The 226,553-nt window shown below is 38.7% G+C and overlaps 1 long non-coding RNA gene across 15 annotated transcripts; it reads left to right on the top strand.

Moving 5' to 3' along the window:
- Positions 1 to 3,408: 3,408 nt before the first annotated feature.
- On the top strand, positions 3,409 to 197,896 carry LOC102958195. 15 transcript variants are annotated; one of them, XR_006217919.1, is made up of 12 exons: positions 3,409 to 3,508; positions 10,871 to 10,919; positions 19,214 to 19,339; positions 46,600 to 46,742; positions 79,755 to 80,034; positions 81,673 to 81,750; positions 82,843 to 82,918; positions 145,049 to 145,150; positions 155,651 to 155,723; positions 157,139 to 157,428; positions 174,198 to 174,288; positions 175,020 to 175,105. It is a non-coding gene; the product is annotated as an uncharacterized LOC102958195 (long non-coding RNA). The 15 variants fall into 15 exon arrangements; XR_006217909.1 differs by lacking the exons at positions 79,755 to 80,034; positions 81,673 to 81,750; positions 174,198 to 174,288; positions 175,020 to 175,105 and adding exons at positions 196,151 to 196,296; positions 197,025 to 197,169; positions 197,778 to 197,896; XR_006217913.1 differs by lacking the exons at positions 79,755 to 80,034; positions 81,673 to 81,750 and adding an exon at positions 169,171 to 169,261 and having other exon boundaries at positions 157,139 to 157,406.
- Positions 197,897 to 226,553: the final 28,657 nt, after the last annotated feature.

The following is a 226,553-nucleotide window of genomic DNA, read 5'->3' as shown; positions in this document are numbered from 1 at the left end:
ATAAATGAATTTGATTCAAAAGGTTTAGCTCCAATCCAGACACCTATAATGTGCCAGGCAAATACTATTAATAGCAGAGGGTTAAAAGATGGAAAATATATGATTTGTAACCATATGGTTCTTTGTGGGAAAGACCCGCAATAAAATACTTTATACAAACTAGTATGTGTTAAACCATAAGAAAATAATCTGGCCAGAAGGAGAGGGATTATGGTGGTTTCTGAAAGGTATGTAGGAGTTATCTAGTTTTTAAAAAGTGAGGCATGCAGGTCTAGGTAGAGGGAGCATTATCAGGAAAGGCACAGAGGTGTGAAAGAGTAAGGTGTATCCGTGTGAATATCATGATTTGACATTATTACTGAAATGTAAAGTAAGGAAAGAGTGATTAAAAAATATTGATGAATGGTTCAGTGTGGAAGAAGAGTAGGGATACAACATTTTATTACATTGCTGGATTTTATACTCTAAGATTTTTGTGTTTATGTTCATGGGAGATATTGTTCTTTATTTTTCTGTTCTCATACTGCTCTTGTTTAATTTTTTGTTTTAATTAAATTACACTAGACTCATAAAATAATTTATTTGGATAGTTCTTTTTTTCCCAATTATTTAGAAAAATTTGTAAGATTGGAATGATCGATCCTGGAATTTTGGCAGATTTGCTGAACCACTGTCTAGGCCCGATGCTTTCTATCTGGGAAGATTTTATATTTTTAATTCAACTTCTTTGGTAATTACGTCTACCCAAATTTCTGTTTCTTCTTGATCAGTTTTGTCCTTTTTTCTATGCTTCCAAATGTATTGGCATAAAGTTCGTTATATCTTATTCCCTTTTTTAAATCTTATTTCCTTTTTAAGTCTCTGTTGTAACTGTGTTCTTTATGCTGTTTCAAATATTGTTTACCTTTGTCTTGTCTCTGTTTTCTTGATCTATCTTGCCAGAGATTTTATTTATCTTTTCAAAGAACCAGTTTGGTTTTGTTTATATTCCCGTCGTATGTTGAATTACATTTCCTTAGACTTTACTTCTCCTCATTGTTTTTCTTCCCTCTGCTTCTTTGTGTTTCTTCTGTTCTCTTTATATCGTTTAGGGTTGAATGTTTAGGTTATCTATTTCAGTCTCATTTTCTACTCCCTGGACACAGTCCTGATTTTACATTTATTTCTGTTGTTATTTGATCAATGCCTTTCTCTCCTTTTAGATTCCTTTAATTTGGGGACTATTTCAACTTTTTGCTCTAGTGTCATATCTAACCCTTAGCACAGTGCCTGAGTCATAATAGTGGCTCAATAAATTTGTGCTGAATGGATGAATGTTGGGTATAATTTGTAAAATGCAGCACACTATACAAGTTAAATTGCTGATCTATTTATCTGGTCTCAAGATAGTAGAGTAGCTTGGAGCATATTAGAATATCAATGCAGCTGTCTAAGTAAAGTGATAGAACCAATGTGTTTGAGAGATATTTTCATTTATAACCTAGGGGAGTACGAATGTCTTCAGGCAAACGCTTTCTGAACGGCTGAGTGTTACAAAAACAGAAAAGCCAGTCATTGAAAGTGTTTATGAAGTTCATCTGAAGACTAGCGTCTGCTTTCTGCTTCAGTGAATTCTATGTCAAGCAGTCCTTGCTCAGTGGGATAATGATCCAATTTTCAATTTTTACCGCAGTGAGTAACAAGAAATTATCCTTCATTTCTGTTAAAACATATAAATATTTGTGGACTCTGTTAGTCCTAAGTTCAAATTCCGGCTGTGTTCCCTTAAAAACAATTTTTTTTAATGTTTATTTTTGAGAGAGAGAGAGAGAGAGAGAGAGAGAGCATGAGTGAGCAAGGGAGGGCAGAGAGAGGGGGACACAGAATCCAAAGCAAGCTCCAGGCTCTGAGCTGTCAGCACAGAGCCTGATGGGGGCTTGAACCCACTGTCTGAGAGATCACAGTCTGAGCCAAAGTCAGATGCTTAGCGGAATGAGCCACCCAGGCACAATTCCCAACCCCCCTCCACCCCCCCCCCCCGCCACTCCTCCTCCCTCCCCACCAGCTGTGTTCCTAACTACCTGTGTGACTTCAGGCCAGTGACCATCCCTCCAAGCTTTGGTTCTTTTCTCTATGTAATGGGGATGCCTGTAGCTCCCTCTCTCACTGTAGTGTGAGGATTAAGAAGATAATGAATGGAAAGTGCTTAGCATGGTATCTGGCACACAGCAGGTAAATATCAGTAAATATCAGTTGTTATTGTTGTTGCTATTAGCTGAATGAGCTTTTCATGGGAGGGACCGCGTCTTATGCATCTATACCAGAAGCCCAACATGTGTAACTGCCATGCCTAGCCCAGGCATGACTGTAGACTTGAACTGAGATTCTCGTGCTGCTGATGCTGGATGATAGACAAAGAAAAAGAAGCTATGGGAGAAAGGAATTCAGGCTTTGTAATTATTCGGCCATGTGCTTCAAATTTGGGTATAAAAAAAGCAACAGCGGGGCGCCTGGGTGGCCCAGTCGGTTAAGCGCCTGACTTCAGCTCAGGTTACGATTTCACCGTTCTCATGGGTTCGAGCCCGGCGTTGGGCCCTGTGTTGACCGTTGAGAGCCTGGAGCCTGCTTTAGATTCTGTGTCTCCCTCTCTCTCTAACCCCTCCCTCACTCGTGCTCTGTCCCTCTCTGTCTCTCAAAAACTAAATAAACGTTAAAAAAATTTTTTTTTAAATGTAATAGTGAAAGAATTTGTTCTAAATATCTCCTACGCTGGATTTAATCATTTGAATTGAGCCATTGGCAACAATATTCCAGGGAAATAAGGATGAACAGGTGCAATAAAAAGTGATCTTTCCTATTGTTACGCTACAAATGGACACATTCCCTGGGAAAACGTCTCACCTAAAATTGCTTTCATAGGTGCAACTCCTTGCAACCTTTTTATAATTTCTGTAATGGGAAAAAAATGATTTAAATCATGCTACTATGAATTAATTCAAAAACAGATAATGAATAACATTACTTGGCTTCTGCAATGACACAAGGCATGGAATAATAAACTACGTTACAGTGAGACCCTCTTCGTCCTAGATCTTGTGGAGCTGTTCATCAGAAGGTCAGTAGCAATGCTATTTCTACTGGAGAATTTTCATTTACAAAATTAACATATTTGAAAAATGACTTTCAATAATGACACAAAGCATAAATATAAAAATCTGTACACGCTATAGCTCGTATAAAACATTTTTTTGGCATCGATTATTGTTGTAATTTAGGCTGAATAATGCCAGCTATTTTGCTGCTGTGCTGAAGTCCTCTTTTTTGAGCCCACAATGAACCTGTAATACTTATGGAAAGAGTTACCATAGCAACCTATATTGATGTCACAAGCTCAGGCTTCTGACTTCATTGCATAATGCGGTAGCAAGTGGATTTGCAGCAGAAACACCCTGCTAAAGAACAAGTATCTTGGTTCCCAGCAAAGAGGACAAAGGAAAACAGCAAGTTATAGGGAGTTGAATGCTGGATTGTGAGTCAGATTGTCTGAGTTCTTATTTTAAACCTGCTTCTCACTTGTTGCCTTGTTTTGAGTAATCGTGTTTACATGTGTGCACTGAGGTTTGAAGCAAGAAATCTCCTATCTCTGGGATAGACATAGAAGAGAAAACTCAGTATTTAATGTTTTAGCATTTGGGGGACATCTTAATAAGGCTAAAACACCCTAAAAATAACTTGGAAAGCAAGGAATTACTAATGTCTTGTAGTAGGTAACTGGCTAGCTCACAAAGATAAAGAGAATACTTTGGAAAAAAAGCATAGAGCTAGGGTTTTTGATTTTGATTTTTTGAAACAGTAATGGGTAAAGGGTATGATTGATGTCCTAATCTTAACTTTAATAAGAATGTGGAGAACTCTTACATAAATATGTCATATTACATAGCTGTATCTATTTAAGGATGTTTTGATGTCTCAGAGAAGAGAAAGGTTAATCTGTATCTGTTAGTGGGTATGATGTTGCTCATGTTTACACTGTGTACATTAAATCATAAATGTTTATTTTATCATGCAAATGTTTATCCTCATTAGAAAACAATTAAATAAGTGAAGTGGCTTTGCTAATTTAAAATAAAATTTAAAAAAAATTAATGATATCCTTTTTTAGACAGGCCTACTCTTTCCTTTGGAACCCTATAACCTGTCCATTATGTCAATTGGTCTAGGTTTTTATTATATAGTGAATTTCAGAATTGAGCTTCTTTTGGTATTTGAAAAGGCATTTAAACTAATAAACTTCCTCACCAGAAACTAAGGTGAAAACATGGTGCAGCTTTTCATTTTATCTAAGGTAACAAGCTAGAACATTTTGATAGAACTATGGCCCTTCCCACCCCCTCTTTCCATATGTTTCAAAATCATTCCAAAATATCAGCGAAGATTTAATATGCTAAAAAACTTCATTAGCTAAATTCCCTGTTAAATAACCCTTAGAAAGAAATGAGTAATTTTTCAGGTCTTAGAAAAATTTTAAGTTACTGTTGAAAAAGGTAGAGCAAGGTAGAAGCTGTGGCCATGTTTTTGATAAGTACTTAATTGCATCTGAACTCCTTACTATCTCACTGCACAAGTCATTTGTGTGAGTCATAAAATCTTGCAAAATCTTTCAAAAACTAGAATTTGCTGTACAGTGTTTCATGGAATATCTAAGAGTAAAAATTAGTTTTTTCATTATAGGCATTATGTTTATCCAACTAGCTAATGTGTTTTTTTCCTATACTAGGCAAAAGACTTTTCGTGTGTTTGTGTGAATTTAATTCAGCAGATTTTTATTAACTTTATTACCATGAGAAGGTCCTGAATATACGTAGTAAAATTTTGTAAAAAAAAAATCATACATTCTTCATTTTTTTTCATCTTCAGCAAAGAGAGGAATCAGTAAAAATGGTTGTTTCCTTTCTGAATTCTACTTTGTTCCTTGCTCTAAATTCTACCATTTCAAAGTACAACTCCTTTAAATAACAGAGACTAAACATTGCTGAAAGTCACATCAAGAAATCACACCTATAGAAGGAGCTATAGCTATTTTGTTTTGTTTTGTGATCACAGTGATGTCCAATAGATTTAAATAACTTGCCCAAAATTAACTGGTGGAAGAATACATACCTCAACTAAGGATCGTTTTACCACATCAAAGTGTCCTGATCCTGCCTGATGGCTTTTATCCAGAGTCATCTCCCTTTTAGATAGTCTGGTATATAGTCCTTTTCTTCTTATTTTTTCTTAATTTCTTGGTTTTATTTTTTCCCCTAAAAAATCTCACTAGAGATTATAGAAAAATTTATTAGTCTTTTCAAAGAGCCAACTTTTGGCTTTACTTATTGCTCTCATGTATCTTCTTCTGTGTAACAATCTACCCTCAAAACATACTGGTTTAAAACAACCACTATTTCATTATCTCATGATTTTGTGGGTTAAGAATTCAGGTAGGGTCATTCTTTTGCTTCTTGTGGTATTGACTAAGCTTACGGGGTGGTATTTGGTTGGTGGTTGGCGTGGTCTGGAGAGTCTAGGATTGCTTCACTCAGGTGCCTGATGCCTGAGCAAGGAAACCTAGAAGGCTAAGCTTAGATGGGTTTCTCCCTGTAACCACGTAACACAGGGCTTCTCCACATGGCCTTTCCAATGGAGTTTTGAGACTTCTTACATTGCAATTTGGGACTCTAAGAATGTACAGGAAAATGGGAAGTAGAAATGGCAAGTTTTCTTAAAGTCTAGACCTAGAACTGGCAAAATATCACTCTGCCATACTTTTAGAGCAGTCATAGAACAAAGATTCAAGGGAAGGGAAATAGATCTCTCCCGTCAAAGGAAAGAGTGTCAAAGAGTTGGAGCTATCTTTATTCTATCGCATTGATCCTGTGTTGTATTTTAGTCTTCTATTTCAACAATCTATTATTTTCTTTGTATCTTCCATCTGTTTTATTTGTTTATATTGTATCATTCACTCTCCCCCCCCTTCTTAGGTTGGATGTTTAAATCATTCTTTTTCATCATTTCCTCGTCTAATATAAGCCCTGAAGGGTAAATTTTTTTTCCAATTACAGCTTTCATTGTATTTCAAAGTTTTAGCTATATTGTTATTTTGCTCATTGTTCAGTTTTTTCCCAGTGTTCCATTATCATTTCTTTTTTTTTTTTTTTTTTAATTTTTTTTAATGTTTATTTATTTTTGAGACAGAGAGAGACAGAGCATGAACAGGGGAGGGTCAGAGAGAGGGAGACACAGAATCTGAAACAGGCTCCAGGCTCCGAGCTGTCAGCACAGAGCCCGACGCGGGGCTCGAACTCACGGACCGCGAGATCATGACCTGAGCCGAAGTCAGCCGCTTAACCGACTGAGCCACCCAGGCGCCCCATTTCTTTTGTGATCTATGAGTTATTTGGAAGTGTGGTTTTAAAATTTCAATCCTATAGGGTCTTAATATTAATAATGTATCTACTTGGGACTTAAAAGACATTCATCAAATACAATGGATTATCCTTTTTTGGATCCTGACTTGAACAAACTTAAGAAAACATATGAGATAATCGAGGGAAATTTGAACACTGACTGGATATTTGGGGAATTTTTATATATTAAAAATATATATCATGGTAGTATAGTGATGTTAAAAGTGTCCTTTTTAAATAGACTTAGAAATATTTATGGAATGAATTTACTTCAGAAAAATTCAGATGGGAGTGGGCATATAGATGATAAAAGATTGACTATGAGTTAGATAACTGATGAAGATAACTGAAGGATACAAGCATTCCATATCCGCGTGTGTGAACTTTTTCATAAGTTGTCAAAAGTTTACCTTATAATAATTTCTCATTTAGTTGCATTGTGGCTAGAGAATTAGAGTATATTGAGTATATATATGAATTATATATTCAAATATACATATACACAAAAATACAAAGATTATATATATTCTTTCTATACAATGTAGCGAATATCTTGCACACACACACACACACACACACACACACATAATGAGCTTATTTTATGGACTGATGTATTAAATTTTGTGTACTTGAGAAGTAAATATGGAATATCTTTCTTTCTTTCTCTCTCTGTTTATCTATATATATCCATTAAATCAAGGTTGGCAGTCCAAAGATTTTTTTTTAGTTTTTTTAAATAGATTTTTAAAAGATTTTTAATAGATTTGCATAGATTCTTTTTCCTCCTAAAATTATGGATAATTGAGAAATAATTGAGAAATTTAGAAATCCATTAAATCATGGTTGGTAGTCCAAAGAATTTTTTAGGTTATTTTAAATAGATTTTAAAAATATTTTTTATAGATTCATATAGATTTTTCCTGCTTAAACTATGGATAATTGAGAAATGTGTATTTCATCCTCACATTATTATGATGATTTGTCAATTTCTCTCTGTAGTTCTTGAATGTTTTGCAGTATGTAATTTGAGATAGGTTCGTAATACATGTCTAAGTTAAATCTTATTGGTAATTTGAAATTTAATCTTCACACAATATCACCTCTTCTTCCTGATAGTTTTTTATTTACCTTCAAGACTATTTTTTTGATATTAATATAACTCTCCCAGCTTTCTTTTGGCTATTATTTTGTGGATATCTCTCTCAGTCATGTTTTGCTTTCATATTTTAGGTTATGTCTTTCATAAGAGCATATAATTGAATTTTTGTTTACCTAGCCCTAAAATTTCTGTTTTTAACTGGAAAATTTTGCCTATATACATAAATATTGTGATTAGTGATAATATTTATTTATTTCTATGATCTTAATTTGTACTTTCTGTTTGTCCATTTTTTTCTATGCTTCTTTCCTTCTTTCTTTCTTAGCCTTCATATCATGTCATTCATACTATCTGGACATACTCCTTTCTTCAATCCTCTGTTGGCTGATTTGAATTGTGCTTGGTATTTCCCTTAATCTGACCTGTCATGCACCATATTTTATAGAAACTGTTAAATTTTCCATCTTTTAAGGGAAAATTTCCAGATATTCTAACATAGATAAATGTTTTAGCTTTAAAATTTTTGGTTACTTCAGAAGGTTTAGGATAGAGTTGCTGAACAGATGGGATATAACAGTATTCTTTAAACTAGAAGTCCTTGGGGCCTGGATGGCTCAGTCAGTTGAACATCTGACTTTGGCTCAGGTCATGATCTCATGGTTCATGATTTCAAGCCCTGCATCGGGCTCTCAGCTGTCAGCACCGAGCTTTCTTTGGATCTATGTTCCCCTCTCTCTCTGCCCCCCCCCACCCTACTCTCTCTCAAAAAATAAGTAAAAACATGACAAAAAATAAACTGGAAGTCCTTAAACTGCATTTGAGGAATAAGGCCTGAGCATGAAATTCTAGTGAATAATAGAATAAAAAATGAAGCTGAACTTAATGTTGATGGATTGACGATGCATGGAGCCACTTAATGTTACAGTTATCAAAAGAGTAAAAGTTATCAAACTTTTCTCCTAGAAGAGAAGGTGACCTGATGAGAGCTGTTGGAGAAGATGGCAATTGTGAATAATAGGTACTGAGTTAGGAGGACCTGATCTCCGGGAAGCCAGGTTAGGAGCCCTTTTTTAATTAATCGGAGATGATGGCCAAAGGGCTGAATGAAGATGTGAACTAGGGTCTGGAAATGAAAGCTATTCTCTGACTTAAGCATCGGTAGTTATGTAAGAAGAAGTTGACAGAAAGAGAAGGAAGCAACATGGCAGTGATAATTGCTACTGAACTGAGCAATTAGAGCATCATGGCTTCCTGCTACCTTCTCTGTTTATATCATAATCTGCTGCTACTAGCTTCATCCCTTATTTTTTTTATTTCAGAGTTCCCTAGAGAGGAATTCAACTTGTTCGGCTTCTTTTCTCACCAGGTCTAGAGTCTTGCTTGCTGGCTTAGTTAGTGGATGAGCAGCCTTTGTGGTGGGTGTGCACTGGTACGGAATCGTCCCCTGAAAAGTGGGGAGGATTATCTGATACAGACATCACCATATCCCCCGAGCAGGGACTGTGATCTGAGCAGGTCTCTTAGTCTCAGCACCCCAGAAAGCAGAGTCTGACCTAAGAATTTATGTGACTTTTTATCAAGGCAGGCAGGAATGAGTGTAAAAGAAATCTTACAGTAGGGACAGAGGGAAAGCTGGCCAGAGGGTGTGTTGCTGAACTATTAGCACTGATGTAGCTTGCTTCGTGTTGTAGGGGTGTCCTGTGTAAGGCCATATCAACTGCATCTCAGAGAGATCATCATAGAGACTTGAGAAAGAGGAAGGACTTATCTTATTTGTTGTTGTTGGCCATTGGTTGAAAGTTTGCTCTATTAGGACTTAACTCCCCTGAAGTTCCAGACTGCACAGCTGTGGGCCTTTTAACAAGACCGCTCACACCTCAGTGTCGGTAAGGAAGTTCTGGGTTGGTGAGAAATGCCCGGTTTGGTGCGGTCTTAAAGTAAGGTACTGTCATGTTCTGCCTGAATGAGATCATTCCCAACTCAAGCAGGCCTGGTTACTGAAGCAGTGGTTGAAACAAAATACGCATGAAGTAGAGAGATTGTGAATTGGTATGTAGGAGGTGGTGGATACAGAAGACAATGATGGACAAGCTAGTTAAGGGGGTGAGGATGGGCCAGGGGCGGAGGACATAAAGGCACTTTCATATCCCAAAGTCTTAAACAGAATAATTCAAATAAAGCCCAATAAGTATTTAATGAGCCTCTACTCTTTGCAAGAAACTGAATTTATATCCCCCAAAATGGGGTGCCTGGGTGGCTCAGTCGGTTAAGCATCTGACTTCGGCCCAGGTCGCGATCTCACGGTTCCTGAGATCAAGCCCTGCGTCAGGCTCCGTGCCGACAGCTCAGAGCCTGGAGCCTGCTTCAGATTCTATGTCTTCCCCTCTCTCTGCCCCTCCCCAGTTCATGCTCACACTCTGTCTCTGTCAAAAGTAAATAAACTTAAAAAAAACTTTTATATCCCTGAAAGTAAGCAAGAAGCTTTATCATCAAGTGGAGGAAATAGATGTATATACATGTGAAATACAAGACACCATGTGTTAATATCATCCTCTATGATAAACATGCAGAAGCGGAGTACAGTGGAGGCAGCGGTGAATTTTGCTGGCAGGAGTAACAGAGTCTTTGTAGAAAGTTCCATGTGGCTTTAACGATTAAAGTTAAAATTTTGATAAACATGTGAGGGCTATTTCCTTATAGCAACTGTATCTCTGCATCTGTATTTTATTAAAATGACACCCTTACATTTTAGATATTTCACACTGAAAATAGAAATGAGAAATTAAAAATTTGAAAACAATTTATTTTTCCTTTACCCGGAAGTGAATAGTACTTTTTTTCATGTTTCCGCACAACGCCTGTGGGTTTATTTTAAAAATGATTTGCCAGAATCTTTACATAGTTTCTTGAAATGGAATTAATATTAAAAATTGCTTTCTGTGTTCCTTGTCTTTCTCCCTCCATGTAGAGAATGAAGGAGTGAACAGGTGAAGAGCTGAAGGAATGGGGGCTGCAGGAAAACAAAATACAGATCTTGAGATGGATTAGAAAGATTAGGTATTTTGAGTTTTCTGGAACAAAATCTGATGCTGCTGCCAGGGAACACTTTCCTGGTCTGAACTTGTTTTCCCAAAGAAATGAAATAAGGTTGAAGAGATGTTGTAAATGGGGCAGACAGAACCCAGGCAGTGAAAGGGAGCTAGACACAGGAATGGAGAGCTATGACTCTGGGGCTAGCCTAACTGTAACAGTGACTAGATTGTTCATCCTGACCAACCTTTGTCTTTTTTTTTTTTTTTAATTTTAATTCCAGTGTCGTTAACATACAGTGTTCTATTTATTTTAGGTGTACAATATGGTGATTCAAGTCTATTCCTTACTCAGTGCTCATCATGGTAAGTGTACTCTTGATCCCCTTCACCTATTTTATCCATCCTCCACCCACCTCCCCTCTGGTCTCCATCAGTTTGTTCCCTGTATTTAAGAATCTGGGTATTTTTGTCTTTTTTTTCATTTGTTTATTTGTTTGAGTGAAATCCGATGGTATTTATCTTTCTCTGACATATTCTGCTTACTATTTTACTCTCTATATCCATCCATGTTGTTGCAAAAGGCAACATTTAATTCTTTTTTATACCTGAGTAATATTCCATTATATATATTATATATATATATCTTTATCCCTTCGTGTATATCTAACCCTTCATATATTGATGGACACTTGGGGTGCTTCTATTGTTAAGGGAATTGGCTATTGTTAATAATGGCTATTGTTAATAATGCTGTGATAAATGTAGGGGTGCATATAACTTTTCAAATTAGTATTTTCATATTCTTTGGGTAAATACCAAAGTAGTGGAATTACTGGGTCATATGATAATTCTAGTTTTAATGTTTTGAGTAACCACTCTAATTTTTTCTGCAGTGGCTGCACCAATTTGCATTCTCATCAACAGTGTACGAGGGTTTCTTTTTCTTCACATCCTCACCAACACTTGTTGTTTCTTACGTTTTTGATTTTAACCATTCTGACAGGTTGAGGTGGTATTGTGGTTTGATTTACATTTCTCTGATGATTAATGATGTTGAGAATCTTTCCATATGTCTGTCGGCCATCTGGATGACTTCTTTGGAGAAATGTTTGTTCGTGTCTTCTATCCATTTTTCAATGGGATTTTGTTTTGTTTTGTTTTTTCTTGGTGTTGAGTTGTATAAGTTCTTCATATAGTTGGGGTACTAACCCCTTATTGTATGTATCATTTGAAAATAACTTCTCCCATTCAGTAGGTTGCCTTTTAATTTCCTTTGCTGTTCCTTTTAATTTCCTTCACTTTGATGTAGTCCCAATAATTAATTTTTGCTTTTATTTCCTTGTCTTAGGAGGCTTACCTAGAAAAATGTTGCTACAGCTGATGTCAGAGAAATTACTGCCCATTCTCTCTTCTAGGATTTTTATGGTTTCAGGTCTCGCATTGAGGTCTTGAATCCATTTTGAGTTAATTTTTCTGTATGGTGTAAGAAAGTGGTCCAGTTTCATTTTTTTTTTTTTTTTACGTGTAGTTGTCCAGTTTTCCCAACACTGTTTATTGAAGAGACTTTTTCCCATTATGTATTTTCTTACCTCCTTTGTCAAAGATTAATTGACCATATAATCACGGGTTTATTTCTGGACTCTCCATTCTGTTCTATTGATCTATGTGTCTGTTTTTGTTCCAGTATCATGTTGTTTTAATTACTACAGCTTTGGAGTGTATCTTTAAATCTGGGATTGTGATACCTCTAGTTTTATTCTTCTTTTTCAAGATTGCTTTGGCTATTTGGGATTTTTTTTGTAGTTCCATACAAATTTTAGGATTATTTGTTCTAGTTCTGTGAAAAATGCTTTTGGTACTTTGATAGGAATTTCATTAAATGTGTAGATTTCTTTGGATAGTATGGATATTTTAACAATATTTGTTCTTCCAATCCATGAGCATGAACTATCTTTCCATTTGTTTGTGTCATTTTCAATTTCTTTCAGCAATGTTCTACAGTTTTTAAAGTACAAGTCTTTCACCTCCTTGGTTAGGTTTATTCCTAGATATTTTAATATTTTTGGTGCAGTTATAAATGGGATTGTTTTCTTAATTTCCCTTTCTTCTATTTCATTATTAGTGTATAAAAATGTAATGAATTTCTTTATATTGATTTTGTATCCTGCAACCTTACTGAATTCATTTATCAGTTCTAGCCATTTTTTTTGGTGGAGTCTAGAGTTTTCTCTATATAGTATGATGTCATCTGCAAATAGTGAAAATTTTGCTTCTTCCTTATCAATTTGGATGCCTTTTATTTGTGTGTGTGTGTGTGTGTGTGTGTGTGTGTGTGCTGTCGCTAAGATTTCCAGTACTATGTTGAATACAACTGGTGAGAGTGGACATCCTTGTCCTCTTTCTGACCTTAGGAGAAAAGTTCTCAGGATTTTTTGCCAATGGCCATGATGTTAGTTGCGGTTTCTTTATATATGGCCCTTATTGCATTGATGTATGTTCCCTTTAAACCCACACTGAGGGTTTTTTATCATGAATGGATGTTGTACTTTGTCAAATTATTTTTTCTGTATCTATTTAATCTATGTTCATCAGAGATATTGGCCTGTTTTAGTTCTCTTTTTCAGTGGTATCTTTATCTAGTTTTGGTATCAGGGTAATGCTGGCCTTATAGAATGAGTTTGGAAGCTTTCCTTCCTCTTTTAATTTTATTGCAATAGTTTGAGAAGAATGGGGAATAGCTCTTCTTTAAATGTTTGGTAGAATTCACCTGTGAAGTCATCTGGTCCCAGACTTTTGTTTGTTGGGAGTGTTTTGATTACTGATTCAATTTCATTGCTGGTTATCTGTCCATTCAAATTTTTCTATTTCTTCCTGGTTCAGTTTTGGGAAATTATATGTTTCTAGGAATTTTTCTATTTCTTCTAGGTTGCACAATTTGTTGGCATATAATTTTTCATAATATGTTCTTAAAATCCTTTGTATTTCTGTGGTATCAGTAGTTACTTCTCCTCTTTCATTTCTGATTTTGTTGGAGTCCTCTCTCTCTCTCTCTCTCTCTCTTTTGGTGAGTCTGACTAAAAGTTTATCAATTTTGTTGATATTTTCAAAGAACAGCTCCTGGTTTCATTGTTCTATTGTGTTTTTTTTGTTTGTTTGTTTCTATTTCACTTATTTCTGTAACCTTTATTATTTATTATGTAACCTTTATTATTTCCTTCCTTCTACTGATTTTGGGTTTTGTTTATTCTTTTTCTACGTCCTTTAAATATAAGTTTAGGTTGTTTATTTGAGGGTTTTTTTTTTTTTTTTGCTTCTTGACATAGGTGTGTATTGCCATAAACTTGCCTCTTGAAACCCATTTTGCTGTATCCCAAAGATTTTGTACCATTGTGCTATCATTTTCATTTGTATCCATGTATTTTTTGATTTCCTCTTTGATTTCTTGGTTGCCCTAGTCATCTTTTAGTAGCATTTTATCCTCCATGTATTTGTGTTCTGTCCAGCTTTTTACTTGGGGTGACCAAGCTTTGTCTTAATTCCTAAAGTGTGGAGATGTCTCTCTCTCTTTTTTTTTCCTTTAGGGGAGAATTATTAGCCCTCATTTGTGGCCTGGCTAGTAGGGTTTACCATTGACTACAACATCATTTCAGTATCACAAAAATAAAATGTGTAATATCATGCTCGCATTTGATTAAAGCATATTTAACATATGTAAATATCATATTGCTTTGCAAAATAAAGACATACTAAAATAAATATATAAATAGTGTAGGCTATTCCACCAGTTATCCCACTCAATTTGTGCATAGAGATGGGAATCTGCCTTTTCACCTGTTGGCCTCAGTTCCACTTACCTCCTATGGATTATGAGAATCGTGCTAATTGGAATATGAATCTACTATCAGAATCTATGTCTATAAAGATGTTTTTGAGATGACATGGCTCTCAAACTCAAGCCAGCTTGTTCACCTGGGCTAAGCTGAAGAATCCGCAACCTGTCCCAATAATGAATGGAAAATGACCTATGCCCGACTTCTTGAGGGACTATTCCAATACCAGACCTTACTAACAGATTTTCATGGGTAAATTTGATCAAGTGATATTTTCACTTTTAATTCTGACTTTAGAACCAAGATGTAACTTGTGTAGAGTATGGAGTTTTCAGATATGAGAAAAGACTAAATGTTGGAACAGCTTAAGAAGAAAGGGTCTGTGGCAATATTGAGCCAATGTTCTCATAAATTGCCTTAGCCTTACTTTTTCAGCAGTAGGAAAGGTGAGCAGATCTACTAAGAGGGGAAGGCACCATGGTTGTCTGAGGATCAAAAACTTTTAAGTGGAGGCATTCTCTGCTTTCCCTTCTAGTTAGCTCCTCATTTCTAGAGCTTAGATCTTGCTCAGACTTCATTTTTTTGGTCCAGGTGCTTTAGAGCACCAACCATGTTCTAGGCATTGGACTAAATGCTTTGTATAGTTTTATCTCATTAAAAATTTGTAACATATCAAGAATTATTATTATTCCCCATTTACAAATAAGAAAACTGATGCTATGAAGCCTAGGTTATTTATTCAGCTAGTAGGTGAAGGAGGTAGGGTGGGATATGGATAAGTCTAACTGTAAAGCCTACGTCCTCTTTTCAGTATACAATATCCTCTTCTTTAAGCTTCAAATGCTCTAGCTTTATTAGGACATTCGTAGGGGTGACTTGGGTGCCCTTTGAAGGACTTTGTGAGTTCATTTCCTTTCACCCCTATGTAAGAAGTCTTTCCTGAGTTTCTGTGAATTATAAGGGTGAACCACTTTGTGTAGCATGGCCCAAAGACATTACATGGTTGTGCCAGAAAGGAGGCTGTGTCCTGCCATAGTGGCTCAGCTACACTTTCTCTGATATCTGTTTGGACTTCATCAAAATCTTTTGTCTTGTGATTCTGGTGGCATTTGGGTAAAGCTTATATATGAAAGTGAATGGTTTAGTTTTCCTGATGGAAAGTTTAATTCAGCTCTCCAGCATGTTGCTTTTAGCTTGTTTGTAGATATAATCGTTTACTTAATGAGGATGCATCCTCCCTTTCAGAGTACAGACTTTAAAATGAATTTCCATAGATTTACATAAATTCCCTGGGGACCACTATCATGTGAGCAAAGAAAGAATTGCCCAGCTGTGTTCTGATTTAATGGAATTATGAAGCTTTAGGGTGTGGGCTCTGAAAAAGATATCTAGGGGAAATAGTCACTCAAATTGTTGGAGAAATAAACCGTTAAATGAATTTGCTCTCACTCAGATTGGAGATGATTTTAGAAGCCAGCATCAGCCAAAGTTTTAAACAACTCATTTTAGGAAAAGTTGGTAAAAATGCTGTACATTTCAGAAATCACCTTTTATTTCTGAGAATGAGTGTTAATATTATATGACAACAGATTTTGCGTAGAGCATTTTTATTTTAAATGTGTTTAAAATGGAGAGAGTTAGCAAATGCTCTATATCTCATGCTGTCACCTCAAAATAACAGCATCTTTAGGTACACTTACTTTTAAATCTAATGTGGGTCCCCAATGTTATCTGGGCCAGAGTTTATTAATGGTGGTCTGTATGTCTTTCACACCCCAATTCCTTCCTCAGTGATATGAAAAGATCTAAGAAGGTTTCGGCTTTTGGAACTCAGAGATTTTGCCTTCTGTCTAACTTACTTTGAATCTTTCTTTATTTTTTATTCTTTTTATTTTTTTAATGTTTATTTTTAAGAGAGAGAGAGAGCGAGCGAGCGAGCAGGGAAGGGACAGAGAGAGAGGGAGACACAGAATCTGAAGCAGGCTCCAGGCTCTGAGCTGTCAGCACAGAGCCCAATGTGGCTCTCGAACCCACAAACCACGAGATCATGACCTGAGCCGAAGTCAGATGTTTGACTGAGCCGCCGAGGGGCCCCTGAATCTTTCTTTAAATGGTGATGTCCCAATTACATTGTGCTCTGTGATTGGTTCTATAGGTTGGTTACAATAACATAACAGCAATGGGAAGATTTCATAATTCTCTTGGCCTTGGAGTATAGCCATGTGAATTAAGTCCTTTTCAAGATAATACCTCAGCATTAGCCAGGAGTCTACAAATATATATCTTTGGTTCAAAGAGGCTTACTCAAGAGTATGAATGGATTGATATTAATTTATATTCTGTGTTGGAAAAACAACCACTGATATGAGTCCATAAGGTTCGTCCTTGTGTATGAAAACATAAATTAGTCAATAAGTATTTAGCAATGTATAGAAAATGCTTGAAGGTGGATGCTAAAAAGGAAGAAATATTTGTCCATGGCATTGATATTTTTTAGCATCTATACAAAGAAACAATAATAATAACTAACATGTCTTGTGCACTTATTATGCTCCAGGATTTTCTTTTTGTCATCTGTCATAAACTTCGCAACAACCTATGACTTAGGCCCTCTGATTATCCCATTTTACAGATAAGAAAACAGAAAGCTAAATCATTTGCCCCATAGCTAGTATGGGGCAGCTAGGGTGGCAAATATGGCACATTGGCCCTGGAAGGTAGGATCTTTTTTCTCAAATTCCTGTATGTATTTTTAAAAGTTTTTTAAATGTTTGTTCATTTTTGAGAGAGAGAGAGAGAGAGAGAGAGAGCAAGTGGGGGAGAGGCAGAAAGAGAGGGAGACTCAGAATCCAAAGCAGGCTCCAGGCTCTGAGCTGTCAGCACAGTCTGCCGAGGGGCTCGAACCCATGAACCGTGAGATCGTGATCGGAGCTGAAGTTGGACACTCAACCGACTGAGCCACCCAGGCGCCCCTCCTGTAGATACTTTATTGTGTTAAATGTACATATACAACATGGGCGTTATAAACACGGGCGTTCAAATATCTGTTTGAGTGCCTACTTTCAGTTCTTTGGGTATATACCAGAAGTGGAATTGCTACAACCTATGAAATTCAATGTTTAATTTCTTGAGGAATTGTATACTGTTTTCTATAGTGGCTGCACCATTTTAAACTTCCCCTGGCAGTGTACAAGGGTCGCAATTTTCTACCTTCTTGCTAACATTTTTTTTCTAATAGCCATTCTGATAGTATCTCATTGTGGTTTTGATTGTCATTTCCCTAGTGATTAGTGTTGTTGAGCATATTTTCATGTGCTTATTGGCTCACTTGTAAATCCTCTCTGGAAATATGTCTCTATATATCCTTTGTTCATTTTTAAATAGAGTTGTTTTGTTGTGTTTTGAGCCATTGAAGTTCTTCATATATTCTGGATATTACTCCCTCATCAGATAATGCCTTCCACTATCTTCATAGTATCCTTTACATTCTTGCCTGTGTTCAGAGTCTATGCTCTTAACCACTACACTGAAGTATATAACCAAGGTTGTGACATTGCTACCACCATATCCCCTTATGATGAAATAAAGATAAGAGGCTGTGTTGTCAGGGGATGCATGAAGAAAGCAGTGAGACCTCGCACATTCTAGATGTGTTTAGTGCATATTTCTTGATGAGTCTGTTTTTGCATAATGATTGAAAAAAACGAGTCAGCTGTGTCGCATCCTCCCGTTCTTTGCCATGTATTTCTTGGCCATTCACAAGAAGAGGGGAGCAATGGGAAAGGGGGTGTGTGTGACTGGCTGTGAATGGAAGATACATCTGCCAATCTTTTAGCTTTAGATACATTGCCAGGACGTTTTCTTTTCTTTTCCTTTTTTTAAAGGTCACTTATTTTGAGAGGGAGGGAGAGAGAGAGAGAAAGTGAACATGAGTGGGGGAGAGGCAGAGAGAGAAAGGGAGAGAGAGAATCCCAATCAGGCACTGCACTGTCAGGGCAGGGCCAGATGTGGGGCTCAAGCCCATGAACTGTGAGATCATGACCTGAGCCAACACCAAGAGTCAGACGCTTAACTGGCTGAGCCACCCAGATGCCCCACCAGGGTGTTTTCTGGCAGAAGTTTGGTTTAACCTGACTTAAAGAGGTGAAACAAAACCTCTCTTCACTCTCATTCACTGCCTACGTCTAGAAACTCACTTTTCCTTGGAGCTTAACAGAGGGAGGAAGGAAAAGAGAGAACAATCCTCTCTCTCGCCTCTTCTTCTTTGCCTGAGGTGGAATTAAACTCTATCTTCCTGGGTGTTGCTGATTACTGGGGTGGAGGAACCGGGCACAGCATCGAGACCACATTGTGTTCCTTCGTCTGAAGGTATTGTAAGTGTGACTCAGGTTTCAGTTAGAGCTCTTTGCTTCTAACTGCATACCCCCCCCCCCCTTGTCTCTAGTTTTTGGATTTTGGATGCATGTAAAATACAGTGTTTTCTTCCCCATACTGTTTGTGAATTATTAAGTCTATGCCTCAGGCTCAGAGAGGGCCATTGGATACTCGAACAATAACAACCTGTAAAGTAGAAATTAAGAAAAGTCCCTCTTCTTCCCATCCCAGTATATAAATAAGCCTGAGGCACTCACTTTGGAGTCACATGTTTGGCTTGAGGCTCTTAACATTCTATCTGTTTAGAGGAATCATCAAAAGAGCTTGCACACCTGATGGTTATGGTGTAAGAGCTGTCAGGAAGTTTGCAGTCAGAAGAGCCTTTTGTAAGGCTCTCCGGAAGCCTGCGTGGTATGGTAATGGCTTCCTCCTCCTGCAATGGTTGGTTACTAGGGTCAAGAGAAGATTGTGGTGAAAATGGGAGAGCAGAGGGATGGACTTCAGGACCCTCCTGACGGCGTTCCAGGGGATGACTTCACTCCCAGCGGAGAGACTGCAGGCCAGGTCTCAAGGCTCGCTGTAAGTATCATGTGTCCTGCATCTTCAGACTCCAGAGATTTTTCTCTCACCTTCCAGGGCTCCGCAGCTTGGCCTCAGTCCTCTTATACACGGGAGCCATGGGAGTCTCTGCTCTACATCAAAGACCAAGAAAAAAGAGTCACTTTAGGGGCCCCTGGGGGGCTCAGTTGGTTAAGCTTCTGACTCTTGATTTCGGCTCAGGTCATGATCTCACAGTTTGTGGGTTCAAGGCCTGCGTCGGCTCCACACCTGCTTGAAATTCTCTCTCTCCCTCTCTGACTGCCCCTCCTCCTCTCACGCTCTCTGTCTTTCTCAAAAAGAATCCTAAAAACGGAGTCATTTTACAGACAATTTTCATATTATTCATTTTGTTTATCTTATACCGTGTGCCGGATGCCTACGTATTTCGTTAAATTCTGATAACGACCCTGAGACAGATTTTATTATTCCCTTCTGCTATTGAGGAACCGGAGTCTGTAGATGGGAAGTGAATTCACTTGTGACATTGTGTGGAAGGCAAAGCTCCCAGTCTGAGTAGGTCTTCTTGACTCTACAGCCTGTCTTCCTTCCTGGGCTTCTTTTACTGACCGTTGACCTTCCTTCCTTTTAAACTCTCATTTTCGATTCCAGGAAACAAAGGGGAGGAAAAAAAGGGATGCTTTGCATGAATTTTGTTAACTGAAATTAGCATCAATTATCACCTCTTAGAAATGAGTGCTGCTGTTTCTTGGTGTTTCAGAATGACATCATCAGGCCGGATGCCACCCAAAAGTGAGTCGGTGGTCCTGTTCTCATGATACAGGAAATCTAGTACATGCCCCATTTGGTCTGTCATCTCGTCCACTAGCACAGCTTACTAAAGAGGGGTTAGAGGCAGTTTCCACGCTGCTTATGGAAACCGTTGGCGGAAAGAACTGTTGCACAGGTGGAGATAATGTCATTCAGCTGCCACGAGTGCAATTTACAAGACAGAATTGCTCCTCTTCGCACTGTGGCCAATGGCAGAGCCCAAGCTTCTCATTTCATGGCAGAAACTACTTCCGGACATAAGTTTTTCTTTCTGCAGCTCAGTTGTTGGCTTATTCTTACTTGTTTTTATCAGCATAATGCTTTTTGTTGTGGTGTCAGTTTCCTCACATGGTTATTCTCCTGCCAAGTGCAGTAATCAAAGTGAATTAAAAGCATTATTTATTGATTTTTTTAGAGAGAATGGGTTTATTGTGCTTTATTTATTCTTAAATAGGCTAATTTGATCCAAAAACCCTATTAGAGTTAATAGTGCCACTGGTAAATATAATTTACCCAATAATCTAGAAAAGGTTGTTATTTTCGTAAATAGAGCATAAATGTTACAGTTCTAATCATTTTCACATGATGCTCAAAAAAAAAAAAACGGCAAGCAAAGATTCAAGTTTGCCTTTTGAAAAGCATAGCAGAGGCACTTGGCAGCTTCTTAGGCATCAGTTTTTCTCGAAAAAAAACTACACTTAGGTAGCACGTGTTCCACTTAGTAGCTATTGTCATAATCAATTACTGGATATAAAAAGGACGACCATACGAATTTCTCAGAGGGTCAGTACGTAACTGGAGGTGTGGCAGAGAGCGTGTTTTCATGCTGTATTTCTAAGGCTGGTGCTTAAGGGTTGGGAGAGAGCTCTTCATCATTATCGGTACAATAATAATAGCAAATCTATAGCATCCCGTGGTAGTAGGCACTACTATGAGCAATTTTCATGTAACAATTCATTTGAACCTTAGGGTTACCCTGGGAAGTAGTAACTATTATCACCCCCATTTTACAAGTGAGGATGCAAGAAAGTGAAAGTGAAGCACAGAGAGTGAAGTAACTTGCTTCAGATTACACAAGTGAGTGGGAGAACCAGAGTACATATCCAAATACCTGACCCTAGAGTTTGCGGTCTGAACCACTGCCCTCTATGGCAACATTTATTGAGGTCATACTATATATCGTGCATTATGCTAGGCACTGATACTGGAGAGAGAAAAAATCCTCAGGGGATAAACAGTCGAGCACACATAGGCACAAATCTCTCTTCTTCCCATCTTTAGAGGTCATTTAGAAAAAAATTAATTCCAGGGGTGCCTGGGTGGCTCAGTGGGTTAAGCATCCCACTCTTGACTTTGGTCAGGTCATGATCATAGGGTTCATGAGGTCGAGCCCTGCGTCGGGCTCTGTGCAGACAGTGCAGAGCCTGCTTGGGATTCTCTACCCATCCCCCCCCCCCCCCCATTGCACTCTCTCTTTCTCTCAAATAAACAATAAACAGATTTTAATTCTTGTATAATTAACATAGTGTTATATTAGTTTCAGGTGTACGATATAGTGATGTGACAATTCTACACGTAGTGCTTATCATGATAATGTACTCTTAATCCCCTTCCCCTCTTTTACCCATCCCCCTATCCACCTCCCCTCTGCTAACCACCAGTTTGCTCTTTAGAGTTGAGTCTGTTTTTTGGTTTGTCTCATTTTTATTTCTTCATTTGTTATGTTTCTTAAATTCCACATATGAGTAAAATGATATGGTATTTATCTTTCTCTGACCGACCTCTTTCATTTAGCATTATACTCTACATCTACCCATGTTGCTAATGGCAAGATCTCATTCTTTTTTTATGGCTGAATAATATTCCATGGTATATACATACACCATTTCTTTACACATTTATCTGTCAGTGGACACTTGGGCTGATTACATAATTTGGCCGTTATAAATAATGCTGGAATAAACATAGCACGTATATCTTTTCAAATTAGTGTTTTGTATTCTTTGGGTAAATAGTAGTAGAACTCCTGGATCATATGGTAATTCTATTTTTAATTTTTTGAGGACCCTCCATACTGTTTTCCACAGTGGCTGCACCAGTTTGCATTCCCACCAGTAGTGCATGAGGATTTCCTTTTCTCCACGTCCTCACCAACACTTGTTATTTCTTGTATTTGTGGTTTTAGCCATTCTCATAGATGTGGGGTGGTATCTCATTGTCATTTTGACTTGAATTTCCCTGATTGTGAGTGATGTTGAACATCTTTCCATGTGTCTGTTGGCTATCTGGATGTCTTCTTTGGAGAAATGTCTATTCATGTTGTCTGCCCATTTTTTAATTGGATTATTTGTGTTTTTTTTGGTGTTGAGGTGTGTAAACTCTACATGTTTTGGTTACTACATTTATTTATTTATTTATTTATTTATTTATTTATTTAAAAAGCTCATCTATTTTGAGAGACAGAGACAGAGACAGTGTGGGGGGAGGGGTAGAGAAAGAGGGAGAGAGAATCCCAAGTAGGAATTCAGCACAGAGCCAAGGACATGGGGCACAGTCTCCCAAACCATGAGATCATGACGTGAGCAGAAATCAAGAGTTGGATACTTAACTGACAGAGCCACCCAGGGGCCTCTTGAGGTCACCTTTGAAGTTTCAAATAGCTGGGAAAGATTTTCCCCATTGCCGATGATTTGTGTAGCCATTAACAAAGAAGGGCTGCTCTCCATGGTGGAAGTGGCACAGTGATGCCCTTAGAGTTAGGACAAAGCATAACAATAACTGTACCAATGACCATTTATTGAGTGCTTCCATAAAGTAGGCAATTGTGCTAGATGCCGAGAGAGACTCGTGGAACACTCAAAACTGTAAGCGCTAGGTCTAATTTGAATGGATCACTACTCCCAACCTCACCTCTGTGTTTTTTGCTTTGGGGACAGTCCTGTGCTTATTCTTCAGCAGCATTCTTGCCTTGTGCCTGGAGTCACAGGGGAGTGAAGGATATTCCCTTGTTGGTTTCATGGTGTTAGCTGTGCGACACCTCTCCTCACGCATAACCCAGAAATCACACCTGAAACTCAAGCTAGTCGGTTTTTACAGATTTTTTTTGGCGGGGGGGGGGGGGGGGGGGGGAAGTCAGCCAATTTCCACACTCCCCTGATCCTGTTATTTTCATTATCACACTTCCCTGCATTTCCTAGTTTCAATTAGGACTGAAAACAACGTACCGAAATTGCATGAGCGTCTCTGTTCAGAGTGCTTCCCTCTCCTCGGAGGGGAGGCAGCCTGTCCTCTCCCCAAGTAAGGTCAAGAAGTTCATCAGACGTCTTCCCGTTTGTTAGATGTGCAGACGCTTAAAAGCTGGGCAACTTTTGGAAAGGTCTATAAAATTTGAAGTAAATATTTAAACTGAACTTCAAAAAACTTTCAAAGTTTGCATATTGATACTTTTTTTTTTTTTTTTTTTTTTTTTTCTTTTAGCAGCTAGAATTGTGAATTGCTGAACTGGACAGCCCTGGGCTATGAATACCCATGATTCCTATTTGGATTGCTTAAAGGTTTTATCATAAGACAGTCAGTTGAAATAAGGGTGAAAAAGGCCTAATTCAGAAGACCCCCACAGCTAGAAGGATCCTTCTTCAGCTGTTGTAAAATCTCCATATTAGGTTTTGACAACGCTGACAATATAGTTTGAAGAATGTTTGTTTCTCTCTGTGTCTGTCTCCACACCCTGGAGCATGTACACACATACACACACGTGCAAAGGCAACATGACAGACTGAGTCAGGGAGAGTAGGTAAGAGGGAGATATTCGTAGTTTACTTAAAAAAATTTTTTTTTTCTTAATGCTTACTTATTTTTGAGAGAAAGGGTAGACAGAGCATGAGCGGGGGGAGAGGCAGAGAGAGAGGGAAACGCAGAATCCGAAGCAGGTTCCAGTCTCTGAGCTGTCGGCACAGAGCCCAACGTGGGGCTCAAACCCACGAACCTCGAGATCATGACCTGAGCCGAAATCGGGCGCTCAACCGGCTGAGCCACCCAGGCGCCCCTCATAGTTTACTTTATACTTTCATATGTTAGGGTTTAAAAGGAATAAGCACACATTTCTTCTGAAATTTTATAATTTTAAAAAAAGTACTCAAAGGAAAACTTACACTTCCTTTGTTGAGAATAGAGAATATTATCAGGGGGATGGTAGCCCTTACCTCTCAGAGGCTTAACCTTCACTGGAACAAATGCCTACATTTGCATAACCTGATCCTAAAATAATTCACACATTAAACAACCATTATTTACCTGCCATGCTGCATGACAAAATAGTTGTTGAGTGATTTTATAATTATACATTCTCGGTGCCATGCCTTTGGCTGCCAAAAGGCAGACCTGCCAATCTGACACCTAGTTTTATATTATTTTTATGTATAAGCAAAGACTAAAAATAGGTGATTTTTAAGAGTTTGTCATTTCATTGCATTGTCCTAAGTAAAATTATAACTCCACAATAGATATTATAAAAACATTTTAGACAGGGCAGTGTTCTATGCAGATCATGTTCTTCTACACAAGTATCTCAAGTATCTGGATCATTGACAGAATTTGAAAAAAAAATATAGCCTTTGGAATCTTTTACTCAGATCTATTTTCACAATTACACAACTGCAAGTTCGCACTTGATTTTTTTTTTAAATAAAATCCATTCTTATCCATAAAATGTTCCTGGTTTCCCCTTGCCGATGGTGGAGCCCGCTTAAGCTGGGAGGGAGGTAAAGTTTGTCTTCGGAGCATCTGGTCACCTTTCTTTTCCCTTTGGGTAGTGATCCTTTCTGGCTCTAAGATATTTATGAATCCATAATCTCTTTTTGGAATGTATCTGATAACCTCATGTCCACTTGGATGTTTATATCTGATAGTGTGTTGTCTTCCTGCCAGAGAATATGTTTCTAAGTCAAAGGACTAACTTTCTAATGGCTGAATGTTGACTATCAAAAAACAGGAGACAATCTGGGAGAAGATAATCACCCAGTGCCTCAGATGTAATAAAATGAGTATGTATTAGAACATGCTTTTACCTATCTTGAATCCTCTCATAAACTATGTTTTGCTAGTACTATTAGAGAAAGAACATGGATTGGATAGATCTTCTGTATATCACATTCTGGTAATAAAATATTTTGATATTCCCTTGTTACTTTTTTTTTTTTTTTGCTAACATCATTATCATAATTTTAAAGTTCAGATTTTAGCCTGTGATGACTTAGCGTTAATTTGCATTTAGTTAAAAACAAGACAGCCCAGGGGCACCTGGGCAGCTCGGGTGGTTAAACTTCCCACTGTTGGTTTTGGCTCAGGTCATGATCTCACAGTTTGTGATATCTCACAGTTTGTGCGACCGAGTCCCACGTCGGGGCTCTGTGCTGACGGCTTATAACCTGCTCGGGATCCTCTCTCTCCTCTCTCTGCCCCTCCCTCTCCACCCCTAAAAATAAATAAACAAACTTAAAAATGTATTAAAAAACACTGGGAGTCCAAATACTATTTTATTTCAATATCTTAGTATTTTCAACATCCAAAAACTTAGAATCGCTATAAAGCAGCTCTCTGAAACTTTAAATTGTATGAATAATGATAGTAACAAAAGCATTTATTGACTGCTTCTAATGTGCTAGACACTGTGTTAAGTTCTCTTTATGCAGTCTGTTTTTCAATGTTCATAAGGGCCCTATTCGGTAGGAATGGACTCCCCCTCTTTACAGAGGAAGAAGCTGAGGCAGAGAAAGCCTTTGAATAGGTCAACATGCAAAGCCAGTGAGAGACGGACTCAGAAGTTGAGCCTGATTCTGTTTCGCTCTGAGGTCCTTTGCTCCCAGTCATCCCAATCTGCATCTAATTATATCCCACGCCCACCTTTGTTACATGACAATTGCACACCAGGTCGTACCCTTAGATGCTTCTGGACTCACCGCCACCTCATTTAATCATGTGAAGTGGCCTGATCAATCTTGCCCTGCTTGGAAGTAGCAGGTCTCCAATCCAGGTCTTATGACTTCAGATTGAGCAGTGTTTCTACCATGTGAGGCTGAACTCTCAATCAAGCCCAGTATGACATTAAGTAGAATTCTTGAGGTGGGATCTTTGGTCGCACTCAGAAAGCCTTTAATCTGATTTCCTTTCAGACAAAGGAAAGTCTATAATTCACTTGTTTCCACTCACTGAGTGAGGCATCAGTTTAAAATCAGACTACAACTTCGTAAATGTCATGCATCATTTCTATTAAATGAGACCTACTCTATAGTTTGTAGCACTTTAGAAGGGATTATTTTGGGTTTAGCTGCTTGCTGGAATCAAACTCAACCCTGCATTGCTTAAAGAGATTTACTCAGTGGTAACGTTTAGCTGTTTAGGGTGTTTTGAATAATGGACAGATGATCGGGAATGTTCTTGTGGAATGGCATGAGTGAGAAGCTGTGATGCAATGAAAAGGAGGCAGGGTTTAAGGAAGGGGATATTGTTGCCTTGAATAAGAAACCAGCTGAGAAGAGCAGTAGAGGCAGATGGCACGTGTTATAACAGGTGCAGATTGGTGACCACAGGTATCTTGGGTGGGGGGCGGGGATCTCGTGAACAGGACTCTCATTCTCAAACTGAAAGTCTATTGGCAACTCCGAGTCCCCAGGGCTTCACATATTTCTGTTTTAAAGACCCTCTTTTTCTTTGCCTTTTGGTTTTTTTTGTCTGCAAATATTGGCTCCCATGTCCCTAGCAGCTTCAAAAAGAGTCCGCCCATCTACCCCAATTTTCCCCAAGCAGGCATCTCCATACTCTGTGGCATAGTCACCATCTTCTCCCTCTGTCATCAGCAAGCCTTGAGCGCTCTCAGCATGGGGAGCAGGGGGGTGGGTCGTGGGGAGAAGAGTCTCTTTATGGCAAAGGGTGGAAGGAAGCACTCCCTTTTTATCTGGGATACCAGATTTGTGGGGGATTTGATTAATCAGATAAATTATATTCCATGAAACCCTGATTTTTATGTTATTTTTTTAAATGTTTATTTAGTTTTGAGAGAGAGAGGAAGCACACACGAAAGACAGAGAGAGAGAGGGAGACAGGGGATCCAGAGCAGGCTCCGTGCTAACAGCAAAGAGCCCAACCCCGGGCTCAAACACACAAACCGTGAGCCCAAGTCGGATGCTTAACTAACTGAGTCACCAGGCGCCCCTTTGATGCACTGATTTTTAAAGCAATCATCCTTCCTAATGCAGTTTTAAAATGTAATGCCCATCATATTTCCTGGCGCCTCAATAACAAAGGCTGCTGAAACCCCGGGGGCCGGAGGAGGACACCTTCTAGGACTTCTGGGTCACCCTGATGGACATGGTGGAGGCCGGTGTGGAGGCTGGAGTGGAGGCGAGTAGGCTGAGCCTACCTGAGGTTCGAGAAGAAGCCGAGAAGCTGCTTCTATGGTCGATGCACTGATTTTTAAAGCAATCACCCTTCCTAATGCAGTTTTAAAATGTAATGCCCATCATATTTCCTGGGGCTGCAATAACAAAGTACGAGAGATCGGGTGGTTTAAAACAATATAAATGTATTCTCTCACACACAGTACTGGAGGCTGGTAGTCTGCAATCAAGTTGTCAGCAGGGCCATCCTCTCTCTGCAGGCTATAGGGAAAAATCCTTCCTTGCTTTTTCCAGCTTCTCGTGGTCCCCTGCAATCCTCAGTATTCCTTGCCTACAGCTGCACCATTCCAACCTCTGTGCCTGTCTTCACTTCTTCACAGGGCCTTATTCCCTGTGTCTGTGTGTCCTTACCCCTTCTGGGGACACCAGCCATTGAATCTGGGGCCCACCCTAATCCCGTGTGGCTTTACCTTAACTAAGGACATCTGCAAAGAACTTATTTTCAAGTAAAGGTCACAATCTGAGGCTCCATGTGGACATGAGTTCTTGGGGGGGGGGGCAGGGATAGCGGGAGAAACTAATCAACCCACTACAGGATGTTATTTCATGTCAGGCATTGACTCGGCACTCAAGGCACAATGATGAGCAAAAACCAACATGGTTCCTGTTCTCTTAGATACTATAGTCTAGCATGAAATTAGGTGTGGATCAAGCAGTGTTTTCAAGAGCACCAATGTATGGAAGGGCATGTGCTCTTTGAGAGCATGAATCAGGAGAAATTGATCATGCCAGGAAGTTGGAAAAGCCTTCTTGGATACTGAGGTTTGAGCTAAAATATTAAAGATGAGTGGAGAGAGGTAAGTAGGTTAGAAGTGGAGAGAAGAGAGAAGAGTGTTCCAGACAAGAGGGAATGGCAGGTGTAAATGACTTCTGGTGGGAAGGAGCACATTGCAAGAGGTAAAATACAGCCCTGCAGTTGGCATTTCTCACACGAAGCACTAAAAATCAGAATATGCCCAGACTGTGATCTCTAAATGTAACATACAGCCAAAACCAGATAGAGGAACCTGGAAAAATGTCTGAATCCTGGTTTAGAGTAGGAAATATACTAGATTTTTATCTTGTTCTACCAAAGAGTAAGGAAAGAACAGACTACTGGGATTCTGTCAAAAGGGTTTGGGAGCCATCTTGAAGAGGCTTGTACTGGCCAAAATATTGATTGTACTGGGATAATTTGAGCATCAATCAGAAATTATCGGAAGGGGCTGAAACACATCACTTTAACACTTAGGACTACCAAGTGATACTAAACAACTCACTTTTTAAAAAAATTTTTTTTAACGTTTATTTATTTTTGAGACAGAGAGAGACAGAGCACGGACAGGGGAGGGGCAGAGAGAGAGAGGGAGACACAGAATCTGAAACAGGCTCCAGGCTCTGAGTGGTCAGCACAGAGCCCGATGCGGGGCTTGAACTCACGGACCACAAGATCATGACCTGAGCCGAAGTTAGACGCTTAACCGACCGAGCCACCCAGGTGCCCCAACAACTCACTTTTTAAACTTTGGTGGCTGTGAGGGAACCAACCTATTTTCTGAAAACTGGTAAATAAGATGAAAGAATCAAGCATTTATTTCTATTGTGTGAATGTGTTGTCTTCAGGATAAACACAGAACTGATAAAGATTCAGTTTGTAGAGGTATGTCAGCTAATAGATGACAAAGGAATGAGAACATATTACCATATTTTGAACCCCTCATGAAGCAACAGTATTTCATCATTGATTCACAGCTGTCTAAAAGAGAGCTGAATTGTAGGTACCTCTATGAATATTCTACTCCATAGCTGAATCTGAGTTAAATTAGGCTTCTAGATCTAACTACAATATCAGGAACATGTTAAATGACATGATACAGACGCAGTCAGCAAAATCTTAGAATATGCTGAATTCTTCAGGAATAGATTATGTAGTTTCTTTTTTTTTTATTTCATTTAAAAATTTTTTTAATTTATTTTTTTAAATTTACATCCAAATTAGTTACCATATAGTGCAACAATGATTTCAGGGGTAGATTCCTTAATGCCCTTTACCCATTTAGTCCATGCCCCCACCCACAATCCCTCCAGTAACCCTCAGTTCTCCAAATTTAAGAGTCTCTTATGTTTTTATATTATTTTTTGTTTCCCTTCCCTTATGTTCATCTGTTTTGTCTCTTAAAGTCCTCATATGAGTGAAGTCATATGCTTTTTGTCTTTCTCTGACTGACTGATTTCGCTTAGCATAATACCCTCCAGTTCTATCCACGTAGTTGCAAACGGAAAGATTTCATTTTTTCTGATTGCCAAGTAATACTCCATTGTATGTATACACCACATCCTCTTTATCCATTCATCCATCGATGGACGTTTGGGCTCTTTCCATACTTTGGCTATTGTTGGTAGTGCTGCTACAAACATTGAGGTGCATATGTCCCTTTGAAACAGCAAACCTGTATCCCTTGGATAAATACCTAGTAGTGCAATTGCTGGGCCGTAGGGTAGTTCTATTTTTAATTTTTTGAGGAACCTCCATCCTGTTTTCCAGAGTGGCTGCATCAGTTTGCAATCCCACCAGCCGTGCAAAAGATATCCTTTTTCTCTGCATCCTCGCCAACATCTGTTGTTGCCCGAATTGTTAATGTTAGCCATTCTGATAGGTGTGAGGTGGTATCTCATTGTGGTTTTGATTTGTATTTCCCTGCTGATGAGTGATGTTGAGCATTTTTTCATGTGTCGGTTGGCCATCTGGATATCTTCTTTGGAAAAGTGTCTATTCATGTCTTCTGCCCATTTCCTCACTGGATTATTTGTTTTTTGGGTGTTGAATTCGGTAAGTTCTTTATGGATTGTGGATACTAACCCTTTATCTGATATATCGTTTGCAAATATCTTCTCCCATTCTGTCAGTTGTCTTTTAGTTTTGCTGATTGTTTTCCTTCACTGTGCAGAAGCTTTTTATTTTGATGAGGTCCCAGTAGTTCATTTTTGCTTTTGTTTCCCTTGCCTCTGGCGACGTGTTGAGTAAGAAGTTGCTGCAGCCAAGGTCAAAGGGATTTTTACCTGCTTTCTCCTCGAGGATTTTGATGGCCTCCTATCTTACATTGAGGTCTTTCATCCATTTTGAGTTTACTTTGTGTATGGTGTAAGAAATTGGTCCCGGATCATTCTTCTGCATGTCGCGGTCCAGTTTTCCCATCACCACTTGCTGAAGAGACTGTCTTTATTCCAGCGGATATTCTTTCCTGCTTTGTCAAAGATGAGTTGGCCATACATTTGTGGGTCCATTTCTGGGTTCTGTATTCTGTTCCATTGATCTGAGTGTCTGTTCTTGCGCCAGTACCATACTGTCTTGATGATTACAGCTTTGTAGTATAGCTTGAAGTCTCGGATTGTGATGCCTCCTGCTTTGGTTTTCTTTTTCAAGATTGCTTTGGCTATTTGGGGTCTTTTCTGGTTCCATACAAATTTTAGAATTATTTGTTCTAGTTCTGTGAAGAATTCTGGTGATATTTTGATAGGGATTGCATTGAATATGTAGATTGCTTGCGTAGTATCGACACTTTAACAATATTTGTTCTTCCTATCCAGGAGCATGGAACCTTTTTCCATTTTTTTGTGTCTTCTTCAATTTATTTCAGAATTTTTCTGTATTTTTCAGTGTATAGATTTTTCACCTCTTTGGTTAGATCTATTCTTAGGTATTTTATGGTTTTTGGTTCAATTTTAAATATGATTGATTCCTTGATTTCTCTTTCTGTTGCTTCATTGTTGGTGAATAGGAACACAACGAATTTCTTTGCATTGATTTTATATCCTGAACTTTGCTGAATTCATGAATCAGTTCTAGCAGTTTTTTGGTGGAATCTTTTGGGTTTTCCACATAGAGTATCATGTCATCTGCAGAGAGTGAAAGTTTGACCTCCTCCTGGCTGAATTGAATACCTCTAGTTTCTTTAATAAATGAATTGCCAGGAGAAAAATGAGAGAAGAGGTCTCTATCAATTGAAAGAGACAAAGGACCTAACAAACAAATGCTGGATGTGGATGTTATTTGGATCCACATCCAAACCAACCCAATGGTAAAAACAAAAACCAAACATGTATTATGCAATCAGAGAAATTCAAACACAGTCTGGATATCTGATGGCATTAGAGAATATCACTTTCTTTTGGGAGGCAAGGATACTGTCATTTTGATTATGTTTAAAAAAGAGTTCTTGCTTTTTTTAGATGCATACTGAAACATTTATGAATGAAATAATACAATAGCAAGGATTTGCTTCAAAATATTCCCACTGTTATAGAGAAGGAAAGAAACAGATGGTAAAATAGATAAAACAAGCAAAGCCCTGAGTTGAAGAGTTTTGGAACTGGGTGACAGGTGTACAGGGAAATCATATTCCACTTTTATTGATATTCTGTACTCCTGTCAATGAAAAATAAAAGAGACGGAAAAAAATTAGGAAATAGAAAAGAACACTCTGTGAATTCCTGCTTCTTTTTTATGTCATTGTGTTTTTTTGTACTTCACTCTGGATAGTGCTGGTTTCCTCTAGAATGGTCACCAAAGTAACAACTCTGTTGTATCTCCACGCAGGGAACATGCTAGATTTATTGATTCAGGATCCCTTGCGGTTGTCTAAGTGTTGAGTTACCAAGTACCACAGGAAACTGGGAAAGAAGCTGTGTACATTTTCCTTTCCTTCCCCCTGCCCCCCACAACTTACATGTTTTCTAAAGGAAAGATAAACCCAGGAGAGGATGTGAATAGCATACTTAAAAATACAGGCCATATTTCTTTTTTCCCTGAACACAGCAAGTTTAAGCTAAAAACTAACTTAGCAATTTAAACAATGACTACTTCATTTTTTAAAATAGTTTATACTGTATAGACACTACTTTTGAGTGAAATATCAGTGCTTGCTTAAGAAGGTTGCTTTTATCATTTTTGAATGTTCTTTTTTTCTGAAAAAACAAAAACAAAAACAAAAACAAAAACACTCGACTTGAAACTTCAGTCAAGCTGGGGTTGGGGTGTTTATGCTTAAATCACTTGACATCCTTTCACACTGTCAGATGACTGTAAGAAGTTAAATTTGTTGTCGTTTTAGAGACTATCAGGGGGCTCCTGGAGTAGAGCATGAAGACTCTCCATCTCAGGGTTCTGAGTTCAAGTCCCACATTGGGCATATAGCCTACTTAAAAAAACAACAACAATACAGTCTATCAGAAATGTATTTTGGTGAAAAAAACATTTTATGGATTATCTATACTACTGAAGGTACAGGAGAGGATATGGTGAGAATCTCTATAAATCCTCAGTATTACAATGTATTAAGCATATGTGACAATCATACAAATAAACAAAATCACAAACTTTTAATCAACACATATTATCAATAAATATGACTTAATACAATACAACTTATAGAAATCAGTCAAGGAAATAAATATGTTGACAACACCTAAATGTATTTCTAGCTTGAAACTTTCTGTTGAGCTCTAAAATGACAAATTGACTTCTGGATATTTCCACCTGTATGACCTTCCCACAAACAACTAAAAGAATCAATAAGCTTAATTGAGTTCAATTCAACATTCATTTATGGATCCCCTTTCAGTAGATGTGTTAGAAGCTGGGGACACAGAGATAACTAAGATCCAGCCTCTGATTCAAAGAGGTCACACACACGTACAACCACCAGAATTAATTCTTCACCAAAACTTTTGCTCTTTTCTGAGTTCCGTGTCTTGGTGGATGGCAACATGCAGTCCCCACAGCTAGAAACATTTCAATAGTTTCTGGCACATTTTCCCTCACAACCGCCACAAAATGGCATTCAGTCCATTTTCTAAGTCTTTCCGATTTATGTCTCGAGATTCTCCGATTCTGTACCTTCCATGACAGTCCCGTTGCTACCAAGTAGTTTTACACTTTGTCATCTTTCTCTTGGACTATTGTAACAGCCTCCTAACTGGTTTCTCTGCTTCCAAATTGTCCCCTCTCCTCCCTGTCCACCTGTCCTCTTTCGCCACCAGACTTGCTTCTTGAAAACAAAGATCGAATCACATTACTCTCTTGTTTTCAAACCTTTTCTAAATACATTGCACACCTTTGTAGGCTTCCAGACTTTCTGCAGGGGCCACACACAAAGCCTGCAGAGGACAAGCAGGTGGCACAGGGAGAGAAGACCGTGCAGATGCCGCACCCTATCTGAAAGAGGCACAGCTCCTTTGCTCCGGCCCTGTGGGAATGCTGGAGGGCTGGGTCCTGTTTTGCCAAAGCTTTTACTTTTTTTGTTTTGTTTCTGTCAGAAGCTAGCAATCCTGATTTTTATTGAAGTCCCTTGGTTTTGAGATAATTGGCTCATATTTTGAACTCACCTTGTAAGACCGCTTATATTTGGGTCATTTTGTGAACTCTGCTTTTTTTCTTTGAACATCTCATCGTTATTCGTATGGCCAACTCCTGTTCATCTGTTAGGACACAGACCAAATGTCCCTAATCTGTGAATCCTTCTCTAATCCTAGTCAGAATTAATAGCTCACTGGTCTAAATTTCCATAAACTTTAACTGAACTTGAATTGAATAATAAAAAGAAAAAAAAAGTATACCATGCTTGATTTCTACGATAGATTATTTAACACAGTGAGAGTTTACTGGGGAAAAGGTCTATGTCAATGTCAGAAGAAAAGAGAAACTTGATTTTCTCCTTCTATTCAGAAGTTATAATCTAACAAACCAAAACTTCATAATAAATAATTTTTGAAAAACAAGAGTTTGAAACAGAGGAAAGAGTGAATCTGTTTTAAACACCCCTTTCTCCATCAAAGGCACTGCAATGAAAGATAATATGTAAGAGGAGAAAGCAAAGAGACATAGCTGGACTTTTAAGCCAGATGGACATCTCCATCCAGCAGAATTAGCATAGAATGGGGGGCAGGGTGGAAGGCACCTAGACTGGTCTCCTGGTTCCCAGTGGGGATTACAGCTCCTGCTGAGTAGAGGAGGCCAAATGCGTTCAGTTCCACATGGGAAGCCACAGCCAGACTCTCTACTCTGGTGGGTAAAGGAGGAGCAAATACAGATATTTCAGGCGTACAAAGACATGTAATAAACAAGAGTTTATTGTGTCAATGACTCAGCAAAAAATTAGCAAAAGCAGTAGGTTAAGGAAAAGTGAACCCAGTGGTTAGGCATACGGGCTATAAAACACAATGAGCACAGAAACTGATAAAAATATGTTGGTTGACTTGAGTATTTAATATAAAAGTCTCTCTCTCTCTCTCTCTCTCAAAATAAATAAATAAATTAATTAATTAATAAAATTTAAAAAATAATATTTGGGGGAACAAAAAATTCACCTTTACATTATGCAGAATAGAGAGGAAACTACCATAAAAATTACAAAGCATTTAGAAACAAACTACAGCATTTCCTACCTATTTACTGTGTGTAGCAGAAATGCAGCTATCAACTCGCCTGTCATCACCTGGCTTTCAGGTTGGGTGAAGAATCAACCCAGGAGCTCTGTACCCAGGAGAGACTCAAAACAATTCAGAAAGATTAAAAACGTAGACAAGGAAATAGGGGATAAATGCTAAGCAACAAGATGGAGTTATGATACACGCATCAGTCCATCAGGGCAAAAATGCTCAATGAGAAAAGGAAATGTACTTTAAGAATAATAAAGGGTCCAAATCCACAAGTAGATGCAACCGTTTTGACCTTCATCAATAAATACCCAAATGAGAAACAAAACCTTATCCTTGGCCTGGCCGCCACCATGCCGTGTGCACACCCTGTGCCACCATCAGAGAAAGAAGTACTTTCCGAGTTAAAATGTGAAAAACCGTGAATGCTTGTGTCCCCTCCAGAAATAAAGCCTCATGGCTCTTTGCTGTAAAAGTTGCTGACTCTCTGAGAGCAATGCTATCTCTGACATCTGAAGATAAGCAGCAATTCTTGCAGAGGGGATGATCATTTGAGGGAAAATGGATCCCCACTGTCAGTGGGGTTAACGAACAGACAAATTGTGGTGTTTTTTAATCTTTTAAATACTGGCTAAAACCTTTATTCAAGAAATCTCTCTAAGCCTGGGCTCCACTACAAATACTGTTTTACTGTTCAAGTTTCTCTTTACTACAACACCAAGGTATATCCAGAATAAAAAGCAGGAAATGTAACAGAAACACATTTGGACAGAAATGGACAGATGCGTTCAGAAATGGGAGGGTGATGGTAACATTAACTCTCCCTTTTGGACCCCTGACTCTCTGAGGAGGCACAAGTGAAAAAACTGTATAACATTTGAAAACTATGATTGTATTCATACCCAAAAAACAGAACGTAATTTTCTTACTCATTAACTTTGTCACTGTCGATTACCCATGAAGAAAGATGAAATCAGTGCACTTAAACTACCTTCTGCCACTCACTCCCCATTTGGTTTGTATTACTATTGTTAAATTGATAATATTCATAACATTTTCCTGCAGAAACATTCTCTCGTACATTTGGTTATTTACTGCTATCACTAATGCCTTTATCACCGATTCCCTAGGCCTCTCTTACTTGGCTACCGCACAGTTTTGTTTTGTTTTGCTTTGTTTTGTTTTGAGAGAGAGCGCGAGTAGGCAAGAGTGCAAGTGAGGGGCAGAGAGAGAGAGGGGGGGAGAGAATCCCAAAGCAGGGCTCCAGCTCATCTGATATGGGGCTTCCGCTCATGAACTGAGACCATGACCTGAGCCAAAGTCAGATGCTTAACCCACTGAGCCACACAGGCACCCCCCAGTTTTCTTCTCTTAAAGACGCTCTTGTGAGTTTTCTCCCCCCACCCCCAGTTCTCCAGTATTTGGAAGTACCTGTGTGTGGCTGTGCAGTGCCATTGTTTAGGTCTGTAGGTGGACCTCTTAGGTTTGAATTCTAGTCTTTGCCACTCACGATGTGATGTTGAGCAAGTAACCTCTCACGTTTCCTCCTTAAACGAGGGACCTCCATATGTGCTCTTTATTCTATTTGTTGGCCCCACTGCAATCCACCCCAGCTCCTCTCTGGGCCCTGCTCTGCCTCATTCTCTTCCCCCAGGAGGCTGACTACTGCTCTGTCCATCATCTGGGCTGCCTGACCATTGGCTTCCAGTTACATTGGGCCAAGGGGAAAGGATGCAGGAAATCAGGCGGCAGGGGTGGGAAAGGGCGAGTTGGGTATTTCTTCCTTTCTTCCCTTTCTGCAACCCTTGTGAGGATAGTCCCTGGAGGTGGCCACTCCTAGCTCCAGCTCTCACTGAACTCTGACGACACCGCGTTCTCCTCTTCTCCATCCTGAGAGTGGGAATGATGTTCTGCTCGGTTTTTGGCACATCTTGCCAGATCTTGTTGTTCCTTAACCTTGACTAAGGTTAGCCTTCAACCTTTAATCGTTAACTAACTTTTAACTTGTTCTTTTGCTTGACCGTTCTAAGAAGTTTTTTTTATTTTGTAATGTGTAATTAATTAATTTACGTAGAGGGCGTGTGAGTGAGCATGTGCTTGAGCTAGTGGGGGAGGCGCAGAGAGAAAGGGAGAGAGAGAGTCCCAAGCGACTCCATGCTGTCTGCGCAGAGCCCTACACGGGGCTCTACCTCAGCAACTGTGAGATCTTGATCCGAGCCCAAAACAAGAGTCCGATGTGCAACCAACCTGAGCCACCTAGGTGCCTCCTAAGCAGTTTTTGTATTAGTCTCTTCATCTGAAGTGTGTTGCCTGCCGGGATCCTGACTGATCCAGTCCTTAGGACTCTCTTAAAGATACAACTCTCAGACTGACTTGCTAACCGTCATTTTGTGGCCAACCTCCGTGCCTGGGGCCACAGGGCACACGCAATAGATGGCATGCTGTGGCATCACGATTACATTACTCTTCATAGGGGTGTGAGCTGGAGAGGCAGCAAGGGCAAGGCTTTGGAAGATAACCAGGCTGTTGTACTCCCTGATATTATGACAAGGATGATGACAAATCTTTCGGGGAGTGTTGCCGGACTCTGAGTGTGCCAGAGAGTATAAAAATAGATTACTTTACCTTCAAGACAAAAGTGGAGAACCAGAAAGGTTCTATGGAGGCTTCGAAAGAATTCCTTCCTAATCGCTTCTCGGCCTTCTGGCTAAGATCAAGTGTAGAAGAATTCCTTCCGGCCTATAGCTGCAGAGCCAAAATGAAGAAGGATCAGACCTAAAACTGAACTGCTTGGTTGCCGAATTACAACTCTGGTTAAGCCTGAGTCTCTTTTGCTAAGATCAGAACACTGGCTGGGAAGGAAGAGATTCTCAAGTAGGGACATTCGTGCAGAAGGCATTTGAATCTTCAAATCATCCGGAACCTCCCTTGTTGCGATTTCAAATAGTCCCTCCTCTCCTGTCTCAGGAAATCACCCTTTTCTTTCCCTGAGAACTTGGAATGATATTTCCTGAGGCTGTTGCCTTACCTGGGGGATGCCTTTTCTAATAGACCCGACCATAACGCCTCCAAGCCCGAAAGGAGAATTAAACCACCGCCCGGCACAGGGGGGATCTGTGCATTCACGTGGGGGGTGGAAGACATGGTAAATAGGCCAAAGGAACTACAGGTGCTTTTTACTGCTTCTAGATGGGCCAGAACCCAGGAAGTAGTACATAACAGAATAGATCCTATTAGATCAGGATTTCCAAATTTTGACTTGAAGGCCAGTGGCCCACCCCCTGTTTTTAGATGACATGCAAACTAAGAATGGTTGTTACGTTTCTAAATGGTTGGAAAAGAAAGTATTTTATGTCACATGGAAATGATATAAAATTCAAATTCCAGCGTCCATAAGTAAAGCTTTACTTCAGTGTCCATAAATAAAGGGATGCAGCCATGCCCTTTATCTTTGGGTGCTTTTGCACTGCAAGGTGAGTACTCATGACAGAAACTGGCTCTCACAGCTAAAAATTATTTACAGTCTGTCTCTTGAAAGAAAAAAAGTTTGCTGATCCGTATTCCCTATCCTTGAGATAATAGTTTCAAGTGTCACCATTAAATTGGAATCCTAGTTAAAAAAAAATTTTTTTAATGTTTATTTTTTAGAGAGAGAGAGAGAGAGAGAGAGAGACAGAGCACTAGTGGTGGAGGGCAGAGAGAGAGGAAGACACAGAATCTGAAGCAGGCTCTGGCCGGGCTCTGAGCTGTCAGTGCAGAGCCTGACACAGGGCTTGAACCCATGAGCCCTGAGATCATGACTTGAGCTGAAGTCGGAAGTTTAACTGACTGAGCCACCCAGGTGCCTTGGGATCCTAGCTTTATTATTTTTTTTTAATTTATTTCTTTTATTTCTTTTTTTTTTAATATATGAAATTTATTGTCAAATTGGTTTCCATACAACACCCAGTGCTCATCCCAAAAGGTGCCCTCCTCAATACCCATCACCCACCCTGCCCTCCCTCCCACCCCCCCCATCAACCCTCAGTTTGTTCTCAGTTTTTAAGAGTCTCTTATGCTTTGGATCTCTCCCACTCTAACCTCTTTTTTTTTTTTTTCCTTCCCCTCCCCCATGGGTTTCTGTTAAGTTTCTCAGGATCCACATAAAAGTGAAACCATATGGTATCTGTCTTTCTCTGTATGGCTTGTTTCACTTAGCATCACACTCTCCAGTTCCATCCATGTTGCTACAAAGGGCCATATTTCATTCTTTCTCATTGTCACGTAGTACTCCATTGTGTATATAAACCACAATTTCTTTATCCATTCATCAGTTGATGGACATTTAGGCTCTTTCCATAATTTGGCTATTTTGAGAGTGCTGCTATAAATATTGGGGTACAAGTGCCCCTATGCATCAGCACTCCTGTATCCCTTGGGTAAATTCCTAGCAGTGCTACTGCTGGGTCATAGGGTAGGTCTATTTTTAATTTTTTGAGGAACCTCCACACTGTTTTCCAGAGCGGCTGCACCAGTTTGCATTCCCACCAACAGTGCAAGAGGGTTCCCATTTCTCCACATCCTCGCGAGCATCTATAGTCTCCTGATTTGTTCATTTTGGCCACTCTGACTGGCATGAGGTGATATCTGAGTGTGGTCTTGATTTGTATTTCCCTGATGAGGAGTGACATTGAGCATCTTTTCATGTGCCTGTTGGCCATCCGGATGTATTCTTTAAGAAGTGTCTATTCATGTTTTCTGCCCATTTCTTCACTGGATTATTTGTTTTTCGGGTGTGGAGTTTGGTGAGCCCTTTATAGATTTTGGATACTAGCCCTTTGTCTGATATGTCATTTGCAAATATCTTTTCCCATTCCGTTGGTTGCCTTTTAGTTTTGTTGGTTGTTTCCTTTGCAGTGTAGAAGCTTTTTATCTTCATAAGGTCCCAGTAGTTCATATTTGCTTTTAATTCCCTTGCCTTTGGGGATGTGTCAAGTAAGAAATTGCTACGGCTGAGGTCAGAGAGGTCTTTTCCTGCTTTCTCCTCTAGGGTTTTGATGGTTTCCTGTCTCACATTCAGGTCCTTTATCCATTTTGAGTTTATTTTTGTGAATGGTGTGAGAAAGTGATCTAGTTTCAATCTTCTGCATGTTGCTGTCCAGTTCTCCCAGCACCATTTGTTAAAGAGACTGTCTTTTTCCCATTGGATATTGTTTCCTGCTTTGTCAAAGATTAGTTGGCCATACGTTTGTGGGTCTAGTTCTGGGGTTTCTATTCTATTCCATTGCTCTATGTGTCTGTTTTTGTGCCAATACAATGCTGTCTTGATGATTACAGCTTTGTAGTAGAGGCTAAAGTCTGGGAATGTGATGCCTCCTGCTTTGGTCTTCTTCTTCAAAATTACTTTGGCTATTCAGGGCCTTTTGTGGTTCCATATGAATTTTAGGATTGCTTGTTCTAGCTTTGAAAAGAATGCTGGTGCAATTTTGATTGGGATTGCATTGAATGTGTAGATAGCTTTGGGTAGGATTGACATTTTGACAATATTTATTCTTCCAACCCATGAGCATGGAGTGTTTTTCCATTTCTTTGTATCTTCTTCAATTTCCTTCATAAGCTTTCTATAGTTTTGAGCATACAGATAGTTTACATCTTTGGTTAGATTTATTCCTAGGTATTTTATGCTTCTTGGTGCAATTGTAAATGGGATCAGTTTCTTTATTTGTCTTTCTGTTGCTTCATTATTAGTGTATAAGAATGCAACTGATTTCTGTACATTGATTTTGTATCCTGCAACTTTGCTAAATTCATGTATCAGTTCTAACAGACTTCTGGTGGAGTCTATCGGATTTTCCATGTATAATATCATGTCATCTGCAAAAAGTGAAAGCTTAACTTCATCTTTGCCAATTTTGATGCCTTTGATTTCCTTTTGTGGTCTGATTGCTGATGATAGAACTTCCAACACTATGTTAAACAACAGAGGTGAGAGTGGACATCCCTGTCGTGTTCCTGATCTCAGGGAAAAAGCTCTCAGTTTTTCCCCATTGAGGATGATGTTAGCTGTGGGCTTTTCATAAATGGCTTTTATGATCTTTAAGTATGTACCTTCTATCCCGACTTTCTCGAGGGTTTTTATTAAGAAAGGATGCTGAATTTTGTCAAAGGCCTTTTCTGCATCGATTGACAGGATCATATGGTTCTTATCTTTTCTTTTATTAATGTGATGTATCACATTGATTGATTTGCGAATGTTGAACCAGCCCTGCATCCCAGGAATGAATCCCACTTGATCATGGTGAATAATTCTTTTTATAAGCTGTTGAATTCGATTTGCTAGTATCTTATTGAGAATTTTTGCATCCATATTCATCAGGGATATTGGCCTGTAGTTCTCTTTTTTTACTGGGTCTCTGTTGGTTTAGGAATCAAAGTAATACTGGCTTCATAGAATGAGTCTGGAAGTTTTCCTTCCCTTTCTATTTTTTGGAATAGCTTGAGAAGGATAGGTATTATCTCTGCTTTAAATGTCCGGTAGAACTCCCCTGGGAAGCCATCTGGTCCTGGACTCTTATTTGTTGGGAAATTTTTGATGATTGATTCCATTTCTTCACTGGTTATGGGTCTGTTCAAGCTTTCTATTTCCTCCTGATTGAGTTTTGGAAGCGTGTTGGTGTTTAGGAATTTGTCCATTTCTTCCAGGTTGTCCAGTTTGTTGGCATATAATTTTTCATAGTATTCCCTGATAATTGCTTGTATCTCTGAGGGATTGGATGTAATAATTCCATTTTCATTCATGATTTTATCTATTTGGGTCATCTCCCTTTTGTTTTTGAGAAGCCTGGCCAGAGGTTTATCAATTTTGTTTATTTTTTCAAAAAACCAACTCTTGGTTTCATTGATCTGCTCTACAGTTTTTTTAGATTCTATATTGTTTATTTCTGCTCTGATCTTTATTATTTCTCTTCTTCTGCTGGATTTAGGTTGTCTTTGCTGTTCTGCTTCTATTTCCTTTAGGTGTGCTGTTAGATTTTGTATTTGGGATTTTTCTTGTTTCTTGAGATAGGCCTGGATTGCAATGTATTTTCCTCTCAGGACTGCCTTCGCTGCATCCCAAAGCATTTGGATTGTTGTATTTTCATTTTCGTTTGTTTCCATATATTTTTAAATTTCTTCTCTAATTGCCTGGTTGACCCATTCATTCTTTAGTAGGGTGTTCTTTAACCTCCATGCTTTTGGAGGTTTTCCAGACTTTTTCCTGTGGTTGATTTCAAGCTTCATAGCATTGTGGTCTGAAAGTATGCATGGTATGATTTCAATTCTTGTATACTTATGAAGGGCTGTTTTGTGACCCAGTATGTGAGCTATCTTGGAGAATGTTCCATGTGCACTCGAGAAGAAAGTATATTCTGTTGCTTTGGGATGCAGAGTTCTAAATATATCTGTCAAGTCCATCTGATCCAATGTATCATTCAGGGCCCTTGTTTCTTTATTGACCATGTGTCTAGATGATCTATTCATTTCTGTAAGTGGAGTGTTAAAGTCCCCTGCAATTACCACATTCTTATCAATAAGGTTGCTTATGTTTGTGAGTAATTGTTTTATATATTTGGGGGCTCCTGTAGTCAGCGCAAAGACATTTATAATTGTTAGCTCTTCCTGATGGATAGACCCTGTGATTATTATATAATGCCCTTCTTCATCTCTTGTTACAGCCTTTAAAGTCTAGTTTGTCTGATATAAGTATGGCTACTCCAGCTTTCTTTTGACTTCCAGTAGCATGATAAATAGTTCTCCATCCCCTCACTCTCAATCTGAAGGTGTCCTCAGGTCTAAAATGAGTCTCTTGTAGACAGCAAATAGATGGGTCTTGTTTTTTTTATCCATTCTGATACCCTATGTCTTTTGGTTGACGCATTTAGTCCATTTACATTCAGGGTTATTATAGAAAGATATGGGTTCAGAGTCATTGTGATGTCCATAGGTTTCATGCTTGTAGCAATGTCTCTTGTACTTTGTCTCACAGGATCCCCCTTAGGATCTCTTGTAGGGCTGGTTTAGTGGTGACGAATTCCTTCAGTGTTTGTTTGGGAAGACCTTTATCTCTCTTTCTATTCTAAATGACAAACTTGCTGGATAAAGGATTCTCAGCTGCATATTTTTTCTGTTCCTCACATTGAAGATCTCCTGCCATTTCTTTTTGGCCTGCCAAGTTTCAGTAGAAAGATCAGTCACGAGTCTTATAGGTCTCCCTTTGTATGTTAGAGCACGTTTATCTCTAGCTGCTTTGAGAATTTTCTCTTTATCCTTGTTATTTTGCCAGTTTCACTATGATATGTCGTGCGGAAGATCGATTCAAGTTACGTCTGAAGGGAGTTCTCTGTGCCTCTTGGATTTCAATGCCTTTTTCCTCCCCAGATCCGGGAAGTTCTCAGCTATCATTTCTTCAAGTACACCTTCAGCACCTTTCCCTCTCTCTTCCTCCTCTGGAATACCGAGTATGTGTAGATTATTTCTCTTTAGTTCATCACTTTGTTCTCTAATTTTCCCCTCATACTCCTGGATTTTTTTTATCTCTCTTTTTCTCAGCTTCTTCTTTTTCCATAATTTTATCTTCTAGTTCACCTATTCTCTCCTCTGCCTCTTCAATCCAGGCCATAGTTGTCTCCATTTTATTTTGCAGTTCATTGATAGCCTCCTAGCTGTTCCTTAGTCCCTTGATCTCTGTAGCAAGAGATTCTCTGCTGTCCTCTATACTGTTTTCAAGCCCAGTGATTAATTTTATGACTCTTATTCTAAATTCACTTTCTGTTATATTGTTTAAATCGTTTTTGATCAGTTCATTAGATGTTGTTATTTCCTGGACGTTTTTCTGAGGGGAATTCTTCCATTTGGTCATTTTGGATAGTCCCTGGAATGGTGCAGGACTGCAGGGCACTTCCCCTGTGCTGTCTTGAATAAGATGCGTTGGTGGGCGGGGCCACAGTCAGACCTGATGTCTGCCCTCAGCCCACCGCTGGGGCCACAGTCAGACTGGTGTGTGCCTTCTCTTCCCCTCTCCTAGGGGCGGGATTCACTGTGGGGTGGCGTGGCCCGTCTGGGCTATTTGCACACTGCCAGGCTTGTGGTGCTGGGGATCTGGCGTATTAGCTGGGGTGGATCGGCAAGGTGCACAGGGGCGGAAGGGGCAGGCTCAGCTCGCTTTTCCTTCAGAGATCCGCTTCCGGAGGGGCCCTGCGACACCGGGAGGGAGTCAGACCTGCCGGAGGGATGGATTCGCAGAAGCACAGCGTTGGGTGTTTGCGCGGTGCCAGCAAGTTCCCTGGCAGGAACTGGTTCCCTTTGGGATTTTGGCTGGGGGATGGGCAGGGGAGATGGCGCTGGTGAGCGCCTTTGTTCCCCGCCAAGCTGAGCTCTGCCGTCCGGGGGCTCAGCAGCTCTCCCTCCCTTTGTCCTCCAGCCTTCCCGCTTCACGAGCAGAGCTGTTCACTGATGACCTCCCAGACGCTAAGTCGCGCTTGCTGTCAGAACACACTCCGTCCGGCCCCTCCGCTTTCCCAGCCAGACTCGGGCGCTCTGCTTGGCCGGCAGCCTGCCCCTCCGCCCCAGCTCCCTCCGGCCAGTCCGTGGAGCGCGCACCGCCTCGCCGCTCTTCCTACCTTCTTCCGTGGGCCTCTCGTCTGCGCTTGGCTCCAGAGACTCCGTTCTGCTAATCCTCTGGCGGTTTTCTGGGTTATTTAGGCAGGTGTAGGTGGAATCTAAGTGATCAGCAGGACGCGCGGTGAGCCCAGCGTCCTCCTACGCCGCCATCTTCCCAGGATCCCGGGATCCTAGCTTTAATGGGAATGATGAGGTCCTGGCTAGGCAGAGGCCAAGTGGTGGTCCTTAACCATTAGAAAAAATAGGCACAATTCCTATCATAGGTAGAGTCAGAATGGCCAACTGCTTTGACTTGTTGGAATCTGTGGTAGTAGTGAGTTGATTGTGGGTTACAGGAATGAAATGAATGTGTATTCCGCCGAGATATTGACTGAGATAAAGAACCTTGTGGGTGTAAACGTGATTACACACTCCACAATGAGAACTCACAGGCTATCATCAATTCTAGAGGTAAGTCAATTCAGAACTAGAGGGGTAACTGAGGAGAAGCTGGGTCCCTGTGATGTGTTCTGTGGAAAATCACATAGCCACAGATGTAAACTGTAAATCTTTAAGTGTTTCCCACAGGCCATTTATAGGGTGATTGTGCATTGGGGCCGTGGGGAAAGGGTATTTTCCAGACCTTCCATATAAGATACTCTGGGTTGAGGTTGATCATTAAATACCCATTATGCCATTGTGACCCACCCACCAGTCAGTGCGGGGGCAATGGAGTTGTATAGATGGCATCATTCTTAAACAAGTTACTATTATGAAAAACTTCAAACCTGTTACAAAAAAATTTCAGACACATAGAGGTATAGAGAATGGTTATAGTGAAGTCCTCATCCTCTACTCTGACAATTATTAATATATTGTTTTGTCTAACCATACTAACACATTCCCCCATGTATGGGAGAGTTCTAAAAAGAATTTCCAGACATCACATTATCTATAAACACTTTATTATGTACCTCTAACAGATAAGGAATATTCATTCGTTTGTTTGTTTGTTTATTTATTTATTTATTTATTTATAATCTCTACACTCAATGTGGTGCTCGAACTTACAACCCTGAGATCAAGAGTCGCATGCTCTTCCAGTGGAGCCAGCCAGATGCCCAGGACTTTTTCTTTTTAACGTAATTGCAATATCATGAACACATTGAAAGAAATAACTATAGTTTCCTTTTTAAAAAATTTTTTAAAATGTATTTTATTAAACATTTTTTTAATGTTTATTTATTTTTGAGAGAGATAGATAGAGCATAAGCCTTGGGGGGGGGCAGACAGAGAGAGAGGGAGACACAGAATCTGAAGCAGGCTCCAGGCTCTTAGCTGTCAGCACAGAGCCAGATGCAGGGCTCAAACTCACGGACCGTGAGATCATTCCTTAAGCCAAAGTCAGATGTGTAACCAACTGAGACGCTCAGGTGCCCCAACAATAGTTTCTTAATATTATCTACTGCACAGCCCACATTTGAATTTCCCCAAGTGCATCAAAAAATGACTTTTTTGATGATTTGGTTGAATCAGTACCTAAATAAATTCCTGATATATCTCAAGCGTCTTTAATCTATAACAGTTCCCTCTCCCTACTCTTTATGATATTTGGTGAAGAAACTGGGTCATTGGTCTTGTAGACTTTCATTTATTCCAAAAGTTTCCAGTCTCCCTCTCAGTACCCTCACCAAGTCAAAATGATAAACTAAAAGCTGTGCAACATTTCTGAAAGTAATTGTGGAGATTAGGGCCATATTTTTTATTTAACTTACTTATGTCATTGACCCAAAGGCTAGGTCGATCTTGGAGAATGACCATGAGTTGTCATAAACTTAAATAGTGACACCATTATAGCTGCTCTTCAGATATGCTATCTTTCTTGGAGTAAATCAGGAAAGTCTTGCCCCTTGTTTGTAGCTACTGACCTATCAAAAAAATTCCTATCTCCAATAGTAAAATCTAAAGCATTTTTTATTTTTACAGAGGGCCCAGAGTAACCTCTTAATAGACCAGGTCGACTCTCCTGCACTTTGTCGTAATGTACTAGAGGCACCTTGCTCGTCTTGATGTCCTGCGGAAAATTACACCGATCCATTGCATTGATGACATTTTGATAATCAGATCTGGTGAGTAAAAAATAGCCAATGACTTATGTATCTTAGTAAGACTTTTGTGTGTCTGTGGGTGGGAGATAAACCCGACAAAAATTCAAGGTTTTACTATATTGGTTAGTTGCTAGAATTCTAATGTTCTGATGTTTATCTGTATATTGCTTCTAAAGAGAAAGTCAAGTTATTATAGCTTGAACTGCACACCGCAATTTTGGGATTTTGGGCGGGCCTTTTTGGATTTTGGAGGCCCAAAAAGGTGGTTTATAAACCACCTTTGTGTATGTTACTCTGTTTCATTTACTGACTTGCTTAAAAGGCTGTTTTTTTTTTTTTTCAATGAGGCTGTTGTTTTTGAGAGGAGACCTAAAGAGAGCTCTATAGAAGCTTCGCACAGTGGTGGGAGCTGCCTTACCACTTGCACTTAATGATTCTTGTTGTGTATATGGCCTTCAGTAAAGCCTCAATAGGAGGATCATTGTGTATTGGCTTTCCCACCCTAGGATTTCAGAGGAAACTCTGACCTTTCCTTCTGTCAAGACTCTCTGTGTGATAAGCAGTTTCCGCTTTGCTATGGGGTCCTTAGAAAGACAGGATAGCTGGGGCGCCTGGGTGGCTCAGTTGGTTAAGCATCTGACTTCGGCTCAGGTCATGATCTCGTGGTCCGTGAGTTCAAGCCCCCGCGTTGGGCTCTGTGCTGACAGCTCAGAGCCTGGAGCCCGTTTCAGATTCTTTGTCTCCCTCTCTCTCTGACCCTCCCCCATTCATGCTCTGTCTCTCTCTGTCTCAAAAATAAATAAACGCTAAAAAAAAAATTAAAAAAAAAAAAAAAAAGAAAGGATAGCTGACCATGAGATACCAAGGGACCGTGAAATTTGAGAAGCTCATTATTGTCTGGCATTTTCTGATCTACCATATCCTAAACTGCATAGAAACGATCCATTGTTACGAAAAGTGGGTCTAGGTTGGAGCAGCTCCAAAGGGTGCTAGTAACTTTGATGAAAAGGTGGCTCAGATTCTCATGGTACCATTTTCTCCTCACCACCTTTCCTTCATCTCATACATACGGCCTCGTGGGGAGTTGCCTATGACCAATGAACAGAAGAGGAAACATTGAAAGCCTGGTTGACATGTGAGTGTGTCTAATACACCGGCACCAGCTGGTAGCAGAGAGTTAACGTATTTGTACAGATTTGGTTAAGAGTGCCTCTCTGGTCACTGGTGAAGGGGAACTTCCTTAGGGGCAGAGCTTTCACAGTACATCTGGTGCTCTTCTGCCCTTAGAAAAGAAGGTGGTCTGAAGTATAGATGGGCATGGGGTCACAGGCCTGCTAGCAGATTAGCTGACTCCTCAGGGTCTTAGACAAACTGGCAGGTTCATGACAAGAAAGTCTTAGAAAAAGGGAATGTCCCTCCCGAGCCGGCTGTCAGTAATGAGGTGGCAGGATGTCCTGCGCTGTAGATGTCAGCCTTTTACCAGCCATAGTAGTTGCTTAAAAGACTCATTTACAGAGGTGCCTGGGTGGCTCAGTAGATTGAGTGTCTGACTTCAGCTCAGGTCATGATCTCGCGGTTCGTGAGTTCAAGCCCCACATCGGGCTGTCTGCTATCAGCACAGTGCCCACTTCAAACGCTCTGCTCCCCTCTCTCTCTGCCCCTCCCCTGCTCCTGGTCTCTCTCTCTCTCCAAATAAATAACCATTAAAAAAAAAAAGACTCATCTACAAAGTGGGCATGCATGGCATGAGGGACGAAGTTATGCGTAGGCTTAACAGCATAGACTCTCTCTTAACAAGGCTAATCAGACTGTTGCTATTGCTGAGTGGTCAACCTGTCTGCAGCACAGGCCAACACTTTGCCCTCAACATGGCTTCTTCTTCAGCAGAATCAGTCCGCCACCCAGTGATAAATCAAATATGTTGATTGAGGCTATCCTTACAGGACTAACGTTCTGGTTGCAGATTTGGTTCCCTTCACACGTTTCTTCTGTCAGTACTCCCATCTACTATTGAGAGATCCACAAAACGGTATGTTGTTCCTTACAACATCATCTGTCACCAAGAAACTCATTTCATAGTGAAAGAAGTATGGCAATAAGTTCACGCCCATGAGATTCATTGGTCTCCCACTTACTCATGATCTAAAAGCAGGTGGACTGATAGAACAGCAGAACTGATAGAAAGGTATAAAATCTGAGTTACAGTGTCAGCCTGAAGACAGTGCTTTGTGATGTTTTAGTGCTCTCCTGCAGGAAGTAATCTACGCTTTATTTCAATATTGTTTTTATTCTTCCCTTACAGTCAGGATATATAATCTGGGAACCCAGAAGTGGAGTTATGAGTGACTCTTCTCACTATTGCACCTGAGAATCTAGAATTTCTCCTTCTCATTTCTGCAACTTTGGTCTTAGTGAGTTGGGACTCCTATTGCCTAAGGGATGGGTGTTTCCATCAGGTTACACAGTTTTGTTGAAGTAAATTAGAGAGAATGCCCCGTTGGCCATTTTAGGCTCTCCAAGGCACTGAAGCAGCAGGCCATGATGCCTGATCACTATTACCAAAGGGAAACTGGGTTATTGTTTTACATGGGGGGTAGGGAGGGCCTGGTCTGAAAGGTAGTCACTGGGCCACCTCTAGCATTTATCACTACCTGGCATACTACATATTTGTTTATTGTCCCTCCTAAACTGTAAGTTCCATAAATATGGGGGCTCCACCCACCTTGTTCACTGCTGGATCCCTGGCTCCTATAGTTTAGTAGTTGCTTAATAAACACTTGCTGCGTCAATGGATGTGCACCGGTGATTCCGTCAACGGAGTTAAACTTTTAGACCCTGGAGTCTGGGTTTTTACCTAGGTTCTGTTACTTTTACCTTCTGACCTAGGTGAATTTGTGAGCTGAAACTTCCTCTACATTAGTTTTCTCACTGGTTCAGGGACTACCACTACAAGTCTGAATCTCTTCATAATCTAAAAGGCTCTGAAAGCCCTAAGTTTTTGTATGTTTGCCATAAATTTATTTAGAGGCACAACTTGACCTGATTTGAATTGATATGAGCTACCTATAGGTTTTTTTTTTTTTTTAATTTTTTTTTAACGTTTATTTATTTTTGAGACAGAGAGAGACAGAGCATGAACAGGGGAGAGGCAGAGAGAGAGGGAGACACAGAATCAGAAGCAGGCTCCAGGCTCTGAGCCATCGGCCCAGAGCCCGACGCAGGGCTCGAACTCACGGACCGTGAGATCGTGACCTGAGCTGAAGTCGGATGCTTAACCGACAGAGCCACCCAGGCATCCCCCTATAGGTTTTATTGTCCCAATTAGTGTGAATATTCATAGATTTAATTGGAAATTTTAACATGTTTACAGCGTGCTTCTGTGGGACCCGTGGTTTTTATGTCTTTGATGGCACATACACCTTCATCCCTTTCTAAAATCTGAAAAATAATCTGAGTTTCAAGACACATTTGGCTTTGGGGTTTTTGATTATGGAATTACGTACCAAGAGTAGTACCTACCTTATTAGGCTGTTGTGTAGATTCAGTGAATTAATATATGTGAAGTGGTTAGTGCCTGCCACACAGTGAGCAATAAATGTTAACTGTCACTGATGTTTAAGACCCATGGTTTTCTCTGACATTGTGCTGGTGGGATCCCTTAAACTCCTTTCACATCATAGTTGAGACTGGTTTGTATCTTCACTCTGGGTAATGTGTATTGTGCTTCTTTTCTGTGTCGGAGGGACGGGAGAGGAGGACAGCTCATTTGGATTGTGGGAAGCTACTTTTTGTGAGTCTGGTTTATGCTTCTGCTTTTGTCACTCCAGTTTGATCCAAAGCCCTGCCCAGAGTCTACTAGAACTATGTGAGCTGATGTCTGAGGCCTGAAGAGATAACAAACGTGGGGTGAATTCTGGAAATTATTCCTCACCTGGAGATAAGCTTCACCTTCTTTACTGCTTCTTCCCAACTACTGTTCATATGGCTGAACTAAGATCAGACCTGTGGGCTGGACTTACAACCTCATCATCTGCAGGGAAGGAGGGGTTCAACACCCAGGGTTCTTTGTGCCTTTTTCACCCTGGGCCTTTAGCACTTTCTATGAGCTTGTTTTACTTCTCTTCTGTTCATATTTCTTGTTTTGTTTTGTTTTGTTTTTGGTGTTCTGTTTTGCTGGATGCATATATTTTGTTGGATATAATTAGCTCTAGGTCACCGTGAATAGCCTGTCTTTTCTTTGCAGTTTTGTTTTGAGCAGGAAAAAAAAAACTCAACAAGATACAAAATAGACAATGAGCTCTGGAGATTTTTTTTTTCCTGCTTCTGGGGGAACACAGGTAGATTTTTACGTTTTCTTTCTTTGGACTTTCCACAACTTTTATCTTCTTCCTACACTGGAAGTATTCTTTTTATATGTATATTTAACTTTTTATTCTTTCTCCCTCTTCCTTTTTTCCCTTCACTATTAGTAGATACACTACTTCCTGGAATAATCTCTCTCTCCACCTCCTCCCCCTCTTCAGCTTATGCTTTTCACAGAGTAGGCATAAGGCTCTGTCTCTTCTTATGTTTGATTGCTACTGGTTTAGTTTTTTTAGGTCTTGTTTTACTTAAAATTTGTAAATTTATTTAGTTGTGGTGGGAGAGAATCTGTGATAGTGTCACTCTGCCAACTTACTCTGAAAATCTCATCAACTACATGATCTTTTATAGTATAAAGGTATGTTGTCCTCTAGGGCAGTTTGTAGGAATTAATGGGTCAGGATAACTAGACATATGGTAGTTAAATCTTTGTGTGCAGAAGGGAGTCGGAAGATACCCGCAGAGCTGAGCTCTTCTAAGTGCCACAGTGAATGATTTCCATCAATTCAGGAGCACTGATTGCATACATTCTCATTGTTTTCTCCTCTTTTCTGCTGGATACAGCAGATAAAAATCCTAATGACTGGGCTGCTCAGAGAATCATTTTACTTTTTTTATTTTTATTCTTTTAAATTTTATAATATTTTCTTTCATTTATTTGCAAAATTTTTATTTTATTAGTTTTCAAATTTACATCCAAGTTAGTTAGCATATAGTGCAACAATGATATCAGGAGTAGGTTCCTTAATGCCCCTTACTCATTTAGCCCATCCCCTCTCCCACAACCCTTCCAGCAACCCTCTGTTTGTTCTCCGTATTTATGAGTCTCTTATGTTTTTGTCCCCCTCCCTGTTTTTATATTATTTTATTTATTTATTTATTTATTTTTAATTTTTTTTTCAACGTTTTTTATTTATTTTGGGGACAGAGAGAGACAGAGCATGAACGGGGGAGGGGCAGAGAGAGAGGGAGACACAGAATCGGAAACAGGCTCCAGGCTCCGAGCCATCAGCCCAGAGCCTGACGCGGGGCTCGAACTCACAGACCGCGAGATCGTGATCTGGCTGAAGTCAGACGCTTAACCGACTGCGCCACCCAGGCGCCCCTGTTTTTATATTATTTTTGTTTCCCTTCCTTTATGTTCATCTGTTTTGTCTCTTAAAGTCCTCATATGAGTGAAGTCATATGCTTTTTGTCTTTCTCTGACTGCCTAATTTCACTTAACATAATACCCTTCAGTTCCATCCGTGTAGTTGCAAATGGCAAGATTTCATTCTTTTTGATTGCTGAGTAATATTCCACCATATATATTTGTGTGTGTGTGTGTGTGTGTGTGTCTTCTTCTTTATCCATTCATCCGTTGATGAACATCTGGGCTCTTTCCATCCTTTGGCTATTGTTGATAGTGCTGGTACAGACATTGAGGTGCATATGTCCCTTTGAAACAGCACACCTGTATCCCTTGGATAAATACCTAGTAGTGCAATTGCTGGGCCGTAGGGTAGTTCTATTTTTAATTTTTTGAGGAACCTCCATCCTGTTTTCCAGAGTGGCTGCATCAGTTTGCAATCCCACCAGCAGTGCAAAAGATATCCTTTTTCTCTGCATCCTCGCCAACATCTGTTGTTGCCTGAATTGTTAATGTTAGCCATTCTGATAGGTGTGAGGTGGTATCTCATTGTGGTTTTGATTTGTATTTCCCTGCTGATGAGTGATGTTGAGCATTTTTTCATGTGTCGGTTGGCCATCTGGATATCTTCTTTGGAAAAGTGTCTATTCATGTCTTCTGCCCATTTCCTCACTGGATTATTTGTTTTTGGGTGTTGAGTTTGGTAAGTTCTTTATAGATTGTGGATACTAACCCTTTATCTGATATGTCATTTGCAAATATCTTCTCCCATTCTGTCTGTTGCCTTTTAGTTTTGCAGATTGTTTCCTTCGCTGTGCAGAAACTTTTTATTTTGATGAGGTCCCAGTAGTTCATTTTTGCTTTTGTTTCCCTTGCCTCTGGCGACGTGTTGAGTAAGAAGTTGCTGCGGCCAAGGTCAAAGGGGTTTTTGCCTGCTTTCTCCTCGAGGATTTTGATGGCCTCCTGTCTTACATTGAGGTCTTTCATCCATTTTGAGTTTACTTTTGTGTATGGTGTAAGAAAGTGGTCCAGGTTTATTCTTCTGCATGTCGCAGTCCAGTTTTCCCAGAACCATTTGCTGAAGAGACTTTCTTTATTCCATTTGATACTCTTTCTGCTTTGTCAAAGATGAGTTGGCCATGTATTTGTGGGTTCATTTCTGGGTTCTCTATTCTGTTCCATTGATCTGAGTGTCTGTTCTTGTGCTGGTACCATACTGTCTTGATGATTACAGCTTTGTAGTATAGTTTGAAGCCCATCAGAAAATCATTTTAATTCTTCATGTCAGTATCCATGTATAACATAGCCTGAAAGGACTGCCTACTTTAAAACATACATTCTACACATCATTCATTATACACGTTTTTGAGCACTTACTGTGAATGAGACACCTACAAATAGAGCAGAAAAATGAAAGAAACCGGAATTGCTGCCTTCATCCTGCTTCCAGCCTGTTGGAGGGAAACAGACAATAGACAACATGAGTACATTATGTCGCTTATTAGAAGATGTAAGAGCTATAGAGAAAAGCGAATCGAGGAAAACCAATAGAACTGGAAGCAGAGAGAGGGTTATGATTTTCCCTCTGAGGCAGGCCTCACAGGGAAGGTGACATCTGAGAAAAGATTTGAATGATATGAGGAAGCAAGTCCTGTGTATTTCTGGGGGGAAGAAGATTCCAGGCAGAGGGAACAGCAAGATAACACCCCCCCCCCCCATTTTTCCTCCTCTTTTCTGCTGGAGATAGCATATAAAAGTGTTTTAATGAGTGGGTCGCTCTGAAAATTGTTCCAGTTCTCCATTTCCTATCTATGTAATATATAGCCTAAAGGGGCTGCATACTTTAAAGCAATTATTAACACTTGTAATAAAATTTAAGTATTCCTGTCGGCTATAAGAGTCAGTATGCATGCGTGAGCAACTGTCAATAAATATATGTTCTGATAAAGTTAAGTGGGTGCTTGTTCTTTGAGTTAGCACATAGAGGTGACCAGTTACAAAGCCAAAGAAGGCCTGAGTGGCCATTGGTGGAGATATGCATCCAAGAGTTAAGGAAAATCTGCTGAATTCTTTCAAGGAAAAATTTCTTCCCTGTTTCTATTTGTGTCTTGTTCCCTCTTTTAATACTCAAATAGCGGTCTGGGTTTGAATTGTGATTTCCTCTCTAATCTCTGCACTGATCTCTACTTCATGAAGCAGAGCGACGTGATCTAAAAGGCAACAAACTTCTATTTCAGTGAGCTAGATGTTTTTATCAGGTAATTTCAATCTGAAAGTAAATTGTTCTCTGGAGATTATGTCCTTATTGCTGGTAGGGATTTTTTTTTTTTTTTTTCGAGAAAGGATTTAACAAATAACTTCCAACATATGCTTAGTTGTATTTGAGAAAGACATAATAAAACAGTCTTTGGGATTTAGAACAATGATCTAAAAATAGCTGAGACTGTATTCCCATTTGGAAAAAAAATCGCTATGCAATGATTTTTTTTTTTTCTTCTCATTCTGAGCATTGCATAAAGCAAAGCCAATTCACAACAACTAAAGTATATTCTTAAAGAGAAATCTCAAGTCATTTTCAGCTCAGGCCTCTGGAGACCTCATTATCCTGCCATTACAAACAGACCTGCGGCAAGCTGTTTATGCCTTTCTGCTAGTGAGTTAAGCAAATGTCACAGGGATTGCTATGCAGATACATCTACTAGTCGCTGGCACTTACACGGATGTGCCCAGGTATACCCTTACTGGATAAGGATGAGTAGACATACAGTACTTAAATTTTTGTGTGCAGAAGGGCGTCAGAAGATGCCCATAGAACTGAGTCCTAAGTGCCACAGGGAATGAAGTCCATCAATTCAAGCTTGCTGATTGTATACATTCCCATTTTTTCCTCCTCTTTTCTGCTGGATACAGCACATAAAAGTCCTCGAATGACTGCTCAGAAAATTATTTCAGTTCTTCACTTCTTTCAAATCTGCAGTATCCATGTATACTATAGCTTTAGGGGCTTCATACTTTAAAGCATGCATTGACTCTTTATGGAATTAACATGTTTTGGAAAACCTGTGTTCTCATTTAATGGCAACTTAAATTGATGCAAGTTTTACATCAGTGATTCCCCAAGGCCATACTCCTGAGCAGGTATATCAGAATCACAGATGTTTATGGGTCCTTTTGAAAATTCCCATGTTCTCACTGCTGTTCTGCTTGTGTCCTTACAAGGGAAATGGGGGTTCTCACCTCTTGTTTTCGTGGTGAGTAATAATCTTCATTGTGGAGCATTACTATTCTAGAGCGGAGAATATAGTGGCCCACAGAAATGTTGGAGACAAAGTTGAGAACTATGAGGAGCCTTCCTCTTCTGTGGCCCTACAAAATCAAGTTTACACTGCAGTCTTAGGGTAGTTTCTATACTGCATTGGTAGTCTTCATTCCTATGTCTATCTCCTCCTCCTAGGAGCATGTTGGGGGCAAGAATGGGAATTGCTTACATTGTAACACCTTGCATGTAGCTGTTGCTCAATACATATTTATTGAATGGATGAATGACTAATTTTAAAAATACAATAGTATTTTGAGGGATCAAAGTAGTATCAGATTATCCTAGTCTTTAAGGAATTTCATATCTAATTGGCACAATAAAACATATATATGTAAGGAAGAAAAACAAATTTTGGGTTAAGACACAGAAGTCTAAGGAGAATAAATTTCATTAAATGAGAGATCATGTTATTTAGCTGAGTGTGTTGATAGATTTCCATATGCAAATGTAGGCTTGATACTGATTTTGAGAGTTAGGACTGGAGGGAATTTTTTTACTAAACTTGATGAAAACATAGTTTCTAGAAGGTGTTCCAGAAAGGAGGGGGATGGGCTTGAGGCTGTCAGAAAGTGGGTGGGCGAGTTGCCTTTTTGGACTGTTGTGATGTAGACCCTGCTTGGTCTTACTAGCTGTTTTGTAAGGACTATTAAGTACAGATTGATAATTATGTACATTTCTTGTAGAATATATATGGATATCCGTATATATAATATCCTTGTGCCGTTGTGCACACAAACACATTTCTGAATGAATAAGGTGCAAAACAGCAACTGACTAGATATTTATGTAATTGTGATATACATTTCTTGTTTTCCAAACTTTTGGTTAAGTCTATCAAATCTTATATGAGTGGAGTTTATTTGCCTATCATGGGTTGGTTTTGCTTTGTGGACATCAGGCAAAGGAGCTGAGTTCCACATCTGAATTAACCAGGGGCAGAACAGGAACATCAAGGATAGGAGAGGAAGATAATCCACACACAACTACTTGCACAGAAGAAAGAGTTCAGAGTCAGAGATGAATATAAGCATAAGAGCCACCCCCCCCCCCAGTGGGGCCCCTGGGTGGCTCAGTCAGGTAAGTGTCCTACTCCTGATTTCGACTCAGGTCATGATCTCACAATTTGTGGGATCAAGCCCAGTGTCGGGTTCTGTGCTGATAGTGCGAAGCCTGCTTGGGATTCTTTCTCTCCTTCTCTCTCTCTGCCCCTCCCCTGCTCATGTTCTCTCTCTCTCTCACTCTCTCTCAAAAGTACATAAATAAACCTTTTTTTAAAGCCATCCCCAGCAATTCACCAGAATCTTGTGGTGTGTTAAGGATTGGCAGGAGAAGGGTTTGAGACACGCCAAGATAGATCTTAATGGGTAGAAACGCTCTATCTGACATCTGAGTTATAGATACGTTAAAAAAAGAAACGAAAATCACTATGCGATAGATTACAAATGTCAGGTGAATGGCAGATAGAATGAATAGTGGAGGAGTTCAAAGTGGGGGAATTCATTTGAACCGAGGTGAACGGGAAGGTTTCTTGAAGGAATTAAGATTCACCTTGGAATCTTATGAAAGGGAGAAATGAATTTCTGATAAGGGTTCTTGTTCATTCAACAGATAGATACCCACTTATTTGTTTGGCTCCTAGAATTTGTCAGGCAGTATGCTAGACTGTCCATATATACAGAGTGTTAAGATATGATCCTTCTCTTCAAGAAACACAAATGTCAGGGTGAAAAGTTTCATAAGCAAGTAATGGCAATGTCTGCCAGGGTGATGAGTCAGAAATGTGGAAGAACACACATGTGGGGATGACGCCTTCTGCTTACGTTGTTTCAGGTAAGATTTCCCTAAGAACTTGCCATTTGGACTGGGCCTTGAAGGAAACATAGACTATGACTAGGTAGAGCATAAGAAAGGGTGTTTTAATCAAAGAGAAGGATGTGAGCAAAGCTAGGAGATCTGAAGTCCACAGGTGTGTAAAATATGGCAAATTCTGATGTGGCTGGGGTATAGGGGGTGGGTGTGCCAGGAGAAGGCTGGAATGTCACTCTAGGGCAAGGCTGTGAAAAGTTTGAATGGTGTTATTTATAGGGAGAAGGAACCTTCACAGGTTTCTGAGCTGGAGTGCATGATGGCATTTATTTTGGAAGATAATTGAATTTGGGAGAAGGATGACAAAATAGGAGAAATTGATGGCTAACACTTGCATGGTATTTACTTTGTGCTAGGAACATTCTAAGTGTTTCATACATATTAACTACTCAACACAATGCCAAGAAGTAGGTTCTATTATTAACTCCATTTTATAGATGAGGAAGCAATATAGGTTCCATAGCAAGTAAGTGATGGGATCAGGTTTGAGCTCATTGGTCTGACTGCAGAGTCCATACTGTTAAATGTTACAACAAATTACCTCTTAAAGGTACAAAACCAAAGCAAATTCCAAGGTAGAGATCATGAAATTCACAAGTAGGACAATTAAAATGGGGATGGAACCCAAAACCACTTCAGGGAGTGTGGCAGAAAAGAGGGGAAAAAGATGAATCGGTTTCTTGAGTTGCCTTATCAATGGTGAAGATATTCACCAAAAAAGACACACCAGTTTACTCAAGAAAATAAGAAAAGCACAGCTTTTCAATAGCTTGTGATCTTTATGCTCTCAACAAGCATCTGACCAAATTATGACATAGATACATACTACTATTTCAATGTATGTGGACAACCTCAAATTCACAGAAATGTTGATACTACAGCTATTGGATTAAATTTAAATCTGTGATACACAATACACAAAAATTCAAATACAAAAGGGAGGTTCAGTTAATCAATCAACCATTTCATTGTTTGGTGTCATGTTAACAAGAACATCTGGAAGACTGAATGAGTTTCACATTTCATATCGTTTCTTTGCCATTTTGTAGCTGCTACATTTAAGAAATGAGGCCAACCTCAGAGATATGTATGCAAAGAAGCCAGCAATAATAGCATCTGTGGCTGTTTCTGGATTGTAAAACCATTTTTAGCCCCTGGCATGTGCATGTAGATTGCAGAATTTTATGAAATAATAAAAATAATAATGCTTCATATTGATACAATGCTTTGCATAGTTTTCAACACTTTCCCAGAAAAAAAAGACACAAAAATGAATATGCATTCCTAAATGATTAGTGATATAGCAGTATGACTGACTCTCTAATGTTTCTTTATGTGTTTCTTGAATGTCTCTAATGTATTTGGAACTGAATAAAAGGGAGTTCAGTAGAGTCAAATAACACGTATTTATTTCTTGTGTATTTTCAAACCAGCTGGGGGAATGTTAAGGTATTTTATTTCCTACACGCTGACCTATTTAGAAGGTACCTTCCCTTTGCGGAGCTCTGTGCTTACATAGACAATGCCAAGAGGTAATTTCAAGTTCAGATTTGTTGCTAACGTGCTTTCCTACTTATTTAGTTTTGAAATTTGTTTATTCATCCAGTGTTTGTTCAGTTGGTTCTGTGTAGAATAGTATGGTGTTGGGGAGTTTTCATGTGATGCCACCGGAGGACAGGGATCCCTCCTGTTTATTCACGATGGACCCTAGGGCACACAGATGGACAGAGGTGTGCTAAATGAATGACTCTGTGTGATGACAATATGATGAATATTGGGGATGCTTATCTAGATACCTATTTGGAGTATAAACCCATCACTCTTAGCCACAATATATTGTATGCGTAGATACATAGAATATGATATAACTTAGGTGAAAGATGCCTTTGTTTCACATCAAATATTCAAGAAAGGATATACAAGTAAAATTTTCATCCTTATAATGTTTAAAGAATAGCATCTGATCATTGCATTTTTTGTATAATGATATCAGCAAGAGCCACCAGCTTTTTTTTTCTTTTTCTTTATTTTTTATTTAAGTTCAAGTTGGTTATCATAGAGTGCAGTCTTTGTTTCAGGAGCAGAACCCAGTGATTCATCTCTTACATATGACACCCAGTGCTCATCCTGAAAAGTGCCCTCCTTAATGCCCGTCACCCATTTAACCCGTCCCCCTACCCACCTCCCCTCCAACAACCCTCAGTTTGTTCTCTGTATTTCAGAGTCTCTTGTGGTTTGCCTCCCTCTCTGTTTTTATCTTATTTTTCCTTCGCTTCCCCTATGTTCATCTGTTGTGTTTCTCAAATTCCACATACGAGTGAAATCACATAATATCTATCTTTTGCTGTCTTATTTCGCTTAGCATAATACCCCCAGCTTTTGAATGTCTGCCCTGCCATGCACTTTGCAAATAAAAGTGCTAAGCGTTTACGTTTTTTAAATCAAATTCAATATCTATAGTACCCAAATGAGAGTGATAATTATTCTTGTGTTATAGATAAAGAATACAAAGCTTAAAGAGATTGAGTAACTTTCTGGAAGTCATACTATTGCAAGTATGGAAATCTACAAAAGAACGCAGCCTTGAACGCAGCGGCCCCAAAGGCTGTCCTTTTTACTTTACTACAACAACCATGCCTGGGGGTTAACACCATCTCAAGAGACCCAGCAAGATTTGAGGGATCAGGATTGAAAGAATTTTAAGGAACCAATCCTACTAATCAGAATATAGAAGCCATTTACAGGCTGCTCTGAATGAAGCCAAGCCCTCCCAAAACAGTGCAGTTGTGATTAGTATTTACTGAAGCTTACCTCCCCACATATCTGCACTTAGCCATTTACTCATTTACTCATTTAGTGAGCTAGGAGAGGGTAAATTATTTGCAAATACAATTGTATGCCAATGTACAAACAACAGTGAAAACAAGCCATATTTATGCCAATTGACTTAAATTCTATTTCTTTCAGTCCAACTCTACACATAACTATTAATTGAACATCTATAATGTGCAATTTTATTGTGCTCAGCACTGCGGCAAGGCTTAGGAAACAAAAGAACCATGGTGGTTCCTCTTCTTAAGCTTGCTGGGGCAGAGTAGGCCAGCTGTTCCTTGCCTGTCCTTTTTTGCATATCCACAAGCCATATGTGTTCAGCTACCTTCTGGCATCTTTACTCAAAAAATTCTAAACCCAAATTGCAAAGCATGGGATAGCTCTTTTAGTTTAGAACAATAACATAAGACTTAATGAGTGAAATCTCCATACAATGGTATGTTCAGGAGAAAATCAGAGAAGTAAACCAAGAGATTGCAAGAATGGAAATACACAAAAGAAAAAAAAATAATCTGAGAGTAAGAGCAGGATTGAAATATAATTGGGATTAGAAGCCACATGTGATTTGTGGAAATCTCACAGGGGAAAAACTTGAGCTTATAAAATTCAAGTTCAAATTTGTTACTTAATTTTTTTAAATCAAATCTGTTTGTTTGTTTTTCATGAGATGCCATTTCTGTCAGACAGCAGAAAACTAAATTTGTTCACATTCAGGTAAACTTGGTTAAAGTAATGACTAATCTGGTTACACACTCAGTCAAGTTAAGGTTTTCCTTGCTTCTCCGTATTGGATTGTGTTTAAGTTCCAGAAGGTTTATAGTAGCATCGACAGCATTAGTGAAGAGGAGGGTCTGCTCCTTGAGTGTTCTCTGCCTATCTTGGTCAATGCCACATGGTGTTTGTTGATGGTTTTTAGCATCTTCTCCCAATGCCAAAAGTTCCTGGATTCCAGGTCCAAGTGCTCAGAAGTTTCCTCTTTCAAATTGCAAGACACACACTCCCAACCTTATATACTTCCTCTTTGAGGGCTTAGGAACTGTCTTCCTGAAAACACTGTAGCATGGCCATGGCTTTGCTGGCCTCCTTGTAGGCTCACTTGTCTAGATGACTTAGTCAGCAGAAGCCATCTTACTGTTCTAGGGCCATGTTGGATGGAGCCTCCTTCATGAAGTCTTTCTAGGCTTTGGGAAGCCTCTCTAGGCTGCACTTTGGGAAGGGAGGCACATACCTTCTCTGTTCTGGGATACCAGCAAACTTATCTGGCTTTCCTGTAGTTTCCATACCCTAGGCTCAGCTCTTTTCAGGGGCTGAGGGGCAGGGCCCTCCTTCTCAGAGAACCATAAAGAGTTAGTTCACTTTCTTTCTTCTTTTCTGAAAATTCCCCTCACTAGCCCAGAAATCTTTTCCTTCTAAGAGGTTGGAAAAACAGAGGGGGCAGCTATCCTTTCAGCCTCTGTTTATGGGTCTTTCAGGATTTTGGCTCTTTATGTTTAAACTCAAGCTTTTGGTACTCAAACACCTTATTATTAAAAAAAAAAAAAAGGTTGATACTTGCAAATAAAAAAATGCCATGGTTTTCAAGCTACTTTTTTTTTTTTTTGCTCCGAGTTCCAAAATCTATTTATAAACTCAACTTACTCTTAGGTTCTCAGCTCTATCTTTTCACTTTCTATCTATCTTTTCACTTAGGAAACAAGTGCCAAGTGATTCAATGGGTAAAAGGGTTGGTTTTCACAGAATTTTATTTCTCCACATTTAAGTCCACGCTAAATGTTTTTATCCCTGTAAAGAGTATGCTCTTCCCCCATTCTAAGCATTATTCCCTTAAGAAAATGGGGTTTCCCCATTTTCTGTCCCGTATCTGCTTCTTCAGATGTGTACTCCCACATATAAGGAAGTACATGGAAGTGATATCATCTTCTGCCCTTGGTACTAAAGCATTATGTGGGAAACCAGTTCTGGGTGAAGTTCTTACCTCAAGTATAAGCACTTTTTACTGAAGAATCTCCTTTAATTTGATATTTTTCCCAAGTGACTCAGATGTGAAGGTAGGGAGAGCTTTCCCTAAAGAGGGAAAGAGGAGCAGAACAGCAGCCTTTTTAGAAAGGTAGCGAGCACATGGTTCTCCTGGCCTTCTAACACAATTCCTTACTCTGTGCAGTCATGGCCCTGGCTTTGAGCCCCAGTTGTCGGTTTCAGGTTGGAAATGAGACCCAGTTAGCCTTGGCTCTTGTGGAACAATTTGCCCTATACGTCCCTGTCTGGTTTCCTGAAATCTCATAAACCTACTAAGATCTGTATCATGATTCACAATATTCCTACAGGAAAACAAAAAGAGAAGAACTTGCCTTTTAAAAACTCTTAGCAGCTCTTTGTCAACATTTCTCTGACAAACGTAGGCTTTGCTTAATGCTTATGGAATAAAGTAGGGATGCTGGAATTGTTCAGTCCTTTCCAGGGGGTGATTTAATTCTTTCACCATTTCAGAATATTTTGAATGCTCGGTTAAATTCAGGTTTCTCATAGCCTACACGTTTCTATCCAACTCCCAAAGTAGAAGAGAAAAGTTTATGCTCTGTCAGAGCATCAAGGGAGAAGGACTTAGCGTGAGAGGAGAGGGGTCTCATCCACGGGGCAGGTATTTGTGCCTACTGGCTTCCATGGAGAGTTTCCATCTCCTTTGACCTGTGGTCATTGATAGCCATCCAAGCTGCATCTGAGAGATGATGGACAAATTCTCATACTCCGTGTCTTACATATTGCAACCAGAAGGCCCTTTTGATATTCCCAATATCACTTCATACCATTGCACCTCTTGGCAATTCAAGGACATTTAATTCTACTCTTCTCTTTTCTTTCTCCCATATCCCCCAACTCTTTTTTTGTGTGTGGTGATGGCTAGATAGATGATTGATAGATAGATAGATAGATAGATAGATAGATAGATAGATAGATAGAGATATAATGAAATTTGCCATTTTAACAATTTTTAGGGTACAATTTAGTGGCATTAATTCACACATTTGTGCAACATCACACCAAGTATAAGTATCGCATCAAGTATAAGCACTGTTTACTGAAGAATCTTCTTTGATTTAATAGAAACTCTGTAGCCATCAAGTGGGAACTCCCCATTACCTTCTTCCTGTAGTCCCTGGCAATCTCCAGTCTACTTTCTGACTCTATGCCTTTGACTATTCTTGATATTTCATGTGAAGAGAATCAAATAATACTTGTCTTTGTGTCTTTGACTTATTTCACTTAGCATAATGTTTTTAAGGTTCATCCACGTTGTAGCATGTGTCAGGACTTCATTCGTTTTTGTGCCTGAATACTATCCTGTTGTTTTCTTTTCTTTTCTTTCTTTCTTTTTTTTTTTTTTTTGATGTAATCATTAAAAATTCTTTAATGTTTTTATTTATTTTTGAGACAGAGAGAGACAGAGCATGAGCAGGGGAGGGGCAGAGAGAGAGAGGGAGACACAGAATCTGAAGCAGGCTCCAGGCTCTGAGCTGACAGCACAGAGCCCGACACAGGGCTTGAACTCACAAACCGCAAGATCATGACCTGAGCCGAAGTCAGACACTTAATCAACTGAGCCACCCAGGCACCCCTATCCCATTGTTTTCTATATACCACATTTTGTTTATCTGTTCATCTGTTGCTGGAAATTTTGGTTGTTTCCACCTTCTAGCTGTTGTGAAGAAAGCTACAATGAACATTGGTGTGTAAATATTTGTTCAAATCCCTGTTTTCAGTTTTCTGGGGACACACCGAGGAGTGGAATTGCTGGGTCTTTTACGTTGCTTTCTGAGGACCTTCCAGTTTTCCACAGTAGCTACACCACTTTACATTCCTACCAGCAGTTTATGAAAATGTCAGTATCTCTGCATCCTACCTGACACTTATTGTTTTGGTTTGAGTTTTTAAAAAATTATGGTAGCCATTTCAGTAGATGTGAAGTCGCATTTCTTTGTGGTTTTAATTTGCATTTCCCTAATGACTAAGGATGTTGAACATCTTTTCCATGTGTCTTTTTTAGAGAAATGCTGACTCAAGTCCTTTGTCCAATTTTTAACAGCTTTTATTGGAGAGAGGTTATGTTTTACAGTTTAAAAAATATATTCTGGATATTAAATCTTTACCAGACATACGACTGGAAACTGTTCTCTCCCATTTGTGGGTTGCCTCTTCACTTTCTTGATAATGTCCTTTGATGCACAAAAGGTTTTTGTTTTTGTTTTGTTTTGTTTTGTTTTGATGAGGTTAAATTCTTTTTTCTTTTGTTTGCTTATGCTTTTGATGCCATATCTAAGAATACTTTCCCAAATCCATCATCATAAGATTTACCCCTATGTTTTCTTCTAAGAATTTTGTGATTTTAGCTCTTATATTTAGTGTTTGATTCACTGTGAGTTAACTCAATTGACCAGAGATGTCTGGGTTTATTTCTGAACCCTTCACTCTATTCCACGGTCTATATGCCTGTCCTTATGCCCTGTCCTCCCAGTTTTATCTCATTTTGAACAGAGGAATTACTCTTAAGTTTTTCTACTTTGTTTTCAACTCTATTATTTATATATAGATTTTTGCCTTACTTAGGTTTTTGTCCCCAGATTTTCAAAGCCAAACATTTATAATTCAGTAATCTTTTTTTTCTCTCTGTCACTCCCTCTCTCAAAAAAAAAAAAAAAAAAAAAAAAAAAAGAGAGAAAGAAAAAAAAAGATAAAATCTTGCTCTTTCAAATTACATATCCCTTGTCTTTGAAGACTATGGTCTCCACTAGGATTGTTTTAAAATCTATCTAGAGTCTAATTTAATTTTTAAAATGTCTTTGGGTTCAATATTCTCTGAATTCTCTAATGTCCTTCTTTCTTCATGGCAAAGGGATGTCCTGTGAGGCAATGGAGGCAATTTCAATTTTGAGGAGGGTAGAAGAGACCACTAGAGACTGCCTGGAGGTTGGGGGGAAATCTCAGTAATTACAGTGGATTTTGTCCTGCCGCATTGTCATTTGTATTGCTTTGGTGAAAGACCATAGGAACCAAAAGAGATAATCTCCTTAGAACAGAATGAGAGTTTCCAAAAAAGAATGAGAACAAGGAGGGAGAAAGAAAACCAGTAAAAGAGGAAAGGAAAATAGAGTATATGATTCATGGCTAGATGTTTTCTAGGACGCCCCACGAGCAACAGTGTCAAAGGTTTTAATACGAACAAAGAATTTAGTATCACATGATGTGAAGTTTAATAGAGAAGATTTTACAAGAGCACTATGGTCAAGAAACTAGTAATGAGGGAAAGCACTCCCATCTGATTGAGCCACTTGGGCAGAGTTTACATTCCAATAAGGCTATGATAGTCTAACACTGTTACATCTGCTTTCTATAGATCCCAAGCTTGCTTGTTAGCCTGTAAAATACCAGTGGATTAATTAGCACCTCTGTCTCAAGGACATGGTTTGAGGTCTTATGAAAGTCTCAAAGTGGAAACTGTTGAATTTTCTCACAGCATTTGTGATACTTTTAAATGATAAGTCTGGATCCAGAGTAACACTTACTTTGCATTTTTAAAGAAAGAAGGCTAAATAGCAATTAATGAAACAGTGAAAAATAAGATTTTTGATATCAATGAAAGGTATTTGCCTGGTCATCGGCAGTTACCATTCTAACATCTGAGACTGCTGTGTTATCCACCCACGTCTTCTCCACCCCTATGAGTCTCTGTAGGTGGTGCCTCAGAGAATATCAATGCTAAGATACTCCCACCTACTTGTGGAGAGTTTGACTCATTCTTTGGCTGGTCACCACTTGGAGAAAAAGAAGCTGCTATAAATCTTAGATGTTTAGGCATATGGGGGGAAGGAAAGAGAAAGGGAATTTAAGGAGAAAAATGAAAAATAAAATACTCATTTTCATGAAGAAGACTTTCCATTTTTTCCTGAATTTTCATAGAAAATACATAGTCTAGAGCAGAGGTTGTTCCCACGAGTTGATAGACTTCATAAATATTAATAGATAAGCTTCAGGAGTGCCCAAACTAAAGCAATAGCATAAAAATAGCTTTTTGCTTATGTGAATTTTGCTGGGTATGTAGATTTTTTTTTTCTTACGTTTTCATGTGTTTCTGATTCAGAAAGCTAAGAACTGCTCTAGAGCAAGGGTGGGAATTAGGTTTTATCTTAACCACCAAAATTAATGTTTAAATAGTTTAATAGAGGGAGTCTAAGTTTCAGCAGAAAAGACTGATAGGTAATATCTGTCAAGTATGGGTATGGTGAAAGAAGTGGGTTGCTATTTCTAACGTAAAGTGAGTTTTGCTAGAAGACTCTGCAAGTCCTTTGTTCTTAACAGGATTATTTGAGAAACATTACTTAGAATACAGGGAGAATGCAAAACAAAAGTCATGCTCAGCTTAGTCTGTGACTGGGTTGTAAATTTGTTTCTAAAATACTTGATCATGGATTTAGGTTTTTTGTTTCCTTTTCTTGATATATTTTTTTGTATTGGAATCATTTGCACTTCTTGAGCAATATTTAAGACATGAATAAATGTAGCATCAAGTCATGAAATATTCCATGGCAGCAAATTTAGTTGCCGAATGCATGAACACAGCTCGTGATTAATTTAAAAGCAACTGTGAGCATGCATTAAAGACGAAAATTTCGCCCTTTGTGTCTATGATTGTGAGGGAACAAAATGGATAAAATCTGAAACTCTATTTCTAGTAGATTCATAATAGAAATGAAAGAAGCTCTACATTGAAAATGTAATGAAAATGAAAATAAAGAAGCTCTTAATATTGCCTAAATCACTGTCTGTTAATCATTTAAGTCTTCTGGGAAGTGTATACACATCCTCTTTTGTTCACTGAGGACTCTTGACTTTCTTGATGTCGGGCAGTAATCTAGACCTTGAGAAGGAGAAACCTTCTTGTCCTCATTCTCTTCTTCTAAGGGAAAGGGGAAAGTTGAGAGTGGACAAACAGACACAGCTTACCTTTATTACATCTTTCATTCATAAGGGTTATTGCAAATGGTGCAGTACTACAAGGAATCTTCATTCTTCCCACTCCCCACTGGCAAAAGTGAGCACCCAGGACAGGCCCCAGAAGAGAAAATCCAAGCTTTTTATGGGAGGTTTCAGTTGTCCATCAAATACTTACTTATCCTAAACTGGGAGCAAGACATTGGGCTTGGTGGTGTGGACACAGATATGAGCCAGTCATAGGTCCAGTCTTCAAGGCTTTTCCAATCCAGTAGGAGACCTCAAATGTGTTTATAAATCACTTTAATAGGAGGTAGAACGCCAAGTGGCCATAAGAGAGTGCAGGTGAACTATTCTGTAAGTTCTGAAGGAGGTAACTTCAAGTATATTCTGCTGCCAGCCAGTCCTCCCAGTTTGCTTGCTGGCTTCATGCCATCAAGCCCATGCGTGTGTGGTGATGGGGCAACGACTCTTCTGGTTGGTAATCTGCTCTCTGCCCAGCTGCCTGAGTTGCCAGAAAATATCACCACTCACCTTCTGAGCCTTGGAGGAGAAAACTAAACTCAGCATGCTTTGGGGTATCGTAGGCATTTTACATAATTTGGGAATTTTTTTTAATACAGGGACTCTTGAGTTTGTCTTCATGGCAGGACATTTTAATGAATCATTGTCTTATAAAGCGTCATGTTAATTTTATTTTTAGTGGATCCAGGAACTGACTTGCTGTTTCAATACGTTAGCCTCTTCTAAGCGTAAGTCAAGGGATTAAAAAACAAAAAACATAAAAAAAAAGTGGTATTGTTAGTAAGCACTTGCCTGTAAAATGTATTTAAAGCTTTTGGAAATGTCATATCTCTGATGTAGTCAAACTCTACTAATTGGAGGATGGGAAGGGAAAATGAGAGAAGTTTCAAATAATTGATACATACCTTAAAATAAAAATGTTTCCCCTAGAATATGGAAATTATTGCCCGGGATGGTTGATCATAATTTTTAATAGGAGTCTTACAACATAATGTTTGAAAACATAGTTCTTAAACTTATAACAATCACTAAACTTAGAAATCTAAAACCAAAGCCCACTGAAGGAACTCGACATTTCTTGAGGCTTTGAGAGGCTCATACAAAGATGAAAGTGCTTACTGTGTACCTGGGGGTGAGCCAAAAACCATCGCCTTTGAGTTCTAGGGCACTAAGAGAAAACCAGAAAACCAGAAAACTTGGAGAATGTCCTCCCCACCTTCACACAGTCCTTAGTACCATTCTCCTTGTCCTTCCTTTGGAGGCTAACTCCACCCCTAGACTGACAGTTTTCCTGTAGCTATCATTTGAAGGAATGCAAGAAGACCAGTTTGTAAAGTGAGCAGAGGTTGCTGAGTCTGACTCCTGTTCATCATGACCTTTACGTTGTACATTTATGTTGGAAAACTGTTCAAATGAACAGAATCAACAGTCTGCAAACAATACAGTATAATTTGGCTTGGTTATCTTCGACCTTCTTTGTATGTCATGTTTCATTATTTGGCTTCTTTGGTAAACAGAATCTATTCAACCATTCATGCGTGTACATGGCAAGGAATATGTTTGCAGGGTGTTTGACAGCTCAGGGAAAGTGATAAAGCAATGTTGTCAAACAGCTGCACAAAAGGCCTACGAAGTACTAAGCGAACCATCGATAAGTGAGAACATTGCTCTAAAATATATAATCAAAACATTTTTGACATGAAAACACTAAAACCTTAAATTCCTAGAATTCTTAGGACTCAATCACTTGGAATCCTAAAAATTTATTTAACAACGAAACTTCTGGAGACAAAAGGGACAAGACATTGATGACTCAGATTTGGATCCTCGTTCTGTTATTTATAGGCTCTCTAATGTTGGACGAGTCACGAATCTCTTTTTACTTTCCTACCCTGAAAAATGTCACTGACAGTACTGCCCTACCTAGCTTTCGGGGTTGCCACAAGGGTCAAAGAAGATAATGGAAGGGCTTTGCATGCTCTGATCCGCTGTGCAACTAGTATTTTTTTTGAGTGGGTCTTCTGCACAGGGGACAGGGCTCAATAAATGCTTAAAAAATACATGCATTATGATCCTTACACACTTGAAGCTTTGAGACCATTAAAAATCATGTTGATGTCAATAATCATCATGATAAATTAGAAAGCTAGTTTAATATTATTAGGGGACAAAAAAACAATAAGGGCAAAAGGAACCATAATGTAGTTCGGTTTCTCCAAACATCTGTAATCAGATCGTAGATAAGAATGTCATGCTGACAGGCAGATATGGGATTAAAAAACTATCTCAATGACTGAGCAATGTTTCAACCTAAATCCAAAAGCCTCTAGTTATATATAATAATTTATTTTCTTGTGCTTAAAAAAAAAAGACAATTTGATCTACTGGTCAATACATTTTTTAAGCACCAAGCCATGTGTGTACATTATTCCATTGGCCCTTTTCCTAGATGGGTGCCAAGGTCAAGGTTTTAGGAGGTCATTGGGGAAAGGCAGAAATAACTTAGTCTGGATTCAGACTAAGTTTTGGAGCTGAACCTATGGATGATTAAACAAGGGAGTCCTGACTGCTTCATTTCTCTAGTAGTTAGTTATTTTCTGATGAAAAAAATTCAAAAATATTAGGAAGCTTGCATTTTCAGGAAAGAACTGTTATATGTTTATGAGTATTCTTTCCATTGCCACAGGTTGTTCTCAAATAAGAGAATTTTTTCTGGAAACAATAGAAATGCCAATTCAAATATCGATTGTGATTTTTTTAAAAAAATTTAAAATCTTATCGATATCAGCATTTACCCTCTAATTGATGATAATATTCAGACATACATATCCCTTTTGAAAAAGTCCCTAGATTGTTGAATCACTATATTCTACACCTGAAACTAATACCATAATGTATGTTAATTATGCTGGAATTAAAAAGAAAAGAAAATAGAAGCTTCTTAAAACCTCAAAAAAAATTTTTCCCAATTTCATCCACCCAGTGCTAACTTTGCCACAATTTCCAATGAACGTGAATTTATTGTTTAACACTCAGCAGGATCTCAGGCAGAATTCCACACTTACTAAAGAGTTAATCATGGCAGCCCCCTCTGCCTGCCTCACCTCAGACGTTCCTCTGAGATTCAGTAGACGTTCTGCTACCATTTTCAAAGTCCTGATAGAATTGTAAACCATGAAAGTCCAGGTGTGTATTCATTAGCACTCTCTCTGGGAAAATAAATGCAATATGATCTGATTCTATTTCATGGATACAACTTTGAACTTGTGCAGGTTTATTCCAATTCTGAGTTGTTTTATCGCAGTAAAATCACTCCTGAGTTTTCACTGACAATTCAAAGCCACGGCTATTTTTCTCAAGAGGTTCATGGCGATCCCCTCCCTCCTCAAATTGTGCTCTGCTGGCCTGGGTGGTTGCAAATGGCACCTCTCTACAGGGACTCCTTGGTTTACTGCTCTAGCAATCAGGACTCTCTTTGCTGGTGATTCTAATAATCAACTGTTCCTTATATTCCAAACGACACGGCACATAAACACCTTTCATGGCCAGTTTTAGGTAAATCACAAAAATCAAGCCCCAGGGACTCACTCAGATGGCGAGTAGTGAGCAGGCAGTAAAATGGAAAAATACGAAGAGAACCTTAAGAGATTGAATCTGAAAGGGTCAGAGGCCCCATGCCAAATCAAATTCATGTTGAGAAGGTTTGTTCCGGTTGTTCTTAGGTCCCAATTTGTCTCTTTCTCTGCCCTGTGCCTTGTAGGTTTGTCACGTTTTATCTCCGATCTTTCTTTTCTCTTACCTTCCTAAGTTGCTTCTCCGAGGCTCCCATATGGCCTCATTTTGTGGACAGTTGAACGATTTCATCAGCTGATTTTCTTATGGTGACAAAAATCTGGTTCTAATTTTTAAACTGTGATCATTTGTATTTGACGCGACCAGGGGTAACCATAAGGTAGAGGGTTTCCTCTTTGGCGAGTGGAAGCTCTGAGCTGAGTTCTGGTCCAAAGTTCCATGAGGCACTCGGTGCCTTTTGCTATAAAGAGGGACTAGAAATAATCCACGAGGTCATTGGGAGGATTAACCATCCTAATGTATGTGAAAGCACATTGCCTACTACGAAGTGCTAAATCTGATTATATTTAACAGCGGAAGGGAGGCCGGCTTAGTGGTTACAGGTAGCCTTTGCCCACACGGTTCCCCTAGGTTTTATTATTTCCATGAGAAAAAACATAAAGGCAATGCTGGAAACATATTTTAAATAGGACGGAACATAGCGGTTCAAATGGAACATTTCCCTGAGATGTGTCCCTGGGGCAGGTCAGTTCTGTTGTTAAGAGAACATTGCCTGTGCTGGTTTCTCCTGTCACAGCCGGTCAAGATACAGAAAGAGACTTTACAGTTTATCTCCCATCGATCTGGTTTTCTGAATACGCTTGTTCTGTTGCCAGTTACAGACATTTACTTTAGAAGCTTCGGGGCAACCAGAGTGTGTGCAGTGCGTATGCCCTGTTTCTTTCTTCTTGGATTTATACCTGACTGTTAGTGACACAGTGTACCTTCACCAGGTGTGTGCTGGGCTTACTGACGGCTCCAATAATGGAGGCAGAAGGCCAGCCCTGTGAGCACTTGACCTGCTTTGACTTAGCTCTGGTGTCAGTGTTTACCTGCCTGCCAACGGCACCTCAAGTAATAATGTTGTCTTTGAATCTGCTGCTGTTTCCTTTAATTTTTTAAAAACAGCTATATAAATTAAGACATTTTCTTTCTTAGTTAAGCAAGTTTCTAATGTCTACACAGTATCATTTTAGTCCAGGGTGTAGAGAGGATTTATAGCTAGTTATTAAACACACTCACGGTATCCTACCTACTGACACACATCCGTTATAGTCAGGGGCAAAGCTTTTTGAAGAGTTGATATATTGAACTATACTTTTATTTATTTTTTAGGCATTAGGTTCCCTCAGATGTCTTTGTGACTAATGTTGTTTTCAAATAGTGCTTTTAGTAGTATTTCTGGAACTCGATTCCCTGGGTTGGAATGGCAGCTACATTTCTTACTAGCTTTTTGACCTTGCATAAATTACCTATTCTCTCTGTATTTCAATAGTCTTATATGCAAAAAGGTGGATAAAAGTAATATCAAACTTGTGTTTGGGAGAGAGATTAACTGAAAAAATCCTTATAAAGTGCATACCACAGTGCATGGTATATAGTAAAAAATCATTTAGTTCGATTATTACAATTATTTAAGAAAACCCAAGGCGTAGAATATAGTGAACACACTATTAAAGTAGGTAGCAGGTGCCCTTACTTGGATCTCAAAACTTTTGGAAAGCTAAACGTTTGCACTTTTGTGGGGAGGTAGGGCTATAGATTTGGGATGCCCAAAGTGTGTTCCCGCTACCATTAATTAAAACTGTATTGAAAACTTTTAAGTGTTTGGTGGGCAGGGGGATCTTGAGGAAATTTATGATTTGTATTTGGTTTGTGAAATTAGTAAATTAACTTATCTAGTAAAACATGGATTTGGGGCTGCTATGTGCCTCGTCAGGCATCTTGGCTCAGACAAAGAATATAAGATCTGCCCTTCTTGAAAATTTCTTGCTCATCTTTGACATGCACACTTTTCTGACTTCTTCTCTTCTTTCCTGGAATGCTTTCTTTGCTGTATTTTTGTTAGCCCACCAGGTGGTCTCAGTTCTAAGCATTGACTACTGAGGATGAGCTCCTGATTCCCACATTTACATCCCCCCTTATCTTTTTGTAAAGACAAATTCTTTTTTTACAGTGGTTTTATATTCACAGCAAAACTAAAAGGAAGGTACAGAGGTTTCCCATATACCCCCTGCCCCCACATATGCATCACCTCCCTCATTTTCAATATCCCCCACCAGAGTGCTACATATGTTACGACTGACGAACCTACCCTGAATCATTATAATCACCCCAAATCTGTAGTTCACATTAGGAGTCACTCTTGGTGTTGTACTTTCTATTGGTTTGGGCCAGTGTATAATGAGGTATCTGTCCATCATTAGAGTAGCATACGGAGTATTTTCACTGCTCTAAAAGTTCTCTGTGTTCCATCTATGCATTCCTCCTTTCTCTCCAATCCCCGGCAACCACTGATTTTTTTTTTTTCAATTTTCATAGCTTTGTCTTTTCTAGACTGTCATATAGTTAGAATCATACAGTATGTAGCCTTTTCAAATTGTCATCTTTCACTTAGTAACATGCATTTAAGGTCCCTCCATGTCTATTCATGGCTTGATAACTCATTTCTTTTCGGTGCTGAATAATATTCCACTCTCTGGATGTACCACAGTTTATTTATCCATTCACCTACTAAAGGGCATCTCGACTGCTTCAGAAGTTTGGCAATTATGAGTATCTATGCTAAAACCGTGTGCCGGTTTTTGTGCAGACCTAAAGTTCGAACTCCTTTGGGTAAATGTCAAGGAATACAAGTGCTTGATTGTATAAGAGTATCTTTAGCTTTGTAAGAAATCATCAGACTGTTTTCCCAAGTGGCTATACTATTTTGCATTTTCTCATAATCTTCAGAAACCTCCCCATGTGATATTATATTCTCTATTTACTTATGGGGCTTGGGATTGCTTCTTCCTGCATCTGGAATGGAGGTGCGGTGACAACAGAGGTTTTCTGTTTGCCTCTGCACGCTACCTGGGATAGCCTGTGTGCCATATGAGTGAACTCTCAGTAAACGTTTTCTTAGTGAATAATTCCTTTACCCAGGGCTTTGCAGTGTGGAGTCAGATACTATGCCATCACCATTTCTATGTGTGCTCCTCTCTCCCTGGCTACTCCTTCTTAATCTGGAGCTGTCATCTCTAACGTCCTCTAGTTTGTTCTGAGAAGGAGACCATACGTGCAGTGGGTGCAGTGAAGCAGTGGCTTTCTGGAGACTTTTTTGACCTGTGGGTGGGTCAGAGACTGGGTCTGTGTAATCGTGTTAGGAAGCCATGCTTACTCAGAAGGTTTCATCCTCTGATTTACGAAATCATTTGCACTCAGAAATGAAGTCTCCACGCTGGGCCATCTGGTCTCGGTGCCGGGTTGTGAAGTACACACTTCCAGATGGATGCTCTTCGCATGGATGCCGGCCCTGAGAGCACACGCGGGGAGGGTTCAGGGGAAGGGAGTTCAGGGGACTTTGATGGATTTCTTTCATACGCAGAACCTTTCTGTCCTCTGGGCAGCTCTTCCATTTTGATTTCTGTTTTGTTTTCTTTTTGTCTTTCCATCATTTTTCTCTTTCTGCGTGCTGGTAAGTAATTTGTATAGGGAATTTCATCAAGTACGACCTTCCGTTCCAAGTTTTATTTCCTCAAGTTTTCCTGGCTCATGGAAAAGACAGACTTTCAGGGGACAGGAAGTGAGACATGAACATTTGGGGGAAAAGTTAACAGTGAACCTCCTACGACAAAAATCTTCATTTCCTCTGATTTTAGTCTTCTACTTTATATAAAAATAGTTCTCAGATATCACGTCCCTATGGTGATATTAATTACTAACATTTACATATATTTATTATGTGCTAGTCACTGCTAAGTGTTTACGTGTATTATCTAGGTTAATTCTCCCAATAACCTCATGAGACAGGTTCTATTATTATTTCCATCCTAGAGTTGGGGAAACTACAGAGACACTGAACGATTTAGTGACTTCTCTCATCTAGCCAGTAAGTGGATTTGCTGGGACCTGAGCTCAGTTGGCCTGATTCTACATCTGTGTTCCCAACGACTAAGCTGTGCCATGATTTCTGTAGAACCAACTAATGTCCTTATGGATTTTAAGTGAAATGTTGGTGTCTTATGAACTCTTCTGATTCTCTCAAATGTAAGAACATATTTTATGCAAAACTTGTTAAAAAGCCTTTGAGAAAAGCTACCTCACTTCCTTTGAAATTAAGCCAAAATTCTTTAACCCAGTATTTGAAGCATTACCCCCTAAAACACCATTTTGCCTTCCTCGTTATTTTTTCCTGTCAAGTTTTCTCTTTTATTTAAAAAAAAAATAACTGAAGAGTTCTTAAAAGTGCAATGCATGAGAAACCTAACTGAAAAATTCCATATTTTAATTAACTGATCATATTTTCTAGATGTGTTAGGAGTTGTGATGAGCAAAACAGCAACTATTATTTGAAGATATAGTTGATGTAAAATACTCTTGATGTGGAAGCTATTCAATGTATCATTTCTAAGAGAGAATTTATATTCACTTCATTTAATGCTGCTATTAATGTAAGAATTTATCAAGCACCTGTTCTGTGATGATCATTTTGCTTAGAATTCTAGGGATATTAAATAATCTATGACATGGTCCAAGATATTAAGAGGCCTAAAGTCTTAGACAGAAATGCTTATGAAAATTACAAAGTGCAAATCTGTAATTGAAAATTACAAAGCAATAAAACTGTAGAAATATGAAACAAAGATGTTTCTATTCTCAAATTTTTTCTAGAAAGGATTTGAAATACCTAGAATCCAATCTGCTATTTTTTACCTCTCCTCCTATATATGCCATTCATTCATTCATTCATTCATTTGCTTGGTCATTCATTCGTTCAATATTTACTGAACAAATATATGTAGAAGGTGACCATAATTCTATTTTTAATAGAAGTATAGTTGAAATACAATGTCATATTGGTTTCAGGTGTAATACATAGTGATTTAATAATTATATACATGATACAATACTTTCCATGATAAATGTAGTTCCCGTCTGTCACCATACAAAGTTACTACAATATTAAGGGCTATATTCCCTATGTGGTACTTTTCCTCTCTGTAGCTTATTTATTTTATAACTGGAAGTTTGTACCTCTTAATCCCCTTCACCTATTTTGCGCATCCCTGCACTTCCCTCCCCTTTGGCATCCACCAGTTAGTTCTCTGAATTTGTCTCCATTTATCTTGTTGCTGTTGTTGTTTGTTATTTGTTTATTTTGTTTTTTAGGTTCCCCATATAATTGAAATTATATGGCATTTATCTCTCTCTCTCTCTCTGATTTATTTCACTTAGTGTATTACTCTCTGGGTCCATCCATGTTGTCACAGATAGGGTTTCATTTTTTTATGGCTCAGCAATATTCCATTGTATGTGTGTATATGTGTGTGTATATCACATCTTCTCTACCCATTCATCTATCAATGGACATTTAGGTTGCTTCCCTATCTAGGCTATTATAAATTGTGCTGCAATAAACAGGGGTGCATATATCTTTTTTGAATTAGTGTTTTTTTTGTTTTTGTTTTGTCTTTCTTTCTTTTTGTTAAATACCTAGAAGTGGAATTATTGGTATTTCTGTTTTTAATTTTTTTTTAACGTTTTATTTATTTTTCAGACAGGGAGAGACAGAGCATGAACAGGGGAGGGTCAGAGAAAGAGGGAGGCACAGAATCTGAAACAGGCTCCAGGCTGCGAGCTGTCAGCACAGAGCCCGACGCGGGGCTCGAACTCACGGACCGCGAGATCATGACCTGAGCCGAAGTCGGCCGCTTAACCAACTGAGCCACCCAGATGCCCCTGTTTTTAATTTTTTGAGGAATCTCTATGATGCTTTCCATAGTGGCTGTACCAATTTACGTTTCCACCAACAGTGCATGAGGGTTATCCTTTCTCCACATCCTCGCTAACAGTTGTTATTTCTTGTCTTTTTGATTCTAGCCATTCTGACAGGTGTAAGGTGATATCTCATTGTGGTTTGGATTTGCATTTCCCTGATGATGAGTGGTATTGAGCATCTTTTCGTGTGTCTGTTGGCCATCTGTATGTCTTCTTTGGAAAAATGTCTGTTCAGGTCCTCCACCCATTTTTTAATTGGATTGTTTGTTTTTTGGGGGGAGTGTTGAGTTGTATGAGTTTACATATTTTGGATATTAACTTTGTATTTGACACATAATTTTCAAATGTCTTCTCCCAGTCACATTGCCTTTTCACTTTGTTGATGGTTTCCTTTGCTGTGCAAAAAAGCTTTTTAGTTTGATGTAGTCCTGATTATTTATTTTTGCTTTTGTTTCCCTTGCCTGAGGAGACCTATCCAGAAAAATGTTGCTAAGGCTGATGTCCAAGAGATTACTGCCCATATATAGGAGTTTCATGGCTTTAGGTTTTACATTTAGGTCTTTAATCTATTTTGAATTTTTATTTTTGTGTATGCTTTTGACCATGAATTCATATAGTCAATCCTGAGGTTCTGTAGAATGGGGCATGGCAGCTGTTCTTTTTAAAAAATATTTATTTTATTTAACAGCCATTCTGACAGATAATAAAGATCATTAAATATCACAAAAGATTGTGGCTTCTGCTTCTCAACATATTTTTAGGCTGGTATTATAAAATTTTTTAAATCAAACAGTATACATTTAGAGAGGATCTCTTGTTTTAGAATTGAAGCCAGGTCTTGGGAATTTAAAAAACTCAGATACTCTTCCCGGAGTGAAATAAGGGGGCAAAGGGACAATCCACGGTGGATTACGATGCAATGATGAGAGTTAAAAATAGAAGTAAGCAGCACGTACTTTGGGAGATGAAGGAACACAGCAAAAACAGCCTGGGAGAGGTCAGGAAAGGCTTCTGGGAAGATAGAACCTTAAAGGGGCAGAGAAGTAGGGATAGAGAGGATAGGGGGTTGAGACAAAGTGTGGTGTATTTAGGTTGAGATTCATTGTAATGGAGGAGAGGGAGGCAGGCAGAGAGAGGGGAGAGAGAGTTTGAATGTTTTAAGAAGACTGTTACAGAAAATTATTGCTTTAGATTGAGTTCCTCATTTGAACCACGAGAAAAGAAAATTACTTGAGTTCCTATTTTCTTGGTTCCCCACCCAATGGTATCTAACTGGAATTCTAGATGCGGAGGAGAAAAGTGACTCCACTCCTCACTATACCCTAGGATGCCCTAAGGTTTTATGGCTTCAATCTCTGAGGAGCTCCAGGAAAGAAAGCCCATGGATGACTAAGCTGAATGAAGGGAATTGTTGAACCCAGCTCTTTGGTATAAAGTTTTTGAATTAAAATTACTTTTCCTTTTGATTTTGTTCTTACTTCCTCTAGTATTTATAGATTTGATGATATTGCTTTTTTGAGTTGCCCTCTCTCTCTTGCTTTTCCATCCTTCCTCTCTTCCTTCTTATTACTTTGAAGGATTCCTCAAATAATTGGCCAATTAGGACTTTCTCCCCCTGCGTGGGCCCAGAGCTTTTGTTCAAGGCTTTAAGCCTTAGTGTCCCATCCTATACTGTCGTGCCCCTTCACATCCTCTGCATTAGATTTTAAGCAAAATGTTCACAGTCAGAATCAAAGTCATGGTCTCAGTCATGGTAAAAATGAAGTAAAAATTGGTCCCAGAGAGATGGTATTTAGACTGATTTGAGAAAGGACTCTTTTTTTCAAAGTGACTGATTTTCCAGAGTAAATTTCTATAGTCATTTCTAGGCCTTTACAGTGAAGGAAGCTTTTCTTCCCATTCCTTCTTCTTCTTCTTCTTTTTTTTTTTTTTCTTGTTCTTTCTATAAAGGTTAATGCCTTTGAATGTCCTCCAAACAATATACTTTGTGTCTTTTATACATTTTTGCAGTTCTGGCTCACTTCTTACGTTGCTGGGTAGGGAGTTGATTGGCACCTCTCATAAATGATAAGTAACTCCCTTTGAGAGCAGGTAACACGGAACTTCTGCCCTTTGACTTTGCCAGCATGCTTTCTGCCAGTCAGGACGTAGTCTTCCATGGAGAAAGCCTCTTTGTTTCAAAGGTTTCCTGGCATGGATTAGGAATAAGCAGGGCTGGGTTCACAAAGGTGGGCCCACAATGGACATTTGTTTCTCACAGTTCTTCATCCGGGCCAGGAAAGGCAACTCTTGCGACCTCCTGTCAGTTTGTAGCCCACTGCCACAGAGAAAAAAGATTCACTCCTTTGAGAGACACTCGTTTCTTCGTCTAAGCCCTGAAAATGAATTCTGTGCAGCATACAACATTATCTGGGGAACTGGAAGCCATTGATTCAAAAGCAAAATTAGGTTACAGATACTAACTTTCACCCCCTCGAGAGATGGTTGATGTGGTCATCGCAGGAAGATGTTCAATTCAATTGAATCGGGCCCAAATCCAGGAACAACCATGGCTTATTTTTATGACTGCACTGTGTGGATCAGACCACATATTCCCCTGACATCATTCCTGGGCCTATGCTTTGACTAACCACCCCCTCCCCACCCCCGCCCAAAGCCGCCTTTCTCAGTTGAAGGGGTGGAGGGGTGAGTACAAAATCTTTTCCTCTTAATGATAGAGAAATAAACAGGATTGTCACATCATTTATTGGTATGTTATTATCATATCGGTATGCAAAGGGTGAGTTCTATGGGCCACAAGACTGACCCATCAAAATTTTCATGCTCCTGGGCTTGACTACTGTGTGTTTATGGGCCCAAGGCAGGGAGATGATGGCTTGCCTTGATGTAAAATGAAATCCCCATCCCTTTGTTTTTATCTTGACAGCTTCTGGTGCCACCGTTGCTTTTTGGTAAATCTCATTATGTGGTCTGAGCATCTAAATGAAAGATCCTTTTCTGCCAGCATACTGAATAAACACTACTCCTGCTTCTGGAATCCTTATGAGCGCCTCTGTGCATCAAACAGCTGCATCAGCTTTATCGGAAATAAGTTTGTTCCTGGGCTGGTATTTCTCAGTGAAGGGCATGTTTAGCATGGCAAGGCTAACTAGGAAATCATTTTGATAAGCAATACAAAAATCTTCCTGACGGCACATCTTCTCAAGGTCTTTTTCCTTTCTAAAGCAAATGTTAGATCATGATTTTCCAAATATGTACAGTAGTGAATTATATGCTTCTTACTGTTTGAGATTTCATGCTGCACAATTGTTCTGCCATTTTTGGGATCAAACTGCATTTTCCCTTTTCAACTGCAATTTCTTTCCAGTCATCAGGAGTTCCACATAGAAATTAAAATGGGAATCAAGGCTCTTGCTGTTAAGTAATTCTTTTGTGACCCTACCTGATACTTAGATACAGAGTAAATATCTAAATGAAAGGCTATATTCAAACAGTTCAGTGACATTAATAATGCCACTATTTTAAGTTATTAACACATAAAAATTTCATAATATGTTTTTCTTTAATGCATTGGTTTAAAAATATTGAAATGATAGCCTAAGGGTAAATTATCGTGATTTTATATATAACAACTAAGAGCTGTATATTTTTGTTCCTATGATTTAAAAGAATATATACATCAAAAGTCTATTACTTTCACATTTATAACTTACTACACTTGTGAGATTCCAGCTGGCATTTATAAGCAGCAAGGATCTTGTACTTAAAAGCACTGAATCATTTTTATTCACAAAAGAACCCTATTAAAGGGTGTAGTAAGATGTTGAAAATTAAAAAAATGCTCAGGCCATTGACTTTTAATGGTTCACGTGACCGAGCACATTAGATGAGGCATGTTTGAGTGTTTTCAGTTCATAGGCTATTATTTCTTCTCCCAGATTTCAGGGAGGTCAAGTTGTTGGCATGAGAGACAGATAGGAGTGGGACCCAGGAAGGGTCTGCAGAGATGACAGTTCTTCTACTCTGAAGGGCACTGCTGTTCCCAAGGCTGCATTACCACGGGGCCGTGGCCACCTTGGTGGTACCCATCTGGTAGAAAGCTCTGTCTTGAGCCAGCACAGAGACTCCCAGCCAGCCGGGTTGCATGCTATCACCCTTCCCACTGGGCTTGTGACCTCAACCTCATCACCAGGCAGTTTTAATTCTCTAGTCTGAGTGCACAAATATGTGTCTGAAAGCATATCAGAACCTTTACCTAATGATTTTTCATTCCGATCACTCGCCACTTTCAGTGGCCATGTTTGAGGGCTACTGACGGAAAGGAAGTGGCAATAATTTGGTGGAAGTATACAATTTCGTAATCCTCACTCTATTTTCTTTCTTCACTCTCAATGCATTTTTATCATGCACATGGGGCTGGGGTTTCAGAGAGTTCCCATTGGCATGCTTGTTTGGGAAGCTCTGCCGGGTGGCTTGTGGACACAATGGAATGGAAATGAGCATGAGATCATAGGACAGTGCTGTCCTATGATTAATGTCCTCAGATTAATCATGCATTCTGAGCTTAGGTAGGTCAAGTCTTGGTTTCTCATTCCTTTTTCAGTTAGGTGGGGCAATAATATCTTACCTACTTATTTCTCAATGCTTTTTGGAAAATAATGTGGGATAACACATAGGAGCAAGTTTTTAAAGTCCATACTCAGATGGACTTAGTCATCATTTCTGGTATCATTATTGTAATAGAGGACATAAAACATACAGCTGGCTAAGCACCTTTATGTTCAGAAACTGATTGTGTGAGAAATCTGTTCTCTCACCCCTTCTTTCCTTATATTCCTCCTTAGAATTAAGAAGCCATCAGCATTGTGCATATCTGTTTTGGATTTGTTTTAGGGGGAAGTGCCCAACACATTAGGATTAAGGTGAGCATGGCTGTAGTGCAAGATTTTCTATACCCATGCTATGTGCCCTCTGCTTTTGTAGCAAAGAAAATAATAAATACCAGTTTATTTATTTATATTTATTATCTATCATGCACTGTCCTATATGCTTTCTCTGCATTGCCTTTTAATTCTTACAAGATCCCTGTGATAGCAGCTGCTATTATTATCCTAATTTTACTTTATTTTTTATTAGAGAGAGAGAGAGAGAGAGAGAGAGAGAGAGAGGGAGGGAGGGAGGGAGGGGCAGAGAAAGAGGGAGAGAGAGAGAATCTTAGGCAGGCTCCAGTGTGGAACCCGACATGGGGCTCCATCCCACGACTCTGGGATCATGACCTGAGCTGAAATCAAGAGAAGGATGCTCAACAGACTGAGCCACTCAGGGGCCTGTATTATCCTCATTTTAGAGATTATGAGATGAAGCTCAAAAAAGATTAGTTAACTTTCTGAGTATCTCAGGACTCATAGTTATCTCAGAGAGAAAACTTGCATTGTGCGGAAGTTGCCCTTTAAGTATATTCTTATTTCTTTAAAACATTTTTTTTTGGTAGTTATGTGAAAGTAGAGTATCAATCAATATTAGTCTGGAAGGATCTGAAATTAGGCAACAGCATTTGCTTAGTGGATAACCAAACACAGCTGCTGGAGGTGAGATGTTATAGAAACACAGAAGCATGCAGGAAAGCTGGAGTAATTAGTCAATAATGATTGAGGCACAGGGCATTTCCTAAGGGAATATCAACCAGCTGGGAGGAGTTGACAGACCAAACCACATTACAGTTCATTAACTACAACAGTCATTATTCCTAGCGAATGTCTTATTTTGAAGTTAATACCCTGGCTTGAATATATGTATTTAACACAAACTGCTTGATTCTTCTTGTACTGGATGGATTGAAGGGGCTTTGGTAAGGTAAAGTCTATGAGAGGGACGGAGGGTAGTTCTCTAGAGCAAAATATGAGGGCAAAACTATGTATGAGTGAAAAGGAAGGTATATGTAAATACTATAGACTTCATTTGTCAGTCATTGAAATTGGAATTTATTTATCTATTCTTTTCCCCCCACTGCAAAGGAAAGCATTATATCCTGCCAATAAGATCAAATGAGCCAGTGTTCACCTGCAGAACTCAGCAAGGCAGTGCACCCAGGTAAATAGTAAGCTAAGATAAAGTCTACCAATGAAGCAGAGTGGTAAAGAGGGGAGAGAAAGAGGGAAGGAAGACAGAGTTTCAAAGAAAGGAGCAAGAATTAGCAAAATGGAAGACATTAAAGAGAAGGTAAGTAAGTATGGATGACCTCATAGAGAATTCTGGCCACTTGATCTTTCCCTTTTACTGTATCAGCCCCTGTACAGTTTCTCTCTTCCCTGCCTGTTTCACATTTCTCCCAGAACCCCTCATTACTCCCACTGCTCTCCAATAACCCTAACCCTCTTCCCACCACTTGGATCTTCTCCAGAAGACTTCCATTGTTAGTGGACGCCAAGTTTGGAGCATCCCAAGCAGGCTGGTAGCTTAGAGCCTTTCAAACCAGTGCTGTTCAGATAATGGTTAAAGAGGAAGGAAGGGCAGGGGCCGGCTCAGCTTTTCTTCTGTTCTTCCATGGATTTCCACTCTGGTCCCAGACTTGCACAGCCCATTTGCAGAACAGCAGCTCTGCAGGCCATCAGAGACTCACTTCTTAGAAAGTAGTATGGCCCTTTCTTTTGTTAATACTTGAATTGAGACTTGCTGCCCAACAGAAGGATGTCTTACTTTCCCCACCTCAGGAAGGCAAATTTGCCTTCTTCATGTATAATATTGCAGCATCTCTTTGAGAGAAGTTCAGGTAAAAATAATTTTTTTCCCAGTGACATTTTAATACCTCATATAAGTGGGTCCTCTGGGAAGCTTTAAACTGGCTTTCTCAGTAATTTTATTAACCAGAAGGGAACTCCCTCATTTTCCATCATCTCTTTCTTCTTTCAACTCTACTCCCACTCCATATCTCTCTCATACATACACACTTATAAACTGAATCCTTTAAAAATTGATTCTGATTTGTCATCTGTGCTCTTGATTTTATCCTTTTCTATATCTTTTAGGAGGGTACTTGCTCAATTATAAGCTCTATTTCTACAAACATCAAATCTGTTTTCTTATAAACCTACAATTTTGATATTAATTGATCAATTATAATTTATATTGATTATTAAATATTTGATTTGTGTCAACACTTTAGCATCTATTATTTTTTTAAGTTTATTTATTTATTTTGAGAGAGAGAAACAGAGAGAGAGAGAGGAAGCAAGGGAAGGGCAGAGAGAGAGAATCCCAAGCAGTCTCCACACTGTCGGCACAGAGCATGACGTGGGGCTCAGACTCACCAACCATGATATCACTACCTGAGCCAGAATCAAGAGTCGGATGCCCAACTGACTGAACCACCCAGGTGCCCCAGCATCTATTATTTTATGAATATCCCATAAGCGTCTTATGTAATTAGTGTAGTTGACGTTTTAAATATGGGGAAACTACTATCTAGAAAAGTTAATTAGGTCACATAATAAAATAAGGAGCTGATCCAGTATTTAAAGCCAGTACTGTCTGAATCTATAGCTTTTAACAATTATAGTATAGTTCTCTGATGTGTCTGTACCTTTTTCTATACTTCCCTATAGAAGTACTTCTATACTTCTCCCTTCACCCTGGGAGGAAAGTGGTGATATTCTGTCGAAACTGTCTAATGGCCAGTGCAGTAACAATTCTCAATCTCCCTTGGTCTTGATTTTTCTGAAGCACTTGGCACGAAGACACTCTTTTCTTGTCATTTCTGTTGACACCATTTTGTCCTGGTTGTTCCCTATTCTGACCACTTGTCAGTCACTTTCCTTGGCAGCTTTGCTTCTTTTGCCCCCTGTAGGTTAGTGTTCCTTGGGTTCTAACCTTGACCACAATGATCTTGTCTATACTCATAGTGCCAACTCAGTCATTCAAAACTCTATCTTCAATATAGACCTTTCACCTCAATTTCAGAATATTATTTCTAGCTGCGTACAAGATATTTACACATGAATGCTTTACACAGAGACTACAAATGCAACAGATAGGAAGTTGAACCCATTGTCTTCTTCCCACAACTGCTTTACTGTGAATGCAAATAGCACCACGCATACTCTTACTACATTCCCAAGCCTTGTTGGCTTCCTAGACTCCTTCTCGGTCCCCACAATGAATCGATATGCCCCATATCTGCTATAGACTGTCTGTGTCCCCCAAGTTAATATGTTAAAGCTTTAACCCCCTGTGTAACGGTATTGGTGGTGGTGGTGGGGGGGGGATTAGGTTTAGATGTGGTCATGAGGGTGAAGCCCCCAGGATGGGATTTGTGAACTTATAAGATGATGAAGGATCATAGATTTCTCTTTCCACAATGTTGAGGTTATAGTGAGAAGGCAGCTGTCTGTGAACCAGGAGGAGGCCCCTTAACAAGAAGCCAGCCAATGCTGGCACCCTGATCTTGGACTTCTATCCTCTAGAACTGTGAGAAATAAATATTTGTTGTTTAAGCCATGTAGTTTATGGTATTCTTTTATAGCATCCCAAACTAAGACAATAACCTTCCAATTTTTCCAAACTACACCATCCTCTGTACTTTTTTCAGACTTTCGTTATCATTCTCTTGAACCATTGTCCTTCTTCCTGAATCCTGTTGTGATTTCACTTTTATCCCCACAACCTATGAAAACCCATCCCTGGAACAGTCACCAGAGTTAATTTTCTGAAATAAGCATCTGATCATGTCATGATAGGCAAAATAAATGACATCTTGAAAGCTGGGGTGACTTTAAGCAGTTAGCTCTGGATAGATATTGGGTTCTACAGATGAGGCCAGAAAGTCACTGGGACACAAATCAAGGAAGTCTCAGATGCCAAACTCCAGATTAGGGGTCAGCAAAATTTTCTTGTTTGGTGTGGCTTTGTGGCCACATACAGTCTATTACATTTTCTTCTTATTTGTCTCCATCCTTTAAAATGTGAAAACCATCCTTAGCTTGTAGGTCACAGAAAAGAGGCAATGGGCTATATTTTACATCCCAGAACTTGAATGGATTTTAAAGGAAACTATTATTGTATAGTTTTTCTCATTTTAATGTAGGAGGGAGATGTGGTCTTCTGCTCTTCCCTAAATCCTCTGAATTGTCTCTACATTTATTCCTCCATCATCCTAGTGTGCCTGTTCATATTCTGCTGCTGGAAAACTGGAAACTACATTTAAGCCTTCTTCGAGCCGAGGGTCTAAGTGTGATTTTGGTTTGGCTAGCTAGGTGCATTCCCATAAAACACAAAGGCAGAAAGTAAATCTGAGGTTGCCTTTCAGTTGCTTCATCTGTTTTTTTGTTGCCAATCATGGTCATAAAGGCAGTGGGTATTGCTGTGACTGTGTTAGCACAGGTCCCTGTGACCTGTCATTAGTTTTGTGTTCATGGGGAAGCAGGCATGTAGTACGGGGCATCTATTTATCTGGTATGTGACAGGTTCTGGAGTGAACAGTCCTGGTGGTAGTTCCCTAATCTCTGGATTGTAGTTAAGACAGCATATTTTTGGAGTCAATACTCGCAGAGGTGACATCCCAATTCCCCAGCTTTCTGACTGTGGATGAGGTGGCAAATGTCCATATAGCCTAGTGTTCTCTGAGTCATTCTCAGAGGCAATGTCTAGAGCCTTTTCTTCTGCCCTTCTACTGATTCTGTAGAAACCTTGATAGTTTTATGCTTAAAATGTCTAGAATCGTTCTTCTTAGCTTTCAACTGATGCCTGACAGTGTCTTACTATCATATTTTTCATTTGGATCGAACTTCTGTTGTTTGCAAAGCACTTTTACCTACATTGTCTCATCTAACCCTGCTGCAAATACTGTTTCATTGAATTGAACATGCCACAGTTTACAAATATACTTTTAAAAATGTATTACTATGAATGCAAAAATACCAGTTCTACTTAACCATGGAAAAATGTTTTTTAATTACCTAGAAATAATTTTATGTTATGCTTATGTATTTTCTTTCCCTTAGCCCCAGACGAGTTTGCTAATTATTCTTTATGTGACTTAGTACTTAAAGTGTCCATAGCAGGTGTGTTAACATAGCAAACAGGTAATAGAACCAGGTGATAAATGAATGAAATCTACCTTGCCCTGTGCTATGCTTGCCCCACATTAAATTCCTGAGTTCTCAGTCCAGAGGTTTCCAAACTTGGTTTTAGCAGAGAAGGGGGTTAGAGAAAGCCAGGGAGATGGGTTGGGAAGGTGGCAAAAGTGTCATGGCCAGGTACTCACCTTCATAGTTCTGGGCTCCAGGGTGGCTCTAAGCAGTATGTTGGTCACACACACTGACATGGATTACTGAAAGCAACCATACAATGTAAGATGCATCTTAATTTCAGTTGCTAAAATGGAGAAAATGTGCATCTCATAATCAAAGGATGATATTTTTATTACCATTATACAAATGAGAAAATTCAGACTCCGGGATTTTGATGACTTCCAGTAGCTACTAAGAGGCAGAGACAGGAATTAAAGCTAGATCTTTTGCAGCCAAATTCTGTGCTTTGTAGACAGACCTTGCCATAACTGTCCCATCTGCAAGCTATAGATCTGAGGTAGTGAGCTAAATTTTCAAAGAGAAAGATAATGCAATTTCCTTGGATCTTGTGGAAATTCCTTGTTAGTTTTTCTTAAATCATTAGACAAGAAATTCTTAACCTGCAGGGCTCAGCTCAAAACACTCAAATGGATGAGAATCTGGAAAGTCATTTTCCTTGAGCCTTTTCATATCTTTAAAAGCCTACTTCATCCAATGCTGTGTGCATGTGACGCTATCATCCCACAGCTAAAAACAGAGTCTATTTCAGTGATGCCTTAAATTCACAGAAAATGAAACAAAATCCCAGATAATGACAACCATTTTAGAGTCTGTTAGGAATCAAATAAAAGGACTCAACAGCATGTCACTGAGAAGAATTGAATCAAGAATGAAGCAGATTTAGTGGTACCTCCTTAAGGTAATGATGAAACACTGATTTGCCTAGGATGTCTCCATGCAACAGCTCTAGTAGGTCACTTCTAATTACCTTTCCCTCTCTGGGCTATATATAGATAAATGCTTGGGTTATTAAAATGCCTTGTAGGCTGGTTATTTAATTGCTACAGAATTGATTTCACTAAGGAAAGAAAAACAGATTAGAGTCTAAGATGTAAATGTGAAACTTGACAGACTGCAGTGTGTTGCTCAAGTCTATCAATAGAATTGTCAGCCCACAGTTTCTAGCTGGCTATTATGGATCCGTGTAATACAAGAAGAACACATTTGACAACTATAAGAGAAAATGTAACTGCTCTTCCCTCCAAAATAGCAAGAAATGGTGTATTTTCGTCTTATTTCCATGCTATCCAGCATATTATACATTATGAAAAATAATTTTAAATTGGAATGGCTTCCCTGTTTGCTCACGAAACATTCATGCTTTCATTTTGCTCTTTTTCCCCCCCATTGTTTCTTCCTCATTTCAATATCACAGGTGGTGGTTGTATGCTCTATTTTGAACCCTAGAGAGGTAAATTGCATATTCTTGCTATGTCTCATGACTACAAACCAGAGAACACATGACATGCATTTTTTTTGTGATTTTTATTTTGGAAAAAAATCTTGCCATTTCAGACACACTAGAGAAAGATATAATCAAATAACAGAAAATAGACTGAATATTACTTTAAAATTCATGTATGTAACATTCATTTCCCCAAGAAGTATCAACACTACTGTGGGTTCAATGATAAACGAGACAAAGATCTTGTTCTCATGTTCCCTCCTTTCCAAATGAGAGGCACACCAAGACAGAAATGTAGTGATAGGTCATGACAAGTGTAATGAAGGCATATTTTATTAGTATATTTTAAGACCTATTTTTCTTCCTTGCAATTATGACATTAGGGTAAGTGTATTAGTCTGCTTAGTCTGCCATAACAAAATGCCACAGTCTGGGTGGCTTGCGTGACAAAAATTTATTTCTCACAGTTATAAAGTCCAAGAAGTCCCAAATCAATGTGTAGGCAGGGTAGATTTCATTCTGAGACGTCTTCTTTTGGCGTGTAGGCAGTTATCATCTTGCTGTGTGCTCATGTGGTCTTCTGTGCATGTCCAGAAAGAGAGAGAGGGAGCTCTCTGATGTCTGTCTCTTCTCATATGACACTTATCAGATAAGGCCCCACTCTGTGACCTCATTTAAACATACTTATTTCTTTAGAGTCTCCATCTCCGAAGATAGCCACCTGAGTATTAGGGCTTCAACATATAAATTTAAGGTAACTCAAACATTCAGCCCATAATAGGTAGAGCGCGAAGGTAGTCAATGCTGTGTGAGTCAGTGCAGAGTTTTATAAGGATGATCACATATAGCCTTTTTGATAAGATGACCTTTGAACAGAGACCCCAATAAATGAGGTGAGCCCAGGTAAATAACTTGGGAGAAATCTTCCAGGCAATGGAATAGTAAGCGCCAATGTCCTGCAACAGAAGCAGGCATGGTGTGTTTGAGAAGGAGCAAGGAGGGCAGAAGGTTTGGGCTTCTCAGAAGAAGACTGTTGGGAGATGAGGATAGAGAGGTCATGGGGTCCAGTCCAACAAGATTGTCATTGTCAACTTGATCAATCCTCGTACTCCATTTTATAGAACATATTTTGTAATGGTTAATTTTGTATTCTGAAGTAAGATTCATAGAACAAACAAACTAACTAGGCGAATATATTTGGGAAGAGCATATAGTAGGCATACGTAACACATGGACCATAATAACTTAAGACATGCACCAAATAAAAGTAGACAAAACCTTATAGACTTTTAACAAAACTGAAAACATCTGCTTTCCTCAATTGCTTTGATGTTAACATTCTTGTTGAACATGCCAATATACTTTAAAGTGTGTAGGTAAACAGATAGCACAAAGGGAAGTTTATGTTAAGATATAAAGCCTGCAAGATCTCTGATGAAATAAGGTCTGAATGAATGCCATTTTCCTTAATCAATTTTTTCTGCAATGTGTTTAGATATTTGTTAGTCAGCCCTTTATTATGTGATGTGCCTCATAATTCTATATGTTCCCAAACTAAGGGAGAGAAATTGTTTATACTTGTTTTTGGCTAATGTGAAGCTGTTTGTTTTTGTCATAAATGGTGGAAAAGGCTGTCAAATTAGATGGAGCTCTGAACTGGAATTCTGAAGGGAAAAGCGGAGTTTCATACACTGCCTAAAAGATACTGAAAGGGTAGGAAATGCGAGACAGTGAAGGAAAGTTAAATGAGCACACAGCTTACTTGATATGGAGAAGAGCAGGCTGGACAGAGCCCAGCGGCCTCCAAGGCTTGGGCAGCTCCTCCCTGGCCTACCCAATGACCTGGATTTTATGTGACTTTCCAGGATTAGGGAGGGAAATATCCACCTGCCACCTGTGAAAAATAGCTAATACCTGTACACACAAGAACATTTCTGGGTGAAGGGAATTAAGGTGGGCACTTTTGGGAATGAGCACTGGGTGTCATATGTTAGAGATGCATCACTGGGTTCTACTCCTGAAGCCAAAATTACGTTGTATGTTAACTACCTTGAATATAAATAAAATTTAAAGAAAAAGACATTTCTGGCCTATTCTTTCATTGCCTAATATGCTGGACTTACCGTAGGGTACTTCATAATACCGACGTACCTGGGATATTTGGGGTATTATTAGGCATGAAGAGAGTAAAAGGTTATCTAAAGTGACTCAACTTCTTTGATTTATGAATATTTATTTAGAAGTCTGTCCTAATATATATATTTATCCAATATATCACATAAATTCTAATTATATATAATATAAATTATATAAATATGTATATATGTATGTAATAGAAACAATATAAATTATATATAATAGATCTGACATGGGCAGCTAGATGAGATTGTGAATATACTTTAAAAATGAAAGATAGTTTAGGTCATGGCTTCTTTCCTGTCAGGATTTTATATTGTGGAGTTTGAGTAGGTTTTATTCAATAAAATAAATAGATAAAATATGTTAAATATTAGATACTTTTGTCCCTTCAAAATTTAGATAAACTCCATTATACATATAGAGATCATTGTAACTTTTGGCTAAAAAGTTGTAGTTGCATTGTTAAATGCCAGGTTTTGGTTCTTCCATCTAGTTGGGTTATATGCTTTTTGGGTCTATGGAAGTTTCCTCTGTCCCTGGTATCTTGGGTTGCCAGATTACAGGCCAGTGGGGCAGTTCTTGAAAAGAAATGAGGAGTAGTCTGGATTCTGCTTTTCAAATTTTCCCTTCAAGACTAATGGGATTGAGTTGGTCCCACTGCCTTGAAAGGAAGGCATGAAGGGGAGAAGAGAGGCTAGGAGTGACAGCCTAGCACCTTCCATGTGGGAAGAAACAGGGAGAGCAGGCAGAAGCATCCCACCCCTAATGAGGAGGAAATCCTTCTGCCTCATTTGCTCTGCTGAAGAGTAATGAAATTATGTGGTCGTCCAGCCTTGGTCATATTCACAGAAAGATACAATATAACAAATGGATTCCTATTAACAGGGATGCAGTGACTTCTCATTGACTGAAGAATTAACTATTAAAAGCATCAAGTTTTATTTCACAGAGGTTGAATCCTGATGAACCGAGATGATATTCCAAGTACTGAGGACTTTGCCTTGAGGCTATCATCCCAGCTTGAACAGAATTTGAACAGATCAGCTGGAGCCGATGCATTTTTTTTTATCTTGGTCATTAGATTTTATATAGTGCAGCAACAAATAAAACAAAATCATTTCAGAAAAAGAAGCTTATTAGACTTCAGCAGTTTGGTTATGAGTAGCCAAATTTTACTAAATATGAATTTAAATCACTGCAAAACAGAGAAAAAAAATACTAACATCTGATTACTCATAGGTAGCCCTTTTTTAAAAAAAAGTGACCATATTAAGTTAATAATAATAGTGTTAATTGGGCTGGTTAGCTCAATTTTGGAGCATAATATTTTCTCCTTATCTCCACTATTTCTCATGGCTGTGTTCCATAGCCAAAGGTTTTATTTTCTTCATCTCATACTGATATTTCAGAATGTGTGTCGCTCATAAAAAGGACAAAAACAGGAAAGGGAAGGCATCATGTGTAATAGAAAAGCATGAGGCCTGGAGTTAGTTGAGAGAGGAAAAAAGATATAGACAGGTGCCCCCACACTGTGCCAAGGATTTTCCCATTATTATTTGGGTGCACATGAGTTTTAGAGGCAGGGATTGCTACCATTGGAGCTTGGAGATATTCACTAGTTTGCTCTGGGCCACAGGAAATTCTGAGATCCAAATCCAAGTCCATCTGATCCAAAGTGAGTGTTTGCTCCACAAGCCACAATGCTTCTCCGGGGCTGACTTCTACTTGGTAAGGCTTTTAGTATTTCTATCAGGTAGGAATAAATGCCAACTTCAGATTATTACTGGCAAAATGAAAATAGCGCCATGTATGTGAAAGTGTTTTTGCAAACTTCAAAATGCCAAACAATGGAGAGGATACATTGTGGATATATTATGGAAAATTCACCACGATTCTTAAAGTCAAGAAACACTTAAAAATACCCATGCCCCAGTATGGTGTAGTTCACTTGAGTCACCTTCATGACAAGCATGGACAATAATAGTTAAGATATATGTTGCTTGAAAACTATTGCCGAACGCAGTATGTATCTAGAAAATCAGAATCACTAAGAGTAAAACCTTAGCAGCTTTGATGCTGAGGACTGACCATTGAAAAACATTACGTACATAAGTATAGTTTTCAGAGGTGGAACATGGAACAGTAGCATAGGAAAATGTTAATATGATTGAGAGTTGGCTACAAAGAGGGATGTCAGTGGGTTGTGCTAAATAGAAGATCTTTTTCTAGGTACTGTCAGAAAAATCCTTATGCTTACTACTCTTCTAAAAAGGGAGAGGAAAGTAAGGGGGGAAAGCATACACATCGTTTTATCCTTTAAACATGCATCCTTTTGGTCATAGACGGTAATCAGAGACCGCTGACTATTTCTGACTCACAAATCATTTGCAAATTGCCTGGCTACCACTCACCTTGTTTCATCCTTGCCTACACATTTGTCAGCCATCAGAACCACCTACAACAGCTTCCACTCAAATAGCATGGTTACTAACAAATCCCCTCAAAGTGAAAATAAATGTGTGCAGTCGGGTGACACCCTTCCTTTTTCCTCCTTCCCCATGGCTGGGACCCATTTGGCACCAAGCATTATGCTGTCCAGATGGTGGCCACTTCTCTGCTCCTGCTTTAGCACATTCTCTGCCAAGGCTCCGAGTGCCAGTTTTCCGGTGAGAATCTGTTTGCAGGAAGATAGCTGCCTGGGTTATGTCACCTCCCTTGTAGTCTACAACTGAGGCCATAGTGAAACAAGGGCTAGGGCCAGAGAAGAGGGAGGAGGCAGGCAGAGATGGGGTTTGCATGAAAAAAGGAAATTATTGGAGAAACATAATGCACTCATTTACTTGTGTGACTTTCGGTAAGTTATTTGAACACTCTGGACTTTCATTTCTAAAATGAAACAGTTGGACTGGAGGACCACCAGTCACTCCTTATCTCTAACATTCTACAATTTTGTGGCTGTTTGGTGTACATGTTTCAGAAGGATGCCTATGAGCAAGATCCATTCTACATTACAGTGATGATTCTATTATGGCCAGCCACCAGTTTGAGGGAGGAATAAATAAGTTTCAGATACGTGTGGGAGGTAGCTTCTTTATAGCAAAACTAGGTCTGCCTGATGAAACATTTCAGTGAGATCCTAATTTCAGACTGTCATGTTCTTCAATGTTGAGAAGAGTTTTCTAGGCAAGTGCAGATTTCTTGTCTGCAAATGTCTAATTGGTATTGTGTTGGTGCAGGAAAGGATGATTTACTGTGTTTCTACTATAAATTAGATACTGGGGACATTGTGCTGAATAATTTTGAGCCTAATATCCATGGAGCAAGCTGTGCAATAGTTTGTACCAGCAGACTACAGGCAATCTTTCCACAAGAGTGCCAGATTATTATATATACCCTTCAAATATTTTTACTGAAGTGCAGGCCATTCGGAAAGGCTTTCAGGTGGGTTCTGACCTTGTCTCATTTCCCTGCTCTGGCCATCAGAACATGTGTAAGAGTACTGCCCAAAAACCCTTGGTGGGTTCTGGAGCTGTCTAAGGTTCTGAAGTTCCAAAGAGGGAGCCTGCAGCATTGTCACAGGGCTCTGGGCTTTGTTTCAACTTGGCACTGTGTGTGGTGTGTGGCTATAAATATTTCTTTGTAGATCTTGTTACCTACTATGTAAAAAAGTAGAAATCAAGAAGAATGCTTGAGGTAATAAGATACTACTGCTTTGATATTCAGCTTACTCTTATCCAAATTATGAATCATTTCTCCATCAATATGTTTTAATAACTGTTTTGAATATACACTAACACTGAATATTTTGTCACAGTCTACCCACCTTTCCTTCACATTTAAACTTTCATCTGGGAGTGGGTGGGTGGTATTGGTAGAGCTTGATAAAAAAAAAAAAACACTTTTCTTTTTTTTAAATGTGTTGGGATTCTGCACCTGACTGTATATTAAATGGGTGATAGTTTCCTATACTTTAATATGATATATATTTGTTTCCTTTGTGGCACATATCCTCTTGTGCACAAGAATACTCAGGACACAGAGTCATATAAAGCTCAAGAATGGAGCTTTTATAATATTTTAGGTATTAGTCTACTCAGGTTGCCATAATAAAATGCCACAGACTGTATGGCTTAAACGACAGAAATTTATTTCCCCACAGTTCTGGGGGCTAAAAGTTTAAGATCAAGTTTCCAGCTGTTTTGATTTCTGATGAGGATTCTTTCTGGCTGTTGATGACTGCTTTCTCATTATGTTCTCATGTGGTCTTTCCTCAAAGTATGTATGTAGGAGGGAAGAGAGAGAGCTCTCTGGTGTCTCTTCTTTAAGGACACTAATCCTATTATGTCAGAGCCCCCATCTTTCTGAGCTCATTTAACCTTAACTACTTTCCTAGAGGACCTCTCCAAATATAGCCACCTGGGGGATTAGGGTTTCAACATATGACTTGTAGGAGAACACATTTATCCAGTCCATAACAAGAAGGTTATAGATTCTCAGGGGATGTATAATGTAGGAATGGAGGTGGTATAGTTTAGTGGCTAAAAAGTATGGTCTTTGAAGTCAGTTACATCCTAGTTTGAGTTCTGGTTTTGCTACTTACTGTATGACCTTGGGCAAGTTCATTTAGAAATCATTTACTAAATATTTTTTGAGGATCTGGTGGATCTTATGAGAGGAACTGGCCATAGAGTTATAAATATGATAGAAGTAAGCAATACTGTACATGTTAGAGCCCTAGAAATGTAGTGTAAACATGGAAAATATTTGGTGAATTCTAGTTCCTAAAATTTCCTTGTTGATCTGAGCATAGAAGAGACAGGTTTTGCTTCTACTTCTTTGAAATTCCCAGGAAGTGAATCAACTTCCCAAAGGGATTCTGCTTTAGCAAACATTATGCAGTTTCTACAGGGATAGTGGAAACCCTAAGGTTCCTAAGTATGTGCCTGTATATACGTGTGTGAGGTGACACCTGTGTAGGTGGAGAGAAAGAGGGCTGGTTCAAGATGACATGTGCAAAACAGTTTGATGTGGACTGGAACCCCCCACTGTGCACTGAATAGACTGAATAGTGGGGCTTAACCATTACAGATTGCACCACAGAAGTCATGAATCCCTTATGGTCTTTTGAAGTCACTCTCTGTCCCTACAATTCTTGCAGATAAAAAGTAAGATATAAGGGTCTCTTCTAATCAATATCCTGTCTGGATTTTCCAAGTCTGCTTTCTGGAGCCTCTTTATTTCTGGGGTTACCAAGAGTCAAGATGTCAATGTATCAACCAATCCAGCAGATGAGGTAGATTTCTTTACCATTCAATGAGGAAATGAATACGCTTATGTCCACACACTTGTCTGGGTTTGTTCAAACATGGAACACACAAACATACGCACATACTTACTTAAAATATTTTTATTAAGTATAACTGACATATAATACCATATTACTTTCTTTTTTTAATTTTTAAATGTTTATTTTTGAGAGAGAGAGAGAGAGAGAGAGAGAGAGACGCAGAGAGAGAGGGAGACACAGAATCTGAAGCAGGCTCCAGGCTCTGAGCTGTCAGCACAGAGCCCAACATGGGGCTCAGACTCACAAACCATGAAATCATGACCTGAGCTGACATCAGATGCTTAAATGAGCCATCCAGGTGCCCCTTTATTACTTTCAAGTACACAATGTAAGTAATTCTACAATTCCACATATAACCTAATGCTCACTACAATAAGGCACACGCATACTTTTTGGAGGTACAAGAGCATTGAGAGGGTATATATTAAAATTCATTTTGTTTTCTTGTAAGGGAGAAAAATGATTTAGCCTTATCCTCTTGTTTAGAATCCCAGATTACATATTTTATTTATTTGTTTTTAAAATTAAATTGTTACCAAAATGACCTAAAAGGATTTTAAAACCTATCCTCTAGAATCTTCCACAATACCCCAAGTATATTAATTTAAAGTTTGTCAGTCACTTGAGGGTTTTCCAGTTTCCAAATAAATTCTGGTGGCATTAGGGTGTTGCAGAGAGAGAAATGGGCTGAGAGTCAGAAGGTGGGTCCTAATCCTTGGTCAGCCCCAAGTCAATAATTGTCTTGAGAAAGTCACCAGCTGCTTCTCCTGGAAGAAGGCTCTAGGATTCTCTGGGACTTAATATCCTTATCTGAGAAATGAAGGTGTTGGTGCAGATGACATCAAATGCTCTTTCTACCTGATCCTTAAAAATGACTCAGCTAAAATGCCAAAGACACTATGTTAAGTGCTTTCCATGCATTGTATCACTTAATCTTTGTGATGACCATTGTCACTCACATTTACAAACAAAAGCCTAGAGAAGTTAAGAAATTTGCCTTGAGATCTCGTAAATAAATGGTGGCATTTATTTACAAACTGCCAAAAATAGATTATAGGAGTTGCGAAAAAATGGAAGTACCAACGATGGTGCTAAGATTTTTTTTTGCTGGATTTCTAATAAATGTTAACATTGCAATACTGTTCTGTTTAAGAAATAGAAAGGAAATTGTGGGTGAAGGAAAACGGGAGAACTGTAGAACTTTTTGGGAGCTGGGACTCACTTAGTGGAAAGGGACATTGGAAGATGATAGATGTCTGAAAATTAGTTTTGAGGTGTATGTGTTGCTATGATTTAGACTCCCTCTGTTGCTCCAAATACATCTGCGAAGTCTGCAATACATAAAAGGATTTTAGAATACTCCTTTTAGCTTCTTTATTTTCTCCCCCACCCCCACTTTTTTGGTAGAAATCAAGGAGAGGGGGCTGAGTGACTCATATGGCAGAGATTGTGTAGAACTTGAAAGTATGTCAAGACTGTAAGATGAAAAACACTGAGTTAATCTAGTAAAAGTAAATATTTGGAGGTAAGGTATAACATGAGAACCTACCCTCCCCATCCCAAACATATCCCCACTTTACCTCCTTCTTAAAGCTTACATTAGATTTTTCAATTGGATGTAGAATGGGAACTAGTCCAATTTTACCTAGATCTGAAGGGAAAAAGATGATCATAGCCAATGAATGTGCTATGTGTAGAACTGTAATCAAGAAAATTAGAAAGTATAGTCAAATCTATTAAAAGCAATCTGCATGAAGTAGGACAGCTCTACTCCTTTGAGATCAATTCATAGCATGATTGTTAATATATTGGTTTATTTAAATTTATCTTGTCTCTTTACAAAAGTCCTTTGGAACCTTCAAAAATGAAGAAGCTAATTTAGAGACAAATTCTTTGAAAACACTTTCTGTTAGGTTTTTAGGAATCCTAGTATTGGACAGTCAACATTTATTACATACTAGTTACCTTAATTGGTCCTGTGGGAAGATGCAAAGGAACTTCGTGGTCTCTGTCCTTGAGACACAGAGTTCACTTCAGATACAATGGGGTTCTTCTGTATTGACAGAAAGGGTAAGTAGCATGGAATCTCAGCTTTTGAAAGGAAGTTAGAGTACTATACTATTCTTTTCCAAATCTGCAATTTTTATTTTAATATATATGTGTGTGTGTATATATATATATATACACACATATATATGTGTGTGTGTGTGTGTGTATATATATATATATATATATATATATATATATATAAAGAAGAGATGTTCCAGCAACACCTTTTAGCCTCTGTTTTTAACTTAAATCTGACGAAAGGTTGAGAGAATTCTAGAAATATCAGCGTCAGTAGCCTTTATTGTGTGTGTGTGTGTGTGTGTGTGGTGAGAGAAGAAGAAAGAGAGAAATTAGGAATTTTTTCCATATAATAGAGTGCTTGTAGGTATTAAAACTTTTTTAACTGATTTAGGAGACCAGAAAAATTACTAAATCAGTTTCATACTTCAAACTATTGAGTTTTTCCCTATGCTTCATCTGTAATATGTCCTTCATGTCCATTTGCCCAGATGGTACATTCAGTACTGGGCAACCATATGATTTCATTCTCAGAATAAAAATATTATAGTCTGGCATAATATTAGGATTCCATGAATTTTTCATTCATTTTGAACCTTCGGGAAGGAGAAACTTGCTCCTTCCTTGGAAGCCTAGGGTGCTAATGGAAAGCTTGGGCTATGTAAAAAATTATGAACTGAATAGAAATCTGCCTGTAACTTCCATTTATTTATACCAGTTGATCATTTAGAGATACAAATAGAATTGATAATCCCCTTTCTTCATAGAGCCATGAAATATTTGAAGCCATCTACCATGTCAGATAAACTTCCATTCTCCTTTTTTTTTTTTTTTTTTAAATTAAGGCTTATTCATTTTTCAGAGAGAGAGAGAGAGACAAAGCATGAGTGGAGGAGGGGCAGAGAGAGAGGGAGACATAGAATCTGAAGCAGGCTCCAGGGTCTGAGCTGTCAGCACAGAGCCTGACGCGGGGCTTGAACTCATGGAGTATGAGATCATGACCTGAGCTGAAGTCAGAGGCTCAACAGACTGAGCCACCAAGGCACCCCTAAATGTTTATTTATTTTTGAGAGAGAGACAGAGTGCAAGTGGGGGAGGGGCAAAGAGAGAAGGAGACACAGAATCCAAAGCAGGCTCCAGGCTCTGAACTGTCAGCCCAGAGCCAGACGCAAGACTTGAACCCATGAACTGTGAGATCATAACCTGAGTTGAAATTGGACGCTTAACCAACTGAGCCATCCAGGTGTCCCTCATTCTCCTCTTCGTACCCCCTCTGGTTCCCTTTTCCCTAGGCTAAAACTCAGTTTATTCTATTTTTGGGATACAATTTGAAGTTCTGTCATTCACACACACACACAAAAAAACAAAAATCAGTGTGCTTATATCCTTCTTCATTGTCATAATTAAGGCAAATATTTCAAGGGTCATTCAAGTAAATATATATTCATTCAAGTAAATATTTAAGATAAATAATGTAAAGTAACAGTGAGTTATAAATGTTTGAGAGATAAAAATAAAGCAGGACAGACATATAAGATATAGGTGAAGGAAATGGTGTTACAGTCCTTGGCTGAGGGGCGTTCTCACTGAGGAGGTAAGTGTATTGGTCTGGTTTTCCAGAGGAACAGATTGAATAGGATATGAGGACATATTGTTCTATCTATCTATCTATCTATCTATCTATCTATCTATCTATCATCTACCTGTCTATCATCTATCTTCTATCAATCCAGAGATTTATATAAGGATTCATGTGGTTATGGTGGCTGAGAAATCCCATGCTTTGTAGTTGGCAAGCTGGAAACACAGGAGAGCTGATGGTGTAAACTCCAGTCTGATTCTGAGTCCAAAGGCAGAAGAAGACCAATGTCCTAGTTTAAGGACAAGGCATAAAAGAAAAATTTTCCCTTACCCAGCCTTTTTTTCCTAACTAGGCCTCCAATAGATATGATGAGGCCTACCCTACACTGGGGAGGGCCATCCTAGTGGAGGTCTAGGTTGAGATAAACACCTGGGAATTACCAACATATAGATGGGATTTAAATGGAAGTGCTTGGACAATATCTCCAAGGGAGTGAGTGATATTAAATAAATGGTCAAAAGACTGCCACAAAACCTTGAGACCTCAGGGTGGATGAACCACACAGAATTGGAGAGAGTGCCTCTTATCCTCATTTTCCTTGTTCTAAAGCCCCCTAACATCACATGTGTCCTTATGGCAGCTCCACCATACTGTGGACTCATCCTGTGCTTTCTGTTCCTGATGTGCTCACCCCTACACTCTTAGTCTTTCTTAGACTCATAGCATTCTGTTTAGTGCTACTTCTAAATTGCATCCTTTTCCTCCCTCACAACGTCATATACTGTATCCACTTTTCAGGGCCAGATGGATCCAACCTCACCCCAAAGTTTGGCTTGAATGCTGAGACTGATAATGCTACATGATCATACCAAGAGGATATACAAAGATTTATTACATAATTAAGGTCTCCTAGGAGATCAGCAGGCCTCTCAAGCAGAACTGAAATGTCTTGAGAAAGCAAGGAATGGTTCCTGATGTTTGTTTTTGTTAGAAGCTGGGGCTCAGTGGGGACTCCTATGCACAAGCAGGGATTTGCATGGTTTGAATCTCTTGTCAGAGCTGAAGAAAGAAGCACTCAGGCTTTCTTAGAAGCATGGCCAGATGCAGGGCAGAAACGGAAGGGGTGAGGGGGTGAGGATTAAAATGTGTCATCAAACATAAAAAGAATGGAATCAGAGTCCTTCTTCTACCCTGTTTTTGTGCCTTTCATATTTTGAATTTAGTTCAGGATCTTTCTTTTATTCTTTTTTAAAAATGTATTTAAATCCAGGTTAGTTAACATTAGTGTAATAATGTTGCAGGAGTAGAATTTAGTGATTCATCACTTACATATAACAACCAGTACTCATCCTTAATGGCCATCACTTATTTAGCCCAACCCCCCACCCACCTCTCTTCCAGCAATCCTCAGTTTGTTCTCTGTCTTTATGAGTCTCTTTGCCTTCCTCTCTGTTTTCATCTTATTTTTCCCTCCCTTCCCCTATGTTCATCTGCTTTGTTTCTTAAATTCCTCATATGAGTGAAATCATATGATATTTGTCTTTCTCTAACTGACTTATTTCGCTTAGCATAATACATTCTAGTTCCATCCACGTTGCTGCAAATGGCAAGATTTCATTTTTTTTAGTCTTATTAAACAAAATTTTATTAAATTCAGTCTGTTATCCCAAGCTACCAAAACTTTTTGGAGGCTGATTCTGTTGAGCAGTGTTTTTGCAATACTAGCAAGCTATTTATCATTGAAAAATGCAATGACCATAACCTCAAAATTTTTAATGATCGATAAAAATGTTGAACATTACAAATCTAATAACAAAGCACTGCAGCATCCAACTCAGCTATTTCTTCTGTGCTGGAATAAACCATTAGCTATCCTTTAGCATAGCCAACAGTTAATTCACCAAGTTAAGCTAGCATCCAAACCTTTTTATTCTAGATTGTCCAAAGACATTTTTAATCATATTATGAACAATGTGAACCCTCTGGTGTAAGCCCAGATGATCTACTGGATTAATAATGGTCTATCATATTAATAATGATATCGAAGGAGAAAATGTGATTTTTATTTGCTTTTTGATCAGACATTCAGAATGCTGCTATGAACCAATCACAAATTCACCTCTCTATAGATTGTGAATATACTATTTTCACTCTTTCATCTACCTTTGGTCTTGTAATACCACTTTTAGTATAATACAGAGATCTCAATTGCAAATTATTTTTGTAATGTGGTTTATGATCGATCATTGTTAGCAGGCGTGAATTCATATTGAACAAGGTGTGTCCTGACCAATAAAATCTTTACCCTCATTGGGCCTCAATTTCTCCCAATAGTGTTTAGTCAGAGTTTGGGAGGTTAAAAAAACATTATCTTTATGTCATTATATCATTAGTTCAAAGTCATGACCCTCTCTTGCTCCAAATAAAACCATGAGTTTCTTTGGCATTTAAAATTTTCCCCCAAATCTCAGCTGATTCAGGACCTTGATCTCCTTAAAATGAGTCTTACTGGGCCTCCACTCTTATACTCAAGTACACCTGTTCATTCATTCATTTGCTTGATGATATTTTCTGACTATTTGTTATGTTCTTGGCATTGGTACTCCCAAGATGATAAATAAGATAGATATGGATACTTTCCAATTGTATTTTTTCCTTTCAAAATATCTGCAGCTACTTTTTAAATTTTTTCCACTTTCCTCCTTATTTTATTATTTGTAATTGTACTCAAAATTGCATCTTTGAGAACATAACATTTTTGAGTCATAATTTCTTTTAGAGTCTCATGCCATGAATAATGCATATCTTTCCTCTAAACATTTTGAAGACATTCACATAGCTTAGAGTGTACAATCCATGATGTCCAGTCTTCTTTACTTTGGAACAAAATAAAATCAAGATATCATGGTTGCTTTTTTTTCAAAATTCACATTATTTTCACTTTACCAATCAGTTTTTTTTTATTGTCAGCTAGGCCCAAAGTGGTCATTTTTCTGGCTGTGTCCTTGCTCCTTAGAGATTGAATTGTCATTATTGATATTCAAGCACCTGTTACATGGTTGGCTTTTAGCCAAATACAATGTTTGGCCTATTAATGGACGCTTGAATTCTTCTTTCACTGTTGATTAGGATAGGAACCTCACCTGTCTTGTTCACCCCTAATATCTGCACCAATGAAAGGTGCTCCATAATGGTCACTATTATTTTTATTACTAATTCACTGCTCTCCAGTGTGCTTCTGTCTTCAGGGAATGGAGACTTCTATGCAGATGTTAATATTCTTACCTTTATCACTACTCCATTTCTCTTCTTAAAACTGTTTGTTTTGAGTAAGACAAGTCTTTCTGTCATCACGTTCTAATCTAGAGGATGGTTGCATCACACCTTACAGATTTATTTTTTAATATTATTCATTCATCTAATATTTATTGAATGCCTATATAAGGATAGTAATAACAATAACCAAGTTATTGAGCATTAACTGTGTCAGGCACTTTTTAAAGTACCTTACATGAATTAACTAATTTGATCTTTATAATCCAACTACTGCAGAGTGATAGTAAGAAAAATCTCCAAGGTCACATAGATTTTAAGAGGATGAGTATGACCATATTCTGGGTATAGATGATTTAGCAGTGGATAAAATGAAGATATCTTTTCATAAGGAATTTATATTCCAGGAAAATAAGCAAATGGAAAATAAATAAGGTAGTTTCAGATGATAGGTACTGTGCAGAAAAGTAAATGTGGGATGTGATAGAGTGACGAGGGTTGGTATAAGTTTGTGAGATGGTCAGGGAAGCCTCTCTGGAGAGGTGACTTTCACTGTGGATCAACCAGGACACTGTCATCTGCAGGTAACAAAAAAGTGAGCACAAAATAGTTTGAATGATAGAAGAATTTGTTCTCTCCCATAAAAAGTTGTCTTAAGGTAGAAAGGCTCTAGGATTAATCAGAGACTCATGGAGGTAGGAAAATACTGGTTCTAACATGCCTATCTTAGTATGTGGATTAGCTACCTCTTTGCTTGCAAGATGGTTGCATCACTTCTAAGCATCCCATCCTCAGGTACCTTAGGCAAAGTTCTTAGGTAAAAATGACAGTTTCTTTCTATAGATCTGTCTCCCTCTTTCTCTCTCTCTCTCTCCCTCTCCAGCAAACAGCTCTCTGTTTCCAGAAGACTTCACATCACATGTATTAGCCAAAATTGTATCACCTGCCTGGGACATGAGGTTACCAGGACTGGCCTAGAGTTTAAGACTAATTAAGATTCAGATCCTGGAACTGGGGTTTGAGCCACTTAAGTATAAGAATAATCAAAAAGTAAAACTAAAAAAATAGTGACAAAAGGGGATAAATTTGGATAGGCAACCACCAGTGTCTATGACAAGCTGAGTCCTGAGCAATGAAAAAGAGTTAACCATATGAAGATCTGGAGAAGGATACTCAAGAGAAGAGAATAGCAAGTGCAAGTCCTTGAGAGTAGAAAGTAGCTTAGTACGTTCAAGGAACAGAATGATGTGGGGTTGAAGCACAGTGTTATGAGAAGGCAGGGAAATGGGAGAAGGTGAGAAAAATGGTGTTGTGTTTAAGAATCCAGGCTTTGTGGCACAAAAACAGACACATAGACCAATGGAATTGAATAGAAACCCCAGAACTAGACCCACAAACGTATGGCCAACTAATCTTTGACAAGGCAGGAAAGAACATCCAATGGAAAAAGACAGTCTCTTTAACAAATGGTGCTGGGAGAACTGGACAGCAACATGCAGAAGATTGAAACTAGACCACTTTCTCACACCATTCACAAAAATAAACTCAAAATGGATAAAGGACCTGAATGTGAGACAGGAAACCATCAAAACCCTGAAGGAGAAAGCAGGAAAAGACCTCTCTGACCTCAGCCGTAGCAATTTCTTACTTGACACATCCCCAAAGGCAAAGGAATTAAAAGCAAAAATGAACTACTGGGACCTTATGAAGATAAAAAGCTTCTGCACAGCAAAGGAAACAATGAACAAAACTAAAAGACAAACAACAGAATGGGAAAAGAGATTTGCAAATGACATACCGGACAAAGGGCTAGTATCCAAAATCTATAAAGAGCTCACCAAACTCCACACCCGGAAAACAAATAATCCAGTGAAGAAATGGGCAGAAAACATGAATAGACACTTCTCTAAAGAAGACATCCAGATGGCCAACAGGCACATGAAAAGATGCTCAACATCACTCCTCATCAGGGAAATAAAAATCAAAACCACACTCAGATATCACCTCACGCCAGTCAGAGTGGCCAAAATGAACAAGTCAGGGGATTATAGATGCTGGAGAGGATGTGGAGTTATGGGAAACCTTTTGCACTGTTGGTGGGAATGCAAATTGGTGCAGCCACTCTGGAAAACAGTGTGGAGGTTCCTCCAAAAATTAAAAATAGACCTACCCTATGACCCAGCAATAGCACTGCTAGGAATTTACCCAAGGGATACAGGAGTGCTGATGCATAGGGGCACTTGTACCCAAATGTTTATAGCAGCACTCTCAACAATAGCTAAATTGTGGAAAAAGCCTAAATGTCCATCAACTGATGAATGGATAAAGAAATTGTGGTTTATATACACAATGGAGTACTACGTGGCAATGAGAAAGAATGAAATATGACCCTTTGTAGCAACATGGATGGAACTGGAGAGTGTTATGCTAAGTGAAACAAGCCATACAGAGAAAGACAGATACCATATGGTTTCACTCTTATGTGGATCCTGAGAAACTTAACAGAAACCCATGGGGGAGGGGAAGGAAAAAAAAAAGAGGTTAGAGTGGAAGAGAGCCAAAGCATAAGAGACTCTTAAAAACTGGAAACAAACTGAGGGTTGATGGGGGGTGGGAGGGAGAGGAGGGTGGGTGATGGGTATTGATGAGGGCACCTTTTGGGATGAGCACTGGGTGTTGTATGGAAACCAATTTGACAATAAACTTCATATATTGAAAAAGAAAAAATCCAGGCTTTGGATTCCTTTTCATTTAGTTTTTATTTTTTAACCTAGCCTCGAGTGCCCAAATAACACACCTGACATTTCTTATTCATTTGGCTTGGCACAAGTTACCTTACCTATTTGTGTCTCAGTTTTTGCATCTTTAAAGTGTGTGTAAATAATACACAACTCATGGAATTATTCAAAGATGAAAAACAAGACATAAACGATTATTTACATTGGAATATGTTGCTTTCAATAAATTTTAATTATCATTATTGTATCTTTGGTTCAGGGTTCATAGCATGTAGGGTTTCATAGATCATAGTAATGTATTTCTTTTATACAAATTAAATTGTGGAGTCATTCGAATGATTCAAGCAGGGAGTGAGCTAATAGAATTTGTATTTTTTTAGTTTATTTATTTTTTTTGAGAGAGAGCACCAGCACCTGCATACAAGCCAGAGGTAGGGGCACAAAGAAAGAGGGAGAGAGAGAGAATCCCAAGCAGGCTCTACATTGTCAGTGCAGAGCCATCGAGGGGCTCAGTCTCGTGAACGGTGAGATCATGACCTGAGCCGAAATTAAGAGTTAGATCCTTAATGTACTGAGCCACTCAGGTGCCCCTGATTTGAATTTTTAAAGAATATCTTTTCTGCCATGTGTAGATTGGAATATGGGGCAGGAAAGGAATAGATGTATAGTTTGCAGGATTTTGCAGTAACTTACATCAGGTAGGTTTGACCAGGGTGAAGGGATTGGGGAGGGAGGTACAGCTAACAGAATTTTCAAACAGCTTATATCTGAGTCTGTGGTTAAGTCTGTGGTTAAAGTTACATCTCAGTGTATAGTTATGTGACCTTGGAAAATATTCTGTATGTTTGACTTGGAAAATTGGGGAAGTGGTGATGCACTTTATTGAGATAGGGAAGGGGCCCATAGGATTCACAAACTGACAAAGGGATCTATGGAGCAAAAAGGTAGAGAATCTTTAAAATTCCTTGTCCATGAATCTGTTCTTCCATATTTCTCAATTGAGTTTTTCTCTTATCTTTCTTCTTGGGAAATCACTTTTCTTCAATTTACATCCTCGATCTGATAATAAAACAATTTGTGAAGATGATCTTTGTCAAGTTTACCACAGAGCAGAAATGAGAACATAATGAATTTAACACCCGCTTGTCGAATATGTCCCAAGCCTTTCAAGGTCCAGCTGTTCCAGTTTAGTGACTCACGAAAAGTGAGTTGTAGTTATTTGATTTTCATTTCCCCTATCTTTTCCTTCCAGCTGTTGGAGCCTATTTGTTTCCTATAGGTGGAAAATAATTTTAATGTCTTTTGTTCTTAGAACCAAGATGGAAGGTGGACACACTAGTCACTTCAATTTAGTCCTATTGCATTCCTTTGACATGGTCCACATGGCCTTCATGATGGGTAGAGCCATGCCTGTCTCTCACACGTGTCAGCTGCCTGACAATGTCCTGCGAGGATGTAATCTATGTAGGTATCCAGTTTTATACATCACATGGATTTTTCTTTCATACATGTGTTACTGAAGACCAACATTTAAAAAGGAAGTTCATAAAGTTTTTGCAAATGATTCACCCCTTCTCGCATCTTGAAGACAACAATAGCAACAAGACCAAAACCATTTAAATATAATTGTTTTGGTCAAGGACCACATTGTATTTGTTTGCCATGGCAAGTACTGTAGCTCAGAGAATATTTACAGTTGTTTGACATATCTAAAGATTGGCAAGCCAGTAGTACTTGAACACTTAGATTATTTTTCCAGTAGTGATGAGGAAATGAGCTAAACCATTCTTTTCCACTTTTCTTCCTTATGGTGAAAATTGATATATCAGTCAGAAACTTTTTTGGTTGCAAAATACAGAAATCCAACTTGAACTGGTTTTGGCAGAAAACCTAGGCTTAAGAATCAAAAGGAGAGTTAAAGAAATTTTTACAAGACAAGGAACAATTCCAGGAATATTAGGAACTGGCATTTGAACCCTGCCAGGACTTATTTTCTTTCCATCTATCATCTTTTCTTGTCTTTTTTTTCCCCTCAGCAGAACACCTTCTTCCCCTGACAGCTTTAAAGCTGTATCTTTCCAGCTTTAGCATCAGAAAGCAAAGGATTCTACCTCTTAGCTGCACATGGAAAAATCCTAAAGAAGAACAGTGGTCAGGTTAGGTCAGAAGCCCAACCAACCATAGTCAAAACGCTGTGAATAGGGAGTCAAGGTTACAGAGCAAGATGGCAGCCCACACCATGAACCTATAGTAGGTGAAGGGGGCAGTTCCCCCAAAGAATGAGGGATGCTATTCTCTAAGGAAGAGAGGACTACTAGACAAAAACAAAATAATTAAAAAATTCAAACAGCAAGTGTTCACTAAAATAATCCATTTGCAGGATGGCCAGCGGGAATTAGAAGTTAACTCAGCAACGAGGGAATAGAGATTTACTGGATCAGGAGCTGAGCACACCTCTTCTTAGTTTTAAGTCCCAGACAGTTAAACTCATTGGGTGATTTTCTTAACATACTTAGATATCTATTTCAAGATCAGCACTTTTCCATGCATAGGGGCACTTGTACCCCACTTGTACCCATAGCAGCACTTTCAACAATAGCCAAATTATGGAAAGAGCCTAAATGTCCATCCACTGATGAATGGATAAAGAAGTTGTGGTTTATATATACAATGGGATACTACTTGGCAATGAGAAAGAATGAAATATGGCCTTTTGTAGCAACGTGGATGGAACTGGAGAGTGTTATGCTAAGTGAAATAAGTCACACAGAGGAAGACAGATACCATATGTTTTCACTCTTATGTGGATCCTGGGAAACTTAACAGAAGACCATGGGGGAGGGGAAGGGGGAAAAAAGTTACAGAGATGGAAGGAGAGAAACCATAAGAGACTCTTAAAAACTGAGAATAAACTGAGGGTTGATGGGGGAGTAGGAGGGAGGGGAATGTGGGTACTGGGCATTGAGGAGGGCACCTGTTGGGATGAGCACTGGGTGTTGTATGGAAACCAATTTGACAATAAATTTCATATTAAATAAATAAAGAAACAAATATTAAAAAAAAAGATCAGCACTTTTCCAGCAATCAAATCCCATTGAATTTATTTGCTTCCTTTAGGTTTTTGATTTAATTTAGAGAAGTCTATTATCTTTTTCTTTGTCTATTGTGCCTCCGGGACTTTCCTTTTCAAGAAGTCATTTAGTATATAACCTATCTGAACTGCTCTGGGGGGTAACCAGTATTTTCTTTAGATTCTAATAACTGGTTGACAGACTAGAACAGAATTATTTGGAATAAAGAGACATATCTGGAAGGGGTTTTATTTATAGCTGGGGTAATTCCCCATATTATAGACAAAACAAGATTCAGAGAAGGTCAGTGATTTGCCCAAGGTCACATCTCTCATTACAAACAAGCCAGTATTAAAATCCCAAGATGACCTGACTTCCCTAGTTTTGTATCTTTTACATTACATCAGGCTTAGTGAAGAAAAAGCAAGAATAAATTCAACAATAACAAATGTGAAAATCAGATTGGATCATCCAGTTCACTCTGAAGAACACTTGCTGCCTTTAGGACTCAGAATATATAGCAGGCTTGATAAGTAAGAGGCAAAGGGGGGGGGGGTGCCTGGCAAAGGAGAGAGATGCCTACCTTTCCCTGGCAGGCAGGACCCTCAGTGTTGTGAGCAGCATAGGAATTCTCAGAGGAGGTAGTTCCTCTCTCCTTTCAACCCAGGTCCAATCAGATTCTACTCATCATATATTTTTGCAAGCAGTCCCATTTTTGGCTTTGCCACTGCTGTGGTGACCCATCACCACCACAGTGATCTGTCTAAAATGCAAATTGGATCACTTTATGCTCCAGCTTAAAATAGTTCAATGTCTACCCCTTCCTCCAATCACAAAGTGTAAAGTTCATTTCCTTCATCCCAACATACCTCTCTGACTCTTGAGTCTCAACTTCTGTCAAACCTGGTTCCTGACCCAATTGAATTGACCTAATAATAATTAGAACTCCTACAAGGGAGGGCTGTGGAACCTTATTCATCTTCGCATATCTGGTAATGCACAAATATCTGTTGAACTGAATCTCTTTTGAATCTAGAATAGGTCTAAAAATCAGAAGAAACCCTCTCAGTGAATAAGCCACTCTTTTGTAGACAAAACTGTAACTATGAGTCATTGCTCTTATATTTTACTTCCTTAGTCTTCTGAGACTGGATTAATCACTGTGGTAATATTATAAGCAACTCATTAAGTAAATGGAATTTGAATTTTGCAATCTGACTTGCAGCTTAATGCAAGGCAAAGACTTTTCTTATTTGGTTTTTGATGTTCTGGGATTAGACTATTCTCTTTTTGGATCTCTTATACATTTTGTTCCAAGAGTAGTTTTGAAAAAAGAGTGAATAAAATATAAAACTACTAAAGGGCAGAGGACTGTAAGGCCTGATGAACACAGATATGAACCACTGGTGGAGGACAGAGGTGATTCTATCAGAGCTTTCCGGACAGGAGTTCACTGGCTCTGGTGTCAGAGGACTTCCCTAAAGGTGGAAAGTCTTTCTGCCTTGCACAGTTGTCAATTAGTAAGTTAAAACTGAGGCTGTCTTCTTCATTGAAAGGGTCAAGATTATTTTGAGGTTGTTAGTGAACATGTTTTTTGAGATATATGTAAAATTGGAGAAATATTTGTGTAAGTACTACTCTCAGATCCTCCTCATAATAGAATCAATTAAAGATTCCTTGAGTGGAACGTAGGGAAGTTAAGGAATCTAGAAAAAAATGGACCTAGTTTAGTGGCATTAACTCTGCCCTGGGAAGGCCAAATTTAGAGAAGTTCATCTTTAGTTCAAATTGCAGTGTCTTCGGGGAAAATATTTTTGGTTATGATCAGAGTAGAGAATGGGGATATACTTGGAAGACTGGTGGGGGTGGGGGGTAGTTTTGACCATGGATATATCCAGGTATCAACTTCAAAGCATCAGGTATCAGCTTTCCTGCAGCAAGACTATTCTGGGTCCTGTCTCCTAATTGCATTGGTCTAAGAGTGTGTCTAAAACTGGATGAGGCTGGGATCTCAACTGTCAAGCCTCAGTGTCTCTGAACAGGTAGGAGGTAAAGACTGAGGCTCTCATTTTCAATTCGTTGGCTTTCTCCCCATCTCCATTCCTTGGACCGTGTCTGGCACACAGGGACACTTTAAAAAATGTATTGCATAAATCGTATCTTACCATTTTTGTCACATGTGTAGTTCAGATAACGGGTAGAGCCTGTTTTAGAGAGATGGTTTCTGAGAAATTCTTAATGTTAAAAATATTTCTCATCTCTCCTAAAACCCAACACACACTGGCTTCTGGGACTTAATAACTCCTGGTGATCACATCTCCAGGATCAAGTCCTTGTCCTCCAACTCTCTAGATTCCTTCTGCTGTGCCTGTCCCCCCTCACATCAAGGCTGCTGGTGCCCAGATCTTTAGCTCTGTCCCTGAATGTGCCTCACAGTCATGCCCGTGTCTCAATCTGTCTGGTGTCATTTTCCTCTGGTTCCCCTCTTCCTGGCTATTCTCTACATTTCTGGCCTCATTTCTGTTGGGCCCCATGGTTCTTTTTAACCATCCAGGCTTAAGAAACTTGGATGCATTTTTTTCCTCATTGGACACTTACATTTCCCCATATCTAGTTGGTTAACATGTCCTGTGCATATTCCTTGAGACTCTTGTAACTGCTTCTTTTTATTTCTCTGCAGTCACCCCCTGCCCAAACTTTCTGTGCCTTATTATTATTGCCTTTATAGATTATTAGAGCCTCTTGTAAGTTTTTCTTATCTGTTGTCTTCTCTAACCACAAATCATGTAGACTAATGTAGGCTTTGATATAGGCTAATTTTTCCTAAACAGGTTTTCTCAAGTTACCAGCTTGCTGATATATACATATACATATACATATACATATACATATACATACATATATATATATATATATATATATATATATATATATGTATGTGTGTGTGTGTATGTATTCATTCACTTTATTTATTTATTTAGAAAGAGAGAGGGTAATTGGGGGGTGGGAAGGGCAGAGAAAGAGGGAGAGTGTAACACCACACTCTGTGCTGTCAGCATGGAGCCCCACGCAGGGCTTGAACTCAAGAGCCATGAGATCATGATCTGAGCTGAAAGCAAGAATTGGATGTTTGACTGAGCCACCCTGGTACCCCAATATATACAATTTTAGGTTCTACTTACTATTTGGCCAATGCTTTTCAAGCCAACCAGTGATCCCATTGTTCCTGTAAACATGCAAAGCTTAATCCTTTTTCCGTGGCTTGGTTTATGATAAAGCTCTTGCCTGGAAACTCTTGCCTTTGCTCTCTGTCATCTGTCAGGGCTCAGTTCAAGTATGTCTTACCACTTTCATGAAATTTAATTTGACTATTCCACTCTTCACTGATCACATCTTCAGCTAAGTGCAGCCCTTAGGAGCTATGTGGTCTTGGATGGTTTACTCTTGTTTTCCCTGCAATAATGTGCTGTAATTTCCTTGACATTAGAGATCTTGCCTCGCATGTCATTGGTTGTCTCCTCAGTTCAAGCCTAAGTATCTACAGCATTCTATGGGCTTAATAAACATGCTCTCCGCCTAAAAAATACTTTTGGCACATTTATTTTATTTTGTCATTTCTACTTACCAAGCACTAGATGTTTAAAATCTTAAAAAGATACGCAGTATTATTTGCAGGTATTTTGTAGTCCTTGTTTTTGTAGATATTTTTGGTGGTCTTTCCAAAGAATAAAATGGTTAAAGAGAAGGGAGTCCCTCTGTTATCATTATGCTATCATCATTCCAAAACTGTATCTATAGGGAAAAATTTAGAAAGGATGATTCAATATTCAGAATTTGTATAGTGATTACTTTTTTAAATGAAAAACAATTATTGCATTATACAATTATGTATTGTATACCAGGCACTGTGCTAGGTATGACATATATTATTTATTTTTTATGAAACTACATGAGATATTATTAGTCACCATTACAAGGTCAATAAACTTGATCAATTTAGGCTAATAATCTGTCGAAGGTCTCCAGGGAGTAGGTAGTAGATATGGAAACCAAGCTCAAATCTGTTTTCAAAGTAAGATTCTTACATTGCTTAATTTAGTGAAATCAATGGTGAAAGGCCTTTAAAAAGTATAGATTTTTACATACATCACTTGGGGCCTTTATGCTGTGTCTGCACGGGTTTAGTTGAATCCCGAGTTTTCTGAAGGTACTAATGCTTAGCCTATGCAAACCTAGAGAGAGAATTTGAGAAATTCACAGATCCAATATGGGAAAATCAGCTCTTAAACTCCATTATTGCTTCATGAGGCATTTAGGCTTGAGTGTTGAGAGATGTATATTCATAAAAACCAAACCCGTAGTATTTTGGACTTCATCTTAATTTTGTCTTTTCCAATCTTGAATATTAAGTCTATTCAAAAATTTTATGGAAGGCCTGAACATTCACGGTACAAAGATTTAGTAGTATATTTTTGAGCACATTAAAAACTGAGGCTATGGAGCTTAAGTTACTTTGTTGAGTTAATCCTAGCAGTAACTTTCCTCATTCCTCGTGTAAGGCTTCAGTCACAATGCGTTGTGCAGTGCAGCTGCTGTGTATGCTGAAGGTGGAATGTGTGAAGCTGGTCTGTAGTTGAACCAGTTGCTGTCTGACAAGTCTTAAGCTATTTGTTGTTCATTTTATAGTTCTGTGTGATGTGTGCGTGATTTGCTCTTGGCGCTAAATTAGAAGATGAAAAACAGAAACGTTTAACATATAAATAAACGAGTATTTTGCATTGGACTTTGGAGGCTTTAAAATTGTTTAGCTGTTGGGGCCCCTGGGTGGCTCAGTCCTAGTTGAGCTTCTGACTTCAGCTCAGGTCATGATCTCACACTCCATGAGTTCGAGCCCCACATTGGGCCCTGTGCTGACAGCTCAGAGCCTGGAGCCTGTTTCAGATTCTGTGTCTCCCTCTCTCTGACCCTCCCCTGTTCATGCTCTGTCTCTCCCTGTCTCAAAAATAAATAAAACGTCAATAAATAAATAAATAAATAAATAAATAAATAAATAAATAAAATTGTTTAGCTGTTTTAAAAGTATATGCATTTTGTTTTTCACCAACTCACACTGGTTAAGAGTGAAGAGGGTACAATGACAGAATTAGTGCTTCTCTGACTCCCCACCCCCCAAACCCCACCCCTTCTGCTGTTGTGGCAGCTGGCTTCCATTCCTCTTTAAAGGATCCTTTAGGTGATGCCTCAGGACACTCGAGAGCAGTTTCTTGTTCAGATCATAGTGCCATGATGGTGGGGATGGTTCTGGAAAACCTCAGCTAATATGCCACTTTGCCATTGTGCCAACTGCAGCTTCTGATACTCGCAGATGCTGAAGTCACACCTGTGGGAAAGCTGTGCTGTTTTCTTTTTAAAAAAAGTTTTTTTTAATGTTTATTTATTTCTGAGACAGAGAGAGACAGAGCATGAGCAGGGGAGGGGCAGAGAGAGAGGAGACACAGAATCCGAAGCAAGCTCCAGGCTCCGAGCTGTCAGCACAAAGCCCGATGAGGGGCTCAAACTCACGGACCGTGAGATCATGACCTGAGCCGAAGTCGGACGCTCAACTGACTGAGCCACCCGGGCGCCCCTGTGTGGTTTTCAAATTTGAGCATCTGAAACCCTTAGTTGTGCCACACATCCTAAAGGGAAGACATTCTTTCCTACCGGGGGTGCGTATCCCAGTCCCAAATCAGAGCCATGTGTGCTCCGGATGGCTCCAACTCTGCAGTTTGATCCAAGTTATTTATCGCAGACTTGGGCCATGATCATGGGTTCTGGAGCTGGGGACATGTCAGTGGACATGCTGAAGTCCATTCCAGCCACAGAGACTATCTAGAAAGAGCAGCAAGCACCTAAGATGATAGCTCAAGTTGGAAATGAATTTGTGTCAGCGAAGGCAAACAGCATGTCATAATAGCGTCCATCATTTTCATTTTCTGTCATAAGAAATCTTTCCAACTCTACTATTTATCATTAAAATTATTAAAATGAAATAAAATTAAAACCCCATTTCTTCAGTCACTCCAGTCACATTTCAAGTGCTTATTAGCTGTGTGTGGAGAGCAACTATGGTTCTGGAGAATGCTGATATGACATTTCCATTTATTGCCAAAAATACTATTGGGTGATACTGGGATCAACTTTACAATCGTCTACAGATATAGTTAGGATGTTTCCTTACACACTGCCGGATACTCCACAGTAATGCACAAACGGTCTGACCCTGTTCTTCCCTCCAGGAACAAAATCCTTTAGGGGAGCTAAATACGAAAACATGACACAGACACAAACACAGACACATCTGAACACAGGGCTGACTAACTGGAAAGTGTCTGGAAGCTTCATACATTTTGAGCAGAGTTTTTATGAAGAATAAACTTTTGATTGGGGAAGGGAGCAATCAGTCCTGATCGAGGAAACAGCATGAGCACCATCATTGGAACCTGAAAGGGTGCATGAGGAAGTTAGTGTTCAAGGCAACAGTTCAGTGTCACAAATAAACAACTCCCCCAACCCCCACCTTCCCCTCACCACCCCCTGCCAAAAGGAATGCCCACATTCTGTCTCAACTAGTTATCCTTTCCCCTTGCAAGTCCCAGAGATAAATGGGAAGAAGGTTTGTCATTTATTAGTTGGGTTATGGCCAGCGCTTCGCGTGTTGACTTCCGATGAGGCTCTCTTGGAATACACAGCTTAGAGTAAAGGCCAACGGTAATCTCACCCGTTTTCTCTGCGCAAATCCAAATTTGAGGACATTTCCATACTTGGGCCAGCTGCTTTGTAAACTGAGTTGCAGTGATGCTGGCATACGCGGGCACCCAGGTGAGGAAGGGAGAGGAACTAGATTAGCCATCTCCAAGCATGGAGGAAATGAGAAGCAGATGAGTGCGTTGTGTAGATGCTCTTTTCTCTCTTACCGGGACCTCATCCATCCGTGATCGTAACGCAGTGTTCCCGCACTGCGTGTTTCCTGTATCCAGCAACCTTGTTGAATGCTCTTATGTTCTATCAAGTTTGATTGTCTATTCACTAAGGTATTCTTATGTGGGTGATGAAGCAATCTGAAAGATGGAAAAAAGGGAATTTGTATCTTCCTCTTTGGTCTTTTTATCTTTATTTCCTTTTACTGTTATTATTGTATTGGCTTGAGTACCCGATACAAAATTGCCTAACAGAAGAAATAACGGTTTCTTTAAAAATGTCTATTTATTTTGAAAGACAGAGCCCACGAATGGGGTAGAGGCAGAGGAGAGAGACAGAGGGGCACCTGGGTGGCTCAGTCAGTTAAGTGTTTGACTTTGGCTCAGGTCATGATCTCAAGGTTCATGGGTTTGAGCCCTGCGTTGCGTCTGTCCCGACAGCTTGGAACCGGGAGTCTACTTTGGATTCTGTGTCTCCCTCTCTCTCTCTGCCCTTCCCCCCGCTCACTCTGTGTGTGTCTCTCTCTCTCAAAAATAAATACACTTAGCATGACACTCTCCTCTGCTTCTGTAAACTTGACTCTTTTGGGTCCTGCTGACAAGTGGGATCATGCAGTGTTTGCCCTTCTGGGACTTCTACCTTCATTTAGCATAACGTCCCCCGGGGTTCATCCACATTGTCACAAATGGCAGGATTTAGCCCTTTTCTTGTTTTGTTTTGTTTTTTTAAGACTGAGGAAAATTCTGTTGCATGTAAAAAAAACAAAATAAAAAATAAATACAGTTAAAATTTTTTTTTAAATAAAAAAGAGAGAGGGAGAGAGAGAATCCCAAGCAGGTTCTGCACTGACAGAGCAGAGCCCCATGCAGGGTTTGATTCCATGAACTGTGAGATCATGACCTGGGCCCATATCAAGAGTCAGACACTTAACTGACCCAGCCACCCACGTGCCCCAGGTTTTGTTGTTGTTGTTATTGTTGTTGTTGTTATAGCTGATTTTAAAGGCAATGCTTCACTGTTCTATCTTTAAGCATGATGCTTGCTATAAAGATATTTGTAAATACATTTTGTCAGGTTAAGATAGTTTTCTTCTGATTCTAATTTAACAGGTTTTTAAAAACCAAGAATAACTATTGAATTTTTTCCCACGCTTTTTGGCCTTTAAAAATATTGTTTAGGTGGTAAGATGGCTTTTCTCCTTTAATCTGTCAACTTGCTGAATTTTATTGATAGATTTTCTTATCGCTTAGCTACTCTTGTCTTCCAAAAAAGGCTAAAGATTAGATGTGTGTGAGCATGTTTTTAATATGATCTATTGGATTTGATCTGCAAATGTTTTATGTGGCTATTTATGTATATTTCATAAGTAAGTTTGGCTAGTGTGTTTATTTTTCTTGTACTCTGATAGTTTCAATGTCAGTTCAATTTAGTGGCCTAATAAAATAAGGTGAGTGACTTTTATTATATCTTATTTCTCTGGAAGATCTAGCATAAAGTTGGGGCTCTCTGACCCTTGAAGGTTTGTCTATTATATTTTTTTGAATCATACTTTTTTATGGGGACATGTAGACTATGCGGTACAGGGGAAAAAGGGAAATTTTGGTTACTGTTTCAGTTTATTTAATGATTGGTAAATAGATTTTCTATATCTTTTTGAGCCAATTTTGGTAATTTATATTTGTTTACTTAAGTACGTTACTGTTTCAGTTTATTTAATGATTGGTAAATAGATTTTCTATATCTTTTTGAGCCAATTTTGGTAATTTATATTTGTTTACTTAAGTACTGGTATTGTTGGCTTCCTTTGTCTGTACATCTTTTTTCTGACTCTTCAATTTTTTTTTTTAATTTTAAAAAACGTTTTATTTATTTATTTTTTTGAGAGACAGAGAGAGACAGAGCACGAGCAGGGGAGGAGCAGAGAGAGAGGGAGACAGAATCCCAAGTAGGCTCCAGGCTCTGAGCTGTCAGCACAGAGCCTGATATGGGGCTCAAACCCCCGAACCATGAGATCATGATCCAAGTCAAAGTCTGACGCTCAACCGACTGAGCCACCCAGGGGCCACTCTGACTCTTTAATTTTAAACATTCTGTGTTTCTTTAATTCAGTCATAATGTTTATAAATAAAACGTGACCAGATATTTAAAATTCGGGTCACCTGGGTGGCTCAGTTGTTTAAGTGTCCGACTTCAGCTCAGGTCATGATCTCACCCCTCGTGGGTCAGAGCCCCGTTTTGGCTCTGTGCTGACAGCTCAGAACCTGAAGCCTGCTTTGGATTCTGTATCTCCCTCTCTCTCTGCTCCCCACCCCTCTTTGTGCTCTGTCTCTCAAAAATGAATAAACATTTAAAAAAAATTTGAATTCATTGTAAGAGAATTATCTTTTAATCCATGACTTTAACTTCCTCCTTTTAAGCATCTCATCCAAGATAGCTGAGAGCTTGTGGAGTGTGATTTTTCTCTACTTTATCTCTTTTTAGTGACTTCTAGTAACACACTACCATCATCTTCTCGTGGGCAATATCTAGCTGTAGTAAAAATTCCTAAAAAATTGAGTTGGACCCATCCTTTCAATTATTTCAGATATGCTGATTTATTTATTTGTTGATACGTTTTGACATTTTTTTTTTTTTTTTGCCAACCTACCTGACACTTTTTTCTATTTCGTATATCGTTGCCTTTTATTTCTTTCCCTTGCCTTTTGTGGAAGTGGTCAATTAAAAAAAAGATTTTTTAAAATTATATGTAATTTTCTCTTGCCAGTTTGAAAGTTCCACATTTGACTCCTTTTAACAAGCATACCTAAATTTGTATTTTTCTGAAATATTCTAAAGTCAATGAATATTTTTTTTCTCTTTCCAAACTAGACAGATTTTTACTTTTTTCCAAATACTCCTTCCTACCCCCATCTGTTGAGAACTACAAGAGGTCTGAGATTCTACGCTACTCGCATTCTAACAAATTCACTTGCCAGAGTTTCATGGATGTGCAGAAGACAAAACCTGGGTCAGAGATTAAGGGCTTTATTACTCACTGTAGTAGCAATAGCCAGTGTTAGCATTTTGTTTTCCATTTCCTGGAGCTCCACTTGCCAAAGAGTGACACCAAGAGGACAAGATGGCACCTGAACACACAGCGGGTTGCATTAAAGGAGGGACGCTCTGAACATTTATAATGGGCAGTAGGCTTGAGGGCCCTTTGTTCTGAAAGAAGACACTGTCTCATTCCATCCTCCAAGGCTGTAAGGAAAACCACCAATTGTTCCAGAGAGAGATGCACATTCTATGCATAAGGCAGTTTGTGCCTCTGTTTGCAAGTCATGCGGAAACATGAGACCCACAGAGATTTCCCAGCACCATCTTTGTTGACGTATTACCTACTATTTTTAAATTTTTTTTCAACGTTTTTTTATTTATTTTTGGGACAGAGAGAGACAGAGCATGAACGGGGGAGGGGCAGAGAGAGAGGGAGACACAGAATGGGAAACAGGCTCCAGGCTCTGAGCCATCAGCCCAGAGCCTGACGCGGGGCTCGAACTCACGGACCGCGAGATCGTGACCTGGCTGAAGTCGGAGGCTTAACCGACTGCGCCACCCAGGCGCCCCACCTACTATTTTTAAACACAAATGAAGATACTGTTATCACAGTTACTATCGAAATAGTAGATTTATCGCCATATTTTATCAACTTATTCACTCACATCTGCTTCTGCCATTTCATTCCTTCCCACCGTGCTCATTTTTCTTGCTCAACTATGTCTTTAGTGGAGTTATCTGTCAGGGTCTGTGGCTATCAGGTTTGCTTTCTCCTTTGTAGCTGCTTGGAATTTTTCTTCCTCTTTGATGATCTATTGTTTTATCACAGTGGGTTTTGATGTACAGTTGACCCTTGAACAACACGGGGGTTAGGGGTGCCCCCTTCAGTAGACAATCCATGTATAACGTTTTTAAAGATTTTAATTCCAATACAGTTAAAATACAGTGTTATATTAGTTTCAGTTACTTAGTGCTCATCCCAGTAAATGTACTCTTAATCCCCTCACCTATTTCATCCAGCCCCCACCCACCATCATGCTGGTAACCGTTAGTTCTCTATAGTTAAGAGTCTGTTTTTTGGTTTGCCTCTTTTTGTCTTTGTTTGTTTTATTTCCTCATTTCTACATAGGAGTGAAGTCATAGCGTATTTGTATTTCTCTGACTCACTTATTTCACTTAGCATTATACCCTCTAGGTCTATCCATGTTGTTGCAAGTGGTAAGATTTCATTCTTTTTTATGGCTGAGTAATATCCCATAGTGTATATGTATATATACACTTCTTCTTTATCCATTCATTTATTGATGGATAATTGGGATGCTTCCATCATTTGGCTATTGTAAATAATGCTGCAATAAACATAGGAGTGCATATATCTTTTCAGATTACTGGTTCTGTATTCTTTGGGTAAATACCTAGTAGAGGAACTACTGGATCGCATGATAGTTCCATTTTTAATTTTTGGAGGAATCTCCATGCTGCTTTCCACAGTGGCTGCACCAGTTTGCATTCCCCCAACAGTGCATGAGCATTCCTTTTCCTCCACATCTTCGGCAATACTTGTTATTTCTCATGTTTTTGATTTTAATCATTCTGACAGGTATGAGGTGATATCTCACAGTGCTTTTGATTTATATTTCCCAGATGATGAGTGGTGTCGAACATCTTTTTATGTGGCTCTTAGCCATTTGTATGTCTTTGGAGAAATGTTTGTTCATGTCTTCTGCCCATTTTTAATTGGATTATTTGGCTTTTTTTGGATGTTGAGTTTTATAAATTCCTTATATATTTTGGATACTAACCCCTTATCAGATATATCATTTGCAAGTGTCTTCTCCATTCAGTAGGTTTTCTTTTAGTTTTGTTGACAGTTTCCATTGCTATGCAGAAGTTTTTTATTTTGATGTAGCTCCAATAGTTAATTTTTGCTTTTGTTTCCCTTGTCTCAGGGGAAACATCCATGTCTCATGGATGATGTCAGAGAAATTATTGCCTGTGCTCTCTTCCGGGATTTTTATGGCTTCAGGTCTCACATTTAGGTCTTTAATCCATTTTGAATGTATTTTTGTGTACGGCTTAAGAAAGTAGTCTGGTTTTATTCTTTTGCATGTTGCTGTCCAGTTTTCCTGGCACCATTTGTTGGAGAGACTGTCTTTTTCCTATTGGATATTCTTTTCTGCTTTGTTGAAGATTAATTGACCATATAATTGTTGGCTCATTTCTGGGATTTTTAATCTGTCCCATTAATCTATGTGTCTTTTTTTGTGCTGGTATCATACTGTTTTGGTTACTAAAGCTTTGTAGTGTATCTTGAAATGTGGGATTGTGATACCTCCAGTTTTGTTCCCTTCAAGATTGCTTTGGTTATTTAAAAATTCATACAGATTTTAAGTTGTGGTTCCATACAAATCTTAGGAATATTTATTCTGGTTCTGTCAAAAATGCTGTTTCATCCTTCCTTCCTTCTTTCCTCCCTCCCTCCCTTCCATAATTCTTGATTTGTAATTTGACTGGGTGTATTTTAATAGGGATAGCATTAAGTCTATAGAATGCTGATTTTATGGGGAATGTAATAATATTTGTTCTTCCAATCTGTGAGCATGGAATATCCTTTCATTTATTTGTCTGGTCTTCAATTTCTTTCATCAATGTTTTATAGTTTTAAGAATACAGGTCTTTCAGCCCCTTGATTAAGTTTATTCCTAGGTACTTTATTATTTTTGGTGCAATTGTAAATGGTACTGTTTTCTTAATTTCCCTTTCTGCTACTTCATTATTAGTGTATAGAAATGCAAGAAATTTCTCTATACTTATTTTGTATCTTGCAACCTTACTGAATTCATTTGTCAGTTCTAGTAGATTTTTAGTGGAGTCTTTAGGGTTTTCTATATAGTATCATGGCATCTGCAAGTAGTGGAAGTTTTACTTCTTCCTTACCAATTTGGATGACTTTTATTTTTCTTGTCTGATTGCTGTGGTTAGGACTTCCAACACTATGTTGAATAAAAGTGGTGAAAGTGGACATCCTTGTTTGTTCCTGACTTTAGGGAAAAAGCTCTCAGTTTTTCACCATTTAGTATGATGTTAGCTGTGGGTTTTTCATATATTGCCTTTATCATGTTAAGATAAGCTCCCTCTAAATATACTTTGTTGAGGGTTTTTATCATGAATAGATGTTATACTTTATCAAATACTTTTTCTGCATTGATTGAAATGATATATGGTGTTTATCCTTTCTCTTCCACATATAACTTTTGACTCCCCCAAAACTTAACTGCTAATAGCCTGTTGTTGATCAGAAACCTTACTGAAATGAGAAACAGTCATTTTGTATGTTATATGTATTATATATGCAGTCTTACAATAAAGTAAGCTAGAGAAAAAAAAGTGTTATGAAGAAAATCATAAGGAAGTGAAAATACATTTATAGAACTGGTATTGAAAGTCCCAACACTCTAATCACATGGTTGGTTCCCCTGGCAACCATTTCCTTGTTGTAGATGGGCTACACAGGTGCTCCCAGCCACCCGTCATATTAGCATAAAAGAAAAGATTTATCTCTTCAGAGATTCCAAAGATTTTAGGAGATGTGTACCCCTTTGCTAGGAGGCAAAGACCAAGTAACTAGTTTTCATTATGTCACAACTCAATAGGCACCTAGATAATAGATTTCTCAGAGGTGAATTCTACTGATTCAACTCACAAGAAATTGGTGTGTAAACTGGAATACCAATGTTTGATAATGGAAAGTAAACATTTCACAATGACTGGACTGTTTTTGTGAGATGATCAGTATGTTCTCTCTGTAAAAGAAAGTTACCTCAGAAGTCAAATTGCAAGCGGTGGGTTGGTTGGTGAGTACCGAATCAGAACAAGAATTAATTGTAATGTTAATAACAAATGCCTGTCGAGCTATGGTAGCACAAAGTACTATATAGGAATCTACCTGTCAAGAGAACTAGCTAATTTAGACCCACTGGTCAGGGGACAGCTTTGTATAGTACAGGGTCATACTGCCCTTTGACACCATTGTTCTCTGTTTCATGCTTATTGTTTTATTTACACGTTAAAATGAGCAATGTCAAGCAATTGCTATCATTGTTAGTGAATTTCTGAAGCTGTAATTCCAATCTCCATCACTTCCTATTGAACCGTGCAGAGGTTCAAATAAATCGACTCACCTAATTTTCACAGTTACGCGAAATACAAACCCTTAGTATTCTAAAGATGAGAAAACTGAGATATCAAAAAGTTACATAAAATGAATAAAACTACATTAGATGTAGTTTACTTGAATTTAAATTGTCAGCTTCCAAATCTCAGGTCTTTGTAATCCAGTCGGTTAACTACAAGCCCAGATAGGCTAATGATTTTCTGAGAGGATGCTGAGGTCACTGAGCCTGGATGTTCCTGAAACACTTTAGGCACTGATTATTGAGGGACACTTCTTGTACAGATGGCTAATCTCATTAATTACACTTCTCCCAATTTCATTCTCAGCATGCAAACTAGAAGTTATGAGGAATATCTTGCCGACACCCCCATCTGCCTTACTAGAATATCTTTGTGAGCAAAACAGACTCGTCTTCTGAGATAAGAGTCACGGGGACAGAAAGTACATGGGTCCAATAGTGAAAAATAGTGAAAAAGACAAGAGGTAAGGTGAGGAAGTTTATGCGCAATAATTTATGTGTTCTCAGTAGAGTAGTAGCTGAGGTCGTCCTTTTGCTCTGATGGTGGAAATTGCTTTTCAAAGTCAGTGCCTTTAGTGGTAAGTTTAGACTGGGCAAAACTGGAAGAGGAATAGGTAATACACTGTAGGTGAGAATAAATTTGTAGAGATCCAAGAAACAGGGCCACAAAATCTACTTTAGTAATTCCTCAGCTGTTGAGGAGTTGAGAGAGTAACCAGTGAATTTATGTATATGGAGGTGCCCAATATGCAATGGATATCTGGTCTTGGGTTTAAAACAGATATCTAGACTGGAGATATGACTCTGAGATCATATATGATCTGAGATATGACTCTGATTCAGGATCCATGTCAGAGTGAAAACATATGGTATCTGTCTTTCTCTGTATGGCTTATTTCACTTAGCATCACACTCTCCAGTTCCATCTACGTTGCTACAAAGGGCCATATTTCATTCTTTCTCATTTCCATGTAGTACTCAATTGTGTATATAAACCATAATTTCTTTATCCATTCATCAGTTGATGGACATTTAGGCTCTTTCCATAATTTGGCTATTGTTGAGAGTGCTGCTAGAAACATTGGGGTACAAGTGCCCCTATGCATCAGTACTCCTGTATCCCTTGGGTAAATTCCTAGCAGTGCTACTGCTGGGTCATAGGGTAGGTCTATTTTTAATTTTTTGAGGAACCTCCACACTGTTTTCCAGAGTTCTGTGCCAGTTTTCATTCCCACCAACAGTGCAAGAGGGTTCCCATTTCTCCACATCCTCTCCAGCATCTGTAGTCTCCTGATTTGTTCATGTTAGCCACTCTGACCAGTGTGAGGTGGTATCTCAGTGTGGTTTTGATTTGTATTTCCCTGATGAGGAGTGACATTGAGCATCTTTTCATGTGCCTGTTGGCCATCTGGATGTCTTCTTTAAGAAGTGTCTATTTATGTTTTCTGCCCATGTCTTCACTGGATTATTTGTTTTTCGGGTGTGGAGTTTGGTGAGTTCTTTATAGATTTTGGATACTAGCCCTTTGTCTGATATGTCATTTGCAAATATCTTTTCCCAACCTGTTGGTTGCCTTTTAGTTTTGTTGATTGTTTCCTTTGTAGTGCAGAAGCTTTTTATCTTCATAAGGTCTCAGTAGTTCATTTTTGCTTTTAATTCCCTTACATTTGGAGATGTGTCAAGTAAGAAATTGTGGCTGAAGTCAGAGAGGTTTTTTTCCTGCTTTCTCCTCTAGGGTTTTCATGGCTTCCTGTCTCACATTCAGGTCCTTTATCCATTTTGAGTTTATTTTTGTGAATGGTGTAAGAAAGTGGTCTAGTTTCATTCTTCTGCATGCTGCTGTCCAGTTCTCCCAGCACCATTTGTTAAAGAGACTGTCTTTTTTCCATTGGATGTTCTTTCCTGCTTTGTCAAATTTTAGTTGGCCATACTTTTGTGAGTCTAGTTCTGGGGTTTCTATTCTATTCCATTCGTCTATATGTCTGTTTTTTTGCCAATACCATGCTGTCTTGATGATTACAGCTTTGTAGTAGAGGCTAAAGTCTGGGATTGTGATGCCTCCTGTTTTAGTCTTCTTCTTCAAAATTACTTTGGCTATTCGGGGCCTTTTGTGGTTCCATATGAATTTTAGGATTGCTTGTTCTAGTTTCAAGAACAATGCTGGTGCAATTTTGATTGGGATTGCATTGAATGTGTAGATAGCTTTGGGTAGTATTGACATTTTGACAATATTTATTCTTCCAATCCATGAGCATGGAATGTTTTTCCATTTCTTTACATTTTCTTCAATTTCCTTCATAAGCTTTCTATAGTTTTCAGTATACAGATCTTGTACATCTTTGGTTAGATTTATTCCTAGGTATTTTATGCTTCTTGGTGCAATTGTGAATGGGATCAGTTTCTTTTTGTCTTTCTGTTGCTTCATTATTAGTGTATAAGAATGAAACTGATTTCTGTACATTGATTTTGTATCCTGCAACTTTGCTAAATTCATGTATCAGTTCTAGCAGACTTCTGGTGGAGTCTATCGGATTTTCCATGTATAATATCATGTCATCTGCAAAAAGTGAAAGCTTAACTTCATCTTTGCCAATTTTGATGCCTTTGATTTCCTTTTGTTGTCTGATTGCTGATGATAGAACTTCCAACACTATGTTAAACAACAGAGGTGAGAGTGGACATCCCTGTCGTGTTCCTGATCTCAGGGAAAAAGCTCTCAGTTTTTCCCCATTGAGGATGATGTTAGCTGTGGGCTTTTAATAAATGGCTTTTATGATCTTTAAGAGTGTACCTTCTATCCCGATTTTCTCGAGGGTTTTTATTAAGAAAGGATGCTGAATTTTGTCAAAGGCCTTTTCTGCATCGATTGACAGGATCATATGGTTCTTATCTTTTCTTTTATTAATGTGATGTATCACGTTGATTGATTTGCGAATGTTGAACCAGCCCTGCATCCCAGGAATGAATCCCACTTGATCATGGTGAATAATTCTTTTTATAAGCTGTTGAATTCGATTTGCTAGTATCTTATTGAGAATTTTTGCATCCATATTCATCAGGGATATTGGCCTGTAGTTCTCTTTTTTTACTGGGTCTCTGTCTGGTTTAGGAATCAAAGTAATACTGGCTTCATAGAATGAGTCTGGAAGTTTTCCTTCCCTTTCTATTTTTTGGAATACCTTGAGAAGGATAGGTATTATCTCTGCTTTAAATGTCTGGTAGAATTCCCCAGGGAAGCCATCTGGTCCTGGACTCTTATTTGTTGGGAGATTTTTGATAACTGATTCAATTTCTTCACTGGTTATGGGTCTGTTCAAGTGTTCTATTTCCTCCTGTTTGAGTTTTGGAAGGGTGTGGGTGTTTAGGAATTTGTCCATTTCTTCCAGGTTGTCCAGTTTGTTGGCATATAATTTTTCATAGTATTCCCTGATAATTGCTTGTATCTCTGAGGGATTAGTTGTAATAATTCCATTTTCATTCATGATTTTATCTATTTGGGTCATCTCCCTTTTGTTTTTGAGAAGCCTGGCCAGAGGTTTATCAATTTTGTTTATTTTTTCAAAAAACCAACTCTTGGTTTCATTGATCTGCTCTACAGTTTTTTTAGATTCTATATTGTTTATTTCTGCTCTGATCTTTATTATTTCTCTTCTTCTGCTGGGTTTGGGGTGTTTTTGCTGCTCTGCTTATATTTCCTTTAGGTGTGCTGTTAGATTTTGTATTTGGGATTTTTCTTGTTTCTTGAGATAGGCCTGGATTGCAATATATTTTCCTCTCAGGACTGCCTTCGCTGCATCCCAAAGCGTTTGGATTGTTGTATTTTCATTTTCGTTTGTTTCCATATATTTTTAAATTTCTTCTCTAATTGCCTGGTTGACCCATTCATTCTTTAGTAGGGTGTTCTTTAACCTCCATGCTTTTGGAGGTTTTCCAGACTTTTTCCTGTGGTTGATTTCAAGCTTCATAGCATTGTGGTCCGAAAGTATGCATGGTATGATCTCAATTCTTGTATACTTATGAAGGGCTGTTTTGTGACCCAGTATGTGCTCTATCTTGGAGAATGTTCCATGTGCACTCAAGAAGAAAGTATATTCTGTTGCTTTGGGATGCGGAGTTCTAAATATACCTGTCAAGTCCATCTGATCCAATGTATCATTCAGGGCCCTTGTTTCTTTATTGACCGTTTGTCTAGATGATCTATCCATTGTTGTAAGTGGGGTATTAAACTCCCCTGCAATTACCACATTCTTGTCAATAACGTTGCTTATGTTTGTGAGTAATTTTTTTATATATTTGGGGGCTCCTGTATTCAGCGCATAGACATTTATAATTGTTAGTTCTTGTTATAATTGTTATAATGCCCTTCTTCATCTCTTGTTACAGCATTTAATTTAAAGCCTAGTTTGTCTGATATAAGTATGGCTACTCCAGCTTTCTTTTGACTTCCAGTAGCATGACAAATAGTTCTCCATCCCCTCACTTTCAATCTGAATGTGTCCTCGGGTCTAAAATGAATCTCTTGTAGACAGAAAATAGATGGGTCTTGTTTTTTTTATCCATTCTGATACCCTATGTCTTTTGGTTGGCGCATTTAGTCCATTTACATTCAGTGTTATTATAGAAAGATATGGGTTTAGAGTCATTGTGATGTCTGTAGGTTTCATGCTTGTAGCGATGTCTCTGGTACTTTGTCTCACAGGATCCCCCTTAGGATCTTTTGTACGGCTGGTTTAGTGGTGATGAATTCCTTCAGTTTTTGTTTGTTTGGGAAGACCTTTTATCTCTCCTTCTATTCCAAATGACAGACTTGCTGGATAGAGGATTCTCGGCTGCATATTTTTTCTGTTAATCACTTTGAAGATTTCCTGCCATTCCTTTCTGGCCTGCCAAGTTTCAGTAGAGCGATCAGTCTCGAGTCTTTTCAGTCTCCTTTTATATGTTAGAGCACGTTTATCCCTAGCTGCTTTCAGAATTTTCTCTTTATCCTTATACTTTGCCAGTTTCACTATGATATGTCGTGCAGCAGATCGATTCAAGTTATGTCTGAAGTAAGTTCTCTGTGCCTCTTGGATTTCAATGCCTTTTTCCTTCCCCAGATCAGGGAAGTTCTCAGCTATTATTTCTTAAAGTACACCTTCAGCACCTTTCCCTCTCTCTTCCTCCTCTGGAATACCGAGTATGTGTAGATTATTTCTCTTTAGTACATCACTTAGTTCTCTAATTTTCCCCTCATACTCCTGGATTTTTTTATCTCTCTTTTTCTCAGCTTCTTCTTTTTCCATAATTTTATCTTCTAGTTCACCTATTCTCTCCTCTGCCTCTTCAATCCGAGCCGTAGTTGTCTCCATTTTATTTTGCAGTTCATTGATAGCATTTTTTAGCTCCTCCTGGCTGTTCCTTAGTCCCTTGATCTCTGTAGCAAGAGATTCTCTGCTGTCCTTTATATTGTTTTCAAGCCCAGCGATTAATTTTATGACTCTTATTCTAAATTCACTTTCTGTTATATTGTTTAAATCGTTTTTGATCAGTTTGTTAGCTGTCGTTATTTACTGGAGGTTTTTTTGAGGGGAATTCTTCCGTTTCGTCATTTCGGATAGTCCCTGGAGTGGTGTGGGACTGCGGGGCACTTCCCCTGTGCTGTCTTGAATAAGTTTGGTTGGTGGGCCGGGCGCAGTCAGACCTGATGTCTGCCCCCTAAAGGTGGGCCACGGTTAGTCTGGTGTGTGCCTTCTCTTCCCCTCTCCTAGGGGCGGGATTCACTGTGGGGTGGTGTGGCCTGTCTGGGCTACTTGCACACTGCCAGGCTTGTGGTGCTGGGGATCTGGCGTATTAGCTGGGGTGGGTAGGCAAGGTGCACGGGGGTGGGAGTGGTAGGCTCAGCTCGCTTTTCCTTCGGTGATCCTCTCCGGGAGGGGTCCTGTGGCACCGGGAGGGAGTCAGACCGGCCCTCACCAGAGGGATGGATCTGCAGAAGCACAGCGTTGGGTGTTTGCGAGGTGCAAGCAAGTTCCCTGGCAGGAGCCGGTCCCCTTTGGGATTTTGGCTGGGGGAATGGGCGAGGGAGATGGCACTGGCGAGCGCCTTTGTTCCCTGCCAAGCTGAGCTCTGTCGTCCGGGGCTCAACAACTCTCTGTCCCATTGTTCTCCAGCCTTCCCGCTTTCCGAGCAGAGCTTTAACTTATAACCTTCAAGGTGTTAAGTCCCGCTTGCTGTTGGAACACACTCCGTCCGGCCCCTCCGCTTTTGCCAGCCAGACTCGGGGGCTCTGCTTGGCCAGCAGTCTGCCCCTCCGCCCTGGCGCCCTCCCGCCAGTCCGTGGACTGCGCACCGCCTCTCCGCCCTTCCTACCCTCTTCCGTGGGCCTCTCATCTCTGCTTGGCTCCGGAGACTCCGTTCTGCTAGTCTTCTGGCTGTTTTCTGGGTTAGTTAGGCAGGTGTGGGTGGAATCTAAGTGATCAGGGCGCGGTGAACCCAGCGTCCTCCTACGCCACCATCTTCCCCGCAATGCCCATAATTGCTTAGCTTTTATAAAATCATAGACTGACAGATTTCTTCCATTGTCTCCTAGTCTCTATTTTTGCTGATGTGATATTTGCAATCCTTCCAATGCCACTTTTGTATAGATGATCTTTTTCTCCAACTTGCTTTTAATATTTTCTGTTTGATTTTGTATTTTGAAATTTTATTCTGATGTGTCTTGGTGCAAGTTTACTTTTTTTTTTTTTTTTTTGAGAGAGAGAGAAAGGAGAGCAGAACAGCAAGAAGAGGAGGGGCAGAGGGAGAGGGAGAGAGAGAATCCCAAGCAGTCCCATGTGGGGTCAATGTCATCACTATGAATCATGACCTGTGCCAAAATCAAGAGTCAGATGTGTAAGAAACTGAGCCACCCAGACTCCCCACACATCCTGCTCAGGATTTACTATATTTTCTTACATTGTGGACTGATCTTCTGTTCTGGAAAGTTCTCTGCTATTATCTTTAAAATCCTGTGTGTTGCCACCTTTTTCTCTAATATTCTTATGAATCTCCTACTGGAAGCGCATTGGACTTTTTAAATTTTTTCTTCATGTTTAGGGGCACCTGGGTGGCTCAGTCGGTTAAGCGTCCGACTTCAACTCAGGTCACGATCTCGCGGTCTGTGAGTTCGAGCCCCGCGTCAGGCTCTGGGCTGATGGCTCGGAGCCTGGAGCCTGCTTCCAATTCTGTGTCTCCCTCTCTCTCTCTGCCCCTCCCCCATTCATGCTCTGTCTCTCTCTGTCTCAAAAATAAATAAACGTTAAAAAAGATTTTATAAATTTTTTCTTCATGTTTTAATTTGTATTTATATTTTCTATTGTTTGTAGCTCTGGGTAATTTTTTTCCAAACTATTTCACAGTTTGCTTGTCTTCTCCGGCCTTTTTATGCACGATTTTACCCATTCCTTGCATTTTAGATGTTAGTGGTATATATTTTTTATTTCTAGAAATATGTTTAAATCTTTTCTAATCAGTCTTCTTAAACAGCGTCATTAGTATTATTAGTGCTTTATTTCACATTCTTATTTTTTAATCACTTAAATACACTTATTTTGGAGTCTTTTTTATACTGTTTTAAAGTTTTAATTAGCATGCTAATTGTCCTCTTATATTTGCTGACTTTCTCATAGTGTTCCATTTTCTTGTATGGTTTATAATTTCTTAGGATTGGTTCACCTGCACAATTATTTACCTGTGGGAGTCATTGTGATCTGGGTTCTTTATAAAGTAGTGTCCTTTTGTTGCTTGTCTGTTTGCTTCTGTGAGAACTACTATGTTCCACTGATTTAGAATCAGTTTTTTAAAACTCATTTCCCAAATTGAGTGTCTTGTGCCAGTTGGCGTGGTACACATTAAGATCTCACACCTAATTAGATATACAATTTTAATTTCTCTTGGGAAATTTAACTTTTCCCTACCCAATATTTTTAACACACTATGGATTTCTTTGCCACTTCTAGTTCCCTTTTCATGGAAGACATGGCTATTTTAAGTTCTTGGCCTCATGTTCCTGGATAAGTGTTAAAAACCTAGCCTTTTGCTACCAAGGTTTATGTGGCAATCTGATGGGTTCTTTTTTTTCCAGAGGTAGAGGCATTACTCATACATTTGTTCTTTCATTTGTGAACCTAGTATATATATATTTTTATTTCCTTTAAGACTAGTTTTGTATTTTATGTTATTTGTAAATATTAGTCTTGAGAGAGACACACACACACACACAAACGCACACACACAGAGAGAGAGAGAGAGAGAGAGAGAGAGAGAGAGAGAGAGAGTGAGAGAGAGAGAGAGAGAGTATGATCCAGGAAAGGGTAGAGAGAGAGGGGGAGACAGCTGTCTGTGCTGACAGCAGAGAGCCAATGCAGGGCTCGAACTCACTAAATGTGAGATCACGACCTGAGCTAGAGTCAGACGCTTAACTGACTGAGCCACCCAGGAGCTCCCAGTTTTGTGTCTTAAAAGTGTTATATTTACCAAGTATTTCAACATATGTTGGAGAGGAAGTAGAGACAACGTGTATTAGGCTAATTTTAGTTAATACATATCTTTGAAAAAAGAGTTTCAAATATCTTACCATTTCGTGTCTTTACTTATGTAATTTTTCTTTCCTGACCCAATGATTCTGAAATATAATGTAGTTTAAAATTTGTAGAGTGCCTTTCAGGAATATATGCATGGCTTTATTTTATTGGAAAAACTTCAGCCTTGATAGAACATGTTCTAAAACTTGGGTTACAGCTATAATCTTCAGCGCTGAACGCGAGGAAAAGTCATCATTCTGCTGTTGTTCAGACCTTATGTCATTAAACCTTACTGGGAATTTGACATTGCTGCTTACTCCTCTTTCTTTTTTTAATTCAGTAACACTAAATTGATAATACTTCTTGGTCTCGCCTGTTGCTTCTTACCTGCCTGACTTTTGCTATCTCTTATTGGACTTTTGTCTGGCCTTGCCTTCCTGAATACCTCTACTTACCTCCCACTCTGTACCCCCTGCTGTGTGGAGCTGCAGACAGAGCACAGAAGTTTTCTCCTTGGAGAGTGAATGAGAGGTGTGAACATGAGTAGTTGAGAGTCCCCAAAAAGATATGCTGAAGTCTTAATCTGTAATATCTATGAATTGTGCCCTTAACTGGAAATAAGTTCTTTGCAGATGTACTCAAATTAAGATGAGGTCATTAGGGTGGCCCCTGATCCAAAATGACTGTCGTCCTTGTAAGAAGAGGGAAGTGACACGTGATGTCATAGACACACAGGGAGAATGCCATGGGATAACAGAGGCAGAGACTGGAATGAGGCAGCTACAAGGCAAGAAATTCTAAGGATTGATGGCTTTCTCCATCATTTAGGAGGAAGCAAGCAAGGATTCTCCCCTATAGCTTCAGAGGGACCTTAGCCCTGCCAAATACCTTGATTCAGACTTCTGGCCTCCAGAATTGTGAGACAATAGATTTCTGTTGTTCTAAGCCACTCCGTTCGTGGTTCTTTGTTACAACAGCCCTAGGAAACTAATAAAGGTCCTTTAGGGAAGCCTTGACTTTCTGCATTAATGAGCTTCGTCACCTCTTAAGCCTTTGTGCACAGTGAAGATCACAAAATCCTGTCATCAGACTTGAAAACCTTTTTAGATGAGTACGCATGAGTTTCCATTTTCCTTCTTTTTTCCTCATAAATGCTCATCTTTTCTTATGCTTCCGGAAACAGTCTTCTTACTCAGTGAAGAAATGAGATTGCCTGCCCTTTTTTCACTCAGTCTGGATCATTCCTAAGGGGTTAACTCAGGGCCCCTGCCCCGTCTAGCCCACTAGGGCATCTCTCTACCGCCCAGCCCTGGAGTATGGCAGGAAATAAAATGTTGAGATGATCGAAAAAGATGCAGCAGCTTACCATTTTGTTCCTATCAAGTGTTCTCTTAAGATATTTTCATCCAGCTCGTCTACATGCTATATTCATGATGAGTCAAGCAAGAGTAACCTCCTGGGTTTTCTTTGGGGTCCAGCACCCCTATCCTTTAACAAAAGTGTATGCTGACCCTCTGAAACTCTTTTTTTTTTTGTAGATGACGACTCTCCCACAGCATCTCACAACTCTCTGGTAGAAGTGAGCCCTTATGGATTGCTTTAAAATGACTTGGAGTGGGAGAAAAGTAGAATCATCCTGCTCTTTTTATAAAGGTCAGACTGACTGGCTGCCTCAAATGATCACACTTATTTTACTTAGTCACTTTTTCCAAACAAGTATGAATATATTTCTGATTTCTTTTTCTCTCCAGTGACCCCCATCCACCCACTCACCACCTTTTCTTCTTAGTGTTTTCCCCTGCTGCCTCATCCACCTGCCTGCTTCCAATCAATTTCCAAAAGAAAGCATTGCATAAAAGATATGCCTATTAATAATATTACTAAGAATTGTAGATGATGGAAAATACGGCAGAAAATAAAAGCTGTTTGTCAAATATGAGTCTTTTGGGGAGCGCTGGGGTGCCCCGAGGGAAGAGTATGTGCCCTTACATCTCAGAGCACATGCCCCCCAAACTGCCACCCCCACCTCACGTCCCTTCAATCTTCTCCTCTTAATGCCTTCACGTGGGCTCACGGCTTCAGGAAGAAAAAGTTGGTGTCAGGCTCGCCTACCTCTCGCATCCTCTTCCCGTACAACCTGTTCCCATTATTCTCCTTTTTGAGAAGTTCCATTTGCCCTAGGTGCTAAGTGATGCATGCATTTACAAGGTCTTCCTCTTTCCCATGAGGTCAAATCCTGACTCTGTTAGCTGTCAGCAAATTCCCTAACTTCTTTAGATCCAATCCATTTTTTATCTGTAAAGTAGGAATGACTGAAACTACCTTGCCGCGTCTGTGTAAGAATTAAATAGCGATGTTCGTTCCTGGCCTTGAACGAGCATTCCCTATAACAGGTAACTGGTTATTATCGTTGTTATTGTTAACGTTTCACTTCGTGCTCGTTTCCAGTGGGCTGTCAATATTCTACTGTAGAATGGATGCTTCTGCAGGTCCTTTAAAACAATCCCTATTTTGTGTGTATGTCAGGAAGTAGAAATCTTTATCTACGTGTGAGCAATTTTGCTATTGTTTTCTGAGGTTTCTTAGACGTCATCATCCCTTATGAGGCCTTGCTGAAGGAGTGGAAAGGCAGCTGGTCCCTTGCATCTCTTGTTTGTCTGGGAGCCCTTGTTGAAGTGGGCATACAAAGACTGGCCTGATAGGCAAACAGCGATCAGGATCGAGCTGGTGAAGGGCACGGAGGCTGTAGCCATGGGAGAGCCTTGCTGAGGAGCCTTGGGTATGGGTAGCAATGTTTTGATGCCAGTTTTCCAGTTGCTTAGGTGCTTATTAATGCATCTTCCCCCCAACACTTATGTGAAGTCAATAGTAAACTAACTTTACACATGGAGACCCAAAGTGCTGAGCTTGCTCTGTCCAAGGTCAGCCAGCTGGCTAGTGGGAGGGAAAAGGTAACACCTAAGGAATTTCTCCCATCTTTCCCCATAAAGGCAAATGCTACTGGTACTTAAATAAAGGACTCTTTCTATGCAGGTCCAACATGAATTTAAAATTATGTAGAAATGAATGAAGGGGGAGAAATTTACTTTGACCCTTTACATTGAAAATGTAGAAAATGATAAAGTTATTAAATAAGTCTTATGTTATTTGTTAATTGGTGAGGGAAAATGCCAATTAAATAAATTAGTTTGGAAGACCCAGAGTTTATCACTTTGTAAAGTTTTTCCTCTGTCTTATATTTTCCTTTCCTACATCTGTTGGCAGGTTTTTGTGGAGTCCCTGACTTCCTCCCACCCCTTTGATAATACTGTATTTGAAACAAATAGCAGGAGAAAGCAAGTAGGAATTTCATTTTCAGGGGTTATTTTCTTTCTGCCTCTATTTAATCAGTGGTTTGCTGGTTTGTTAACTTCATCTTGTCAGGGGATAAAAGTGAAGTAAGTCTTTATAAAATATATTATCGATTTTACCTAACTCTAAAAGTGAACATGAAAAATTATATAACCCTTAAATGTCTTGGGCTTGGAGAAATGCCAGGGAAAAATTTATAAGGAACAAAGGATATATTTAATCCCTTTTACTATTTCTTTCTACTGCACTAAGGACAAAAGAGCATGCAGTTGGGAGACAGGATGATTGCCCTGAGTTCCTGAGCTCCCCTTTCTCCAGCCAGGAGAAATTGAGAGCCATTTACCTTCTCGAATTTTTCAGTTTCTTGCTCCATATATGGTAGAAATTGTAACTTCTATTTGTCCTGTCTGACGAACAAATGAGATAACATATATGGGGGAACTTTGTAAATTGCATACTGGGATGTGTCAACCTGGCTAGGCCGTGGTACGCAGATATTTGGCTACCCATTCTTCTAGATGTTTCTGTAAAAGTGTTGCTTAGATGAGCTTAACATTCAGATCAGTAGACTCGGAGTAAAGTATATTACCCTCCATAATGTGAGTGGGTGTCATCCGATCAGTTGAAGACGAACTTCTCTGGAAGAAGAGGGAGAACTTCCAGCAGACTGCTTCAGATTTGAACTGCAATTCTTGGGCCTCCAGCCTGCTGGCCTGCCCTGTGTGTGCACTTTGAACTTGTTAGCCCCCACAATCCCATGAGACAATTCCTCAAAATAACTCTCTTTCTCCCCATATATAAATGTACAGATTCTATCGGTTCTGTTTCTCTGAAGCCCTTGCTAATACACATACCATTATACAAGACAAAATATTTTTCATAAGCATCTTTTGTTTTCATTAAAAACATTTAATTTTCTCTCTTATTTTCTATTGCTTGAAAGAGGTTAACTCCTTGATAAAGAGATCTTTCCTTATACTTTTGGATCAGCTTTATTGATTCATTACAATAAACTTCACCAAGTTTGTGGGCATTATGATAAATTTTGAGAATTTTTCACAGTAGCACAACTCACCAACATTATTATGGAGGATATTTCTATCGCACCAAAATTTCCAGCTGTGTTTTTGCAATCAACTCCCTTCTCTAATCTTCTGGGCCCAGGCAACCAGTGATTTTCTTTTTTCTGGAATTTAATAAAAAATGAATTCATAGAGTGCATAGTCTTTGCTTTACTTAATGCATTACTTTGGACTCATCCAATTGTTGCATATTCCTTTTTTATTGCTAAGTAGTACTCTACTGTAGGAAAAAAATCACGTTTATATATGCTTCAGTTGATAGGTATTTGGATTCTTTCCATTTGGACTACTTTGAAGGAAGCTACTATGAACATTTGCATACACATTTTTGTGTGGAAATATGCTTTCTTCTCTCTAAGTAAATGTATTAAGGAGAAATTGTTTGGTCATAGAGTCAGTGTAGATTTGTCTTTTTAAGAGGGGAGCCAGGGGGCTCCTGGGTGGCTCGGTAGGTTAAGAGGGGAGCCAGATTGTCTTCTAAAGTGTATTTCATATGCAATGTATGGGGATTCCAGTTGTTTACCTTCTTTCAAACATCTGTTAATTTAAAACTTTTTTGAATGTTTATTTGTTTTTGAGAGAGACAGAGACAGAGACAGGGCATGAGTGGGGGAGGGGCAGAGAGAGGGGGAGACACAGAATCTGAAGCAGGCTCCAGGCTCTGAGCTGTCAGCACAGAGTCCGACATGGGACTCGAACCCATGAGCTGTGAGATCATGACCTGAGCTGAAGTTGGACGCTTAACCAACTGAGCCACCCAGGCGCCACAAACACCTGGTAATTTTCGTCATTCTGGTGAGAGTATCGTACCTCATTGTGGTTTCAGTCTGCATGTGGTAATGGTTAATCACGTTGAAGATCATTTCTTGTGCTTATTTGCCTTCTGTGTATCTTCTTTGTTGAGCTTTGTATCCAAATATATTACTCATTTGAGAAATGGATTATTATTAGGTTGTGAGGATTTTTTATATATTCTGAATACAAGTCGTTTAATAGATCTATGTTCTACCCTGTGGATTACCTTTTAATTTTCTTAAAAATCTTTTGAAGAGCAAATGCTTTCATTCTTATGAAATTTGATTTATCAATTTTTTTGTGTGTTTTTTGTGTCTTACTTAAGAAATTTGGCCTAATTCAAGGTCACAAAGATTTTCTTCTATGTTTCCTCCCAGAAGTTTTGTATTATTAGTTCTACATTTGTAGGTCTATAATGCATCTGTAGTTAGAGTTTTTATAAGGTGTGAGATAAAGGTGGACTAGATTTATTTTGTTTTAACCTTAGATGTCCAATTGTTCAAGCACCATTTGTTGAAAAGATTATTGTTTCCCAACCGAATTACCTTGACACCTTGTTGAAATCAATTGACTACATAAATGTGAGTTTATTTCTAAAATCTCTATTTGGTTCCATTGACCTGCATGTCTATTTTTATGCCACATCATGCTGTTTTGATTACTAAGATAGTACAGTTAATCTTTAAATCAACGGAATATGTTCTCCAACTATTTTATTTGTTTCCCATATTGTTTTGGCTGGCCTACACGAATTTTTTAGTCAAAATGCCAATTTCTGAAAAAACAAAAGAAGAAAAAGAAAGCTTGATGAGAGTTTTATCGGATTGCATTGCATCAATATTAGTTGGGGAGAATTATCTTTAAAATATTGAGTATTTTCTCCACCAAAAAATATTAGAACTAAAAAACCATTTCAGTACAGTTACAGGATACAAAAACAATACACAAAAATCAGTTACATTTCTCTTTACCCAATAAAATAGGAGAAAGAGAAATTAAGAAAAAATATCATTTAAATTAGCATCAAAAAGAATAAGTTACTTAGAATTAAATTTAACCAAGGAGGTAAAAGATCTGTCTGTACACTGAAAACAATAAGACATTGATAAAATAAGTTAAAGAGGCCACAAATAAGTGGAAAGATGTTCATGAATCAGGAGAACTTATATTGTTAAAATGTCCATACTGCCCAAAGCAGTCCACAGATTCAGTGCTATCCCAACAAAGTTCCAATGGCATTTATCACAGAAATAGAAAAAAACAACAACTCTAAAGTATGTATGGAACCACAAAAACCAAAGTAGCTGAAGCAATCTTGAGAAAAAAAAAGCAAAACTGGAAGCATCATGCTTCCTGATTCCAAACTCTACTACGAAGCTATGGTAATTAAAATGGTGTGATATTGGCCTAAAAACAGACATATAGGTTGATGGAACAGAATAGAGAGCCCGGAAATAAATCCATACGTATATAGTCAATTGATTTTTAACAAAAAGGCCAACAATGGGGAAAGGATAGTCTCTTCAATAAATGCTGCTGGGAAAACTGGATAGTCATGCAAAAGAATGACATTGAACCCTTACCTTAAATCTCTCACAAAATCAACTCAACATGGATTAAAAACCATAAAACTCCTAAGAGAAAACATAGAGGGTGTGCTGCTTGACATTGGTTTTGGCAATATTTTTTTGAATTTGACACCAAAATGGCAACAAAAGCAAAACAAAAAACAAAACAACAATAACCAAAAAACCCACAACCGCCACCCCCCAAACAAACAAACAAAAAATACAAGTGGGACTGCATCAAAATAAAAAGCGTCTGCTCCTCAAAGGCAACTGTCAACAAAATGAAAAGAAAACTTATGGAGTGGGAGAAAATATTTGCATTCCACATATCCAATAAGAGGTTAATATCCAAAAAATAAATAAATAAATAAATAAATAAAAGAAAGAAATTCACATGACTGTATAGCAAAAAGAAAACCCAACCCAATTAAAAAATGAGCAAAGGATCTGAATAGATATTTTTTTCCAAAGATGACATAAAAAGTGGCCAACAGGTACATGAAAGGTGCTCAACATCACTAATCATTAGATAAATGCAAATCAAAACCTCATGAGAAATTATCTCACTTGAGTCAGAATAGCAAGTATTAAAAAATAAGTAAGTGTCGGTAAGGATTTGGGAAAAGGGAATCCTTATGCACTGTTGGTAGAAATATAAGCTGGTGTAACCACTATGGGAAACACTACAGAGTTTCCTTACAAAATTAGGAATAGAAATGCCATATGATCCAGTATTTCCACTACTTGGTATTTACCCAAAGAAAATGAAAACACTAATTTGAGAAGGTACATGCACCCCTATATTTGTTGCGGCGTTATTTATAAAAGCCAAATATGGAAGCAACCTGTGTCCATTGATAGAAAAAGAAGACATGGGGTGTACACACGCACACACACACATGAACGCACGCACACACACACACACACACACACACACACACAAACACACGGGACTATTACTCAGCCATAAAAAAAAGAATGAAATCTTGCTATTTGTGACAACATGGATGGACCTAGAGGGCAATATGCTAAGTGAAATAAGTCAGACAGGGAAAGACAAATACCATACAATTTTACTTACATATGGAATCTAAAAACAAAACAAAAGAACAACAAAAAACACAGAAAGAGACTCATCAAAATGGAGATCATTGCCAGAAGAGAGGGGTGTGGGAAATGGGCAAAATAGATGAAGAGGTTTAAGAGGTACAAACTTCTAGTTATAAAATAAATAAACCACAAGAGTGAGAAGTACAGCAGAGGGACTATAGTCAATAATGTAATTATTGTCTATGGTAACAGAAGGTAATTACACTTGTTGTGGTGAGCAGAGCATAATGTACATAGTTGTCAAATCCTGTTGTATACCTGAAACTAATATAATGTTGTATGTCAACTATGATTAAAAAGAATAAGCACGTAGCTCACTGGGAATTTATCTTTATTTCCTCTAGGCTCATCTACCAAACTCAAGTAGATCATTGAGGTTAGAAAATTAAAGGTCAAAGAGGCTACTCTTTGGAAGTGCTGGGGAGAACTGAAATAATTGTCCTCTTCTCTGGAAGATGAACCATTGCAGGAGGTTATTACAGACCCCTAGAGTCAAGCCTTACAGATTTGTATCTTGGCTGTGCCCCTTACTAGTTGTGTGACCTTAACCCCTCTATGCCTCAGTTTCCTTATCAGTAATATGGGTATAAAACCTTATAAAAATCGTACTTTTGAAGTGCTTGGGTGGCTCAGTTGGTTAAGCATGGCTCTTGGTTTTGGCCCAGGTCATGGTCTCATGGTTCGTGGGTTCAAGCCCCACATCAGGCTCCACACTGACAGTGCACAGCCTGCTTGGGATTCTCTCTTCTTCTCTCTCTACTCTTCCTTTGCTCATTCTCTCTCTAAATAATTAAATAAACAAACAAACAAACAAACAAACCCTAAAAAAATAGTACTTTCACCATGTGGCTGTGGTTAATACATAAAGGAATAAAGGAATACACAATATGAGCTCATACATAAAGTGAGACTTGGAAGAAGATCTGGCACTCAAGATGCATTCAAATGTTAGCCATTTTATAATTTTGTTGTTGTTGTTTATTTATTTTTCGGAGAGAAAGAGTGTGAGTGGGGAAACGGGTAGTGAGAGAGGGAGACACAGAATCTGAGGCAGGCTCCAGGCTCCAAGCTGTCAGCACAGAGCCCGACGCGGGGCTCAAACCCACGAACTGTGAGATCAGGACCTGAGCCAAAGTTGGACACTGAACCAACTGAGCCACCCAGGCCCCCGTATAATAATCTTTATTTCAAAACTATTGATAGCCTCTTCAGTGTACTCGGGAAGTAGAGTTTTTCCTTGGTTACGTCTGTTTCAGTTCCTTTACCTCCGTTATCTGTGCCCAATCCTACAAGGCTTTGCTGTCAGCTCTGCTTCCAAGCTGCAAATGGAGTTGATAAAATAATTCCTCATGATTGCTTAAGATGCTTCTCCTCCCAGGAACATTTGCATTTTTATAGGAGACTCAGGAAGATACAAAAACATCCTGGTTCTACCAAATTAATTGCTGGCTCAGGCCATTCAAACTGGTCTGCTATGCTTTACAACTTCGGGGTGCCCTGCTTGTCAGCCGATGAAGAAAACAATTTGGGATAGTGGTTTGTAAAATTTACACACTGGCATCTCTAGGATTTGGAGGGGATGTAGAAAGCAAACTCAAAGGACTCTATTTTCTCCTACCAACCAGTGGGATCTTTAAGTTTCATATAGACATCTATTGACTTTAAGAAGAAGGTTTGAAGTCCACAGTTTAGGGTACAGTACTTTTTCCCCCTAATAAACAAATTGATGGAATGGGAAGATATTTTTCACCAGGAGGGTATCTAAATCCCTATGACTCTGACAAAACCAGTCCAATTTTGGAAAATGCTTGCAATTCTCATGATCAAGTAGCCTGTTACTACTGTTCAGAACACACAACCTTCACTTCATCTTTGTAGGTGATCTGGACCCCGTGAAGCTTGGTGAAAACCAAGTGTCATTGTATGACTGATACAGTGAATACTGAGATGGCTGCATTCTTCAAATGCCAAAGGTCTTGTGATTTTCTTATCCACAAATATTGTTTATTTAGCAAATCCAAAGGGATTTGCCTAAAATGCTTTTTCCCCCTGATTATGGAAATGATAGAACAAAATTTCTCACATTCTCTCCATTCTCTGCTTTTGACTTTCAAGATCTTATCTCTCAGACTTTTTCTGCATTGACACATCTTTTAAATATAGTCATTCACTATTAGAATGGGAAGAGGCCTTCTAAAGGGGCATCTTGAGCAAACTCCCATCAGGGAAGAGATTTCTCTTCATCATATGTCACAGAAGCCTACATTTTCAAATGCTATCAACGGAAATAAAGTGTAAAATTTCTTTAAAATACAGAGCACATCCTATGAAGACTGGCATCTGAAAATTGCCTGAGCTAAGTTTCATAAAATGCCTGAGGTGGTGTAAGTAAATGTTGGGTCCCCAAGTAAAAATGATAGGAAATACCAGCAGTGGAAGGATTGCAAGAGTTCAAACGATGCCTACATGACCGGATATTTTCTTCTTTGATCAAAGCCTTATTTCCCCTTCCTGTGAGCAGATCTAATGCCTGTCTCCTTTGCTCATCCAACCAATTATGTTTCCTGCTTCTGATACATTGTCTGCTTCACTGGCCTCCACTCATGATTCATTAACACAGAACACAATAAGCCCCTATTAATCCATACCTGGGGATGGCTGGGCAAAAGAGATGTGTAGGTTATTGGTTGTGCTTTCTAGGTGGAAAGAATTCGAGAACTGGCTGTGATCTTTAATCCTGGTCAATTAAACAGACTCAAAAGGGAGTCTTGGGGTATAGTGAACTAGGCACGAGTGTGCATACGCTATGGAAATTTTTGTCTGTGCTCCCAATCTTTGACTAAAAGTTGGTCATTTGAGCCCTTCACGCTTAGGTACACACTTTGGTTTGGTCACAGGCTAACATCCTCTCGCCAAGGATAGATGGGCCCCATCATGTGGAGAGGTGGCCCCTTTGAATTGGCAATGGCCCTGGGTTTGTTTTAATATATATGTTCCATAGAGTTACTAAGAAAGGAGCTATCTAAAGTGGAAAAATTTTCTGTGCGGCCAACACGGATTGAGTGTGTGTTCATATACAACTCAAGGACTTGTGGTCAGATGTAGGAGATGACAGAACACCTTTTACTACTTTGCCCTGGCTTCCTCCTTAGGACTCACTTCCCTTTCCCACCCACCCTTTTATTTATTTATTTATTTATTTATTTATTTATTTATTTATTTATTTATAAAGTTTATTTCTTTGTTTTGAGAGGGTGAAAGAGTGAGCAGGGGAGGAGCGGAGAGAGAGGGAGAAAGAAAGAGAATCCCAAGCAGGCTCTCTGACCTCTTAGCAAGGAGCCTGACATGCAGCTGGAACTCAGGAACCGTGAGACCTTGACCTGAGCCGAAATCAAGTCTTAGCTGATTAAACCACCGAGGTGCCCTACCCACCCACCATTTAGGTACCACAGCGCTCTCACACATTCTCCCTCTTGCTCTTTGGTTCTCTTAGCTTAAGTCCACTTATAATATTTTGCTGTTAGTTTACAAGTGAGTTTGCCATGGTTATTCTACTCAGAGAGGGCCCTCACACTTCAGTTATCCTCTGAGCTCTTTGGAAAAAAAGGTTAGTGTTCCATAAGTTGTTAAGAGGTATTCTAACTGGTCAAGTATGTTTGGCAAAGCCACATTCTACATCTCTATATTTTTTACCATTAAACATGATGATTCAAACCCATCTCAAATTTAAGCGGGAAGAAAACAAACCAGAGTAGTAGGTCGTTGCTTGATTCATATGACTGGGAAATCCGGAGGGGGAACTGGCCCCAGGGATTCCACCAGGAACCCAAGATATATCACCAGATCTTCCTTGTCTCCCTTTACTGGCACTCCCACCCTCAAATCTTTCAACTGTGCTTGTACCTGCGAATTTTGTGATCTTCTTGCGTGGATGGCTTTGTACCCTGCACTGCTGGGTTGGTGGCAATGAGAGGAACACATTCACAGAGATTTTTAAGCTAATGCCATCCCAGTTTAGTGGCCTCCTACATTAAATAGAGAGCCTTCTTGCTAGGAATATGTATGCCAAATCTCAGAACAGGCTTTCATTTGCCTGACTTGGATTGTAGTCTAAATCTGGGACGATCACCACAGCCAGCAATACTAGCCTATTGTGATTTGCCAACGTTTGGTTCCTAGGCCACATCTTGTGACCAGGGAAGCAGCTTATAGTGATTGGCAACTCTAACAGGATTCGGTAGAAAGTCTAAGGGGAAGTTCATCAGAGGAAAGAGGGTATTAATGGCACAAGTGGGAGAAATGACGTCATGCACGTAGTACCAGTGACTGTCCCTAAACACCTGCCTATTGAAATCATTTGGGGAGATTTAAAAGCCATTGATGGGTCTCACACCCAGTGATTCTGATTTAATTCATCTGGGATGTGGCCTGGGTTTTGGGTAAGGAATTTCCTCCGCATTCTAATGTGCAGCCATGGCTGAGGACTCCTTGTCTAGTTGCTTTTTCAGGTCATCGTCTTACATCTTTCCAAATTAACCCTAAATCTCAGTTCTCTGCTTCACAAAAGCTTTGATTTCAGATGAATATATTCAAGACTCACTCCAATTTGATTTCAAACTCCTTTTCCAGTCCTATCTTCCACTACTATTTTTCCCCAAACTATGTTGCAGCAAATGTGGAGTGTTTCCTGATCTCTAGCCACCTATACAATACCTGGAGTTTCTCATGTGTAACTATACCATTTCTTCAGCTCACAGCAGTGCTGGAAATGTCCAATATGGTTGCCACTAGCCGCATGTGGTTATTGAACACTTAAAATGCGGCTAGTGTGATTGAATTTCAAATTTTATTTCAGTATACCCTTTTTAAAGATTTACTTCTTTATTTTGAGAGGGAAGGGGGGAGGCAGAGAGGGAGAGAGAGAATCTCAAGTAAGCTCTGCGCTGACAGTGTGGTGCTCAACATGGGGCTCGATCTCACGAACTGTGAGATCACACCTGATCCAAAATCAAGAGTCGGACACTTACCTGATGGAGACACCCAGGCTGGCCCCTATTTTAGTATACTTAATATAAATCTAAATCAAGTTAAATGTAAATATACCTACTGGCTACTCAGGGCAGATAGAAAGTCACCATTCTGTTAAAATTTACAAAATCCCTTTTGTGTAACTCTCCTGAAGCTTCTCTGATATCTCCAGCTGAAAGACTTATCTTATTCCTCTTACTTACTGAGCGCTCAAATTGGACATGGGAAGGACACTTATTTATACTGACCCATATTGTTCTTCCTGTCTCTCCTGATATTAGACATTTTTTGAGAGAGGGAACTGAGGGGGCTTGTGTTTAATAAAAACTCAGTAAGCATTCATTGAACAAAGGCAGACAAAATTGCGCCAGCCATAACCATCGGTGTGTACTTACACACTGCAGAAACGCAAAGGCAACAGATACATGCATACTGGGGTTCCCATGATCCAAAGTGTCGCCAGGGAGATGGAAAGCACGTGTCCTGGCTGTGTGAGAGAAACCGGGTCAGTAGAATAGGTGGGAGAGAATGACTTATCCATAAAGTGACCACCGGGTGATAACCTATTTTGTTTGGCTCTGAGGCAAAAATAATGGTGGACATCGAAGGTACTAATGATTTTTTATTAAAATAAATGAGGGGCACGGCATGAGGGGCACTGAGATTATACTCTAACACTTCATGAAGGGTTCTGGGATCAGTCCTAGTAAAACAGTTAAAATTCAGCCTGGCCCATGCCTTCTTTTTTTTTTTTTTTTTTGCAGAATTCGTTTGTAAAATGATGAACTCTCACTTCCTAAATTTCCTGCAGGTGCTCCCGGTGCTGGGGAAATGTCACTGTGAGAAGAATAGAAAACTTATTCCAAAGAGTATTGAAGACTGACTGAATCAGGTCTGGAACATTATTGAAACGGTAAGATAAACTCAAGTCCTTTCTGATAAAAGAAAAACTCTTTTTTAAAAAATGTAGTCCCTTCTGAATTATGGCCAAGTGTCACCGGATCATTTTCAATGAAGTTTTATCTATTAACAGCGAGGAGATGGGACTAGGTTCTGGGCTTCTCCTGGGAGCCCTGCTGCTTAGGTTTCTCTCCCCTGAGATCCCTGGTAATGGAAGCAGCTGAAGCTGGAGGTCATTAACATTTTGAGAACACCGCAAACTGACACTGTGTAATGTTATGACATTTCATCTCAAGACATTTCATCTCCTTTAATCAGTGTTTATGTTGGTGATACTTCATAGTTATTTGCTTTCACATAAAAATGGAACACTTCGGCATGTCATTAACATACGAGTAATTTATTTATTACCCCTTGCAATTGTTTCTAGCTCATTCTTTCTCTCCCCACCCCCATGCCCCCCTTCCTGTGTTCCTCTTTCCTCTCCCTCCCTTCTCCCCTTCTCCTTTGCTCCTTTTTTTATTGTTTCTGACTTTAAAAAATTTTTTTAACATTTATTATTGAGAGACAGAGAGTCAGAACATGAGCATGGGAGGGGCAGAGCAAGGGGGAGACACAGAATCCAAAGCAGTCTCCAGGCTCTGAGCTGTCAGCACAGGGCCCGACACAGGGCTCAAACCCACAAACGGGGAGATCATGACCTGAGCTGAAGTCATACGCTTAACCCACCGAGCCACCTAGGCGCCCCTATTGTTTCTGACTTTTGCTTTCATTCATGGTAGTTTTGAAAGTGCTTCCAAGTTTTCCTTCTGCTTTCTTCTTGGCAAGTGGGTGGTCTTGGGGTTCACACGCCTCCTTCTTAGTAAACTTTAAGTACAGAGTCTGGAAGAAATACAATTTCACCTCTCTGAAAAATGCTAATATTCCTCATTGTCCTTGGTGAGGAACAACTCCTTCTCTGCACGCTGCTCCATAGATGACTTTCTTCCTCTCATTTGATTCAGATATTGTCATGAACTTTTAGTGTCTGTTTTCATGGCTCCATTTCCCTTTCTTCCTCGTGTGGGGACACTTTATCTTACTTTGAAGCGACTTAAACTTTTCTTCCCTTCTCAGATCCCTTTCATTAAATGCAAACTGATTGGCTATTGATTCTTTTATATTAAAAAAAAATTTATTCCTTAGCATAAGTAGATGGTTGTGCATTTAATACCAGGGGCTAGGTGTCATTTTCTTTATTCGAGAATAAATAAACAATTTTTATTATACATTTCTTTTTAGGCTGAGTGGTCAAGAGTTAACCTCAGTCTAAGGAAATATTTCTCAACCTTGAGACTACTGACATTTTGAGCTGGGTAATTCCTTGGTTTGGGGGACTGTTCTGTGCACTATAGAATGTTTAGTAACATCCCTGACCTCTGCCTACCAGAGTCCAGTAGCACTTCCCAGTTGTGACAGCAACAGGTGTCTCCAGACATCGCCTAATGTCTCCTGGGGTGCCAAATAGCAGTACATTGAGAACCCCTGGTTTAGTGGAATGTCCCTCATTTTTGTGTGGTTATGTCTAAGTTCTAGGGCAGAGACTTGAGAAAAGATGGAGATGGCTTTTCCTTGAAACTATTCTTCATCCACATAAACTCTTCATCCACGTGGGCTCGTCCAAGGGGTCCCTATTCCCATGGCGACCTTACACCTTCCATCTAGGAAGGGCTCTCAGAACAGCTGTCTCTGCTCTGCCGTCAGGCACAGGCGCCATTGTTCCTGCATTGTTGCAGGATGTTCTACGAGGTGGCCTCAGGCCTGTCCCGGTGCCATGCTGGGGAGACAAGATGAGGGATAGGAATACAGGAGTCTTGAATGGCTCTGGTTTTCCTCCTGGGGGTAGTGGCCCAGTTGGGTGTGATCTTGGATTCCCGATTCCCTCTTGGGAGACCTTCTTACAGGACATGCTCCTCAGGAACCCATAGTCGATTCAGCTCTGCTTCTGCTGATTCTCCTTGTCCCCTGTGGTCCTTACCATCTTAATGTAGTCTGAAGACAGGCTGGACTAGTTCTTTATCTAATTTTCCAAATATGGTGTTTTATGGCCGGGGATTTATGTACTTCCTTGTTGTACTTTTGACACCAAAAAGTTTTCTCTGCTTCTATGCTATATTATCCCTTCCTAAAACAACGAATTCTTCTGAGTGAATGGGTAGAGTAAAGGATACAAGGAAATGAGAGGAAAAAAAAATATATATATACACATACATATCCCCATCACTTGTTTATTCTGGTGCTACATTTTTATGGGAAGATAAATAAAGGGTAAAGAATTGGGGTGCCTGGGTGGCTCAGTCGGTTAAGCATCCGGCTTCAGCTCAGGTCATGATCTCAAGGTTCATGGGTTGGAGCCTTGCATCGGGCTCTGTGCTGACAGCTCAGAGCTTGGAATCTGCTTCGGATTCTGTCTCCCTCTCTCTCTCTGCCCCTCCCCTGCTCACGCTCTGTCTCTCTCCCTGTCTTGCAAAAATAAATAAAATGTTAAAAAAAAAAAGAGTAAAGAGCCATCTATCTTATCCTCAGTGTACAGAAAAATGACTAGGCCTGTGGGGAAGCAGGGGATTCTCAGGAAAGCAGAGCTTAGATGATGGTGCTTCCGAGCTGGGTATCTTGGGAATAGGACGAAATTAGGAATTTCCCATGAAATTGGGCCTCCAGGATGAGAATAGTATCTGTGCACTATGGTTTTGCTTTATACTAAAGACGCAAGGGTTGCTTAGTAATCCCCTGCAGTTCTGGTCGTCTGATGCTCATTACTCTTTGCAAGGCCTCTTGTCCACTCCTCACCTCCAATTTCCCAACTTACATTTGGCTTATATCATTCTCTTTGAAAGCATTAATGTGAACCATGCCTTATTTCACGTAGTTTTAAGTTACATACGTGGTGTTGTGTTTCTTGTTTTTGTCACTGATTACTTCGTATTTAGGATCTGATGGGCCTAAGGTAGTATCGCTTTTCTTGTTGTTTTAAATTGCGTTTCTCTGATGACTAATGACTTTGGACAACAGTCATATGTTTTGTTAAACCTCTGGGTTTTTTAGCTATGAATTGACCCAAATATCCTTTACTCATCTTTAAAATTTGAGATTCTTATAACTTTCTTCATGTGCATATGAGTTCCTTATATATCCCAGATAATAATTCCCTTGTCGTTTTAGACATGGAAAATATAATATCTCTGCAACATCTTTTTGTTAACTTTATTCACAGAAATTCTTAATTTGACGTGATTAAATGCATTAACGATGCTTTTGGAATTTTGTTGAAGAAGTTCCTCTCTAACCCTAGGGCACATTATCTCCTGCCTTTATGGTTTCTCTGGATTTATTTCCTTAATATATCTGGATTGTATCTTTATATGTGGTAGTAGGTATGGATTTTCTTCCACTATGAGCAACTATCATCATTTACTAAATAGTCTGATTTGTGATGCCATCTTGATTATATAATAATAATTCTGAGATATGAGTCTTTCTCACAGAAATTATGGTCTTGAGGTCAGTTTCTCTCTTTTTGAATGGATATCATACTGTTTTTAATAGAACGACTTTGTAGTAAGTCTTAGCAGCTGTGAGGCCAAGTGTTCGTCTCATTTGCTTATCATTGTGATATTGTCTAGAATCATGATTCAGGGTTGCTTGTAAGCAAATAAGTAAGGACTGTCAGACCACACACCAGTATTAGCGGGTAAACTAATGGAAGTGGAAGTAGTAGAAGGTGCTGGGCCTATTGCATTCTGGGGAAGAGCACAAAAAGTAAGTAGGAATAAACATTAGACTCTGAGAAAGGAACTCTAACTTTGGGCTGCAGGGTTGTTAAGCCACGTAATTAAAAAAGCACTAGCTTCTAGAAATTGTAGAATTGAAAACCATAATAAATGCACTTAAAGCTTAATGAAAGTGTTACATAGGGTAATGGAAGCAAATAAATAGAAAATTAGTGAACTGTGATATAGATCTTTAAAAATCCTATAAAACACGGAGGGTAGTGACAAGTAGATGGAAAATGTAAGTGAGGTTGATAAACATGGAAATTGAATTTAAGGGCCAACATGTATCTAATTAAAATTCCCGAAGGACAAAATGTATGCAATTTCATCTACATAAATCAATAATAATGTCCAATTTGTGGGGTAAAAACAAAGCAACAATGAGCTAAATGTTTGGGCTACAATAGTGGGAAACTGGGAGGAAGTGATTAGAATTTACTTTATCCTAGTAATTGTTGATTGTATTGTTGGGCACAGGGTAAAGATACTGATTACTGTTAGACTTTGCCAGCTATGCATATTAAGATATCAAAGTAATCACTAAAAAAATAATAACTGAATACTTACATTCCAAAGTTGTTAAAGGAAAAAGACTGGAAAGCAAAAGGGAAAAAAAGAAAGCATGGAAAGAGAAAAAAAAATCACACATTTTGGGACAAATAGGAAGTACAAAATAAAATGATAGAAGTAAATCCAAGTATACTAAGTTTACTGAGAGACATTAAAACTGGCATAGATCATCAGACTACATTTTTTTTTAAGTCAAGCTTCATTCTGTTTAAAAGAGACACACTTAACCATACATAAGCACACAATATCAACAAAACTTCCAACGCTATTAGATTGCAATGCAAAATTGCAATTTGATCTACAAAATTGGCAATTTCATATGGTTCTAACTAATATCATAGTGTCACAATGTAGACCTTTTGACAGAACGATCTTTATCACATGAGATAAGGAATATCATTGTATATTAATAAAGTTTAAATCTGTCAGGAGAACATAACACCTCTTGAGAATATAGCAGCAGAAATTAAAAATAAATAAAGTAAAAAAAATTGACAAAATTACAGGAAGAAACAGAAATATCCAGAATGGTAATGGGATGTTTTAATACAACACTCTCAGTTTTTGATAAATGAGCCAGCAAGTAGTTGGAACATTTGAATAGCACAATGAAGAAGCATCATGTAGTAGACAATGTATTTTTTCTATTGGAAAATAGACATAGTTTTCAAAATCACAGAAAACATTTTTGGAAATCAATCATATTTAAGACCATCAATTAAGTCTCAATAAATATCAAAGGACCCATATTATAGAAATACAAAGTTTGTCGACCATAGAGCAAGTGAACCTCAACAGATTTCAATGAGTCAGTATTATACACATCATGGTTCTGACCACAGTGCAATTAATCAGGAGACAAAGAATAATTTCTAGAAATCCCTTGCATTTAGAAATTTAAAAACGTGTTGAATAACTCAGGCCAAAGATAATACTAGAAAGGAATTAGAGCATATTTAGAATAATGAAAATAATAATTTTAAGACTACTTCTCAGCCTTGTGGGACACAAATTAAGTAGTCCTTAGAGGCAAACTTACAGACTTAAACCCACTATGAGAAAATAAGGTCCCAAATCATGAGCTAAGCATCCACAACAGAAGCTACAAAAGGAACAAGAGAACAAATTTAAATGAAATAGAGGCTAGCGCATAACAAAGAGAAGAGTATAAATCAATGAAATAGAAACAAACAGATGTTAGAATTAATAAAAGCAAAAATTGCTTCCTCAGCAAGAAAAAAATAAAATCCTCCAACCCCGACATAATTGATGTACAAGAAAAATAAACAACATGAGCAATAAAAAAAGAGATATCGTTAGAGACAAAATTGTGATAAAAGATAACAATTCTGGAAAACTTTATGCCGAAAACAAAAATTTACACAAAATAGACAAATATTAGAAAAATATACAATAAAATTTATTCAAGAAGAAATATAAAACCTTAATGGATCTAAAACCACAAGCAATTGAATTAATAATTTAAAGTCTTCTCACAAGGAAAATACAAGGTCAAGATAGTTTGTAAGTAAAAGCTATGGAGAATCCAAGGAATACATATCTGCAATCTTATGTAAATTCTTCTGGAGCATAAAAAAAAGGAACATACTTTCAACATATTCTATAGCCCAGTCTAATGATAACACCAATTCCAAAGGCAATGAAAGAAAGAATGATTATAGGCAAGTTCCATGAATTAAAGTATGTTCAGAGTTATAAACGCAATATTAACACATTAAATCCAACAATGTGTTAACAAAGGTAAGGTATCACAATTAATTTTCATATATCCCAGGCATATAAAAGTGATGACATAGTAACAGATTAATGGGGAAAATGTTCTTATCAACATTTATAGCAAAATATTTGATCATTCATAATTCAAAAATAAATAAATAAATAATTCACAAATAAAAACTCCTGAAAATAGGAAGAGAACTCAGCCTGACAAGTACACCTGCCAATAATCTATGATAACATAGCATTTAATGAAACATGGTAGGCATTCCTTTTAAAATCAGGAATGCAACAATTGACTACTAGCACTAATTTATCACTGTTCTTGACATTCTCAGTTGTGCACCAGAGAAACATAAAATATAAAGTGATTGGAAAGAAACAAAACTATCATGATTTTTGTCCTAGTAAAACCCAAGTGACACACAGTCAAATTATTAGCAATAGTGCTAGTTTAGCAATGTTCTTAAATATAAGATTACTACCTGAAAATATCAGTAGAGCTTAAAAATCAATTGAAAGGATATTTAGCATTATAAAAAATAACACATATAGAAATAAACCAAACCATAGATGTGCAAACCTTTATTGAAAAAAATTGAACCACTAAAAGACATTAAAGAAAACCTACCGTGCCTACTATGTGCATGAGAATAACCACACACTAGAACATCTTTATGATTAGGTGAAGAAGAGGTGACCCTTTTCCTGCACAGGTAGGGAAGTCAGAGTTCACTGACGCACACTCACTTCCCCTTGTGAGAGAAATCACAGGCTGAGGGGTTCTCTTGGCCCCAAACTGTGCCACCTAGGGTGAGGGGTGTCATGGGCAAAATGAAACCCCTCCTCTTATCTACTTTAACGTGTTTATGCTTGGATTTTTTTTTCTCCAATCACATGCTGGAATTCTCTGCTGGGCCTCCAACTCCCATAGAGTACTCTCATCTGTGGATGACTAACAAAATTGAAGTTCTGTGGGAAGATGATGGTAAGGAAGTCTTATTCCACCATCTTGAATGTCTCTCTAAGAAGACTTTTTTTTTTAAGTTGATTTACTTTGAGAGAGAGCGAGAGCAAGTGCACGAGTGTAAGAGAGAGATGGAGAGAGAGAATCCCAAGCAGGATCCAGCACTGTCAGTGAGGAGTCTGACATGGGGCTTGAACCCATGAACCGTGAGATCATGACCTGAGTCAAAATCAAGAGTCCATTGCTCAACAAACTGAGCCACCCAGGTGCCCCAAGAAAGACTTCTTAAAGCCAGAAAAAAGTGTACAGTTGAGAAAATATTGAATAATTCAACAATAGCAAAAGGAATTTGTTTATCAAAAGGTTCTATAAAGAAAGAGAAAAGACAAAGCTCCAAAGTGGAAAGAGATATTTGCAGAGACAGATTAAGAATCAGCATTCTGAATATAGAAAGAAGTCTTAGGAATTAAAAAGAAAATTCAAACAACAACCCAACAGAAAAATGAGTAAAAGATATGAACAGATATTTCACAGAAATGGAAACACAGTGCACATTAATTGTATAAAAAAGCAATAAACCTCACTACGGTAGTTCTATTTAAAAGTGCAATGAATTACCATTACATACTTGTCCTATGAATATGTACACAAAATATAATATACATACTTTGTGTTTTAGTACATTTGGGGTGTCATAACAAACAGCTCTAACAGTTTATAACACAACAGAAATTTATTTCTAATGGGACTGGAGCCTGGGAAGTCCAACATTAAGGTGCTGGCGTATTTGGTGTTTGGCAGAGGACCTGATTCCTCCTAGATGACCATCTTCTCACTATAACCTCACACGGCAGAAAGGGTGAGGGAACCTGGGAACTCTTTATAAGGGTAGTAATCCCGTTCATAACCCAATCAACTCCCAAAGGGCCAACCTCCTAATTCCATCACCTTGAGGACTAGGATTTCAACAGATGAACTGTGGGGGAATGCAAGCATTCACCCCATAGGACCTAATGACGGAGACTTCATAAATCAGGTGAGTGTACACAGACTCAACCAGCATGAAAAACAAGTGGCACTCTTTGGTAGAGTTGGACACGCACAGTCTTCAGAAGTCAACAATTGTATTCTTGCATGCATTATATATCATAAGGAAACACTTGCTCATATACCCAAAAGAGAGTATAGGAATATTTGGACGTGCATCATAATGGCACCCAACTGGCACAATGTCCTTAGGAAAATGGAGGAGCAAATTATACAATATTCACATAATGAAACATCTATTCAACAGTGAGGTTGAGCTACAGCCCTGTGCATCCCTGTGGGTGAATATTAAAAAGTAATAATTGAGTAAAAAAGGCAAGACCTTAAAGAATGAATACAAGATTTCAATATTATAAATTTCAGAAAATAAGCAAAACAAAATATATATTAAAAGAAACGAGAGAGTGTGATTAAAAATTAAAATTCAGGCTAGTGAGTTCTATTGGCGTAGAGTGAGAACGGAGAAAAGGATGATGAAAAGCAGTCAGTGGTGCCAATAATAGTTTCTTTTCTGATTGGTGGTGGTTCCTGGGTGTTTGCTTTACTTTTTATGTTCATGTTTGCATATGTCACATACATTCATTTCACATGTCAAATGTTCCCAAACAAAAAAGTCCAAGGCAAGTGCCCTTTATCTCTTTATTAAAATGACGGAAATTTGTCAACATGTGCTATTTTTTTCCAATATGCTAAAATAATCCTTCCCTCCTTAAAAATCTATCCTCTTTACCCCCTTCTCTTTATTGTATTTTATTGTATTAGTTTAATTTTTTTTTTACCTGTTTACTCTACTTGATAAGTTCCATGTGCCGATTATTTTGTTTGACTTACTCCTCTCAAGTCTAGTCCCCTGCTATGACTTCCCATTAGCCAAATCCAACTGGAAATATGAGAACAAGCGAGTCAAGGTGAAGTAGTTTTCAGCCTCTGAGAGCAGAGGGCAGAGCCAAGAGGTATAAAATATAGTCTCATTGGTTTCTGTAACCTCATGTACACCTTGCCCATTCAACGTTACATATGGTAGTGGCTTCTTACTTTTGCTGATCCTGGGGTGCATGGATTTCTCTTGTTTGTTTCCTAAATATTTCCCAACATATCTAAGTAGCTCTTTCATTAAAACCATTTAATTTGTACCATCTGTGGTAAATTTTTATTCCTGCCAGAACCTTGTTTCACACCTGATCGTTCTCAGTCACTGCATTTCCTCAACATCTAGAATACCTAACCCAGTAGTAACTAACGAAAAACCAGCAAAAACAAAACACAAAACAAACAAACAAACCCCCAAAATAGACTCTTGTAGCTTAGAGTTTGAAATGACTTATTAGAGTATGTGATCCAACTTTCCCTGTTATAGATGTGGTAGCAGGTCTTGAAGAAGCCAAGCTCACCGGGAAAGAAGTCTTGTGCCCAGCACATAGCCCTGGCTAGTGATAGATGGCTTCTTGATAAAAAACACACCACATACAATTACCACATGATTATATCCCACCAGTAGCAGCTGATTAGGTCAGGACTGGGAAATTGTCTCCAGGATTATAGATTCACCTATTGGCTAGAAGCAGCTCATGAGATATCTAGCATGGGGCCTTAGCCCAAACAAAATGATAGTGATTAAATAAGCCTCATCAGATTCTCTTCCTTGGAGAATTTGACTGCAAAATACCAGGAGAGTGCTCTACATGTAATAAAGGCTAATGCTAAAAAAGACACAGAAATCAGGTATCAGAGGCTGTAAGATGACAGTGGTCACGAGAAACTGTGAGTGTGTAGAGCTTATGAATACTTTGAAGTTCAAAGTACAGATGTCATGACTAAGCAGAAGCTAAAAGATATACAGCAGTAGAGATAAGGAGCTGAGTCACAGTATTGGCAAGAAATTGTCTAGAAACTTACAAGTTAATGTTGGTAGTGAAGCAACTTTGGATCCTAAATTATTTTCTAAATCCCACACTTTATTCCTCTCCTTTGAGGTCCAGAATAGACCCGTTACTGGGTTAGTGCAGATTTCCTTAGTTCTTTTTTTCCATCTATATTTTAACAACAAACTCTCATTATCAGAAGTTCTGGCAAATATAAAAAAAAAAAGTGGAGAAACCAACGCTGTGGCTCTCAGTTTGGTATTCTTTCCACCATATCACTCACATCAAGGTATCAATCAAATTTGAATCTCCTTTATGCCTCCTTCCTATTCCAGCCTGGCTTAGAGAAAGTTTACAAGTCCACTCTTTGATAATTTTACCATACCATGATTGCTGTGCAAAATTCTTCTCTTTTACGTGATCTGTGTGAGTTGTGGAAAACATTTGACACCAATCAGTGGATGATCCAAGGGGTAAGCTCAAATTTCCCCAAATTTACGATACGCATTTTTTTACAGATGATCTAAATTATAAGTAGAGAAATGGGAAAGTATAAATATCTGAAGACCAACAGTGAGAATTACATAAAAGGTAAATTCTTTCATTCCTCCAAAATGCTCATCCTTACTAGCCACAATCCCAGGAAAAGCCACTCTGAGAATAGAATGTTGGGTGGAGAGGCAGCTCAACGGGGGAACAAGACAGAATGAAATGTGATGCTTGGAAGAGACAGCACTCAGCAGCAGCATCAGGGGTGTATAAAAAGCAGACTGGCACGGAGGAGTGCATTCTTTTGGATGGATTCATAAAGGGGTGATTAGTATGAGAAAAATGTAGGGGTGTCATTTATCTTGATTGTCCCAAAGCCCTTGACAGAATGCTTTTCTGAGGACTCTCTCACAAGAAGTGAACTCAAATTGCCTTGAAAATTGGCCGATGAGTCCAAAATAAAGAAAAATGATAAACGGCAAATGCATCTAGTTCTAGGAAAGTAGCTGAATATGACAAAAGAATTGATATCATTTTTTTCATTTTCTCACATCTTCAAAAGTTACCTGAAGGTAGTTTTTTTAAAAAATATGCATTGAGTTAAACTTACTGGGTGTGAGGTACCTTGAATGCCGTGACTATTCTGAGCTGAAATAAGAAGAGTTTATGTTGCTTCTGGGAGCAAGAGGTGGTGAGATGCCATTTGGAGGCCAATGTATGAGAATTTCTGGTATGTTCTTTATTGTGGTATATGGGAATTTCAGGACAAACTTTTAAATCAAGATAATTCTGGGAAATTCTGGACTTATTTATCAGGAAGTGAGATTTATGGGGTGCCTGGGCGGCTCAGTCCATTGAGTGCCCAACTCTTGATTTGGGCTCAGATCATGATCTCATGGTTTGTGAGATCGAACCCTATGTCGAGGTCTGTGCTGACAGTGCAGAGCCTGCTTGGGATTCTCTCTCTCTCTGACTCTGCCCCTCATGCACACACTCTCTCTCTTTGTCTCAAAATAAATAAATGAATAAACAGTAAAAAAAAAAAAAAAAAAAGAATCGATTAAAAAAATGAGATTTGTGATTTCCTGATAACAAAAAGTTTAGGATCCAGGATAAGGGAGTTGAGGATTGCTCGCACACATCTTAAACATGATATAATGGTATAAACTTGGAGATAATAGAGCATATGAACATGGTTTCTGGTTTCTTTGATTCCCTTTTCCTCTCCCCTGAAGCCTTTTCTTCTTTTCATAACCTGAGAAATTTAAAAATGTCACCCAGATAATGTCATTACCCTTAAAACCCTTCAGTCTTCCATTGCTCTTTGAAAATAATTCAGAGATTTTGTTAATCATTGTGTTTTCTACCTGCTCCATCACTTACAGGTCTGGCATATTGTAGGAACTCAATGTCTGCTGAAAAAATGGAAAAATTTAATGAATGATGAACGAATATAAATGCAGTGTAAAAATATTGCTGAATATTTAACCTGAGTTTTCTTCTTTTTTTCTCCTGAGGTGTCTCTACCACAGCTGTAGGAATGTAGTGGCAATTCCTATCAATAAAAGTGATGAATGTGGCTGACAGACAATATGAACTTTCAAACATCAGGTTATATTTTTAGTGCCGTGTCTGATTGGTTCACCAAAACCAAGAATGCATTACATTTGGACGACATTACACCCGTCAGGCCACTCTAAAGGTTATGCAAACTGTGATCTACATGACTTCAGATCTGAGAACAGAATCTGGGGATCTGAGAACTTTCTCACATGTAGGACATATGTGAGTTTTCAGTGCCTTGAAAGTAGGTACTTAGCTTTATTCATCTTCTGTTCCCCACAGTCTCTGTGATTATACCTAAGTCCGAGTTGGAAATTAATCTGTATTTGTTTGTTTAATGGAATTTGAAAATAATCATACGTATTCTTGTAATATATATTCTCATTTTGAGATAATTCCAGTTTATAAACTAGTATTTTAATAATGCATAATTGGTTAGTTTATTTAAAAAATCCAAAGTGGAAAATCATAAAGGTGATTCCTATATACCTTAAAAATTTAACTTTTTAAAAAGTTTATTTATTTATTTATTTATTTATTTATTTATTTATTTATTTTTATGTCGAGCTACTTTGTGGGGGGGGGGGGGTCAGAAAGAGGAGGACAGAGGATCCAAAGTGGGCTCCACACTGATAGCAGCAAGCCCGACATGGGGCTCAAACCCACAAACCATGAGATCGTGACCTAAGTTGAAGTCGGTTGCTCAACCGACTGAACCACCAGGCACCCCAAGTTTATTTAGTTTTGAGAGAGACAGAGAGAAACATGATCTGGGAAAGGGCAGAGAGAGAGGGAGATAGAAAATCCCAAGGAGGCTCTGCACTGTCACCGCAGAGCCCAACGTGGGGCTTAAACTCACAAACTTTGAGATCACCACCCAAGCCAACATCAAGACTTCCATGCTTAGCCCACTGAGTCACCCAGGTGGTCCTTAGAAATTTAACCTTTAAGACATGAAGCGTACCTTTCTTCAGCAGTTTTTGACCTAGGGATCACGCCTATTCTTTGGCCATTTACATCCTATTCTTTGGGTCCATTGATAAAAGTTCTGACTTATTTGTATTATATTACAATCACCGCAAGCATAAGGCATGATCCTAAATTTGCATACTCTTGTAAGTAAAGTGAGAAGTGAGACACGCTACCAGTTCAGAATCCTTTTAGGTTTTTTATCTTTCTTTCCCTTAACCTTATACAGTTGCCTCTCCACAATTCTTTTGACAGTGGATATTTAAGTGAGTTGCCTATTTGGGGTGCCTGGGTGGCTCAGTCGGTTAAGCTCTGACTTCAGCTCAGGTCATGATCTCACAGTTGGTGGGTTCGAGCCCCGTGTTGGGCTCTGTGCCAATAGCTCAACCCGTGGAGCCTGCTTCGGATTCTGTGTCTCCCTCTCTCTCTGCCTCTGCCCTGCTTATGCTCTGTCTCTCAGAAACATAAATAACCATTAAAAAAAAAAAAAAGAATTTAAGTGAGTAGCCTATTTTTTAATCTTTCCAAACTATTTCATTTCACATTGATGGAAACAATTCTATTTTTTTCCCAGGTGCATTTAATTAGCTTATTCAATAGCAATTTAACTTACATACTTGTAATAACCAGTACAAATCAACATAAATAGATCAGAAATAGACATACTCTTTTTTTTTTCATTTTTAAAGTTTATTTATTTATTTTGAGAGAGACAGAGCGTGAGCCAGGGAGGGGCAGAGAGAGAGAGACAGAGAGAGAGAGAGAGAGAATCCCAAGTAGGCTCTGCAGAGTCAGTACAAAGCCCAACGTGGGGCTTGAACTCACGAAACTGTGAGATCAGGACCTGATCCGAAATCAAGAGTCAGACACTTAACTGACTGAGCCACCCAGGTGCCCCAGACATCAATTCTTAGTAAGCATATCACTCTCAGACAGAGGAGCAGAATGTCAACATTCTACAAGGTATATTAGTGTGACCATTCACTGTAGCGGAGAGCTGGGAGTAAGTGGGATCTGTTAATCTGAGGTCAGATTGGAGAACTATTGTTTTGTAATTGTAATTATGTTGTAAGTACATGATTACTAAATATTGTCTAAATAATGAATATAGTCAGAAGGAGTAAGTGCAGCATGTCCTAAAGAGTATCTTTTTTTTTAGGCTACAAAGAACTTGACACTCTGGACACAGACTGATCTTAATTAATTTAGGGTATGAGTAGGGCTTTAAGAAGAGCCATTATATTTGTGAATCAGATCCTTTGCACACTAGTCATTTAAGAAAGTGTTGACAAAAAAAAAATGTGTCTCAAGATGGTTTTCTGGAGCAAACGGAGGAAGCGTGAATTCAACTATACTTGTGAAATTCACAATCACGTGCACTTTGATGCTAATGGTTTTAATGAAAATAACTTTTGCATATTGCATACTTAAAAGGGTTTCAGGAACACGATCTCATTTGAGCCTCATACCCTATGAGCTGAGTACTGTAGGCAGAGTCATTACCCTAGTTTCTGACATGAGGGATCTGAGACCCAAGAAAATTAAGTGATTTCTCGGTGATTTCATGACGTTAATACATAACAGTAACTCAAATCACATCACTTCATTTTTTTTTTTTTTTGTTTTGCTTTTCCCTGTTGAAGCTTGTTGTGCAATAAGTTGTCTTGAGCAGAATAAATTATCTTTGTTCAATAGGGGAAAAAAGCAATGAATCATCCTTTTTTCCGTTAACTCCATTAACATGCTTGCTACCTAAGGGTGCATCTCTCTGTATAGGTTTGTCTTCCCTAGACTTACGTACAGGAAAACAGTGATCATCTCCTCTTTGAATGCCAGTCCTGTAATTAATGGGACATATTAATTTGGCCGAGCTGAATTCCAAGAGATGGAGCTTTGCCCATTTTAGGAATAAGAATGCATAATAAATACTAAATAAAAGTTGGTGTTTTATAAAAAAAAAAATAGAAGAAAAAACTAGGAGTTTTGAAATTTGGTATTTTATAAAAAGAAATAGAAGTAAAAACTTGGAGATTTGAAGAGGAAGAATATTTCAGTGCCTTTTTAAGAGAACCTCAGGATTTGATGACATATAGTATTATCCTCACATTCTTAGGTTCTTCTGTTTACTTATTAAATCTTATTTTTCTATTTTTAATTCACCATTCTACTCTTTATTAATTTCTTCATGCTACCTTCATTGTGTATTTTAATTATTCAAGCTACTTTAGTTGAATGTTCATTTATTTTATATTTTTAAAAATATTGAAAATATTTTTGTCAGGTCATGATATGAGTCTTATTCTCCTGGATTTGAAGAAATAATAGGAAGTTTTCATCTTTCTCTCCAAGATCTGAAAACATTTAAATAACATAAAATTATTTATGTTAAGAGTTGGAAGAATTTTCTATGAAAACTGGCAGTTTAGGGAATAACTTTGTTTCACTTATTCATTTGGGTCTGTGTAGGTTTCCTATATTTTCTGGATTTCTTTTGATAATTTATACTTTCCTAAAAAAACTATCTGTTTTATTAATGGTTAAAGACTTACTTGCAGAGTTAAATAAAATAATCCTTTGCACAGTTAAAATTTTTTCTTTGTATATTTTTTTCTTTTATATTTTAATGTGTATTTGTGCTTCTCCCCACCCTTTTTGTTTTTGTTTTTGTTTTTTGAGAGAGAGAGAGAGAGAGAGAGAGAGAGAGAATCTTAAGCAGACTCCATGCTCAGCATGGGGCTGGATCCTGTGATCCTGGTATCATGACCTGAGCCCAAATCAAGAGTCTGTTGCTCAACCAACTGAGCAACCCAGGCACAGCACCCCCTTTTTTTTGTCTTATTTTAAAACAATTTTTCCACCCTCCTGCAAATAATTGACTTTCATCTATATTTACCAGTTCCAAGTTTTGTTTTCTATTTACTAATTCACCGATTTCTAGTTTCATCTTTATTCATTCCTTCATTCTGCCTTTCTTACGGGTTCGTTTGTTGCTATATTTTTCCGAGGTTCTTGAGCTGAATGCCTTATTTAACTTAATACATTATTATTTAGTGATGTGTTTAAGGCTATAAATTTTCTTCTTCCATGTACAGCTTTGATTATAAGTCTTTGTTTTGAAAATGTTTTTCTTTTTATTATTTTATAATTTTTTGGTAATGTTAACCTTTATTTGTTCTTTTAATTGTAAATTTTGTGAGAAGTATTTTTATATTGAGCACCTACTATGGGCAGGTGCTATTTTTTTGGAATTTTTATTTTTTTATTTTTAGAGAGAGAGAGAGAGAGAGAGAGAGAGAGAGAGAGAACATGAGTGGGGGGAGAGGGACAGAGGGAGAGAGATAGAAATCAGGTTCCACACTCAGCATAGAGCCCAATGTGGGGCTTGATCCCACAACCCTGGGATTATGACCTGAGCAGAAATCAAGAGTTAGACACTCAACAAACTGAGCCACCCAAGCACCCCTGTGGAAGGGAGTTTTTACATTTTAAAAAGGCTGTGATATTTGCTTTACATTTAAATTATATTTTTATTTCCCAGGTTATTGAAGTCTAGATGAAGAAAAGTGATCTGATTATTTGTACCTTTTGGTGTCTATTAATGTTTTCCTTGTTAACTTACAAATGATCTGTGGATACTTCATGGTGAATTCTCTATGGTAATATGCACAGTATATAGTATCATATCTATTATACATACATATACACACACACAATCTTTTATTTATCTCTCTCCCTCTCTCTATATATTTGCTGTATTTCACCATAAGATATATATAAACATATATTAGCATCATATATATATATATATATATATATATATATATATATATATATAAAATCTCAGAACTGGGGCACCTGGGTGGCTCAGTCGGTTAAGCATCTGACTTACTTCAGGTCATGATCTCACAGTCCATGGGTTCGAGCTCCGCATCAGGCTCTGTGCTGACAGCTTGGAGCCTAAAGCCTGCTTTGGGTTCTGTGTCTCCTCTCTCTGACCCACTCACACTCACACTCTGTCTCTCTCTCTCTTTCAAAAATAAATAAACACTTAAAAATTTTTTTTAATTAAAAAAAAAAACACAACTGTTACGTGACTCAGCATAATCCTTCAATTCCCATTATCTGAAGCTCCCATGATGCTGTTAAAGCAGGTTCTTAGTCCCCATTCCTATGGATTCTGGTTGAGTGAGTCTAAAACCTACAGTCCCTCCTGCAATAAACATGCCTTCTCCTGAGTGGGAGATTGTAGTGACTTAGAAGAGAGCCCTTGTGTATGCAAATACTCTGTTTGACATTTGGTATTGACTTAGCTCATTTGACTTTGGTTAGAAGCAACACAACTGACTGTTTCTCTCCTCCCCATTTCTGATCTTTAGGCTGTTTTTCAGAGATACAGGTATTATGATATATTAGCACTCTGCCCTTTCTCCATTTTATTAAAACTTTGTTTGGGTTGTAGCCATTTCCCAATTGCATTTTCTCTATTTTACATTCATTATTTTCCCATTCTCGTGGTTTTAAAATGAGCTCATTTGCTCATCTTTTTCCATAAGTTCTTTAAAATTTTTAAATTCTGCTGTTTATCCTATTTAATCACTGGTCTATCTCATCTTTTATCTATTGTTTTATAAAGTCTGTGATTCTTTTAATTTTCTTGAGAGTGACCATAGAGGCTTTATCCTCTAAAAAATCTAGAATCAATCTCTTAACTCTAGCTTTGGTATGCTATACTTTATTTTCCAATGTTTAAATACTCTTCTTTCCTAGTTTTTCCACTCTTCCTGTATTATTTGTGTACCACAGGTTTATGTAAGTTTGATCACCCATGCCCGCAGATAGTGTGGTTTTATTCTTGGGTTTACCACCTATTTTCCAGGGAATTTTTCAGATCCGTCTCCTAAAATACAAGCTGGACAATTTAGCTTTATAATACATCAGATTTTCCACATTTCAGGAATTCAGTAGTCCGAGATTGGTAGGAAGAAAGTTGAATCTTTTGTCAGTCACAGCTGGGTAATTTAATAAAACTTATGCAGATTTTCTCCGTGTTTGAATAGTGGTACCAAAGTCCATTTTGGAAAGGTAGAGAGTATCCTTTCCTGCCAAGGGGCATAGAAATCAGTTTTGGATTCACCTTCTTCATCATGAACTAACCACATTAGTGAGAGTGATTGAGTGGAGTGCCCATGGTCTATCGACTTTTCTGTTTGGGGAGGTGTATATGTTTTCTTCACCATAGATAGCTGCCTTTTTTTGCTGTTGGTCAGGAGCTGTGAAAATGGCAGAAATTCATTTAGTCTTTCTCCTCTTGTTCCTCCTCATTTTCACACTTTGCCCCTTTAAAACATGTTTGGATAACAATGCAGTCTGCAACAGTGCTATTTTCAAATAAAAAAAACTAAGGCATAGAGAGGTCAAGTAAGTGAGTTAATCAGCTTTAGAAATTGAGAGTGAATGCAGGGAACTCAGCTGTACAGCTGGGATCTCTACCATGGTGCTATATTTTCTTTCTGCTAAGATTTATTGAATGCTGATGATACAAAGCCCTGAACTGCCAAGACATTACAGAATGATTATAGGGAAAGCACAGAATTTTTAGATCTATAGGTAATACAGGAGTCTCATTTAGCCAAGGTGCTTACTAGTCTCTCACTCTTATGGGTCTCTTGATTTGTATGCTTGCTGATATCTCTCTGTACCCATTCTCTTGTGGAAGTGCACATGGGCACTATAATAGCCAAAAGGCATTCAGCCAAAGAGAGCCGAAGGAGAACAGAGATATGAACTATCCACAAATGGAATAATCAACTTCTGGATATTTGAAAATCGATGAACTAGTATCAGGATTTCTTTGTTCATTTTATGGGAGATGTACTCAAGACTTTCTAGGAATAATCTAAGGTAGGATAGTTTTGTGGCACTTATTACAAGCCTTCTCTTTTAGATGTGTCCTGCGAAAGATATGATCAACCATTAATTGATCAAACATTCTGTCCAGGGTTTTCTTTTTAATTTCTAATTGAAGTTGATATTTTTCCAGGGTACAGGGAGCATAACGATTCAATTGGCTCAGGGAAACAAACAGAGCCTTTTCCTATAACTACTCAGTCGAAGGTCAGTTGCTAGGATTTGTTTTTCATCCTCCTGCAGTAAGGTATTTTCTTTTCTTTTTTCTTTAAGCTTGACATCAGTATGAGGGAGTTCAAGTTCCCTCTGCTATTTGCAATGATTGATTTTTGAAGCAGAGGAAACATCCTTTCACTGCATGAAGATCTGAGTCTACTAAGGCTTATGGAGGCACAGAGCATTTATATCAAAGTTTATTTCAGAGAGACTTGAGAAAACTTTTAAAGCCTACCCATATAGCCATGCAAATGTTCTTGAATACCTATAGACTATCAGGGATGGCAGAGACACAGCACATAACCCCTCCCTTTCTGCCTCTAAACCTGATAAGGTTCATTGGTTATAATAGCATATAACTATGCTATACTCACATCCGGCCTTTAAATAAAGGAGGTTAAGACTAAATGATCCTATAATGTAAGTAAGCAAGTAAAAAAAACAAAACACCTATGTGACACTTCCCGCATGACACACTACCCAGAGGCCCTCACAATTCTTGATTTTTTTTTTTTTTTGTCACTTACACCAGAGCCCTCAACCATCTTGGATTTTGTCATATCGTTTAACTCTTTTCCTTATAACACTAAGAAAACTTAAATAATAGTTGTAATTGCAATTGTTGAAAATACTGAATAGAAGTGGAGAGCAGGATATCTTGATCTGTCTTGAACTCGACTTCCTGGTTTTGATCAAATTACTGCCTTCCTTTATTCCATCTGGACTTCTTTTAGCCTTCTGGTCCTTCTGCACTACTATGGAGGTCCTCACTGTAAGAGCAACTCTTTTTTTTTTTTTTTTTTTTTTTACTGAGAATCTACTATGTTCTACTCATTTTACATCATCACCTTTCATCCCTCCAAGAATGCTAGCAGTCATTTATGAGTAATTCTGTTAAGAAATAAAGAAACTGAGGTTGAACTGGAAGGTTGTGGAGCCTTTATATGGACTTGAGTCTTGACTCAGAGACTCATGTTCCCTTCAGTGTCCTCTCACTCAGAGTAACTATGGGAGTTGCAATTCATATAGAAAGGAAGGATCTTTTTAAAACATTTATTTATTTAAATTCAAGTTAGTTAACATACAGTGTAATATTAGTTTCACGAGTAGACGCAAGTGATTCATGACTTACATACAACACCCAGGGCTCATCCCAACAAATGCCCTCCTTAATGCCCATCATCCATTTAGCCCATCCTGCCACCCAACACCCCTCCAGTAATCCTCAGCTTGTGTTCTCTTTATTTAAGAGTCTCTCTATGGTTTGCCTCCCCCTGTGTTTTTATCTTATTTTTCCTTCCCTCCCCCTATGTTCATCTGTTGTGTTTCTCAAAGTTCACATATGAGTGAAATCATATGATATTTGTCTTTCTCTGAATGACTTATTTTGCTTAGCATAATACACTCTAGGTCCATCCATGCTGTTGAAAATGGCAAGGTTTCATTCTTTTTGATCATTGAGTAGTATTCAATTGTATATATACACCACACCTTCTTTATCCATTTATTACTCAATGGACATTTGGGCTCTTTCCATAATTTGGCTGTTGTTGATAGCGCTACTACAAACATTGGGGTGCATAGGCACCTTCGAATCAGCAGTTTTGTATCCTTTAGATAAATTCCTAATAGTGCAATTGCTGGGCTGTAGGGTAGTTTTATTTTTAAGTTTTTGAGGAACCTCCATACTGTTTTCCAGAGTGACTGCTCCAGTTTGCATTCCCACCAACAGTGCAAGAGGGTTCCCCTTTCTCCATGTCATTACCAACATCTGTTGTTTTCCTGTGCTGTTAATTTTAGCCATTATGACTAGTGTGAGGTGGTATCTTATTGTAGTTTTGATTTATGTTTCTCTGATCATGAGTGATGTTGAGCATATTTCATGAGTTTGTTTGCCATCTCGATGTCTTTTTAGAAAAGTGTCTATTCATGTCTACTGCCCATTTCATCCCTGGATTTGTTTTTTGGGTGTTGAGTTTGATAAGTGCTTTATAGATTTTGGAGACTAACCCTTTATCTGTTATGTCATTTGCAAATATCTTCTCCTTTTCTGTCAGTTGCCTTTTAGTTTTGTTGCTTGTTTCCTTCATTGTGCAGAAGCTTTTTATCTTGATGAGGTCCTGATAGTTCATTTTTGCTTTTATTTCCCTTGCTTGTGAAGACATGTTTAGTAAGAGGTTGCTGCAGCCAAGGTCAAGAAATTGCTGCCTGTTTTCTCCTGTAGGATTTTGAGGGTTTCCTGTCTCACATTTAGATCTTTCATCCATTTTGAATTTATTTTTGTGTATGGTGTAAGAAAATGGTCCAGTTTCATTCTTCTGCTTGTTGCCGTAAAGTTTTCCCAACACCATTTGCTGAAGAGACTGTCTTTTTTTCCGTTGGATACTCTTCCCTGCTTTGTCGAAGATTAGTTGGCCATAAATATGTGGGTCCATTTCTGGGTTCTCTATTCTGTTCCATTAATCTATGTGTCTGTTTTTGTGCCAGTACTATACTGTTTTGATGATTGCAGCTTAATAATACAGCTTAAAGTCTGGAATTGTGATGCCTCCAGCTTTGGTTTTCTCTTTCAATATTACTTTGGCCATTTGGGGTCTTTTCTGGTTCCATAAAAATTTTAGGATTGTTTTTCTAGCTCTGTGAAGAATTCTAGTGGTATTTTGATAGGGAGTGCATTGATTTCTTTGGATAGTATAGACATTTTAATGATATTTGTTCTTCTAGCCGATGAGCATGGAATGTTTTTCCACCTCTTTGTGTCTTCTTCAATTTCTTTTATAAGTTTTCTATAGTTTTCAGTATACAGATCTTTTACCTCTTTGATTAGGCTTATTCCTAGGTATCTTCTCATTTTTGGTGCAGTTGTAAATGGGATCAATTTCTTGATTTCTCTTTCTGTTGCTTCATGATTGGTGTTATAGAAATACAATTGATCTCTGCATGTTGACTTTATATCCTGCAAGTTTGCTGAATTCACACATCAGTACTAGCAGAAAAAAAAAGAATCTTTATGCAGGTAAAAGTTTGCAAGGTCTGGAGAGGATATCTATAAAACTATCACAAACAAATACAGTTAAATATTTTTCATATAGGTTCACAGTTAGGTTTTATAAACTTTATTTTCTCAGGTTTTACTTTGTGCATGGTCTGTTTCTATGTAGCATGACCTGAAAATAATGAATTAATATTCAAAATCCAATGACTCTCATATCAATAAATGTAGATATCAAATCCAGATAATATAAGTAGGTCTTTATGCTTTTGGAAAGGAGAAACAAAGAGGCAAAGTTTATGTAAACAGGATTCAAAAAACTTCCCCAAAGCAGTAGGGGGATCTCTAAGTTTTATAAACAGGAATACAAATTTGAACAGTTTATAAATCATAAATCCAGTGTGTCTCTTTTTCAGGGAACACATGGATTCTCTTTCCTTTTTTTTTGTTTTTTTTCAAAGTCTATTTATTTTGAGAGAGAGAGTGGGGGAGGGGCAGAGAGAGAGAGAGAGAGAGAGAGAGAGAGAGAGATAATTCAAGCAGGCTCCATGCTGTCAGAGCATAGTGATCACAAACCGTGAGATCCTAACCTGAGCTGAAATCAAGAATTAGACACTTAACCAAATGAGCCACCCAGGAGCCCACGGATTCTTTTCTCAATGGGTAATTAGCGATGTGTGCATTAGTCAGTGCCACCCCTTCTGTTTCATTTCTTTTGGCTAGGAAATTTATAATTATTTGTATTTGGAGGTCTTTCCTATAATGCTATTTGAAGCTGAGAACTACATGTGACATTTGAGGTAGGAAGAGAGAAGAGGAAGATAAAATTAACATTAGGCGCAAGTGGAGAAGGTGCTTGGGACATTGAGAAAGGTGAAAGAAAGATTTTGAGCATCCTAGCCTCAAAATCAAAGAAGGAGAGGGGTGATTACTAGAGTCAGATACTATGTAGAGTTCAAAGGTAAGAATTGGGATAAGAGACATGTGGATAGTTAGAAGGGCAATCATCTGTTTCAATAATGCCATTTTAGTATTCATTGATAGATGTAAATGCTGAATTCAAAGAATTAAGAAGGGAGAAATAAAAGGGATGTATCCATGAGGGCTGTGGTTATATTTACTCTTTCATTTTCCTGATATTATTTCCTAATGATCCAACTTAAGGTCTTCTAAAATTGATTTAGGTACATATGTGGTCATTGACACTGAGGTGATTGAATTTATAGAAAAAAGCATTTTTAAACTAAAGCTAGATTCCCCCCTCAAAGCTGAAAAGATTGTTTAATTAGGACCATTTTGAGCATAGAATTTATTCTACAAGGCACAACCTCATTGGGTATCCTGACTAAGTAACCTTGTATAGAAGGAGATAGATGGTTGATTCAGATACAGGAGGTGAACTGAGAGTAAATGAAGCAGCAAATTATAGAAAAGATGCATTGCCTACATTGTGTTATTTTTTCTTCTATACCCCCTTCCCCCATCTATAAAACACAATGAGCTTATTAGGATTAGGTGTACATGGTTCCCCTTTGTGGACTACTAAACAGACCAGACCTAGAAGTTCTGTCAATTAAGGCTCCAAAATAAGGCAGGCTGCATTTCTACAGTGACAACACTGATCACATGGCCTGGAAATGCCAGATGAAAAGCTGTTTTAAGGAAGGGGGCAGTCAGACCTCTAGAGCATGTACTATGTTTCTATATAGTTAGAACTAGGAACCAAGATCAGATGGAGAGTGACAATGTCTAAAATTGAACTTTTCTGATGGCTAGGGAAAATTACCCAGATGATCAGGGCATACTGACTCTAAATTGGGAGACCTGAGTTCAAGCCGTGGTGTCACTTATGTGATTATGAACAAGCTAGTTAACCTCCTGATGTGTTTCTTCCTTGCACAGATGACTAAGGACATCATGACATCTGGACCAGCATCCTACAGAATTATAGAGATGGTCAAATATAAACCTCAAGCAACTACACATGAAAAGTGTTAGTACTTATGCTTTAATCTCTCCAATGCTTGGATTTATATTTGGCTTTAGGAATATTTTCCGAAAAGATCTGGCAACCTAGAAAATGTTAGTGATTAAGAACTTTTTAAAGAATATCATTTCAGGATGCCTGGATGGCTCAGTTGGTTAAACGTCCGAGTCTTGGTTTCACTTCAGGTCATGATCTGACAGCTTGGTGGGTTTGAGTCCCATGTTGGGCTCTGTGCTGGCAGAATGGAACCTGCTTGGGATTCTCCCTTTCTGTGTCTCCACCCCTCCCCTGCTGTGCTGTCTCTCAAAATAAATAAATAAACTAAAAAAAATCATTTCATGGGCACCTGGGTGGCTCAGTCGATTAAATAGACGACTTTGGCTCAGGTCATGATCTCACAGCTTGTGAGTTCAAGCCCTACATAGGGCTTTCTGCTCTCAGCTTCAGCTCTTCTGTCTCCCCCTCTTTCTGCCCCTCTGCCACTCAGGCTGGCTCTCTCTCAAAAATAAACATTAAAGAAATTTTTTTTAAAGAACATCATTTCATTTAAAAATAGCAAAAACCAAAAAACAAAATTAAAAACACAACCATACCACAAACAAACAAACAAACAAACAAACAAACTGAACTAGGAGAGAAGCCATTTGTCCAAGTAGCAATTTGAACAAATAGTGAATTGAAAACTCTAGATTAAACTGCATTCTTGAACTTCCAGAGTTTTGCATATTCATACAGCATGGCCAAAGGGTACTTAATACATAAGTATATCAATGAGAAAATGAAAGTAAGAGCAATATTTTTCAAATCCGGTCAGGACCATCTTTCTATGAAATGAAACCACCTTCTAATATTTTATTTAGAGTGTTAGTACCTTACCATCTCTTTTCTATGAGGACTGCTATCCAGCTGCAACAAGAATAGCCATATTTCACCCTTATCCTGCCCTCTTGAATGGATCCGCAATGGAATGGTCCAGATAGGAACAAGTACCCCTAAGAAATGGCCTGGGCATTTGCTGTCTGGATTCATGAGGTATAAGCTGTGAAACTGGGTGGCTGTCAGTGTCCACGTTTCCTGCCATAAATTTCTGGATACCTAGAGAGGTGGTTTGGAGAGACAAGAGAGGGGAGGGGAAGAGAGGAGAGTGGCGTGCAATGGGGAGTAGGGGAGGGGCAGGAGGAAAGAAAGCTACTGTGCAAAGTGGACAGAAAACCAGTGTGAAGCTCAGATCTTTTTACATTTCAGGCCAGACCATTTCCAGAAATTTATTCACCAGACTAGTTTTTCTCTTTTGGATTTGCTGATAGACATACTGGTTAACAAGGGGCTTTGGGGTCAACTGAACTGAACTTGAATTCTATAGCCACATTACTGGCTCTGTGACTTCAGGAAGGTTATTTAAACCCTAGAGCCTTACTTCCTTAATCTGTATAAGGGGAAAAGTGGTCCTTGCCTTTCTAAAGCTTAAATAGGATACTGTGTATAAAATGCTTACCCCAGGCCTTGTATATCCTAAACACTTAGTAAATGGTAACTATTAGAAACTCATAGATTTGTGGATTTAGCACTGATTTTAGGATTAGTGCTAGAGTAGAAAGGATTCTTTCTTAGGAACCATCTGACCCACTGATTCTTATAAGACCCTTTAGAGTCCTAAGTGTGCTTTATAAGTGCATTGGGAGGGGGGCAGGCAACCTAGTGATAAAATGTGAGAACTCTGCATCTCAACTTCTTCAAACAGAATGTCTCTATTTTTATCTGTCCTATTTTGCTCTTCCTACTTAAAAAAATAATAGGAGTTCAGCAAAAAAAATAATTGAAAAAATATTCAATTTTATAAATGAGCAATTTTATAAATGAGAAAATAGATGATGTGAGTTGAGTGGTTTGCTTCATTGCCCATCTTGTGGCATTATTCTGGTCAGTGCACAAGCTCCTCATCAATATTAGCAAACCTGAGGGGTGTTGGTATCATCATTGGGCCACCTTCATAGTTAATTCCCCAGATACAAGACTACAGTCGAGAGTGGGTCTGATCTGAGTGCCAGAGTTTGACGGAAGTTACAGATGGGGTCTTCAGTGGAATTAATCGTCTACTACTGTAAAGACAATGTGTAGACAATTTAAAAGATGATGATGACTAAACCCATTCTGTAGAATACAAACTATTCCGTTCTCACAAGTTAATTTAGGCATAATTAAAAAAAAAAAAGGAACTCTGAAGAATTTAAAACAGGCTTTAAAATTAACTTCCGATTCTTATTGGAAATTGGTAAAAATCCTTCGTCATGTACAATTAAGGGAATTGTCTCTGTTACGGTCCAGTCTCCATGTCTCTTCATCATTCATGTTTTGCTGATATAGTTAACATCCTACCCCAGACTGGATGACGTTTTCACTTTCTTCAATCAAGCTTTTAGTCATAATTACAGTGAAATTTTGGTCTCTGCATCTGCAATTGCTCAAAGATTATACTGTAAATCAACTGATTTCTAAGAAAGCTTCAATTCTGAAAAATGCCTGTTGCCAGTGAGGAAATCATCGTGCTTAAGATGACATTAATAGACAATGTTTATTGAGCACTGTGGTGCCTCAGCTAGGTTACAGATGGACAGGAAGAGAGCCACTCCCAACACATGTACATGCTTCAAGGTTACATTAAGTTCCTGATTTAATTAGCCAAAGATACAAACCTAATCAGAAGGGAGGTAGTCACACGTAATAGGAGTATATGGAGCACATCTCAACATGGCTTCCTTGCTTCCCCACAAAATATAACAGGAGCCCACAGCTGCCTGAGGCGGTGTCCACACAAAGGAGGACAAATCATTCTTGCCATGCCACTGTCCTTTCATGTTCAGGGTTTACATCATTTTCGGGAAGGATTTCTATAATAACCTATCTGCTTCTTGAACCTAACTCAGTGTCTCCAAGATCTCATATTTCACCAGGGATCAAGCAGTGTTAGGGTCTGGATGCCCCAGAATGGAATATCTGCTTCTGAGTTTCCAGGGTTCTGGGAAAGCATCTGTTCCAGTGAATATTCACCGGGTACCCCCATTCTGTGGTGCACTCTCATGCCACATATCATTGAATCCCCATGCAAAACTATTATAGATTCACAGTCACTATCCATAGCCTCAGGCTCACCTAACTTTTTAAATTCAGAACTTCCAAATTTTAGACGGACTATATGGTACACATAACATACATCTAATTTGGGCCCCTCTCCTCCTGCTGTGACATTTGGGGCAGTACCTGTAAGTACTCACTTTATATGTGGAATAAAGAAAGACTATGAATTGCCTTACCTCAGTCCAGTCAGAATTTGCTGCAAATGAATTTGTGCCAGTTGTGTGAATAATCATTTTGTTCTAGGAAAATTTTGGGTGTTGCAGTACAGATCGGGGTTTGTTGGCCTATACTATTACATTCATTCTGCAACGATGGAATTGAAGTTTAGAGAGTTTAGCAACTTGCCCAAGGTTACAACTCGAGTAGGGGGAAAATCCAGACCTAAGTCTGCCTAAATTCCAAGTTTGCTTCTTTAATAACGATGCTACAACCTACATTGACTCTCTTTCAGTTGGAAGGAAGTTTCCCTTTTCTGAGTCTTTCTAATAGGGTCGGGTCTAGAGAGAGGGCAGTGAGGTACTCACTTTGGGTGCAAGATATAAGGGAAGATGCCAAACAGCTCAGTTATCAAGATAAAACATTTAAAATTCAGTATAAACAATTTAAATTAACGAAAACAAATCCCTGATGAACCAAATATAAAACACTGAAATCAAGATGTGATCAGTGTTACTAGTTTTTCATTTGGTCTCAAGACTCCAACGTGGCACCGCTTGGCATTGTTCTCTGATCAAAGTCAGTACTGCTCTTTCTCTTTTCTCACTGCAGTAAAAGGGAGTATGACAACACATTCGCTTTGGCAAGAAGGGTGACTCCATGGTGGGGTCCAGGAGAAGCAGTTCTCCAATGTACAAAATTCATGAATATCCCTACACTCCCTGATTACCAGGGTTAAAAATCCCTTCTGGCTACTGAAACCCAGACATGATTGTTGAACTGTTTTATCCCAGCCTCTGTTACACAAAGAGAAGGGCTGTTATTTTTCATAGATATTTCAGCAGAGTTGAGGGATTGGAATAGAAATGTTTAAGTCGGTTTACTTTCAAGTTCATGATTGTTATCAATCAAGATTCAGTAGAAAACAGAATCCACTCCAGTGAAAAGAATTTAATGAAGGAATGAATTTCTGGGTCAGGGAACAGAGAGGGTATTAGACACTGAGAGATAAGCAACAGCGGAAAGCTGATACCACCCTCTGGTCTAAAGGGAAACAGGCAAAAAAAAAAAAAAAAGTGTTCCCAGAATCAGAGAGAGCTTGAGCAGTGAGGAGGGACTGCCAAGAAAGAGCTGTGGTTGTGGAGGGGCACCATCCAAAGCAGGGAGGAAGAGGGGAACCCAACCTCTAATTCCCCTGACTGGTAGGGCTTAGCTGGAAGGGGGTCTGCTGGTGCACGGGGATCAGTCTCCTGGGGCACAGAGAAAGGCATCAAAGGGAGGAGAGAGAATCTGGGGCAGGGAAAAACTGGAAAAAAAAACACACAATGCGTTTTGTTCATTGATTTTCACAAGCTCAGATTCCTATCAAGGTCCTCCTGTCTTTTGGTGACAGAGCCAAGGAACTATTTGTTGGAAGTAGGAGGAATGCAAAGATGGTCACCATTTAATGTTATCACTACACTGCTTTTGTGCAGAATTGTTATTGATTGCACAGTGTTATTCCCATTGTGCAAAAGAGAGACTGATTTCGTTCTTCTGTTTTCTTAATCATAAGAACAATTAAATTGCATAGAAAAGAGAAACGTTTATGCTAATGTGAGTCTCTGCAATATGACTTAGATTTCTTTATTTTCCCATCCAAAACGATAAGAAAAAGAATAGAAAAGAAGGCACTGAAGATTTAAACACTAAATAATCCTTCTGAATCAGCAAAGACACAGAAGGGCTCAATGGGGATTTAAGTGAGTAGTTATTTTTGTACATATTTTCAGAGCATGGTTAAGGAGTGATAGTCATTTATTTGGTATGACTCATGGTCGCTGACGTGGACACATTCTCTAAATATATGAGAAATCTAACCTGGGGTAACTATAGATTCATTTTCCATACATATGACTACACTGAGATATTATTTACTCTGGTATTCTGATGAGTAAGGAGGATGAAGAGGATGAGAGCAAATAGTTACTTGCCCTTGAGGATGACAAAGGAGATATTCTACGGTGGCAGCAGAACTCTTAGTTCTGGCCTCTTTTCACACCTTCAAGTTTTATGCCATAATTTATGACAAAATTTTTTCATTGATCTCTTCTAACGCCATGTTCTTTCTACTGCTACTGGGCTCAGTTCCCCATGGGTCACCTGGATCATAACAATGGCCCACTTTTTAAATGTCCTTATGGTAGATTTGGATAAAGTACCTGAGATTACTATAAGTCATCACATAAAAAAATGCTATTAAAATTTTTCCTATAATAATATAAGATAAAGAACATAGGTATTTCAAAAAGTAGTTTTCAGGCTACCTACCTTATTGGTAGGATTTATTTCATGATGATAGCACTATTTCCTCCTTTGTGTGGACATTTAACCATATTTGAAATATTCAGTTTCTTTTTCTGCCTCAGCTTTTCCCTTTCCACTTTGATAGAATTAAACATTTGATTTTTGTATTTTTCTTTTTTTCTTTCAGAGACTCACAAAGGAAGAGATACTGAAGTGAATTTTCAGGACAAATTGGTTTTGGAAATGCTGATTCATTAAATTATGTATAGCCAATGTTTATTATAATTTTTTATATAACATTGGGTTCTATGCTGAGAATTTAAAAATACATAAGGCTTGGGCCCTCATTTCCAGAAATATCAAGTGTAATGAGGGAAGTAAACATATAAAGATAATTTCATCTAATGTGTTAAGGATAATAAGCAAAGTACAAATACATTTTCCTGGATACAGGCATTCTGAGCCAAGGTTCATAAACAATTAATAGAATAAATTCAAATTCTTTTCTTTAAAACAGCATGGTAGTAGTGATTAAATACTATACATGCATAAGACAGAATAGCTTGTCACATAAGCATCCGATACATGGTTATTATTTACTGATGTCAAAAAATTACTCGCACCCTTCTAAATTATTTGCACCCTTCCAAAACTTTCTGTTAGGCGATCACAAGGGTCCTCATTGCTCAGTTAAACAGAGCTGACACAATTATAAACTCTAAATATGCAAGTATATAGTTACAGAATCATGAATTTTATTTTATACTGTAACTGACTCACACCCATTTTGAAGACAGAAATACTGAGGTTTAGGTGGTTTAAGTGGCTTGCCCAAAGCACTGAGCTGTTTAGAGAACCCAAGTCTGCTAATCCTGGACAGGGCCTCACACTTCAGAGTATGCCTGTCTCCCTACTCACCTCACCTCCTACCTGTAATTTCCATCTGCATTAGAAATGACCCTCTTCTCAGAAACATTTCTGATTCATGCTCCTTTGACGGTGAAGCTGGGCTATTCTAGCATTGATGAAGTGTGAATGAGAAGCTGTTATTAATACAAACAGAGGCACCCTCTGGGTATTATGCAGTTATCAGATCAAGCATCAAAATAGGAAACTACAAAAACAACTAATGAAAACAAAATGAATATTGTTAGCTAAATTAATGCTGTCATCTTCCCCAAATGTGCCTTCAAATGAAATGGTCCAACAGCAAAAATAGAATAAGCCGGGAACACTTAGTTCTACAGCGTAGAGGATTTGAAACACAGACTTATTCTCCAATGTGTTAAATCGCTTAAGTATCAGTGGCAAGTGGCTATTAGCATGTGAGGACCCCAAAAAAATCCAGTATGCCCCTTCCCATGATTTCCCATAGAACTACAGCATAAAACAATAGCCACATGAATAAAATGAATCTGGATTTTGGAGCCTGACCCAGAGATACCTTCTCTGCCTCCTGCTCACCTACCTGCTTTAGGAATTTTAGGGGCACTGCCACTGTCCCCTTCCAATGCCATAATATTTGGCTGCCTCTGCAGCTGTGCTTCAGAGGGAGAGGAGTACCAATTCAAGAAAGAATATTGCTGTGCATATGTATTTGTTGAAACGAAGCAATGCTCCTAAGAGTAGTAAAATTAGTATCTGTGCCTATTAAATTCATTTTCTCTCCTTTTCAATTCAGTGCCATCCTGTTAGTGGTTTATCCCTTTGTGGCCCATGGATATGTGGTGAAACACTCTAGAGTTTCTGTGTGCTGGAAGAGATTGATGATTGCAGAGCATAGATTTATAAGAGAGAGTCTTTGTTTGAGTGACTGATTGAAAGGCATTGTGATATTAATTGCTTTAACTCCTTCAAATCCCAAACATTGTTTACCATTTTACTTGATTTGCACTAAGAATTTGGAGGTAAGAAAGCTATTTGTGTTTGGCATCCCAATGGTCACAGTCCAGGAGGAGATACGGACAGGTATTACTGACTAATATGGGAGATGCTGTAACATCGGCAGGGAAAGAGAAAAGGGTTCCATAATGAAGGTATAGGCAGATGTGTGGGACGGTGGGGTGGGATTCCTCAGAGAAAGCAGGACAGCGATTGGCACCTGAACTAACCCTTGAAGAATAAGTACGAATTCCCTGCACAAGAGCAAAAGTGTTAGAAACAGGGAATGTGGCACGCAAGGGCTGTTTCGGACCCTGTGATAAAAATGGCTGCTTCGAGGGCTTTTGGAAAAATTCAAGATTTGTCACTTTGTTTCCTGGTGTTCATGTATTCTACCTGGAAGAAAATAAATTAGTGGCATTGTGAAAAATAAGAAAAACCAAACAAGACATATGTTCCTGCCGTCTTTGGGGCCTAATATATATCATCATAAACTTTTTACACCGAGGGCACACTTGAACTATGCTCGCTTGAGACATTATAAAATTGTCGGAATATTGCAGAATCTCACTGACCATCACCAATCAGTCAGGCCAGGCGGCTAAAATTTTTAAAGACATTTTTATATTCTGATAAAGGATTGCTGCTTGTGCCATTTCATAATCATACACCTTTCCAAATAGGATTCCAGTACTGTTAATTCTTAGACGACGTGGTGCCGGCTCATGTTGGATACGAAATTTCATGCTGAAATTCTCTGATGTGCTTCTCAATTTGACATTTGAAATGCCTCAGGAGAATTTCCTAGTCAGTGAGCTTGCATAATTTTGAGTTACAGAAATTAAAGGAACTGCTATCCACACAAATGATGTTTTTTAAAATGTAGAAAAAGAGTCCTCTACTGGCTCAGTAGATTGCAGTGAATATAAATTCTGGGAAATTTCTTTGATAAGATATAGATACCTGGGCTTAGAAAGTTTTACCAGGAAACTACCTGAAAACTCAAAGACACAGAGTGTAAATTCTGCACAAATAAGGGCCATATTGAGAAAGTTCCCCATTTAGAAACCCTTAAAATGAAGTCTAGAGATGGGCCTTTCAACTACTCACATCACTTGGCGTTAGATGTCCTCATTACTAACAGGGAAGCCTGGGAACCGCTTGGCTTACAGCACAGGGATATGTGAGCTTTGGTGAATGCATCCATTAATAGTACAAGTGTATGGACACTGGGTGTGGTATATCATAAACTTATCAAGATACCTTTCATTACTTTTTTTTTTAAAGGCTCTTTGCCAAAATTATTGAAAGAACCAAGTGTTCTATAGCAATTTGGGACTTATCAAACATTTTCTTTTTTTTCTTTCTTTCTTTTTTCTTCTTCTTTTTTTTCTTAATTATGCAGTAAGTACTGCATTAGCATTCAACAATGCAAAAGACAAAAGAGCCACAGTCTTTGTTCTGGGAGGGGGCACTGAGTGCACAGTTCGCTGTGGCCAGAAGCTGTGTTGTTTTCTTCACAATCAAGCTTACTCTTGTCATCATACGTGAGCCATGCAAAAGTATTTTGGGGGAAAAAAAAAACATCCCCACAGAATCTAAATGCTTTATCTGTGGTTCCATTCTATTCTTCTCTCCTCTCCTTTCTCACAACCTGGTTATCTGAACTGAAGCAATGGTGAGGGTAGTAAAACATAGATCAGAGAACTGTGGAGGCAAGAGATGGGGATAGACCATACAGAACCTTGTAGGCCATGTTGGAATTTGGGCCATTACTTTTAATGACATGCAAAACCACTAGAGATTGTGAGGCAGAGAAGAGCATGGTAGGATTTAACGTTTAAAAGGATTAGTCTGGCAGCATCTGGGTGGCTCAGTGTCTGACTCTTGATTTCAGCTCAGGCCATGATCTTGTGGTCATGAGATTGAGCCCTGCATGGGATTCTCTCTCTGTCTCTGCCCCCTTCCACTCATACTTTCTCTCTCTCTCTCAGAATAAACATTTAAAAAAAGGACCACTCTGGGGCGCCTGGGTGGCTCAGTCGGTTAAGCGTCTGACTTCGGCTCAGGTCATGATCTCACAGTCCGTGAGTTCGAGCCCCGCGTCGGGCTCTGGGCTGATGGCTCGGAGCCTGGAGAATGCTTCCAATTCTGTGTCTCCCTCTCTCTCTGCCCCTCCCCCGTTCATGCTCTGTCTCTCTCTGTCTCAAAAATAAATAAACATTAAAAAAAAATTAAAAAAAAAATAAATAAAGGACCATTCTGTCTAGTGTATGGTGAGAATAAACCACAAACCATAAGCATTCAAGAAAGGACCCCCAAAGGACCCCGAAAATCCTGACAAGAGGTAATAGAAGCTTGAACTAGATTGGCAGGAGTAGATGTGGTGAAAAGTTTTCAGATTCTGGAAATATTTTGAAAGTAGGGCGAATAGGATTTACTGACAGGTTGAATGTGGGATGAAAGAAAGAATTCAAAGGTGGAACAACTGATTTGGGCAGAGAACTTGGAAGGATAGAGTTGCTATAAACTAAGAAGTAGAAGATGTCAGGCAAAGGAGTTTGATGTGAAGGTCAACCATTTACTTTGGTCATGTTAATTTTCCAATGCCTGACGTAGGACTAGGTAGAGACGCAAAGCAGGCAATTGCATGTAGGTCTGTGTTTCAAAGGCAATGGCTGGGCGGGACATAAGTCTGCAAGTCAACAGCACAGAGTAGGTCTTTAAAGTCACGGGACTAAAAGAGATCACTAAGGAATTAAGTACTGGGGCATTCTAGTGTTTACGTTTTGAGGTCCCAGTAGACAAAATTCATACACACAACTGAAGTCCACCTGTTCGTTACTATGTCAATTGGCATGAAGTCAGAGACACCAAAGGAGGTAGAAAAGCAGTATGATGACTGAAGTGTCAAGTGAGATAATTTTTGGTTACATGACTAGATGATCTAACCTAGAGAATCCATTTAACATCTGATATCCATTTAACAAATGATGACCTTGCAAAAAGTGTGTTGCTTTAAAAATGCTTCAAAACAAGCATAGCGAGTCATAAATAGAACATTCTTAAGTTCAATCAATGTTTATTGTTTGAATAAGAAGAGTCGTTAGCCTGATTTGTGTCCATTATTGCAAATTAGAGATTATTGTACAAAGAAAAATGAGGAAAGTATGTACTTAACTATGTCTCTGGTTTTGCCTTATAACTTGCATAATCAAAAAATTTTATTGAGGGCTTTTTCCTAATATTAAACCCATATGTATATACTTTGTGAGTATGGATTAATCCTGGAATCTTTTCACTTCACTCATCATGTTTTTTACCCCATATCCAAGAATCAGTTATGCTAACTCTACCGGAAGTTTTCATCTTCAAAGCCCTTGACCACCTTTTTGAAGAGACAAATCCCGTTAATTCCATAAGGTCCTAAGTTGACCTGTATCTCATACTGATTTAGAAAAAACAGAAATAGCTAGGAATGAGAAAGCCAGTTGAATCTCGACCATTAAGAACTTATGTTTTCTGCTCATAAAGAGTGTATTTTGACAGGTCAGTTATGTTATTACTCCAGAAGGCGGTTGACACATTGTCTTGGTAACATGAAAGTTTTCCAGGAGTAATTGACCTGAGAGTTTTGGTGTAAATTATTTTTAGTGGCCTAAAACTAATTCTAAAACAACCAAAAACCAAAAAAAAACAGAACAAACGTGGCAGCGTATCCTCTGCCAGGAGACTTGAAATAAATCTTAGAAGGCAGCTGCTGACTCAGCACGGCCTTCGGGATTCTGACTGCCTTTTCTGAGAGTAGCTGGGATCTCTTGGGTCTTATCACGCATCTTTCAGGCCTGCAAAAACCGAAGTTCTGGAGTCATTTATGAAAATCAATCACCAAATACTGTGCCCTTTCAATATTTATTCATCGAACTCGATTGAGGAAAAAATTCATGGGCAGGAATCTTAGGCACGATATCACCACTGCATCTTTTCAGCAGAAGAAGATCTATTTGAGAATGTGGTGCAGACACAACCACTGCCCTGAAACAGAGTGGTTCAAGGTTACTTACGAGGCTTCATTCCATGTTCAGGGATAGCAAGAAGTCCTTCTAGCTGACTTTCTTTTAGAATCGTGCCTACAAAATGCCATAACAGTCTCTATCAGGACCTATCTTAGCTTTGGTAAAGGAAACGAGACCTGATTCCGGGCATCTATTCTCCACTCATTCTAACTAGAAAGGCTAGGGCTCAAGGTAGAAATACATGTGTTTAATACTTAACATTTAATTTTTTTTTAATGTTTATATATTTTTGAGACAGAGAGAGACAGAGCATGGGGTGGGGGGGAGAGTCAGAGAGAGGGTGACACAGAATCTGAAGCAGGCTCCAGGCTCCGAGCTGTCAGCACAGAGCCCGACGCGGGGCTCGAACCCACGGACTGTGAGATCATGACCTGAGCCAAAGTCAGAGGCCCAGCTGACTGAGCCACCCAGGCAACCCATAACACTTAACATTTAACACTGGTGTTGATTTAGGGGGACTGTAAGTCTGCAAAGTTTATAGATATAGTAATGATATACACCCCCTTCAGATAAAACCCAGCCCAGATTTTCTCAAAGTTTGTTCTTTTCTTGTTTTACTGCTTCTCAACCCAAAACCTGTGATAAGAGATTGGGATACCTAACTGGGATACCTAATTAATCTCTACCTGATTTATCAGCTATATGAGACATTTTAGATATTAAATGTATGACTATTATTTTGGCAGCATTATCATTTTTCACAATTCCTCAGTAATCACAGACATTCATGGATGGAAATAAGTGAAGAATTCACTTAATTTCCTGTTGTTTCAAGGAAGGCTGGGTTTAATATTATCTGGGGAAACATCCAGGGGAATTCTCATAACCTCAATGAGTGACTCAATTTCCCTGAAAAATAAAGACCCCTGATATTAGGAAAAATCTTCCTGATTGCTCCTTTTGGAGAAACTCCCATTACCTCCATCTAGGCCCCATTCCACTTCTAAGTAGGTGGCTGAGATAGTATAATGAAGATGAAGGTCAAATTCTAGTCCACATTTTCAAGAGAGCAATTTCTCCTTGTCACATCATGGGGTTTGTTTATTTTCACTTATAGGAAATTATCCATGTACCAATTATATTTTTTAAAAAATATATGGACATAGGTACATAGCTAGTAAAATATAGTGTCTCCAAACCACGTGAAGTCATCTCGTATAATGGAAGAGGGATCTATAAAGTGTTAGTTCGGCCTTCTGTGCATTGATATTTGCAGGATAGCTGTGGACTGTCAAATTCTGTTTTTGTAGCCTCCAAGGATTATATCTCAACCATAAAGATCTTGGCTAGAAAGTGAGGATGTTGGGCCACGTAAATCCAGAAGTCCCTTCAATCAGTAAAATCTTCAGGTTTCTGTTTGGTTCAGTGTTAACTGAAAACAAGTTCAGCAGGCCTGGCAAGCACCTCGTACCTGTCTGAATGCAAACACTTGTCTTCTCTTCAGCCTTCCTCCCATGGGCTAGATGTCCCAGTCAGTGCCTTCCTTTGTGTTTCTTTGCCTTCCTTTGTGTGTCAGTGCCTTTCTTACATACCGCTTTTTTCCGCTTTTTCAGTGACACCTCTCTGGCTGTGCTTGGAAGGGAAAGGTGGTGCAGGAGCTAACAGTGTGGCTAGCACTGTGTCCCTCACCCAGCAGAGATGCACCCCCCTCCCCCCCGCCCGCCTCGTGATGTGTGGTAGATGGCAGAGTTAGTGAGTAAAAACAGCTGGGAGATGGAAAAACCCCAAGGGTGGGAAGTCTCTGGCTTTTTTTTTTTCCACTTTAGTTTTCCTTTTTATTATTATTTTTCTTTCCTTCCCATGTTCTTATCTTCATATTCCAAAATGTAGCGGGCTTATTCAGAAGTTACGGAACATAATGTTTTGAGTCTACAAGCAGGCATCTTCCAGTTTAATTTAAAAATCTGAGAAGTGGATTTTATCCATCCAGACTTCATATTAGCACAATGAAATCCTTAGCAAGACCCTTGGAGCAGGTCTGATCAAAGGATGGGGGTTGTGAATTTAGGGAGTCGGCTTGGACCGTGGAGTCGGCCTCATTTATACTTTCGCACTTAGGCTGGGCTAAGGAGAAGGACAAACGGAAACATGAAGTACTTGTTTCATGTCATAAATAACTTGGCTAGGATGTCGTCTGGTGAGAATGCATTAAATGCTTCCTGTTTTCATATTGATCACACACAAAAGGATAAGCTGTAGAACTCAGAAGTTTTTAGCATAAGAGAGAAAATGGGGGTGTTACCGTTCTAATGAATCCAGGACATGGCAGGACAAATATTAACACCTCATGGAGGGCTGTATTTTCTCATGGACCACACACATTGTGTGGGTTTCTCTACGGGCTGCCACCAACAGATCAAAGGTCTCCAACCAGAGAGAGCTTAATCGTTAGATCTAAGCAAGCAAGTGGGGACACTCTCAGACACATGTTCCACGGACAGTGTGAGTTGAGTTGTGCTTACCCCAATTCATTTCTGCCTTTTGTGTCAACCCTTACACATTAATCTCCTTGGTTACCATAATTTGCTGCCTCTAAGGTTTTTAACAACTGTAAATCACTGTGATTTTTCAATACTTGGTTAATTATAGATTCTCCTGTAAAGGGGAAATGATCACCTTGAAATCCTGCCCAGCTGGCTACTGTTTCTGTATCAAATGTATGTAAATCAAATTTATGATTTCTCTTGATCCACAACATATCCTCTTCCACTGCTGTACCAAAAAGGAATTTAAAAAGGAGAGAATTATTTTCCACTTAATTTTTTAGACAACTTATTTATTTTTTAAAACCTTGTTTTAGGGGCGCCTGGGTGGCTCAGTCGGTTGGGCGTCTGACTTCGGCTCAGGTCATGATCTCGCAGCCCGTGAGTTCGAGCCCCGCGTCGGGCTCTGTGCTGACAGCTCAGAGCCTGGAGCCTGTTTCAGATTCTGTGTCTCCCTCTCTGTGACTCTCCCCGTTCATGCTCTGTCTCTCTCTGTCTCAAAAATAAACGTTAAAAAAAAAAAAAATAAAATAAAACCTTGTTTTAGAAAAAATAACCTACTGTAATTCAGCCACTGTTCTAGGCACTGGGGATAGAGCAGTGAACAAAAGTAAGCATCTCTTACTTACAGACCTTACAAGTCCGTTGGGGACTTAATGCCATGACCTTATTGTTTCAAGTATTGCAATTATGCTAGTCTTAATTTGTAAACACAATAACTTCTGAGAATATTAATGGGCCCTGATTATTCAGAATACAATTGCCTGCCATGCAGAATGTCATTATTTATAATATCATGGACTATGTGTGTGAGTATATGTGTCTGAGCGCTTCAAAAGAATTGGACGGTGTGGCATAAATTGTCAACTACATTCACGATACTATGAATTTCCGTAAGGACTTTGTACTGTCATTAAAGGCTAATAAATTCTAGCAGTGAACTCATCTCAGAAGCACAGATGATGCACTGTGTATGTGCATTTGATGAGAGCCTTTAAGAATTATATGCATAATGGAATTAGGTAGGAAAAACAATAATCTGTAAATAATGAGTGATGTGGATGTCAGCTAGCAAGGATGCCCACATAGAGATCTTGTCTGTTTAGCTTTGGATTTTATTGTAGAAAATCGAGAATGCACATAACTTCATAACTCCCCGTAATTACTGGAGAAGTCACATGTATATTTTACCATCCCGGGGGAAAGACATTTATCAGATGGTAAAGTTATTGTCAGACACCATGTGAATGTCTTCAAATTTTAGAGAAAAGGAAATAGCCACCAGCTTAATAAACAAAATGCCTTGACTTTTTATTTTTTGAGTCTCAACTGAATTCGGAGACCATAAACATCCACTGAAGTTAATAATTCAGCAAATCTGCCCATGTAGATTTGTGTTAAAAAGCATCTTCCTGGAATTTAAACACTGACTGAAATCACATTTATTCATGAATTTTAGCACTAAGTACTGATTCATGCATAAACTTGGCTTGTGCGCTATAAAAATGTGCAAAGCACAACATTAGTGGTAATAAGGGCACTCCTGGCTTTTCTGTGCATTTGGAACAGCTATTTTCAGGTGAAACATTTAAACATCAGATCTTTCAGTGAAATGGCAATTTTGAGAATGCTTTCCTTTCTTATGTCCTTAGCTGAGGATGTGAACCCTGTTTTAACTGAGCACAAGCAGGAGTATGCAATCCAATGTGCTATAACCATTTACATGTAGAATGAATCAAATATTTGCCTGAAAATGAGTTCTATTAGCATTATTATTAAATCAAGTGAGCTGTAGACAGAATATGCAATTGGCGACTACTACTCTTCTAAAATCTGTGCTTTTGGAGAAATGATTATCAGGGTGAGTGCTAAAATAGCTCTCTACCTGTGATCCTAGTTGCAAAGACAGTTGGTTGATCAGATTCAGTGATATTACAGGGGAAAGATGTGGCGGCGGTGCTAATCATCCTGGCAGTGCCCTTTGAAGATGTGGACGGGAATGGCAGCAACGGTCAAATGAATGGCTGGCGAAATTAAACTTGATGACCACATTACTTATTATACTGGAGCTCATACATTACACTCAATGAAAGGAACCGTGCCATACAAATAGGAAAGTCACTGTTTCTTCTGGTTCCTAATTATATCGCTTTTTTCCATCTGTTCCTATTCCAACACCTTAACTCATTCTAGCAGAGAAAGAAACAGGTTTCTTTAGGACTGAGGAAATGAAATTGCATTTTTTACCACTATTTACTGAAAGGTTACCAAGACCCTGGAAACATGAGATGTTCTGAAGATTAGTGCAATATAAGGAGAAAGTTATGGTTCCTGCTCCACGCTGTCAATATGGGATTTTTGGCTTTGATACGCCAAACATGGTGTTACGCACTGAAAGGGTTGCAGCACACAGGAAACTGACGCCTTACTGAAGGGTAGAAACAGAAGCTCAAATGACAACTGTCTGTGGAAGGAAACACATTTTTTCTAAATTCAAAGCGAACAGACATGAACAGACAAGGCACTTACAAGTTGTAATCAATGGGGTCACGCAGTGGGGAGTGATTGCTGGGGAAGGAAGGGCAACTTCAGTGTGAGGGTCAGTGAGAAGTGAGGCTTGGGAAGGCCTGGTTTTAAGGAAAATGAGAAATCAGTACAGAATCAGTGGTTGAAGCTACGACAAGATGTCTGCTCCAAAGGCTGGCCTGTGGAAGATCATGGAGTTCTCTCTACTTCTCAGTGCAGTCTTCTGTAGGGCAAGGGTTCACGTTCTTAATCTCTCCTGCACCTTTGTGCCACAAACATACATACTTCTTTTAATACATTTTTATGATTTTTTTCAACTTCAATTCCGCATTTCTCTCATTGGGACATTTTAGCTATTAAAAGTAGCCTTTTTAGCTTTCTCAACTTCCCCTTTACCCTCAAGCACTTACCAGTTGTGCATATTATTGCAAAATAATCTTGCATTTTCTTTTTTTTTTTTATTTAAAAAATTTAATGTTTAGTTTTTTTAATTTTTGAGACAGAGAGAGACAGAGCATGAGTTGGGGGGGGGGGTGGTGCGCAGAGAGAGAGACACACACACACACACACACACACACAGAATCGGAAGCAGGCTCCAGGCTCTGAGCTGTGAGCACAGAGCCTGATGCAGGTCTCAAATCCAGGAACAGTGAGATCATGACCTGAGCCGAAGTCAGACGTTTAACCAACTGAGCCACCCAGGCACCCCTTACCTGGCATTTTCTGATGGAATGCCTCTTCTAGCCCTTCTGACAACCTCATCTTTCAAGGTTCAGCTCAAATGGCCTCTCCTCTGTACCAGTCTTCTCTGATTGACTCAGATAGAAAATGGTCCCCTTCCCTCTAGCCTACCACGGCTCTTTGTAAACACTTCTATCACAGACTCTAAGCTCTTTGAGAATAAGGACCTTCTCACCAGCTCCTGGTTCACTGCATAACATGTAGTAGGTTCTTAATAAATATTAAATATTTACTGACTAAACTTCCAGCATTCATTAAATAAAAGAATGAATGACTGTAAGAAGGATTGATTATATGACAACTCTAGGCCTGCACTGAGTAACCTAACTAGCTGAACTCCCTTACGAGTGGGGATAACCATGAGAAATTGATATCACATTCATCAAGTATGAAATTGCTTAGAAAGTTGAAGAGTCAAAGCAGCAAATCAATACTTGAAAAGAGGCAGAGAACTAAAACCTCTTGATGTTTAAATGCATGCAAACCTGACTCAGAAGAAAATTTATAAAATTAAAGAATGGGAGGGGTGCCTGGGTGGCTCAGTCAGTTAAGAGTCTGACTTTGGCTCAGGTCACGATTTTGTGGTTCGTGAGTTCGAGCCCCACATCGGGCTCTGTTCTGACAGCTCAGAGCCTGGAGCCTGTTTTGGATTCTGTGTCTCCCTCTTTCTCTTCCCCTCCCCCTCCTCTCTCTCTCAAAAAAAAAAAAATTAAAAAGAATTAAGTTTTTTTTATTTAAAAAAAGGAATGGAAGTGTCCTTAGAAAACATGTAGCCAAACTTCCAGAGAGAACGTAAATGAACTTTTCCATAGCCTCCCACATGGTTGTTGGCAAAGGACCAAAATCCAAGCCTCCAAATTCCCAATCTTGTGCCATTTTCTCTGCCCTCACTGTTGTGACAATTCTTATTTCCAATGCTTATGCGTCTGCCATAGAATGCAGATAATGGGTTTCTCTTCTGTTTTGCTCTCATGAGTAATTTTCAGCAACTTTCTGTTGCCCTGCTGGGTTTATCCTTGCAAAGGACATCTGGTCATGCAGCAGAGAATCACCCAGTACCTTTCCAATATCCCTTCAGTCAATCAGTCAACAAGTTATTTACTGAGCTGTTGCTGATGTGCCCAACACAGGGCTAATATGATAGATTTGGCTGCTTTTAAGCTCAATGCATCAATTAAATAGCACTTTGCATGATTTTGACTTGGCATACCTCGAAGGACAATATTTTTCAAGGCCACTGTGAACTCGGTAATGGGAAGCTTACCCGGTAATTAATTTTACATGGAATCATGCTTTTTGGCCCGATCCCCAGTGTAGGCTTTAAGGCTATCTACACAAAACATCCAGGACCAAATTCTGCCCTCAGATGTTGAATGACCATGTCCATCTGGTCTTTACATTTTACGACTAAAACTGAATACCCAGAAGGCAATAGAATGTGAAAGGCATTCTCTTCAATATGAAGTTTTGAATCTTTCATTGCATTGAGGATTGAGGAGTGGAGTGAGAGAGAAAATGGCCACCAAGGGTTTGTGACAACTTTTCTGATGTTTGGCATCGAAACACCCTACCTTTTGTGACTCAGTCTTCACTTGAAATATAAAGATATGGATTAAACCTCTTGACAAGGGCCTTCCCTACAATTCAGTCCATGAAGTCATACTGCAGAGACAGTGGGCCTGCAAAGTTGCTACCACAGGGGGGCTGGTTAGCTGGGGAGGAGAGGGGATATAGGGGCTTATATAACCATATTACAAACCTGAACATATTTATATTTTAAAAATGTTGCATTTACCTAAGATTCGAGTTTACCTGGGCATTCTATATTTTTATTTGCTAAATCTGGTATTTCTAAATTGGTGCCTTCTGTCTGTTGGTTACTTCCCAGTCAAGGAGTTTTGGGTGTTGTTGCATGACTGCGGATTCCTTCTTGCATAGCTCTGTAAATTAGTCTCAACTCATCTGACAGTAGAAGTTTAGCAAGTTCAGGCTCTTGGATAATGCATGGGTGGGAAGTAAGCTTTATGGGTAGTTGTGCATACTGGTTAAGAAAATGAGTTTGGAGTCAGGTGACATAAGTCTGAACCCAGACTCTGCCACCACTAGTTATGTGACTGTGGGCAAGTTACTTAACCCTTCCTGTACCTTAGCTTTTTAATTTGTGAAAGGGGAATAATAGTATCTAACTTAAAGTTGTAAAGATTAAAAGATCTCGTTTACATAAAGTGTTCAGCACAGCAACAACAAAAAAAAACATGTAAATACTAGCTTATTGTTTATAAGACCCACATAAATTTCTGGGTATATTTTTTTTTTATTTTAAAAATTAACCTTAGACTGCTTATATGTAACATTAACCTCAAGTCACCTATTTTGAATTAATTCTGTACATAAAAGGGATACTTAACTTAATTACATGTTCCTGAGCATTTATCTGTTTAATTAAGCAACTTACACATATTTTAATTGCATGACCCAATACAGAGACCCACTGGAGCCTCTATGTCATTCTAGTTTGGTTAACTTCTACTGTAATATTACACCAGTGGAATGTTCCATGACAAAGATCCAGGGAAAGGTAGGAATTTAAAAAATTATTTTAAACATAAATAAAGCAATCATAAGAGGTAAGTGACTCCATCAAGTCCAGGTAAAGTTTACATTCAGCAACCCTGTCCAAAAAGAAGCACTTATCTCCTGGTTGAAGACATTGCCAAGAAAATGTGTGATGACTGTGATAGTGGGATCAGGAAAAAGAAAATGTGAGACAATAAGTTCCCAAGTTTTCCATAAGGACAGTGGACTAAAAATTTGCTGAGTAAGGAAACTCTAGACATTTTAGATAATGTCCCAAGTCTAATTCAATATGATCATGTCACTAAATTGAAAGTATAAATATAATTTAGAATCCTATCTTAGGTCTATGAAGGGAGCCTCATTCCACTTAATTGTGCAGTTTTTAATAAGTCAGACATAGTGACTTTTTTCAGCTTCAATTGAAACATATGTGAAAATGAAAATATAATTTAATTTACATATAAATGAAATTATATCCAGTTATACGGAGATTTCCAATTGAAAAGGGGGAAAATAAGACATTTCAAAGCCTTTGGAAAGGAGAATTGTGAAGAGGGTCTACTTGGAATGTACAGGCTGTTTGATACCTGCATAGGTGAAGTAGATTTTTTGGCCTTGGCCCCTTGTGAGTTTTTGGGTAAGAGCTTCAGTTCTTACACAGATGTTTCCAGTAATGGTGTTTGCTAAGGACCCCCTAGCATTGTAGGGGTGGCAAGTCTTGAGACCCCGAGGGAAAACTTTAGTGATGATTCTTCTGAGATGGGGTGAGGCTTCCCTGTACTGCCATAAGAGCTTCCAGGGAGATACACAGAGAAACTGGGGTAGTCCTTCAACACTTGAACAGACTCCTTCCAATGCCAAGTTCCATGTTAGTCACCAAAGAGGCACAGTTACTGGAATTGAGAAACTAAACACTTAAAATGTGGTAAAGTGGGATCAACACATATGAAAACACAAATGTCACATAGAAGGGCTCATTGAGTGTTTGCTTGTTTTCATGGGTGCCAAGAGAGAAAAGAATGAGTACTTAATGAATTCCATGTTGTTGGTTTTTTTTTTTTTTTTTTTTTTTTTTTTTTTGTGAGTTGTGCTATTTGGAATGGACTGTAAAAAGTTTTAAGCAAGCTGTTATTGCTTATACCTGGATAAATGTAGCAACCTAGTTATTCAGTCTTATCAAGGTTTATAGAAAATAAAGATGGTTCCCTATCTGCTGATACTCTCTGGAAAATTCAGATGAGTTCATCATTTAATTTATTTTTCCAAGGTTCATGAAAACTGTATATATATTTGCTTGTGATCTGTTACTTAAGGTTGTACTTTCATTAGCATGTATTTGAAGATGACCGAACCAAGAGGCAAACATTGCTGGCCAGACAGCTAGAGACAAGAGCAATGTGGGACATGTAGAAGATTCAGAAGAAGCTAAAAGTTGCATACCTGTTCTTAGAGAAAAGCTCCAGGAGATGGCCATCCAAACCCATTGCGTCACTTACAGTTTATTATAAATAAGAACATTACGGGGCACCTGGGTGGCTTGGTCGGTTAAGCGTCCGACTTTGGCTCAGGTCATGATCTCACGGTCCGTGAGTTCGAGCCCAGCATCGGGCTCTGTGCTGACAGCTCAGAGCCTGGAGCCTGTTTCAGATTCTGTGTCTCCCTCTCTCTCTGCCCCTCCCCTGTTCATGCTCTGTCTCTGTCTCAAAAATAAATAAACGTTAAAAAAAAAAAAAAAAGAACGTTAGGGAACTCCTACTTTGTTCTATTTACCAGAACAATGCTATATTAGATGAAACTAGTCAACAAATCTTTTAATAATCATAAAGTATCTGAAATACTTTTCATTTACAATAAAATATATCAAAATTTTGTACTATTTTACCCAACAAAAAGAAAAGGTTAAGTGCATTTTTATTTACCTTGACTTATAAATTTACATTGCTAATAAAATTTGGATTTAAAACAATCTTTTCTTTTAAGTTCTAAGCAATGTTCCTTCTTTCCTACAACCCTCTTCATTTATAAGGTCGAATTTGAAACAGAAGACCTGAATTGACAGGTCTTTTTACTGTGGTCCTGCAAGGTGGGCATTATTAGGGTCAGATATTTTAAGTGAGTAAAAAATAATTAGTAGGAAGAATTGTTTAGCAAATGGAAATAGAGGTGAGTGGAACTAAATAAAATAGATTTAGTCTAAAAGGAAATTATGGCAATTCCAATCAAAGTCTCCATGGGAATTTTTTATTTGCATTTTTGGTATTTATAATAAAGGTATTCTGGATCAAGAAAAAGAAGAGAGTGAAAAAAATGAGAGAATTGGCACTGTAATATACGAAAGCATATTATAAAGATTTAACAATAAATACTATGACACTGGCCTAAGAATAGATAGAACAATGGAATGGAATGGAAATCTTAGAAACAGACTATGATATTTATAAAATGTTAATATATAATAAATATGAGCTTCTAAACAACAAGAAAATAGATCATTAGTTCATGATACTGGGATAATTAACATTTGGGAAATAATAAAGTTCTAAAATTTCATGTCACATATCAAAATAAAATCCAAATGAGAAAGTTATATGAAAAGAGTGAAAATGCAAGCAAATCAGAACAATGGCCGGATACTTTGGTGAGGAAGTTCTCTCAAAGAATAAACTCCTTCCTTGCCCCTCAAAATGAAGAAAAACAAAAATGATATCCTCCCAAACTTCCATAAAACAATACTTACCAAACACAGACTTAACAAATAACAAACTAATAAATGTTAGGGCCACATGACAAAGGATTAGTAGCCTTAATACATAAAGAGATTTTGTAAATGTACATGAAATGAACATAATTTTCTGCAAAAGCAGAAATTAACACACCATCTCCCCCTTAACCTCCAACATTCTTTTCCCTTAATCCAGCCCACTGCCTGGCACACTGCACAATGTGGTATGAATAAATGAATTACTGAAAAGATAAATATCCCAATGGAAAAACAACAGGTAATGAATTTGAAGAGACCATTACAAAAGAAGTATAATGATTCATAAATATATGATAAGAATCTCTAACCTTACTAGTAATTAAAGAAATGCAAATTAAAGTGCTATAACATTGTCTATTTTTTCAGTAGTCAAAGCTGACACAATTAATAGTGTTTGAAGAGAATAATGAACCAGATGGTAGAATTGTAAATTGTTATGTACTAGAGATTTAGTTATATATATATATCAAAAACTTGAAAATGTCTTTTTTTTTTATTAAGAAATGTATCAGCAATATTCAAGAAGATTGAAAATAAAGCTATGTATTGCTTTATTATTATTTTATTAAAATTGAACTTGGTCTGTATGTTTGTAGTGTAGGATTATTTAAATTAATCGCAATGAAGGTATAAGGTGAAATAATAAGCAGCCATAAAAATTGTATTTTAGAGATTATTTAGGGATATGAGGAAATCATTAGGATAGATAATATGAAAAGAGCCAGTTAAAAAATTCTAATTCTTGATTGTTATTTTCCTGGGTGTTCATCATATCATAAATGTAACTTTATAAGTCAATTCAGTTCTGTGCATCTGAGATCCAAAGGGTTGGGGAATTCCTATGTGTAATCTTGTCTCAACCCCTTTAAAAAAGTATATTATATATTTCATAAAGATTGTTGAGGAATTGGTAGCGATTACTTCTATGAGGTAGTATTACTGATGATTTTTATCTTTTTTAGTATTATGATATATTTGAAAAATCATCTTGTAATAAAGTGGCATCACCTTTACAGAAAGAAAAAAGTATATTTTAAATAGAAGGTTGAGTTTCTCCAGGTTGCCTGAGTGCTGAGTGGGGAAGGTCGCAAAGTTTTCCAGAGAGATGAAGGGAACCTTAGAGACAGAAGTCCATCTCCCCAGCGATGTGGAACATAGGGTGGAGCCAGCCTTCCAGGGTTTTCTGCAGGGAGAAAGCCTGGCGGATGTGAAGCGGGCAGGGAAGACGGCCAGCAGGGTGGGGGTGTTCTGTTTGGCATCAATCCAGGCTCCGTGTTCTCTTGTAAGCACTTGGGGAATAGGGCAGCTGTGAAATAAGGGAGGTTTGGGAGTCATGGGAATACAATTCTTCTCAAGCAGCCTGGCCCAGGCAGAAGAATGAGATGTCGTGGAGAGGATTGAATAGCATACACCCTACCCAAAAATTCGTATGCCCCTGGAACCTCAGAGTAGAAATCGAGTTTTTGCAGATGTAATTAGTTAAGAATCTAGATGATGCAATCACAGGCCATGTCTTTGTAAGAGAAAGGAGAGGGAGATTTTGGCTACAGAGGCCCACAGGAAAGGAGGCCATGTGAAGATACAGCAGAGTCTGGATGAAGTTATCCAGCCACAAGCCCAGGAGCATCCGGAGACACCAGAAGCTGGAACAGGCAATGAAGGACTCTCCTCTAGAGCATTCTGAGAGAGGAACGCTCTGCTGACACCTTGATTTTGGACTTCTTGTCTCTAGAACTATGAGAGAAAAAGTTTCAGGTATCTAAAACCACCTGGATAGTGGTCATTTATTTTGGCCGTCTCAGGAAACAAATACACTGTGGTGAGTTGGTGAAGACAGGTAAAATCCAGAAGGCGAAGGAGAACTCCTGATCCCTTTCATGGTGAAGTCCCTCGTGACTACAGTTCTGTCCAGGACTCTCGCTCTGCCTCCCTGCCCAGTATTTGTGGCACTTGGTTTATATTACCTTCTATAAGTCCTGAGTCTTACACTGAGTGGTGATCTCCTAAAAAAGGTCAGTACTGGGCGCCTGGGTGGCTCAGTTGGTTGAGCGTCTGACTTTGGCTTGGGTCATGATCTCTTGGTTCGTGGGTTTGAGCCCCACATCGGGCTCTGTGCTGACGGCTTGGAACCTGGAGCCTGCTTTGGATTCTGTGTCTCCCTCTCTCTCTGCCCCTCTCCTGTTCACATTCTGTTTCTCTTTCAAAAAATAAATAAACATTAAGAAAAAAAAAGAAGGTCAGTACTTCATTTTGAATGCTTACTTCCTGCATGAATTTGAAAGATATTCATTTAAACTGGGCATCAGGCACAGAGATTGCCCTGATGGTGTTTTAGCAAAAGGAGCGCTGGTTTTCCTATCAATTTTGGTAAAGTGTTTGTATGTAGCCTTTAAGAGGAGGTAAAGGGGAAATCTCAGGGATTTTTGCCTTTACCCAACAGGCAAATTTTGAGATCCACTGGCCTCTTCTGAAGAATGGTTGGCAAGAAAAAGCCTAACCTTCCACTGAATGTTAGAGTATAAACTTTCATGCAATTTTTATTAATTCCAAGATGAAAATGATTGTGTAGGAATTCCCACTTCTCTGTGATTGCCCAAAGGTAAATTCCCAAGCAAGACCAGATATATACTTTGGCTTGATTAACAATTCAAGCGATAATGAGATTTCAAAAAATTCTGATGTCTATATTTTGTATTCTTCACCTTTAAGAAATCTTAGTATGAACATTGTTTATAATAAAACAGGGAATAATATGAACTTAGAACTTTGCAGTGGTAGTCATTGATGCCAAATGGATCTTGCCACTAGCAGTTTATTTATGGCTGTGCTATAACCTTAAGCAGAACACAGACAAGCAGCTATTGCTATTTAGTTATTAGGCATAAGCACAAAGGGTTAGGAGCTTCTCAGGCATTATTCATTGACAATAATCTGCAGCCTGCTATGAACAGTGCCACATGCTGTGCAAATATAGCAAGACTGCCTTCATAAATAATGCCAGAAACACTAGCTGTGCCAAGGCAGTTAGAATATATCGATAGAAAGTTAATGTGTTAGGCCCCTGGGTTTGCTTAATTGTACAGACTAACTTAGCCTAGGCAAGTGAAGAGAACTGCCTTAGCTCATTGCAAATTTTGTACTCTATCATTCGGGCCCTTCTCCCCCCCACACCCCATCTTCCGGGCTTAAGATAGATCCTTCTAATAATGGTGCAATTTCCTTGACTCTCACGGAATTTTATCTTCTTACAATATACAGTGGTGGTGTCCTTATTTTGGTGATGGAGTGGAATGCATTTTCTCTACTTGTAATTATCTTCTACCAGCAACAGAAATGAATTTTTAGTCTGTCCAGAGAAGTCAATGTCTGCTTATTTTTAGGCTGTTTAAGTGCATATGTGGCAGTAGCCTAAACTCTTCGCTCAATGTGTGCAAAGTAGCATTACTAACCCCCTCAGGCCACAGCCATGACACGGGAAAATGAGACATAAGATTATGGGGAATCCTCTCCAGCATGTGACCATGTAGCACTTTGAAAGATAAAAAGTTTCCATAGAATTACCCAAGACAAGGGTGATTTGTTCAGAATCATTCGAAAGGACGATGTAGCAGGCAGAATAATGGCCTTCCAAAGATGTCCATGTCCTAATCCCTGGAACCTATGGATATATCACATTACAGAGCAAAAAAGTATGTTGCAGATGTGATTGAATTAAGGATTTTAGGTGAGATTATTCTGGACTATCCAAGTAGGCCCAGAGAATCACAAGGGAAGCCAGAGAATCAGTGTCAGAGTGGTAGAGCATGACAAAAATTCAATGGGTCATTGTTGGCATTAAAGATGGGAGGAGGCTATGAGCCAAGGAATGCAGGCAACCTCTACAAACTGGAGAAGGCAAAGCAACAGATTCTCCCCTAAAATCTCCAGAATGAATGCAGCCCTGACAATATCTTGTTGATGCTGACAATACCCCATGATACTCATGTTAGAGTTCTGATCTCCAGAACTATAAAATAATAACTGTGTTGTTTTAAATCATCAAGTCTGTGGTAATTTGATACAGCAGTAATAGGAAGCCAATACAGAAAGATAATAAATAATTCATACCTCCTCCTTTATAAGAAAGTGATCAAGTTCACTCATTCAGTTACACTGAGAAAATATTTACGGAACACTTAACTACATACCAAGCATTGCCTTTGTCATTGTGCTTTGGTATTGGTGGCATATGATCATGCATTTATTCTCAAAATTATTGTTTATTCCCTACCAGGCACTGTTGCAGAGGATACACAGAGGAATAAGATGGATAAGATCCCTGCCTTCACATAGCTTATGCACTTGTATGGAAGGAAGTAGATGAAGAGCAAGTAAATGAATAAAATCAACACAAGTTGCTATAAAGAAAATTAAAACAGGGTAGGTGATAGAGACTAACTTGGGAAAAGCTCCCCTAGGTCAGCTGGGTAGGGAGAGCCTCTCTGAGAAGGAGGAGGTGACATTGGAGCTGAGACCCAACAGACAAGAAGGTGACAGCCTTGTATGTGGAACACAGGATGTTTAAAGAAAGGAGTGGCAAAGAGAAATGGAAAGCCAGGGGAGGCACTTCAGCATTGAGCGTCATGAGCTAATGAATGTTACAATTTATTATGACCTTGCAATAATTAAAGTGCTTTTGTAGTATTATTCAAATGTTGAACTTAAGGAGAATTTAGAGATCAAATAGCTCAATTTTCTCTTCTTAATGAAAACTGGTGCCTACTTCGAGTAATTACTTGTTGGGGACACAGATTTTTCTCTTGTCTTCAGTTCATATGCTTTTTACCATTCCACCCACCACCTGTACATATTTTTTCCTAGTTTTTCGTCAGGATTGACCCTTTTCTTTCTTCCTCCTTTTAAATGAAATCACTCAGGAACTAAGATTGGTTGTACAAATAATAAGGAATTCTCACAACTCGTGGAACTGGACTTGAAAATTGGTCAGAAGACTCCATGAGAAATAGACCCTGTACTGTGCTCTTCTTTATGACCTTCTATTCATGAAGGACTTATTCTAGGTCATTCATATTGTTTTATGAAATAGGTTATTTCTAGTCACAACATGCATAACCTTTGATTTTTTTTTTTCTTTTTATTTGCCACAGAGAAAAGGATTAGCACTGAAAATTGGATGCTTGGCAGTTGCTAGGCACCAAGCAGACACTCAAGAAGTGGCCATGAAACACAAAAAGATTTAAAAATCAACAACCATTTACATCTTTAACCACAATTCCAATGAAGTAGATAAAGGTATCTGATTACTGGTATCCTCCAGATATTTAATAAAAGAAATGGAATAATACTTTTGAACTTGCTGTGCTCTAACAGTTGTGTCTACTGAATATAGTTATTAATATGTTTGTCAGGTTCACTAAATGTTCAGGTTTAGTGGCCAGAAGGGTAGACAGTTGTTTGCAAGGCAAAGTAAAATTGATGCCATTTAAATTTCAGTGAAGTTGGCTTGAATGTATCCTTAAAAAGACCCTGGTAATCTGAGTAGAAATAGGGTAAATGATTTATTCATTCCATGATCCCTGGTGTTTTTTTTTTCTACTTTCCTGTAGAGTTTCATGCTCAGAACTTCACCCTTCTGACACTCTGAACTAGTTAACTCCCACCCTGAGATGTCACCAGCTATATCCCTTTTCCTCCAAACCACTCCCTTTTCATTCATGGCTCTCTTAAGAGAAAAGCACAACCTCTCCCCTAAGCTCTGTGGAGCCCTAGTAATCTCTGTCATAAATAATGTCAGTTTTGTGTGCTGAATTTTATATCTACAGTCATTTACCATGACAATGAATGAGATAGACCCAACTCTATCAGGAAGAGCAATGACCTGATAATGTGTTACTTTGCAGAATTAGTGACACAGATCAATGACACAGGCAGCATTATGCAGTGGTTGAAAGCATAGCCTCTAAAGCCGGACTGCTTGGGTTTGAATCTTGCTTTGCCATTTACAGGCTGTAAACCTCAGGCAAGTTACTTCTTTGTTTCTATTTTTTCATCTTTAAGAGGGGAAAAATAATAGTGACTACCTCGTTGTTATTAAGACAATTAAAAGGGATGATGTTTGTAAAGCTTTTAGCAAAATTCCTGGCCTGGTAGATATTATGTAAGCTGTTTGATGAAGTAAAATGCAGAGCTTTCATCAGAATAATCTTTCATGAGATCCTACTATTTGGTCCACTTTCTTCTCCCATTTTCTTAAACTCCACTTAGAAAAAAGAGTCATTTAATTATTTTCAAAAGACAGGCCTTATGAATAAAGAAGTAAATACATCATTTCTATTGATAGCAAGTCGATCTTTGGACAGTTCCCACATGCATGAATTTCAGTTACCATGGTTGACTAACACCCGTCCTCCAGCCACACGGTTCGAATTTAAGTCACTATGACATAGTAACCAAATAGGCACATATGGTGCAAACTTCCTACTAGCTCTTCAGCCCACAACCTTTATGTCCATAACAGATGCCCATTATGATCAGGGACAAATCATGTCACTTTTAAAATATGTTGGTGATGGGTCACTGCACATCTGCTATTAGATCACATACAGACAGTAAAGCGTGTAGTGGTGTTGCTTCCTTGTCTCCAGGTGACCGACCCATGTGACATTTTACAATATAGCTAATCAATTAACAGAGTGAACTGGCCAACAGAGACGAGAGTGCAGTGAAGAGATAAGTGACAGCAAGTTGAACGAACATAAATGCAGCTGTAGAAACAATGGCCAACTGTGGGAATGTTGGCATTGGCCCATTTGACAGCCCGTAGATACGTAGCCAGAGAGACTTACTCAAGGTGAACTTCGTGAAGGTGAACTTATCAACACGAACAAGGAAAGTGATTTGACAAAAAGGTGAAGCTGTCCTAGAGAAAGTACCTTCTTCACATTGAAAGAGCTCTCAGAGTCGTTTCACAACATTGACAGCACGAAGGCTAAAATGTTTTGAAGATGATCAAAATGTAGAAAGCACTACGACAGTTCCCCAAAGCAGGAAAGATGTTCCTTTTGTAGCTTAAGTTATGCAATGACAACGAGAAGCCAGGCACCATTCAGACTGCTCTTGATGAATGTACAGATAAATAATTTTCATTCTCAATGGTTGTAATATTTTAAATTAAAATGCACTAAGTAAATATTATTTTTACTCTTTTTTTTTACCTTTTCCTATACATTTGTAAACTATGATAAGGGAGGTTTTAAAGTTTTGACAAACATTTTAAAGGTCATAGAATAATTGTAATTTTCCCCATCAGTTATTAAGATTACTCTGTAGGGTATCATCTTACATGGTCATTTCTATGGTCTTGTACTACGGTGCAAAATGAGGACTACGTGTACTATTTTGGTTGCAGTCATAATCTAATAAAAGGGGTAGGAAAGATCATCTGAGAAAAATTATTATGCTGTTTGGGCTACAGCCTTGAAAACAAACAAAAATTTTATTCAAACATGGTAAATTATTCTGTCCTTGGGACATTTTTTGGCCCAACTTTAATCACCATTAAATAGTGTCACAAAACTTCATTTATTTGGATTATCAGAATCGAGGATTCTCTAAATAGATCAAGATACCTGACATCTGAATTCTCATTTCCTGGCCCTATATTTTCCACAGGGAAGGAGCCTTTTTCCTTCAGCAGTTCAAGAGAGCGTGTCATTGGACATAAATTATATGCTCAATATAGAACTTGAATTGTGAAAGATCCCACACTAAAGGGCACTGAATGTCAATGTTCATCTGAAATAACACATAAAACATTATAGTCATTCTATCCAACTTAAGAAAGAACGCAAAATTTAAGGTTTTGTAAGTAGGCATCAATATTATCTTGATATTTATAGATTCCTAACGTTTTTTTCATTGAAAATAGGCCTAAATAGTTTGGCCATCTGGTTCCTATCCATTTGAATATAATAAATTGGAGTTAGGAATTTCTGCACATTTTTAGGATTGTTTATACGCCAGTGTTCTTAAGAATATTCCTTCCTGGGGCCCCTGGGTGGCTCAGTCAGTTGAGCATCCGACTTCGGCTCAGGTCATGATCTCGTGGTCTGTGAGTTCGAGTCCCACGTCGGGCTCTATGCTGACAGCTTAGAGCCTGGAGCCTGCTTGGGATTCTGTGTCTCCCTCTCTCTCTGCACCTCCCCCGCTCGTGCTCTGTCTCTGTCTCTCTCTCTGTCAAAAATAAATAAAACATTTAAAAAATTTTAAAAAAAGAATATTCCTTCTTAATTCAGGACCTTGTAATATTAACCCTGCCCTTATCCATCTGAGCCCCAAAGAGAAACTTCCTCCACATTCTTTGCAATGGAGCCTCCACTTCTGTATCCTCCCTGAGAGAAAGAGATAATCCTAGAGTCATAAGAAAATCTTCATGATTATTACTTTCAAGCTGGAAGCGGTCAAAGTTAAGATTCAGAGAGATCAGAGGGTTCCAAAAGAGTCTGGGACTCTGGTTATTGACACTTGTTGCCTCACATTCTTTTTTCCTGATTCTTTCCCTTGAGGAGATTCTCAAGATTAATTCCAACCACACTTAGGCTTCATGCTACTTGAATTCCCAAAAGTCAGTTAAAAATTACCAGAATATTCTACATTCTAAAACATAAAAAAAAGAAAAACATAGGAAACACCTATAATTGCAAATAGTTCTTGATCATAACATGCCCATTTCTAATCACGAAGGGAAATGCCATAAAATATGTTTTAGCCTCAACAAGTAGACATTATGTCTTGTTAGTAGTAGTGTGGAAAAACAGTCTCCCTCAATTATTTGCTTCTGGGGGTGTAAATTAGTGCATATCTGTACATAGGAGTATAAACATCAATTTGGCTATATCCATCAGAAGTCAAAATGGGGATCTTTGGTCATTGGCTTCACTTCTTGGACTTATCTAACATCTTGAAAATCTAGGAAACGATGCGTGTTTAAGAACATTCACCTGCAGAATCATTTATAATAGCAAACAATTGAATGTACCATGTAACAAGATGTTAAAAATTACATTTCAGTTATGATGCCAGTGAAGTGAGTTTCAAATAGTTCTAAGATGTATTTCCTTTTACAGGAATTATAAAGAAAATGCTATAGAAATGGTTTTACACCTATCAGTCCAGGTGAAGGATTGTAAGAAAGGGTCAGAGATTGGAGAGAGAATCTATAAAACCTATTATTTCTAAGAGGATGAAAGAGAGATACAATAACATTCCAAGTTGGGTGCCATGGAGAGAACCACTCAGAAATGTGTTCCTTGAAGTAGAATGTTTCAGAGAACTGGGTGCCTTCGTCGTGCCTAAGAAAGTTCAAGTGCCCTGTGGTAGTACATTCAAGTGGCTGCACTGGGATCAGGCAGCATTCTGTTTGTTAGAGCAAAGGCATAGCCAACAGGGTAGTGGATGCAGTAGGCACTATAATGACCTCATAAAAATGTCTATGCCATAATCCTTGGTACCTGTCAGTATGTTAAGTTACATGGCAAGGAGTTAAAATTACAGGTAGAATTAATGCTGGTAGTAAGCTGACCTTGAGGTAGGGAGTGTATTTGGATTATTCTGAACCCAGTGTAGTAGGAATTTAGATCCAGGAGTGTGCTGAAATATAATGAGCCTCTGTCAAAAGGGAGGGAGAGATTGGAATATGCCTGAGTGTGTACTACTCAGATTATCATCACCTTCATCTACCAGGATTTGTGTGAGAACCCCAGGAAGTAGAGGAAGTAATAACATACTCCCACACAGCTTGCTGTGAGAAAAAGGCATTTCTTCACTTCAGCAAGATGACTTGTTCGTGTCAAGGAGACAAGGCAAGGAATCAGCAGTGACATCAGAGTAGTCAGGAGCAGGACCAGGAGAAACCATAGAAACCATGGTAACCTGGGAAGTGCACCGACAGCCCATGGCAGGGGAGTAGAAGGCTTTAGGATGACAAGCTGGGACCGTGACACTACGGACAGGTACAACATAGGAGACAGAAGGACATGAAAGCAGGAGTGGCTCTGACAAAGGAGCATCACTGACCGCCCCAAATCAAAGGATTCATCCATCTATGCATTCAGAAGCACATGTGCAAAGCCCATAGGACCTTCCTTAATGAGTCTGGGGAAATCAGGGGCTGATAGAAGACAGAGTATGGCCTTTGGAAACTCTGCTGGAGGAGGCTGAATTTAAAAAGTTAATGTTTCTTAATAATTCTGAGCAGTCTTCAACTCTCATTTAATGTGATTTGGGCAAATACGGATGAAATTACATCAGAACCATTCAGACTTTAAAAATTGAACCACTGTTTTACTTTCATCTTCTCTACCAAGAGAAAGAATTTTCACATTAGAAAGAGTGAAGTCACCCTGGTTGAGAAAAACACCAAATAGCAACACAGTGAAGAGAGGATTAGATCATATTTCTTTCATAATAAATAGTTGCTAATATGACTGAAGAGCCATTATATATTATCTTCAAAAACTTATGGAATGTAGAGGAGGTTCCTCAGAATTTTTTTTCTCTGTCATTTTTCTCTTTTAAGTTTTCTGAAAGGAAAGAGATCTGTTCCAGGGTCATATATATGATTTCAATGTTTAATGGACTTTCCAAAAGGATTATGATTATAAGCATGCTTTGGGATCACAAAGAGCTAACATGGTTTCACCAAGACTATATAATGTGATTTGATATTCTTGAGAAGAGTGTGTCTGTCAAGTCTCTAAACTTCATGAAAGAGATGGTAAAATATGACTTTAATCATAGTAATATAACAGCTACCCACAAACTAAGTATTTGGCCCTGTGATTTTCAACATTTTAATCTATAACTTGAATGAAGACAGAGATAGCCAATTTATCCAATTTTATTTTTTTAAGTTCATTTATTTATTTTGAGAGACACAGAGAGGAGGGGCAGAGGGAGAGAAGAGGAGAAGCAGAGAGAAAGGGAAAGAGGGAGAATTCCAAACAGGCTCCTCATTGTCAGTGTGGAGCCGATGCAGGGCTCAAACTCACAAACTGTGAGATCATGACCTGAGCCAAAATCAAGAGGCGGAAGCTTAACAGACTGAGTTACTGAGACACCCCGAATTTATCCAATTTTGAATGATGCAAACATAGGATTCTGAACGATAAACATTTTCAATAGGGTGAAATTAAAAGTTAAAAATTAATGAGATGCAATGCAACAGAAATTAATATAAATTATCGTATCTATGTTTAAGACAATAAATGCAAATAACAGATTTTGGGAATTTTAATATAATGAAAATCAGTGTAAAGTTTTAGTTGGCTAGTACAAATTGAGCAGATGTGGATAATGAAAAGGTTTGCGAAATTTTGTTTTCCATAAATGAAAGTTTAGTGTATGGAATGAGAAAAGCAAAAGCTTATTGTTCTCTGAAGAACATAAACCATATCAAAATATTGAACTCAGTTTTAACAGACTTCACCAAGACATGTATACATTAGAGCATAATTATTGAAGAATGGCCAGGATCAGAGAAATGAATCCTGAAAACAGAAAACTTTGGTGACACAAAGTTGTTACTTAAATACCTGAGAAATGGTCATGAGGAAGAAGTATTAGATTTGTTCTCTAGATTTTCTATTGCAAAAATTCCAACATGTTGGTGAGTTGATTGCTAGGACCTGAGGTGGTGAGAGAGGAGGCTGGAGAAAACAAAGCATCCAAGTCATGAAGAAGTTGCCGTGATAAGGAGAGTGGATAATGAGACAGAAGGGCTGTCTGCAGTAGAGAAAGAGGAATAAGTTTGCATTTCTGGATGGTCTCTTGGGCTGCTCTGGGGAAGCAGAGGCTGCCATCTAAAGAAGACGTTGTGACAAGGGTGGGGTCTAGGAATGGAGTCTGGGTAGGGTAACCTCCAAGATTTGTAGATTTTAACTACGAATGTAAAACTTTAGAGAAAATCAAAGCACTGCTTTTCCAGAATTATCCTGTGGTCACAGCCACTCTTATAATTAACAAAAAGGCAAGGTTTATATTTCCTTGAGAAAATTTCAAACTCCCTATCTAGAAATAGCTCACACAGAAATACAGTGAATGAGAAAAGGGAACGCTGTAATAAATTATAAACTGGAATTTAATTAGCAAGGAAAACTAAGCATAAAGCAATTTAAAATAGGCTTGCCTGAGACAGGCTTTGGTTTCTGAAGCTTTAGAAAATAAGCTTACTCATACATAGAAAAAAAATGGAACTGAGAAATTGTTCCCACCATCATCATCGTCATTACCAACTGGAACATAAACCCCAAAACCCCCATGGTATATATATTTTTTTCCTTTCAAGTAGATAACAGTAAAAATTGCAGAGATGGTGGATTTAGAATAGCCAATGCTACTTCTATTTTTTGGGTCTCTTTGTTGCTTGCTCTAAGGAAAACTAAATTGTAGAGACCAAAATACTAAATTTGCTAAGTAGGGTCTACACTTCATTTCTCAACTAGCATCACATTGTTGTTGGATTGAACTAGCTTAATTTTATTAGCTTTATTACTAATGTCAGTGAATGCCTACATGTTGTGTGTTTTTCACAAGTCTTTCATTTTATAGCAAGGGCCAGGGTCAGCCAATAGTTGCATACCCTGCTGTGCTAACAAATGGGAATAGAATGGCAGAGTAGAATGAGGACTAGATTGACAGAAGGTTCCAGCTGAAAGGAGTTATGGTTAAGCACGTGTACTCTGGAATCAGTCAAGACTGGAATCACTCTTTCTGCATGACTCTATTTTCCTATTAAATGAGCTATTGAGTACCTCATAGGATAGTTAAAGGTTAAAAAGGTTGAAATAAGTAAAGTTTTATAGCTGGGGTTGGTGTAGGGTAGGTAGTCAAATGATGTTAGCTATTATTCTTAGTGCTGGCTGTGGCTCAAGTAGTTATTATGCAGATCAAGATCATTAACTTCCTTGGGATTTAGTTTCCTCATCTCTATAAGGAAGGCGTTAGACTAGATGCTAGCAAATGATCCTTCCAGATCTCCTTAGTTAATAGAATCATAATATCTTTTTAAAATCTTAATATATCAGTTATATATTGAGTGCCTATTATGTACAAAGAATTATGCCTTGGAATAATGGGATATATGGATATTTTATTGACCTTCAAGAGTTTACAAATTATAAAGGAAATGAGACATAAAGATGTAACCTTGATCAGGCCCTATGGGACAACTTTTGTGCACTTCATATTGTGTTTAAGGTTCAGCCGGAAGAGTGGGGAAAAGGGAGAGGAGCATTTGGGTAGAGGCAACACAGAGAGCAAAGATACAGAGATGGGAAAGCACAAAAGTATAAATACTTTTGAGGCATACACCAATGGGGCATACACCAATTTAATGAGATTTCCCATAGTAAGAGTAGAAGACCAGGTTGGAAAGAGAGGTCGTGCCACATTGTAGAGCATACTGAATGCCTGCTGGGTAAGCATAGGTCAGTCTGTAAGTAAAAAAAAAAAAAAAAAAAAAAAGCTGTTATAGATTTCAGAGAGCAGAATCATGGTCCTGGTAAGAGGAGAGAGAAGTGAATGCTAGATAAGAGAGTGAGTAAGAGCCTGAGAAGAGGTAGTAAAAACAGACTTGACCTGGTGATTGGCATCCTTCTCATTAACTCCCTTGACATTTACCACTTCCTTGGATCTCCAGTCAACCCTGGTTCCAATGCACATCCTTTCTGCTCCCTTCTGACGTTCCACTTGGGTAGGTCTCCTTTCCAAAGAGCTGAATGTTCTCTTTCCCTTCATGACGCTAGGAAGAAGTGGGAATACCAGCTGCATGCATTTTTGCTGCCACAACCATTCTTCTCTCTGATGAGGTACATTAAAGAACCCTCACCTCTATGAGATTTGTGCTTTATCCAGCCACCTATAATCGCACTTAAGTGCCAATACAAGTAAATTCAGACTTTTTCCTACCTGGAATTTTTGCTTTGAAGCCTCCTCTGCTCTCCTGCTCTGGAGAACTCCATTGGGCAAAGTGGAAATCCCATGATCTTTCCCCTTTTACCTTAAAGCCTTACACATAGCCAAATTCCACACAGTCCTCTTTCCTTTGTTCTCCCTCATCCTACAACCTCTATCAGATATCCAGAGCTGATAGATAGATAGCAACAAAAGGAACATCTGGCTTCAAATCTTACCAAGACTAAGAACATGAAAGAGGAAGAAGAGAGATTTGGCAATCCCCTGATTCCTTCCTCTCAGAGGCCAATCCTGAGCATGGGTTTGCTGAACATTGCTGCAGTGGTTCATTTAGGTCTTTGATAGAACCTTCATATCTGTATTTCCTGAGGAGGTTAGAGTGAAAAGGTCTGGGTGAATGGAGCAAATGATATCTTACGAAGAGCATGAACTTTGGAATTGGCAGACATGTCTGGATTCAGATTTTTGATTTATCACTTAATGGTAGCAAATACTTCTCTACACTTCTGTTTTCTCATCTGTATGTGGTCATAAAACACCAAGGAGAAATAAACAAACAAAAAAAAACTACTACATAATAAAAATGTATTGAATTCTACCCTCCTCATTACTTGCTGCAGTGAAAGCTTCTCCCCAATTTCTTACACACTTAGTGCCGCATCAGTGGCTTGTTATTTATTCAAACTTGTGGCAGAAAAGAATCTATTATCAATTATTTAAACAATTTCTTTAAATATACTATCTTTAATAGTAAAATAAAATGTTTAATTCCTCATTTAAAATGTCCTGGAGCTCCTGGGTGACTCAATCAGTTAAGCGTCCAACTTTGGCTCAGGTCATGATCTTGCACTTCATGAGTTCGAGCTCCACGTCGGGCTCTTTGCTGACAGCTCAGAGCCTGGAGCCTGCTTTGGATTCTGTGTCTCCCTCTCTCTGCCTCTCCCCCACTCATGCTGTCTCTATCTCAAAAACAAATAAACGGTAAAAAATTTTTTTAAATGCCTCAAGCATTTTATACTTTCAAAATACTTTGGAATGCTTTAGAAATCGAAACATTGCACTAATTACCTACTATACCTCCTTTTCTGCCTGATCCATCCATTCTTTAGGAGCTGTCTCCTCAGAAATGTCCTTTTTCGTGACCTTTCTTTCCATCCTGGTAAATTAGCATTCCTCCAAAACTTCTTTGAATCATGCACACATCTCCATTTGAACATATACTTCAAGATAGTATAATTGTATATGACATATCTGCCTTCCTTCCTGGACTGAGAACTCTTTATGAGACGTCCATTGACATTGGTTTTTCCTCTTGGGCTCATTATACCCTCTTCTGCCACAGACTAAGCATTCAGTGTCTTCACAGCACCCCCTTGGCTTCCAAGTGCTCCTCTACAATAGCCCCTGTATTGTCTTAGTCTTCTAGAAGTTTCTTCATGTTTTTGATAATTCTACATTCATCCACCTTAAAATGTTTCTGTCCTGTGACCCAATTCTAATAGCTAAGCTATGTAACTAGCAACCAGCTAATACATTTAAACAATCCATGCTAAAATGTTATCAGGCAGGGGTTCGAAATGCACCTTATATGTAATATACAGTATATTCTAATATTTGCTTTAAAATGTAACCACTGAAGTCTATGTCAGACATTGAACCTGGCTAATGAGATTATTCCTTCTTAAATGCCATCACATATGATAGGGTTAGCTCTGGAGACACATTGCCTGAGATTACTTTTTGGTTGTATCACCATGGGCAAGTTCGTTGACTTCTCTGTGTTTGATATATAAAGGGAGTTTGCACATACATATATAAAATGGGGATAAAAAGAGAAATTATTTCCTAGGGTTGTCCTGATGTTTAATAGATTTAATACACACAGTGTGGTTAACAAATGTATCTGACATTCAGTGACCCTATATAACTATAAAGCTAATGCTACTCCTTGCACAAGATGCCTGACTATAGAGTTGTAACTGAATATAGTGAGAGACCTCACTTAAGAAAATATTTTCCTGAACTCACCATTCCATAACCACAAATTATGTGGGACAGAGAACTTGAAAGGGAGGTATTTATATTAACCCCATTTCCTATGAGATAGATGATAGATAGATAGATAGATAGATAGATAGATAGATAATAGATAGATGATAGATAGATAGTAGATAGAGGATAGATAGATAGAGGATAGATGATAGATAGATAGATAGATAGATAGATACACATATGACACACATATACACACCATATATGTACTGGGTCTTGAGTTTGAAAGAACATTGAATCAGGAATTAGATGATTCATGTACATGTCTTTATTCCACCATTCACCAGCAGTACAAACACAAAGTCTTAGAGCTCTAGTTTATCTCTAAAAAAATAGAATTGACTGCCTGCCAAACTCACAGGATGTTGTGGAGACCAAATAGGTTAAAAAATAAATCCCTTGGTAAATTGTAAAGTGCAATGCAAACAGGAGGCATCCTACCATTAGTCTGTGAGATTTTCCAGGGAAGGGACAGCTCTTATCCCAGTGTTTGTCAACCAATAAATGTTCACTAGTCTTGGGTAATATGAATTCTTAAGGAGAGGATGCTTGCACCAGGCTAGGAAAATATTTAAAATGTGTGAGACTTAACTTGAAGAGTAAAACAGAAACTTTAAGATCTCATACATCCTTTCACTTCCATGGTGTTTGAAAAGAAGTGTTTTCAAGCAGAGGGGAAAGTTTTAAGGGAAGCTTTTGCTTACAATATTACCTGCAGTGATTGTCTGTAGTTACATGAGTACATGTCCTTCTTCCCCTTGTGGTAGACTCTGGAACTTCTAACTATTGCAGTGTCCCAGAGAGCAGTGCTCAGCATATGCTTGCTGAATAAATGAATGGATGAACAAGTGAAAATTTTCTATATTCAGCCAAATGAGCAAAATTAAAAGCATTCAGAAAAATCCTGCATCCCTTAACTATACATCTCTTAAAATTTTTTTATTTGTTTTGGCTTTTTTTTTTTTCTTTAACGAATACTACTATAAAAACAGCAAGTCTTTCTTGAGGCTGGTTGTCATGAAAATTCTTTTATATTAATTGTGGTGTTAACAAATTCACAATGCTAATTGCTGCTTTCTTCACTATGATTTGTTTACTGCTGGAGAATCAAACATATCAAATTCTTGTCTGCCTTAGTCCCCTGATAACATTCACAGAGAATTAGATGTTCCCTCGGAGATATGTGTACTTGAACACTGGTTGAGGAGAGAAAAATGCATTCATCAGATTTCATCTTAAGAGAAAAAAAAATAAAACTTTGGATGACATAAAATTTAATTGATTTAATCAGTATTATTTTCAAATTCAGTAGATAAATCCATCCTCATAAATCAATTAAAAATCCTGTAAATGTACAATATACAATTGCTTCCCATTATAAATTTACTTGAAACTAGCTCCATGTTTAAAAATTGTGGTGGAGAACTTCATACATCTTACCTGAATTTCCCTATGTTGACATTTAGTACCAAATTTAAAAGTGTATTTTCCAACCAAGGACATGGCATAAATTGAAATAATATTTATCTTCTCATAGTGAGGTCTCATCAGTAAAATTACATCCCAGATGAGGTTCTTCCTGAGCTTAGGAATTGGAATCCAGACTAGCTAATATATATTTTTACCTTAATATTTGGAAAATGTGATTAGATTTGAAGCTGTTCTTTGAATCTACCCTGACGCTTTCCTCTGGGCACTGTGTCTTTCTTTCCATTCCCAAAGAAACATTCCAAGCCATTGAAGGGATTTTTCCTTTTTTCTCCATCACTAAACTTCCCTTCAGTCTGAATAGCTTTTATGAAATCAAGATTGCAAAATCTCTATTTGACCTGCCACTCCCATGCTCAAAAACTTTCATTGACTTTACAACTGCTTATGGAATAAAATTCAAACTCCCTCATTTGGAACTGAAGGCACTCCATGGTTGTGGCATCTTTGTTTAATCTGTGATATTGTCTATTTTTATTTATTCTTCCATGCACATATGTTTTCTTGCTTCTCTTTTCTAAGAACTTATGTAAGTCCTTGTTGAAATTATTTTCACTATCTTATAATGTAATTCCTGAGAAGTATTCCCTAAGTTTATTTCCTTATTTCTTTGTAGGTACGATTGTGGTTATTTCTTCTTTAAGCATTTGATAAAATTTTGTGAAACCATCCAGATCTTGATTTTTTGTTTTAATTTTTGTGAAATTGTAAATTAAGGATTCAATTTTTTAAATTGACATAGGACAATTTAGATTCTCCGTTTTCTTATGTCAGATTTAGCAACTTACTTTTTAAAGAAATTTGTCCATTTCATCTAAGGTATCTAGTTTATTGGTATAAGTCTGTTCTCTAAGTTTTTCTATTTTGAGTCTATTTTTCTGCTTTTAAGCTCACTCATCATTTCTTTTATAGCATCTAATCTGCTTTTTTTTTTTTTTTTAAAGTTCATTTATTCATTTGGAGAGAGACAGAAACAGAGACAGCATGAGTTGGGGAAGGGCAGAGAGAGAGGAAGACAGAAAAAAGCCCAAGCAGGCTCTGCACTGTCAGTGTGGAGATTGATCCCACAAAACCACAAGATCATGACCTGAGCCGAAACCAAGAGTTTGATGCTTAATCGACTGAGCCACTCAGGTGCCCCAAATCTAATCTGCATTTAAGCTCAACCAGTGAATTTTTAATTTTAGATATTATATTTTGCAACTCTAGAAATTGCATTTTTTCAAATCGGTTCAATCTCTCCTCTCATTTTGCTCCTAATTTTCTTTAAATCCTTGAAAATATTTATAACAGCCATTAAAGACCTTGCCTACCGATTCCATCACCTCAATGATTTCTGGGCCGATCTCTATTGATTGACTTTTCTTAGAGTTATAGGTCATATTTCCCTGTTTCATTGCATGTCTATTAATATGTATAAAATATATAATATAATTATAATATAATATTAATATACATGTATGTATATGCTGGATGCTGGACATTTTGAATGTTTAATTGTTGAAATTCTGGATTTTATTATCTTCCTTTAAAGAGTATTGAGTTTGTTTTGGTCAGAAATCTACTTATGTGGGAATCAGCTTGATCCTTTCAACATTTGTTTTTAAGCTTGGTTAAGGCTGGTCCAGAGCATATTCTACTGTCCAGCTAGGTTAGGCCTTATCCTAGGTCATCGTCTTTCTCTGATCTCCACTGAATATTCATAGTGCGCATTGAGGTCTCTTACCCAGATTGGTTGGAATTGGAATGTAGTACAGCTCTGTGCAGGCTCCAACAATGGCTGAATTTATAGTTCTCTGGTAGTTATATCAACCTTGTGACATGTTCCTAACATGGACAACTTTTTATTACACCAAGTCTCAAGGATAACCCTGTGCAGGTTTCTAGGGCCCTTGCTGAGTGTACTCCCTTCTCTCCTGCTATTCCAAATACTCCAACCTCTCCAAACTCTTGATTAGTGAGATCTCTGTGCTTTGCATGGATTTCTCCTCTTGCCTCTGCCTCTGTTAGAAAACCTAGGTCATGAAAAAGAGCTCACTTCTTTCTTGTTTCCATTCCCTTAGAGATACTGCCTTGTGCTGCCTATGGTCCAATGTCTAAAAACATTATGTTATATATTTTTATGTATTTTGTTTAGCATTCTGGTTGTGTACAGATAGTCCAGTATCCATTGGCCATCATGGCCAAAAGTGTGGCTTCATACTCCCAAAATACAATTATATTAATCAGAATTTTTTTTAATTTGAAGGATTTTTATTTTAGCAAAATATTTCTAAAACAATGTTTATAGATAGCATATGAAAATACTGTCATTTTTAATGAACTAATTCTTTTGAATGAGCTATTTCTGTGTAATTTTTAGAATTGATCCATTGATAAAATTGGTATATATTAAATTTTACTGGTCATAACCTCTGAAATCTACTATACAAATCTGCTCTGGCAAAGTTTATCAATGACAAAATTATAGGCGAAGACAATATTATAATTCAGTCCTCATCTTGTTTAATTTTGAAATTGTTTATTTTCCCTTCCCTTCTAAATCATGACTCTCTCCTGGTAGTCTTCCTTATTATTAAAAAAAAATTCTTCTTTTCTAATTTCTCTTCTTCTAATGATGGTTTAAAGCGTTTTTGTTCTCCAGGGCTCTGTTGTTAGGGCGTTTTCCCCCAACTAGGCTCTCTCTGGGCAAGCTCGTTACTCTCTGGGTTTTAACATCATCTATGCTGTTGACTTCCAAATCTGACAAACAAATCCTTTCATGCATCTCAGGCCTCTCCCTCTTGAGCTTGAGACTTAAGTGACTCAATTGTCTATTACTGAGATATGTTTCATATACTTCACAACATGTCCAAAACTGACCTCATCGTCTTCCACAAACCTATGTTTCCTTCTGCATTCTTCGTTTTGGGAGTTCACCAACCTGTTCAAGCCAAAAAACGTAGACTTGTGTGTTTTTTTTCATCTCTGATGTATAACCCTCACTAAATCCTATAAATTACGTCTTTGTAAATCCCCACTTCTCTAGTTTTGATTCAGGCCCTTCTCATCTCTCACCTTGACTATGGCAATGGTCTCTCCTGATATGTTTTTGTCTATAGTCGTACACTCTCAAGACACCCTCCACACTGCTGCCACTGCGACTATCCACAGAAATTCAATAATATGTGAAATTCACTTGCTCAAAATGTATCTGTTTTCCCCCTTACCTATGAAAAAGGGACAAAAGCCAAGTTCCAGAGTATGGCATAGAAAGCCATCTACATTCTGTCTCTCATTGATGTCAACTGTGATCCTCTTTCTATGCTGTAGAGAAATCAAGATAATCATCATAAATGGCAGGTTGCTTCACCTCTCCATTCATGTGCTACTCTCTGCCTGGAGTTCCTCAAAGTTCCTTTAATTTTTTTTTTCCTTAACCTACTCCCTCCTCTAGTACATATTCGTCTAGTAGGTATGTCAAGTGAGCAAATAATTGAATAAATGATAGAGTACAATTACCATGAACATTCAGAATAGACACTGAAAACTAAAGCTTTTAGGTTTACTCATTCATATATGAACTTATATGTGAACAACACCTTCACAGTTTTAAATTCTGTTAGAATTTTAATAGTAGGTCCAAAACCTTAGTTTCAATTTGGCCCAATAAAAACATTTTGACAATTTAAATAAACTGAAAACGAATATTTTCACTTACTATAAAAATATTATTGTTATGTTTAGTTAGTTTTAGACCAGAGAAGGCAATGAGATCACACACACACACACAACACACACAATTATTTCTAATTAATACTTTGCCTTTTTTGATTTATTTAAAGCTCTTAGCATCATTCTGGAGCCCTTATTTTCTATTATTTTGGAATTAAAGAAATGGAGAATCTGCTGGTGGTCCTAGTACTTGTTACAGTAACCGAATTCCTATTATATAACTTTATTTTAAACACTTTGGCAGAGAATTTGATCAGAGGAAACGGAAGAACGTATAAAACATAATACCTTTCTCTTCCCCATCTTCCTATTCTCTTCATTTATTTATAGCTATACTTTTCACTTTCTAAGAAATGCTTTGAGAATAAATATCTTGCCCTCCTCGACATGAGGTTCAAGACCTTCATTTCAGAAGCTGCAACATAAGCTGGAAGGAAAAGTAGGTTTAAATAGTGAGATATTTTTTTTTAATTAAAGGCTTCTCCCCAACTGATCCACAGATTAAGTATTTAAATAGCAAAAGGGGGAGCTTAGAAGGATCCCTAGGGGACCAGTAATAGCAAGGAATGTTAGTGTTCATGATCAGAAAACAGGGAAATGGAAACTAACTGGAAACAGGTAAGTCAACTGCTTAGTCAGTTCTTGCTAGGAACATACTGGCTATTCTGACATCAAATTTGAGAAGCAAGGTCCTCTCACAAGTCAGTTTGAGCTGTCTGGAGAATCACTGATGTGCCCTGGGAACACTGTTAAATTATAATTAAAGCCAGTTCTATAAATTCAAAGGGAGATAGAGAATAAGGGTGAGAAAGGAAGAAAAGAAAACACTTACCTCTTGTTAGTTACATAAGAAAGCTATTTGACTGAGCATTTGGTTCCAGTATTCAGTTGTGTAAAGGAAAGAAAAAGAAATTAAGAGATTCTGGCATGGACACCATTCTATCACATTAGCTGAACTATAAATGTAATATGAAATGATGATAGTTACTAAGCTATGACACTTAATAATATGAGCTGCGGGGAGGAATTGATAAAACCGTGAGAGGGACTTTCAAGGGCAAATACAGTGAACTTGGAAAGAAGAAGGGAAAGAGAAAAGAGTGCCAGCCCCCTTCCTTTTTAAACAGTGTTGCGTTTTCAAAAGCACATACCCAGTAAAAGCAGGGAAATTTCTAAAATGAACAAAAAGACAACATCTTATGATAGACTGGTTTACTCCTTGATAAGCCATGAAATTCTATATTAAAAATGAATAAAAGTCATGATAGTAAATCAGGTTTTTTTGCAGCAGTGTTTTTCTTCTCAGACAGACCTTCATCCTACCAATTACCAGATTCTTTCAGGTGGGACAATATTTTCAAAACATTCATCTCAAGAAAAATAAAATATAAAATAAAAAGTATGAAAGTGAGGCTATAATGTCAACAAGAATCACCTTGATAAGAGTTTGTCTCCAAACGCACATGACCCTCCTCTTGCTTTACCTTTCAAACTAGACTTACTGTGCAGGTATCTTAATAGGATATAACCTCTAGCATAAGAAAATAACTGTAACACTAACTTGTTAATGGCATATCAAATACATTTTCATAATAATGATGGTAGTTGTGAATCCTTTGCTTTTGGAAGGGATTGAGAAAAGAAAAAAAATGAAGACACTACAAAATTGATATGATATGATATGAAGAATATGATATAATCCTTGAGCCAGATGGACATTTGTAACTATGGATAGTAGGGAAAACAAAGACCGTTATAACTTTGTAATAATAGAAGTAATTTCATTGATTGTGTCTACTGACTGAGCAACTGTACCACATGCTTTGCATACATTATATCCTTTAATATAGGTAAGTACTATTATGTATGCTTTACAGATGAACAGGTTCAGAGAAGCAACGTGGCCAAAGAATCTTGGCCAATAAATTGTGTAACTGGGATGCAAGGTCAGCTGATTCCAGCCTTGATTTCTTGCCTTTATACTACACTGCCTCTTCTCTGAATCTTGTTTATAATGAGCAAGCATATTATAGTAAATAAACTTAAATATGGTTATAAAATTAAAAATAACATTCTGAGGTCAACAAAAAAGCTAATATTTTTAAGTTAACACATTATTTTGCAGTTTCTGAAAAATTTTGTGACACTAATATTTTATATTCTATCATTTCACAGTTTCTGAAACACTTTACACACTTTAGATCATTTGATCTTTGTAATATCCCAGTGATAGGGGCAGAGCCATTATTTCCTGTACTCTATAGATGAAGTAATAGAAACTCAGAGAGATTAAGTGACTTATCTGTGGTTCCTAAAGTTGCAAACTGAGATTTGGATGCAGGCCTTAAGATTCCCAGTCCCAGATGCTTTCTCATTCTTCTGGTGTCATGGGTAGTATAGTTCAGGCTGCAGGTATAGATACACCTACAAGTCAGAGTTTTACAATGAGTTCCCTCAACCAGCACCATTAAAGCATTTAGAGTCCATTGGGCCCATTTCAATACGTTTGGTTCATGTTTTCATTATGGTTTCACCAATCCAATACTCTTCAAAGCCCAAATTTTAGCCTACATAACAAGATAAGTGCTAGTGACTTAAGTTATCACTAATAATTATTACTAAATGCTGACACCTGGAAAAGTGTCACTTGAAAAACATGAATGCTTTATTTCCAATAAATAGAGTCACTCAAGAGCGAACCAACAGTTATTTCAATGTTTCTGAATATCGTTAGTATCGTGCAGTACATCCTTAGTCTGCAAGAGGTGTCTCCGAAATAAGCAAATGAGTATCTCAACAAGGGGTTAAATTCTTTTTAGCTGGTAAGCCCCCACCAACTGGCATATTAAAGGCGCTCAATAATATATCAATTTTGAATAGGTGATAAGGTAGAGAGATTCACTGAGATCATTTCCTATAGCATCCTTAGGAGTTTTGCTATTTTCTAATGAAGTAACTTACTCTATTTCTAATCTGATCATATGTCAGTACGCTGATGAAGTTACATGTGTGTGTGCAGAGTATGTTAGTGAAGCAAATAAGAGATACAAATTATTCATATTATGCTGAGAATATTGGTTGCATGGAGAATTGTGTGTGATACAAATGAGCTACCAAAACATATGAGAACCTAAGTAAATTGAGAACAGATTATCTAGAACTTCCTTCACTCGAACGATATATCCCTGTATGTATAGAATAATGAAGAAGCATGGAAGCCTTCGCTTGGGTGGAAATTTACAAAGTGATATCATGACATTGTTTTGTTCTGTTTTTTCTTAACGAACAAGCACTTCTAAGGAATAAGACACATTCTACCCATAACATTGACCTTCAGAAGTGAAGTGGGCTGGGGAGGAAATAGGAATGGAAGATGTGCTTGACTTGGTTGCACAAGTGATTCTGATGTGCTCCCCTTCCCCTGACTCCTCTCACCGAGAGCTACTTGTTTATATGTCACTGTACTCAAAATTATAGATGTACTATAACGGAAATTTTGCCTTCTCAAGTTTTGGCCTCTGATAAGCTCTTATAATTTTATAACAAAGATGTTAGTTAATCATCAGGCATTTTGAAATAATCATGTGCATTTGCTATAGGTGCATAAATTCCACTTTGTATCTTTATTGGTTGGAAATTAAAACCCACCTGGAAATGAATGCCAGTCCTTTCATTTATGACTGTCTGATCTTGATACAGTAACTGAAACTCCTTGATTCTCAGTTTCTAGTGAAATGGGGATAGTTCCCCGTCTATGGTTCTTAAGAATATTCCATGAGCAAGCAGGGAGACTTTCTGGTATGATAAGTGATATATAGTTCTTGCTCAATAAAATGCTCAATTAAATTACTTGCTCTTTTGCTCATTTCAGTCTGTTGTCCACAGCAAAATTTTAGAAACTCTTATTTAAGAGTTATGAGTTTCACTTGTTCCATTTCTGCAGTGTGTTTTCCTTTTGAAACCTGCCCTGGGGTGGGAGTCCTGAACAGAGCTGGGCCACAGCTCCGATACTCTAATGGGAATAAGAGCCTTCTGAGTAACAAGGCATTCACTGGAGCTGGGCACCGAGGGTGACAAGGTGTCCATTGTTGAGGGCAAGATCAGAGAGGTTAGTGCTACCAGGCCAAAGCTAGGTCTGGCCTGAGTCATCATTGCTCTCTTTTTCATATTTGACTAATCTTTGCCTTTATGATTCTCTCTTCTGACATATTCTGTCTGCAAACAAGCAGGCTCTTCATCCAACAAATTTTCCCTCCATTAGTCACTTTTTGCATATGAGACGCATGCTGTTTTGACCATTTTCATGTTAATCATTTATTGCTGCTCAGTCACTTGGGATATGGACACATGCTCTTGAGGTATTAAATTAGCCTTTCCTTAGTTGGGGTAAGGGTGGGGCATGGGGTGCACAGAGAATTTAATTCCTTTGCTAACCCAGCCAGCTATTTGAAGGGATTATACCTCAGGATCCGCTTTTCAGAATTTTGGTCACTATCCTCGCTCTGGGTCAAGTATTACTTTGCAAATGGAACTTGTTTCTTGGATTTTTCTGGAACCCATGTCTATTTCCCAATCTTCAAACAACAGATCTTTGGAAAATTGCTCCTATTGTGTCGACTTGGATTTTGCTTTAACTTCAGAATTCAGCTTTCGTGCTTGTTTATCCCATTTCCTATTTCTCCTTCTCCCTTCGCAAAAGGAGGTGGAATGACCTGATGGATGTCCATCCTAAGGCACAGGGCAGAAGAAAAAAAAGGATTCTAATTGATTCCTTGGTTGCTGGAATGTAGAGGAGTTACTGACTGCTCTATGCCTCATTCCCTCATCTATACAATGAGGATAGTAATTTTAAGATAACTTCCTCCTAAAAACCTCCTGCCTGAACCCTTTCACTAGAGTCTCAAATGCAAGGGCTGCCAGGTCTGGGACTATGTGGCTCTGGCTACTCCTCATGGGTGACGTCTGGAACACTCCAGGTTCATGGTGATCAGCTTTCAGATCCTGCCCTAAGTGTTACTTGGTGACAGTCCTTGCAACCTAAAGGCATTATGGTGACTACCTCTTCCTGGCTTATCATCCAATTAGAGCCCCAGGGCTAACCTGACAGCCATGGTTATAAACAGTTTGGATCTCTGACTAGATTATTGGCTTTGGATCACTTTAAAAGATAAAGTAGGATTTTCATTGTTTAGATGGTATTGAGATTTGGCATTTCCAAAATGCAGAAGAGAAAATAAAATTCTCACGTCTAGTATTTTTATTATAAAGTGGTAATAACCACGTCAAGATTGTTCTAGGGGCTGACCTAACTGATTAAGGGAACAAACAATTATAAGCAGTTTATAAAAAAAAAACCTAAATAAATTAGAGCCAATCTTTAATTCTCTGTATCTCAAAATGACCTCTTTCTCAGGACTTTGATTTGAATCTTAGTCCCCTGTGATGAGAAAAAAAAAAAAAAAAAAAAGAATCCTCATCTTCATTCTGCTTTGTAAGGAATTTCTTTACCCTTTTCTATGCTTATCACCACATCACTTTTAAAATCAGTTTAACAGAGGGACTATGACCTTTCCAATTGAAACTAAACATCTTCCTCTTTATCAAAGGGAGGTTGTAACTTTGGGCAGGAAATTACCCCAGGGGATATATTTATTAATTTTAGCATCTTAAAACAGACTCACCCAGACCCACCTAACTGATAAACTCCCAGATGATAAAGAAAAAGCTCATTTCAAAATAGAAGCAACAGCTTCAAATCTGAGCCGAATTTACGTGGGGAATTTTGATTGGTTCACATCAGATCACTCATGCTACAGTGAATTCCAGCTCTGTGGTCAGAAAATATGAGTCTCAGTCAGATGGAGGAGAACCTTAAGAAAACAGGAGCCAACAGCCCTGACATTCTGCTCAGCAGTGCAATGAAAACGCAGGCACTAATGAACTGGGCGCGGAATTGTCTTTCTGGGAATATCTGTGTGTTGCAGAAGGCTGGCTCTTCTGCAGAATCTTCTGTGCTTTCCGGTGAGGCTGCTGTCGGCTACCGGCTGTCAGAGGACTTGCTGTGCTTCTCTGTACTTTAATCTTGTGCAGCAACACGGGGTAATATCATTGTATCATCCAGCCAGCCGACAAGAAGAGATTAAGCATTTTTTCAACAGCAATACATTAAAACTCCAAATTAGCCCATGGAACCAGGGTGACCTCCCATGAACTTTTCCTATATGACTCAGAGGCGAGATGTGGCCAGGTTGCGGCCAAGACGGATTTTGAGAAAAGGCAAATTTTGCCTTTTCTGCCTCACTGGATTCAGTATACGCTGCTGACCCAGAGCTATCTAACACAAAGAGAGAAGCCAGCAGAGTCTCTTAAAGCCAGATTACTAAAAGGGCTCGAAGGACGTTTATTTTCAATGAAAGGAATTACAGCTCAGAGTGATTGCAAATCTGAATGGTCACCATAGGTCTCTCCTGAAAACCTCATCCCTTTGTTGAGCACTTACTGTGTGCCTTCACCACGGAAATGAAAACCCAAGGCAAAAGGGCAGCCCTGGAGTCTTTTGTCCTTTGTTCCTTCCAAGTGGCAGATCGCGTTTTTGTAGTTTCAGTTCAAGTCAGCCAATTTGCATTAGCCTATCATGAGCCTGGTTACCAAGAAAATGTGCCTGAAGAAGAAAAATCAGAGTGCGTTCATGGTCATTAGGCTTGTATCACGAGCATGAATCAGCAGTTTTGAACTGCACAGCTAGGGAAGAAGCAGGCCCATGAGCCAGCAGAGCGCACGGGAAAACTATCCATTGCCTGGACGAGCTCTACCTTTCGGTGCACTTCACCCTCCTACCTACCCAAGGGGCCAGGGGGACCCATGGCTCAGAAGCTCCTCGTTCCTGCACGCCTGCGTTTTCCTTACTCCTTTATCAATTATTGACTAACTGTAAGAGCAAAACATACATCGGGCAATAGTCATATATGAATCTTTGTATTTGAAAGAAACAAAAATTAAGGCAAAAAAGGAAAATTAATTTCCTCTGATTTTGTGTGTGTTTCATACTGTTGGTATTGGAAAACAATAGCAGTAGTTTTCAAATAGCTGATTTATGTCTTGCACAATAAACGTACGAGATGCAAAATGGTTTTAAGACTCCTCTCATGCTAGCAGGAATATAAATAATTGGCAATCTGTGTTGTTCCCTCACAGGACATCCTTTAAATTTTCATTTATTACATGGGGAGACAAAGGCACAGGCAACTGAAGTGGCTTATCCAAAGCCAGGGCAGTCACTTGATGGTAAGCCTGCCCTTGAACCCAGATCTTCTATGGTTTTTTGTTTTGATTTGTTTTGTTTCGTTTCGTTTTTGTTTTTCAATGTTTTCTTGCTCTAGCAATGAACAAAGCTACTGGTCAAGAACTCTCTGCCACCTGTCAGCACGTTGGGCTAAGACTTCGGGCTGAAGCTTACATGACACAGTCTGTGATCAGAGGCATGTGATCACTTGTCCCCTAATCAGTCGCGACCCCCTTTGAGAGCTTCCTTTCATCAGAGGACTCAGAAAGTTAACAGCAGCTGCCTCCAGGGGTCACACCTAAGGTATATGGGGAAGGCGGGAGCAGGAACTGGAAGGTGTTCAGGAGAGGGCACGGGAGGCTTGTGGATGCAGGACCCCTGAGTATTCATGAGAGGAGCCGCAAGGGAGAGAGGTGGCCAGACCCCACTTTTTTTCACAGTCCTGCCCGGGCCATCCTTCTGTCTCTGGTCTGCGTGGCCGGGGGGGGGGGGGGGGGGGGTCTTTCTGTTGCTCTCCCAGTTGATTCATGAATGCTGACAATTCCATGCTGATGGGATCATTTTGATGGCTCTCTATGGGGTCAGAGTGTTCCCATTAACGATATATTATTGATTTCCTGAGTGTGTTGGGTATATACGTCTTTCTACATGGGGGCTCCTTAAAGGAGTGAGAGTTTTATTTATTTTCCTATCAGGTGGCTATCTTTTGGGACTCTTAGGAGAAGGAGCACTAACCACCAAAGTGCACCACAATCAACTTGCATATTGAAATGACTTTTGTCACATTTCTCTTCATTTTGGAAAAATGTTAATGTTTTTTATATTCTTCAATAGAATTATTAGAGTGTCACCTCATGATAGCATAACCTGCTTGGGAAACCAGACCTCTTGTGATAGAAATAAAATGTGAAGCTAAATCACATGTACCTTTATCTTGGCCCTAGCAGCAAAGTAACTTTATAAAGTGTGATCGTAAATAATTGAAAATGTTCTTAAAGATGGAAAAGTTGAAATAAAAGTCATCCAAAGGAAAAAAAAAAACACACTGCCATCATTTTTGTTCATTTCTTAAATGATTCATAAAGTAGAAGTTCAAGCAAAAATATTTATTTAGGTGTTTGTTTACAAACTGTTTTTGTCAAAGATAATTTAACAGGATGGGGCACCTGGGTGGCTCAGTCGGTTAAGCGTCCGACTTCGGCTCAGGTCATGATCTCGAAGTCCAGGAGTTCGAGCCCCGCATCGGGCTCTGAGCTGACAGCTCGGAGCCTGGAGCCTGCTTCGGATTCTGTGTCTGCCTCTCTCTCTCTCTGCCCCTCCCCCACTCATGCTCTGTCTCCCTCACTCTCAAAAATGAATAAATGTTAAAAAAAGATTTCAAGATAATTTAACAGGAACTATAATTGATTGTCCTCAGATCTAATTTAAAATTTAAAAACTGGGGTACCACCAGGTAGGATTCATCATCGTAAACGTTGGAGACTTGGGGACCAATCATTAAAATGCCATCCCTCCCGTCAAAACTTACGCATAAGCCCACGAGTGTGCTTGGCCAGGAGTGCTGACTGGGGCAAACATGTGCAGTCAAGGCATGCTCTTGTGACACCTCTTCCATTAGAGCTCTCTTCTCACTCAGGGCTCTCTAGCTAAGAAAGTATAGATATATCCCCTGGTTTTGAATAAGCTCTAACTGGGTCCCAAGCTAGAGCAAGGTCTATCTCCATTGGAAGTCATATGACTTGAGCAACAGGAACAATTCTACCCGAGAATGTTTGGTGTCCTCCTCTCAAATGGAAAACTATTAATTATATCGACCTCTTGGGCTGGAGTGAGGGAGGATCACCAGCATGTGTGTGATAGCCCTTTATAAATGCAGAATGCCGAGCAAACGTCAGCTCTCTTCTCTAGCGAGAGCATTAGGAGATTCTCATGACACTCGTGGGCTAGTCTGCTCTGATGGAAATAGCATATACTGGTTTAAACATGAAGGAATTCTCAACATCGAAGACGGATTTAAACATATTCAATAGGTATGCATGGTCTTTACATATTTATTGAATATTTAAATATTCAATAGGTATGCATGGTCTTTACATATTTATTTGTGGCACTATTGCAGAATTATTTCATTTATGCAGTGGTAAATTAAAAGGTCAGAAAATCTGAGGTGCCATCCACTTTCTTCTACAGGGTAGCCGTGTAGCCTTGAGTAAGTCACTTAACCATTCTAGGCTTTGTTTTTCTCATTTATAAAACATGAGATTTGGATTGGGACACATTTACAGGTTTTAGAGCCATGAAACTAGAGGAATGTGATGAGTTGATGTTCTAAAACTCAAAAGCTAGTTCATTTAATATAGTTTAAGGACTGATTATAATCCAGATAAAATTGTCCACCCCAGCCTTAATTTCTTTTAAAAAACTTTTTTTTAATGTTTGTTATTTTGAGAGAGAGAGAGACAGAGCATGAGCAGGGGAGGGGCAGGGAGAGAGGGAGACACAGAATCTGAAGCAGGCTCCAGACTCTGAGCCGTCAGCACAGAACCTGACCTGGGGCTCGAACTCACAAACTGCCAGATCATGACTTGGGCCGAGGTCGGAAGCATAACCGACTGAGCCACCCAGGTGCCCCCGGCCTTAATTTCTCAAAACTTATAGTTCCCAATCAAGAATATGATCCCTCCAGAGGAGAGGACAAAGCAGAAAAGGAACCTAGTACCTTGCTATGCAATCCACAGACAGAACATACATTTTGCCTGAAGAGACAAATGTTTTATTCAAATAGCACCGTGCACAACTGAGGAATACTTATACCTTGGTGAAGATGATGAGGACAATGTGATCTAGAACTCATCTTTGAGAAACACCTTAGCGCTTGAAAAGAAAAGGAACCTCCAGTCAGGAACACTAGACAGAATTTAAATGTTAAAAAGGAAAGTGTGATTAAGTATCCGTAATGACATGGGCCTTGTTTCTTACAATTCTGTTGGCTGAGGAGCGCCTGCGTGGCCCAGTCAGGTGCGCATCTGGCTTCGGCTCAGGTCATGATCTCATGGTCCCTGTGTCAGGCTCTGTGCTGACAGCTCAGAGCCTGGACCCTGCTTCGGATTCTGTGTCTTCCTGTCTCTCTGCCTCTCCCCTGCTCACGTTCCGTCTCTCTCTCTCTCTTTCACACACACACACACACACACACACACACACAAATAAATAAATATTAGAAAAAAATTTTATTGGCTGAATTCAGAACCCCCAGCTCCCCTTGGAAGTGCATCTTGTCTCCTGTCTCTCAGCAGTAGCTGAGCATCTGGGAAGAGTCAGGGATGGGAAGGAGTAGGAAGGGGTGTGTCAAGCCACCGTGACATGGAAATAGAGACAGGGCAGTTATGAACAATCCAGTTACAAGACAGACTTAGAGACAAAGACTGGAGGTTGAAAGGAATCCCAGTACTATCCCTCTTGTGCAGCCAAGATGGCCGTCCACGCACAACTCCACACCCGCTTTTGTCTTCATTCCCTGGGTAGTTTGGGAAAATGTGATATTTTCTTCTGTGCTGGTTACATTTTTGGTTTTGGTTTTGGCTTTTCAGTGGAGGGAGGAATTATAAAAGGTAGAAAAGAAGAAGTAGTAAATCATTTAGGAAGAAGGTAGAAGCTCTAGAAATAGTCTTTGTGGAAAGAATATCATATGATATGTTTACAAGAAGGTAAATTTTGTTGCAAGGGAAATGAGGAAGAAATCAATATGAGGTAAAAGAGGTGCCAAATCATAGGAAAGAGGAGAGACAGAAACATTTTTTGGACTTGTCAGAACAACTCATTATTGTACTCTCTATGCCAAGGTCTTAGGAGTCAGTACATTTATTTGTGTTTGCTCTTAGGAAACTTGAGTTTAGGCATTCACCTCTCCCTAGAGACAAACGTTGCTTTATTTCTGCAGTACTTATGGTACATAGTGTGCAAATTATATTATAATTGGGCATACTTTGCTAAGTAACTGACTTCTTGGTTTCTCCATTCTTGTTTTATACATTGCTTTTTCTAGCATTGACTTTGAGATTTTTCCAAATACTTGGAGACACTATGTGCAAAGACACAGTGTGTGGTCTACTTAATGTCAAATGCACTTACTGCCAGAATGATTAAGAGTTCAAAGAAATTGCACACAAAGGCCGACATAGGAACAAATCTCCAACGTGCCTTACCTGAGAAGTACCCTGTAGATAAGTGGATCGTATTCTTCTATACAAGTATAAATGGGTAAGGTACTTCATCATCAGACTGCCTTGTGCTTTAGCAGCTCTGCATCCAAAGATAGCTCTAAATGCACATAAATGACTCAGGCTCGGTAAGCCAGAAAGAATGACAGGACAGAGAGATCAGTAAATATCTCAGATGGCTGGTGCTAAGAGGATGGAAGTAAAAATTAAGAAGAGCCATCTGTGTCCAGGACTGGTGTTAGAAGAACATTAGTAAGGACATAAACACTGAAAATTCAAGAGCTTGTAGGTCCAAGAGAAAGCCATCTTGGCAGACAGAGTGTCATAAAGGGTAAATGACAAAAGTCATTTCTCTACATTTGCTATTGGTGTCACTGCATTTTTATTGCAGATTGTCCTGAAGGAGCTAAACTATGTATCTTAACATCAACCAGTAACAAGTGAATAACACTCATGTCCTCTGGTGCATAGACTGAAGTTACTTGTGTTTATTCAAACTGTTCTGCAGGGAACACTATCTTCCAAATATCCTCAGCTTCCAAAAAGAAATTGCTATAAAAAAAAATGAATGTACTGCTCAGAATCCCAACTTCGATAGCAAGGTTTGCAGTCTTTTATCCTATTCATTCAAGGAATTTTATTGCTGCCTGTGGGTTGGAAGTGTTTCCAGTTTCTGGGACCTGCGACCCCCCAAGAAAATGTTACTCTTTAAGAGACTTTCTGCTATTTTGGTCAACAAACTGTTCTCTCTCTATCTTAGACATATAGCTGGCTGAAGCAGTTTTCTAGTCAATGCTATGTTTGTGAGTGTGATTGGCTTTTACTCACATTTTAAAGATGACCATTAACATTTTCCCTCGGGTGTCTCAGCAGCTGAACACTGTGGTGTTTTTCAGCGACCTGAGCCAGATACCTGATGATCCCCTAAACGGTTGGGCTGATTGTTCTCTGATTGACTGGTTCCATCTAATAGGATACACCTCACTGGCCCCAAAGAAAAGGGAACCCGGTGTCCTAATTCCAGGACATCTTAAGGTGAAAGGGCACAAACTCAATGTCAACACCACTGAGTTCCAGAGACAGAAGTGCTGCCCATTCTCCAGCCACATAAGATTGGCCTCTGCTTTCTCACGTACCCATGAGTCGCCCTCATCCCACACCCCCACCAATGTCACTCTCCCCTCTCAAATGTAAACATCAGAATCTTCCTGGAGGAGGTGAGAAATTTTAACACTTTATTCTTCTCTTTGGCTAAGGAATCTTCTTTTTCAGGAGGTTTAGAGGTGGCATTCTTACTTGTATTTTACCTTTCCTTTTGAGTCTGAATCTCTATGTGAAGGGCCAAGTGTTGAGAGAGAGAGAGGGAGAAAAAAAAACTCATTCTAGCTTTATTTATTGAACTAGATCAAAGTCTTAAACCAATATATAAGAGAATAGTGCTGATTTCTATTGAATAGAAATTTCAATGTTTCATCTACTCTGAGTTACCAAAAAGGTTCCATTTCACCTTTCACCATCCCAAAGCCATCCTGTTTACACTCCAAAGAACACGTTGATTGAATGAAAGGTAAACTTTAAAAAAAATCTTGTTTTTCTATCACCTTTATTGTCTGGCTGAGGACAGTTGCCTCATATTCGATTCATTCAGTTCACCTTTCAATATAGGATTCCATCCATAATGGTTGTTGTGAAATCTCCCAAGGTTATCAACAGAGCCCGGCTTTAGAAATTCTTCTTTGATTCAGCAAAAAAGGAAGAAAATAATCTGTGCTTAGGTATTTAATTCTATTTCACAATATACTTCACAGGTTTCTTTTTTAAGTAGAAATAGGAGACTGTGTAAAATAATTTTCAAGAGGCTTCAAATGTTCTTGGCCATGGGAGATAAAATTGCAGGAAAAGTCTGACACGGAACACCCAAGGATAGAATAGAAGGGGCATAATGTGAAGAT

Source organism: Panthera tigris, chromosome B2, assembly GCF_018350195.1.
Source record: "Panthera tigris isolate Pti1 chromosome B2, P.tigris_Pti1_mat1.1, whole genome shotgun sequence".
Classification (NCBI taxonomy): domain Eukaryota; kingdom Metazoa; phylum Chordata; class Mammalia; order Carnivora; family Felidae; genus Panthera; species Panthera tigris.
The sequence above is the reverse complement of the archived record's forward strand: the minus strand, read 5'-3'. Positions and strand labels throughout refer to the sequence as shown.